Source organism: Microtus oregoni, unplaced genomic scaffold, assembly GCF_018167655.1.
Source record: "Microtus oregoni isolate MIOR12 unplaced genomic scaffold, Mior012 000020F_ref0000438, whole genome shotgun sequence".
NCBI classification, from domain to species: Eukaryota; Metazoa; Chordata; class Mammalia; order Rodentia; family Cricetidae; genus Microtus; species Microtus oregoni.
In genome coordinates this window covers 6,545,267-6,832,366 of record NW_024543079.1, presented here as the reverse complement: position 1 = coordinate 6,832,366, position 287,100 = coordinate 6,545,267, and the positions used below count along the sequence as shown (strand labels likewise).

The following is a 287,100-nucleotide window of genomic DNA, read 5'->3' as shown; positions in this document are numbered from 1 at the left end:
GTGATCTAACAAATAAAACTTACCTGAAGATCAGAGGGCAGAGCTGGCCACACCAGTTAACCATAAAGGCCAGGTAGTGGTGACACACACCTCTAATCCCTGCACTCGGGAGACAGAGGCAGACAGACCTCTGTGAGTTCAAGGCCACCCTGGGCTACGTGAGATGGAATCAGTCTAAAAGAGAAATAGAACCAAGCGGTGGTGGCTCACACCTTTAATCTCAGCACTAGGGAGGTGGAGACAGAGGCTGGGCAGAGAGAGGAATAGAAGATGGGAGGAGACAGGAGCTCAGAATTCAGTCTGAGATTTCACAGAAATGGCATTTAGTTTGAGGATTTCATAGAGGTAAGAACTAGTGTCTGGCTGCTCTGCTTCTCTTGTCTTTCAGCTTTCACCCCCTAATATCTGACTCTGGGTTTTTATTATTAAGATCAATTAGAATTTGCACTATATTCTGTCTAGCATGGGAATGAGGGTTTGATAGATCAGCTCACATGGTGACAGGAATTAGATAGGGAGACAGGAAATAGCTAGAGCTAGTTCACTCCAGAAGTCCATTCCCCACTACCCCCTTCCTCAAGCTAAATTCCATCTCCTAAGTTTCCAGGACCTCGGCACCGAGCTGGTATATGTCATCAGATCCGCAGACTCTTTAAGGTTACATTTCAAAGTTTGCATATTACAGAGATAAAACGGAGCTGTGTAATTGATTTATTTTGAATTAATCATCTAACACATCACAGACTTTGTTGACAAACATCAGTGTGTGACACGTCTCCTCCGATTTGGAGAGGGAAATGCTTAGGGAAATACGGCTTGCCACTTAGTGTTAGTCACTGGAGCCTAGGAAGCCTGCGTCTGGTGCTTGACGTCAGGGACTTTTGTGTGTTTTGTGCCTAAAATAAAGTCTTCGGTTTATTGATCAATTTTGAGGGCTTGCTCCATGTCAACCTTAGACGGGAGCCGACTGACTGGTTTTAGAATGGAAGGATATGTTTAAGGAATGCACTGTGAGGCAAGAGGCCCTTCGCCCCTCTGGCCCATGAAATGCTGCCCTTCGCCCTTCCGGTATATAAAATGGCAGTCTGTGTTATGCCGGTTGCTATTGCTTCTCCTGAAGTCAGGCTTGAGGGACTGAGGACTCTGGAATGCTTTTTAAGGCAGGCACGGCGAGTCATCCTTTCCGATGGGCTCATTAGCACGCTCACCCATGTCCGAGCGCCCAGCGTTCCTGTCCTCAGCCTTGCTGTCCTCTGCGCTGCAGATGTAAATGAACCAGGGAACAAGAACAAGTGTGAGCATGCTGAACTGTCACCATCAATGTCCTACAAACAACAGCAGAATCACAACAGTGACAAGGTCTGGGCTGGGTTCTAGTGAGCCAGCATCAGCCATGGTGACAGCGACGATGCCCCAGAGAAGCGCTTCTGCTGTATGCGGAGGACAGCTGGCCCCGAGTGAGGGCTTCACATGCAAACGGATGTGTGGCCCTGAGCAAACTGCTCACCCTTCCCGTGCTTCCTTCTCTTCCTCTTCTTCGTCAGCCTTACACATCTGCCGTGAGGGTGAACTGAAGTCTCGTCACACTCAAAATGTCACGACAGAAAGTTGTTTGGGTCTGGGGAGATTCTTCGGTGGGTGAAGGGCTTACTGTGCAAACCATGAGGGTCTGAGTTCAGATTCCTGGCATGCGTGTAAGAAGCTGGGTGTAATGGCAGTGTCAGGGAGGCAGAGACAGGATCATCTCTGGGTCTTGCTGGCCGATGAGCCTAGCCTAATTGGCCAACTCCCAGGACATTGAGAGACTTTGCCTTTGAAAGTAAGGTAGACAATGCTTGAAGTGGACCAAACACTCTGGCACACACACACACACACACACACACACACACACACACACCATTTTATCACCACCACCACCATCACTATTGCCTTGGTTAGTTACGGGGACTGAGGAAATGGCTTTGTGTTAAACTCTGAAGGAAGACAGCAGCAGCTAGTCAACAGTGGAAGGGACAAGCATTCTAGGTTGAAGGAACAGCATCTGCAAAAGCCTTGTGGTAGGAAGGATTGTGGATTTGGGGGGGCTGAACAAAGCCACTGTGGCCTGAGCAGAGTGATCGAGGGGGGATCTGAGAAGAAGGAAGACTAGAGAGACAGACTGGAGCTTCGGCAGGCAGGACCTCTGCTTTGTTTTCACACCACGAGCAGGAATTGGTAATAAAAGTTTTCAAGCAGGTGGGGCAGACATAGGATTAGCAGTTTGTAAGGATTCTCTAGTAGCTTTAGCAGCTGATGGTGCGGAGGTAAAGGTGGAGGAGAGCTAGGAGAGGAGAGAAAATGGTGAAGAAGCTGAGAGGCCGGCCCGCAGGAGTTGGGAGGGGAGTTGGGAGGGTTTATTTAGCATGGCCTCTGGGTGCACCTGTGAGGGATTATTTAGCATGGCCTCTGGGCGCACCTGTGAGGGGTTCTCTAGAACGGCCTCTGGGTACACCTATAAAGGTTATTTGGATTAAGGTTACATACTTGGAAGGCCTGTGAGGGATTATCTTCATTACATTAATTGCTGTAGGAATCTTAATTGTGGGTGAGACCACTCCCTGGACAGAGGGCCCTGGGCTATATAAAGTGGAGCAAACAAGCTGAGAACGCAGTCTTCTTTCTGCTTCCTGACTGTGGACACAATAAGGTCAGGTGTCTAAAGCTCCCTGGGTGCCTTCCTCGCCATGCTGGACTGTGACCTCAAGCCCTGGGCCAGAACAAACCCCTGTCTCCCTTAAGTCTCCTTCACCAGAGTATTTTATCACAGAGTATTAACAGAGAGAGCCTCTGCCTACTGTGGGCTGTGTCTAGGGAGGACAGGCTTGGCTGGTCACATAAAGAACAGCTGCCGGGTGGCAGCTGTGGAGAGCAGGTGGTTAAATGTCCCCCCGAGCCACCAGAGCACTATTCCAAAAGGCACCTAATTATCTTAGTTACTTTCCCATTACTGTGATAAAACACCACGATCAAGACAGCACATAGAAGAAAGCATTGAATTCCAGGCTTGCAGTTTCAGAGGGTTGGAGACCAAGAGCATCATGGGAAAGATGGCAACAAGCAGGCAGGCAGGGAGGGAGGCACGGTGCTGAAGCTGGAGCTGAGAGCTCACGTCTTGATCTACAAGCCTGAAGCAGAGAGAGCTAACCAGGAATAGTGTGAGTCTTTTGAAACCTCAAAGCCCAGTGACACAGCTCTTCCTACAAGGCCACACCTTCTAATCCTTCGCAAACACCCATGTGGGCCATTCTCTCTCAAACCAGCATGGCAGCCCTTAGTTCTACACTAGGAGACAGCTGAAGAATCCCAGACAAAGAGATGCCAGGACAATGGCAGAATGACGATTGCCAGTCACTAGGAGGGTCTAAAAAGCCGACGTGGGCTAAAACACTGTGGCTCCTGACGTCAACACTCCCAACCCCAACTCTCTGAAGCCCTAAGTGGAGTTGCCTGGTGTTGGCGCTCTCAGCCCAGAAGAATAAATCCCCACCTGAGCACCCTGGGCAGAAAGCCCTGCTGTGAACGCTGGAGCCACCAGTCTCTAGTTCTCAAGGCTTAGAGCTGGAAGCGCCTGGGTCTGGAAGCACAGCTTGTTCCCATCTGGAACTCAGGGCCATCAACACTAAGGAACTGCCTACCAGCGATTCCTATCTGGGCAGAATGGAGAGAACCTCTAGCTAGTCATCTGTGATGACACACAGAAACTCAGGCTCGGACAGTCTCTAGGACAGAGCTCGCTATTTATTGAAACCAGATGCTAAACCACATGCAGAACTTCACAATTTCGGTAGCTCTATTAAAAACACACAAGGAAATGTGCAATGAATTTTAGCACCGCGGTCTATTTATTGCAACACATTTAAAATAGCCTCGTTTCAGCACGCAATCCAAGTCGAAATTTATTAATGAGATCTTTTCGGCTCTTTGTATTTTGGTAGTGTCTTAGAAATTTCCTGTGTATTTTATCTGGATGCTACCCACAGTTCAAGTGTTTAAACGTGAGCGGTCATCATATTTGACAGCACAGCTGGGGAATGTGTGGTCTGAACCTGGATTCAATGGGGAACTAAGACTCAGTGAAATGATCTGGGGATGCACCCAGTTGACAATGGCTGACCTTTCCCCCTTCACTGAGGTGTGTGAGATATGCGGGTGCTTGCTATCTGCAGAGTGGCCCCAGCTAGTCTCCTATCTAAGGTCCTGCTCAGTCCCTCAGGCAGAGATGGCTGCAAGGCTTCTAACCTGCTCTCAGAGTGTCCGTGAGCATCACCAGGCTCACAGTGAGGAGTGCTGGCCACCTGTCCCTTCCCTTCCATCCCACATCACTGGCTGCAACCATCCAGAAGCCAGGCCAGGCTGAGATGGGGGTAACATTCCGTGTCCCTAGTGAGTACAGGAGAGGCGGACATGGTAATGGGGTCGGTGGATTCATTCTTCCTGACTCTGGCGTCAGTTGCTGAGGTCGGAGTTTGCTGGCAGTGGGCAGATGACTCAGATCCCACCCCGCCTCAGCTGGGACAGCTTCCTGCTAATCAGCTGCCACCATCTTCTCTTCAAGGCTAATGATGAGGTAATGTGTCTGCTAGGAAAATGGGTCAGAGGCCCATTAACTCGTGCTCACCTATGCTTGAAAGCCTGCTTCCCCGGGTGGGTTCCAGAATAGGGAGGAGCTGGAGGATGGAACCCTTTGAGAAATGGAGTGGAAGGCCCAGCAGTACAACTCTGAGAGTCTGGGGTATAGGGACAAACCTGAGTGTCCCCCAACTTCCTGGAGCCCCATCTCTGGCTTTGCTTTCAGGCCCTTGGATAGGAGACCAGATGTTGGCTATATAGTTGTTGGTGCATTAGATATGACTTCATTCAATCTTCTCAGCATGGTGGAGGCCATGCTGTGACCATCCCATGTTACAGATAAGGACACTGAGTTTCAGCAAGGACAAGGAACCTATCAGAGGGCTTCTGTCTAACATGTGCACCTTGCAGACTGTAGCCCTTTTGTAAAGACGGTTGTCACTAGCCCCCCCCCCCCCAGCTTTTATCTGCACATGTAAGGAGTCAGATTGAGGGGTTAGAGGGCAAGGTCATTTAGAATGTCATACATGTTGCTGCCCAGTCACCTGTCTGATGGCGGCAAACCCCTTTCCCTCCTCATAGACAGACACACAGCTGTGGTCCAGGAGTAGGCAGGAGGGTTGGGGTACTTAGGAGGAGCTGAGGTGTTCTGTTCTGCACCCAAAAATTCTGAGGTGAAGACATACACAAAAACAGAACACCTGAGTGACAGAGGAGGCAACATTCTTTCTCACACAACCCGATTTTGTTCCCATTCTGTTCCCCTGGCCTCACGGCATCTCTAGACAGGAGGGGACATTTGGGTAAGACTAACCAGTGTCCCCATAAGTTGTTCACCTTGACCCAGGCCTGTAACATCACATTTTACAGATAGGGGAACTAAAACTCAGGGTTGTGCCAGGATCACCTGAAACTCCCCAGAGGTGGACAGAGATCTAGAGGTCCATTATCTCTTAGGTCTCCCGAGGGTTGCAATGTATGCAGGCTATGGACTCACAGGAAGGCAACCTAGCCAGTGAGCTTCAGGACTCTGGGATGCTGCTAACTGACTCCCTGGCTCCCAGCCCATCAGACCAATGATAGCATCTGTGAAATTTACATTGGTCAGAGGTTGCCAAAGCAAATGCCCACAAGGGATCTAGGGAGCAAAATATAGACATGGCCCATTCCTAGAAATGACATATCATGAGAGGCAAGGCCTGGGCCCTAGAGAGAGGATGACCCAGCTAAAGATCAACTCATGCCAGGTGTTGTGGACAGAAGTTTCTGTCCTGCCCAGTCCTGCAGTCATTCAGTCCCAAATAAACACACAGAGGCTTATATTAATTATAAACTGTTTGGCCTATTGTTCAGGCTTATCATTAACTAGTTCTTACAACCTAAATTAACCCATAACTCTTATATATAGTTAGCCACAAGGCTTGGTACCTTTTTCAGTGAGGCATTCTCATTTTGCTTCCTCTGCATCTGGCTTGCAACTAACTCTTCCAGAATTCTCTTATAGCCTCGCCTATACTTCCTGTATGGCTACTGGCCAATCAGTGTTTTATTAAACTAATACAAGTGACAAATCTTTACAGCATACAAGAGCACCATCCCACAGCAAGGTGCAATAGTATGTATGGTGTTAACATGAAAACAAGCCCTACAGATAACTTAAGAAAACAAATGTCTATTTTGGCTCATGTTTTCAGAGGGTTCCATCCACTGTTACAGAGAAAGTGTGGTGGCGAAGCTCACTTCATGGCAGCAGGAGTGTGTGCAGGAGCTGGGGGAGGGAGAAAGGAGAAAGAAGAAGAAAAGGGAGAGGAGGGGCTTTGGAAGAGGGAAAAGAAAGAAAAGAGAAGAGAGATCCACAGTAAGATATAGAAAGGTACACACACGTATACACATACACAGAGACAGAGTGAGAGATAGACAAACAGACAGTAGGGGCTGAGTAGCACCCTCCGAGAGTGACCCCTAGTGTTCTCCTTCCATCAACCAAAGCCCTGTCTTCTAAAGCCTCCCCAGCCTCCCCAGCTAGTGCCTCCAGCCGGGAACAAGCATTCCAAACAGGAGCATTCAGGGACCGGCTCAGATCCAAACCAACACCAGAGCTGAATCCCAGGAGCAGTAGCAGCATTGCCTGGTTCTCAGGAGAAAGCAGACAATCAGATTTTATGTAGAAGGTGTCAGATGGTAAAATGTTGGGGTGAGGAGCTTTTAGACCTCCTGGGGTCTTTGATCTTTTGCAGTCTTCAAGGTCAAAGATTCCTGTCTTCTCTAAAAAAAATCTGTTGCATTCTTTTTCTTTTTTTTTTATTGTAATCTATGGTGTTGGTGAGGTGTGTATGTGAGTGTGGAAATGTAGGCAGCAAGTGTGTGGAGGTCACAGGATAACTTTTGGGAGTCGGTTCTCTCCTTCCACTTTGTTTGGTACAGGTTTACCTGTCAACAAACACCCATATACATAAAAGAAACAAATACAAGTTAAAAAAAAATCTGGGCTAAGTGGCTTGTACCTGTAGCACCTGTAATCCAATGCTGGGAAGGCAGAGACAGGAGGATCCCAGGGCACACTGGCGATCAGCCTAGCAAGCCAGTGAGCTCCAGGTTTAGTGAGAGACTCCGTCCCAAAAGATAGTGAAGAGTATTTGAGGAAGATGAGAAAGTTCATTACTTACACACACGCACATACACACACACCTACAAACACACACACCCCTACACACACACACCCCTACACACACACACACCTACACACATGCACACACACACACCTACACACACGCACATATACACACCTACACACACGCACATATACACACCTACACACATACACACACACCTACACACACGCACATACACACACCTACACACACGCACACACACACCTACACACACGCACACACACGCACACACACACCTACACACACGCACACACACACACCTACACACACGCACACACACACCTACACACACGCACACACACACCTACACACACGCACACACACACCTACACACACGCACATACACACACCTACACACACGCACACACACACACCTACACACATACATACACACACCTACACACACGCACATATACACACCTACACACATACACACACACACCTACACACACCTACACACACGCACACACACACCTACACACACGCACACACACACACCTACACACATGCACATACACACACCTACACACCTACACACACGCACACACACACACACCTACGCACATGCACACACACACACCTACACACACGCACATACACACACACCTACACACATGCACATACACACACGCACATACACACACCTACACACACACACACACCCCTACACATATACACACCTATACACACACATATACACAAGCACATAGATATTATAGACATATAATAATATATATTATTATTATTATTATAATATATAATAATATATAATACACATAGAGTAATTGATCTTCTTGCATATACTAGGCAACAGGCTAGGAACAGATCTGATTCATCTCAGGATTCTGAGGCAGGGATGAGTGTGCACAATCTGAGTACCAGCAGTGACTGTTCTGGACTGTGAAATATCTAGCTTCTTGCAGGGATGAAATCAAGGCCATTGCTAGTGGGACCACTGTTGACATCCACAGGAATGAGTATGATTTGCAGTTAGACATTAATGAAGGGACAGTGGTATTCCTTTTCTTCCTTCAAGTTCACCGGCCTCTCCTGGAAGCTCCCTTGCCATGGATGAAGTTAGGGGTGAGCCAGGACCTGGGTGGGCCCTGGGGTTTTGGAGAACAGAGAGGTGCTGGTAACCTGTGTATCCTCTATGATTGGAATGGGGGCATTGGTAGCTGATCCTTAACCCAGGCTTTGGCCGTAGAAAATGGAAACTGTGAGGACTGTCCTCTCTTCCGCACCACACTGATGAGTCACTAAACGTCCTTTCTCGGGGAGACTAAATATAAACAATCAGGGATCATCTTGAGAACGAGATGTCTGTTTGCTTTTTAAAATTGCAGGCGAAGCGCTGAGGCCCATAACAGCAATTAATAATAATTTTGGTCAATTTCTCCCAGGATGAAACTACAGCTCAGTATTAAAGACCTATCTTTTCCTTGTTTCCTGTGTTCGGGTGACATCATGTCGTTATTTATTTCACCGCAAGTCCTAGGAATTTGTATGACTTTATCCTCTAGGATCTAAAAGCAATATGCTTAATGTAAAAACGGCAAAATTTCCAGAAAGAACTGTCAGTAAGGAAAGAGGACACAGACTGCTAACTCTGCTGTTCCCAAGCATGTGCTGACTTGCGTGACCACCCACATGCTTAGCAGGCATGAGGTCCTGGGTTCAGTTCCCAGCACTACATAAACCAAGTGTGGTGGTGCCTGTGGATCCCAGGAGGATCCAGCGTTCAAGGTCATTGTTACTATGCAGTGAGTTCAAGGACAGCTTGAGACATGAGAGACCCTGTCTCAAAAATCATTCTACAGCTTGCACCTTGCACGTAAGATGGCAAAAATATTGTGTGTCTGTCTGCATCTTCTGCAACTAAAATTTGCATTTCAGGAAGCGCGGTGCTGGGCTACATTAATCTTCATACACCTAGTACCTTACAATAATTAATATGCGATCAAATATTGCTGACCAACTAAATGCATATGTGAATTTGTTTTTTAAAAATATATCATAGGCACCCATGCAACCCTCTGAACAATACACCATTGTTTCTAGGTGGCTGAGAACAGAGCCACAGGATTGTGACAAGATTTTCCAGTGGGCATTTGGTTGTTTCCAAGGTTTCAATCTCATTTTTGTTTTAGGGCAATCAGCTTAAATTTTCTTTGTCTTACACATATTTTAAACCCAGACTAAGATGTATTTTGAATGGCAATTGTCACATTGTCCTTTATATCAAATTTAATTTCCCAGCGAAAAAGATATTCTCAGTACTTTCACTAACACTGATTATTTTATTCATTTGTTTGGCAGATTTAAACACACTTAAGTCAACAAAAAATCAAACCCATTTGAAATCTGTCAAAGGAGCTTCTACAATTCTTTCTACCAACATTTCTGACAACATGTATTCTTTTGGGATATTTTATCATTTTATTTATGTGTATGTGTTATGTTTTATGGGGGGCTAGTATATGCCTGTAAACATGCAGGTGTACCTTTCCATGTGTATGTCTGTAAACATGTGCTTATATTCTCCCACATATATGCATGTGAATGTGTGGGTATATCCTCCCACGTGTATACATTTGAAGATGCAGGTGCATCCTCCCTTGTGTATACATGTGAATGTGCATGTGCATCCTCCCATGTGTACACGTGTGAACGTGCAGGTGCACCCTCCATGTATACACATGTGAACGTGCAGGTGCACCCTCCATGTGTACACATGTGAACGTGCAGGTGCACCCTCCATGTGTACACATGTGAACGTGCAGGTGCACCCTCCATGTGTACACATGTGAACGTGCAGGTGCACCCTCCATGTGTACACATGTGAACGTGCAGGTGCACCCTCCATGTGTACACATGTGAACGTGCAGGTGCACCCTCCATGTGTACACAGGTGAATGTGCAGGTGCACTCTCCATGTAAATACAGAGGCCGGAACCAGACATCAGCTGTTTCTCTCTACCCCTCTCTGCCTTTCTACCATGAAGCAGCTTTCTCGCTGAACTGGAAGCTTGTCCTTTCCAGTAGGCTGGTGGGCTAGTGTACTCGGGATCTGCTGTCTCTGCTCTCTGCCCTACTGGGTGATCCCCAGTGCGGGAGTTGTAGGTTCATGCAGTCACACAGGGATTTTTTTTAATGGGGATTTGAACTCAGAGTCTCAAGCTTGCAGATTAAGCGTTTTTCTCAACTGAGTCATCTCTCCAGCATTTTGGGTGATATTTTAAAAGATAATGTACCATAAAATAATTTTAATCTTACAGAAGAGTTTCCAGAACAACAAAAAGAACTTCTATATACCCCATAATTCCAGTTGCTAACCTTCATATATTCATCCCTCCGCCCCATCCATTATTCTTTATCTGAATCTTTCGAGGGCGAACTGCAGACGTAAGACCCAACCCCACCAGCTCTACAAACTGCTGTGCGCTTTTCCTGAAGCCAAGCCCGTTCTCTACAGAACTGCACCATCACCAAAGCAGATCAGCATCCACACGAGCACCACACAGGTCAGACACTGTCCAGCTGTCCCAACTGCGCGTCTTCTCCCTTCAAGTACAGAACTGTCCTCGGCGACGCACATGGTGTGACTCGCACTTTCCCACATCCGGGCATTTTCTCCATTCTGCCTGTCTTGTCAGTCTTCCGCTGTCCTGACGGTATGAGTCTCCCATTCTCAAGCATGGTCCTCAGCCCAGGTCTCTCCGATGTTTCCTTTCACCCAGATGCAGGCTGCGCTTCCTGGACTCAAGGACCACGGGTCCTGTGAGCTCCTTCAGGCTTTATCTCAGGAGGCTCGGGATGGTGGCCCGCCTCGCCTGGAGGTGTTAACCCTGGTGATGTGGTGTGCAGGTGTCTGCCTGGCTTCCCCACCTTAGACTCTCTGTTTCCCTTTGGTTGTTGACACATCTGTGACAGGCAGGTGCTCCCATTGACAATGCTGACATTCTGTCCTGGTTAAGCCTCCTCCGGCCGATGGGCCATTTTTGAGATTGTTGCCAAATGCTGGACTCCTTGTTTCTGTCATTCCTTCTATCTGTTGTTTACTAGTCTACTCACAGCGAAGCTTTTCCTGGGTGTATGTGTATGTGTGCGCGCACGTGCTTGTGTGTGTGTATATACACATATATGTATTTTTGTCAGCAGGGGTTCATGTGTACCTGCTTTCTAATCAATTCTTATTATCTGTTTTATGCTCACATGTCCCGGATTTGACCCTTCCAGAACACAGTGGCCCCTGTGGCTGACAGGACTTTGTCATTCGTCAGATATTTTCCAGGGTCATTATCCCATCTTGTGTTTTCTGCTTTGGCCTTGGAATCAGCCATTCCTTTGAGGAAACTTAGTTTATTTTCATAATATTTAAAACTGAGGTCTGGGCACCCAGTCTGCTTGTCGGAGCTGAGGGGTTAGGGCATCCAGGCTTTTGTGTGCCCACAGACATGTGCTTATACATAGTCGTCCGTACATTACCTCGGTGTTGATTCGCGCATTTATATTACAGAACTCTAGTTCATGCTGGCATCTCTTATACTGATCCAGAAGCTCAAATTATTAATTACATAACCTTTTTGTTAGGCCCACGGGCCTACAAGTATGAATAGTTTACTTTTTGAATATTCTGTTTAGCATTTTTGGGTGACAGTAGATTGCTGGGAACTAAAGCTGCAGCAAATAAACCTCAGATGAGAATAATGTGAGATGAATTTTTTTGTTTATTGTTTTAGAGATACAGTCTTACTCTGTGGCCCAGGATGTCATTGAACTTGTGGCAGTCCTCCTGCCTCAGCATCCTAAGTGCTGAGATTATAAACATGAGACACTCCACTCCACTGAAATCTTTAATAGTTGGTGGCAAATTTGAGTATCTTCCTGTTAGTTCTTGTTCCAGTGGTCTAGTCCCTTATTCCAGTCGCTGTTTTCTAAGTAGTTGAGCCATTTTCTTATTGTATGAAGACACACTTTGTGCAAAAGAGGCTTTAAATCTTGGTCATATGCTATCATTTGTCTTTGAATTGATTAGAGTATTTATTACTATGTTAGTGTCTGCTTAGCATGTCCAAGGCCCCAAGTTCAACTTCCAGCAATGCCTCCCAAAACCTACTTGATAAAATGAAACCTTTTTGGAGTTTTATAATTCCAACTTTTAGTAGACCTATTTTTATTTTCTGTGTATGAGTGTTTTATCGGCTTGCATATCTGTGTACCACATGTGTGCCTGCCCCCTATAGAGGTCAAAAGAGGGAGTCAGCTCCCCTAGAACTGGAGTTATAGATGGTTTGGAGCTGCTCTGTGAGTCCTGGGACTCGAACCTGGGTCCTCTGGAAGAGCTCTGTGCCTCTAACTGCAGATCCACTCCTATAACTCCATTCCAGGTAATTTTTTAAAAAAGAAGAACCTCTTAGAATAATTTGCTCATTTGATTTCATACTTCAGAAGTGGTTGTAATGAATATTTGGGGTACATTTGTGAATCGCGCCTTCCTGGGCATCGTCTCATTTAATTCTCTGACAGCTCACTGAAGCAGGTGTGATTGTGCCCATTTGCTCGTGGTTGTCACTCTTCTGCGGAGGGTGATATGCTGCGGACAGGATACGTTGATGCTGAGTTCTGTATCCTTCCCACTTCTCCACACTCCCTTTCCACAAATGAAATAATAACCTCCTTGTATGCCGGAGAGTGTATTTGTCAAGGAAATTGGATTCTACAAGACACTTCTTGCCATATCTACTCTACCTAAGGGCATAGCTAATTGAACTTAATTGTAACAACTATCCAGAGTCTTTAAATTTTATGATTATTTTTTTTTCTCATCTCACTGTTAAAGAACTGCAAAAAAAAAAAACCCTCAACAGCATTCAGAGCAGGTGCTATTAGAAATGTAATTATGAACAAACAGAGTTCCCTCCCCTGCCGCCTCCTCCTGCTTTGGGTTTTCAGCCTGTTTTCATCCTTTCCTTTCCCACTGCGGGGCAGATACGCAGAGGAAATAATGCAATGATTCTAGCTCAGCTATGTGACCAACAGCAAGTTGACCAGCTTCTCTGGGTTCACCTCCCTTGGCAAGGAATGAAAAGAATCGAGTTATATACTTTCCTTTGCCTCCCAGTTTTCGTGTTCAGGAAATCAAGATCTGGGAACGGATCCCAGACGGTAGCTCAAGCCTGGGTTTTGCTCTATCGTTAGGTGGCACTGGGTAAGTTATTTCCTTTCTCAGTTTGTCCAAAGAACTTTGCTTAGTAAACGTACGCTTTATCCCTATGCTGGGATCTGTGCGAAGGCAGCCAGAACGCCAGGCTGGGCCTTCCACGGTGGAACTCTGGGGAAAGGTTACGTTTGCAGAAATCGTTTCATTGTCAATAGTTTTCTGCGCTATCCCTTCCCGTACAGCTTCCGGGAGATTCCCAGTGCACATTGTTAGAAATATCTGCCTTTTAGCATCTTTTAGGCTTGATATAAAATAGGAATCACATGCATAAACAACATGTCTCATTTAATGTAAGGTATTAGGTATTTTAGTGCAATTTAGTGATACACATTATTATGAATATGAACAAGACCCAGTGGTGGTGTAAGGGCACTGGGTGGTGGGATGGCCACCAGTCCCTTTGCTGATGATCCCCCACGTGAGGATGGCCCTTTAGGCAGAATATTTGCCTTCTGTGACACCCCTGCCATAGTTCTCATGTCCAGTGTCTTGCTTTTCTTGCACCGAGGGCCCATACGAGACTCTGAGCACGATGAGACTCATTTTCAGAGAGTGTCCTAATTTGCTTTCTGTTGCTGTGATACAAGCCATGATCAAAAGCAGCTCATGGAGAAAAGGGTTTCTTTCACATTACCCTTCTAGGTGACACTCCATTTCAGAGTGGAGGATCGAGGAGGGAGGAAAAGCAGAAATCACAAAGGAGCACAGCGCGGCTTCTCTCTCTCTCTCTCTCTCTCTCTCTCTCTCTCTCTCTCTCTCTCTCTTTCTCTCCTTGGCTTTTCAAGACAGGGTTTCTCTGTGTAGCCCTGGCTGTCCTGGAACTCGCTTTGGAGACCAGGCTGGCCTTGAACCCACAGATATCCACCTGCCTTTGCCTCCCAAGTGCTGGGATTAAAGGCGTGTGCTTCCACCTCCCGGCTCTTTGAACTTTCTTATACATTCCAGACAAACCTGCCTAGAGACGGTCCTCCTCACAGTGAGCTGGACTCTCTTCCACCGACCAGCAGTCAGGATGAGCCCCACAGACCAATCTGACCCCAGCAATTCTTCACTTGAGATTTCTTCTACACAAGTGACTCTCAGCTGTGTCAAGTTGACAACAAAAACTAAGCAGGAAAATGCATCCCTTGTCAACTTGACATCCAAACACATCGCCATTAAATCTTAGCCTTTCCTTTCTTGTTTGTCCCCAAGAGATTATGTTAATATCATACTATAAAATAGAGTACAACTTTTAAAGTCCCACACTCTTTAAAAACTTCAGCATTCAAAAGCTTCTTATATCTTTAAAACTCCAGCTCCCTCAACTGTGAGCTTATGTCAGAGCAAAAACAAGCTATGAACTTCTTACTCCAAAAGGGAAGAACCAGGGCTTTGCAGCAATCATATTAAAGCAAACCCCCCAATCCAGCAGTGTAAAAAACTCCATGTCTGACGTCTGGGACATGCTCTTCTTGCTCCCAAAGGCATAGACGTTTCCACTTCCCCGGATCTCCCATCCACACACAGTATGTCCCCTAGGCTCAGGCTGGTTTCACTCCACACCCACTGCTGCCCTTGGTGGACATAACAGGGTCCTGGCATCTCCAGATAACTCGAGATCTCTACTGGAAATGAGGCCTCACCTTCACTAATGGCCTCTCCTGGCCTCTCTGCAGGGACTCTAACCCTGCCACATGGTGCTGAGCACCCAACTGCTTTCTCAGCCCCAGATCCCAAAGACTTTCATGGTCTTCCCACCAAAACAACATGGCCAGGCTCATCACAGTGGGGACCCCACTCCTGGTTCCAGTTTCTCTTCTCCTTTGCTTACTACTGTCATTGTTATAAACACCACAACCAAAAGTAACTTGAAGTGAGAATTCAAGCAAGTGAGCATGCTTGCCTTCTTTCTGCTCTTGACTGTAGGTGTGACGTGGCCAGACACCTCGAACTCTTGCCCCTGTGACGTGCACATGGTGTTGGACTGTCGTGTGGTATTGCAGCTAAAACAGCTCTTTCTCCTTTAAGTTGCCCTCAGCACCCCCAGGCTGTTTTACAGCAACAGGAATGAAACTTGGACACGTGAAGAGACTCCCTTGGTGATTCCCACACTTCACACTCTGCCCTGGGGCTTGTAGCTTTGCAACCTTCATCCTGGAATTTACTAGAACTCAGAAAGTGTACGTATTCAGAAGACTGAAAGAAAGATCTAGAAACCTACAGAACTGATAGAACTATTGAGCAAGAGACTTTAAATTTTTAATACAATCCTCTTTTTAAAAATGGGCAAACATTGGGTCTGGAGAGAATATGGCTCAGTGATTGAGAGTACTGGCTGCTCATCCAGAGGACCTGGTTTCAAATCCCAGCACCCACCAGGCAGCTTGCACCATTTGTAACTCCAGTTCCAGGGTTTCTGACAGCCTCATACAGACATCCATGCAGGCAAAACACCAATGAACACAAAATAAAAATAAATTATTTATTTTTAAAACATGGGCAAGCATAATAAATATTATAAGTGACTAGATTATCATGTAAAAAAAGATACTTGACCTTGGCAAGATCCAATGAATGCAAATTAAAACAACACTCAGACATTATCCCTTGTGTATCACCCTGAAAAATAATTACAATTTTATAATATCTATTACAGTAAAGGTGTTGGGAAAGATGCACTGTCTCAAGAAAGGTTTTACAAAGAAAGCTTAAAGGCACACTTACATGCCTTAAATGCTAATTCAGGGGCTATTTTAACCCAGACTGAAACAGACTAAGCCATGTTTGTTTGTTTGTCGGTGTTCATCTCCACAGCAGAAATAGTTTGTATACCTTTAAGAACACTTACAGACAAATTCAGCACCAGGTTTGTTTCCCGCTAGGGTTATCTCCAGTATTTTTGTACTGTTGTTGTGTTTTGCCCCAAATTCTGATTTCTCTACCACTTTATCAGAAGCTGGACTCGACTAAACAGATCAACCGTTTAAAAGAAGCATGCTGCGCTCAGGCACTGTGAGCCACTGCTGAGGAGGTCCTGCAGTCTGCGCTGATGGCTCTAGTCCTCAGACTCCACTCTGGAGAAACCGCGGAAATGGGGGGACCTGGGGATTTCAGGGACCCTCTGAGGAGTCTGAGAACAGTGTGGACTGGAGTGTGTATCCGCCTATCTGTCTATGCATCTGTCTGTGTTCCCTATGAGTAAACACTCATGCAAACTGGAGGATAAAGGCTAGGGAAACTCAAGGCAGTGCAGGAAGGTGAGAGATGGTTTACAACCCTGCTGCCCCCTAAATGTCACAGTTAGAAGTTCTAGAAAATATTTACAGCGATAACAATGGCACAAGGGAGGAAGCCCTCCATTCTGGAACGTTTGTGCTGAAATACTAGAGGCTTGCAATTTACTCTTCTGTCTGTTTACTCTACTTTGAGACAGTTTCACAGTGTAGTCCAGGTTAGATGGAAATGCATTGTGTAGCTCAGGCTGGCCTCCACTGTTCCAAATGATGGAGTTAGAGGTGTGTGCTGCCACACCTGGCTGCAATTTACTTTCAAATGTTTCAGCAGAAAAAAAATCACACACACACACACACACACACACACACACACACACACACACCGCAATTACTATTATAATTTATAATATACACAACAGGTTGTGTGTGTGTGCTGACAAATGTAATTTTTGATGAATCCAGGGAGAGCTCATTGTCCTATTTCAAATTGCTCTTGGTGAATTCATCTCTTTCTTTTCTCACCAAATCCATAACCGAGTAGATCAGCACCCATCCCCGGGCCTCCCAGGCATTCTGATTGATTTCAGCGATGGCAGTTTTACACACTATTGCAGCAGAATCAGGCAGAAACCCCCTGGGTTGGTGGGAAGCCTTTGAAAGTCCTGCCCTTACCACTTCTCCCAGAATGTCTTGGTGTGGTGCATTCTATGACTCCCAATTGACTACGGAACTTGGGTACAGCAGTGCAGCTCTCCACCGTCAATGGGCTGTCCAAACACTGTCATGAAGTAAGAGTCGCACCAAGGTATTTCTGAGGGAGCAGATCACAATGCCAGCTCCTCTACCTCCATGCCCTTTCCTCTACCTAACTGACATCTATTGAATGGATTTGCAAAATCTGGACCCTGGGCTTCCCTTCACCAGAACAGCTGATGCTCGTGGAACCATGAACTCCCAGGTCAGAATGCCCAGATACCAGAATAGAATGTCACTAATGCAGAAAGACAATAGAGAGATGACCTCACCTGATGCCGCATTGTTAAGAAATGGATCTAGAATTTAAGACAGACATAAAAATAATGATTGAAATAAAAACAATTTTAAACATATGAAGAAAAATGGGAAATCACTGAAAGGGCCAAGTGGAACTTTAGGTATGAGAAGAGACCTATATGGCTATTGTCAAGTTCAAGAAATCAAGATAAATAAATGAGCATGGAGAGGTTTAAAACTGTTTTATTATAGTTGCTGTTATGTGAGCCCACTTGCCACAGTGTATGGGAAGAGGTCAGAAGACAACTTTACCAAGTCAGTTCTCTCTTATTTTTTCATAGGCTCTGGAGATTAAACCCTTATAACTATAAAATGTGAGACATATTCTAATATAACACCAATTACAACACATACGAATAGATTAAAGTCACTAGTGAAAGACACAAACGTTTATTTATTTTACTTTTTGCCTTGTGTTTAGTTTGAGATGGCCTCTCACTAACTACCCAGTAAATTGCTTTGTGGTCTTGGCCATCTTCAAATCCATGGTCTTCTTGCCTCAGCCTGCTGGACGTTGGCAGTACAGGCAGGCATGTGCCACCCACCACGCCGAGCTTCAAGTTAAGTTCCTAGAAGAAGGAGACAATGTATGATTTTAATGGGAGACACAAAAAGGCAGAGAACGCTGTAAAAATCAAAGACTAGGTTCCAGGCAAGTATCAAGAGATCTAAGCTGGCCAATGTCAACATATGGCAAGGTAGCCTTGAGTGTGGAACTCAGTAAACACATTAGTATAGTAACAAAAGGGACAACCAGAAAATGACATCAGCACGAAAACATATATGCATTTAAGAGCACACACTAAATATCTATGAAGCAATAATAGGGATACAGAGGGAGGGTCATAATTCATTTGTGGTTGAATCTTTGTTACGTTCCTTTATTATTGTATTGATAAGGTAGTCTAAAAGAATCAAAAGTATTTTTAAATAGATCATTGCTCCCAATGTCCTCAAATGTCCTCGGTGTCCACAGCCTGGGCCTGTGTTTACCATGGGTACCCGTGGCCTTCTGCTTTGTTGATCCTTGTCCTTTGGTGCAGGTTTCGCATTGTTTTATGGCTGGTAGACTGTTCTCTCTGGAACTCTTTTTATTTGGGTGGCGTCTAATGGATGGCTTTTCTACTTATCTTCTCTTGCTGGATTCTAGATCCTTGTCTTTTTAATCTACTTTCTGGGAGATTTCCTCTTCTATATTTTCCAAGCCAGCTGCCAACTTTTAAAAAATTCCTCCTATCATATTTTTAACTTGAAGAGTACTTTCTTTTCAGATCTCAGAATATTGCTTTTCTTAAAATAGAATCCTGTTCTTATTCCGTGTTCGCAATACTTCATTCCTCTGAGGAAACTAACACGTTAAAAAAGAGAGAGAAAGAAAAGAAAGCGCCTTCTGCAAGCATATCTGTCTCTGAACATGCCTGGGTCAGCCCTAAGTGCCGTGTAAAACATTAACACAGCACAAATGTATCGTTCCACAGTTGTATAGATTAGATGTTCAACGAGTACAGTTACTGATGAACCGTAATCGCTGAATTAGAAGGACAATTTCTTCTGGAAATTTTAGAGATTTCATGTCTTGCTTTTTCTAAATTTTAGAGACTGTCCACATTGCTTATCTCATCACTCTTTATCTCTGTCTCCAAGGCCAACAGAACTCTCTACTTCTCTTCTCCAAAGCAGAGCAAAGGAAGAGATGGGTAGATCAGGATCCCTAGGGTCATATTGCACAATCCTTCTCAAAGTCAACTCAGGAATGATTTTACTTGTGTTTGTAGGCACAAGCCCATGATAGTGCCACGTGTCATAGGATCTCAGGGTTAGGGCACAGACATCTGGGAAGGGGCACTACCCTACCTGCCATACACACCTTGTTTTGTTCTAGACTGCATGGGAGAGGTTTTCCTCAAATCCCAGGTTGTCTTTAGTCAGCTGCATGGATCAGAGAAGGTTCTCAGAAGCCCTGCCCACAAGTGGGAGGGCAGTCACCCTGATTGCTGGAGGTGCAAGGACTGCGTTGTTTTTTTTTTTTTCCATTCACCTCGCCCCATAGGTGCAAGGACAGGCCTTTTCTTTGTGCACCCCGCCCCATAGGTGCAAGGACTGGTCTTTTCTTCATGCACCTCATCCCATGTCTAAAGCTCAAGATCTTTCCTAGACATGAGAGAACCTCTGAAGACTTTTATAACCTTCTGCCTGAAGAAAGAAGATCTGACTACCAATGAGTTATATACAAACTGGATGGGAGAGAAATATGAACATCTCAAGACCCATAAAATTTACCCAGCATTCTCAGGTCCTGTCAACTGTGCCTGTTGTCCATTGTGTCCTGTGTGTCCTTCTACCAGGAAGTGAAGACTTGGAATGGAAGGGAGGATACAACTATTTCTTAAACAGCTCTTCACTGCATTCTTGCTTAGTCAAATCTTCATGGCTCCCAGAGATACCAGACTGCAATGAAGAAGGTAGCTGGGGCTCTTTGGTGTAAATTATCCTCCTTCGCGCTGACACCCGATTCCCTCTGTTCTCCCCTAATCCATACTTGTCTTCATTGGAGGAACTTGAGATGCGTTCATGTTTGAATCTATATTGTGACTCTCAGACATTTTAATCTCAATAAGCCATTATGTCAGGCCGTGTTTTTGGTTGTTTAATTTGTCCTGATGGCGAGTGTGCTTGGCTTCCTCAGACAACCATTTCCTGTATTGATTTTAAAGAGAGCTTTAACAGGCTTGTTTACAAAGGCTCCTGACACTTGCAATTGAGAAGTGATACCTTCAGCAATAATTACTAAATCTGTGTCAAATGTCTTCGCCTTCCTCACTCACTGGCTCTGTCAGCTGACATCTCTAATCACCGCAAACCAGAATCGATCGAGGCCACTTTGGGCTGATGTTTATGCGTCAAAGGAGACTTTTGTTTGAAATAAAGAAACTCAGAGTGCATTTTCGTAATATGAAAGATTTCAAGGATATTGTTTCAGAAAATTCTGGAAATATGTAACGTTTGGAGTAAATTCCACAATGGTTAACTTTTATTGTCCATTGTTGTCCCTTTACTCTGTTTCCATCTCCTCCAGGTACCACACTTAAGTCTGACAGCCACCGGCTGTAAATGCTCATGTTTTATCTGTCTGTCTGTTGTCTATCTATCTATCTATCTATCTATCTATCTATCTATCATCTATCGATCGATCGATCGATCTATCTATCTATCTATCTATCTAGTATTTTTGCTTGTGTGCATGATGTGTTGTGTACATGCGTGCTTTGGCATGTGTGAGGGTGCACATGCATGCATGTATGCATGTGGATCTGAGGATGACTCGGCCATTTATCTTGATCACTCCCCACTTGGTTTATTGAGGCAGGGTCTCTCTCTGGACCCAGAGCAAGCCAATTTCAATCAATCTAGCTGGTCAACTTGCCCTGGGCATCTTCAGCTTCTGCCTTCTGAGTGCTAGGATTGCAGGGAGCTGCCCCAGATGCCCAGGTTTTACAATTCTAGGCACATGGACCCCAATTCTCATGTTTTCGTGGGCAAGCCCTCTGTCTATCAAGCCATCTCTGAAACCTGGTTTTGAAGTTTTAAAGACCAAGTACATCAATATCCCTCTGTGTTCCGCCTCCAGTATTGATGTTTCCCAAGATCTTCAGTTTATATATTCATCTGGTAACTCAGCATCATCCACTGATATTTAACGGGGAACCTCAAGCTTAAGATATCCGACACAGAGTACTCTGTGCTGGCTGGTACTCTCTCATTCCCAGAACAGATTCCTTTTGCAGTCTTCCCTACCCCTGTAACTGGCTTGGTCAGCCACTTTGCTGCTCAGGTCCAGACATCTAGGTGTTCTTCTGACTATTCCCTCTCTTTTGACAACTTCTAACCTCCATAATCCCACATTCTGCAGTCTCTCTTCAAAATTCTCTACCAACGTGGCTACTTCTAACCTCCTCTACTACCCATACCATGGACCAAGCTACTAACCTACTAACCTCTCTCTCTCTCTCTCTCTCTCTCTCTCTCTCTCTCTTTCTTTCTCTTCTCTCTCTCTCTCTTGTTCTGTCCCCCTTTTCCAAAGGTCTTGTGTGGGGAACTTTTTTTAAAATATTTATTTATTTATTATGTATACAATATTCTGTCTGTATATATGTCTGCAGGCCAAAAGAGGGCACCAGACCGCATTACAGATGGTTGTGAGCCACCATGTGGTTGCCGGGAATTGAACTCAGGACCTTTGGAAGAACATGCATGCAATGCTCTTAACCACTGAGCCATCTCTCCAGCCCTTGTGTGGGAAACTTAATCTCTAAGTTTACGCACTAATGGCATTTAAGGGAAATAATTAGAGTTGTATGAGACCACGATGGAGCCCTGATAGAATTAGGAAAGGAGCAGGGACCTGGACTATTGTGAGGACACAGCATGAACCCTTCCCCAGATGCTACAACATGCTCCTAGATGCTCAGCTTCAGAGCTGTAAGAGAGAAATCTTTGTTTTTTATAAACTGCCCCTTTTCCTTCTGTTGCAGTGAGAAAACACTTTGACCAAAAGCAACTAAATGAGAAAAGGCTGTGGTTGGCTTTTGCTCTTAGTTTATAGTCTATCATTAAGGGGCTTTTATGGCTGGACTTTCTCTGTCCCACCAGCCAGCTCCCAAATAACCACACTCAGACTTATTATTAAGAAAGCTCAGATGATAGCTTAGGCTTGCTTCTAACTAGCTCCTTTAACTTAAATTAACCCATTTCTATTCATTTACATTCTACCACATGGCTTTTACCTCTATCCCATTTTGTGTATCTAACCCCTTCCACATCTGGTTGGTGTCTTCTTGTCTCCATTCTTCTTCCCAGCATTCTCTCTGCCTCAGAAATCCTGCCTAGCTATTAGTTGTGTGATTATACATATATATATATATATGTGTGTGTGTGTGTGTGTGTGTGTGTGTGTGTGTGTGTATCCAGTCACATTGACATATCTTCACACAGAGTTAAGGAATATTCCACAACAGGACATCAGGCATGACCCAAGTTCATTTCCTGAAACCCATATGGAAAAAGGAGAGAACAGTCACCCGCAAGTTGACCTCTGACCTCCACATATGCTCTGTGGCATCCACTCCCCCCAATAAATACAAGTAAGAAAAATAATTTAAAACTGACATATTCATGTCAGGTGAGCATAGGAACTAGAGAGTCAGATTGGCTGACACAGCGATTTCCAGGCAAGCACAAGACCTGAGTTCAGATCCCTACCAACCATGTAAAGACACAGTACATGCTTGTCTCCTCGGTCCTGAGGGTGTAGGGGGAAGATGGGCAGACCCAGGGGTCTCCCTGGCCAACCCAACCAGCTAATAGGGGCAGTTCTGGGCAGTGACTTCCAGGTTCAGTGAGAGAAAATAAGATAAAAACAACAAGCGAAGATATCAGCACTGACCTCTGGCCTCACATGTGTGTGCATGGGTACACATGTGCATTTATGCACCACCCATACACACACACACACACACACACACACACACACACACACACGACAGTTAAAAATTAAAGTGGGAAGTATAGAATAGGAGAAAATACATCTGATAAGGAACTTATAATTAGAATATATAACGAGGTCCCAGTCCAGCTTCATGCAATGAATATTGATATTCTTTTTAAGATGGATGTAGGTATTGATAGAGGTTTACAGAGAGGTAGAAACATCAGCCCCCGACCCTCACTGTTGCTTTTTGGTGTCCTTTCAGAGCTCAGATTTCACCCTTTCCACTCCAGAGTTCTCTTCCAGCTTTCTCATTTCCCATCAGACCTGAGACTTTGTGACTAGGGATGGGCTGCTGCAGGTGAACGGGCTTTGGGGTCAAGTTGATGTTGGAGGAGGTGCTGATTAACCTGCCAGGTTCAGGCCCCACGGGCAGGGCCTTGAGAACCTTGGGAACGGAGTGAGGAGTCGGGAAATGTCCCTTATTGCTGCTGCTGGGACTTCCACAGGGCAGGCTGTGACTCACCAGCTCAACATACATTTGCTGTTCTCACCCCCACCGAATCTAATCGAAGAGCCCAGATTTACATGTTTCAAGCGTCTGTGTAACTCCAGTGTGACCCACACAAGACTGGACTGCCTTTTGGTATTAACCATTTCTCCTCCTCACAGTCTCCAGCAGAGCAGCCCCCGGGAGGTGTGTGTGTGTGGCGGGGGGAGAGTTAGAACCAAAACAAGCAGATGAGCTCCTTAGGTTCTTCCGTTAATGGTCACAAAGACCTCTTGCAATCAGAGAAGACACGAGTGTCCCATAATTAGAGTCTCAGGCCTGTTCCTGGGGCTCACTTGTTCTCTAACAATGGCCTTGCTCAGCCCTGGACCCTCCACATTCCAATCTCCTGAGAGAAGGCTCTCCACTTCTCACAGCTTTTAACCCTCTCCTGCCAAGACCCTGAGGCTGGGAGGTTCAGGATTTGAGGCTGAGGAGCCAGAGGGAAGCGGGAACTCCAGGAGCGACTGGCTATTTGGGGCAGCCTGCATTTTGCACTTCAGCTCCCTTCATTCAATCTGTTAGGACCTAATGAAGCATAACTGATGGGGCAGGGGTGGGACGGGGAGGGGGAGGGCACAGTCACCCCTGGGGATCCTGGCTGGACCAAGGTTTGAGAGGCAGTGAACAAGCCTTACTTCCTTTATAGAGTTGGCTGGGAGGGCAGGGGCTTTTTCCTGAGCTCCTCTGTCACAGGAGCTTCCTGCCCCTGCCCCATGAGTGATGCAGTCCCAGGACGCTGTGACAAGAACTTACATGGTTCTCTAAAGCCTGTGCCAGACCCTTGCTGAGCCAAGGTCACAATTTGAGAGAAGAGGGAAAGGGAGTGTTGAATCCAGGACTGAACGGCTCCTGGGGTCACTCTGCCAAGGGCAGGAGGGGCCACTCTCTGAAGTCTACCAAATTCCTGCTAAATGTTGCTTCTGCTTTTGTGTCTCAGATGGTCACAGATCAACGTGGAGTCTTTGCTTTTCAACTTTTTTTTTTTTTTTTTTGGAAACAAGGTCTTTCTGTCCTGAGGGTCAAGATATAGTTCCAGAAAGAAGATCACAGAATGGTGTTTATGAAGAAATAAAGGATCCCCACACAAAATGTCCTCGTGAGGTATCTGTTGTTGTAATAGAGAAGTGTGACTAGAACCAGCTTGGGGAGGAGGGGCTTTTTCCAGCTTATACTTTCATGACAGGGTCCATCATTGAAGGAAGTCAGGGCAGGCAGTTAGAGGCAGGAACTGAAGCAGAGACCATGGAGGAGTGCTGCTTCCTAGCTTGCTCCACTTGGCTTGCTCAGCCTGCTTTCTGATACAACTCAGGATCACCTGGCCAGAGATGGCCCCACCTACCTCCCACATCAATCATTAATCAAGAAAATGGTGGACAGGTCAGTCTTAGGGAGGCATTTTCTCAGTTGAGAGTTTCTCTTCCCAAATAACTCTAGCTTGTCATACACACACACACACACACACACACACACACACACACAGAGAGAGAGAGAGAGAGAGAGAGAGAGAGAGAGAGAGAGAGAGAGTAGGAAGGAGACTTTGGCAAACAGCCACACCTTAAATAGGAAGATTTAGTGTAGTGTGGGTGCAGAGTCCACCTAGTCTTGAGTTCAAGTTCTCCCACGCTGGGGATTCTGCTAAACGATGCCCTCCCACTGAACTACAGCACACCCGCAGTGTGCACTCCGTGTGGGTCTGTGGGAACTTAACAAACTGATTGTGGATCTGAAGGATGGGGATGAAAGAACAGAACAGAATTGCCTGAAACATGACCTTGAGTGACATTCGCCTGACCTACTTAGAAGGTTGTGTGTTACAGGAAGAGTATGCAACTTTTGTTTGTTTGTTTTTCGAGACAGGGTTTCTCTGTGGCTTTGGAGCCTGTCCTAGAACTAGCTCTTGTGGACCAGGCTGGCCTCAAATTCACAGAGATCCGCCTGCCTCTGCCTCTTGAATGCTGGGATTAAAGGTTGTGCCACCACACCCTAGGAAGAGTATGCAAATGGAAGGGTGGGGGTGGAGTTAGACAGGGACTGTCCTGGTACTGACAAGGCAGTGATGAACATGGGACTCACATTTGGGAAAGAAGCAGCAAGTTGTTCACTAATTTGTATTCAGAATTTAAATTGACTAGTTATTTGGATGCTTTTTTTTAAAAAAAAAAACAAAAACAAAAGGAAGCTTTTTTTTTTAATCTCCCCCCACCTAAATAAACTTCAAATAGACCAAAGATGAAAAGGGAACAGAGGCAATCCATACGGTGTAGAAGAAACAAAGGAGAATATTTTAACCATCTCCAGAAAAACAAAAGGAAAAGATTGACAGACTGAATTGCATAAAAAGGGAAAACTTCTATAGGAAAAGAAGCCATGAAGTTAAAAGATCTATAGTATTGTGGAAGGAAACAGAATTTCAAATATATACAAGTGGATTAATATTAATTTTGAATTTGGAGGTAGGGATAAAAGTTAAGGGCTAAGTAAAAGAAACAGAAGGTGTCCTCTGACCTCCACATGAATGCCATGACAGCCCCTGGCACACAAAATAAATGAATGTGGTATAATAATAATAATAATAATAATAATAATAGCACCTAGATTCTGTCTTCTCTCCAGCCAGCCATCTTGCAGGTGTCAGCCTGCTTCTAACCCTCCCTGACTAGGTCAGTCTTGCTTCCTAAGTACTAAACATGGAACCTCCCCGCATATATTCCCACACACACCTACACACCACCAACACACACTCCCTGCTGTACACACACACACACACCACAATACCCATCTATTCAGATGGCCTAGGCTGCTGCTGTCCCATTCTGGTACAAGCTGGAATACCAGCAGGAGAAGCCATTAGAGCCCTTCCCTTCTATCCACGCTGGGCTTCTAATCTGGAAGAAAGGGCCAAGACTAGTGAACTGGAGGAGAAAATTGGGGGTCGATCAGGGGGTGGGGCTGAGAACAGCGCAGGTGTGTAGGGACTAGAGGAAATAGGGATGGGGGTCACAGGGAGCTAGAGCACAGCGTGGGAGGGACAGCTAAGCAGAGCTGGGGTGCCTGAAGGGACACCTTCCTTCCAGATACTCCCAATCGCCAGTGTGCAGTGAGTTCTCTTTGCTCCAAGGAAGGGTCCCTCGGGCCATCCAGACAGCTCAATGGGTAAAGGTACTTTCCACCAAGCCTAATGGCCTGATTCCAACTTCCAGCATAGGGATTAGAGGAGAGAACTGGCTTCAGCAAGCTATCCTTGGGTCTCCATACATTGACATGCATACACATGTAGATTGGGCCTGGAGATACGGCTCAGTGGTTAAGAAGCACTGACTGCTCTTTCAGAGGACCTGGGTTCAAATCCCAGCATCCACATCAGGCAGCTCACAACTGTCTGTAGCTCTAAGATCTGACACTCACACTGACATATACATGCAGGCGAAACACCAAAGCAATAAAATAATAAAAATAAATAAATTGGAAAAAAGAAAAACGTGCTGGAAAAAGGAAGGGCCCCTCATATCTTTATGTTCAACATATCATGTGACACACAAAGCCCATCTTGAGACATTACTTCTTATCTGTTTCATTCATTTATTAATACCAGTGACTTTCTGGCAATTCATTCTGGGCCGCACCACTTGCTCTTGGCACCGGGGATCCTGTCCTAGCCACATGTGTTCGTGGGTTTTACCACAATGGGAGAAAAGCTTGGATTTCGAACAGAAAAACCACAAATAACAGGCTTTTCTGCCAACTCTAATCTGCTGCCTTTCAGGGAGGTCACAGGAACCCAGGGTGCGGGTTTTTTTTTAGATTTATGGAGCCCCATGTGGGCCAGGCACTGTGCCAGACATTAGTAATAGGAGCCTGATCACGGCCATGCCTTTGTTAATTTAATATAAGACCCAAACATGGGGCATCCAAAATGAAATTGCCTTTGCATCAGCCTCATCTATTTCAAAGCTGTTGAAATCTACTGCCGTTTTGGAATTTTATTTTTGGTATTCGGCAAAACAATAACAAAACCCACAAAGGGGACAGAGTGGAATCTTATTATAAATGCAGCTATTTAATCTCCTGCAACTTTGTAAAAATTCCAGTGTGGGGGGAGAGAAAGGATGAGAGGGAGAGAGAGGGAGGGAGAAAGATAGAGACATAGTTTTTCTGGTCCTAGTTTCTGGACAAATGAAAATGTAACAAGCAGAGATGATACCATTCAAAAACGATGTTAACAAATCTACACTTGGTTACAGAGTTTCTGAGCAATAAAGGAAGCATTCCTGACCCAGCCTGGCCAACTTGGCGCAGCCCCAAACCTAGAGAATAAAGGTCCCTCCTCCAAGAAGTCATTGAAAGAAATCCAAAAGTCTAGGTTGATGCCCACAAGCTCTCTCTGCATACTCAGGAACAAGCTTGTGCCGTGCTGTACTGCCCGCCTTCATGGAGGAGTGCAGAAGTCTCTGTGCACTCTGGAGAACTAGTTTTGATGTCGGGGACTAGATAAGCCAGCTCCGGACTAAGGAACAAACGTGCCTGGGGAACTAGGACTGAGTGCACCCTTTGAAGGAAAGAGAATAAATGAAGAGAACCGTTTCAGTCAGTGCTCGATAAGATAAACCGAATCCATTCCTGGAGACTCTTTGACTCACGATGCAAAGGGTCCATAGATATGTTGTGAGCACGCGGTTGTGCCAGGCACTATACTGGCCCTTAGCTGCAGTGCACGGGTTCCACATTATTTCTGACTATGTCAGAGAAGGCTGTCTTAGCTTCCACTACATCACTGGATCAGAGCCAGAAACTTGTAACAATTCTGGTGGGCATGATGAAGGGGCAAAGGGCAAAGGGCACAGGGTTCTTTCTGCCTCCTTCCGTAGGCTTTAGGCACAGAGCCCGTGATTCTGGGTGCTGAACAGAGGTTATAGGTTGTAGCTAAGACCTGGGCTACTCTTCACCTGTGAACTTGAAGTTACATGAAGACCAGAAGTCAGGATGCAGGTCTCCCAGCCTTGTGTTCATGGGGCTATAGATACCTGCTCACCCTGGGTTTCAATCCTGGGGTTGGGGGTGGGAGTGGGGATTGGTCCAAGGCTAGATAAAATGACCTCCCAGATCCTGTTTTGGGAAACCTGCCTAAATTTAGCAAAACTCCTTTGCTGTTGGGTCCAGAGGCTACTCAGAGACAGCCACAGCCAAGACCTATTGCCATGGTAGGGCCAGTCTGTTTGTTAAAACTGAGACCATTTTCTTACTCACGGCTGCTAGACCGTCCATTTTTAATAAGTACCTTTAGGAGATTTGATTAAGATTGGAATCGTCGTGTCTCTTCCAGGAAGGCCGCACACGGGGTGTTTTACTTTGCAGAAGCACGAGGGGGGTCCCTGGTGGAGGTGGTAGGGGTGTTGTAGGGCAAGTTAGCACAAAGGGGGAGGAGGGAGAAAGAAAAAGAAAACCAACTTCGGTTCAAAGAGGCCAATCATAGGGGAAATCTCCCCACGGAAGGCTGTCAACAGCGCAGGCACCACCACTGGGCCAGTGGCCGGCCTGCTCAGACAGGGGGGACGTGGGCTCCTTTGTTAGAATGGGCTGAATAGGATGTCCCTGCACCCAGACCTGGCCTCCCAGCTAACAAAGGGCCCCTTTGTCACCCTGGGCAAAGAGTGTGGCTGAGGTTGCCACAGCAACTCAGAGACACAGACTTAATGTGTGAGTGACATTTCAGATGGGAAGCGGGCATTCAAAAATTCAAATTTCTTTATGTAGAGTGGTCCTCCTTCTCCGGGTGTTTTAAAGGGGCCACCGAGCACACAAAAGCAGGAATAAGGCAACACATAATACATCAGCCAAGACGAAAACAGAACATTGCATTTTCTTGCTTGTGTCCTCTTTTCTGAACAAGAAAATTGAGTGAAAGTTTTGTTGCAGACACCGTTGGGGGCCTTGGTGACCTGTTCGGGTTCCTTATCCAAAGGGTAACCGGACACCATTGAAGTGGATTTGAAAAGAACATCGTGTAGAATTCCAGCCTGTGGACACAGGATATGTTTTCATTGCTGCACCACCAGACTACCAGTTAGTACTCTCCTCAGTGGCTGAGAGGTGGGGTGTAAGATGTGCGTCCATCCAAGCAGCAAACAGACAAGGGGACCTGACCTGCCGTTACGAGGTCCAGTCAGCGCAGACTCTAGAGGTGCTGGACAATGCAATAAGGAAAGATATAGGATATTAATATTAACAATGTGTGGTTTGCTTGAAAGTTGCTAAGATTAGATCTGAAATGTTTTCGCTGTGAAAAGTGCTACAAAGGGAAGACGGCTATAATATAAATATATACATATATATACATGGATATAATATAGATATATACATATATACACATGGATATAATATAAATATATACATATATACACATGGATATGTCCTTACATTACAAACACATACAAACATATATGTATGTGTCTTAATAAGACTGGGAGGGGGTGAAAACAAAAACAAAGGAATGAAATAATTAGAAAAGAAGAGAGGAGCCAATGCCATCTTTCTTCTTTCTTTCTGGGATTTCCATGATATTCCATACAGAAAATAAGAAAAATGACAGAAAAAAAAGGAACTAGAATAAATTGAGCTTGGAAAGTTTCCTGGATACAAGATAACCACACAACACTTCAATAATGTTCTTCTATATTAATATAGATAGAAAAATTAAAAGATATTTGTGTTTCAAATATTTCAAGTCTCGAGTTCATTTAATAAAGAAATACAATTCCATCTGAAACATTAATACTTTTCTTTCCCTCTCTAGCTGCAATGGGTAAGATTAGATAGATGCCGTGTATCCCTAGGGCTCCATGAGGAAGCCTTGTGGACACACGACCAGTTGTATTTCCTAGTACACCGTGTACCAGGTAAGTTGGACACTCTGTGCTTTACTTCCACATTTAAAGAAGTAATAGAAGTAGCACCTCCTTCCTGGGGTGATTGACAAGATTGACAGAGGCAGGCCGTAAATTCTTAGCTGTTAATGTTGCTTTGTATTTCCCTCTAGATAATACGTGGTCCTTTCTAATTATTTACTTTCAGTGTGACTCATTTACACTGAGCGCTGCTGATTTCTCTCCCACATGCTAACCCGTAGTCAGGTACTAACACCTGATTTTGCAGAAGTGAAAGCTGAGGCCCAAGGAGGTTCAGAGGTTTGGCTGAAGTCAAGCTAAAAGATCAGGATCTGAATCCAGAACGCCAGTGTCTCTGTCTTGTGTTCTTCGGTGTACTGGGCCAAGCAGGTGACCTTGTGCTGAAGTCTCTGCCGTATCCATTTGATCTTTTGCCCAGTAGACATAGTTGGCAGGAGCTGCAGGTTGGCTTGGCTACTTGTCAGAAATAATGAACAGATTGAAGTGTTACTGGCCCATACATAGGGGAGTACAGTGGTCAGGGCTCTAGAATGCCCATCTGCTGCCTTCTGACAATAAGTACCCACTTCTAGTAAGTTCCCAAGGGGATGCTGGTTTTGTGCACAGGCAGAGCGAAGCGTGGAAGGAAAGCAGAGTTCCGAGCCCTGTGGTAGACCCCGTTGATCCTAACCCCTTCTCCATGCCCACTACCATCAGCAATCCAGCGTGCTTCCCCCCCCCCCCCAACCTCTGCCTGTTGAGTCCTGCCTTAGCTTACCCACAGGATATCTGTGATTCAGGGTCTTCACTTTTGAATGCCAGGACAAAATGCTGGGGAAAATATTCTGTCTCAGCACGGCTTAGTCCCAGCTGTTAGGGCTTGCTAAGTAAAGCCCCCAGTTCCTTGCCCCTCGAATGGGATAACTAACTCTCTGTGTTTGCACTGCTCTGGCTTCCAGAATCCTCCAGTGGAGTTCAGTCCCACAACAATGCACCTTTTCTTGGCAGCTACTTTCCCCTGGCTCTCCTCCTCATCCCTCCACCTGTGTGTCCTGGGATCTAGTGCCAGTAAACTCCTGGCACTAGAATCTTTGGCTCAAACAATTCTTATCTCTTGGCTTTTAGAAGACCTCCCATAGGACAAGTGAGCCTTTCTCTATGGACCCCCATTTTCTGATGCCCAGGTCAGCCTATGTCCCATACTTGGATACCTGCTATATCAGCCCCTGGATTAATCACAGTCACCAAAATGGGGGAACCGTTGTCCCTCTGCCGGAGAAACACATAAGGTACGTGTGTTGTTATATTTTGGCAAAGTGGGCACTGTTGATTCTGTGTGAAAACAGTTCCCAGAACAGTTGAAGCCTTGAGTTAGCACCTCACTGTCTCTACCCAGCAAGCAAGTTAAACTGGATCGTAAAAAAATTAGTTAAGTTTTGCTACTGCTTTTCATGGACCAAGGAAAAGAAGAGGGTTAAATACATCCTCCGTCAACCCTCACCGGATGCTGTCTTTTTAAGACAGGCTTTCACTATGCAGTTCTGGCCGTTCTAGAACTCATTGTGTTAACCAGGCTTCAAAGTGACAGAGATCCACCTGCCTCTGTCCCCTGAGTGCTAGGATTAAAGGCGTGTGCCACCAAGTTCAGCTAAGTAACCAGTCTCTTAAAGCTCCCACTCAGAGGTGACACACGTCCCTTTGGTAAAGTGAGTCACGTGGTCATACTCGAATTCAAAAGGGAAAAAAGGTGCAATCCTACCACACGCCTGGAAGGAGCATGGTTCTATGGCATACCCAGAGCCTTCCACAGCCCAGTGACTAGCTCCTCCGCCACTATTGCTTGTTGGCCACTTTGAATGGGTGAAGGAGCTGTGGGTGGAGCTGGACTCATTGCCCCTTGGGATCCCATGGGTATTAGCCACGCCCCCCCTTTTTTGTAATCTGATACTTTGACAACTGGGGCCTTGCAAACCCTGCGGGGACAGTCCCTTTCTATGATTAGCCAGTCCCTAACCCCAACAGAATGTGATTTGCCTGTGAGCAGATTTTTCAAAAGAAAACAGACATCCAGAGTCTTTGCTTCTAACTTTCTCTTTTACTGGGTACCTGTACTCTGGGTCATTACTTACCTGCTCAAACTGCCCAGGGGCTAGGTACCAGCCAACTAGGAGCGATCTCTAATCCCAGATGCAGGGACAGTATTCAGACCAGCCCGTCTGTAGAAACTATGATAACCGTCTAAGTTCTACTCTCTTCTTCTGCTCCAACTGATACTCTGCCCCCCACCCCCAAGAAGACCCCATGTACTCCCCAACACAGTGTGCCACCTCCTATGAGAAACTATATTAGGTTTGTCCTTTTTTAAAAAATAACAATCATCTCCTATTGTCTTGACCATATCTGAATAATAATAAGAACATACCCAAGCACATCCACATGTTGACTGTTAGCTACTTATGCCCAAAGAAGTAGAAAGCTGGAAGATTCCTCAGCAGACTCCCCCAGTCTGGAGCTGTTGTAGGCAAGGAACAGCCAAGCTGGCCCGAGTCAGCCTGTCCATTCTCTCTAGGTATCCCACAGGAAGAGAGGAGGGCTCAAGACCCATTCCTATCCTGAAGCCAACAAACATGGCTGTGGTGTTCCTTCAGGAGAGCGTCCTACCTGATGAGGCAACAGAACAAGATAAAGCCAAGCTCTGGGATCTGTACGTCTTTCCTGGTGGCCTTCACACCAGACTTCCAGTGTCCTGTTGGTGTCCTCCTTCTTCTCAGGGAAGGGCTGATAATGGTGGCTGCTGCTGGCAGATTCCAGAGAACCCTGTGGCAGTTTTGTTCACATGACCCTTCAAACTCTGGTGTTCTTGGTTGACAGTTTTGGCTAGAGTTGGTGAGGCCAAGTCTGTGGCAGTGGGCAGTGGGAAATGGGACAGGAGAGACTGACTCTCTGATCAGCACTGGGGTGTTTAACATTGTTTGCTGAGCACTTCTCACTTCTGAGCTCAAAGGATTCTCTTTCCCTCTCCCTCTCCCTCTCTCTTTCTCTCTCTGTGTGTCTCTATCTCTCTGTGTGTCTCTATCTCTCTGCGTGTCTCTGTCTCTCTGTCTCTCTCTGTGTCTCTGTCTCTCTGTGTCTCTGTCTCTCCTCCACACACACACATACATACACACACACACACACACACACACACACACACGCATGCACACACACACGCAGTAGAGGTATCCATAAAACACAAAGCAAGCTCAGTGGTGATGGTAGCAATGCCTTTAATCCTAGCACTCATGAGGCAGAGGCAGGCGGATCTCTGTGAGTTTGAGGCCAGCTTGCTCTACAAAACAACTTTCAGGACAGCTAGGACTGTTACACAGAGAAACCCTTTCTTAAAAAATCAAAACCCCAAAAACAAACACAAAGCAAAAAAATGAGAACACACAAATCCAGCAAGCACACAGTTTGTGGTGAGTATTGCTATTCCTTCTGTTCTCAGGAAGGAGAAAGGTTGGCTGCTGGTGGCTTCTCTCAAATGTTGCATTGCTGATGCCGGCCAGTGAGACAAGGTAAGAAAAAAGAAACAAAACGTACGAGGATTGAAAGGTACAAGCAAGCTTTCATTTTTACAAATGGGACAGGAAATAGCTCTATGGTTTTTAAAAGCCAAAGAATCCATGAACAAATGATTAGAATAAACAAATGAGTTTGCAATGCTGTCGGGTATAAGGACATTATGTAAAACATTATTTCTAGTATGTTCCAGGCTTATATGCTTGAGAAACAACCTCAAAATTTTGCAGTTTAAAACAACAACAATCTTTTATTACCTGTCATGACAATTGGACATTTTATTTATCTATTTATTTATTGAAACAGAGTCACCCTATGTAGCTTTGGTGGGCCTGGAAATCACTATGTAGATGAGGCTGGTCTTGAACTCACGAAGGTCCTACCTGTCTCTTTGCCCAAATACTGAACATTTTGGGTTGGAGGAAGACTCAGCTGTGTCCTTTTGGGGGCTCCTCTTGTGGTTCCAGACCTCTTACATGATGGCTTACAGCTCCAGGCCCTGAAGCACCCGAAGAAGAAGGCAAGCAGGTGGGGCTGTATCAGCTTTTATGAACTAGCAGCCCTAGAAGTCTCTTTGCTAAGACCCATTCCGTAAGATCGGACTTTTTCAGGAGGGAGCTTATTAGACTCTGCTCTCTGGGAGGAGTGTCCAAGGATTTATGGAGTTGTTAGAAAGCCTTTACCATCGTATTAGCAACAAACAAAATCAATAATTGATAATAGCATAAAACAGCAACAACAAAAACCTGTTGTAAATCTAATAAAAATGTGCCAGGCTTTTACATACAAAACGTTGCTGAGAGAACTTGTAAAGAAACCTGGAATAAGTGGTTATACCATGCTCATGGATAAAAGTAATTCACATCGAAAATACTCACTTCATCCCAATCGACATAAAGATCTATTGTGAGAACAATAAAAACCCCAGCTGATTTTTTTAAATTAAAGTACAAAAGTCAATAGCCAAGGAAGCCTTAAAGAACTTAAAGAGTGGGTGGGTTTCTTCTTAATATTAAAATTAAGATGTATTACAAAGCTGGAGTAATCCAGTGTGCTAATGGCACAAGGAGAGAAAAGTGAATGACACAGAGAACGCAGAAGCAGCCCACGAGCATGTGAAATACTTGATTTATGATAAAGTGATGTGGAGAACTGGAGTGTGTGAGTGCGTGTGTGTGCACGCACGCGTGTACATGTGTTTCAGTCAATACTGTCAGACTAGTTGGGTGTCCAGATCTGTTGGGGGGAGGTGCTGTGGGAAATTCCTTTTTGATAAGACTGAGCCTGGTATTTCTAGAAACAATGACTGAAGTTTATTTAGAAGCTCTTTCCTTTCTGGGTTGTAATTTCCCTCTGTTGTTCTCTAACCTCCACTGAAAGATCAGTTCCCACACTGATCTCGCCATGCCAGGATTTCGGGGTTACAAAGGCTCTTGCTCCTGGCTAGGACCAGCCAAGTCCAAGCAGCCAGTTAGAGCTGTTAGTTCCTAGCTGTCTTCTATGTGGGCAGGAGGCTCAAGCCATTTTCTCCAGTGGTCCTTCCCAGACAGACCTAGAAAGTATTTCAGAATCCAGAATCCCGAAACTGAATGGGGCGGTGAGGGTGGGTAGCAGGTAGTGATGGTGGTGGTGATGGTGGTTAATGAAGTAAAGGAGGAGAAGACGGAGCCTGACAGTTCTTGCAGCTAGCAAGTGTCCGAAGAAGTTTGATGCGTTGACAGAGGGCAAGGGAGGCAGATCCACACCGCTTCTCTGTAGTCCAGAAGGTGTTGGATGACGGCCCACTGTACTAAGCTTTGGAGCCTTTCAGTTCTTACACTAAAAGGGGCGGGGACTTTCCAGTGTCTCTGTCCAAGTGCTTTCAATTCTGGATGTTCTCCGTTACTGATGCTGCAAGTCCCTGCCTCGATTTCCCCCATATATAAAATTAACATTTATGCACTTTGGTTCCCAGCTTCTTTCTGAGTAACTCAGATCAACTCGAGCGGTGTGTGTGTGTGTGTGTGTGTGTGTGTGTGTGTGTGTGTGTGTGTGTGTGTTGGGGGGGGGGCAAAGAGACTAGTCTAAGATTCGTGTGAGTCAAGGGGCGCAGTTCGACAGTTAAGACAGCACCCATCTCCAGATGGGTGTTGCTGCCACCACTTCCTACGGCCCGGCCCGGCATGCCTGGTGCCAACTGACACTGCCCCCATTATTTAGGGTGGGAAATGTCCCATTTCTAAACAGGTGTGGCCTAGGGGCTTTTCTCTTTCCTCTCGCTCTTGGCGACAAAAGGAGGGACAGGAAAGGCTCACTTGGACTGGCAAGTAACACTAGGGGCGGAGGGCTGGGCGGGGACCCGGGCGACTGCTCAACCCAGACGAGGACCAGGGCCCCCTTGCCCTCGGCGGCGCCCGAGGCCCGAACAATAGCGCTTGCGGGCGGGGCGGGGGAGGGCGTGGCTGGAGGGCGTAGCTCCCCTCCGGGCGCCGCCCCCGGCCCGCCCCCCGCGCTTGCACACCGGCTCGCAGAGGGCTCCCACCGCCGCCCGCCCAGGCACTGCCCGCGGGAGCCGCCGCGCCGCCGCCGCGCCCGCCATGGACGTCCGCCTGTATCCCTCGGCGCCCGCGGTCGGTGCGCGGCCCGGGGCCGAGACGGCCGGCCTGGCGCACCTGGACTACTACCACTGCGGCAAGGTAGGCGGCAAGGTAGGCAGGGGCCGAGCGTCCCGGGCTCGAGCGTGGGGCAGGAGTCACCTCGCGGCTGCGGACGCGGCCACTTTGGGGCTCACACGGGGGACACGCACACAACAGCCCCGTCGATGGGCACGTGCCGCTCACACCGCTACCCTCGCGGTCACACACAAGCCCCGAGTTGTGGATCACAGGCAGAAGTCAGCCCGACAGCCACCCGCACGACGACACGGTGACACACTCACCCACACTTCGTATTCATTCACAAGCCGATGCGCAGCGACTCTCTGTCACCCAACCAGGCGGCACCACACACAGCCTTCACCGTCCCACATAAGTCACCGTGCCAGTCATTTATCGTCAACCACACTCAGCCTCTCGCCCACGTACACGGCTACATTAACATACACAAGTCACTTCACCCATCCGCACACACAACGCTGCTGCCCACGTTCCTACCCGCTGTCACATCCAGTGACAACCGGGGACAGCCACACAAAGAAGTAGCTCCGACAGTCCCAGCTCACACTCACAATGACCAACAAGTGCACACGGTCACACTGATCCATCCCCTGGACAAGAAGCCTCAGCTACGAATCGCCCTGACGGCCTCGCAGTCATACCCGGGCACACCCAGAGACAGTCACGGGCTCCAGCACCCTTCACTCCCCACCCCCACCCCTTGGTCGTCCACACTCGCGCGTCGGGGTTTTAACTTGTCGCTGCCGCGCACTAATTGGGCCGTTTACTAATTGGCCGTCACTGCCCCCTTGGCGCCTGGGATTCTATGTTGGTGGCGTCCAATCAAGGCCTGTCCCTTCCCTGAATCGGGGAGCTAGCGTCCCTTCGGTTAGGGCTGCAGTGAGGAAGCACCTCTAGCCGCCCCCACCTCCCATTTTTCCGGGATCTCTGTCCCCAACTTCAGGCAGGTCCCCGTAACGCGGCGCCGTCAGGAGGCTGTGCCTGGATCCTGGGACCTGAGGAGTCGGACCCCAGCTCCTCTTCTAGCCCATCGGGCAGGGTCAGGGGTAGCCACGCTGTCCGAATCTTCTTCCCTCGCAGGGAAGGGAACTTTGAAACTTAGTTGGGAAGCCAGACGGTCGGTGCGTCCCCGGGTCTGTGCGTCGGTCCGGGTCAGGCTGGAGACGAGAGCGGCTTTTCGTCACTCGGAGCCCGGATTGAACAGCGCGCGTGGGTCTCCGGGCGGTCGGGGCGCAGACGCGCGGGCTCTGCGGTGCTGCGTGGTGAGTGCGCGTCGGGTGGCTGGATCCGCGACCCTCTGGGGTCTATCCCCCTTCCCCACAGGCTGTCGGCCCAGCTCCTGGCTGCAGGGGTGCAGCCGGGATACTGCGGGAGCAGAGCGTCCGGCCGATCCAGGGCCTCCGGGGCTGGGCCTCTGCAAGTGCGTCCTCAGGCCCTAAGGGAGCGGTTGCCGCCAGGAGCCCTCTGCAGTTTACCCTGGTCCGGGAGGCGTGAGCCGCGCAGGCTGGGGGCGTCCTGGGGCGGAGGTGGGCGGCACGCATCTCGCCGAGGGGAGAGCAGATTATCTTTTGTGCGCTGATCCGCAAAGTTGGAAGCCTGAGAGGGGGATGGTGCCTTAGAGAGAAGGCGGGTTCCGGAGCCGCCTCCACTGTGGTGGTGGGAAAATAGATTAAAAACAGCAAGTGGAGTTTTACAAGGAGCCAAGGGATGGGGCATTGGGTCATCTTATGCCTCTGGCTTTGTTACGTTTAAAACATCAAATGGGTAAGACAGGGCTCACCCTCTGGTTTAGAGGCCGAGATAGAGACTGGGCATTTGTGCCTTCAAGTCTGGGTACCCAGGCTGAGGAGAAGGTATAGATTAGCTAAAAGAGGTCTTTTGGAGGTGATGTATCTGCAAACCCCATCAGAGTGGGGACAAACTGTCTCTCACTGCCGCCTTTGGGAAACAGGACTCTGCCGAGCCCCCCCCCCATCCTACCCCACCCCTACTCCGCGTATTTTATTCGGAAGCTTTAGAAACCTCTGACTCAGCACCAAGAACCTCCGAGATCGCAACTCGCTGGGGAGGGCGCAGAAGTGGAGGGTGGAGATTTGGGTTTCTATCTGTGCTGTAGGACCCTGACCCATAACTGGAGAAGTTTTGAGCATAGCGGGGTGGGACAAGCCACTAGAATGCTTGAACGGAAGGTGTGACCATGCGCTTAGATGTCGGTGGGGTGATGGAGCACCTGGCTCAGCTCGAGCCAGAGTCCCGTTGGCAGACTCCCCAGCGGGCTGTGGCCTTCCGTGATGGTTCATGGGGTTCACTGTGACTAGGAACTCCATTTTTTTTTCAGACTCCAGAAACTGATGTAGAAAGGTTGTGGAAAAGAAAATGTCCAAGCGTCAAGCTCCCTCACAGAGGCTCACTATCAGAGCTGGAGGGTAAACTGAGACCTAAGGTGTGGTACTAGCCCACTGGGGCGGTGTGTCTGTAAAATGGGTTACAGAGCCAGAACACAGCCCACACACTGGGGGCTCTGTTCCTGCAGCCAAGACAAGAGGCTTGCCTCTCAAGCATTTGCCCAAATGATGTCAGACAACCGTGGGGCAGTTGACCTGGAAGGGCCCTTGGCGACGGTCCCCTTGGCGACCATCCCCTTGGTGACTGTCCCCTTAGCAATCCTCTACACAGAGATTCCTAGCCTCTTTAAATTGAAGTCATGGGCACTAGCTGTTCTTTTGGTGTTTTTTGTTTGAGTAAACACACAATGATAAAAAGCCGCCGTGGCTTCATTTTAGCTTCAGAATACTTGTGTAATTTATTAATCACGGTAACACTAGCATGCATTAGAAAAATTGCTTACCGGATAAAAGGCAAGTATGTTACATTTAAAAATGTAGTATCGATGCTTGGTAAGCACAGCGGCTCCTGGCCTCTGGCATGGAGGATCTGGGATCTCATGAAGGGAACTATTGATCTCCTCTTTGCTTCATAGATGGGGAAACAGAGTCATGGAGCAGTATACCTATGGGTAACTGAGCAGGCAAAAGGCACAGTTGAGGTTGAATCTACATTTCTGTTTCTCAAGTCACGGCAGGACAGTAGTCTGGCCTCTTTGTGAGTCTCTGTTGCGGTTTGGGGGCTGGGGACCTATGATTTCCAGCCACTGAGATTTGAATTATCCCTTCCATTCAGATTTTGGAAGGCACTTTACCAGGTTGGTAGCTCCCAACTCAGCTAAGGCAGACTGATGCCAGTTAGCCACTAACAGGGTGAACCTGGCTTCATAGCTCCATGTGTGGTTTTGTGAACTAGAGAAAATGATGTACAGCTTTTTAAAAGCAATTTTAAAATACATGTATTTATGCGGGCATGTGGGCATGCATGGAAGTCCGAGGACAACTTGAGGCTCTCTCCTTCCACTGTGTATGTCCTAGAAGTCAGAGTTAGGCTGCTAGGTTTAGCAACAGGTGCCTTTACCTACCAAGCCACCTCTAGGGTCTCTAGTTCCTTGTTGTTACTGAGTATGACTAAGTTTAATAAAATGTAAGTGAGCTTTGGCAGATATAAACACCCATGGACCCACTAATCCAGTCTAGGTAGAGAATTATTTCCATTACCCTAGAAAGCCCCGTTGTGCCCTTCCCTGTCAGCACCCATCCACTGTCCCAGTGACGGTTTCTATCCTGATTTCTATCTCCACAGTTTGTTTCAGATCAATTTAGGACTATTAACTCCAGTTAAGCCCTAGAATTTCATATGCAACATAGGCGTTTTGAGTATGGCCTCTTTTTTTTTTTTTTTTTTTTTTTTTAGCTCGGTCTGTCTTTCAGATTCTTTTGGTGTGTGTGTGTGTGTGTGTGTGTGTGTGTGTGTGTGTGTGGTTTGTTCCTCTTTGTTGCTGAGTGACATTGCTTCATGTAGATACAGCACTCTTGGTACTTCATTTGGGTTTGTTTCCAGTCTGGGAAATTGTAAATAAAGCCTGCCACGAGTGCTCTTCTGCAAGTCTTTGTGGAAAGAGCAAATTATTTAATATTGCTGGGCCTGGGTATCCTCTTTCAATTTTTTTCTTTAAGCTTTGTTTATTTTTGTTTTATGGGTACGGTTATTTTGTCTATCTGTCTGTATATGCAGAATGATGGGAATGCAATGCCTCTGGAGGCCAGAAGAGGGCCTCAGATCCCCTGAACTGGTGTTACAGATGGTTGTGAGCCACCATGTGGGGCGTGGAAATCAAACCTGGGTGGTGTGGGATTCCCCTCTGTATGCTATGAATATGTTTTATTACCATTGGTTAATAAAGAAGCTGCTTTGGACCTATGGCAGCGTAGAACATAGCAAGACAGGAATTCCAAGCAGAGGTAGAGGAGGAAAGAAGGCAGAGTAAGGGACACCCTTTGTAGCTGCTGAAGGAGAAAGATGCCTGCCCACCAGAACCTTACTGGTAAACCACAAGCCTTGTGATAAAATATAAAATAATAGAAATGGATTAATTTAAGATATAAGAGTAAGTTAATAAGAAGCCCAAGCTAATATGCCAAGCAATGTTGCAATTAATATAGATTCTGTGTGATTATTTCCAGTCTGGGAGGCCAGGAACGAACAAGCAGTCTCCGCCAACACCTGGGTCCTTTAGAAGAGCAGTGGCAGCTCCAGCCCCACCTTCTGGAGGACGTTGCCTACTTCTGAGACTCAGGACGCAGGAGTGAGAGGTGTGGGCTAGGATAGTGCTTGGCACAGACCAGCTGTTGATTAGTTGATGGTGATATCAACCACCTGCCACCTACTCCAGTAAGAGGTTTTAACCTCTCTGCTCTGGGCATCCTTTATCCCTGTTTGATACCCCTTAAAGGCTAACCTGGGTGCCACTGTCCTGGAGCACTATGTGGCCAGCCACTTGCTCTCTTCCTCCAGTCTCTCCCAGTGACTACTGAGTGGGATGTGGCATGTTCGATCATCTGTTATTTAATCAACAAATATTTATTGATCACTGCTTTGTGTTAGAACTTTGCTAGGTAACCAATGCTATGGCAATGAACAAAGCAAACCCGAATTGTTGCTCTCAAAGCTTATCTATCTGTCTGTGGATGAAATATATAGTAATATGATTAATAGGTCTCTGGGTATGAAGTAAGCAAGAGGGTTAAAGTGAGCCATGGCATAGGGTGGTGTGTGGCTTTGCAAGGGTGTGTGTATTTGTGTGACTGTGTGTATGTGTGTGCCCTGATGCACACACATGTGGAGGCAGAGGTTGACACTGGGTGTTGTCATAGTTAGAGTTAGTTTTTATCAATGCTACACACACTTAGACCTGAGAAGAAGGACTCTCAGTTGAGGCATTGATTCTATAAGACTTGCCTGTGAGCGTGTCTGCTGGGCACTTTCTTGATTGCCAATTGACTTGGGAGGGTCCAGCCCACCGTGGGCAGTGCCATCCCCTAGCTGATGGGTCTGGGTTGTATATGAAACAAGCTGAGCAAGCCAGCAGGGAGAGAGTCCGTAAGCAGCATTCCTCCATGGTTACTGCCTCAGTTTCTGACTCCAGATTTCTTCCCTCAGTGATGGACTGTAATCTGTAAGCTAAATAAACCCTTCCTCATGTTGGTTTGGTCATGGTGTTTTACCATAGCAACAGAAAGCAAATCAGGACAGACGTCTTCCTTTATATACATTTTAAGATCAGTTTCTCACTGAACTCAACATTCTGGCTAGAGCCCTCTAGGGTCTACCTGCCTCCACCCCACCAGCGTGGGACTATAAATGTGTACCTCCATGCCTGGATTTCACTGGGTTCCGGGGATCCAAATGCCACTCGTCGTGCTTACGCGGCAAGCTCTTTCCCCACTGAGCCATCACCCCAGCCCCCATTCTGTGGTCTTAAGGTGGGAGGTTGCTGGCAGGCTCTTGAAATTTTAAAAATTTATGTTTATAATGAGAGTTACTTGGTAATTTTTTTCAGAGCTTCATTTATTTTTATTTATGACTGTATGTATGTTTGTGTGTGTGTGTGTGTGTGTGTGTGTGTGTGTACACATGTGTACAGATGCCTGTGGGAGCCATAAGAGGGCATTGGATCTTCTGGAGCTATAGTTGCAGGCAGTCGTGAGCCTGTGGATGATGGAGAGTGAATTCTGGCTCTCTGCAGGAGCAGTTGGAGAGCCCAACCGCAGAGACAGACTCCCACCTCTGATTGGTAAGTTTGAAACAGCAGATTCCTGGACCACACTCCCAGGGATTTCCATTCATTTGGTCCTGGGGGATGGACCCTTGGAATTTGCACATCTATGAGGCCCCATGTGAGGCTGCAGCTGGTCACACGCTACAGGTCACAGTCTGCTACAGGTCACAGTCTGCATAGTGGTGGCTTGGTTGTTTGTGTACAGTTTTGTGTAGGTTCCTGGCAAACAGGAACCATGCCCAGCACTTGGCACAGTGCCTTCTTATAATGGTTCAGTAAGTAAGTGGTGGTGGGTGACTTATTTTGCTTTCCACCCACACAGTTCTGGGCCCAGGATCGGGTAAGGATGGGGAGTGGGAAAGCATGGATACTGAATGACTGGAGGCTTCGTTTGGCAAAATCCATGAAGTGGAGGTTGCTCTTACTGCCTAGCCTGTACTTGGGGGATCTGAGGACTTTACAGCATCTGTGGGGGCGAGATTGGCACGGTTTCCTTCTGCAGGGGGCAGGGATGGTCCTGTGGGAGGAGCCATGGCCTGGCTGGAATTAAGGGGCTCTGCCAGGAGGCCAGCATCTCTGCAGGAAACTCTTTATGTCCCATCTTGTAGAGGGTCCTCCCAGGATTGTGCTTTTATATATCCGAAACAGCAGGCCAGGCCTACCGGGCTCACTCCAGTCTCCTGAGAGACTTTGAACATGTCATGAGCTTTCCCCAGGTTTCTGCTTCCCTGTGTACAAAGGAGAATCGAATCAGTGACCATCACTCTTTCAGAATAGAGTGGTATGGAGATATAATGAAATGAGCAGTTGGGTATCTTTTATAATTGTGGTGCATGGAGTGATCCTCCACCAGGGGGCAGTGGTGATGCTTTTTGAAGACCGTGTAAGCCTGCTTTTCATTACTATAACAAAATACCTGAGGCAGCCTAACTTTATAAAAGAGAGGTTATCTTGGATTTCAGACTAGCCTCAGCTACATAAGGGAACTGTCTCAACAATAAAAAAAATAAAATAAACAAACTTGGAGGTAAAAGATTAAAAAAAAGGTAATTTAGCATATATATATGTTGGAGGCTGAGAGTCCAGAAAACATAGCTTGGGCCTCCTGAATGCTGCCTCTTGACTGCCTCACCTTGTGGCAAAGACACTAATGGAAGGAGCAGGTGTGGGAGCAAGTGATCGATTCTATTTCAAACCAGGACCACAGAGCTGGCAGAGGAGGATGGCTTGCTGCCATGAAAACATCCCTCCCCTCGAACCTGAGGGTCCTGGAGCCCAGCCTCTTGACTACAGTGAGCAACTCCCATTGGGCCTTTTGAGCGGATCTTGAGATGTCCTTGTGGTAAGGGAGGACTCTTGTGTTCCCAGAGCGGGCCTGGTAGATAAGGGTTCAGTAGACATTTGCTCGGGGCATGAGGGAACGACTGAGTGTAGGGCTGCCCGGTTGCCTCTATGCTAGAGGAACTCAGTCTCTGGTTGCCCCAGAATCTGAAGACTGTGGGAAGCCTGCAGTCTAGAGCAGAGCAGGGTCCAAGTGATTTTGAGTGATGGGGTTCAGAACTGTCCCATGAGGCAGCCCAGAGGATGGTGCCTAGTGAGTGCAGCAGCCGGCCGTGATGGAGCACTTGGGTCTGGGGCACACTGCACAGGTTCCCCAGATCCTCCGCCGTGTGGCTGCCTGTCGTTCCTTTGGGTCATCTCTTTTGCTTCCTTGGTTTCTTAGAGTCCCAAGATTGCTGTCCAGTGTGGGATGGCTGTGGAACGCAGCAGACCTGGAATTACATGCTGCCTCAAATGTCAGGAACACAGAGAAGTTATTCGGGGGTCCAGTCTCTTCTCTGTCAAATGGCAAATCAGCAGCTCGTGTCTGAGGGTTGGAGATCACAGTCCTCATGGCAGCTAGACACACTTTCATTTTCATCCCCTCGAAACAGAGCACCAGAGTTCGGCCATTGAGGGTCCGCTCTTGTCTCTATGAAGGGTGGGGCCTGGCTTTCCTCCCAGCATCCATTCCCTTCTTTAGGTGGCAGGGAAAACAAGCGGGGTGATTAGTGTATCCATGGCTTGGGCTGGTGACCTTGGGCATACAAGGGCTGTGATAGGAGGTATTCAACTCCAAGATGTCTCACCTTGAAACAGACACTAGTGTCACCCACCCTGGGCTGCAGCGTCAGCTCTGGGGTCACACGCTGCTTTACCAGGAACTGTTCTCCAGCAGGAACAGCTATAGCTCCAGAGGTGAGTGGTTGTCGTCATTCATATCTCTGACCAACTTCTTCCTCTGTCCAAGCATGTGTCCCTCTCCTTCTGGGTGTCCACTATGTCCCCAATCTTCCCTCAGACATAAACCATCCCTGGGCAGCTCTCCAGGTCTGATTATGTTTTCATGAAGCCCAGGTAAACCCAAGGTGAAGGGAACCCCCTCAGAACCTACAGGAGATTTGAAGAGGCCACCTGACTGTCCAGGTCCACGCTACATACCCAAGTGCTACAAGACATCCCCGTGTTCAAAGCAGAAAGATGCTTCCCTCCCCAGGCTCTAGGCTAAGACTGAGTGGTCCAGTTCCCTGAACAGCGGGATTGGCGCCACCCTCTTGACAGCAGTGCTAGCTTCCTGGTTGGCTTTTAGGTTTCCTAACTCCAGTGGCCTGGTGCCCTCCAGCCATTGGGCCAGCATTCAAGAAGTTGAGCGCTCCCGGCAAAGGAGGGGAGCCACACACAGGCCGTTGAACTTTCCCTTCAGCAGAAGACCAAGAAACTATCATGGAGACTGGTCTGAATTTGCAAAACGGAGCCTCTGTCCCTCTACACTCCCCAGCCCCTGCTCCCTCCCGCTCCAAACCAAGCAGGCTGAAGTGTAGCCTGTGGGCTTCCTTGCCCCATTGCAGGCAGGCCTCACCACCGGGTGGACAGATCTCCCAAGGTGTTTTCCCTCTGCATGGGACACCCTCCCATGACTGTCATGTCTCCACACAACCCCACTCCCATTTGAGAGCAGCTATGTGACATCTTCCCAAGGGTCAAGTGCTGCCACTGCCCCTGGTGATTTTTTGTGTGCTTGTTGGTTTACAGTTTGACTCAGTAGATCACAGATCCATACGGTCTTTCATCTGGTAAATACAAACCTTCTCATTGAGTGGCTGAGAATTCAGGATTCAGGATTGAAAATTCAGTCCAATCCTGAATTCTCAGCACCAAGCACACAGTAGGCCCTCTAGAAAAGTTCACCATGTCGCTGAGAAAGCCAGCAATCCAGCAGCAACATGCACCGTAAAGCCCTGATCTTCCAGCTCGCTCCAGAAGGCACCAGAAATCCCAATTGCACCGTAGCAAGTTTTAAGCATCAAAGTAATTGATCAAAATTTATCACCCTGTGTTACACAACATCTTCTCTCTAAGATATAAAATTACCATTTACCATGACTCATTAAGTTAATAATTACCGACCATATGTTTTTATTGCTTCTCCCAAGCTGAGGTGATAAATCACCCTGTAGGTTTGGGTCTGTGTAAATACAGTGACTGCCAACTGTGCAGATACGGCATTTACCGACAGGAACACTCGGGGCTGAAGTACTGGGTTGAAAACCTAGCCCCGCAATCCTGCCAGCCCCTGCTATGTGTTTGAGTTCCCAGGTTGGGGCTTCTCTACCAGGGCACAGTTTTAGAATATTTCTGGTTGTCATAGCTCATGGGAAAGGGGTTCTTCTGCCATCTAGTCGGTGGGGGTCAGGGATGCTACAGAGAGAATTATAATGCACGGGAAAGGCTCTGTCGTGGTGTATGATGAGGGCCAAGGTACCGGCTGTGCTGGGGTAAGGAAGCGATGTTCTGGGCCAGCAGTGATTTCCACCATTTATGTTATTTTCATCTGTGGTGACATCTACCACGTATGTTATTTTCATCTGAGTTCACAGCAAAAATATAAGGTATGGTTGGTCTTTAGCTGTAGGCTGGGGCCAAGCCAGTGTTCAAAGGCTTTGAACTAATGCATGGATCTCTTCATTTGCCCAGTTCCCATCCTCAGCTGTCTCTCTTGGAACTTTACAGAGTTGGATTAGGAGCATTTTACCAGGGACTGTGGGTTGGGGTGCACATTCCTTAGGGCTCCCAGGTTAACGTCTTTATATCCAGTGGCATCTCAGTGTTTCCGATAGCTGTCGTCTTCCTGCTGCCCTCTGGGCTCTAATGGACCAATTGGATTCTCCAATATACAGATCTGTATCTGAATTGTGACCATATATGCGTTATGAGGGCATATATATTTACCTCTACTTTATCTATGATAGATTAAGGTAGGTAGGTTTTTATTTTTGTCATTCTGTTGGGATAATAAGCAAGGGGAGAAGGTGAAAGTATGTTTAGCAGCTGCCTAAAGTACCTGGTTCCTGCTTAGTGAGTTTGTTTGAAATTTTGTGGTATTTTTTTTGGTGGGGAAAAGTAAGGTATAAATAAGCACAAATCATTTACTGACCCGTTACCACTTGTAGGCGGGGAAACTGATTCAAATAGCTGTAGTACTGCAGGTGGCAGAGGAACCGGCCTTGTCTTTCTCTGTGGGTGGCCTCCACATGAAGCTCCCTCCTGAGAGGCGTGTGTGTGTGTATTCGTGTGTGTAGGTATTGTGCGTGCAAGTGTGCGTGCAGCCACACTATGTGCGTGTATCCGTGTGTGCATGTGCAGAGGCCTGTGTGCTGTTTGCTTCTTGCTTTTCCCGTTGTAGAACTTTCTCTTCTAGGGGTCTGGCAGCTCCAGCCGGGCCCCTTGCCTTCGGTCTCAACTTCAGGCCTCATTTGTCAAAAGGTGGCTTTCACATTAGAACTAATTAAAAGCGTGCTTATCTCGAAGCTGGGCCTCATTTTCAGAATGATTCAGAAACCTGTTAGAAATGATTCTGACTCCAGAGTTAACCCCAGGTCAATCTCATGCATAAATTTTGTTGTTGTGCTGTGTAGTGTTTCGGATGGACCTGGCTTCTCGAGAGAGGGAGGTAGGCCCTGGGCTTCGGGGCTTGCTTGTTCATCCTGCAAACTTTTGATGACAGCCCCATGGGTGATTCCTGGAGCCCCATGCTTCCTCTGTTCTCTGTGCCCACTTGACAGCTCAGTTAACTTTGCAAAGCCAGGTGGCGGAGCACATGTGACCGTGAGACGGATGAAGTTCCTGGGTTCATCTTCTGGGTCTGAGGCTGATGCTCTGTGACCTTGAACCTATTTCTCAGTCTCCTGATTCCCATTTTCTTAGTACTGTACTCTCACCTCATGTTGGTGTTGAGATCTCTGGGAGATCAGAGCGGTTGTTTTCTAGCTCATTCTTTGCTACTTGGGGCTGCTCAGGTCACGTGCCCCTCGGGAGAGCAGCAGCGAGTATTGCCTCCAGCCAGGAGTTTACATTTTCAGGAGAGAATGCGAGAAGCTTTTCACTGCAGTGCCCCCAGGAAGCCTCAATCACACACTCAGACCTAACTCCCAAGACTAACCCTGATGAGGCATCTGGGCATCTGGCACTAGTGTCTTGGAAGCACTTATAATGGGAGCCACAGCTTGCTCTTTTCCACAGGAGATATTCTGTCCTGAAGGGGTCCCAGAGATAGTGGGATCAGAATATCTTCTCCTTTGTCACCTCCCTCTGGATGTTAGTCCAGGCAGTACAGCGGGATGAGTACATCGTGGCAGGTGTTTTGGGAGCCACCTTGCCCTCAAATCCTGTCCTTCACAGCGGCTACATGTCCCCTTAGTTGCCAGGGTCCCCCTAAGGGGCACTGCAGTACAATTGTCACTGTGCTCAGGAAACCCCGCAGTATGGCTACTTTATCAGATAGTTGTCTTCTGTAGATGGCGTCTCCCTTTCTGGGTGCACGTCAGCACACTGTGAGCACACTGACCAAGGAGCATCTGCTTCCAGTGGGTTCACAGCCAATTCACAGCATAGGATTTTCTTGGCAGAGAGAGATGTGGGGTGGTTGATCTTAAACTGTATTTGCTGTTTCATTTATTCAAAGGTGGTGCACATACACGCATCCACACACTCAAAAGCACGCGTGTGTGCACAGGTATGCATATGGATGCAGTTTACAGGCACATGTGGGTGTGAGGAAGTCTTTCACTGAACCTGGGTCTAGACTAGCTGTTCAAAAAGTCTCGGGAATGCCCCCTCTTCTCCTCCTCCCCAGTGCTGGGATTCCAGGCAAACCTGGCTCTTCACATGGGTGCTGGGGATCAAACTCAGGTCCCTATGCTTACATAGCAGGTGCTTTAACTGCTGAATCTCAGTCTGCTTTGGAGGAATAAATTGAAGTCCACAGGATGCTTTATACTGCATGTGCATAGCACATTTTCTGGTTGAGTTCTATGAGACATACACACACACACATAGGAGTATACCACATGCACGAATAACATATACATGAAAACCCAACATACATGGATATATACATGAACACATACCACACACATACATACATATATACATATACACATGCACATACATTGTCCAAGGCTTTATCGTACTCACCTGGAGTCCTACTTGGATGCAACACTTTATATGAGTCAGTGTACTTACCTTTTCCTCACCCATTCATCCCACCATCCAAAATCCATATCCAGGTCACTATGTCCACGGCTTTGTGGCAGGTGCCAGGTATAGATGGGTGAGTCATATATGGCCCCTACCCTGTAGGAGCTTCTGTCTTATTAGATATGTGACAAGGGTGATTTCAAATGTGCATAGTAGGCATTAGGTATTATAACTCAGGAAACCACAGATCATCAGCCAGGCCAGAGGCAGACGGTGAGAAGGATGCATGTCTGCTCTTGCTGGTGATTGGAGCCTGGGTGGCAGTCACTCAGGTAGAAGGAACAGTGGATGTAGAGGCACAGAGGTGATGAATGGGTCAGGGGTGAGGATAGAGAGGGGAGCATTTGGAAAGCTATCCATTATTTCCAGGCCTCAGTTTCCCCATCTCCAAAACGGAAGCAGCAGTGTTTGCCTCTTTATGAAATCCAGTAAGGTATGATCTCATGTTTAAGCACCTGGCAGCATTAACTCAAGTTCCGTTTTCAAACTGCACATGCCCAAGTGCCGGGCTTTGATTTTAAACAAGATAAGAACCAAATAATAGAGTATCAGCAATGTTGTCACACTTCCGAGGGTCATTTTTCTGTCCTTTCAGATGGAGCCCTATGCAGTGACAAAAGACCCTGGGTCCTGTCTTCCAGGACCAGGGTGGTTATCCTGGAATTGGCTATGTAGACCAGGCTGATCTTGAACTCTCAGAGGTCTGTCTGTTTTGGTGTTAACAATAAGTCAGCACTTACGGGTCCAGGCGTCCCCAGGACAGTTTTCTCTCTGGTGCCCTGTTTGGTGTTGCTGTCCTGTTTATCTGAAAGGCAACCACCTCCTGCATGACAGCCCAAGACCTTCAGCTCTCAAAGCAGTTCAGAGACAGTTTCTGTCCGGTGACTGAGTGTTGCATGCTGGGAGGGCTATGGAGCCTTTGCGGAGATCTTCCCGTGACAGAATCAGGTCCATCTACTCTGCGTGCAGAAGTGAGTTATGGCTCAGAGCTGCACAGCCCTAAACTGTGTCCTCTTAGAGCTCTGTTTGAACCTCCCCGTGCAGCATCCTCGCAGGGGGTCTAGACACTTCCTGCTTTTCAAAACTCACCTCTGCTACTTTGGGTTGAGCCCCAGGCTCCAAGCTCCCTTCTGGAAACACAGTCAGCTCTGCTACCGCCTTCCTATTATCCCTGCTGCCTGCCCTGTGGCCGTTCTCATGCCACTGTGCCGTCTGACCTTGCCTGGAATGTCCCACCCTGCATCCTCACACGGAGACTGGCACAGTCCCACCCTTCAGGCTCAGCTTTAGCCTCTTGTCGCACTCTGCTTCCTGACATGGTTGCCCTCTTCTCCGTCCATGTAGTACATTCCTTTGGGGGCATCTGTCTGTGGAATTGCTTGACTGTTTCGCCTCTGGAGAGTGGATTGTGAGAACCAGGGATTTGCCTCATGAGCAGAGTAACATCTAGCACCTGCCGTGTTGTTTGCTACGTAATAAGTGCTCAGTGATAAGCCGTGAAAGGAAGAAAGGAGGAAAGAGGCGGATGTTTTCTAGAAATGCCCCGATAATGCATCCAGGCTGTGTTTCCAAGAATCTTACTTACCCTCTCTGGGCCTCCCCTACCTCCTTGCCAGGAGAAGCTAAGCCTGGGACTCTCATGTATCTACAATACTAATCTCTTGGTGGCATCCCACCATGGCTAGCTGAGCCAGGGAGGAAAGTGGGAATGCCAGTCTGATGGGTCTAAGGTGGAAATCCTTGGCCTCTGGCTTTGAATTCATGTCTGACCTCTAAGGCAAGGGCCATCAGATCAGACCCACATCCCTGCCAAGGTGACCTTGGCTTTTCCAGGAGGGATACACACCTCCCTGTTGCTTGGACTGGAGGATCTAGGGCACAGTCAGCCTGGCCTTTGGAGATAAGGGGACTTCTCTCTGGTGTGGGAACGTTACTGTTGAGCAAGCAAACTTGTGAGTAGTCTGTCTTGAAAAGATGGTTCCCCTTCTCTTTACTAAGCTGGGAGTCATGGATGTGATATTTTCTACCCAGAATCACTGTTTCTGGCCCACTGCGGATTCCAGAACTCTGCTCCTGTTGGCCCTTTGCCTTTTTAGTATTCAGTGCCCCAGCCCAGTCGGTCAGAGATGCCCCATTCTTTTTTTTTTTTTAATATTTATTTATTTATTTATTATGTATACAATATTCTGTGTGTATGCCTGCAGGCCAGAAGAGGTCACCAGACCCCATTACAGATGGTTGTGAGCCACCATGTGGTCGCTGGGAATTGAACTCAGGACCTTTGGAAGAGCAGGCAATGCTCTTAACCTCTGAGCCATCTCTCCAGCCCAAGATGCCCCATTCTTGTTTTGTTTTGTTTTCTCCTGGAAACAATGTGTCATTTAGCTTGTCATTGCGTCTGTAGGCCCCATTCCTCCCTTCTTACCCTTCTAGATTCACTGCTTCATGGAGGTCTCTGGGGAACTGTGTCAGTTAGTAGAGCATGTAGCATGCGCAAAGCCTTAGGTTCCGTCCCCAGTGCCCTATGAACCAGGTAGGGCGGCACATCCTTATAGTTCCAGCACTTGGGATGTGGAAGGAGGCAGAAGGGTCAGAAGTTCATGGTCATCCTTGGCTAAACAGTGAGTTTGATGCCAGCCTGCACTATGTGAGACTGCGTCTTTAAAAAAAAAAATAGAATAGTGTATGGTATATCTATGACTCCTGATTTCTGTTGGCATGTTTTTCTCTGTGTATGATGTGTATGCGTGTATGCATGTGGGTATGTAGATTGTTGCTCCTCACCTGCCACTTTGATACAGATCTTTTTGTTGCTTGCTACTGCTGGCCCACAAGCTTCCTGGGAATTGTCCTATCTGTCCCCCACCTCATACTTTAGGAACACAGGGGTTATAGACACACTCTACTGTGTCCAATTTCACATGGGTTCTGGGGACTCAAACTCGGGTCTTCTGACTTGCTCAGCCATCTCCCCAGCCCCTGGCATTCTATTTCCAAAAGGGTTGACTACATTCGCCTGCAGCAGGAGGAGGTGCCCATTTTCTTGTGCCCTCTACACACAGCTCATTATCTTTGGACAAACCTTCAATCGCGCAGACACCTCTTGCCCAGGCTGCCTACCATGCAGACCCCAGGCCTTTGTGATGTGGAATTATACGCCCGTCAGTGCAGATTTCCGCAAAGAGCTGTGTTTGCCATTGTGGTCTGATCTGTTGTTTTTTTAAATGCCTGGGGTAATATCCTCAATCAGAGGGCAAACAGAGGCAGGGAAAATCGGTAATAAAAAATGAATTAGGGTGATTAGCAAAGGTGAGGGCTTCCCTCCTCGGGCGACAGGCAGAGTTGACAGAGCTTTGCGGGGTGGCTCCTGTCCAAACACGCAGCTGGATTACTGCAACCTCCAGGCTGGCCCTGGGGTCTGTTCGGCACATAGGAGTCTGGTATTGCTTTTAGTTTTGTAAAGGTCATGGGTACCCCTCGGACGGGGATCAACCCCTGGTGGGTTGGATCAGGGTCTCCAAAGAGGGGTTACTTTCGAGGGGAAAGGAACTCCCCCCATTTCCATCTCTAACCGAGATGAGGACTTCTTCCTTGGAGCAAAGACTCCTGTGGGCCTGCTCTCTGAAAGAAGGAAGCAAAGGCTTTAATTGACTAATGCAAACATCTTGGCTGCGCAGCACAGTGTCCCCACACGGGGCTTTGGTGGGCCTGTCTAGAAGGTTGGACCGTGCCTCGAGGGTGGGGGATGGGATTATGCATAGCATTTAGAAGGCACCGGGACTAGCTGTGCTGGTTCCTCCTGGGGCTGAAAAGAAGCAGAATTCTGGGGAGTGAGGAAGGTGTGTGGGAAGAACATGACACTTCCACCTGGGCAGTGTCGGGATTTTCATCCACACAGGTAAAAGGAGACGTGTACACCGCACAGTAGCAGGCTTGGCTAATACTTACGTCAATCACGGTTCCCCACAGCGGGATGAGGATGGTGAGCCCCCCAGGGCGGGGAGCATATTAAAATGCAGATTCTGGTGCAGTATGTGGAGTGGGTGGCTAGAGATTGTGCACTGCTCAGGTCTAGGGCCGTGGTTCTCAACTTCCTAGCACTTCAACCCTTTGACACGGTTCCTCATGTGTTCACTTCCTCATGTTGTGGTGATCCCCAACCATACAATTACTTTCTTTTTGCTACTTCATAATTCTATCTTTGCTGCTGTTAGGAATCATAATGTTAATATCTGATATGCACGTTATCTGATATGAGACCCCAAAGGGGTCTCCGCACATCGGGTGAGAACTGCTGGTCTAGAAGTTGCCGGAGGACCGACCAGAGCATTGAGGTGTGTGTGTGTGTGTGTGTGTGTGTGTGTGTGTGTGTGTGTGTGTGAAAGGTTGAAATGCCTAGCATCAGCGCCTACCCCAAGGGTTCTGGGGGAGGCCCCTGATGAGGCGAGCTCTCAGGAGAAGGGATGTGTCCTCAGTTTGAGCCATAACTTGATCCTCCCCTGCTCCGGATCTGCCAGTGTCCGCACCACCAGTGCTGAGATTACAGGTGTGCACCACCTTGTGCCTAGGTGTGAACTCATGTCTTCACGCATGCACATGTTTAACATTTTACCGACTGCACTATGTCCCCAGCCCCTCTACTAATGGGATTTTGCTCAGATACACAGAGCTTTTTGTCTTTGTAAAGGATCAGTGGAGCCAATAGAAATGAGCCTGGAGAATCTGTTTAGCTGGGCAGTAAAGCCAGGTCTCCAAAGGGCTGGAGCCCTGGGACAGTTGCCGGGCAGTGGGGCTGAGTGTGGTTAGAGCTCCATCTGGGCTCTGGCCTTGAGGACAGTGGGATTCATTGATGCTTTTAAATGGGAACAGTGGGTATTGGATCCCCTTTTCATTATTTCCTTTGCAAGGAACCTGATTGGCGTGGTAAATCAAGAGGGTCCTTTGAGGATGCCCGCCAGCGTGAGGAGGACCAGATACAGGACAAGGATGAGGGGGCCAACGAAGGGTGATGATCAGGATGCCTGCAGTGTGCGGTGCACCTGAGTATAGGCTTTGTGGGGAGAGTCATCCGGGACTCAGCAGCCACAGTATCCCAGTATCCCTGCAGGCCTGGGCTCTACAGAGAGCCCCAGAAGCGCAAAGCGGTTTCAGTCACTTCCCCCATATGTAATTCGTTCAATGGAAGCTCACAGCTTCTCAGCTCTTACAGGTGCTGACAGAGACATCACAATATTGTGAAATGAGACGCCCGAAGCTGACTTCATTACCAGCTTACCTGGCGACGTAGCAGCTGCCTTAGCACCGACAGTTGGGTGCGACAGAGCTAAAATGGAACTTGGCAATTACCGCTTCTGCGAGGTTCTTGGTGCAGCGAAAAGTAGGTTCCATGGAAATCAACCTTAGTAATCACAGGGTTTAAAATTAGTTCGTTACTATTAAGGCTGCAGCATCAGCAGAGGGAGCAGGGGTGGGAACAGGTTTGGGCAACCTGAGCTACTGTGGGCACACCTGCTCTGATGGTTTCCTTTTCAATTAGCTCCAGTGTTGGTGCCCAGGGATGCTATTGTTTCCTGCTCGACTCGCCCCTGCCTCTGCCCCCTCAGCCTTGGCGTTTCCTTTAGACCTTCAGGGGCTTTCCTGAGTCTCTCCATGAGATGTGATCCACGGAGAGCTCCACTCTGGATTCCTGAGCAGAGGAAAGAGCCATGAGACATGGCTGAACGTGGCCGAAGGTTCCTTACCCCTCTATGGAATTTCTTTCCTCTTTGTCTCTGTTTCTGTCTCTGTCTATCTTTCTCGTGTGTGTGTGTGTTCTGGGGAATCTGGTCTAACTCAGATCTTCATATTTGCAAAGTAAACAGTTCAATGACTGAGCCATCTCCCCAGTGCCCTTCCTGAAGTTTCTGTGAATTGTCTCCTTGTGTCCCTATTTTGTAGACGAAGACAGTGCAGGGTCCATGTGTGCTCACGACTGATTCCTGGTAGGTCATGGGAAATCTCTGTCGAGTGACCTGGCTGTGTGCTGGATCCTTGTGACAGGGAAGACAGAAATTCAAATGTGCTTTGAGCCTCAGTTTCCTCACCTGTGCTGGGCAGGTGTCAGGGAGAGCCTTGTATGGGGGCTGTCATTCTTAGGGGTGATGTTTATGAACCTCCTATTTTGTACCATACTCTTCCCATAGGTAACACCTACAGACCTGTACGCCTTTGCACACTAGCCCCAGGAAGGGGCTGTTATTCCCGTCTTCACATTAGTGAACAAAGGCCCAGAGAGGTTTCTGAACAAGGAAGTCTAGGGTCCGAAGTTTGAACCCAGATGAGCTGGCCCCAGAGCCAGGCTGTGGTGGTCCCTGCCCCTTACTCTGGGAATGACCTCCTTCTCCCCGTGAGCACACATCAAGAGCTGTCTCTTGGGTTTTAGAGAAGAGGGCAGAAATGGAAATGTCTTCCCAGCAGGCCACAGCCCCTCCACAGGAAGCTGAGTCATCTCTAGGCTGTGTCTCTGTTTTGAACCATAGCCACCCAGCAGCTAAGTATCTCAAAAAAAAAAAAAAAAATGCTGGGGGCCTCCAGGTGCAAGGCCCCTCCCCCATCCGTGCCAGCTGCAGCTCCCCCAGCCCGCCCTGGGTGCCTTGGCCATGTGTTCAATGCTAAGCAGAGAGCAGTGGGCCTGGAGTGGGACTGACCCACATTCTGAGGTTCACCTTGTCAAGGAAGCCCCGGTATTTAACCTGCTGGGGTAGGGGGATACCCATCCCAGCCCTGTCCAGCCCTGTTGCTGGCACATTCGAGGTGTGGAAATCATGGCTGGGAAGCTCACTGTCACCTTTGCATGTGTGTGGGACCATACCCAGAATCCTGCCTCTCAGCAAGGGCAGAAAAACCCAGTCCAGTCATCCTGGCCTTGGCCCCGTAGAGTGATACCATCCCCCAGAGACAGGGTGTCAGGGGAGGATTTCAGGACTGGGAGAAGACTGTAAGAACTTCCTGGGATTATCCCAGGTTAACCTGCTGTAGCCTCTTCAAATGCACCCACTTTCTCTAACCAGATTGTCCCTGACTAACAGTGAGACCCGAGGTTTCTCTTGTTCGCAATCATGCAAAAGCAGCACGGATTGGTGGCCCCTGTCTGTAACCCCAACACCTGGAAAGTGAAGGCAGGAAGGAGAATTGTGAGTCTGAGGTCAGCCTGGGCTGCAGAGTGAGACTGTCTCAAAGCAAACAAATACCAAAACCAACGCAAAGCAAAGCAAGATGGTGTGAAAGCCAAAATGTGCCCAGAGGCTGGGGACCCATCCTAATGATCTCTGTGAGGACAACAGCCGGTCTGTTCCCTGAGACACTCAGCCACAGTGCCCGTAAGTGTCCTGCACCTGTTTAAGGTGGCCTGGGCTGAGCCGTGGCATCTGCAGTAGGTTTTCGATTTAGGATATTTTCAGCTTACCGGGTATTTTTGTAAGTGAAGGAGTGCCTGTGCACCCTGATTCTGCTCCTTGTTGTAATCCCTCCGAGTGTGCAAGCATGTGTGTGCACGCATACATAGGGGGTGACTTGAGCGTTGTCCCCAGGTGTTATCCACTTGGTTTTTTGAGACAGGGTCTCTCGTTGGCCTGAAACTCACTGCTTAGACTAATCTGGCTGGCCAATGAGTCCATTATCTGCTTGTCTTTGCCTCTCCAATGAGGTGGGTGGGCTTATTAGCATGTAGGCCTGTGCCCAGCTAGGATTGGTGGTTTCTAGGGATTGAATTCACATATTCATGCTTTCTCAGCAAACATGTCACCAACTAAGCTGTCTCCAGAGCCCTGTATCCCTTAGTTTGAGCAGTCAAGATTTTATACCTATGGGTGTCCCATGTGAGCAAGGATGCCTTGGAGGGTGGAGACATTATCCTGTTCACTACCTGCCTCCTCCTGGGAACCCTGACCGGCACAGCGCGGTGGGCGGGCGGGCAGAGAGAGCAGATGTGTTGAGTGGCTGAGTGAATGGTGAATGACGACGAGAGGATTTTCACTTTCGCCCTTTATCTACGATGTCACACGCCAGATTCAGCAGAGTCCCCCATTGCTGAAGAACACATTTCCTGATGTTCAGTAAGATACATGTGCTCCTTTCCACGTCAACAAATTCTGCTTATTTTTCCCTGACTGCATAGCATTATACTGTACGGAAAGTCATGCTTCAAAAAAACCCATCCTGTGGAGTACCTGATTTCCATGTTATTATAAATAGTGATACAATGACTACCCTTATCCACATGAATTTGAGCCCAGACAGTTCTTTGTCATCTTAAGTTTATGTAAATATTCACGGATAGCTTCTTATTTATTTTTGTTTTATGTGGACGTGGATTTTGACTGCATGTATTGTCTGTACCATGAGTGTGCAGTGCCCATAGGGGCTAGAAAAGGGCACAAGATTGCCTGGAACTAAGTTACAGATGGTTGGGAGCCACCATGGGGTGCTGGGAATCCAACCTGGGTCCTTTGGAAGAGCAGGCAGTGCTCTTAACTACTGAGCCATCTCTCCAGCCACGACAGATAGTTTCTTGTGGTGCCCTTAAGCCTTAATATGCTTTAACATCTTCAGTGCTCCTCTGAAATTTTTATTGGTCTTTATAACATACTTCACACTTTCTTTTCCTTCAGATGAGGGCCAGTGCTTGGCTTTGACCTTAGAGCCATGGCTGTGTGCTCTCTGTCTTGAATGCCTACTAGGTATCAGGCCTTATCTAGGAGCTGGATCTAGAGATGACTAAGACAGTCCCAAGCATCTTGGAGATGAGAATCTCATGGGGGAAGACACACATTAAATACAGAAACAAAACAGGCGTGACTAAAGAGGCATGCTGTGGGAATATAGCTCCATGCTGGAGAGATCAGAGGGGCTCCCTGGAGATGAGAGTTTCTGTCCCTCCCAGTCCCAAAGAAACACACAGAGACTTACATTAATTATAAACTATTTGGTCTGTTAGCTCAGGCTTATTATTAACTAGCTCTTACAACTTAAATTAACCCATAATTTTTATCTATGTTTAGCCACGTGGCTTGGTACCTTTTTTCAGTAAGGCAGTCTCATCTTGCTTCCTCTGCATCTTGCTGGTGACTGGCTCTCTGCCTTTCCTCATCCCAGAATTCTCTTAGTCTGGTTGCCCCACCTCTACTTCCTGCGTGGCTACTGGCCAATCAGTGTTTTATTAAACCAATATGAGTGACAAATCTTTACAGTGTACAAAAGCATTGTCCCACAGGAGCTCCCTCAGGATGGAAGCTCTTGGAGAGGATTTGGAAGGGTGGGAAAGTCTGGGGAAGACTGTTACCAGCAGAGGAAACAGCAGGAGAAAGGCTCAGAATCACATAACTAGACCCTTTCCACCCCCATTCCACAGCTCCCTCCTGCTCACTCTGGGCACTGGCCCTTTTATCACCTGGATTTGCTATGCCCTGGCCCTTGTTTGTCCCTGAGCCAATCATTGTTACCAGTGTTGACTGGTGGGATTCCCCAGAGCTCTTCTTTCTCAGGCCTGGGAACACTATTAGCTTTGGCAGCACCCGTGTTTCTGTTGCTCTGGTGTGTTCCCAAAACATCCCATCCATGTAACAGCATAGACCATAGTTTATGGCATCCAGCAAACATTACTCTTCCCATTCTATAGACTGAGAAACTGAGGCCCAGGGAAGTCAGCTGTCCCAGCCAGAAGAGCCAGAATTTGAACCCAGCTCCCTCCTTCTGGAGTCCATATTCTTCATGGAACCCTAATTTAGCTGTGTTTACATGAAAGCTAATAAGATTACTAGGTAGTCCATAAAGCTTGGAGTCTATACATACTCAAGCCTCATTTCCTTGTAATGGGTAACATTGACCCCTTGGCCTAACTTTAGCAAGAGTGATTAACAGGGAGATTTCCATGTTTGTATTTTGTTACGTATGTAACGTTTTCTGCCTGTGCAATAAAAAAAAAAAAATAACAGAAGTAGCAGTGGAGACTCCTCCTCCTGATTTGTGGGGAATCACAGCTAACAGCCTGGTGCCCTTGACAATATGACTCCAAGTGCACATACTTCCACCCCAATGCACGCGTGCACACATGCCACACACATAAATATCCACGCACATGTGAACACACATGTACACATGTACATGCACACACAGAGAGTTCATATCTTTTGTAAAAACAGGACCGTGCCCTTCACTTTCTCTTCTGACCAGTTCCTCCGAATTGGCACCCGCAGACGAGCCCCATCCACCCTGGTCCATAGAAGGATGTGTCTTTTGTGTTCAGTCGGCTCGGGCTTCAGACGCTCATCCCACCTCCGGTTCGCATAATGAGCAACATTCTCCCGCGTGCCTGTATGAGGGCTGCAGGTATTGCCACAGCGTGGGTGCTCAGGAGTCTAATTGCTGGATGAAAGGTGTGCAGATTCCGCACCTTCACAGGTGCTGCCAATTTGCCTTCTCAAGGGCCTTCGGGTGCAGCAACTTCTCCCAAGCAGCATGCCTCTGAAACCAGGGTGACAGAGAGCGGGGCTGCCTTCTCTTCTGCTCCCGGAGCCCTGGCGTGGCGCTCCAAACATGTGGGCCCAAATTGGGATAGAAGATGGATTTGGATCAAAGAGGTTAAATAACAGGTTTTTCCGTTTCACCTTGTAGGAATGGGATGGGGGGAGGCGCGGGGGTGCCGGGCCTCCAGCCAATAGAGGGCCAAGAGTCGTCAGGAGGGCTTATAAAGCGTCTATTTCTGGCATTTTTTTTCTCTTTCTCTGCTGATTATGCAGCAGCATCTCACAGAGGCTGTCACGGGCGCGTTCTCTCACTGCCTGGGCTTCTGTGGAATGAGGCTCAGGCTCTTCTCAAGACACTGGTGCATTGCAGGTGCGTCTCTGCTGAAGGTAAGCAGCGCTGTCCGCTGCTTCAGGGGTGGAGGTGCTCAGGCTGGCTCTGTAGGGCCACGATGGGTGATGCTGGATCCTGGGGGGGGCCAGGCAGGAACTGGTGCCTGCCACGTTCTGCAGCGAGGATGCTATGCAGGGTCCAAGGGCCTGGCGATGGTTCTTCCTCTCTGATAAGAAATTCTGCGTGCATTGGCTCTGCTGAATAGGATTAGCCACCAGTCTGGATGCCCAGGGTACTCAGGAAGCATTCATTCCTTCATGTGTTTCTTCATGTATTCATACATATATTGATGTATTCATTCATCTTGCATTCAACTCACATATAGCAGGCCTCACCGGAGGTAGGTGCTTGTGGGGGGTGGGAGTAGATTGGGGCGGGGTCTTGCTCACTTAGACAGGAAGCAGTGAGAGCAGAGATGGTGACAGCCCATAAGATGTAAGGACCTAGAAGACCCTGGGCTGGAGGGTGGGAGGGGGTCTTCTGAGAAAGGGGTGTGGTGCAGCTATAGATGGTACCAGGAATCAGATTTGGGAGACTGGAGAAGCAATCAAAATTCTCCCTTCATTTACTAAAGGCCGCTTTTCCTCTTGTCAAGTAAGGATACAAGAAACCACCAGCTGGGCTCTCCATGGCCACCCTTTTGGAGACAGAAGCAGTGACAAGGAAAGGAGCATAGTCACGTCCCCAGGGGCAGACGCACAATGTAGCAGGTGAAAGAGGATCCTGTCAGTGGCATTTCCCAGCAGTCCCTAGGGAGGAGACCTAGTTGGGAGGGGGGAGCGGGGGGAGGGGGGAGCCACGACTCATTGCTGTTAACAGTGCTATACCTAGAGCAGAAGGCCTGATCCTCTGGCACTCTCATTTCCCACAGCCATTGTTGGGGATCTGGTTTCATGCGTGTGCATCCCAGAAATGGAAGCTGACAGCTCAGGCCCATGTCTCCTCGTGTGGAACATCAGGGGAGCATAGAGAGACCAGGAACCGGCATCCCTCAGGCCTCCTGAGAGCATCCTTCCTGGTCCCCATAGAGTCACAACAAATTGTCCAGGGAAGGTCTCGCAGTCTGCGGACCAGGGCAGGAATAGCTATGGGTGCCTGTCAAGCAATATGGCCTGGGTTAGTGACCACATTCAAATCCTAACTTCACCCTGAGTAGTCTGTGACATAGCATGGGCTCTTCAAGCTGCCTGAGTCTCGGTGTTCATACCTGCAAAGTGGGCGCTGGTACCTTCTCTGTGATGGTGTGTGCACATATGTGTGTGTACACACAGTCATACATACGTCACTCATACTTAGGCTAGCAGCTAGAAGGACCTCCATCCATGTTGAAGGGATGGATGGCCCAGAACAGCTCAGCTGGGGAGGAGGTCGGACACTTGGTGGGACACATGGTCTGGTACAAGCATGTGTGTCCACAGAGCCTCCCCGTGTGTCTAGAGTGGGAGGCTCTGTGTTCTGGGTGGGGCTCTGATCACCCCCATGGCTTCCCCTATGGGGAAGGGAAGGCACTATGGGACTTGCTGTTCCTGGAACCAGAATTGACCCTTAGCTGAACACTTCTTACAGTTCCCTGAAGACTTGTAGGTAAACTGGTGTTTAAGTCTTCCAGGGACAGTCAGTCACCAGCTGCTGATTGTCACCTGTGTGCTAGGGGTCTGGGCTGGGTACAGGGAGTGGCTTAGAAGGCGAGAACTTCTTGCCAGGAACGGAAACTGGCTTGGAGCAGGTCTCCTTTCCATGGGATCGCTGTGTGGCCTCAGATAGGTCACTTTACCTCTCCAGTCCTACAGAACGACAGGTTAAGAGGACAAGGGACAAGAAACGCAGAGCCTAGTGCTGTGCTTCATGAATAAAGATGTCACCCCTTCCTAGGGAAGGGAACCCAGGGAGCTTTGGGTGAGGCTCGGTGTCCACCACAGACTGACATGTGATAGATTCCCACTGAAGGCTCCTATGAAGAAGGAAGGTGACTGGAGCGTGAAGTCCGGCCATTGTGCCTTCCCTGGCAAGCTCCTCAGAGAAATAATTCCAGCTGGTCCCACCAACGGCTCCTGTTCTCCTGTGCTGGTGGTCACTGGTGTGAAGGGCACGGTTAGAGTGGGCTTCCTGCTGGAGATTAACTTCCTGTCTGAGGCCCACAGGGTCCTCTATGCCCTTCTCAGCTGCCTTCTAAAGGAACCAGCCTATCATTGTTGAGATCAGGTACTGAGGTGGGCGCCATTGGAGGGGGCAGCTCAGACCCAGCTGTGGCTGCCCTGTGACCCGACAGGGGCCTGAAAAATAGTCACAGGTGGGTGGATTCCTGCCTCTCTTGGACTCTGGGGGTCATTTTCGAGGGGGGCTACCACACCAATGACATCGCCAGAGCAGCAATTATGAGGGGGGAAGGGTATTTTGCTAGCTAGGAAGTCCATATCACTTCCCTACATCTGAAGAGCTATTGAGGCTCCAAGGCCATTCATGGCCCATGAAGGATGTGAGCATGGGCTGAGCACGGACACCCTGCAGGGCTCATCCTGGAGGAGCCGAGGCTGGGGGCAGCCCTCTCTTGATTCACCCCTACCATGCCCTTTATCCCACCCCTCTTAGTGACCCTTACTGCCCACTGGAAACTTAGGCACAGACCTGGATGCAATCTGACCCCTCTTCCACCTTGTTGTAGCTAATCCATCCGTGATGCTGGCTGTCCCTTCAAAGCTCCATCATCTGCCACCTGGGTGACTTCAGGAGCCTCCTGTCCTTAACTTTCCCATTAGAATCTGCCCTCCCTGCAGCCAGCTCAGTGAACTGCTTTAATGTGTCCGTCCCTGCTGTGGACTCTTGGAAACAGCAGGCTGCTCCTCCACACCACTGTGTTTATCTTGAAGCCTCCGCTGCCTGCCTGGGGATCATCCACTTCCACACTCAGGGGTTCCTGCTTCCTCTAGGATCTTGTCTGAAGGTTGTTAAAGCTCCTTCCTCAGCCAGGCTGCCCTGTCTCCTACTTCTTAAATCTTCAGGCTCCTGTGTTTCCGTTAGGTTTCCGTTAGACCCCCCAACCTCCACTAATCTGCAGAGCTGGTCAGGATATTAAGGCTTTGCCAAAGGCCCCCCTGATTGTCTCTGTGCATGTTGTAATCCCCCCAAGGATCTCACCCGTGGACTATGCATCTTTATTTTCTTACCTGTTGGGCATTTCCCCTTGGGACGAACTCACATAGGCCTATGTGATGTGGGGAAGAATGCCCTGCAGTAGTAAGTCAGGCCCCATAGACAGACCCCTTCAGAATCCTCAGTCTGTGGTTGACGTGGCTGTGTGGCCTAACCTCTCTGAGCGTGCATGAGAACCAACAAGATGGCATGTATCACACATCCCTTTTCCTTGCCGGGTGTAATTATTCCCCTGGGACACTTGGAACATTTAAATGGTCTCTTCCATTCACTCCAAGCAGAGAAAACTTGAAGAGAGGTTAGGCACATTAGCCCTCGGTGCCCCCACACAGAAGAATGTGCCACAGGGCTCTAAACGGGGGCAAAAATAGCAGCCACCAGGGCACCCTGTGATGCGGAAGCCACAGAGGAAGCCACAGGCCCAGCGGATGCCAGCTGCCTCCAGGGGATGAGGTTGCTCAGAGGTGCTCGTGAAGCGGCCCTCGCGCCTGCCCTTGCTGCTCCCTCAACCACAGCATCAGATAAGCCTGTGGACAGCTGTTGGCTTCCTCTCTGGGGAGGGTGATCTCAATATTGTCTGTGGGCGTGCTTTGCCTCCCATCCTCTTTCTGGCCTCTGCTCCCTTTCCCGGCCTGCTCTGTCCACCCTGATGTCCCCTTGCTGACCGCGGTGACATTTGCACACTCCACATGAAGGCCTGGATGCAGCATCTCCATGCTCCAGGCTCCAAGGCTGCGCCATCTTGGCTGCTCCCCTTCCCCCCACTGTCCATCTTTCTGAACTTTGTCCTAAAAGTCCAGTTTGGCTGGCTTACATGTTCTCCTCACCTGCTCACTGCCTCCCTTCCATGTGTGTTCAGCCTTCTAATGTGCTGTGTGAGCCACTTGTTTCTGAATATTGATGGCTTCTTCAGCTCAGTACAGTGAGCCCCACTGCTACTCCCTAGATACCTATAGCAGGGTCTGGCACCAACCAGATACTCAATAAATATTCTTTCAGTTCATGGACACACGTGGGTATGAAGAACCATCAGGGCCACCAGAAGAGGCCAAGCTGGGTTTGGTATGTTTTCAGGGGCTTTAGGACTCTGGCATCAGGATTTTATTAGCTTTGAGCACAAGTCCCTGCTGACCCTGAAGTGATAGATGTCTGGGTCCAGACCAGGTTCTGGAATCCCATATTATACCTTGCAAGAGTTGATTTTTAGTGTCGTTAGGAGTTTGACTTTGTTCATTGGCTTTTGAGAGAGGATCTTGCTATGGAGTCCAGGTTGACTTCAAACTCTCCGTTCTCCTGCCTCAGCTCTCTGTGTGCTGGGATCACAGAAGTGACACTGTGCCTGGCTCATGTGTTTGGCTTTGGGACCTCACTCCTCTGGCTAGACCCAGCTCTCTCACTTCTCAGCTGTGTGGCCATCGCCTCTGCCTCTGCATTTCAGTTTTCTTGTATGTTCAGTGAGTAATGATTCTTCTGATCTTGATTAATTTGCAGGATTTTGTATCAGTTCTGTGAAGTCTTTTCTTTGTAGTAGAAGGTCAGTAAGAGGCTGTTCATTCAGAATGTATTAGGCTGGGCTATGCCTCAGTAACAAGCAGCCCCCAAAACTCAGTCATTTATCACAAGGATAATTTTATTTATTTATTTATTTATTTATTTATTTGATTTTTCGAGACAGGGTTTCTCCGTAGCTTTTGGTTCCTGTCCTGGAACTCTCTCTGTAGACCAGGCTGCCCTCGAACTCACAGAGATCCGCCTGCCTCTGCCTCCCGAGTGCTGGGATTAAAGGCGTGCGCCACCACCGCCCGGCGGATAATTTATTTTTAATATTATATTCACCCCCATTGCTCTCTTTTACCCCTCCCACTCCTTCTTCATCTCAGTGAGTAGTATGGTATATTTTGGTGCCTCCCACATGTTCCATGGCAGTTAGCAGAGAAGTAGGTGTCGGGCTCTGCCCCATGGAGTCACTCAGGGTGAAGGTCAGTTTTGTCTACCTCTAGAGTCCTATGACTCCTGCAGAGCCAGCCTGGAGTTCCTATGTTTGCCGTTCCTCACTTCTATAAGTAGAGACCATTTGTTTCTGCTCCTAGTCCATTGGTCTAAGCCAGCACCATCATAAGGGGGAACCTAGACCTAGGATCCCAATGTTGAAAAGAGAGGAATGAAAGACACCGAAGCACTATGGTCAAATCTACCATGGTGGGATTTCCTGGCTGTCTCTGGGTAGAGGCACAGTTAACCCACAGCCTGAGGGAACTTACCCAGTGTTGGCTGAAAGTATATACCCTTGATACATCCGTGTCCTGATCTCTGAATCCTGTCACCTCATGGCACAAAACAGGCTTCGCAGATATAATAAAGATAAAGACCATAAGTTGTGGAGATTGTCCTGGCTTTCCTGGTGGCCCAGTCATTCTAGGTAGCTCCTGAGAGAGATGCAGAGCAGGGGAGTCTGAGGCAGGAGATGACGCCAGGAGACAAGCGGTGGGCCTTGTGCTTTGAAGGTGAAGAAGGGAGTCACAGGCCAAGGGATGCAGGTGGCCACCAAAAGCTGGGGGTGCAAGAAATGCATTTCCCCCTGGACCCTCTGTTTTTGTTTTGTTTTTTGTTTGTTTTTCGAGACAGGGTTTCTCTATGGCTTTGGAGCCTGTCCTGGAACTAGCTCTGTAGACCAGGCTGGTCTCGAACTCACAGAGATCCGCCTGCCTCTGCCTCCCGAGTGCTGGGATTAAAGGCGTGCGCCACCATCGCCCGGCCCCCCTGGACCCTCTGGAGCTGCCTTCCCTGACATGGTTTGAAGCCTGAAGGATGAGCTTGGGACTTCCGGCTTCCAGAGCTATGAGAAGATAACTTGTGTGTTGTTGTCGTCACTATTTGTTTGGCTTTGGTCCGTTTGTGGTTTTGCTGGGGATAGAGCCCAGGCCATGTACCGCTAGGCAAGCACTCCACGTCGGAGCCCCCACCAGCCCGTGTGGTTTTGCACTAGTCATTTTACAGTGGTTTGTCTGGGCAGCTCCATCAGCTCCGACGGAGCATGCCCACCTCTGTGTTCTCACGGGGTTCTGTGTCCCCTGCTCTGCCTGATACTTCAGCCTCTTGGGGCTGAACACAGGAGGGTATGGGGCAAGCTGGCAGCCAGATCACGTTCAGAGCCCAGGCCAGTCACTTAGAGACTGTGAGCAGGTTTTTCTGAATTTCAGTCCCCAGCTGTACAGTGAACATTCAGGCAGATGGTCCCCTAGCAAGGAGGGGCTGGAAGCGGCAAGGGACAGATGCAAAGATAATGGTACTTGGTTCAACTCAAAAACTTCTTTATCGGAAGCCTCTGATGGGCAGAGGGAGCAATAGGCCTCTGTGATCAAACCTCGTTTTGTAAATATACGGCCAGCTCCTTTGGCCCTCAAGCCTGGCCTGGCTGCAGCATGGCTCTGTACATGTAATACCGCCCGCTTGTGTAAATACTCACCTCCCGATTTGCGAATGCAAATGCGTTTGGCTTCGTGTGTCACTGTCTTGCTCTTCTGGAAGCCAACCAAGAGGATTCTGAATTCTGGAATAGCACGGGTTCTGGCTGGTAAGGAGCTCTGAGTCTTGCTCCCTCCAGCCCCGCCGTGCCTGGAACCTCACACTTTGTTCTCAGTTTCCCAGTAGCCCACATCCTCTCTGTCCCCTGGGGCTAAGTTGGGTTCTGCTGGTTCAGGGCAGAGGTTAAACCCCAGGGCAGGAAGAGCCCACACATGTAAACCTTACTGCTGTGAATTTAAAAGGAAAAATCCTTTTCTTTTGAATTGTCAGAAAAAGAAATAAAAAGGAAGTTGTGACCAAGGAAAGGAAATTAGGGGTTGCCACCAGCATGAGTCACCCCCTTTCTGTCCCCTGAGTGGGGCCTTTGCCCTGTTTCATTTACCCCTGAGCCTCTCAGCACCAGCTCTGCAAAATCCTGGGGCTGTGCTGCTTTTGTTCTGGCTGCAGACTTCCTGTTCTGGCCATCAGTGTGTGCTTCTCCTTCAGAGGCATGGTTCTGCTGTTCCGTTTGCTACTGCTACAGTTGCTGGTGGTGATGGTGGTAGTGGTGGTGGTGGCGTGTGTGTGTGTGTGTGTGTGTGTGTGTGTGTGTGTGTGTGTGTGCGCGCGCGTGCACGTGTGTACGAGTGTGTGCATATATATGTGTGGTTAATCAGTGGTCCAGACTTCAGGTGTCCTCTTCAAATGCTTCCCATCTTCGCTTTTGAGACAGGGTCTCTCACAGAACTGGCACCAGTTTGGCAAGGCTGGCCAGGGAGCTCCAGAGATCTGCCCATATTCATCACCCCAGAACTGGGATTACAGGCATGTGCTGCCATGCCCAGCTTTTTATGTGGGTCCTGGGGATCAGATGCAGGTCCCTATGTTTGTAAGCACTTTATGGAGCAATTGAGCCATCCCCCCAGCCCCTGCTTACTGGTGTAGTATCCAGGATTTCTTCTGTGTACACACCAGACACAGAATCTTCTCCTGGCCCCACCCTCGGACCACAGCTGTTTCTGCTCATTCATGGGCAGTCGCAGCTCTCCCCCAGGACCATTTGCAGCTGCTCTTTCAACCATGGCTCAAATTCTGGCCCACTATGTCCATTCCCTACTTTTAGCCCAGTTGCTCCTTTCCTTCTGCTTTTCTGTCCCCATGTCTCTTCCATCCTCCTGCCACTGCCACTCCCAGTCCTTGAGTGGGCCCTTCTCTCTTTCCAGCTCCCAGGCCTGGGGATGGCTCATCCCCAACCCCCCCTTCTCATCTTATGTCCTCACCCCCCTCACCTTGCCCGCTCTGCTTCCAGCATGGACCCTGTCAAGGCTCCAGCAAGCCTGCCACTCACTCTGATTTGAACTCCTGCTTCTGACTCCACCATTGGATCCTAAGCTTCAGGAGGACAAAGATTTCTCTGTACCTCATAGATACTGGGGTGTCCTTGAAGCAGTTGGGCAGTGGGAGGAGGGAATGGCTTCAGATATAGGCAAGGGTCTTGGGTACTTTCCCTTGTCACCTAAAGACATTTGTGTGTGATGTAAAATATGCTAGTTCCACAATTGCTGGCTTGGTCCATGTGCATTTCTCCATTGCCACTTAAACAAGCACACACTCCCCCTTGCATTCATTTCTTGGAATGTTGCCTCTCGGCGACTTTCCTGTTTGAATCTTATGTCTTTTTGTCTAGCAGCATCTTGCTTTCTGTCGAAGTTGACGGAGCCATTTCTACATCGTATATATTAACTGTCTCGTCGTCGGTGCTGATATTTTCTTAGTCTGATGTCCTTTTCATTTCAGTTTTATTGCGTTTCCTTCCACAGAAGATATTAATGCGTGTATATTTGAACATGTCAATCTCTTCCTCCGTGGTTGCTTCAAGGGCTGAGGAAGTTGCCGCGCCTCTGCGGATCTGATAAACACAGTGTTCTCTCCTCTGATTGTTCCCCTCCAACGTGGCTTTGTGTACTTAACTCTTACCCCTTCTGCCGTGCTTGAGGTTGGTGGCTTGCTGTGGTTATCTACTTAACGTTCCCAAACAGGACAAGCCCGATGTCTTGTGTTTATTAAATAATTGGTCTTTATCTCTTTGCTTCCAAAAGGAGAGACTAAATAAAGGAGTTGTTATGAGCGTGACTTTTGGCGGAGTTTTGTGTTGGCTTTGCCACAGTCCTGTTGTGTGACCCCGCAGCCTAAGGATGATATTCCACTAGTTTTCTCCTCTGTAGAATGTCATGTCCCCCCCCCAAGGCTGTCACAGGGTCAAATGGGATTGTTGTGTGAAGACTGTCTCATGGATCCTAGCACAGAGGGATGCTGTTTCCTCACCTCCTTGGGCTAACTTTCTCAGTTTGCTCCTCTGTTTTGTTGCTGTAAAGTCCTTATTTTGGGTCTGGGGAGATGGTTCAGTCGACACAGTGCGTAAGTTCTTGCCCTGCAGTCACGAGGACCTGAGTTCAGATCACTAGCACCCTTGTATACAAAGAAATTAGATGTGTTGGTACACACCTGTAGCCCAGCACTGAGGAGCCTGAGACATGGGTCCCTGAGGCTTGCTGGCTACCTCGCGCAGCCATGGCTTCAGTGAAAGTCCCTGTCTCAAAAGTTAAGGTAGAAAGCTATTAAGGAAGAGACCACCATTAACATCCACCCCCAACACGCATGCATGCACACACATATGTGTACGCACACATACGTGTTTAATTTTTAATTTTTAAAGACTTATTTATTTTATGTGTATAAGATAACACCTATATGAACATATGCGCATCACACGCGTGCTGGTGCCTGCAGAGGTCAGAAAATGGCATTGGATCCACGCATGTTCTCATTTTCTGTCACTGCCACCTTGCTTTGCCAGCTGCTCTGCAGAGTGTCTCACCCTCTCACCAAAGCGAGCTCCCTGCCCCTGCTCTGTGAACAGTGATGCAAGCTTTCCTCATCTTTCTTTTTGGTGCTTGTTGGTCCCATCTCTCCCATTCTGCACTGGAAACCACCTCAGTGACTGGGAGACAGTCATCATCCCCTAGCGCGCGCGCACGCGCGCGCGCGCGCACACACACACACACACACACACACACACACACACAGACCAGCTTTCTCACTCCACCCCCAAGCGGTCTACCTATGAATCACTCTGTCTCTATATGACAGATGTCTGTCACTTGCATTTGTATGGCCAGTCCCCTTCATAGTGCTTCTTGCTTCTGAAGGCCAGGATGTCCTGAGAGCCCTGGGCTTCCCTGGAGATCTGGCTGTATTTCAGGTGCTGCCTTAGAGCCACACCTGGCTTACAATATCACAAATGCTCAGGTCAAGGCTTGGGAAAGGCCTTTGAGCTCTGATAGGAATGGGGCAGTATCTAGAACGTTCTGGAGGCACACACAGACTCAGGGGATCCAACACTGTGATGTTGGTAACTCCTGATATGATATTGCCAAGAACTGAGGGGCCATCCACCAGCCTTGCCCCTGGTTGTCCTAGGGAAGTTTGAAGTATTTGAAGTTGAAGAAGTTTGAAGGCCTGGACACCTCATGATTTCTCCTGAACTGGGCAGCACAGTTGAGAAGAAAGTTTAGAGTAACTCGTAGATATGGGCTGTGCTGTAGACGGTAGTTTACATCTCTGCTTTCTTAGGGGAAAAAGCCAGTTAAGACAGCCCCCCACCCCCACTGCTTCCTTAGGCTCCAGGAGAGAGCCAAGATCTGGAGCATAAGGGTTCAGTGGTCAAGAACCCAGGGGTGGCCCTCGGCCTGGAAAGTTGCCCACATGAAAGGAGGAAGCTAGCCTCTCTAAGGCATGTGTACTGCTGCTCACTGTCAGGTTCGTGGCCTCATTTTGTTTCCTCACTAAGTAGTGTTGGCTGACCTTGAACTCAGGATTCTCTGGCCTCAGGCTTTCCAAAGCTATTTGCAGCAGTAAGCAGCCACACCTGCTTCCAGTCCTGTTTTACAGGGGAGGAATCTGAGGTTCAGAGAGCCAAAATCCTTGCTCATAACTACACAGCAGTCAAGTGCAGAGGCTGGACTTGAACCCAGGTCTACAGACTTTCTGAGATGCAGCCGGTACCCTCTCCACGCACAGGCAGTCCAAAGACAGATTGTAACACAGCGCTTTAAATATCTACCGACGGTGTTTACAAACACGAGCTCCTCTGTTGGTGCTGGATAGCGGGAAGGGATCCTGGCATTTTGTCTTTGTTGACTTTGGGGTTAGATGCACAAGTGGCAGGTTCAGGTGACCTAGAAAAGCCTTTCTAGGTCGAATTACAATTTCAAAGGACTCTCTCTCTTTTTAAAACCACCCTGCGATCCAACACTGAGCACTGTCATTGACATATTTCCCATCCAACAATGCCAGCTCTTTGTAGAATGATTGAGGGGCTTGTTTTGCAGCACTGGGCAGAAAATATCTTGCAGATCATCTGCCGCTCATTGTCTCAGCCCCACCCCCACCCCCACCCCCGTCCTCCATCACCACAGTGTCCCACCCTACAACAGGGCTCTTGCGGCTTTTAGTTAATTGTCTCTGGCACAAATCTGTTCTGGGACTGGTTCCCAACCGCACACAAGATGGATCATTGTCAGGCACAAATATTGGCAGTTCTTGGCAGCCTGGGGCTCTAAGCCGCTAAACACAGCCCGTCTCCAGGGAAGGACAGGGCAAGAGCTCAGAAGGGACTTACCCTGGTCATGGGAGCATGGTCTTTCTGAGTTCAAACCATGTATCTCCTATTTCTTAGCTGTGTGGTCTTGAGCAAGCTGCTCCACCTCATCCCTTGGAGCTCTCCATCCCTTTCCTGTAGAATGGAAGCCTGGATCCTTATGGTAACTTATCTTATGGGTTTCAGAGGATCCAGTGAGTTAATGTGGGCACGTCAATGCAGCAGGCTCTATGGTATTGTTATGCAAGTTACTTAACGTGGGCACAGGATCCATCCAGTTCTGTAGGACTCAGACACTCATCTTACGTGCTCCTGGTACCTTCCAGTCCGGCATCACCCTGGCGATGGTTTCGGGTGAAGGAGGAAGCCTAGAGCCAAAGGCTGGCCTATTCCTGAACACAGCTTTTGGCTCTCTGATCTGGGACATCTCCTTAGGACCATCTTGGCTCCTAGTCCTCTTGGGACAGGCTGCATATGCCCCACTGTGGCTCCTCCTTCCTGGCTTCCCTGCTGCGCACCCCAGAGAGCTTCCACCTATAGCTTTTCATCCTCAGAGTCTGTTTCCAGGGAGCCACCTAGATGCTGAGGGAACTCTGGCTTCTAGGTGAAAATCTATGCTTACTTCATTCACTTTTATGTGACATAAACATCTTGGAGGGGCTTTGGGGTCCTTGTCGCCCTGACCTCCAGGGTCTGAGTGTGTACCGCTTAGGCACCTCTGCCTGATGGCGGTCCTGCCAGGACAGGTCTCCTCTATCCCTCAGCACTCCAGATGGAAGGAGGAACACGCACACACTTAAGGGCCCACGGAGGGACCCATAGGGTTTGTTTAGTCTTTCCAGACACATATAAAGATACGAGAGAGAGTAGAAGACTTGTCTATAGTCACTCAGCGAGCTACCGAGTCGCTTTCTTCCTTGGAAGAAGTCACCGGATATCTTACCTTATAAAGGTCCCCAGCATGTGGGACGTTGCAGGTGGGGCAGTCAGTCTGGCTTAGGCGTGGCTTCTGGATGGGATAGCAGAGAAGCTGCCTAGGGACCAGCTGTGTAGAAAGAGATGGGAAGAGAGTTGCTGCAGCGATATAATCCCAGGATGCAGCCAGCTTGGTGCTGGCAGGAGCCTGAGCCGCCCTATGGCAGAAGAGAGCCATGGACGTGTTGGTTTGTAGTGTGAGCCCAGGCTGGGTGGTTGGGCTGGCAGGGAGATGGTCGAGTGCTTTGAGGACTACTTCAGGGATGTTGCCTCTTAACGGACATTTAGTGGGCAGTGAATGCCTAAAATCCCAGCACCTGGAATGTCGAGGCAGAAGGATTGCTGTGAGTTCAAGGCCAGCGTGGGCTACATCGCAAGACCCTGTCTAGAAACCAAGAAACAACAAAAACTTGGAGCCTTCCTCAGTGGAGGGTGGTTTGGCTGAAAGCGGTGATATGGGGTCTGGAGTGGAGGGGCAGGGATGACGATCAAGGGTACCAACTGCACTGTGAGGGTTGGGGGTTCCTAGCTTCCCTTCTCCCCATCCTCAGAGAGGCTCCCTGGCATAGCTTAGGCTAGACCGGGGAGACATACAGATCCGGCTGGGAGCAGCTGAGCACACATATGTTAGGACTCCCACGGAGGAGCCAGGTGGAAGATCACCAGGTCCTAGGCCCAGTCTGATGGGTTCCCAGCCCTGCCCCTTGGGCAACCGCCTCTGACCACACCCTGACCTACTTCCCAACCCTGGCCCCCTGCAGCCGCAGCCAAGCCTGCAGCCCCCTTGGCACCATTCCCCCTCGCAGCGGCCAAATGAAAATGTTTGTTGAAAACAACATGTGCATAATTAAAGCTTAATGAGCGCTTGTCTGTTCGGAATGTGCAATTAGATTTATAATCGGGGACGGGAGCGAGCTCCAAATGGCTTTAAATGGAGCTGAGAGAGAGGATAATTTTTGCCATAAATCTGCGGTAATGTACTCGATCTGCGAGGTACGAGAGGCAGCACCAGGCCACCATGCTATGCCCATTGGGCAGCTGCAGCTGAAGAAGGTGCTACACTCGGACACACCAGTGGTATTGACGGAGGGGGCTTCTCCGGGTTAGAACTGGAGCACCCACCTGCAGGCCAAGAGATCTGTCACCGAGCCAACTGTGGGAGAAAGGAGCCTCTGCTCGGTCTCCTGCTCTGGCCCCAGGATGACCTGGCCAGGCCAGACTCACCCCATCCTGTAAAATGGCGGCAAGGCAGAGCCCTGGATTGCAGCATGGTCCTTGGCTCTGTTTTCTGCTGCATCCTAGAACTCAGAGCGCATCGTAAGACGTAAGACGTTTGTTGAATGAATGAGTGACTCTGTCAGCCTCTTATCTTCTGCAACTCTCTCTCGATGAGCCTCTGTTTCCCCATATTGACAGAGAACTGGATTCAGTTACTGCTGATACTGAGTCTCCACTGGCCAGAGCTCTGGGTCTGGGGCAGATAGTGGATGGGCATGGTCAAGTAGAAAAAAGTGCAAATGGAGCTGGGTTGTAACTTAGTGACAAAGCATCTGGGCAGTATGTGGGAAACCCTGGGTTCCGACCACCAATGCTGGGAAAACAGAAACACATCAAATGTGAGACAAACCACATAATATTATTTTGAATATCCTTGTAGCCACATGCAAAGGAAGTAAAAAGAGATAGGCAAAATTAACTTCTTGTGCCTTCTGGTTGACCCAGATCAGCTAAAGGATCATTTCTATTTGTAATCAATATGACAATATTGACAGAGTATCGGACATTCTTTCTCTCCTGGTGCCTTTGAGATCCGGTGTGTGTTTGGTACTCAAACGCTTCGGTGTTGACAAAGCACATTTCTAGGAGGCTGGTGAGCAGTCAGGTGGGAGGGCTAGGTGTCCCCATCTGTGAGGTGGAGATGCGGTCCACCTTCCAGAGGAGCCCGGCACCTGGCAGCCATGGTACCATTGCCATCACACTATTTTCTTGATGGTTTTATTGGCAGAACAAATGCTACCACTTCTGTGGGCAGTGGGAAAAAGGGTCCCCCAGTGGCCCGGGGCTGTGGGCTTGCCTACAAGGCCATCCCCAGACCCTTGTTCCCAGGCTATGGCCAAGACTTTGCCTCCCCTCATAAACCAAGAAAACTCAAAGCAGAGGGTGATGAGGTCACCTGCTTTGGTCACACAGCTTGCATGAAATTGAGGTGGGAAACCAGTGTGACTTTTGTTTTTGAGTTTTTTTAAATTAGTATAAATTAGGGATACCTAATGAGTTCTAAATGACATTTTCACAAGCGTACGTACGTATTTGACAGTGTTCGCTCCCCGTTACTCTTTTATATCCTCTTTTCATACTTGCAACCCCCGTCCTCTTTCTTCTCTACTTCCATTCCTTTTCCCCCTTCTGGTGAGCTGATTAGTTTAATTAGGGTCACTTACAGGAATGTGGGAACTTACCAGTGACTATACCACCGAAGAAAGTGAGCTTTTGGGGGTTCTGCACAGCCTAGACATATGACTCAGCCTGGGTATCAAGGCTGTGTGATCATAAGTGAAACCCCTAACCTCTCTGGGCCTCAGTCGGAGTGTTGGATTTCCAACGTGGGTACCATTAAGAACAAACACCCAGAATTGTGCACAACAGAGCAGGGGCATCAGTTTGGAGGCTGATGTCATTGGAGGGAAATCAACAGTTGTATTTAAGAAGCAAAACAAGTTATCATGTAGGTAAAAAAAAAAAATCACCTGATAGCCCGACTTTCTTACATGTTTTATGTCAGGTTGTATGCTATAGGCAGACGTACTTAAGACCTCAGAACTGGAATGGAGGCCCCTCTACAGAATTCAACCAAGCTGTTTAGCTAGGGGTGGCCGATAGCTTTCTCTGACCTGTAAGAAAAGGTTCCAAGCACTCCTCGCGATTTGACTTGCTTCATCTCAGTGGTGGCCATACCCATTTTTCAGACAAGGAAGGCAAGACTGAGTCATGGGCTAAAAGTAAACATGACATGCGGGTGGAGAATGCGGCCTGCCCAGCGTTTGAACCCTGACAGCCTGGCAGCTGTGTCTGGATGAGCTGTGATTGCACTTCTCCATGTGGTGGTGGGCCTGGGTTTGCTCAAGTCTGAGGGTTCCCTTAGTTAGGCCAGTTCTCCTCCATCTGCAAAGGCCTTTCTCCCCGTGTGTGATCTCAGCAGAGCCCAGATCACAGCGGCCACGCTCTGTCACTGTCTCCTCTTGCGCTCAACCTCGTCTGAGCAGACCGACCAAGCGTTGTCACAGGCTGCATCAGGCCTGGCAGGAGCAGCAAAGCCGCTTTGATCATTTCTCTTCAGATCACCGCAGGCACATTGCCTGGTGCCCCGTGACTGGTTGAGCAGAGAGAGCTGTGCATCCTTCATCTTTGACCCGTGTCTCTGTGCAGAGCGGGGGATCAGCCGTTTCTTCACAGCTGCTGCTTTGGTACGCAGGATCAAGGCCAGGTTTAAAAGTCTTTGCTGGCTCAAGGCAAGCTCGCAACTACCCTGAATCTCACCTTGTTCATCTTTACAGTGGGGCAACCTTGAAATTTCTAGGGGATTCTAATGAGATACCCAGGCGTAGCTCTGGGTCTGGGAACGTGGTCACTGGCACACGCTCACAACAACCTGGATGTCATGTTCCTCCTCTTTGTCTTGTCAGTTCCTACGCATGACCCCTACCTCAGCACTTGAACTGAAAAGCCTTTCTTCCTGCTTTTCTTCCTCTGCTAACCCAGTCCTGTTACAGGCAACTCAGAATACACCATTGCTTAGGTGTGCAATGAGACGTTATGCTCACTGCCTTGACTTTGGAGCTCCAAGTCAAGCTGAGGCTGGTATTTGCATGGTTTGGGGAAGCATGGAAGCCTAGACGAAACAGTCAAGAAGAGGACGTGTGTGGGCTGGCACCGTGACCCAGTTGTGTCCCTGAGGCTGCTGAAGTAGGACTGTTATTGGCTGTTTGGCTCTCAGAGACTGGTCAATCCAAAGCTGCCCCTGGCGGGTCAAGATGGGCTGTCAACTGGGTCGTGGGCATCTGGTGTGGCTTAAAGTTGGACTGAAGTCAGCTGGTCTGTCATCTGCAAAGCTGGGGGAAAGGCAGGAGGTGACGAGCCATCGCTTATCCACTGGACTGGTGCCTTAGGTCGGGGCCATGTCTGATCACCAGGACCTACCTGGTATCTAGCGCACTGTTTGAACACGGTAGGCAAGCACTTAAATCAGATCTTAGACCAGGACCAAGAGTGGGGGGAGGGCAGTCCTAGGAGTGCAGGGTCAAAGAGAAGGGACTGACCGTGAGCTGGACGGGAAGCGCTGAGCTTCTCCGGGTAGAAGGAAAGGAAACCAGAACGGGTGGGATGTAAGCAAGCCGGGCAGGTTGGGGGAGTCAGGGATGTGCCTGATGGCCTAGCTTTTCAGTGACACAGGAGACAAGGTCATCAGTGAGATGAGAGGATTGGGACCGATAAAGGGATATGTGTGAGCTTATAATTACAAAGTTAGATAAGTCATTAAGCAACTGTTAGACATAATTAACATTTTAAAATACTGCATTACTGTATAGCAGACATCAACTGCCATTGGTATCCGATTGCTATCGGATGTCTGACAAAAGATATCATAATTGTCACGAGATAGGAATAATAGCTTTTTTAAAAAGTGTGTGCATGTGTGCATACATGCTCAAATTTGTGTGGGCACATATGTTCCTGCGGGTGTACAGGCACATACGTATGTGTGCATATGGAGTCTTCCTCCATTGTTCTCCATTTTTATTATTTGAGTCAGGGTCTCTTGAACCCAGCGCTCAATGATTTGGGCCGTCTCGCTAGTCAGCTTTCTCTGGAAACACTGGAGTTACAGGTGGGCCTCCTTGCCATCTCAGTATGGCGTTTACCCTGGCTCTATGGATCTGACCCCTAGTCCTTACAATCTCACGGACCTCCTCAACCCCTCATCGCTGTTTTATAGGTAAGAGAAATGAGAGCAAGAAAGATGAAGTCCAAGGCCGCCCAGCTGGCACCCAGAGGCAGCAGCGCCCAGATTCCAACATCCCTGCTGTCACCAAAGCTTTCACAGCCCAAAGCTGACCTTCCTGGGACAGAGGCTTTCGGGCTGGACTCAGAAGTGTGGAGTTTTAATGCTAGACTCTAGGGTGGAGTGTGTAGACAGATCCCCTTCAAAGAAACAGAACTCAGAGAGAGTTGGGATTCAGGGAGCAGAGACGTGTAGTAGAGTGTTGTGGGCTTGCAGTGAGGTAAAAGCAAGGAGTCAGACAGCAGAGACCCTCACAGCATCCAGGCCAGTAGTGTCTAGGACAACAGCATCTAGGCTAGTGTGTTACAAGGCTCAAGACTTGTATAGAGACCAAGCAGGGCTTGTCTGAGGAACGAAGAGACTGACAAACGATGCCAGGTCAGTGGAGGAGCAGAGAAGAAAGCTCTCGTGGGTGGTCAGACTGGGGACGTGTGTGTAGGTAGAAGTTCAGAGTCACCCAGGGACCTTGAGCTAGGCCTGTGCCGTGGAGAGAGGTGAACATCTGTTATGATTAGAGACTGCTGTGGGAAAGAATCAGTCCGTGCCCATGATGTCAGTGGTGGAGGTGCCTTCTTGGAAGTGGTCATGAACCAAATGGGAAAGCGGCCAGGGAGAAACTGCCAATTGGAATTTGGGGTGGCTTAGCTAAAGATGAGTTACCGAGGGGTGGTGGCGTACTGCAGCGGTGAGCACATAGTCTTCCCGTTCAGGGAAGGTACAGAGTGGGGAGGACACACCAGACTCACCAGCCCTCTGCTAATTCACTCATGCAGTTTAGCCTGCTTCTCCCAGGCACCCACTCACCTCTCCATGCTTCCCAGACTCCCACCCCCACCCCCCATTTGTCTGTCTTCTCTGCCATTCCAACCATTTTCTCAGAAAGAAATTGAAGAAGTCTTGGCAACCCCTCCGGGCAGTGACCTGCTCCTCTATCTTTCTCCGCCTTCTCTCATAGGAGTCTCAGCCATTGACTCCAGTCCCGCCGTGCATGTACCACGCGCTCCTCTGTCTTTCCCTCGCCTCCATCACACATTTATTCCTCAAGGTGGCTTTGGAAACTGCAGGGTGTTGTGCAGCGGACCCTTCCACCAAGCAGCTTTACCTGTGAATGTTCATTGCAATGAGTCACTGGCCTGGTTCAAGGCCTCTGGCTTCTGTTACACCATTGATACCCGACCCTCACCAAAAGTCCTCTTGGATGTAATGGGGTTGCCCAGAGTCATGGAGATCCTGAGGCCGTGCTTCTGTAGGACCAGCCCCTTCTTTCTCTAGCGGCTCACAGATGGGGTAGATGTTGGGGTGGGCCAACTCAAGGCCCTGGATCTGGGCTCTGCTGGACCTTCCTACCCCAGAGGGGTGAGGCCAGCTCTCCCACACCCACACCACAGAGTGGGGCAGCTCTCCTGTGCCCATGTCATTGCTGATGCTGCAGGTCAGAGAGGGGTGGGATCAGCTTTCCAGAGTGCTCAGGCGAGAGAGGGGTGGGGTCAACTCTCCTGCAGCCAGTGAGGGTGGGGCCGGCTCAGCTTGAGGACAGAACATCAACATATCCTCAGATGGCAGCCCAGACCACAGACATCTGCATGGCCTTTGGTGGTAACACGGGTTACAGACATCAACACAGACCCTGGCTACAGTAGGACCACAGACCCAGACCCTTTGCAGTAGCCCAGGCCTGGATGTGACCATGGCCTCAGGAGGCTGTGCAGGGGGCTGTGAAGGCTCCTCTCTCAGCCTGTTTCTCACACGTCTCCAGGTTCACCTCTCTCCACGGCACAGGAGCCACTCTGCTTCTCTTTCTCTCCTATCTCTCCGCCGTATAACGCTATCTTTCCCACCTCCCCATCGCGTATTTGTTCATTGTAGTGGTGCTTGTCGGGGTGCGTGCTTGGGTATCTCCCAGCCACCTAGGGCCCCTGGGGCCGGAGTGGAGGTTCACCACTCCCTCTTGACTCAACCATCCCATCCATAAATCCCAACCCCATCTAGCCATCCATCCATCACCACAGGCAATCCTTTCATTCCCCCACTTCACTGATGAGCCATCTGATCAACAATTAATAGGTTAATGTTAATTGAATGTTGAAATCACATTATAAACATACTAGGATAAATAGAATACATTATGAAAATGAGTTTCCCCTGTTCTTACATCGCGGCTACTAGAAAAAATGTAAATTACTCATGTGGCTCATATTTCTACCTTGTACTATATTTCCATTAGACAGTGAGAATTTATATTATCTGTCATCTGTCATCCATGTATCCTCCATCCTACACTTCTCTACCCATAATTCCTCTACCCACCTATCCATCTGTCAACCATCATTCACCTATCTATTCCCCTGTCCATCATTCATTCATTGGTCCTTTTTTAATTGATCAATCAACCAATCCACCTATTATCCATCTATCTATATATTAATCCATCCATCCATCTACCCATCATTCTTTGGTTTCTTCCTTTATCTATGCATTCACACACACTCCATCCTCCCATCCATATAAACATGCATACATCAGTCATTCATTTATCCCTTTTCTATCTAGCCACCAATCCATCCATCCATTCATCCATCCGCCATCAGTCCCTGCCTCAATCCATCCATCACTTACCAGCCCTGCATCTACTGGTCCAGCTGCGTATCCCTCATCCATCCCTCATTCATCTGTACCTGCATCAATCTGTCCATTATTTTCTTCCTTCTTTCATCTTTCTCACTTACCACACGTCTCCATCTCATAACACGTATCTGTGAGATAGATATTTTTATCTATCATGAATCAGAGACTGTGGGTCAGAAGGATGGGGAAACCAAGGCTTCTCTATAAAGAACTTGCCTAAGGTAGGACAGATGGAGCTAGGCTCTGTTTCTATCAGATCAGGGCTCCTCGTTTTTCACTTTGGCTGCTTATTTGTTAGATATCTTTTAAGATTAAAAACAACCCTTTGGGCGAACATGACAAGCTTCTGTTGGGGGTGGCTGTTGGAATAGAGGCCTAAGAGCTCCTATCCCTGAGGCGACCACACAGTGTAGAGAGAGACAGACCCTTTAGAAGCCTCTGTGAGCCTATCCCTGGTGGCTGACATGAAAGGGTTATCCCCACACATTCAATATTTGCAAAAAAATGTGGGTTCTTTCAGATTCCAAAACTCATTTCCATGACAAAACTCTTGGGGAGAGAAGATGAAGGCCTGGCTTTTGCAGAACAATCTTCCAGCTGTAATGAGTACTGAAGATGGCAGTGGGGAAAGGAATTATAATTAGAATATGAAATGGGGAAAATTAATCTATTCCAGGCAATGGTAAGAGGATGTCCTGACGTTTCAGAGTAATTCTTAGGCTGTTGTGTTTCTTCTGCACATTCTAAAGCATGCGGAGGGTTGTGTCGTGTGAGAAATGACTTTCGCTGGAGGGACCGAGAAACTGTGATGTACACAGACTTTCGCCCCCGTGCCGCCATTTAATGTGTCTCGGAACAAGAAATACATGTCGCCTTCGCACTGGTGTGAGTTCCACAAACAGCTGCAGGTGTGCGGTGTGTTTCTGCTGCCGGCCCCTTCTTTCCTGACTGTGCACTGGGAGTGTGTGTCTGTTTCCCACAGGCTGACAATGTACCCTGTGCTTGTGCTCTGAGCACATCGGTTGTGTGACCTGTGGATATGAGACCTGTGTGTGGGGCTGAGCTGGGTATGACGTGGGTCCACACGAGCCTGGGTCTGAGGAACACGGGTGTCCACACTCTCTACTTTCCTCAGCTTGTCCTGGGAAGTGGGGGAGATGTGTTTGCCTTCGGGTCTGAATACACATGCAGGAAGGAGGCCTTGCTCTGTCTGAGGAAAGGGGTAGCCTGTGACTTTTTCCTTGGTTTTCTCATCTTTTTACCAAAAAGAGTCCTCCATGAGGAGGGGAGCAAGGGAGAAACATCAGGCCTTTGTTCCAGGAGACCAAGGAAAAGGGAGCTCCTGAGCCCTTGGGGATCACCCTTACCTCATTTCCTGAATCCAAGTTCTCTGCCGGGCATGGCTTTGACAGAGGTAGGGAGACAGCTGCTCTCCTTCTGCCATTGCCCTTGTGCACAGCTGCTCAGCTCACTTCAGGACACTGTGTGAGGTACCCAAGACTCCCCCAAACTGAGGCAGACCAAGGCTCTACAGGAAGACTCCACCAACAAAGTCCTTCCTCTAAGCCAGAGCGAGATTTACTCTAGCCTGTGACAGCTCTTTCCTCCACATTGCTTGAATCGACGGATGCATGAATGAATGGGTGAGCCTATTTGTGAGACTCTGGTGACTTCACAGGAGTCCACTGCCCCGCCCCCCTTATCTGCCCCCAAACCCCTTGTCAAACTTCAGGAAGGCTTCCTGCCCAAGGCCGTGTTCCACTGCTCACTCTGGGTAACTCTTCCCTCTCCTAAGTCTCCCCAACACACTTGTCAACTGTCTGCTGTGTCTAGGGCCCTGGGCTAATGTTGACGGCATGGAAGGATCTAGAAAAGCCTTGGTCTCTGCTTAGAGGGAGCTTGCAGCATGATTGGGAAGAAACCTGGTGAAACAAGCAAATGGCACTTGTGTGGTCTCTTCCCCGCCGAACGACTAGCCCGCTCTTTGTGTTTCCTTGGTGTTCAGGGAGGAAAGAATGCTGTCCTCTTTGGACCATTGAAATCTTCCAGAGAAAGCATGCCGCTCAGAGCCAGGTAGTCATTCATTCACCGCAGTGGGTTTTGTCAGACAGGCCTTTTTCTTCCTGCTAACTGTCTTTTAAGCAGAGTTTAATAATTGATGGCTGTTACACAGGAGCTGGGGGACGTCTTCTAGTCTGTTTTCCTGTTATGATGTATCACTAACTCGCAGCATCCTGTGTAGTTGCTATTGTTTTAGAAAATGTCTCAGCTCCGTGGTTAAGCTTCTCCTCCATGCCCAGCATGAAGTCCTGGATCCCTGGGAACATCGGGTGTGGTAGGGGAATAGAGTTTTGAACACAGTAAACGTTAGAGCATGCTAGAAGGACACAGGCTGTCTTTAGACAGGAGGTGGTAGCAGGAGAGGCTATCTCTCTGAGTCCACGGGGTGGGTCTGGCCTCTGGACAGGCTGATATACACAGTTCTAAGGGAAGGGCTTGAGCAGACATCCACGTGGCTGAGGGAGTGTAGAGTTCTACGTCATGAGGCTGCACAATTGTGCTCACACAAATTAGTTCCCCAGAGAAGTGCACACCCTTGTGCAATGACTAATGCGGCCATGTTGAAACCCAAAAGAGAGAAAGTTTGCTGGGCCACAAGCTCCGCTAGTTGTCTATGCTGCCTTCTTACTGAGGAATTCTGGGGACTGGCAAAAGTGGTTATGTTCTGATACAGGTCACATTCCAAGATGGGTTTCCATCAGAAAATGAGACATATCAGTAACTGCCAATGGGGCCTGTGCTTCTTCCTCTGCCCATGGTGGGCAGTTCTGCCCAAATGCAGAAGCATCAGGTTCTCCAACACATTGTGTCCCCTTGCCAGGGTCCACTGCGGTCCTCACATCTGTGGCCATAAGCCTAAAAGGAGACAGAAGTGGGGACAAAGTCCCTTAGGGTAGAAAGATGTGGGCATCTCTGGGGCAGGCTGTCACTGGCTCCAAGGCAACGGATTTCAAGGCCCTTACCCAGCACGTGGGATTCCAGCTTTAGCCTCTGTCATTTGTATACTTGCAGGGGCGGGCAGCTCAGGGACCGGCAAGGCAGCCTGCTGTTTCAGAAGGCAAAGTGCCAACAGCAGTAGGCACGGCCTGTCTTTGTCCTCTGTGAGACTGATGGTCCTGACCTGGGGTTCCAAGGGCCACAGAACAGAACAGGGGCCGCTGGCATCCTGGGCGCTGGTGCCTGCTTCTGCAGCCCTCACATCCCCTTTCTCTCAGCACCATCCCCTGACCTCCTTGGGACACAAGTCCTATTTCCCTCTAGAAGCATTTTAATGAGAGCCACTTCTGTCTTTGTTCTAGTTTGATGGTGACAGTGCCTACGTGGGGATGAGTGACGGAAATCCAGAGCTCCTGCCAACCAGCCAGGTGAGTGCCCCTCCTCCCCGAGGGGGTCTGAGCCTTGGGCTGGTGGAGCCAAGATGCGGCTGGCATCGAGGTAGGAGGGCCGCAGTTGCCAGAGTTGTAGGACACGGCCTAAAGCTATTCTCTCAGTTGAGTCCTTATGAGGGGCAGTCAAAGCAGTACTGCGGTGCCGGCTGTGAATGAAGTCCCTGATTACTATTGGCTTACAGTGGGCATCGCCGAGACCTTAACACTCCAAGTGTCTTGCCCACATTTCCTGTGTGAGGGGCAGATTTCACAACAGTGATTTGAGGTGCCCCATGTTCTCTGCTTCCGTCTCTTGCCTACATAGCCTCTGGAGTGTGTGTCTACATACAGGAGAACAGATTCTGCCCATCACACAGAATCAGTTGTGTGAGACCACTGAGGAGGCTGATGGACTTGGCGCAAAGGGCAGAGGGAAGAGGCTTCCTGGAAGGTCCTCTCTGGTGATCCGGGCCTCTGGGGCCATAGATGGGATCAGATTCTCCACAGAGAATCGAAAGTTGACATTTCTCACCTGTGAGCATCCTCATTACAGTCTGTGACCAGGGAGGGGGTCCTTGCTGATGTCTGTGACAATAGGGAGAATGGCACCCTAAGGCAGGAGAGCCTGCAGGATAGCAACAGCTAAAGATGCCAGATGGGGCTAAGGAGTTTCCCAGCTACTGGGAACTTTGGGAAGCTGGAGGACAAACCTGGCCCTGCTCTTGGCTTCTACCTCTGACTTGGCAACTGAAGTTGGCTGGCCCCTCAGCCATCATGAATGCTTCATATTTTCTGACTGGAGGAAACAAAGGCCTCTCAATTCACAGGCATAATGTGCCTCACTCTGTGACAGGTCCCAGGGGGTTGTAAAGAAGATGTGAGCCCGCTGCCCATGGAGAACTCTGCTAATGAGGGATATAGTATAGTCCAAGTTGCAGAGATGCCGATACCGGGGTGCCACACCCCACCCCTTCTCTGGCCTGCCCCACATGAGCACTGTGTTGCCGCTGCAAAGCTGCCTTTATGTTGCTATTGCATGTGCCAGCCTGCAGGAATGGTGGGCGATAATTCCAAGTCCTGGGTATGTCGCAATGCTATACCTGGTTGTCCAGAATCAGCTTGGAAACACGGTCATCCCAGATGATCAGGACTTACTCTGGACCTCTGAGTCCCCAAGTCCACAGCGAACTTCGTAGCATGCTGTGCTCTGACTTCGAAAACTACCCAGCACCTCTCAGAGAGCTGTTTGTGACCTCCAGTTCCAAACTGGGACCAGGATATTCGGTCACGACACCAGTTGGTTTTAATTTCTGCCTTTGTTACTGTCTGTGGTCTTCTACTGTATCTGTGTGATGACTTAGCTTTTGTTTGTTTCCATTCAAGACTGTGACCTCCATGGCAAAACTGCCATGTACTCCTGGAGATTGTGGCTGTCACTCAGAAAGTACTCCAGGAACATTGGTGTAATGTGTGAAGGTGGCCTTTTAATCTGTTTTTTTTTTTAATCCCACCTTCCCTAACAGGAAAGCAGGACAGGTGGGCTTCTTAAGAATTCTTCTAGCTCTTTTTGCTGTCACCACAGGGTCTGCCTACCTTAAAAGAGGACGTTAGGAGCTGGGTATGATGATGCACACCTGGAGTCCCAGCACTTGGGAGGCTGAGGCAGGAAGATAGTGAACTTGAGACCAGGCTTAGCTACCGAGTGCATACACCTAGTTTAGCAATACTCCATCTAATAATGATAGCAGCAATAGAAATCTGTAAGATTAAGCTCAGCCAGTGACACAAGCCAAATTTATTGCATCAACTTGCAGAGGCAGCCTTCACTTCTCATAGGATACCATTTTGTTGAGAAAGCAAGCGCTTCACAATACAGTGACGAAGACTTCCATGTGTAGCGTTTCAGGCTTGTGTCGTTTGGCAGTTTGGCTGGGCATAGCTGGGCAGCAGCAGTAAGATCTGGAAAAGCCTCTTGCTAGTTGGTGGGGAGGTTGGCTTCTGATCCTAGAAAGCTACCGTGCCCCAGATGGCTAGCCTGAGGCTGTTCGCAGGTGGGGAACAGGTTTCCTGGAGTAGCAAGCCCAGAAGCTGCCAGACCTCTTGAGGCGTAGGCATGGACATGGTCTATCATTGCTTCCGGCTCCATCCACTGGTCAAAGCTAGGCACAGAGCAAGTGTAGATCCAAGCAGTGGAAAGTAGATGCTAGCTCTTGAACAGAGGAACTGGAAGATACTGGAGGCTTTTTTCAAATGGCCAGGAAGGAAATGGAGACTATGAAGTTCATGCTGGTTTTGCTGATGGAGTAACTCAGGCTTCTCTAGGACACTGAGGCTCAGCAGTGGGATCCTACTGACCTCTGGTTTTTAATGGCGAGAGGTGGCCAGATATTCTCTGTTTCCCCTGGAGTCTGTATTTGAACACATACACACGCATACACACATGCCCCATCATGGGGTGTTTTCTTATCACTTGCAGGAATTGTCCCGTTCCAGTTGCCGTAGGACCCATGTGTGCATAGAGAGAATGAAGGTGTCAAAGGCCAAAGACATTTTATTTCTTGTCTGTGCATTTACCTCCCAGGTTCACCCAGGCAGCAAGGTTCCCTGAGCACCTTAGGATTCAAAGGTCCTGGATCTGAGCAGGAAGCCGTGTCGAGAAAACACTAGCTTCTAGGATCTTCTGAGCAGCAGCTGTAGGAGTCAGCCTGATAAAGATCAGTTCTCTCCTGGCTGATAGCAGCCCCAGAGCTGCTGGGATCCAGAGGTCTACGTTGCATGCTCCAGGAAGAAGGGGAACCTACCGGGGAAGGACTTGAACTCCACAGAGCTGGACTCACATCCCTGTTCCTCTGTGCCTGGTACAGGCCAGATGTCTTTATGTAATGATGTCAGGTTTCTATTAACAGGAAGGATGGCACCCACCTCCTGGAGTCCTGGGAGAAGTAAATGAGGCAGGGCCATAGGGGCTGTTGGCACTGTGCCAGTGTAAGGTACCCAGGTCAAACTGCTAAGAGTTTTGACTGCTAACTTAGCTAGAAACCTGGCCTCTGACAAATGGGAGCCAGGTCCTAGGAGGAAGAGGGGCAGTCAGAAAGCCAAACTCATTCTTCCAAAGGTTAACTTTCTTTGCAGATCCCCACTGTAACCCCCACGGAGGCTGCATCCTGGCTATGCTGCCACCCGCACTCCTTTCTTGTTCCCGACATTCCCGCTCCTCGTCAGAGGAAGTCTCATCTCAGGCTCACTTTGGGCAAATCTAAACTAAGAGCAAAACACCAGTGTTCAGAGAAACCAGTGACGACTTACTTCTATTGTTTTATTCCCATAAATAATGTTCTGGTTACAGGGGATGAGCATCTGGTCACCTCTGTCAATACAAACACTGCTTCCTCTATGGGAAGCCCCTAGACATTCCTGCCCAGCAAAAGTCTGTCCCTTCCAGGTACCGCAAATGTTAGTCTCATGACGCCTTCCTGGCTGGGGATAGTTTCCAGTTTTATGGCTGTAAATAATATTTACAGGAGAGTTCTCAAGAGTTTTTCCTAAGAACGTATGTGTGTGTGTTTGTGTGTGTGTGTGTGTGTGAGTGAGAGAGAGAGAGAGAGAGAGAGAGAGAGAAGCGGGGAGGGAGGAAGGTGAATGGATTGAGATGAATGATACAAGGTTTGCCAAATCTCTCAGTAGCATGAATGGACACAAGGAGACCCAAGGGAGGCAGAGGATCCTAGACTGCAGGAGTGGTAGAGGAGACGCGGACAAGTAGATGGTCTGGGGTGTGAGCTTGGAAATCAAGCTCGTAGATGTTGAGGATGACAGATGCAGAGAAAGAAAGAAGGAAGAAAGGCATGCAGCTGGTCTGTCACTGCTTCCAGCTCCATCCACTAGTCACAGGCTACATGGCTGTGCTGTCTTCTACCTTGGGGAAGGGCAGGCTTGATGGGAGCCGTCTTGGCCATCTGACATATGAGGGGCTCATTTCAATGGAGACATCCAAGTAGTTAGATGGCCATCCGAGTCTGGGGGCATCACATACACTGTAAATTCTCAGCCCACGGATCAAAGCCCTGGGGGGGGGGTCAATGAAACTTATGAAAAGTGAGATGAATGGGGAGAGCAGGTTGCTGAACGATGGCCCCATCCCTGCCTTTTAAGATGGAGCCTTTCTGTGTCCTTCCATAGAGTCTTAAAGCCACAGGCACAGTGTGTCAAGGAGGAAGGGAGGGTTAGGGGAAAATGATGTGGGATCCACAGTGCCTTTCCTGTCTAGAGCGATAAAATTGAAGCCAGGCACAGAAGCCCAGAACCCTGGAGGCGAGAGGATCACAGGTTCAAGGTCATCTTCAGTCGCACAACAAATTCAATGTCAGCCTGGGCTACACAAAATTTGTCTCAAAAAATTTAAAGGCAAATTTTAAATCAATTGAAGATTTAAATGTCTGAGATAAGTCATAAATGAACCAACAAGACCTCCTTTAAAGTACTTCATGGTTTTGGGCAGGGGGACACTTCTACGGGACACTTTAGAAGAAAATGTTTGAAAATCTAGACCGCAAACTAGCATAGAATGACTTTTGTGATACAAGAACGCCAGAGTGAAGATGCAGGTGGGAAACTGGACAAGAGTACTTTCAGCTCACAACCTAGATGAAGGATGAACTTCCTTAAGAAGTAAAGACTTACGAGAAATCAATTCAAAATCGTCATGGAGAGAAGGGAAGGAGATCTGAGCCAATACTTTACTGAAAGGAAATGCATAAGGGAAACATTAAAGTTCTCATTTGACGTTTCGGGCCAGCAACAAATCCCAAGGTCTGATGACACATTCCCTCAGAGTTCTTGTAGGAAAACATTTTACACATTATTGCAGGGAGTATATGCACCACTCCTTGTGGCTTTGTATTGGAAGCCTCCTTCCAGTAGGGGGCAGTGTAGGATGCCCAGAGGGAAAAAGGAAAAAAAACTCTGGTCTCAAGGTTCTCCTCATTCATTTCCTATATTGTTCTCTTGCTGGGCCTCAGTTTCCCCACTAATAATCAGGAAAGGGTGTTGGATTTGTCCCCCCCCCACACACACACTCAAATCTACTAGGGAAATGGCTCAGCAGTTATAAGTACTTGTTGCTCTTGCAGAGGGCCACTGGTTCAAGTCCCAGCACCCACAGGGTGACTCACAACCATCTGTAACTCCAGTTCCAGGGCATTGATGACCTTGCCTTCTTATGACAAGGGCAACTAGCACACATGTAGTGTAAAGACATACATAAAGGCAAAATATTCATACACACACAATAATTTTTTTAAATTGATGGTGATAATATTTAATATTTGCTGTGCACTTCCCTGGGTTTAGACATTGGAGTCAAAGGTCTCCTTTACGCCACACACATCCCTTGTTACTTAGCCTAGGTGGCTGAGGGCTCATGAAGCAAAATCACTTCCCAGAAAATGCATGGCAAGACAGGAGACCCTCCCGCCAGGGTTGAAATCCGAGGCTCTGCGCTTAGTCACTCTGGCTTCCAAGTCTGTGTGCATTGCAAAGGGCAAAGATGACATGGCTTTTATTGCTTTAATTAAAACTGGGGTGAAGACTTGCAATTCAGATTTAAAATGAAAATTGTGTTTCGCCCGCTGCAGTGCGGAGAAGGCAGCGACAGCGATTACGCCTGAGATTACAAACAATCGGAGAGAAAAGGCCTTTTGCAACCATTTCCTGTTGAAGCCACAAACATCACACTTTAAAAATAATTGTGGCTATGTTATTGGAACATGATTCATGAATTCTGAATAAATATGAGGGGCCGGGAAGGAAGGGGCTTCAAGACTATGGATTTGCTCCGGATCTGATGAAATTTAATGTCATTTCCCAGCTGGAGAGTAAAATGCAGGGAGGGAACAAAGCCCCACCCTATGAACAGGGAGAAAATGGAGTGTGTGTCACGGGGAGCTGATGTGCACACATCCTTCTGAAGCACGGGCTCAGAAAAATGCATGAGTCTCTGGGATTCATTGAAGGAAGGCTCCGAGAGAGAGCGAGTGCTTCCGTCTCTCCGGTCTTATGTTTGCATCCCGATGGCTAAAAATACATTTATTTTAAAGCTCCAGGTCCCTGCCTGTGAAGGGTTCAGATAGAAGACATTAGAGGACAGGTTGAGGGGAGAAACTTGCGTTCTAGTCACCGTGGGTCCCCGTCATAAAGAGATTTCTCATGTGCAGCAGCCAGGGTTTACAGCCCCGTCTGTTTCCTTCCGACTATTAGGAGCGAAATTGAACCCAGGAAACATTGGCTCTTTCAAAACGTGATGCAAATAACGAGGATTCGGGGGGGGGGGAAGGGGAGGTTAGGGAGGGGCTGGCGGCGGGTTGGAAATGTAATTTTAAGGGTGTTCATAAAAATGGAGCCGCTCCCCTTCTCCCAGCCCATCTCGAAATTACTATTCCCAGTAGGGCCTAGCTTTTACTGAGTCCCTGGTTTGAGCCACATGTTCATCGCTGTGTGTGAGCTAACCCCATGAACAAGAGAAATATGACCGCACGTAGGGACCACATAGAATAGCATTGGACTCTTAGCTTCTGGAGGGCCGTGAGCCTGAGTCTGGCCTCCAGGTGGCATCTCTCACTCTGTGCACTGGGGCAGGTCCTTAGCCCTCTCTGTCTTCAACAGCTGGGGGTAAGCATCGATAGACGCATTTGAGGAACCTTCCAGGTTCTCTCAGCACTTGGAGTTTTCTCTTCTGTACCTGTCCAGGAATGCTCAGGAGGGACAATGTCTGCCCACAAAGCTAGTGAGTGTCCTTCTCTACCTGACTAAGTCACACCAATTCGGAGGGGACCTGAAGATGAGGTCAGTCGCTTTGAGACGGCTGTCAATCTACTGAAGCTCCAATAAGGGCATTTTATGGTGCCATGGGCTTGTCGCGGTGCTAACATGAAGAATGGGTTTGGACAAATTAACCAGCTTGCCCAGGACACAACTGCATCTTTAGAAGTCCCTCAGGGGGGTGCGGGGAAGGGTGGATAAGATGCATGGACACCCAGATAAACATATTTCAGCATCTGGCACACGGCAAGCAGTGGTGATTGGAAAGGGTTAGTGAGGTTCCTTTGTCTGTGGAAGGAAAAACTGAGGCTGCATCTGCCCCAGATGTGGCCAGCTCAGGAGTCAGATGCAGCTTCAGAAAGATGAGCCCACAGGATCTCATGGCTTGCTTATTCAGTGAAAATCAGATAAGGGTAGGCGTTGAAATTAGAAGGATTCTAGAGAAGCTGTCTTGCTTTCAAATGTGCTAAGAAAGTCCCTAGAAAAATCACAAACTAGTAAAAGATGCCTCCAATCTGTTCTCGTCCCTTGGAGGTAGGCAGTCCCTCCCTGCCCAGCACCCCCTGCCATGTGAGTGCCTACTCTGCCTAGGTCTCTGGCTCACAAGTCTCAAAGGCACCTGGCAGCCGTTATCCTGCCTCCCATACACTCTAAGCCCAGTCTCTCCTGGGAAGAACGGCCCAGGAGTGAGGTTGTGCCTTATCGAGGCCTGGCATCTCCCCATGAAGATTCCTCAGGAAGGATGGAGCCTGATATATCCCTTGCGCGCCTGTGGTTCCCAGCTCTGCCCCTATGACTTTAACCTCTCTCAGTCTCTCTTTCCACCTCTGTAAAATGGGAGTGTGAATACCCAGCTCTTAGAGAAGTTAAGAGACCCACAGAGCAACGTGGGGTAACTGGCTTGTGTGTGCTGGTCTGAGCCCACTCCTCAGATAAAGCTGCGATGTGATTTAGAAGCAAGAAGCAGTGGAGGAGGTAGGAGGTTTGTTCTGTTTTCTCTAGGACTGGGCACAGTGACTAAAGGGTTAAAGCTTGTGTTTGGGATGAGAAGTTCAGCTCAGAGACCCTCAAGCCAGGGTAGTGCCCCGGACTGCAGAAATGCATCTTTTTGCTTCATGCCCGAGCTCTGCTTACAAACACCTAGGGACATCTAGATTGATGGAGAGGAGGAGGTGGTTCATAGGACTGGTGAATTGGGGACTTAGAGAGCTAAGGAAACGGGGTATGGGTTCTATAGAGGAGGTTAGACCAAGCTGGGAAGGATGGGGTTGCCAGCTAAACAGGGAAGGGTGAAGCAGGAGGCCTGAGAGGTGGGTCTACCTTGCACCTTGTGATGGGCTTGTCCTATAAGAAAATAGACCGTGAAGGCCTGGAGAGGCTCAGGGGCTTTTAGACTCGACTCTGTGTTACTCTCAGCTGTCCACTGTGCTGAGACGAAGGTAGGCTGTGACTCGTGGTTACATTTGTGTCATGAGCGATCACTGAGTAGTCTGTCCTTGCTGCCACCCCCACTGAGCGGTTACTAGAGGAGGCAATAGAGGGATAGCCGGGAAAGGCATTTTTAAAGTTGAGAAATACTGTCCCCCACATGGACAAAATACAGAACGCACAGTATTAACAAGAATCTGGAGGACCTGGCGTGCTCTTCCGGTGCTGTGTCAATCGGTACAACCGCTTTAGAAAACCGTTTCTCAGTGCCAAGAGCTGAGCATACAGCCCTGTGGCCTGCAGATCAGCACCGTGAGTGCATCTGGAAGTTCACTGAAGGATGCATCAAGAATGTCCATAGTAGCATTTTTAAAAACATAAAAGCAATAAATAAATAAATAAATAAAGTTGGTTAGATTTAGTGGCATAAACTTGAAACCCCAGCTCCTTAAGTGGTTGAGGCAGGAGGATTGAAAGTTCAAGGTCAGCCTTGGCAATTTAGAGATGAGATGGGGCTGGACTGAGAAGGACAAAGGTGTCTTTGTGAGTGGCTGTCACTCAGAAAGTGGGAGAGACAAGGGACGAGGAAGAAGTTGCTTTGTACCGTGAAGTGGCTCTTCGATGCCCTCCGAGGAAATGCAGCTGAAGGGCCTGTCCTCTCGAAATCAAACGTTAAAAAGGGACAGAGGAATACTGAATACTGACAGAGAGCACAGCTAGCACGCAGGAGAGCCTAGGCTCAGTCCCAAGCAGCGCAAACAAACAAACAAAAAAATTAAAACACAAAGCTGGCAGCAATCCAAACATCTATCAAGGGTAAACTGGATGGAAGATGGGATGAATCTTGTCCGGGGCATGTTCTGCAGCGGTGGCACTGAATGATTATGACAATCTGCAGTAATGTGCATGACTCACCAACACGTTGAGCGAAAGGAGCCAGACCACAAAACAGATCGTCCTGCCTGATGCCTCTGACACGGATCCCATGAACTTGTCCAGGGTGATAGAAAGGTGAAGTCTGGTTCCCCTTAGTGCAGTGGCTCTCCGCCTTCCTCACGCTGCAGCCTTTAATACAGTTCCTCACGTTGTGGTGACTCCAGCCTTACAATTATTATTGTTGCTACTTCATAGCTGTGACTTTGCTACTGTTATGAGAAGTAATGTAAAATATTTTTCGAGATAGCAGTTTGCCAGGGAGGTCATGACCCACAGGTTGAGAACTCCTGCCTTGGAGAGTAGGTAAGAACAGAGGGGATCTGAAGGTCTGAGGCAGGGGTGTCTCAGTCTTTCTCCCCTTGAGCTCGTGGGACATGTACACACACTTTGCGAAGTTTTGTTGAGCTCTTTGCTGGTGGTTTGCTTACTCTTCTGTTGGTCTCCTGTGTGTCTCTGAAAGGAAACACCCAACCAAGACTTTGTCTTCAGACAGGCGTCTCCTTTAGATGGAGGACACTTACATGATTTTGCTAGACCATATGTTAGTAAATACGCCAAAGTACGTTTTCTTGATGAGCGAGTGACACATTCTTCTTGGGTTGGTTCTCCTGAGAGCTTCACTCTCAACCATTGGTCTTTTGGATGCTGCCGTGGTCCCTTCCATGAGTATGCTGGCGATGGCTGGTGGTGAAGAATACCTTGCTGTGTTGTTCTATCGCGGGTCCTTCTTGTTCAAGGTGTTTGCCTTTGTTGCACACGCACGCATGCGTGTGTGTGTGTGTGTGTGTGTGCGCGCGCACGTGTATGTGCGATGTGTCAATGTGTTTGTTTATGCTTGTGTGTGTGAGGGAATATGTGAGTGTCAGGGTGCATGTGTGGAGACCAGGGGACATCTTTCAGTTGTCCTTCCTGTCCTTTTGCCTTGTGTGAGACAGACGGTCTCTGCCTCTGTGTAACCCAGGCTCACTGGCCTTCAAGCTTCTGCAGTCTCGTCTCTGCTTCCTATCTTCCTAAGAGTGCTTGCTGGGATGACAGGCAGACACGTGTGCATTTGCCTGGGGACTAGGGATCCAAACTCAAGTTGTCAGGCTCGTGTGGCAGGAGCTTTTACCCACAGAGCCATTTCCACAGCCGTGGTCATCTAATCTGGTCTTCTACATGCGGTCACGTGTCCCTGTGATTATGCACAGAATCTGCTTGTGAAGTATGTTTTTTGGGGGGATTCATTTGGAACGTCCACAGAGTGGTGTCACAAACTACCTTCCTACCATCAGGTGTCAGTGACGTCCTCTGCAGTCATGGTCATCCCGGAGAGAAGGACGTGTAGATTTAAGACAAACGAGGTAAAGCTCTGTTTGTAGCAGGAATAAAGACTTCGGTGTGGTTCCCTTTGGTAGCACCCACCCCCATGCCATGTCACCATGGTGCTTCAGGGTCCTTATCAGGAGGAGAGAAACGAGATGCTTCCGAGAGAAACTGCCCTCCAAGACAAGTCTCCTTCAGGTGTCCCTACGTGTAGAACCTGGCCATGACTGAGATGTCCCTGTGTGTAGAGTCTGGCCATGACTGATATGTCCTTACATGTAGAACCTGACCATGACTGAGGTGTCCATACGTGTAGAACCTGGCCATGACTGAGGTGTCCCTATGTGTAGAGTCTGGCCATGACTGATATGTCCTTACGTGTAGAACCTGGCCATGACTGAGATGTCCCTACGTGTGGAGCCTGGCCATGACTGGGAAGGGAAAGGCCAGGGTTGGTCACTTATATCTTGGACAGTATGCTCCCAGTAGAAGCCAGGCTGGACTCACCTTGTACAGTTTGTGTAACTTCCTGGGAGGGAAATTTCCTTTAGTCTGACCTGGCTCCAGCAATGGCTTGCCCCAGGAAAGCAGACACGGGCGCTTTCCGGGATGTGTTTGGCAGGGCAGCCTGGGGCCAGTACTTCCATCTGCATCAACAGAGTTTTAGGGCGTGTTCAGATCACAGATGTCTCTAAGTTTGCACACACGTGTGTAATGGGGTTTGGTGATGATCTGATGCTACAGACCTGGAATATCTGGCTGATAGAATATTTGAAGATGCCTGGGGAAGTTTCTCCAAGCCAGGTCTGCTCACGCACACACACATGCACACAACTGTATACAGGCACATTCACACGCAAATATGAGCACATACACACACACGTGCATGTAGACACAGTCACTCACAAGCATCCCTCCATAGGGCAATTAATCAGGGTCTCAGCACCTCAGTTTCTTCCCAGAAGTGAAGGTGGGGCTTACTCACTTGTACTTCCTACACACACACACACACACACACACACACACACACACACACACTATTGAGATTCTTATCTTCGTTTGTTTAATGACTATCTCCCTTCTAATCTGTGAGTTCCTGGGGACATGGCCTCTAGGAAGAGCTGAGTTAATTCTGAGAGAGACAGAGACAGAGAAAGAGAGCAACCCCCCAAGGCCCACTGGTTCAGGTGCTGATGAATTTTTCTTTCATACACACTCACACGTGGATTTGTGAAGGGATTTACACATCTGGAGACATGCTGACTTGTAGAAATGAGTGCAAACAAGTGTCTAGACTCAGCACACAGGAGGGTGAGTTTGGCTATAGTTAAAAGACTCTGGATTGGGATAGAACAAGAGTTCTGTATATGTCTCTAACCTACCCATTCACCCTTCTTCCCATCTTCCCTCCCTCCCTCTCTCCCTCCCTTCTCTCCCTCCCTCTCTCCCTCCCTCCCTCCCTTCTTTCCTTCAACAAAGTCTCATGTAACCCAAGCTAACCCTCAAGCTCACTGTATAACTGAGACAGATTCACCTGCTTCCATCTCCCAAGTGCTAGGATTTCAGGTACCCAGAGCCACACCCATCTTGGTTCTAAGCAGCTGCAATTTATTCTGTGAGTCCAAGAAAGTGTCTCTTCCTCTGTGAGGTTAAGGACTCTCCAGCCAAGATGTGATGGAGCTAGGCTTTGAGCCATTGTCTGTCTACGGCAAAGTCTATGCTATTGATACCCCAAGTCATGGTGCCCAGAGTGTAGTGGGACCAGCAGCATCCTGGAGTTTCCAACTTCACCCACCTTGGAGTCAGGGTGCATTGCCACTGCAAGGCCTCTGTCGCGTGGGTAGTGCAGACCAAAAGCCTGGTGTGGGGAGCACTGTCTGCCTAAATTATTTGGCAGGTAGAGAGCCTGTGCTTAGGGGTGTCTAGGTGGGGTTGAGACAGACCCACACTATAGAGCAGTTAAAGATGGAAGAGAAAGAGCTGTCTGTGAAGACAGCAGGGAAACACAGGAGCGTGCACAAGAAAGCCCAAGTTCTCTGTTTCTAAAGAGGCAAAACTACATGGTCATTAAGAATACAAGCTCTAGGGCTAATGTGGGCAATTAAGTGAGATCTTGTCTCGAGACAAAAGGAAAGAAAGAGGGCTGGGGATAGGGCTGGACGGTTGAACACTTGTCAAGTGTCAGGCATAAAGTCCTAGGTTCAAACCTCCAGTACCACACGCTCTCACAAACAGGTCTGGCGAGATGGCTCAGTGTTTGACATGCAAGCAAGAAGACTGGATGTCAAGTCCCCAGAACCCACATAAATGCTAGGTGAGCATTGTGTCCCACCTATAACTCCAGCCCCAGAAGGTAGAGACTGGGAATCCCCAAAGCAAGCTGCCTTCTAAGACAGATCGCTGAGTTCTGGTTTTGATTGATGATGTGGGATGTCCTTCTGTATATGTGTTGCTTTTATTGGATAATGAATAAAGCTGTTTCGGTCAATTGCTAAGTAGGGTAAATTCAGGTGAGAAATTCGAACAGAGATATAGAGAGAGCAGGCGGAGTCAAGGAGAAAGACGCCATGTAGCAGTTCAGAAAGCAAGAGGTAACAAACCACGAACCTCATGGTAAAATATAAATTAGTAGAAATGGGTTAATTTAAGATGTAAGAGCTATCTAGAACTATTCCTGAGTCATAGGCCAAACAGTGTTGTATTAATATAGTTTCCGTGTGATTATCCGGGGCTGGGCGGCCGGGAAACAAATGAGCAGTCTCCGGTTTCAGATTGAGAGAACCTGCCCCACTGAATAAGGTGAAAGATGGATTGAGGATGATTCGTGACATCACACAAGCATGCTTCCATGCACATAAGAACGCGAATACATGTTGCATGCAAAGCACACCCAGAGATGCATGATATATAATTATTATATATATATCATGCATATATATATTATATATATTATATATATTAATAAGAATTTAAAAGAGACCGGGCTGTGGTGGCGCACACCTTTAACCCCAACACTCAGGAGGCAGAGGCAGATGGATCTGTGAGCTTGATGCTAGCCTGGTCTACAGAGTGAGTTCCAGGATAGGCTCCAAAGCTGCAGAGAAACCCTGTCTCAAAAAACAAAAAGACAATAACAACAAAAAACCAAGCAAACAAACAAATAAACAAAAGAGAGAATGCAAATTCACAGCCAAATTCTTTTCTTTTTAAAGCCAATACAAATCTTTCTGCAGATGAGGATTTTGGAGTGGCTTAGCTAGGTGCCTCTGGCTCAAGGTCTCTCGGGAAGTTTAATACAGCAGTTGGGACTGTGGGCTTAGTGAGGGGGTGCTGCTGAAGGAAGAAACATCTCAAAGTCGCTTTGATAGTCATCCCCACAGCCAGTTCCCCTGACCAAGACTGCCAGGTGCATCCCTGGCTTCATAGTCTGTCTTGAATTTGGGACAAGTTTCTCATCTCAAGGTCATTCGGTTTATACAGTGGCTAAGATGACAGCACCCATTCATGGTTGATAGCATTCATACATGAAAATTTCATGGAGCAGGGTCCCTGCACACATGGTACATACTATATAAATGTTAATGTAGCCATTATATTTTTAATGAAGATGTAGAAAAGTGGGATGAGCCAGGCGGTGGTAATGCACGCCTTTAATGCCAACACTCAGGAGGCAGAGGAAGTCGGATCTCTGAATCTGAAACCAGCCTGGTCTACAGAGTGAGTTCCAGGACAATCAGGGCTACACAGAAACAAACAAGCAAAAAGGAAAGAAGGAAGGATGGGGGGGGGGGAGAGAGAGAGAGAGAGAGGGCAAACCTGAGGGCTGAGTCACTTCTTCATTAGTGACTCTGTAGGACCCAGCACAAGCCTTAGGATGGGTACTCAGTAAATCTCAGGGGAGTGGATTTCAAGCTACAGCCCCATAATGAGGTCGTTTACAGGAGCATGGGGTCCCGACTACTGGAGGAACAGGCCTTTATCCATTCTGCTCAGAGCAGGCCTGCTGTGCTCGTTCCAATCTAGCAAGGCAGAGGAGTGTCATGATAGCCCCGTCAATGAGCAAGCATCACCTGGGCAGGCATGGGGAGGGGGCGGGCTAGTGGCCTGTGCAGGGGAGCCAGCGCATCCAGAGGTACACACTGTGGGGGGGGGGGGGCATGTGGCTGGTGTCAGGGGAAGTTATATTGTCCGGTCCAAGCACCCACAATGCTAGGGACAGTGGTAGAACCTTGATCAGAAGGTAGCCAACCTTGTAGTGTCTGAGCACTCCTAAGGTAACCCAGAGTTCGCATCTGCCCTGCTCAGCCTCTCTCGGGCCTGTGCAAGGGCCATGCGCTCTGAGAACTCCTGCAGCTTTGTTCCGCTGCTGGCTCTGCACATTTTTTTTTTTTTTTGATAAAGCTACTTCTGTGGTTTCCAAAAGGCAGGGATGGAAAAGGGGGTGGGGGGGGGCAGGAGCTGCAGAGAGACATAATAGACATTTCCCCAGAAGCTATTTTAGCACAGAAGGGACCAGAAAGCATGCTCATCAGTTTAAAATGCTCTCAAACACAGCTCTGCCCAGGTCTGTCTGCTACCTGCAAACCAGGCCCAGGGGCAGGAATGACACCTGTGTTGAAAACCCCCAGGCCAGGTCCCTCTTTTTACAGGCAACATTTGAGGCCCAGAAAGGGACAACGATTTGACCAAGGTCATACGGCCCATTGGGACCACCACTGGGACTCCATACTTCATGAAAAAACCCCCCACCACTCAGGGTCTAAATTAGAATCCCCTGCAGTTACTCTCAGGGCAAAGCTGTTTCTGAGCTTGACTGGCTTCTGAGAACTTGTTCGGGAGGGAACACAGAGCTGGGCCTGGGACTGCGGGCCACGGGTCCTCATTCATATAAGTCCCCGTTCAAAGACACTCTGATGCTGGGCAGGGTGGCTCACACCTTTAATCCTATCTGGCTCCCACGAGGCAGAGGCAGGCAGATTTCTGTGAGTTCAAGGCCAGCCTGATCTACTTAGTGAGTTCAGGCCAGCCAGGGCTACACAGTGAGACTGTGTCTCAAAACAAAACAAAAGCTTGCTGACTAAGCGTCTTCTGTGTGGTGGGGCAGTGGAGCAGCTGCTGAGATGTAGCCTCGAGCAGAGCAGTCAGCACTCCTTCCTCAGGCAGCTGACAACAGCCCCTGGAGCACATAGAGGCAAACAGGAGACTTTGCTTTAAAAATGTGGGCAACAAAGACTGGCCCCTGAGGTTGCCCTCTGATCTACATATAGCATGTGCAAGACTGTGTACATGTATACATGTGCATGCACACACACTCACACACACACACACACACACACATACACACACACCACAGCTCACTCTACCTTTGTTACTGATCAGTTTGACCATTGCAGATCCTGACCTATTCCACAGTGGGAAGACTGAAGCAGGTGGTCTCAGAACCCTCTAACTGGGGAAAGAGCCTTCACTGATGGTTAAGGAAGGTCTGAGGGTCAGGTGAGTTTACACGCGGGGTCAGGCAGTCTCGGTGACCAGCTTCGCGTACATTCAACATAGATTATTTCTCCTGAGTGCCCAACATAGCTCTGGGTCCTGAAGGCTCAACATGAGACAAACAGAAATGGCTCCAGCCTTCCTGGATCCTTCGCTCCATATAGGAGATACACAGCGATCAGGGGAGAAAACAACAGAGAGTAAAAAGTGTGGAGGATAAGGCAGACCGCTGCCAGGGAAGGCAAGAGCTGGAATGTGTGGCTATCAAGGAAAGGCCTAATGGGCGCTGGTTCTGGGGCCATTACCAACAAGAAGACAAAGAGCCAGCCACGCAGACTTGATTCTTGTGCAAGGTGACAGAAAGGGAAGGTACGTGGTGTGTTAGCTGCCATCCGTGCTAGTCTGTGATGGTAAACGTTTTTGTAGGAGATGGAGATTGGGGACCAGTTCACTTGGGGTCTTGCTGGCCCAGAAGGTTTCATCCTGTGTCCTAAATGCAAAAGGGATGTCAGGTGATGGAAGCAGCACCATTGGGTTCGTAGGCGGATCTATTGTCTGGGCTGCTAGATGGGGAACATACTGGAAGGAACAAGCATAGAAGGCAGAAAGCCATCGGGGAGGTGATTACAGATGTCCTGGGAAAACGGTGACCCAGGGAGTCACCTGGAAGATGGATCATAGTGGGGGGGCTTGGGATACAGTGACATGTAGAGCCAGCAGGATTTTAGAGCTCACTGGAGTAGGTGGAGTGGGAAGAGAAGGAGGGAGGGAGGGAGGGAGGGAAGGAGGGAGGAAGGGAAGGAGGGAAGGAGCGAGAGAGGGACTAGGCCTCATCTCAGGCTTCTGGTGTGAGCCATCAAGTAGAGGAGAGGAGCACACTTGATGCAGAAAGAGGGCAGGAAGGAACTCAGTTGTGAATATATTGGTTTTCCTGATCGATTAGGACACAGGTCAGTAAACCGCGATCCGTGTGCCAGATCTAGCCCTCCACCTGCCTTCTATAAACAAAGCTTTATTGGAGCACAGCCACCCTCGTGACTTTCAGTATCATCTACTGCCGTTCCCATGCTACAACAACAAAGTTGAAAAGTTGTTTCAAATATTTATTAGCTGGACCTTTGCAGAAAAGGTTTGCTGAGCCCCTCTTGTAGTAAACCCGAGGAAAAATGCCAAAAAACAGGTGAATATGTGGCTATAAAAAATGTTATTCAAACAGATAGGAGCTGTAGAAATGGCTCCACAGTTAAGGTCACGGACTGCTCTACCAGAGGAGCCCGGTTCAATTCCCAGCTCCCAATATTGTCTGTAATCCAAGTTCCAGAGAATCCAATGCCCTCTTCTGACCCACAGGCACTGAACACATGTGATGCACATACATACATACATACACACATACATACACACATACATACATGCATACAAGCAAAATAGCTGCCCACAAATTTATTTATTTATTTATTATGTATACAATGTTCTGTCTGTGTGTATGCCTGAAGGCCAGAAGAGGACACCAGACCTCATTACAAATGGTTGTGAGCCACCATGTGGTTGCTGGGAACTGAACTCAGGACCTTTGGAAGAGCAGGCAATGCTCTTAACCGCTGAGCCATCTCTCCAGCCCCAGCTGTCCACAAATTTAAAGTATTATTTAACCAAACAAATGAACAAAGCATTTCTGTCCCTAGCCATGGAAGTGAGAGTCCTCCTGTGTAGAATGGTGGCTTCCTCTTCATACTGTTATGTCTCATTCCAATGCCAGTGTCCTCAGATTACCTGAGCTTCGAAGTTCTCCAGGGAGTACATTTTCCTAACAAAGAAAGCCCCAAACCCAACTACAGCCCCGCATCTTTCCAGAGTCCATTGTTCCCCAAAGGTAAATATCATCCAGGAAGCTCCCTGAGCCTCTGAGACTGGTAATTTCTTGAGCCAGAACTCATGGTGTTATCACACTCATTCCCATAGACAGCTAAACAAAGCTCATGTTCCATATCCATCTGTGGCAATCCAAGCTTGTCAGGGACAACCGTGAAGCAGCTGAGGCTGCCAGTAGCTAAGGATGTTGGACATACTCCTCCGGATGGCCTTGCCCAGATCTGATTGAGGTTCTGCCAGTGAACAAAGGGTTAATGAATGTCATGTCCCTCCCCCACATCACACAGAGTCCACAGTTGATTTGCATAGCACTGCTTTCCTGCTCCCATTTGCTTAATGTATACTACAGGCTTTGCTTTTTATTTCTTTCTTTATTTATCAAGAAGCATTTTGAGTGCAGGAAGGTGGTAGACCAGCCAGCAGGCATAATCTCCCCGATTTCATATTTGATATACTTGCAAGACATGAGTCAGAAAGATTCTATTAAGTAGCTCTGGGGTGGGTGACGCAGGCTATTATTCTCAAGATGATTAACTTGACTTGGGCATTATGGACACAGACAAGCTTGACAAAAAACAAAAACCCCACATTCCATTCCCTGCAGAATTCTTAAACCTCTGCAGATATAATAAGATGGTTAAGGGTTGGGATAGCCACTTTAGTTGATGGAGTTTGGGTAAGATAACGTTTTCATTGCTGGGAAAACAGACCTGGACAATGGTGAATTGTGTTTACAGGCATTCAGCTGAGATGCACCTATGGAGTGCAGGGTTTTCTTGGTAAAGTGGTGGCAGGTGGTCACATAACTTAATGTCCAATCTGGGACACGTTTAGAGAGAAAGAGAACAGCCTTAAATGTTGTTCCGTTGTTTGTATCAACTTGACAGAGCTTAGAGCTGCCTGAGAAGGAAGTATCAATGAAAGGATGGCCCAGCTCAGATTGGTCTGTGGGGTTAATTGACGTTGGAAGGTCCAGCCCACTGTAGGTGGTGCCATTCCCTGAACAGGCGGTCCTGGGTCATTTGAGAAAGCTAAGCTGAACCGGAGTCTGAGTGATCCAGCAAGCAGTATTCCCCCCACCCCCCCACGCCCCCACAGTTTCTGTTTCGAGTTCCTGCCTAAGATCTCATCTGGTCTTCCCTCAATGATGAGCGGTAACTTGAAAGCTGAAATGAACACCTTTTCTCCCCTAAGATGCCAGTTTGATGTGTTTTATACAGAAACAGAAAAGAAGCTAGAATGCCTATGTAGACCTGGAGGAGGCTAAGTCAGCACCCCACAGAGACCTCTGCACATCTGTATTACCGAGACCCAGTTTGCAACAGCCAAGATGTTGGTTCAGTCTAGGTGTCCATCAGCAGATGAATGGGTGCACAGCGTTTGTTCAGCAATCCTGTCTCATGGACCCCAATGCAGGGGCTACAGATGCACAGAGCCCTGACTAGCATTTTACCCGGGTTCTGTGGATCCGAACTCAGGTCCTCATGCTTGTGCAGCAAGCACCTCATACGCTGAGCCGTATCTCCAGCTCCTTGCTAATTTTCTGTTAGTTTCTCTCGGGAAACTAACTCTATCTTTTATTTCTTATCTGTGATATGTTTCTCTTTCATTTTTCTTTCACCTATTGACTGTTGCTTAATTTAGTTTTTCTGTTTTTACCTTCTTCAAGTGAGTTCTGAATTCATTTGCTTTGCCCTTTTTTAATCTTCTCATAAAGATATTAAGTAAAGGGGCTGGAGAGATGGCCCAGAGGTTAAGAGCATTGCCTGTTCTTCCAAAGGTCCTGAGTTCAATTCCCAGCAACCACACGGTGGCTCACAACCATCTGTAATGAGGTCTGGTGCCCTCTTCTGGCCTGCAAGCATACACACAGAAAGAATATTGTATACATAATTTTAAAAAGATATTAAGTAAATGGTATCAATTTCCAATTGTTCATGTATCAGATTCTATCAAGATAATAGTTTTATAATTTCAGTCATAAGAGGGGGTTGGATCTCCAGGAACTGATGGTTAGAGATGGTTGTGAGTCTCCACATGGTTGCTGGAAACCTTACCTGAGGCTTCTGTAAGATCAACAAGAGCTCCTAACCACTGGGCCACCTTTCCATTCCCCCTTATTCATTATCCTTCTGGTTGACTTGTTCAAGAGATGTGTCAAAATGTCTCACTCCGTTTATGGCTTTAGTCTGGGTTTCTGTTGCTGTTATTTGCTTGTTTAAATGGGCCCTTACATAGCCCAGGCTAGCCTGGAATTCCCAGTGCTTCTGCCTCAGCCTTCTGAGCACTAGGATTTCAAATGAGCGGCACCAGTGCCAGGTTAGTTTTATGCTTTTAACATTTTCTACTCCTGTAATTTATCAATGTTCATGAAAGTTTGTGTCTGCCACTCCTTCATGGATTGTATCGTTTGTCGCAGAAGTATTCCTCGAAGTCTCTTTAATACGTTTTGCTCTGAATTTGTCCTTAATTTGCTATTAATTTTGCCACATTACTCTTCATTTGCCTGCTAGCATCTGTTTATTTAAACTGTTCCTGACATTTTATTTGGAGCGTGTCTGTTATAAACATTATCGGCTAGACTCATTTGTTTTAAATCAGAATATTGACTTTTTATCTCTCAGGAAGTCAGTTGAGAGGCTGAGGATCCCTTGCGGCTGGTCTTCATCGTCCGGCTGCCATTTCTAAGACAGTTCCTTATGAACACCATCGTAGTTAGCACTTTGATCTTTTCAGACTCTAGTTTACTCATATTCTATTCTCTCTCTCTCTCTCTCTCCAGTAGTATGGACTTTCTGCTTTCCTTAAAGTTATAAAAGATAGTAAATGAACTTGGCGAAGGGTCAGGGTATAAAAGGAGCGTGGGAATAGCAATTATGTTTCCATAAACCAACAATAGACAACTCAAAAAGAAACTAAGAAGACTCTCCACAGGCAACAGCACCAGGATAAGGAGATAAGAAGGGGGAATTGTAGCCAAGGATGTGAAAGATTCAACAATGGGAAGCTATAGAACACAGCTGAAAGGGAGTAAGGGAGTAGAGACCTGCCCAGCGAAGGCCCCGCTGCCCTGTGTGTGGCCATTAGAAGATAGCATGGATGCCCAACTTGTTCACTGAGGATCCTGTCAGATTCCCACTGACCCTTTGCTCTAGTTTGCTTTCTGTCACTGTGATAAACACCAGGACCAAAAGCCACCTAGGGAGGAAAGGGTTTATTTGGCTTATACTTCCTGGTTACAATGTATCGCTGAGGAAACCAGGGTGGGGACTCAAGCAGGAGCAAGAGCAGAACGTGTGGAGGAGGCTGCTTACAGGCTTGCTCCCTCTGGCTTGTGCTCAGCTTGCTTTCTCATGCAACCCAGGACACCTGCCTAGGGGTGGCACCGCCCACAGTGGGCTGGTTCTTCCCACATCAAACATCAAGACAACCCCACCACAGACATGGTCACAGGCCAATCTAGTCTGGGCATCTGAGACCGCCTCTTCCAGAGTGACTGTTGGCTGTGACAAGATGATAGTTAAAGCGAGCCAGGACACTTTTACTGCAGAAATGAAAAAAAAAATATATGAGTCTTAACATTCATGTGGTATTGCAAAGAGCTCTGGGTAGCACCAGTAATCTTGAAAGAGGAACTTACAAGACTCACAGTTGCTAATTTCTCTAAGCACAAGTAACACAGTCTTTGGATAAGGACATGTAGATCAATGTAATAAACTTCATAGTCCAAGGCTAAACTCATGTATCCATGGGCCTCTTGTCCAGGCAGAGTTGCCTGGACCATTTACAATGAAAGAACTGTCTCTTCACCAAATGATGTCATGACAGACACGTGAACAGTCACATGCAAAACAGCCACGTAGGACTCTATCTCCTGCCGCATACACAGTGATGCAACTGTGGATCGGGGCTGTGGATTCCTGAATACGATATCCTGAATATGGATCCTGAATATGAACTGTGGACAACAAAAAAATTATCAAAATTAAATTGTAATGACTCTATTTCGGTGCTTTGTCCCAACTAAAACAGGGACAAAGGGCTGGAATAAACATTTCTCTAAAGTTCAGACAGCCAACAAACACATGCAAAGGTAGTCAGTCATTGGTCTTTAGAAAAATACAAATCAAAGCCACAAGAGGTTGTTACTTCATATCACGAAGATGATTATCACAAAAATATTGAAAATCTTGGTGCTGAAGATGTGGAGACATTGGAACCGTCGCATATTGTCAGCAGAACCATAAAGATAAGCAGCCACCGTGGAAAGGTCCTCGATAGTTTCTCAAAAGTCAAACAGGATTACCACATGACCTAGCAATTCCATTCCTGTGTATGTATGAAAAAACACCCTGAAAAATAAACAAATGTTTGTATACATTTATTAGTGGTTACTCAACTCACAGCAGCCAAAGTTAGAAGGAGATTTAATGTCCATCAGTGGACGAATGAACAAATTGCGGCACATCCATATATTGGAATAGCTCATGACCATGAAAAGAAATAAGGCTCTGATGTAGGTCACAAATCTCAAAACGCTTCTGTGATAAATGAACATTATGTAAGCTTGATTCTAAGTAGAATATAGATGAACGTCCAAAACATAATGCAAAGTAAAAGAAGTCTTCAGTTTACTTACAAACAGCCAGACTAGGTAAATTCTTAGAGGCAGAGTGACATTGGTGGACACCGATGGTTGAGGAGCCAAGGGAAGCAGGTAGAGATTGCCTAATAGGAATGGAGTCTCATTTTGAGATGATGAAAATCTTTAAGAACCAGACATAGCTGGCATGGTACCTCGTTGTGATGTATCTGTGACTGCTGAACATTATCTGGTGTCTCAGTAAATTTTAGTCATTGTAGCAAATATATTTAAGCCTCAGTTTCCTTGCCATCTAAATGACACCTCGGTGTCAGGGACCTCTTCTAACAAAGTCTGGATCGCTCCTCTGGGTCTGGGTCTGTCTTAATCTAAAGCTACACTTCCATCTCAGCAAGCCTTGCTGGACAGCCACTAAGTTAGAATGACAGACGGGACAGCCACCTAGTTAGATTGACAGACTAGGCAGCCATCAAGTTAGGTTGTCAGACTAGACAGCCATCAAGTTAGACTGACAGACTGGACAGCCATCAAATTACATTGACAGACTGGACAGTCATCATGTTAGACTGACAGACTGGACAGCTGTCTAGTTAGATTGACAGACTGACAGCCATCTACTTAGTCTGACAGACACTGTGGTGGTTTTCAGCTCGATACTGTGACTAGAATCTCTTGGGTTCGAGTTTTATCCTGAGGCTCTAACTTTGAGGATCTTTCCAGAAAGGTTGGCTTAAGATAGTGCTATGTGAGATCCTTATATAATAACACAAAACATATAATAAAGTAAGATACAATGCTAGGCATTAAGATCCTCTTCCCAGAGATCCAGGGGTGATCAGCTCTCCTCTGGCCCAGTAGCTAGCCTCAGGTCACTCAAATGGCCCCACACTCTTCTCTCCCTTGACCTGGGATATGAAAAATACATCTGATGCCTTCCTTCTGTGTGTCCCAGAGCCCTTAGGACCCTTGGCACCTTGAAGCTGCCCTCTGGGTTTTCATGAGCCCCACCCCCACCCCCGTGTGAGGACCAGAGTAGGCATGATCTCTTGCACAGCAGGGTCTGGAATAGCATCTATATGTCTTCTAACCCAGTGTGGGGGATGCTGACATCACACTCATAAGGCCTAAGTCAGAGACTCTGGCTATAAGACATTTTTCTCAGGCTCTGCGCTCTGCCTTCCCTGTCTGAAGAACAAAGGTGATACACACGCCTTTTCAGAGCAGACACGGTTAAGGGGAGAATGCATGGAAATTCCAGAAGCTGAGACAGGCACACAGTAGGGACTCAGTGAAGATCAGCCCCAGGACGGGCAGGCTTGTGCTCAGGTGTCGGGGATCTGACTACACCCCAAAGAGGCAAGTGTGTGTTTGCATGCTTATTTTTAAGTGTGCTAATTTCTTCTTTAGAGGAATTACCATAATTGTGTTATTTCAATATTTTGATACAACACATACTTAATTTTCTCAAAGGCTTCTGGCTGATTGGGTGTGTTCCAGAACCTTGGAGTTCTGGCTTGGATTTAAAAGAATGGACTTTTGTGGTCATTTGGGATTTATTGGCATCCTGCCCTGTGTCAGCACCTGTTCTGGATGCTGGAGGACAGGCAGGGAGGTAGTGATTGATAGCCTGAGACAAAGGTAGCCAAGGGACAGCAGTCTGCTGGGAGGGACAAATACAGAAACACCTGGGCGAGGCTTGAACCTAGATCCTGGAGTGATCCATTTTTGTGACCTCGTTCAGTGCATTGTAACTGAGTTCTTTCTAGGTGTCAATCACTGTACTCGGTACTGGGAACAAACCAGACTTAGCTCCAGCCTTTATGGAGCCCGGGGCTTTGTAGAAGGGATTAGAAGGGATACACAAGCCAAAGGTAGAGATGAACCACAAACAGCTATAGGAGGTACCGAGCGCCATGAGAGACTTGCAATGTGTGGGGCTTGGAGGTGTCTTTGCAGAGGATGGGCGGGACAGTTGAGAAGGGCTCTAGGATGTTGGGACCAATTGAGTCCTGGCCTTCAGCTGCTCTTCCCTGTCTAGAGCCTTCTAATTGAAGTTACTAAAAGCTGTGCTTTGCCTAGAGGATCAGAGGATGGGGTTTTCACCTGTTGGCCATTGACTGCAGGGTATTTAAGTCTCCCTGGTGCTATTAAAGAGGGACTTTTGACCTCCAGCCCCTTGCCCGAAGCTCGTGAACTGGATTCTAGCGCATAGAGCGCAGATGGTAGGGGGAGGGGCACTAGGAGGAGGTGACCCTGGCCTTTGCATTCTGGAGTGATGCAATACCCATGGCTGAGTCCATCCAGACACTTGCTCCCAGCCCATCTTGGTGGTGAAGCTGAAGACAAGCTAACTCACGGGACATGAACCTGTGGCACAGACATTAAAGAACACACCAGTGAGAATGCCGAGCCGGTGAGCAGCTGGCATCTGTTCTGTCTCCTTGGAAAGGTCCCTTAATGCCCTGCAATTCCAGGAAGAGCAGTCCTGAGCTGGCAACAACCAGACCATGGGAGGACTTACAGCATCATGTTTGAGACCAAGATCTTGGACCCAAAGGCCATGGGGTTCCTGGATGTGTACCTGAAGGACTCTAAGCCAGCATAGCCACACGTCCAGGGAGCATTGCTAATGATGGGAGAGCCAGCCTAGACAGAGGGTAAGGACAAGGTGGCATGACGGAGTTTTACTCAGACGTGAGGAAGGAAGCCATGTTATTCGCAGGGAAAAGATAGGAACTGGAGCTCCCCGTGTTCAGTGTCCAGACTCAGGCAGATATCACTTGCTTTCTCTCATATGTGAAATTTAGATTTAAATACATATACATAGGCATATATATGTAACATGAAAGTGGAAGGGGGATAAACTGGGAAAGGAGAGAAATTTATTAGGTACATGGTACACCTCTGTGAAAATGTTGGAACTGAACCCGTGAGTCTGTGCAGTGAAACATTAGCAATAGTGATAAAGCCAGGGCAGCTGTCTGAGCATGCGCAGCACAAGCGACTAGTGGGATGATTCTGTCTCTTCATTCATTCATTCATTCTTTGTCTTTTACATCCTGCCGCCCAATCCCACCCATCTCCTGCCCCAACCCAAAATAAAACAAAATAAAATTTAAGAGAAAAAGTGGGAGAAAGAAAGAGGAAGGGAGAGAGGGAAGGAAAATCTTGTCATAGAAGCTTCAGTGTGACACAGTGAGTCACGCAGTAAACCCTTTATCCGTGTATCTTTATATGCAGGCATTTATTGAAAAGAATCATTGGTACGGTTCAGGGCCCCTGGTCTCTGCTGCACCATCAATGCCGGGCCCTCACTGGGACTCTTCCTGGACATCCTGTTGGGTCCTGTGTCGAAGATATCCTCTGGCTCCTCCCCTGTGCTCCAGCAGGTCACAGATGAGGCAGATGTTGGGGTGGGCCAACTCTTAACCCTGGTTCTGGAACTGGGTCCCAGGTGCTGCAGCTGATGAGAGGCAGGGACACCTCTGCCATGGTCACGGCTTTGGTGCTAGCTCGCCCACACCTCCACGGACAGGGCTGACTCTATACCCAGGGGAGGTGTGGTCCTAGGAGGGAATCTTTCCCTCACCTCTGCCACCACCACCTGGCAGGTGAGGGGCGTGGTCAGCTCTCCCATTCCCACACTCTCAGGGCCCGCTAACCATGCCTCTGTGAACAGGCTCATTGTGCAGCCCAGGAGAGCAGAGATCCTTTTTCTGAGTGCTTCAGTCAATGAGGGGCAGGACCAGTTCTCCCCAGTGTTGCGGCCAGTGAGGGGCGAGGCCAGCTCTGCACAGTCTTATCCTCTCTGCCTTTGGTGGTTTCAGGAGCCACAGACATCAGCAGAGCCCGGAGCTGCATCAGAGACGGAACCCAGATATGCCCCCAGAAGCAGCCCAGGCCCAGACATCCCTGTGGACCTCACCCACTCCTCATCTCTTTTACCTTTCCAGTTATGCCTCTATCCACAGGACATAAATATTCTGTTTCTCTCTGTCCCTTATCACTCCATACATTTGCTCACCATTGCCGTGCACCCGTCTGCGCTCTATGCGCTAGAACCCAGTTCGTGAGCTTCGGGCAAGGGGCTGGAGGTAGAGAATACACACGCAGAGACAGACTGACCGACGTACAGACCTTCCAACACTGGTACCAAAAGCCCCTCTTTAATAGCACTATGGAGGCTTAAATACACTGAAGTCAATGGCCAACAGGTGAAAATCCCATCCTCTGATCCTCTAAGCTAGGCACAGCTTCTAGTAACTTCAATTAGAAGGTTCTAGCAGGGAAGCAGTTGAAAGCCAGGACTCATTAGTCCCAACACACCATAGCATTGCCCATCTGCCTGTGGCTGCAAGGTGCTTGGAGGGCCAGTGTTTTCTTCTCGGAACCTGGGGCTCACTGCCCCAGGCCCGAGTGTGGGGTTCCTTGTCCAGCTTAGACCATCGTGGCCCATAATAGGACCACTCTCCCTCAACTTAAAAACATCATAATAGTGCCCAGTCTCACCCAGTGGGCTCCTGGTTGGTGCGGAAGTGTTGCTGGAGACCTCCAAGTCTGGCTAGAAAGCCCGGGCTGCTGGCTGCGATCCGTTGAGTTCCACTGCCCCCGCTGCATGGCGTGGGGGCAGGAACGGGATGATTCTTTTTAGAGAAGATTCTGGTTACAAGAAGGAGTGTAGGGACAGGAGAGAGCTGTGGGAGACCAGGAGGAGGCTGTCATCTTTGTCCCCGGTGGGGTGAGAGGTGGTAGTGGACTATGTAGAGTTTAAACGTATTTTGGAGTAGTTATATTGGAATTGAGAGGTGAGTGAAGGGGAGCACCGGGTTTGTGCATGGAGGGTGACATCATCTGATGAGGTCAGAGACTACGGGTGAGTGCAAGGTAGAAGAAGGGAACGACATGTGGGTATGGAGATGTCCCGTTGTGGTGCTTGGGTGAGCAACCAAGAACAGAGGCTGAACGTGACCCCTACAGGGCTTTGAACACGAGGGTTGTTGGGGTATCCGGAAGGGAGTGTAAGGGAGAAAGAGAAGAGAGATCAGGGCTGACTGAGGCAAACTCCAACCTGAGAAGAAAGCCAAGGGAAGTCAGCAGTTAGGTGTAGCCACCTCTTCCAGACCCGTTTACCTATCTGTGTGGTAACTCCATAATATCCCTGTAGAGGGAGCCAGTGAGCAAGAAGCGATGTTCATTCTGGAACCTAAGGAACAAGCCCTGTGTGCCTGCTCTGTCATAGCTCTACCCAAACCTCCCTATACACACAGCTTTGTCCATCAATCCATGAGAAAAGGGCTAGACTTCGGCGGGGAGGGGGATAGCTAGTTAGCTGCTCAGTCTGCATGCTGGATTCACAGAGCAATACAGAACGGCAAACCATGTCCTTCCTCCCTCTGGACAGAGCCCAGAACATCACAAGTGCCTAGTGAGCACTCTGCCACTGAGCCACCTCTCCAGCCCCACTGTGCCTTCCATTCTCTGCACATACATGTTAAGGAAGTTTTTCTCCTATTCACAAATACGTCTGGTGTCTTTCGTCACTTCTGGAAGATCTCAACCCATTGCCTCTTGTGGTACTCCTCTGGACCATTAAAACAGAGCCCATGAGACACCTGCTATCCTCTGTGTGCAACTTCTCTTTTTCTGTTTCTGGTGGGTCATGGATAGTTTCTTCAGCTCTGACTTATAGTTCACATAGCTGTCTTCTATTGGGTCTCATCTCCAGAATATGGAGAGGGAAGTCTGGCTCTCCAGGCATGGGCATCGCAGACAGGGAGATTGAAGCTAATCTCACACATGGACCTGATATGAAGGCCTTTACCAACCAAGTCCAACACTGCAAATATGAGCGACAGATCAGGGCCAAGCAGGATTTGTCCTAGGGGTGCAGGGTGTCCAACATACCTATGGCCCCTAGCACTCAGAGGGCTGAGAGTTCAAGGCCAGCATGGGCTACAGAGTAAATTCTTTCTCAATAAAAAAAAAAAGGAAAGGAAAGGATGGAGGGAGGAAGTGGAATAAAAAGAAACAAGGCAAGTTTGCTCTGATATTAACTAGATGACAATGAGAAAGGCACCCGAGACTTTCAGTAGACTATGGGGGAAATAGTTTGATGAGATTAAAGTGAAAAATTCTAGATGACAAGAGGCACTTGTCATCAAGTCAGGCCTGAGTTTGATATCCAAAGCCTACATAGCGGAAGGACGCCCACAAGTTGTCTTCTGACCTCCACATATGCACCATGGTGTGACAGACAGACAGATAGACTGACAGACAGACAGACACACGTAATTAAAAGTCTTATAACCCATGTATGATTTTTAAAAAATTCACTCACAATGACAAATGGAGGTCCCCTCCACCTACTGAAGCACACCCAGGATGTGTGCCACAAAACCAGGGCTCAACGTACATGCTCACCGTGATCTATGGTAAAACCTGGGACGGTTATGGCAAGGAGAAAGCCAAATGTAGTGCTCACGGTCTACTAGCCTTGTTCTGAGGCCTGCTCATTGGGGTGGGAAAAATGGCCCAGTAAGACCTAGAGGAGGGCTGACCTAGAGGAGGGCTGCTAACTGCTAGTCTGTACCACGACAGGACAAATGTCACTCACCGAGATAAGGACCACAAGATGCCTGGGGATGCCTAAGAGACTCTGACTGCCTGAAGCCTCCAGTCCCCAGCTCATCTGCGTACTCTGCTTGACTGTTCTCCTCTGGACCAAGTCCCTCTCTGTAAAGTGGGTGGCCGGGGGAGGGTGGTTCTCAGGTGACCGTGGGCCAGGTCTGCTGGGAAATCAGGAGCAGATTCAGGAAAATCCACTCTCCAGGAGTCCAAGCTCTTGTCTGCAGACTCTCAGCGGGAGGAAGATTCACTGAGGAGTGGAGCAGGACCTGAGTCAGGAGGTCACTAGGCCTTCTGCCTCATATGGTGGTCCTCTCTTTGTCAAAGGCACTGTTTCCACTGCTGCTGTTACTGATGCTATCAAATGTGTTCTGAGAATTTGAGGCACTGACCCCGCCCCCCCCTCCGTCCCTCTGATGTTTTCAGACCTACAGCAGCCAGAGCGAGAGCAATGAAGACTATGAGATTCCTCCTATAACGCCTCCCAACCTCCCTGAGCCGTCCCTCCTGCACCTGGGGGACCACGAAGCCGGCTACCACTCACTGTGCCACGGCCTTGCGCCCAACGGGCTGCTCCCTGCCTACTCGTACCAAGCTATGGACCTCCCAGCCATCATGGTGTCCAACATGCTGGCCCAGGATAGCCACCTGCTGTCTGGACAGCTGCCCACGGTGAGTCCATCTTCCACACGGGCCCCATGGCTCCAGCAAGGGTGGGCTTGAGGGAAGCAAGTAGCAGGGCTGAGCTGAGGAGCCCTGATCCTGTGCCTGGATTGAGTTTTTCTGGCTAAATTCAGAGAATTTGTGGAGTGTGGGATTGGCATGGAAGGAAACTGTTTCTTCTACAGCTCTGTTCGTGGCAACTTGGGACTGATTTTATTGGTTGTTGATATTATAACCTTAATCTTATTTCTAGCAGATTTGTTGAGATATATGCATGCCATCAATTCCCAAACACAGAGTGGGAAACTGTACAATCCTTGTGAAAATGTTTTCCTCTCCCTGCACCCCACACACACTAGAAGAGGCTTCAGTCTTGCAAGTAGTGTTTATTGCAATCCCAGCGCAGGAAACACAAGCGCATGCCACCACGCTTGGGTCCTCATGTTTGCAAGGCAAGCACTTTACTAACCGTGGTACCTTTCCAGCCCAGTTTAGCTCGGTGACTAACAGCAAGAGCAACCATTCCTGCTTGTCCACTTCGCCAAATAGTGGCTAGGACTCTACCTACATCATCTCAAACACGGTGACAAGGTCTTGATGGCTGATGCTACGATTCAGAGACAAGGAAAGGGTCCCTGATGTGAATCCCAGAGCTCCAAAGTCCAGCAGCTACTCCCCTCCCAGTCTTTACTAAGTGTGGCAGCCCAGGGCAGGGACCTGTGGGGACAATGACGCTCCTCATCCCTGTACCATGGCGCTCATAGCATGTGGCCTGGCTCTGCCCTGCCTTGTGTTGTAGGGAATCCCCAGCAAAGGCACCCAGAGTAGTGAGGATGTGTTAGAAAATGGCAGGGGCGGACCAGGCAGAGGCCACGTGACTGTGGAGTCTGAACCAGTCACCCACTTGGAAAAGGAAACTGGGCTACTGCTGTGTTGAGATGGACAGATCAGGACCCCTGGAGAGCAGAGCACACATTTCCATTGAGTTTTTCCTTAATTATTGACAAGGTCTCACTATGCAGTATACGCTGGCCTTGAACTCACGACCTGCTTGCCTCTGCTTATATCAGCTGACAACCAGGCTTTGAGGAAAGTTTCAGGCTCATGGGAGACCCTGTCCAGACAACCAAGTGGGCAGTCCCTGTAGTTGTCCCCTGGCCTTCACACGTACGCACTGTGACCAGTCTCACAGCGGCCTTCCCAAGCCTCCCGACCACAACAGCTCAGATCCTCACAAGGTCTGCTGTCCGTGGATCACAGACCACCCCTGACTCCCCTTGGACATACACCATCACTTGCACGAGCACCGTGTGAACCAGTCCTTTGCAGCTTTCCTCACAACCGGCCCATGTTTAGTGTGCGTCTCAAACTCACGGTCTCAGCTCTCCATTAGTCTAGAACTGCGGGGGTTTGTTCGATTTTATATCCCCCTCCTTACTTAATGAGAGCTAAGCCTGACCTTGTTACCCAGGGCAGAGGCCCCCACCGAAGGGGAAAGCCGGATAAGAGTGAAACGCTGGAGTGGGGTGGTAAGAAGGCAAGCGGCCTTGACAGCAAACAGGACTTCTGAATTCGGGAGAATGGCAAGCACGAAGTGTGTGTGTGTGTGTGTGTGTGTGTGTGTGTGTGTGTGTGTGCACGCGCGCGCCATGCAGCTGTAAGTGTGAAGCAGGGATTATGGAAGCACCTGCTGGGTGTCAAACAGCATGCAGAGGGATTTGTAAATGCTTTCTCACGCTGCGCTCCTCTCCACTGAGAGAGGCAGGGAGGGCCACTCCACCAAGTGATGCAGAGCGCTGGAGGCTTCTGTTTTCCATGGCTGCTCTAGCAAATTCCCACAAACCAGCTGCTCAAGCGCACCAGAGATCTAACTACTCACAGCCCCGGAGGTCCAAAACCAGTACCTCACGTTGAAATCAAGGTTCTGGGAATCTGTGCTTGCACAGGAGATTCCGGGGTGTCTGTCTTTACCTCTTCTAGTTTCCAGAGCAGTGGTTCTCAATGTTCCCAATGCCACGCCCCTTCGATACAGCTCCTCATGGCATGGGGACCCCAGCCATAAAATTATTTCACTACTACTTCATAACTGTAATTTTGCTACTGTTATGAATTATAATTTAAATATCTGATATGTGACCGGGGTCATGGCCCACAGGTTGAGAATCATTGTTCTAGCGGCTTCCCTGGCTTGTGGTTCTGTCTCTCCCTGGTCTCTGGCTTCTTTTTCATTACTGATAGCTCCCTGCCCTTCTCATACGGACACTTATGATGGACTGTAGGTCTAATCTAGAATTAGACCAATGTTGTAGTCCCGAGCTTGAAATTTGTCTGTAAAGGCCACTTGCTCTTGTGACATTTGCAGGCTCTAAGGACTACGGCTTAGTATCTTTTCCTTCTGAGTGTGTGGCATGTGTGTGCATGCATGTGCCACAGCACACCTGTGAAGGTTGGAGGACTCTTCTTCCTCCATGTGGGTTCTAGGGATCAAACTCCAGCTGTCAGGCTTAGCAGCAAGCGCCTTTACCCTCTGTGCCCTCTCACTTAGCCATGATTTAATATCTTTAGTAGGGTATGGCATTTTCCCACCTGCCCTGCCAACTGATCTTCTTGAACCCCTTCTGGGTGCCAGGCGTGGCTACAGGCTTTGTGATCTCTGGGACTCATTTACAGAGAGAGGATCAAGAGTCTGTGATGAAGTTCAGATGTGGTTTTGTCCCCTGAAGCCAATATGAAAAACTCAGACCCTGGGATGATGGTGTTATGGGGTGCTGTGGGCCTTTAAGAGGAGGAACCTAGTGGAAGGCCCTTAGGGACAAAGGGTCGTGGTATTCTGGTCTCTTTTCTCTCTGGTTCCAAATGTGGCCCTTCACTCATATGTTCCCATCATGCTGTGCTACCCTCAACAGAGGCCCAAAGCCATGTGTTCCCTCAACCAAGCCACAGCAATCCTTGGTTAGCCCTGTGAGCTGACCCAGGGATGTTGTTAGAGTGCTGAACAGCCAACAGATGCAGTCTGCTTCTCAGACAACTCTGTAGATGTTCAGCTAGTGGGCTGGGTCTGTGTGCCTGGAATAGACATCTGACCAGGACGGGGGAGGCAATAGCTTTGTATCTGGGAGCACTGGCCTTCGTGGGGGTGGGAATATGATAAAACACAATTTCTGTGGAGTACCAAGACCCCAGTACCTCAGCGGCCTTGTCTGCCCGAGGCATCGTTAGCAATACTGACTGTGGCTTGGCCAGTGATGGAGAAGCAGTGCAACACAGGATAGCAGATGATTCTGTAAGCTACCTTGTCCCTCACATGGGAAGTGACAGTTGGGCAGGAGGCAGACCTGTATGCTGTCTTTGTGAGTGAAAACGCCACCAACTCTCAAGCCGAACTTCCGGAAGTCACACCTACCAAGTCCTTCCAAGTATCTCTCACTTCTACCAGAGGGTGAAGGATTGCACAACCAGGCTCAAGGAGCACAGAGGATGCCTGGATGCCAGGTGTTGTTCCCAGAGATGCCATCTCGACATGAGTAGGTGAGACTTTGCTCTTTGGAAGCCATTTCATCAATGCTAAGGCCCCCATAGTGTTGACTCCAGAGGCCACCAATGCCTTCTGGTACCCTGCTTGATTATTAAGTCTCACGGGCATGTGGAGGCTCCTCTCCTGATGCCGCCAGGGGGGATTATGAACGTCGCTAGAACCAGACCCCTTTACAAAATTAAATATGCTCACGGCTTTCCCCCTCAACTTCAATGTCTTAACTGATTAAACATTCATTTCCAAGACAAAAAGAGTCAATTTAGTATGAAAGATATATTTTGCCAGTTTAATTTAAAGCACTGTACCTCCATCTGACCTCTATTTTCATAACTCGATAATTTTATCCTGTTGATTGTTTCATTTTGAGAGAGATATTGTATTTATAAATCAGCCTCTAAAATGCTCGCAGAAACTCAGAGTGGAATTTATGGAGCTGTTCGTGGAGTCTGAGATCACTTCTGGAATCCTCTGGGAAACAGTTCAGGGTCTCTGAGTACTGAGGGGAAGGGGTAAGCCAGGAAGGAAGGGGTGGGGCTTCATCTCTACCACAAAGGAAAACCCTGCCTTTGGGGAACTAAAGATATCCCAAGGGTGAGGGAAATACTTGGGCAGGTGGAAGCACACTCACCATGGCCACAGTGGTGGTTAGGAATCTGGGATCCTGAGCCCTTTGGTCCACTAGAGTGGTGTTGTCTCATCCCAGTCCTCAGCACAGGAACAGGACAGAGGTCATGCAAATATTCTCCTCCCATCTTTGAGGACTCTGGTTGTGTGCTTAGTTGTGTGAAGGCTGAAGGTGGATGCTTAGTGTCTTTCTTAATCACTCTCTACCTTATATTTAAATTATTTGTTTATAGGTGTATGAATATTCGTTTGCATGTATGTCTGCATGCCCCTTATGTACATTGCTCTTAGGGACCAGAAGAGGATGTTAGATCTCCTGGAACTAGAGTAGGAGATGGTTGTGAGTCACCCTGTAGGTGCTGAGGATCAATCCCAGGTCCTCAGCAAGAGCAGCCAGTGCTCTTAACTGCTGAGCCATCTCTCCAACCCCTTCTCCATCTTGTATGTTGAGACAAGGTCTCTCACTGCCCCTGGAGCTCAACGATTGGCTAATGGTCTGGTCAGAGCACGCAGGATCCTCCAGGCTCTGCCTTCTAGCACTGGATTACAGGCACAGAGATCCCCTGCTTTTTTATATAGGTGTTGGGGATCCAAAATCAGATCTCCATTCTTGTGCAGCAAACACTTCTCCCCCAAACCATCTTCCCAGACCCTACTTTGTGTCTTGTTGGATTTCTTGGGACTTTAGGCAAGCCACTCCTCCTTCAACCTCAGTTTTCCTACCAGTGAACTGTGTTTAGGATCCCAGCTTTGAAAAAATGGCATAGCTGCTTTGCCAGCTCCACTAGACTAAGCAAGCAAATATTTGGGGGTGGGGAGACTCCCCGGGGCCACCACTGCTTGTGACAACTAGTTGGGAACCTACAAAAACTAAGATCAACGTCCCCACTGCTCAGTTTTAGTCCCTTTGTGCCTTACTTCCTATTCCGAAGCGCTCACAGATCAGAGTTATTCTCCCAGCACACTAGAGCTGGGCCGGACCTGGGGGCTTCCAACCCAGGTGAAGTAGCTCGGGGTAGTTGTTAGAGGCAGACCCACAGTCTATGTGCCCTTGGCCAGCTTGCCTTAGAGATGGTTTCCATGAGAGAATCTACACAGCCTTGGGTTGGGCCTAGAGCCTGGGAGTGGTGGGCCCAGCCTGTGTGTTACCTCTGCAGGTCTTTAACAGACCTCCAACTCAAGCCACTGTCCCCCAAACTTCTTAGTGATGTGGGAGTGGACAACCCCCCCCCCACAAGGCCAACCCACTGTTTTTATCATTCTTAATGTGTGAATGTTTTTGTTTTGTGCTTGTATAGTTAGGTCTGTCCTGTAGCAAATTGCTACAACCCTTAACAGCATAAAGCAATTCATTTTAATTATCTCCTATGATTCCTGAGTCAGCGGAACTGCCTCGTGTGGTTTCTGGGGTCAGGTAGCCATTTTTCTGAGCCCAGTGTCTAGGATAGTCTTACTTCAGCCCCTGGCTTGTGTCCCCTGGCACCAGTTGATGTATCCTAGCTATGAGTCTCTCATCACCAGAAGCCTGGAGAAAGGGTGAGCCCTAGGGTGCAAACTTTCAAACTTCTTATCAGTTTTAGGCCAAAGCCAGTCACATGACTAACCCAGAGAGGCAAGCAATAGAGTGCTAAACCCACCTCGCCGAGGGAGAAATGGCAGAGCCATGCAGAAGGAAAGGGCTTAAGAAACAGGATGGTGGCCATTTCTGTAACCTGTGGCTTTCACTGTCAACTTTACCCAACCTGGAAGAGAGTTTCGACTGGAAAACTGTCTAGATCAGGTTGGATTGTGCATGGCTATGGGGATCGTATTAATTGTTAATTGATGTAAGAAGACCCAACCCACCGTGGGCGGCACCATCCCCTGTTGTGCAAGCATTCACTTCTCCCTGGTTTAGCTGTGGCCGCGGTGGGAGGAGCTGCTTGAGTGTCTGCTTTGACTTCCCCCAAATGATATTCCGTGGTCCAGAATAACCACATAAACCCCCTTTTCCCTAAAACATTTTTAAAAACATTTCCCTGGTGAGTTTTGTTTGTTTGTTTGTTTTTTGTTTTTTTGCCACCTTAGCACACGATTGGGTCATTTGGGAAAAGGGAATCTCAACTGAGAAAAAGGCACCCCAGATTGGCCTATGGAGAAGCTAGTGGGGCATTTTCTTGGTGATTGACATGGGAAGGCCCAGCCCACTGTGGGGGTGCAATCCCTCAGCAGGTTGGTTGTCCTGGACATTATAAGAAAGCAGGAGCCGGGCGGTGGTGGCGCACGCCTTTAATCCCAGCACTCGGGAGGCAGAGACAGGCGGATCTCTGTGAGTTCGAGACCAGCCTGGTCTACAAAGGGAGTTCCAGGACAGGCTCCAAAGCTACAGAGAAACCCTGTCTCGAAAAACCAAAAAAAAAAAAAAAAAAAAAAAAACAAAAAAAACAAAAAAAACAAAAAAAGAAAGCAGGCTAGTGAGGCATAAGGAGCAAGCCAGTAAGCAGCTCCCCTTCATGGCCTCTGCTTCAGTTCCTGCCTCCGGGTTTCTGCCTTGGGTCCCTGCCCCTGACTTTCCTAGGTGACAGACTATAAGCTGTAGGATGAAACAAACCCTTTCTTCACCAAGTTACTTTTGATTATGGTGTTTTATCACAGTAGAATAAACCTTACCTAAAACAAATTGTCTATCATCCATCCATCTATCTATCTATCTATCTATCTATCTATCTATCTATCTTGTTTGGTGTGTGTGTGTGTGTGTGTCTGTCTGTCTGCCTGTCCTTCAGAGGACAACTTGAGGGAATCAAATCCCTTTCCTTCCACCATGTGGAACTGGGGATCAAATTCAGGTCATAAAGCTTGGCAGCCAGCTCCTATAGCCACTGAGCCATCTTACTGGCCCCACCCCAAGTCGCTTTTGTTGGGATATTTTTATCACACAGCAATAGAAATAAAAGTAGGACACTTATTGTTTTGCTTCCCTGGGTGTTTTTTGTTTGTTTGTTTTGCTTTGCTTTCTTGATTTTTAGCATCTTCCAAAAGTCACAGTCATAGGCCCTGTGCTCAGGTTGGCCTCAGTTAAGAACCCAGATCCTGTACTTCTTTCCAGCACTCTATGACCAAGAGCAAGGTGTTCATCGTCCTGTGCCCCAATTTTTTTTCATTTGTACCATGGAGGTCAGGCACTTGCCCTGTAGGAAGAAAGTCTGTGATTGGAGGAATCTAAGTGGCACACAGTAGGTCCAACCTCAGTGACCTACTGTAGTTAGTAAAGCATTCTGCTCATTGACTAGGTGGGACTAGACTCTGTCTTCTCTAAGTTCCGTCAGCCTGACCTGCTGGGTGTAAGCTTTGCCGTGGCAAGTTTCCGGTCTGTTCGCCAACGCAAATCAACAAGATGGGCAGTTGGAAAACCAAGTGGGATGCTCTGATGGCTGGAGATGGGGTGGGAGGAGTCAGGGGTTGTGGGAGGGAGCATATCTATTATGGCAGGATGTCATGATGTCATTCGGGCCTTGGCATTTAAAACCAACATCAGTGACAGCTCTACCTCTAGTTAAAAGAACTTAACGAGGGCCCAAGAAACAACCCATCTTAGCTCCATGACTAGGCCGGGGGTGGGGGCACCCATCACAGGAAAAACAGAGGAAGCCATGTTTTCATCCCAGGAGTGGGAGAAAGACAAATTTCCAAAATGGACTCTGGAAGGACAGAAATGGGGACACTCAGAAGCCCCAAATATTCTTGGTATGCACTGGAGTCTGGGTGCAACTCTTTCCCCCATTTTTCAGAAGCCGTAAGCCAAAGAAATGTGTCTTTTTATATTTTATAAAACTCAGGGAAAAAATGGCTTTAAACAGCTTTTACTCCCCTGCTATAATTATTTATTTTCAAACACTCCTGCAGGGGACTGCTCTGTCTTCTTATCCCGGACTCCTTTTGCTCATAAATGAACCATCACTTCAATAAATCATTATGAAAACAGAGACTAACACCAGCTCTGAGAGGTTGAAAGATTTATGTAACACATTTATGTCTCCCATTTTCTCATTCTGGTTCTCCGCTGCAAAAGCTAAGCTAATAAAAGCTGCTATTAATATTTCTTGTTGCCTAGCAACCCTAGAGCGGGAGTAATAGCTTGGGCTAGAAAAATAGATGACCGATAAGGAAAAATTCAATTCTTTTATTATCTCAGGGGAAATGCCCTTTTACTGGTACATTATGATGTACGAGTGTGAAGTTGAACACAAAAGATTGGTGTGTGTGTGAGTGTGTGTGTGTGTGTGTGTGAGTGTGTGTGAGTGTGTGTGAGTGTGTGTTTCTATTTTTAATGAACACCACTTTACCTCCACTAACTCTTCCTGAGCACTTTTGTTTTCTTTTGCGCCCTCCGCCATCCCATCCCTCATGCTTAATTTAACAACTAGAGTAGTTAAGAAGCTGTCAGCATTTCTTTTTTTAGTTTAAAAATGGTTTCTGCGAAGGTTTACAACTCGGTCATAAAAATTCACTCCCCGTTAGGGCTCAGGGCAGCGATAAGCCAGCACGCAGCCGGGTTCTCCACGAATGGATCACATTTGTTGAGAGATAAGATTCATGGAGTTTTTTTTCTGAGAAGGAAGGTCAGAGCAGAAAAAAGCGTGTTCTTCGCGGTGTCGAAGTTTTCTTTGGAATCCAGGGATGCCGTCTCTTCTAAGTCTGGGGATGTGCTGAATGGGGACAAGGTTGGGGCACAGTCATATACTGAGTACCTGCTGTGTAAAGTCTGGGTCCATTGCTCCCCCAACCTCTGTCCGATGTAGAAAGGAAGGCTTAGGAGGGGTGAGGGTAGTAGTGTGCGCCATGAGGTCCTCATACGTGTCTTAAGTGTAGGATTTTTCAACCTCGAGCCCACTGACATGTTGGGCAGGACAGTCCACTGCGGAGGGCTCTCCTGTGTATAGCGTGATGACTGTCAGCTGCCCTGGCTGCCACTCCCTATGCCCAGGGTCCAGTACCTCCCTCCTCCTCAAGGCAAAAGCAGGCAATCTCTCCAGGACCAGGGAGGTAGCTCAGCCAGAGAAACCGCAGAGCACTTGCCTTGCAAGCGTGAGAACGTGAGTGTGATCCAAGAACCTCTAGTTTCAAAAGTCAGGTGTGTGCTATGCACGTGTAATCCTAATGCTGGGGCAACAGAGACAGGTAGGTTCCTGGGGTTCACTGGCCAGGCAGACTAGTCTGCTTACTGAGCTTCAAGTTTGGGGGGACCCTGTATCAAAATTCAGAGGTGGGTGGCATCTGAAGAGCGACTTGTGAGAATACCCTCCAACCTCCATTCATGCATGTATGTATATCAATGTGTATATATCTGTTTAGACATGCACACACCCACAGACAGACAGACAGATGCACGTGCACACACGCACGCACACCCCTCCCCCACGCACTCACTCTGTTTCTACACATTACCAAATGTCCCTTGGGGGAGAGATGATCATTTCTAACCGGGAATTATTAGGCACAGTTCCCTCTGCTCAGAAGGCTTCTCTGTGCTCTAGGATTGAGAAAGGCAAAGGTATCAGTCATGCAGTACAAGGGAGTGCCACAAAGCTCAGAAGTCAGGAAAAATGATATTTTGATCAGTCTTTTGTAAGATTTGTATTCGATTTATTTAGTGTGTTTAGAGAGGGGATCGTGCACACAGGCCATGGCATTCTGGTGGCTGTCAGAGCACGATTCCCAGGAGCTGGCTCTCACCACCTACCGTGTGGATCCCAGATATCACACTTAGGTGGTCAAACATGGGTGTGGGCATCATTTCTCCACTCCAGTAATTTTCCATACCAGAGCCCACACGACAGCACAGACTGTGAGTGTATCAGGCATCCTCATACAGGTGGGAGCAGACTGACCTCATGGAAGGATCCACTATCTGTTTCTAGGCTACATGGGACAACCTGAGCCAAGCCTGTGTTTACCTTCTCCAACACAGGCTTCTGGATGTCTGGTTAGCACTGGGCAAAATGGAAAGAAGAATTAATTGCCCAAAGTCACTTATCTAGAAAAATACTGAGCCAGAACCTGAGGCCACGTTTGGGACTCCAAGCCCAGTGCTCTTGGCACCCTTAAAACTGGATGGGCTGGCTCGCCATTGCCAGAGTTGTACTCAAGCTGTGAAACGTGCAGAGGCAGCCTGGGTTCTCCCGGTATGGGGGTGGGACTTGAACGGCGATCCCTGACTTTGGCTAACATCCACGTGGCCCTCCCGTGACTGCCTCACTTCAGTCCCACGAACTCCATGCCAGGCAAGAGCTAGCAAGGACCCAATATCCTCGAGAACAGAAGCACCGTAGCTGGCCTTGGGTACTACCCATGAACATGTGGTCTTGTGTATCCTGGCATTTGGGGGCACACAGAGCACACTTGGTTTGGCCATGAATCTTCTTGTGAACCTCCCCTAAGTTAATGAGCCCATTTTTCTCTAACCATGGTCTGCTGACTTCGTTACCACTGACTAAGAGCCTGGCACACTTCTCCTTTGGTACTTCTTATTTCCTTTACTCTTCCACTCTGGGGAGGTAGTGCTGGGATTTTTGTTTTGATGTTTGGGAGTTTGCTTTTGTTTTTGTTTTGTGTTGTTTTGTTGATATGGCGAAGTGTAGACAGAAATGACTTGGCTACACAGCTATCAAGATGAGAGGTCAAGGTCTGAATTCAAGAAGGCTGACTCCCCCCAGCCTTGCTTCTATACCAGTGAGCAAGTCAAGACTAAGACCTGCTTTATGGGTTTCACTCTGAGAGGAGGCTTTCAGGCTCTTGAAAATCACATGACATGTGGGGTACTCTAAGCTAGAAGTTCCCTGGTGCTCCGAGACAAGCAGCGTCTATTATCGTAGGCATGGATGGGAGTTTAGGGGACACACGCTGAGATCTCCAGGTTTCTGTGTTCTGCAATAAAGAAGAGATGGGCAGGGTGTTGGGGGACTGGAGAGATGATTCCATTGTTAAGAATATCTGCTTCTCTCCCAAATAATCCAAGTTTGATTCCCAGCACCCACATCAGGTGACTCACAACTGCATGTAATTCCATCTGGGGGAGAGGGGCATCCAACTTCCTCTTCTTGCCTCCACCATCACCCCCCACACACATGACATATACTTACAAGACACATAATACACATAATAAAACAACATATAACCAAGTGTGGTGATCCACACCTTTAACCCTTGCACTAGGGAGGTAGAGGCATATGGTTCTCTGTGAATTCAAAGCTAGCCTGGTCTGTGTAGCAAGTTCCAGGACTGCCAGAGCTATACAATGAGACCTGTCTCAAAAACAAACAAAATAAACAAGAAAGTTTGGACCAGGGACACAAGGATTGTGGCAGAAAACAGAAACAGATCGTGGAAGCGGGCCAGAAGCTAGGCAAGGTTGGGAGCTCAAATGGCGTTGGGCAGTGAGGCTCACAACCTTTTATGGGTCTTGTCCTCAGCCCGCTCCCCAGCCCCGCCTTCTCCTACAGTGGTATGCCTCCTACTTCTCTTGGGCATGCTCTGTCACTTACATGTAGCCCTGATGGAGAGACTTCTAGATATTTTACCCACTGCTATCCTTGTGAAGCTCCGTGCCTTTCTCCCCACCCTCTTCTGGCACAGTGTCAGGGAGGGCTTCCTGGATGTGCTGACTTTAGGACTGAGCCTTGGCGACAGACAAGAAGACAGCTGCAAAAGTCGGAGAAAAATCTTGACCCTGTAGCGATCTCTCTGTCAGTCCCAGGCGCCACCCTCCTGCTATGACTCGGAAACAGTTTGAGATGTTTTATGGTTGCTTAGCTGCCCTCTGGAACCGACCCCTCCACCCCCTGCCAAGCTGCTAATCGGGAGCCGCGACCCCCTGGCCTTGGAGCGCGCAGGGGCCAGGTGTTTAACAGTCTCCCAGGCAAGATGCCAAGCTCAGCAGCAGAGTGTGAACTGAGAGAATTCCGGGGAAATCGCAGCGACATTCGTCAGCTGCAGCGCCGATATTGCTGTGTATAATGGCCCTCTCCTCCGAGGGCATATTCAGTACCATGTTTGGGAAAATGAGGTTTTAATGTACCATCGGCATAGCTGAGAAGCCATCGATGGTTCCGCGGAGTGTCAGGAGCACATAAAACTTGAGATTTATGGGAGTCGTTTTTTCCCCCCTGCTCCGGCTGGATAATAAAAAATCCGTTCTTTCTCTCAGCTGTGGTTTTGGCTGTGTAGAACTTGGAGGAGTCTTTACAAACGACAGCTAGACAGGCACAGCTCATCTAAATAGAACAGCTCCAGGAGGGCGCATGCGCTCCTTGGGAGACTCCGGGTACACGTGTTTCCAGGAAACTCTTCTTGTTGGAGGGTGGGGCTTACCAGCAGAGGTGCTGCGCCCAGGCTGTGGTGTTGGCAGCCAGTGCCAAGCCCTTCACTGGAAGCCCAGAGCTTTGCAGTTCTTGTTTGAGGACAGCTTGGAGGAATTTGTTCTCTTCTTCTACCTCGTAGGTCTTGAGGATTGAACCTAGGTCATCACACTTAGTGGGAAGTGCCCTTACCTGCTGAGCCATCTCCCTGGCCCTCTACCTTAGTTTTTCTGAGACGGGGTCTCTGACTGAGTCCAGAGCCCACTGGCTCAGCTAGAATGTCTCCTGTCTCTGCCTCCCCGGCATTGGGATTAAGGCATGCCTGGCTTTTCCTGTGAATGCTGGGGACTCAACGCAGCACCTCGGACTTGCAAGTCCCTGACCAATGAGCCATCTCCACAGACCTCCTCCTACTCCTGTGGCAGGGTTAGGCCAGCTTCAGGAAACAGATATGTCTGAGCTGGGCTCCTCAGTTGTCAACACTGATTGAAGGTGTTTGCGGGTCTCATTACTGTTAGGCCCCAGGCCCATTCCTAAGATGCTATGTTTCCGACTTCTTCTCTACCAGAGATCTCCCTGTTGCTAGTTTTTGTTTTATTTATTTAGTTGTTTATTGGAGTTGGCCATCAGAGTTATGCTTGAATTCTATTATTTTTCTTCCTCTTAATTTATTCATTTCTGTCTTTATGTTTATTAATCTTACCTTCCTTTGTAGCATCTGCAATTTTTCATTTTTGAACCTCATGTCCCTTTGTTCATTTACTTTTATTGTTTATTGTTTAATAATAAAGGTTATGGCAGTACATATTTTTTCCAAGTATGGCATTGGCTGTGCCCTATAAATTGCACAATGAAGTGTTCTTACATCTTTTTCTTCTTTCTTCCCCAGACAGAGCTTTGTGGATTTTATTAAAATGCCATGTTTCCATTGTTTTAAATATTAAAGAAGGAAGGAAATCTATTAAAACCATGCTAGTACCCACAAATAATTTTTCAGTCTTGCCATTTGCTAAGTATCTTTTCAGTCATTTTCACGTTTTAGACTCATAGAGAACCCCAAAAATGGCATCTTTTGCTGTAATTTCTGGACTGTTCTGTCAGAGCCGTTCTGTGAGCCACCAGTTTTCTGTGGCCTTCGTAATGGTCATGCCTCCGTGTGTGGGATTATGGGTGGTGCCTGTCTTAGTCTCTGTTCTATGGCAGAAAAACATTTAACTGGGGGCTCACTTACAGTTTCAGAGGGTTTGTCCATGATCATCATGGTGGTAAGCAGACTGGCATGGCCCTGGAGAAATAGCTGAGAGCTTTACCTCCTAATCCATAGGTAGTAGACCCAGAGGAGAGAGGGGGGAAGGAGGAGAAGGAGGGGGAGGGGGAGGGGGAGGGAGAGAGAGAGAGAGAGAGAGAGAGAGAGAAACTGGGCCTGGTGTGGGCTTTTGAAATCTCAAAACTGACTTCTAGTGACAGATTTCCTCCAGCAAGTCCACACCTCCTAATCCTTCTCAAACAGCTCCACTCCCTGGTGATGGAGCATTCAAATAGATGAGCATAGGGGCCATTCTGATTCAAGATACCACAGTGCCCTCTTATGGTAGGACCTTAGCATTGCACGGTTTGAAGTTCCCTCAAGAACTTGACTTCAACAACTCTTCGTATGTATGGTGTGTGTGTGTGTGTGTGTGTGTGTGTGTGTGTGTGTGTATGCGCACGCGTGCGCACGTGTGTACACTCCATAGCACATATGTGGAGGTCAGAGGGCAGGTTGCAGCAGTCAGTTCTCCTTCCGCCATGTGGGACCTGGGAGTTGAACTCGGACTGTCAAGCTTGGTGATGAGTGCCTTTGCCCACTGAGCCATCTCCCTGGCCCTGCAGACAGTTCAATCCATGCAGAGCCTCGTCCTAGCTAAGCAATGCTCCACCGCTGAACTCTACTCCACTTGCTACTTTTTATTTTGAGACAGGATCTGGTCAAGTTTCCCACACTGGCCTTGAACTTGCAAAACTCCTGCCTCATCTTCCTGAGTAGCTGGAATTCTAGGTCTGAACCACCAGGCCCAACTTGGAGATATTTGATTTTTTTTTATTGCCATAACTGGAGTTGGTAGAGGCTATGGGCAATGCTAACCATTTTACGTCTTACCCACACTAAGCAAGTGCTCTACCTTTGAACTATGTGGCCAGCTCAACTTACCAGTTCAGATCTCTGTCTCTCTGTCTCTGTCTCTGTCTCTGTCTCTCTCTCTCTCTCTCTCTCTGTGTGTGTGTGTGTGTGTGTGTGTGTGTGTGTGTGTGTAAAGGAGTGGGAAGCTTGGAACTTCAGTGGCTCCTTTCAATAGCTGTCTGGTTTTTCTCAAATTCTGTGTCACGCCTCCATTGGTTTTCATTCAAGTTCCTCTGAAAACTGCCCTGTTCTGGCTTTTAATGGCTCCACGTCACTAAGCTCTGCATCCCACCTGTGCCATCAACCTTTGACACAATTAATTACTTTCTCATCCTTGCTCAAACACTCAGTTCATTAGCTCCCAGGACAAACTCTTCTGTCCAGTCTGCTTCTCCTGTCATGGTCTGTGGGGTACCTTCTAGGGACAGGAGGCCTCCAGGCAGAGACCTCAGACTCCTCCCCTCTTGTCTACCCTTGGACACATCATCCTCCCCTCTGGGTCTGTGGTTCTGAATGTCCTGCATGTGTCAATAACTTTTTTTTAATCGCTGAATATTTCTCCGAGTGTCTAAAATCTCCATGGCCAAAGGTCTGGCAGTTGCCCTGCTCTTCCACTTCCCCTGCCCACCTCCATCTTCCCCTGCCCACCTCCATCTTCCCCTGCCCACCTCCATCTTCCCCTGCCCACCTCCATCTTCCCCTGCCCACCTCCATCTTCCCCTGCCCACCTCCATCTTCCCCTGCCCACCGCCATCTTCCCCTGCCCACCTCCATCTTCCCCTGCCCACCTCCATCTTCCCCTGCCCACCTCCATCTTCCCCTGCCCACCTCCATCTTCCCCTGCCCACCTCCATCTTCCCCTGCCCACCTCCATCTTCCCCAAGGCCTCCTTCCTATGCATGCGCTGACTGCAGGCTCTTGGCCCACCTGTTCCCTTAGCCTGCAGCTCTCTCCTTTGCTGCCTGCATGCCTGTTGTTCCCACACATCTTAGAGGGATCCCAAATGTCCCTTTCTACACAAGGCCTTGTCCGGCCACCCATTTCTAAAATTGCCTCCCACCCCCATCTGTTACTCCCCATCCATTCATCTTTCCTGCCTTATTTTCTTCCATGGCATTTAACACTATCTAAAATACAATATACTTACAGGCGATCTTCTGTGACTTTGGTCTTCTTCATGGGAATGCAGGTTCCCCCAGAGCAAGAAGCGGGTCTCTCTTGTTCATTGCCGCAGTGCCCAGTACAGGGGAGGCACGCCATAACTGTAACAAACCTGAATGGGTAACAGCCTAGAAGGTAGGCACCTTTGTAACCATTGCCAAGTAACTAGTTAGGGGAGCCGGTGGGACGAGCAGGGAAGCCAAAGTATCTGGGGATTTCTTCACACACTATCCACCTCATGCCGTGTCATCTGCCCTGTCTCATGCTTACACAACCGGCTGAGAGTCTCCTATTTTACAGGAAAGGAAGCTGAGGGTTTGGGAACCCTTGAGGAAGAGCCCCCACCAGGCCTGCACTACTACCCCGATTTCCCAAGAACAGGGTGTAACAGCCATTCCTCCAGGTGCCAGGATGCCACTCTTCCCCACTCTGTCACCAGGATTTGTGGACTAATATCCCTTTTAATTAATATGATGACTGGAATGTTTTTGTTTTGTCCCATTTCTGAGTCCTAAGAGGAATGAGGGGCCCTCCCTGGACCCCAAGGCATGACCTCTACCCTCAGTGGCAGAGCAAATGAAAGCAGGGGAAAGAGAAGGAACTGTAGGGCTAGCAGGCTCCAACCCAGGCCAGCATATCAGAGACAACTTCAGAACCATCAGAACCTTCACCTGCCCCTGGGAAATCCATGAGGCTAAATGAGGAGCCACTTGGGGAAGCATCCATCCCAGGTGTTCATGGCTTGGGAGGCCCTGAAGTGTATGATGGGAGAAGGGACGTGCAATGGACGAGTGGGACCTCAGATTGAAGGACCAAGGGGAACCTTTGGCCTTGAGTGGCATTGCATGACTCAGCAATATGTAACCACTGACCATGGAGGTCTGGAGCCAATATTGGCCTCATCTGCCTTCTGGGCATTGTCCCAAGGGCCAGGTCTCCCCAGATCTCTTTGCTGATTAATTTGTGGTTAACTAGGCAGCAGGAATCACCCCCAGAACACTAAGTCCTGCCTTTGCCAGGGACCCACTATGCGCCTTCAGGACAGACTTAACCTCTGTGAACCTGTGCCTCCCTCCAGCCCCTTTGGGGGAGCCGCCACCAAGCCCCATCCCTGGACCTCCCTTCTGAGAGCGGCTCTCTGTACTCCCGTCCCTCCTGCTTCCCCCAACCCGGCACTCCAGGCGCAGCTTAACCAGGCAGTGCACACTCCTTCTTCCTCGAGAGTTCATAAAAACACGTAAACACAGGCGAGGATACAAAATATTGAGCGGCAAGGCAGTAAAACACGGCGGTGTTTGTTGTGTTGATTGAATATTCATGAGCTGACGGTTTAAATTACAGTTCACAACTGTTGCCGGGGCTGGTGAATAATTTAAACAAGGGTGGCCGAAGAGATTTCAACACTGCATTAGCAGACGGCTCGGGATCAGCCACAGAGAATCTATAATTAGCTCAGGACACCCGGTAATAAATTCTTTGGAAAGACGGTTTTAATTAGTGCATGTGCTAATTTAGAATGTCAACTGTTCCGTGTGAAGGTAGGAGGGATGGCTCACTCTGGCTCTTCCTTTCGGCTTCCCTCTCACCCAAGCCTCTCACCTCTGCCAGGGAGCACCAAGTAGGGCAGAGCCCACCTGAACCCACCACCAAGCTCCGACAAACCCATTCCTTCATTCCTGCCCTGCTCCGGTATCTGGCATCCCAGCTCAGACATCTTGGTCAGGGACCACTCTTTAAACTGGGTTTCTGGCCCAGTATCTTTTGCCCCCATTCATGCCCTTGGAGCAGCCAGTGTAACCTTCCTAAGGACAGATCTGGTCCCATCTGCCCTTAATTGAGGGATGTGAAGTCGGAGGAAACTGCCAGCTGATGTGGGTCAATGGCTAGGTACGTGCCGGTGAATGGGGCATCCCTTGCAGAGGGAACCACACGGGCAATGGTGAGGAGGCACATGGGCTCACGCACTCACTGAGGGACTGCCAGGAGAAACAAGTCAAGGACAGAATCCAGCTGTGATGTCCCTGTCCCTCCTAAGTTCCCCTTCACTTAGGAGCTGGGGGAAGCTGCCCCTGAGCTCCCAGCTCCCATCCTACCAGACTCACCCTGTCACCTTTACCGAGTGCCTCTTGTCTGCCAGGCCTGGGCTAAGCCCAAAGTAAAGCAGCCACCGTTCCCCATCCACAGCCGGGCATGCGTGCGACCACTCGAATGGAGGTTTGGTGACAGTAGTGACACCTTGCCCGCAAAGCATGACAGTGTACACAAGAGAGCTCATGGAGCCTGGGTGAGGCGATAGAGCTGAGGCTTCCTGGAAGCAGAGCATCTGAGCAGAGCCTGGAAGTCTGGCTCAGCTGTTAAGAGCACTGGCTGCTCTTCCGGAGGACTTGAGTTCCAATTCCAGCACCCACACGGTGGCTCACAGCCATCTATTAGTCTCTAGAGAATCAATGCCCTGTTCTGAACCCTCACCTGGCCTCTGCGGGGACTCTATGCATACAGCACACAGACATACATGACATGCATACAGACTGACAAAAATCCAACATGTACAAACTAGTAAAAATCACTTTAAAAGGTTTTTTTTTTTTTTTTTTTTTTTTTAGTTTTTGAGGTGGGGTTTCTCTGTGTAGCCTTAGCTGTCCTGTAACTCTACACCAGACTGACCTTGAACTCAGGGATCCTCCTGCCTCTGCCTCACAAGTGCTGAGATTAAAGATGTGCAACACCATGCCTGGTATTTAATTTTTTTTTTTACATGAGAATTGGTTAGAAAGATGAACTGAGTCTGTGGAGGAGGGGCTGGCCTGCACTGGCACTGCCCACTCCATAGGGAGGTGCTGGAGATGGGATGAGATGGGATGGGGCTGGAGGAGCCTCCCCGAGAAACTTACCTGCGTATGGGAAAGAGGGAGCTTAGCTCTAGGTGGAGGATTTGTCCTCTGCTTCCTGGTGCCAAGTTCTGGGCACAGCGCTTGCGGCAGCACAATCCTGAGCAAGACCTGTGGCGTTCCCCCGCCCTGTTTTATTAGGATGTACTCCGGCATTTGTTCTCCCATTCTACAGACCTACACTGAGTCCCTGCTCTGTCCCAGTTACTCTCGAACCCCAGGCAGTGAACACAGCAAGCAACCCCCCTGACCTGTGGAACTCACGTTCTAGTGGGATAGACTGACAGACAAGATAAAGGAGTAAGAGGTGCCCATTGCCCAGGTGGGAAAGCAAAGGTCCCTGCCATGTTCACAGGTGCACCCTTCCAGAAGTCCTCCATCCTGACAGCCCCAGGCTGAAGGCAGAGGTGAAAGCTCTCAGGTGTGGAAACACGTAATAGTCATAGCATAAACAGGCTGCTTTTGATTGCCAACCCCTACTGCCACCACTCGTGGCCAAGGCCAGCCGGTTCCACTTCCTCAGCTCATCCTGCCCATCAAGGCTGGCCCTAGAGCCACCTCTCACTTATGAAGCTGAGCCAGGAGGTCCCTGTGCTCACAGATGGAGCTCTGTTCCTTAGTGATCTGCCCCTTCAACTCCTCCAGCTTTATTCCTGCTGCAAGCCCAGAGAGTAACAGTCCTCACAGCTCCTGTGTCTCTTGAAATGCTTCTGAACATCACATGCCCCCCCCCCCCCCCACACACGCATCTTCTGTGATCACAGAAGTTCTGAGGTGTTTAGTCACCGACTCTTCAACAGGTCCCTCCCGATTCTTCAAAGACACAAAAAGATAAGTCACAGAGATTCATCAAAGCAAGACAGGTAACTGTGCTGGCTCCCTGTAGTGTGACCAGAAGACCCAGACCCTTGAGGACAACACTGTCACCACAGGCGAGGAGACACGGTCAAGCCAGCGAACCCTGGCAGCCCCTCTGCTCTCAGTAGTGAGAAGCTGACATAAGGCTTAGCATCACCCAGGTTCAGAGGCAGGTTCTGCAGCACACAGGCTACCTACAGGGAGTGGTAGACTTCATATGCCTGCATGCAGTGCCCTTGCCCCATCTGCCTTTCCTACCTCACAGCAGCATTGGGCCTGGGGGCATTAAAACAGCTGCCTGAGGGCGCAGATGAAAACAGGACCCAGAGAGTCAAGGTCACAGTGCCACCTCCCACTTCCCTTTAGCACCTCAATGGAAAGCCAGGCAGCCCCTGACAACTTCCAGAAGCCCCAGGCCAGCCTCCTGGAGCATGCTGGTTCTGGTCACACCCTCAGTCCCAGTCACTTTGGCTTCTGTTTCCCCATGGCTGTAAAGCTGCCCTGATTAGGGACCCTGGTGGCCTCTGATTTGTCAAATCCACTGATACGTGACATCTTTCTCACACCTGACAGACAGACTGACCTCTCTCCCTTCTTCTAGAAACTCTTCCTTCTGCCGTTCCATGCGACACACTTTTGGTGTCTTTCGTGACACCACTCACGGACCCTTTGTGTGTCTCCACCCTGCTTCTCCCCCTGCTGGCTCTCAAACCCACCCCTTCTATAGCTGAGTCTCAGAAGGGTCAGCTCACCTCACTGTCGTCATGGGTTCTCAGCGGCCACGCTGGTCTACAGCACTCCCGCAGTTTCAGGACTCAGGCATGGTATTCAGATCCCCCCAGTCCTGTCCTGCCTAGTCCTCTAGCTCCTCCTTCCCCATTCCTGCCCCTTCCTCCCACTGTCCACCACTCCGTGCAGGACCCTGCTGATGCCCTAGCCTGGCTTTGATGTTCGACTTCACCGCTTCTTGGTGTAGACAGAGCGGGGTGTGGCGTTAACGCCATGAGGCAGGGGTCACCCGTGCTTGTCACTGCAACTCCCTGACGGCTCCACACGGTGCCTGGTACAGAGGAAATGATACATACAGACATGACGACTGTCATGTATCCAACAGCTCATTGCCAAAGAGCTGCCAAATGCTAAAAATAACTATTTACAGCCACAATAGGGCTGGGACAAGCACTCCGGGTATGACAAGCATGAGCAGACAGGGAAAACCAGGACCCATCCTCAGGCATGTAACTCTAGAAAACACGCTTGGTCCTCACTGGCCCTCACACCCTGCTAGGTGCTGGCCAGTAGTCGGGGAGCAAAGCAAAGGTCTCTGCCCTGGGCAGGTTATATGGGGGGGGGGGGAACACAACAACAAACTGATAAACATGCCACGCACTGTTGGCAGGTGCTTTGGAGAAAAGACAACAGCAGCCTAAGGGGCTAGGACTCTCTGCCTGCTCCCCAGTGTGTGTTGGGGGGACAGGTTGCAGCACTATGTTGCTTGATCAGAAAAAGGTTCCCAGGGAAGGTGAGGCTTGAACCAAGTCCCCCAGGAGTGAAGGAGTTTGCAGGGTGAATGCTGCCCTCCATGGGGAAGAGCAGTTCCTGAACAGGGCAGCCCACACAAAGTGAGTGACTTTGGAGGTGAGCTGTTCTGAATTCTAAGTCTTCCTGTTATTTTAGCTCTGTCTTCCAGTTACAACAATCAAAAACGTCAACCAAATTCCCCAGAGCGGCAAAAATACACCAATTCTAAAATGGTCCAGAAGCAAGAGCCCACTTGAATATTCAAGGAACAGTAGTGAGGGACGAGACCAGAGAGGTACCAGACACTGGGATTTAAGGCTGTGGTTGGGGGACTGTGGCTTAGGAAGGACCACACTCTTGGTTGTAACCAAGTAGAGAGCTAGGGCTGACTCTGTAAGGAGAGCCTGCCTCCCAGAGGAAGGAACTCAAGGACCTGGCGGGGCCCCATTCCAACAGCAACAGAAACCTCCCATCCTGGTGGAGCCTGCCAAGCGGCTCAGCTGCCTGTTTGCAAACCTTTCTTCAAAGACAAAAACAGCCCCGAAGGGGACAAATGGCTTTCGATTCACATCCTCCCTGCTGGGCCTTCATATTCATAACAAGATGATCAGTCTAACCAGGAGTGGGCTGTTGCTTTAAAGGATAAATTAGTGAGACTCTTAACTCAATAATTAAAGCTAGGATGGCGCTTGGCCTGCGGGGATAATGTACTATTATTATAGTCGTTTGTTTCAATTAAATGCTTGCTGGTTTTGCAATAGCAGCTGGGCACCTGTGCACGGGGGTAATAACTCTGAACAAGACGTCTACATTTCAGGAGGAATTTGTCAGCCTGCAAAGGATCTCCCGCCAAGCATGAAAGTTTATTAGAAATACTTGCCAACGGAGCTTGCGGGCGAGGGGCAGGCACTGGGAAAGGTTTGCTATTGGCTTTCTGCTGCTGCTAAGGGTGTGTGCGTGCGTGTGCACATGCGTGCATCTGGACATTTTAAAGGGGGCGATTTTCAAACATTTGTTTCCCCAAGTCTACAGATACTTCAGAGTGGAATGCACATGGGAAAGGCGGCTTGCGAGTTTAGTTGTGACATCCCATAGCACTGGCTCCGAGGGATGGTGGACTAAAAGGCTTCCCCGCCCCTTTATAGCGACATCTAAGAATGCCAGTTCCCCATGGGTCTGTCCCTTTACACAGCTCAAGGGTCCTCATAGATGCGGTTAAGCTGAGAAGTTCTGGCTATCAGGGACTGCGGACAGTAAGGCCCTCCTAGAAATGAACTCATCAAGGAGACAGGACCTTCGAACCTCACTTGGCTTTGAACCCCACTTGGCTTTGAACCCCTTGGGAAGGGATGTAGCCAAGGGGGTGGGGCAGTTCCTAGAGATGAATGTAAGTAAACTGTTAGAAGTCGGCATGCCCAGCAGCAGAGTCTCGAGGTACCGAAGTAGCTTTGGCCATATGCCAGAGCATTCCCTACAAGAGCCACAGTGGTCATGTCAGAGAGAGACTGCAGGTTGAGGTCATAACCAGACCCCAGCGGTGGCCAAGGCAAGGTTTAGCACGGGAAGACTATACAGCAGGTACTTGCTCTGCTGTGGGGGCAGGAGGATGGACTGCTGCTTACAGCTAAAGACACAGGCCTGGGAGTCACCCAGACCTAGACGTGAACCTTAGCACTAAGTGACATTGAACAATGTCCTTCCTTTCTGTGACAGCCACATCTGTAAAATCTAAGATAAGATGAACCCTCCTTCTAGGACCAAGTGAGAATTCAGTATGGTGAGCTGACTGCTGCCAGGCAAGTGGGGACTGCCGGTGAAGGTGGGCAGAGGTACCACTGTTATTTTTATAAATGGCATTCTAGTAATAAGGAAGTTGACAGTATAAAGCCAGGGGTTAAAGGCCCTCGAGTCTTCTTGTGAATAAAGCTTTATTGGCACACAGCCCCAGCCATTCATTAGCTTGTTGCCTGTAGCTGCCTTTCTGCTATGGCAGCTGAGTTAGGCAGTTACAACAAACCCCATCTGAAGCCTAAAATATTTAATATCTGGCCATTCACAGAAGCACGCCAGTCCTGGTAATAAGCACTATGATGTCTTGTTTGTGAAGTGCCAACCCTGGGCCAGGCTTCATCCTGTTGTGTGTATCATCAAGAATGTCTCCCTCCTGGCTATTTGCCCCTGTTTCCAGAAACTCATCTTAGTTCAGGTCAGATCCTGTTCAAACTCACACTATGAGCAAGTTCATGGGAGAGGAAGAGGGAAAATTCTGGGTTGGATACTCATATGATTCGCTATGTAGAATACTACCTCTCTTTGGTCCCCGAAGGGCAGGCTCATGGTCACCCTGTTCCCCTGTCAGAACTGCTTGGGTTTCTGTGGGCACAGAGGACCCCAGGCTGCAGCTGGGTGGAATTCTGAATTCCCCGTTTCCTAGATGCGGGATTCTGAGGCAGTCGCAAGATTACGGTACTCCATCCCGAGTTTCAGTAGCTTCATGGAAAGTTGGGGATGTGTTTGCACCCAAGAGTTATTTACAAGCTCACTATGCAGCGCTCTGGGCACAGTTCCTGCACTTAGATGGTGCACATATGCTCACACGTGCACAACGGGGCCACACACATATTGCATGCTCACTAATGTGACAGCAAACATAGCCAAGTACCTATTGTTACTGCGCTCCGTAGACAAAGGTGCTAACGTCTGTTGCTACAGGCTCCCCAAGACTGTCAAAAGATTATAAAATAAAATGCTGTCCAGCGGCCTCTAGCCCCATTTTGGTCTCTGATGAGATTCAGAATTTAAGGAACTTTTGGACTTGGTGCTTTACGTGACAGAATATAACAGAAAGGGAACGTCTGCAGCTTACATTGAAAAAACAAAAATATTCCAATTCCCCAGTCTGTTCAGGATAGCTCAGTGCCTTGATCTCCTCTGAGGAGGAGGACGGGATTCAGTTCTGAGGACTGGCAGACGCTGAGGGGAGGTGCGATTTCTCACTGTCCCTAGTGGGACTGCTCTTGGCATCTAGCACGCTCCACAGAGACTGCAGCTGGCCATGTGTGAAAAGCTCCTGGCATTCTACAACCCTGAGAATCTATTAAGTCTAATTATGTTTGCAAGGCTGCCACCTCCCTCCTGCTCCTCTGCCTGGGTCTGCAGGAGGGGGTACAGATGTGGCTTCTGCCAGGCTGCGTGTTTGCATGTGGGAGCAGAACACTTCATACCATTCGAAGGCGCCTCCTGAGCAAGGCTGTGCCAGCCAGGCCCTCACCCTGATAAAGGTCTCTGCACATCGAGCCACCATGGACCCAGGGCAGGATCTTGGAGAGTTGGCAGCAGAGGAGGGGTGGGAGCTGCTTTGGGGGAAGAATGCCAGCTCCGAGAGGTTGGTGACAGAAGAAAGTTCCTGTCTAGGGAGAAGCCCTCAGGACCCCAGGGAGTCTGCTGCTGGGCAGACATGGGGTTGGTAGGCAGTTCCCATTTAGCCAATAATGCTTCTCTAGGTAAGGAGATAGGTGCCAGTGTCCCCAGCACCTGAGAGCTGACAACATCAGCAGGAGACAGGGCTCAGGTCTGACCACTACATATCCCCTGGCATCAGACAGCCTCAAGTGGCAGGCCTTTAGTTGGGGGCATCATTTTTACTTTGGGGAGTTAGGACAGGGTTCATGAAGTAACTTAGAAATTTGGGGATGCTTGGTGGCCACATGCACTTCTTATTAGTTTGTAACTGCATATTGTCCCGATGTAAAGGCCTGTGCCCTGACTGACTGTGAAACCTTCAGGGCTCTCATCCCTGGGGTTTAGCACTGGGTCCACGTCAACAAAGAAGAAGTCTCTGAAAGGCCGACCAGCGTCTGTGAGCTCAGCGAGAGCAAGTTTGGTAGTGAGCTGGAAATCTCCCCAGAAGGCATCCAGATGTGCTGTTTGGCTTTTTTTCTTTCTTTTACCAAGTGCTCCACAGAGCTTTTACTGGAGGATTTAGGAGGGAACCCCCTGAACGACTGTAGAAATCTCTAGATCTAAAGATGCCTTATGAGGCCCACGCTCAGGGAAATGGGAGTCGGAGGATTCTTCCTAATGAACTGTCCAAGTGACAGAAAATTCAGAATCAGGAGAGAATGTGTTCTGACAAACCGAGGGATGCTCGGATTTTAAAATCTAGTGGCGTCACTGCCCAGCACAGCAATGACCACTGACACAAAAGCCAGAAGCTCAGGGTTTTCTTCCCAACTCCACGCTCAACATACGGCCGAGGATGAAAGAGCCTAACAGGTCAGTGTGTATGGAGCAGAAGGGTCAGAGAAAGACAAAAGCAGCCATCGAATCAATAGCAGTAGACATCACTCATCTGGCGAGGCAGAAAGTGCTCTGCTCAAAGGGATCGATGGAGTACCAGTAAAATTAAAAATATTGCCTCCATAAATATGGGTCATAGGGATTTTTTTTAATTTCAAAGAACCTTTAAAGTTTAAAAAGTTGTTATTGGGGCTGGGGCGATGGCTTAGTTGGTACAATGCTTATCTTGCAAGCATGAGGACCTGGGTTCCATCCCCAGGACTCAATATAAAAAAAAGAAGAAGAAGAAGAAGCTGGGATGTGGGACTCATGCTTAGAGTCCCAGCACTGGGGAGATGAAGACAGGTGGGGTTGGCCACCCTAGCCTCATTAGCCAATAAGAAAGCCTTGGACAGCATCTGAGAAGTGACCCCTAAAGTTGCCCTCTAGCCTCTATACCTACCCCCAAGAAGCACATACGTGCACACGCACAGATATGTATACCCATACAACACATGTATATACACTAAGCCATTATTTACTATCAGATTATTAGACAACTTAGATCCACCCTAGGAGGCCAATGGAAACTGGTTTGCATCTTTGTTTTGAGGCAAAGTCTCGCTATGAAGCCCTGGCTGACCTAGAACTCTCTAGACAACTGGACTGGCTTAAACTCGGAGATCAGCCTGCTTCTGCTTCCCAAGCATGAAGACTAGAGGTGTGAGCCGCTGTGCCTGGTGCAATGAGCATTTTAAATTGAGAGTAAAGGGTAGACGGACCTGGCTTTCATGTCTTAGAAGGGTGACAGTTCTCGAAAGGAGAAGGGTGTGAGGTTTAGGACTCACCATGAAGAAGGGCCAACAGCACTCAGGGAGTGTGTCCAGGGCTAGGCCAGGGGTATTTGGGAAGGGGGAGGTGGAAGCTACTTCCCATGTCTGTGGCTTGGGTAGCTGCAGAAATGATGGTGCCATGTGCTGTTTTGGTAGAGCTAGGGAGAAATAAGGATTTTCTTCGTACTCCGCCTAATGTGTTTCTGGAAAAGGGGTGCCAATCAAGGGGAATGTAGAGCCTGGAGCTAGCCTGAAGACGAGGGGCCCAGTCTTTGACATCATCTTATGTGAAATGTTTCATGATATGTAATATGGCCAATTAAGCCATGGGGATGCCAGCCACTTCTCCCTCCCAGACTTCCTAGAGCCCATCACCCTCTAGTTGGAGATTCTGCTTTGACAAGCCTCTGTGATCACCCTTCTGCACCAGCTCTGCTTTTGACAGAATAAAGGGTGCTTGAGGAGCCAGTTCAGCTCTTCCTCATGGCCTCCACTCTGAACACAGCATCGCCATGCAACACATTTTGCATAAGGAGTTAAAGACATGGGGCGGCCTATGTCCTCCGAGCCCTCTCTCGCTCCTTGTGCCTTCTCGTTCAGCTGCTCCTTGCCTCTCTTTTTCATTCACCCACACTGGTGAATGTGGCTCTAGCCATTCGCGCTGGCTTGGAGAAGCACTCTATTATGTGGATAAGCCCTGGTCACTTTCCTCAGATGGCGTGCCTCCACGATAGTTCCAGCTTTCTCTAGAATTTAAAATCCTTCTGTATTACCTTTATTGTATAAATTTCTAAGGATAAAACTATGACTTTCATACAAACAAAACATGTGAACATATCAAAACTGTATTTAACTGGGTATGAATGAAGAAGCCAGTAAGATAGTAACACTCAGTTCAGAGAAGAATCCGAAAAATAGACAAACGCTTAAGCAATCGGGGATGCTGGAATAAATGTACCAAGAACTAGAAAACTGATTGGTGTGATAGAGCAATTGGATATGATGATTAGAATCGTCTTTTCTATAGTGCAGGATCAATATCTCTACCAGAAAAAAATATATTTGTGCTTTTATGGACACGAATTAGTTGCCATCTCCCTGATGCTCATCCAATGTTGATATTACAGTTTGGATCTTTAAAAAAAAATCTTCCAAAGGCCCATTAACAGATAAATAGCAAAATATGGCATGTTCATAAAACAGAATATTATCCAACCCTTTTAAAAAGACAAAAAAAATCTGACTCATGCTACAAGTGTATAAATCTTGAGGTTATTATGCTAGGGGAAATAAGCCAGACACCAAAGAAAGTTTATATGGTATGATTCCACTATATGAAGTACCTAGAAAAAGAAAGTAAAATAATAGTAGCTGGGGAAATGATTCAGTGGATAAGAGTACTTGCTGCACAAGCACAGTACATGCGTTCACATCCTTAGCCACGACCAGAGTGCGTCCTTGTGACTTTAGTGCTGTGAATAGCAGAGCCGGCCAGTTACTGAGGCTTGCTGTCCGTCAGCCTAGTTCCAGTTCAGTAAGAAATACCATCTCAAGGGACTGTGTGGAGAGCAATAGACCGGATGCCCAACACCCTCCTCTAGCCTTGAGGCACGAGCATGCCCAAACACATGTGTGCATACACCCTACACACACACATACCACATACAAAGGAAGTAGATTTGTGTTTTCCAGGGACTTGGGTGAGACAGGAATGGGAAGTTATTATTTAACAGGTGTTGAGGTCAAGGTAATTCTGTAGCTTGTGGTAGGAATAGTGTCATGATGACCTAATAACAGATTTATGTCTAAAAATGCTTACATTGGTGCTGGGGAGTTGACTCAGATGCTAGGCACCTACAGACATTGATCCATCCATTTGCCTGCAAATTTCAAGATATCATTTTTTTCTGCTGTGTAGTACTCCATTGTGTAAATGTACCACATTTTTTCTTATCCATTCTTCGGTCAAGGGGCATTTAGGTCGTTTCCAGGTTCTGGCTATGACAAACAATGCTGCTATGAACCTAGTTGAGCACATGTCCTTGTGGCACGATTGAGCATCCTTTGGATATATACCCAAAAGTGGTATTACTGGATCTTTATTCCTGAGAAATCTCCACACTGACATCCAAAGGGGCTGTACCAGCTTGCACTCCCACCAGCAATGCAGAAGTGTTCTCTTTACCCTACAACCTCTCCAGCGTAAGTTGTCATCAGTATTTTTGATCTTGGCCATTCTTACAGGTGTAAGATGGAGTCTCAGAGTTGTTTTGATTTGCATTTCTCTGATGGCTGAGGATGTTAATCATTTCCTTAAGTGTCTTTCCACCATTTTAGATTTTTTTTTTGTTGAGAGTTCTCTGTTTAGGTCTGTACCCCATTTTTATTTATTTGTTCTTTTGATGACTAATTTTTTAGTTCTTTGTATATTTTGGAGATCAGTCCTCTGTCCAATATGGGGTTGGTGAAGATCTTTTCCCATTCTGTAGGCTGCTGTTTTGTCTTGTTGACCGTGTCCTTTGCTTTACAGAAGCTTTTCAGTTTCAGGGGGTCCCATTTATTATTTCAGTATCTGTGCTACTGAGATTATATTTAGGAAGTGGTCTCCTGTGCCAATGCGTTCAAGTGTACTTCCCACTCTCTCTTCTATGAGATTCAGTGTGCTTGGTTTTATGTTGAGGTCTCTGATCCATTTGGACTTGAGTTTTATGCATGGCGATAGATATGGATCTATTTTCATTCTTCTACATGTTGATATCCAGTTATGCCAGCACCATTTGTTGAATATGCTTTCTTTTTTCCATTTTATGTTTTTTGCTTCTTTGTCAAAAATCAGGTATTAGTAGGTGTGTGGATTGGTATCTGGATCTTCTATTCAATTTCATTGCTCCTCCTGTCTGTTTTTGTGCTAATACCAGACTGTCTTCAGTACTGTGGCTCTGTAGAAGAATTTGAAGTCAGGGATTTGTGATGTCTCCAGAAGTGAGGATAGAGAATTTAAAATCTCTTGGATTGTATAGTAAGACCATGCCTAAAAGAAACACACATACACACAAACAAAGAAGAAAGGGCGTGTTTGTATTGGTGGTAGAAAGGGAGAGGGATGTTTAGAGGCTCAGTCATAAAACCTTCTACACGTTTAAGGAAGTTCACTTGCTAAGCCTATTTTTCAAGTTTCTGCGATTAACGTGCTAACATGGATCACAATGTATTGCGAACTGGGTTGCAGACCAGCACTCACCCATATGCTGTTTTCATGATGCACATCTGAAATGGTACAGGATGAGAAGAAAACACGAAGGAAACCATGACAACAGCTGACAGAGTAGGATGGGAGGCAGAAGCATTCATTTTCATCAGAGCAAAAATGCTTCTATGCATAAAGAGAAGCCTTCATGAAGACAGAGCATTCTGGGACATCTGGATGGCTTCACATCAGCACACCTGAAGAAATCCCCTTCACTCCAAATGCTCTGGAGAACTGATGGGAACACAGGAGGGACGATAGGCTCTAGCTCAGTTTCCTCAGTTTCACGGCCGATGTCAAAACAGTCCTTCAATAGACATTGGGAAATTTTTTATGTGACAGAATGAACATCAGTTACTTTCCCCCAGTGCTAGGAAGCAAACCCTGGGCCTCACACATGCAGGGCAGGCACTCTACCCCCAGAGCCACGTTGTTTTAGTTCCACATGAAAATTTTGCAAGACGTGGTCCTGTCCTAAGGCATAACAGAAGCCTTGGCATATTCAAAACGCAAAATTCTAGGATTCAAGTCCCCTGACCACAATGATAGCAAAGGATACATTCTATTAACGCGGTCTTCCAAACAACCTGAGAGAAGAAAGTAAAATCTTCAGTCTTGAGAGAAATGAATAGAGCACAGCAGAGATTTCCCTGGGGGGCGGCGGGGGTGGGGGGGGGGCGGCAGAGCTGCTCAATCCCAGCATACACGCATTTGGGGACACAGAACTCTTTGTTTGGGGGGCGAGAGTGGAGGGCAGCCATCCCACATACTGTAGAGAGTTTAATAGTGTCCTTTGCCCCATCACCAGGTGTCAGGAGCAGACCCGCGGTTGTAAGAACGGAAAATGTCTTCAGACGCCTTCTTTGTTTCCTCCTGGTGAAGTTGCTCCTGTCTGAGCCCTTCATCTAGGTCTTGGCGGTTCTAGACCAAACAAAGAAAGCATGCCGTAGATTGCTTAATTTGAAACGTCTGAATCAAAAATAGCCTGTGACACATGTGGTTAGGGTTCAGTAACATGTGATCAGGGAAGCTGCTGAACTGAATTTCTAATGGAAGAACTGCTTCTTCTGATGCCCTTCCGGGCCTCCACAGGCACTGAACACGCACGGTTCACAGACATGCATGAAGGCAGCACACCTGTACAAAAATATAAAATCTCAAAATGACAACAGTAGATAAAAGACCCTTCCCTTCAAGCCTGACAACCAAGGACCTGAGTTGTCCTCTGACCTCTGTGGACATATGTGTGCATGCATGCATGTGTATGTATGTATGTATGTGTGTATATGAATTTTTAAAAAATATTTTTAAAATCATGGTTTTGTTGTAGAAAACAAAAATTTGATCTTTTCACACCAGCTTCCTCAGCATTTAAGCGTTAAATTATTACATCTTTGGATTCTACTTTTATGGAATGTTCTTTTTCTTAATTGCTATTCGAGTTGCTGACGTGTTTCATAAGAAGTTGTCTGGTGGGTTTTGTCTTAGGGTTAGGGCAGGATTGCCAACTGTGTCTGAAATGGTGCTAAATATACCTTTGACATTCTGTGCTATGTATTTGGGCAAAGCAGTTTCAGCCTCAATGATTATAAAAATCAAAATATTGATCAATTCTGAAAAGTTGACCATGTTCCCCATCTTGCAGTTCCAGAGTTCAGCCAAGATCTAATTCTTCATATAAAAGTAATAAGTAAACACATTAATCTCACTAATATGTAGATTTGCCTCCATCTTTAATGTGTACCAAATACTGGTTTTTAAATAAATCCTTTCACAGTTTCTCAGCATGTAAGTGTTTGATTTATATGCCTATTTTATTTTTGCAGGGTCATATAAAAGTTTCTTGGATGATAAAGGGGTCACACGTAGAAAAAGTTTAAAAATCCCTGAGCTAGACAAGTTAATGTAAGATTAGAGACCCAAAACTAAGAATAGAATCTAAACAGTACAACCGATGCTACCCTACTGCATCATGGCCACGGCCCACCTCAGTAAATGGTTCCCTACTGCATCATGGCCATGGCCCACCTCAGTAGATGGTTCCCTACTTCATCATGGTCACAGCCCACCTCAATAGATGGTACCCTCCTGCAATATTGCCACAGACCACCATTTGCCTGGAAGTACTTTGGAACAGGTAATGATTTAATTATATTTGTTTTCCAAAGGAAACCTTAACAAATTCTCAGAAGTACAAATGGCACACTGTGAAAACATTCACCTCTTCTGTGACTAGAAATTCAAGACAAAGCAGCAAGAAGCAAAATTATCCACTTGGAAGTCACTGGATTCTGCTTCCAAACTCTAGGGTCAAAGAAAAAAATTGAAGAATGAAATACCTTTACATAAAAGAGATCAATAACGAAAGTCTTACATAGTATTCTTTGGGGCCAGAGAGATGTCTCAGCAGTTGGGAGCTCTTATTGCTCTTGCAGAGGACCCAAGTTCAGTTCCCAGCACTCACATGGCAGCTCACAACTCTCCACTGGATTCTCCAGTCCCAGGGAATCTGACACCTTCTTCTGGTCCCTGAGGGGACCAGGCACACAAGAAGTGCACACACATGAATACAGGCAAAATAGCCATGCACATAAAATGATGAAAAAATTTAAAAAAAAACGTTCATGGTAACGTCTATGAGAAACATTCGAGGACATTTTAGCATTAATTTTGAGTTGTAGGGAGAGTGGGCGTAAAGATGCCCATGCATAGTAGGTGTGTGGAAGCCAGAGGCAATCATCGTACTTCTCCTCTGCTCTTCTCGGGGTTTTCCTTTCTTCATTTTCGTGTGTGTGTGTGTGTGTGTGTGTGTGTGCATGTGTGCATGCATGTTCGAGTGGTCACAATCATCTGAATTTGATGGCAGGAATTATCCCCCATTGTCTCTTCTCTGTCACACACAGAGCTCAGTGACACCAGAGACATGGCTAATCTTGCTAGCCAGCTGTGGAGGAACGTTTATGGGGAGGGATGAAATGGAGACAGTTGGATTGATCCTACCATGTGGGGGGGGGATTAAAGGCCTGCGCCACCACTGCCCAGCAAGATCTCATGCTTTTAAAGAGAAGTTGTAAACCCCACATAAAATAGGAAGCCACTTGCTTGCTTAATGAAGGAAAAGCTGAGAACAAGGGGGTGCTTAATGTTAGAAATCGGACAGAATAAATAACAAATGCAGAGAAAATAAAAAATAATTCTAAGATTGTTCACGTAAGCCTCCATGAATCACGCATGTCTGTTTGGGTCAAGGGTACACAGTATTCTAGATCCTGGGGGAGCAGTCTGATTACACATCTTACAGATGAAGAAGCTGAGGCCCAGTGAGGTCAGTCGTGGCCAGTGTCACCTGGCCAGGGCCTGGGCCGGGATTCAGAAGTAGGCTTCCAGCATCTGCGCTTGCGGCTGCTCATTGTCACACAGCAGACAAGGCAGAGCCGTGTTCAGGATGGAGTGTGTATCAAGAGATGATCCGTTTACAGCCAAGGGACCCTCGGGGCTTCGCAGGTGCTCTGCACTATGCAGAGGTCCGGGAGAATGGTGCTCCACCTTGAGATCCTCCTAAGGGGATCCCTGTGGGAAGCACAGGCCAGTATGGAAATGGCCACTTGCCTCCTCTCATCCACAGGTTCCTCCTCTGAGCCCGAGAGGCAAGTGCAGCGTTTGGCAAGGCAGAGCCTTCTAACGCAATCATCCTGTCTTCTCTCAGATCCAGGAGATGGTCCACTCGGAGGTAGCTGCCTATGACTCCGGCCGGCCAGGGCCTCTTCTGGGCCGCCCAGCAATGCTGGCCAGCCACATGAGTGCCCTGAGCCAGTCCCAGCTCATCTCCCAGATGGGCATCCGGAGTGGCATTGCCCATAGCTCCCCATCACCCCCAGGGAGCAAGTCAGCGACCCCTTCTCCATCCAGTTCCACACAGGAGGAGGAATCAGATGCCCATTTCAAGGTGCGTAAAATGGAAGGGTGTAGCTACCAGGTTATCTCCCCAAGTGGAGAAGGGGCTCTGCCAGGTCATTCCACCATGACCCTCTGGAAAAGACTAGAAAGGAGGTTTAGTCCTTTGTTGGAAACCAAGAGTCAGCATGTTGACCTCTGGTCAGAGGGCTGGCACCTGAGCCCTTGGGACATCAGGCTGTAGCGGCTGTAAGCTGCTGAATCTACTAGAGACCCTCTCCTCCAGGCAATGCTGGCCCTGAAGAGGCCTGGGGTCCAGCCACAGTGTCCATAACAGGAGGCCCTAAACTGACCAGGGGTCTGTATGCTTCTCAATTTGATCCGGCATCATTCCGAGGATACGCTGGCCTACAACAGAAGCCAAGTAGGGATGACTTCTGTCTTCCTCACCCCTCTCCCTCACCTGCCTTTTTCTCCCCCCTGTTTTGCCTTCCTTTATTTCTACACATTCCTGGGGAGTTACCCTAAATCCTTGCCTGGGTATGAACCCCTGGCTGGGCAGCCCTTTCTCTGCTTGGGAGAGAACAGGACTAGATGGGTCTGAGGTAAGCTGCTGAGAAAGCCTAGCTCAGCCCAAGGTTAGCTAGAGTCACTTTGGCTAGGAGCTCCTTGACCTCTTCAGCTTACCGACTCCTCCCACCTGGCAGATCTCGGGAGAGAAGAGACCCTCAGCAGACCCAGGCAAAAAGGCCAAGAACCCAAAGAAGAAGAAGAAGAAGGACCCCAACGAGCCACAGAAGCCAGTGTCAGCCTATGCTCTCTTCTTCAGAGACACTCAGGCCGCCATCAAGGGGCAGAATCCCAGTGCCACCTTCGGTGATGTGTCCAAAATAGTGGCCTCCATGTGGGACAGCCTGGGAGAAGAGCAGAAACAGGTGAGCCTTGGTCCCCTTCTAAGTTGTCCCTGAGACTTGGGGCCCTGGAACCAAGAGTGTGATACCAGGCTTGGCCTCTGGGGCTAGAGGCTCCTGCAAGGGGCTTTGCTGCTTTGTTTGCTCATCTATAAGCTGGGAAGCCGGGTTCCTTCCATCCCTGCTGACCTCCAGTGCTGTGTTCTACCACCTTTGCTGGGCCCCTGCTTCCCCATCCATAAACCAGGGAACATCTCCATCCAGCAGTTCCCTTAAGTCGGTCCTTTCTGCTCCACTGGCCATGTGGGCTCTCTGAAGGCCTCCAGGCGGAAGGAAGCTGAGCCGGCTCCTGCCATTGGAAATGCGTTACCAGCTACTCACTTCAAATTGACTGCCTAACCTCTTTGAGTCCTGGCTTCCCTACCTACTGACTACCGTGCTTGGAGCACGCCTAGGCTAAGCGCCGTGGGGATCCCCCCTCCATCACCACATCCATCTTTACAACACCCCTGGGAGTCACCATCCATTGGCTCTTTTGAAAGTGGAGGGTTTAGTGGGGACTCCTTTGGATTCTGCCTTGCACCGCAGGGAATGGAGATGTTGTGCATGGGAACATGCTTCTGTGGGAAGCCCAGAGCAGTAGCAAGCTGGACCACAGATGGGAGTTGTGGTCCTATTTGGCAGTGTAGAGATTCTGCAGACTAGTTGAGGGCAGGTAGTTTAAAAGATGCTCTAAAACCTGCTGGAAAGAAGTGGAGACAAGAAGCCAGGGAAGGCAGAGGACATTGTCAGAGAATTCCCACCGTGGGCAAGAGGAGCTCTGGAGCCAACCCTTTGTCTTTGTTAACCCACCTGAGCTGCAAGGGCACCAGGCGAACCCCGGCTTTGCTAGTCATTACCTGAGAGCCGGGTTCGTGTCAGAATACAAAGATAGTGCAGCGTTAAGATGTTGGTGGTGTTCTGGGCCCAAGAGAGGCTTCTGGGTGACTTGTCTTTCTATTGTCACTTGTGCCAACATCACGGCTGAGGAACTGGAGGGTATCCTGGCCTCTGTCCCCACAATCTTCATCCATGCCTGGCCCTGGAAGTCCCCCTTATCATCCCAGCCTCTGCACTGTGGCTCCTCTGTGACGTTTTCTCCAGAGTTGCCCAATGTCTTGGATCTTTCAGGCATATAAGAGGAAGACCGAAGCTGCCAAGAAGGAGTACCTGAAAGCCTTGGCGGCCTACCGAGCTAGCCTCGTCTCCAAGGTAACTAAATCCCTAGGCAACGTCCTGATGAGCGTGTACCACTGGAGGGATAGAGCAAAGGCTGGGGCTCAGAGAGGATGAGCGACACACGTGCATCACACCTTGGGAGCACCTCCGGTGTGGCTGGCTTCATGTGAGGCTCATTTCATTGGCTTCCTTCAGCAGGAGGGGCTAGCACTCAGAGAGCTCCACAGTGAGCCTGGGATTGGCCATATGAGTGGCTGTTGTAGGTTCCAACCCGGCGTTGCTGTCCTAACTCCTGACCCTGCTCTCTACCTCTCTGTCCACACCAGGAGCACAGGGGGAAGGGGTAGGTCCAAGGCCCCAAAGGAGGCAGAGCATTGTCCTGGAGGCTGTCACAAAGAAAATGACACCTGAGTTGGGCTCAAAAGGGTCAAGCAAAGGGCGCCTACAGAGTTGAGAGAATTGCATGGGCAAAGGTGGGAGGCTGGGAGGGCATAAACAGAGCATGGCTCATTGCTGGCATTGATCTTGCTGCCAGGGTGAGGATAGCGGGACCATACTTCCAGGGGAGCCCACATGAGGGTAAAGGTGGGGCTGACTGCCTGATTAGAACCGTGTACCCACACATTCCTGCATAGTTATGGTTTATTAGTTCACAGCCGGCCCCGTAGCACAACACAGAGCTGTCTAGAGGCCTTGCAAGCTGCAGACCTACCTAGTCCACAGTCCAGGTTCTGCCCTATCTCTGGTTTATCCCTGGCTTCTATCTTCCTCCAGAGCCCTCCGGACCAAGGCGAGGCCAAGACTGCTCAGGCAAATCCACCAGCCAAAATGCTCCCACCCAAGCAGCCCATGTACGCCATGCCCAGCCTGGCTTCCTTCCTGACGCCCTCGGACCTGCAGGCCTTCCGCACTGGAGCCTCTCCCGCCAGCCTGGCCAGGACGCTGGGCTCCAAGGCCCTGCTGCCAGGCCTCAGCACATCCCCACCACCACCCTCCTTTCCTCTCAGCCCCTCATTGCACCAGCAGCTGCCACTGCCCCCCCACGCGCAGGGCGCCCTCCTCAGCCCACCTCTCAGCATGTCCCCTGCCCCTCAGCCTCCTGTCCTGCCTGCCTCCATGGCACTCCAGGTGCAGCTGGCAATGAGCCCCTCGCCTCCAGGGCCACAGGTAAGCAGGGCCAAGCAGCAGCCGCCTGTGACTCTCACCAAGAGGGAAGGCAGCTGGGGTGGGGGTGGTGGGGGTTCAAATACTGGCCGGTACACTTACCAGCTGTGCAAAATCAGCCACGACACTGTACTTCTCTGAGCCTCGGTTTCCAGTTCTCTGAAATGGGTCTAGAACACCTACCTGCCCAGAGAGATACTGGCTACTCTAGGCAGTTGGCTAGTTGCCAGCTAAGCTTTGCTCCAGAACCTTCTCTCTTAGACCACTGTGACCTCTGCCAGATTGTCCCAGCTCATTGCCATCTCCAAAGCTTCCAGTGATGGTTCCACAAATGGTTCCAGCACAGGCATGCAGCACAGTAACCCCATTTTACAGATTGGGAAACTGAAGTCCAGAAAAGGGAAAAAAACCAAAAACAAAGCCACCTCCCCTCCAAACTCAGCTGAGACGGGGGTTAGATTTTCGTTTTCACTTTTTCTTTCCTTTTCTTCTCTGTCACGCTGGAGGTGGAAGCCAGAGTCCCACACACACCTCCATCTCTGGGCCACACGGTTGGTCAGCTCACACTGAATTTTCCCAAAGATCTTCTACTAGGGAGAAAGAGAAAGAGGCAGAGTGGTCATTCTGTATGGACCCAGGACGTGTCTCTGAAGCATAGACACCCTCAAACACACAAAGATGACGCCAACTGCTGGAGAGGCTTCCCTTGGTCTCTACTATGCTCACCGCCCACCCCTTCTTCCCCTGTAGGACTTCCCACACATCTCTGAGTTCCCCAGTGGCTCTGGCTCCCGCTCACCTGGCCCATCCAACCCTTCTAGCAGTGCGGACTGGGATGGGAGTTACCCCAGCGGGGAACGCGGCCTCGGCACCTGCAGGTCAGTCCTCCTCGGGTCCCCTTCACAGTCTCTTCCTGATAGGGGGCAGGGGTGGCAGGAGGGCAGGGGGACACTGGGGGAATGTGAAGTGGGCACCCTCGGCCCACTGTGGTGGATGTATAGAGTACAGGGAACAACACAGATCAGAGTAAAGCTCCAGGGGGGCGCAGCTGATTGGATGCCCGGGCCAACAGGGAAACTGGGGCTGGCCTTGGTTCATGCCTTTTCTTCTTTGGTTCCATGTTTTCACAAATGGAGGGTGAGGTCTGAATATTTAGCGGACAGTGGCCATCTCCATCACCAGGCAGTGTGTCCCCATTCCTGGCTACCAGCCTTCCAACATAGGCTCCTCGCTTTGCCCAGCTTGCTAGTGCTCCTGGCTCTTTATCAACCCCGCCCTTGCCCCCACTCCTGACCTTCTAGGGAGAGCCCTTGAAGGTGTGCAGACTCCGGTAGGCAGGGTTCCCTTCATAGCCCACGCAGGCACAGACTCTCCCCCAGCCCTTCCCTTCTACCCAGTTTCCCTTCCCAAAAGTCAGGGCCAAGGAGGAGTAAGTACGTTGTATCTGAACTTCTCCCCTGGGTGACAATGTTTGATCCTCAACAGCCTGTTCTAGTCTTGCTTGTTAAATGTGAAGTTTTTCGATGTAACCCAGGCTAGTTTTGAACTTGTGAGCCTCCTGCCTCATCCTCCCATGGGCACAGGTCAACATATCTGGCTCACCCTGTGCAGTATTCTACAGAGAGGAAGGTGTCTACTTTCCTGTCATTCTGTTTGAAGTGTACAGATGATGGTGTTATGATTAAATGTAGAGATGGGGGGGTGGGGTGCTGAGACATATCTCAGTTGGCAGAACGTTTGCCTAGAATGCAGAAAGCTCGGGGTTTGGTCCTAGCACCGCCAAACCTGGTGTGGTGATGTATACCTAGGATCCCAGAACTCAGGGTGGAGGTTGGAATGGAAGCATGAGAATCAAAAGCTCTAGGTCACCCTCAGCTACATCTTGAGTTCAAGGCCAGCCTGGGATACAGAAGCTCCTGTCTCAAAATACAAACAAACACAGTAGACATGAAACAAATGATAAAAAAAAAATTAGGTGGCCCCTGGCAGGATGCCAGGAGAGGTGCTTGGTTCTGCTTGATGGGCAGCCCCTCCTTCAGCCTTAGAGACAGCTGATGAGAGTGAGGAACACAGGGCCGGGGCACCAGGGTGGGCTCCAGTAGCTGACGGCCCCTACTCTCTCCTGCAGCCTGCTCCCCAGAGATAAATCGCTCTACCTCACCTAATCCCGCCTCCCCTCCCTCCCTGAGGCTCTCCGGAGGGCACTGCTCCAAGCCGGAAGGGCTGACCACAGGAGAGAGGCCATGGCAGCAGGCAGGGTGACCGGCCAGCAGTGATACACCTATGCCCCAGAGCTGAGTCTCTCCCTCGACCTCCCACCAGACTCTGCAGAGGCAGCCCACCGCCCACCACCAGCCCAAAGAACCTGCAGGAACCTTCTTCCCGCTGACCTGCTTGCTCCAGGGTAGCTGTGGACCCCACTCCTTGGCCTGCACACAGTCCCCTGCGTCTGGACTTCTGGCCCCAGCCCAAGCTCACCGGGCTGCCCCCCCTCGAGGTTGCTTAGCAACAGACACCCACCCCAGATGCTGGGCCAGCTACAGGTGTGCTCTCGGTGTACACAAAAGATGCTGAAACCCACGCTCTGTGGGTTCCGTGTAAGTAGTTCACTGTTTTAGAACCGTGCTGAAGACATCTGTAAGATTATTTTGTGGGGAGAAAGAAAGTTTCCTTTAAAGTAAAAAAAAAAAAAATTTTATAAGACCTTTAGCACAGTTTTTTTTTTTAAGTTTTATCTTAAGGGAGACATGTGCACAAACAGCTGTCAAACTGATTCTTATCTGCACACAGAGAGAATGGGCGCTTTTAAGCCACATCCAGGGCCGCCTTCTTCTTCTTCTTCTTCTTCTTCTTCTTCTTCTTCTTCTTCTTCTCCTCCTCCTCCTCCTCCTCCTCCTTCTCCTTCTCCTCCTCCTCCTCCTCCTCTCCTCCTCCTCTTTCTTCGTTCTCTTCCTCTTCTTCCTCCTTTTCATGTTCTTCTTTTTCCTCCTCTTCCTCTTCTTTTTATTTCTTTTTTTTTTTTGATCATATATCCACCTATTTAAAATTGCCAGCAATGATTTGGCCATCTATTTATGAAGAAAAGTTGAGAACAACGTTGTGGTTTCTCCCAAGTGTGTGTGGTTTGGGGGTTGGGTTTGGTTTAGGCTTTGGTTCGTGTTGTTCGCAGCTGTCTCCCGGCCCTTGCAATGTCCGTCCTGGTGCCCCCGTGCTTTGCTCAGACCTCTTTGTAATAAAACTTCTGAAAAGTGGCAAGCAACCCTGTGTCTTCCAGCACTTTTTCACCCAGGCCTGGTTACCCTATTCCCCAAACCAGATGAATAAACAACAGATACGAGAATGTTACACTAATGTCCCTGATGACATAGGTACAAAAAGTTGCAATAAAGCTTTTACAAATAGAATTCAAGAACACATTGAGGACTGGCAACATGGCTCAGCTGGTAGAGGCACCTGCTGCCAATGTGGCAATCTGAGTTTGAGCCCCGGGACCCACTTGGTAGACAGGAGGAACTGATCCCTGGAAGTTGTCCTCTGACCTCTACACACAAATAATGTACCAATAAGTTTTTAAGAAGACGTTAAGAACACATTAAGAAGATCATACATCATGACCAAGTTCTTTTCATTCAGTGGCTGCAAGACTGGTCCTGCATCTGAGCCAGGCCTGGACTCCTGAAGTGGCACATGGTGGTGGCTTCACCAGGTCAGAGTTTCTTCTGGGGAAACTAAGAGCAGAGTCCTGCCTGCCACTCCGCAAGCAGCTTGAGTGCCTATGTCCAGGCAAAAGCCACCCCTGACCTCAGCTGTGGTACGGGCAGAAGGAGATACAAAACTCTCTCAGTTTTGTGGCTCAGAGTAAATGCTCAGTAGATCTGTGTTGTCGGGGTGAAGGTGATCATACCCAACAGTGTGAAGATACAAGAGAGGGTCAGCCTTGGACTTCCCAGGTGAGACTTAGCTCTCCGGCCACTGAAAGGCTAAAATCCCAGTGGCAAGAGTGTCCCCAAATGCCAGCATATCCTGGAGAACACTGGTGTTTTCATATGCACAGTCGGATTTTATACAATTTCACTGCGGGGCTGGGATGTGTCTCTGTGTTCGTCTAGCAGACCAGACACCTAGTTTCCATTCTCAGAACTACATAAAGAGAAACCATCTTCTAAAAAGATGTCTGTGTGAAATAGATCTGACTGTGCAGTGTAGATGTGAACATAATGTCTGAGGGGAAAATATCAATGGGACAGAGCCATGGGCTCCTGGCGGCGAGGAGTGGGGTTCTGGGCACAGTGTCACCCCTCAGAAACATACACCAGCTTGAGACATTGTGAGGCCAAGGGACGGGAGGGTTTCCTTCAAACCTTCCTTCAGAGAGCGTCCTAGACCAGAGACTCCTTCACCCAGGCTCCCCAGCAGCTGTTAGTGGTGACATTTGAAGGTCATAATTGTCACAAGTTGAACTCTGCGGGGAGGAAGGACAGTGGCCTGGCAGGGAGGGGTTGGGAGGCCGCTGTCACACCCCGTGACACCGCTCTTGGCTTGGTTTCCCAGTGTTTGACCCAACTCTTTGAGGCAGGGGCAGCTGTCCTGCTCTCCACAGAGGGGTCCCGCATTTACATCATCTCAGAACCTCCCATCCTCCCAGCGAGCCACACCCTTCATCCAGAGGACGCTTAGATGTAGGGGTGGGCTTGCTGAGAGCAGTTTCCTTTCAAGGGCATATTGTAATCCTCCTGGGAGAGAAACAGAAGAAAACTCCCAGCACAGTCAGTCACCGCGCAGTTGCATCGGGCACAGCCTGGCAATGCGGAACACAAACCTCAGTGGAGCTGCACTGTCCTTCCTGAACCTGTGGAACTCGCTGGAGCCGTGGCGATGGCTTCCACAGCTGAATATCCATCTCTTGCTTTTATAAGACACCACTAGACCAACAAGGACAGTCCCAAATCAGCAGAGCCTGAGGCCATGGGAGTCCAGCAAGCTGTGCCCGCATTTCCTTGTCGCGCCAGGCGGGTGGGGGTCATTTGCAAATAGTTTGCATGGCTGGACTGGCCTTTTTGGGTGTTGAAGAGGATGCCAACTGTCTTCTTCCATTTGAGCCGCCATAACAGGCTACACAGGTGGGCTCATCACCAAAGATATCTTTGGTGAGGCTGAGATGCTTCTGAGGGACGAATTCCCAATCATAGAAACGTGCCTCGTGCCCTCACACAGCAGAGGTCCAGGCAACTGTTTTGGATCTATTAGGGCACAAATCCCAATAATGAGGGCTTCATCTCTTGACCTAACGGTCTTCCTCATCCTCCATATCCTATGATATTGAGGGCTAAGGTCCCAAAGACTGTGGAAGCCAGAGAGGTGAGGGACAGACATGCCGCTTGTAGCACCAAATACAGTGGGTGCTGTTGACATCCTCCCGGTCTCCTTTATTGTTCCCACCCATAGTGACACCCTTGTCCCAGAAGGAAGTGCAGGGGACACAGAACCCCCAGAGTTGCCCACAGCTAATGCCTTGGCAATGGAGAAGCCTCACTATGGAGGCAACTTGAGCAGGGTCGCAAGAGTCTTGTCCTCCCTTAGCTGCTTGGAGCCAGTGCCTCTCTCCACTCTAAGAGCCACGTCTGTGGTCCCGCGTGTTCCTACAGAAACAGACTCCGGGTGCCAGCTGAGTCCATGGCCACAGTCGGGCCACAGGCATGCTATTCATCAAGAGTTGTTTCTGTGCCCACAAGTCCCAGCCTGTGAGCACCAGCCCAAGCCATGGGAAGTGGAGTCCCCTTCATTCCACAGTAACCACAGCCACACCCCACGGAGCACCCGGTCCAGCATTGTGGGCTGTGCCTGGGCTCTAGATCTGATAGCTGTGGTATGGGCCAGGGACTCCCACGGCTGCAGTGCCCGTCATGGCCAGGGCCAATCTGTGGTCTGGACCTAAGAGTCATAGCCTGTCATTGAGAAAACCTTGAACTGCTGCAGCAGCCTGAGTCCGCTACTCCAGGGGCCTCCCGTTCTTTCCTAAACCCAGACTCCTGCCTGAGTCCCTCTGTCCACCCTTTCCCACAGCTAGGAGGGGACCCCAACAGGAGACAGTTATTCCTGCTGTCCTTCTTTCCTAGAAGAAGGCATGGCTGACCCTGAGATGGTCCAGGGACCTCTTCCTTTGGAAGAGACCCGGAAGGTTATCCATGTTAGAGTGTGGGCAACACGCAGAAGAATTTCCAATGTCCACAACGCTTGAACTCAATCTGCTTGTGCATCAAGAATGTAACCGAGAGCCACCTTGTCTCTCCCCACTGGGCCCCAGGGACACCAGTCAGAGAGGGGCACAGATTTTTGCCTCTAGTGGCTTTAGAAACATTCATGTTAGCTAATTATAAAGTTGTAACCTTATATACTAAGTCACATATGCAGATAATTAAAAATGCCAACCATGTGCGTGGTGGCAAGAGGAGAATGAGGGAAGGGCAGAGACGTTTGGTCCATCTGAGATCTTGGTGATTTCGTGGGGAGGTGGCATCTGAGGTATGCCTGAACCAGAGATTAGGATTTGGCAATGGGATTTGGTTAGGTTTGGGTTCGGACTGGGATTAGAGTTGGAGCTGAGGTAGGATTTGGGCCTGGGCTAAGGCTACAGGTAAGACATGCACCCTCACAGGCTTCTACACATTCACTTCGGTTCTGTGGACATTGGTATTGGTGGGATTCCAGTGACTTCGGGGAAAGAATCCAGAGAAATTCACATTAAGCTGGGATTCCCAGAGACATACTGAGGCGTTGAGTTGTGATGATGGGCAGAAGAGCCAAATGCAATCGCCAAACACACAGGACTGGCTAGCAGCCCTTCCGTCCATCTGGGGGTGAGCAAAGAGCCCTTCAAAAAGTAAACAGAGGCCAGGGGTGGTGGCACACACCCTTAGTCCCAGCACTCTGGAGGCAGAGGCAGGAGGATCTCTGTGAGTTCAAGGCCAGTTTGGTCGACACAGCAAGTTCCAGCCTAGCCAAAACTTTTTTAAATTATGTATTTGTTGTATGAGTACAGATTTGTGAACATAGCAGCCTGGAGGTAGGAATCATAGTTCTAATGCCCACACAGCAAGAACTGTAAGATCACTATGCTCTCCACCTCGAGCCCTTTCTCCAGCCCCTTCATTTTCTTTGCCTTTCCCATTATTTTTGGCTTGTTATAGTGAATATATATATATATATATATATATATATATATATATATATATACAACAGGGAACTTTGTTGGTTTAGGGTTCTTTTGTTTTACATTTTTTAGATGTTTTAAAACTTTTCGTGTGTATGAGTGTTTTGTCTGCAAAATCCTCCTCCCCTCCCTTCCCTCTCCTTCCCATCAGTCCCCTCTACCCATCCCCCAGAGAGTTTCACTTCTGCTTTCACGTCATGTATCATTCATGATTTTATGTGGCTGTATGAAACGCAGGAACCGCAGATGAGAGAAATCATCTGCTATTCGTCATCCTGAGATCGGCTCCCTTCCCTTAACATGACTGTCTCCATTTGTGTGGGTCACAGGTATTGCCAAAGCTCCCTTAGTTATTAGCAAAGTCCTGTGCTTTCTCCACTGGCGGGTCCCCTTTTCTGGCTTCACCTATGACCCATCTCTGTTGTGGTGGGGCTCATCTCCCCGTAGCTTTCTAAAGACTATCTCTGCACAGAAGAATCCTGGTCTCCATGTACCTTCACCAGCATGAGAAGCCTTCCCTTCCCTCATCTCCTTCGTCGTCCCAGCCTCTCCGTACTGTTCATTCTCACGGTGTGGTCACACAGCCAGCCCGGGCACTATTATCCTCCAGGCCTCCTGCACCTCTATCTTCCCGGCCCCCTGCACCTCCACCCTTCGGGCCCTCCTCTGCATCTCTGTTCTCGTACTTCATCCCTGGAGTTTCTGTGTGTGTGTCCAAGTCTCATCTCGCGAGAACATCAGACGGACTGAGTCCAGGCCCACACTCACAGCCTCGTCTAAGTTAGCTGCTCTTTAAAGCTCATCTCTAAGGCTCCGCGTTCTGAGGCCTTGGGCACCAGGACGTCAGCATGTGGGTATGGGGACACTCGATCTTTTCCATAGCAGTGTGAACACTGCACAAAGCCACCTCCCCACTCTCCAGCATGACAGTTAGCCATAGTTATCTCTCCTTCTTGTCTCCAAACTCCACCCTCACGTTATAATGCTGGCCCACAAAATGTCGGTATCACTGCGCCAATAAACTATGTGAACACGAGTGGAATTATAAACTCGGGTGTCGCTGGACTGGGCAGGCAACAGAGAGAGCTTAGAGAAGAGCATGGCTGAGCGGAAACACTGCTCTGCCAAAGGAAGTGTTTACGTCCAGTGTGCTTCAAAACATCTGCTAGCCACCCACAAAAAGACAACTCCCAAGCTCTTCACCCCCATGCAGCCGTAAGCACCCCTTCTACCTGACTGTCCCGGAGGATGTGGCTACAGGTGAGTTTGAAGGCACATACACAGACCTGATTTTGAATCCTAGATTTTTAAAAACATTTTTAGTTAATTTTATGTGCATTGACTTTTTTCTGCGTATATGTCTGTGCGAGGGTGTCAGATCCCCTGGAACTGGAGTTACAGACAGTTGTGGGTGCTGGGAATTGAACCTGGGTCTTCTGGGAGAGCAGTGCTCTTAACCTCTGAGCCAGCCCCTTTTTAAGTATTTGTTTATGTGTTTGGGCATATTGCCTGTTATGTATCTGTACACCGTGTGTGTGCCTGGTGACCTTGGAGACTAGGGAGAGGGTGTGGAACTGGGGTTACAGAAGGTTGTGAGTTGCCATGTAGGTGATGGGGATTGAACCTGTGTCCTCTGGAAGAGCAAACATTGGATTCTTATCTGCAAAACACAGTACTGGCTTTAAAAATCTCAGAACTTATGTGAGGGACATATAGAATAAAGCAAGTAATAACTATGACAGGTTTTATTTTGAAATTAATGCCTTTTAGAGCGAGTCTGTGCTCATGTGTGAAGCAGCTGCGCCCCCTGGTGGTAAAAAGTAAGAACTGCACCTTACATAAATAACCCTGACGCTAAATTGCACACTTGTGTCAAACAATGTATTGGAATCCAGTTCTGACCTAAGCAGAGTTTAGGTCATTCCCCTTCATGCTAAGCCTCCATATCCCAGTCCTCTCCCAACAGTTACAGCCACCCTGAAGTGGCCATGACAATATTATAATACCACTTGGCGCCCAGTAACCCTTATGAGACAGTCTGCCAAGACAAATCTATCCAGGCTCTGGCACCTTCTGGGCCCACACCAATACCCTTCCATCTGGTGAGCAGGTGAGACAGAAGAGTACCCAGCTGGTATTGTTTGGTTGGATGGTGGATTGGTTTGGCTTGGGGTCTTTGGTTTGGGGATTTGTTTTCTTGTTTTTGCTTCCCCCCCCCCCCCCCCCACTGGGTGGCAATAAGGAAGGGTGACCCTGGCCTGGAGTCCCTAACCAAAAAAAAAAAGAGTAGATCATTGCAGACTCCGGAGATTTCACAGGAGTAAAATGTGCCTTTGGGGTATATGAAGTGCCACCCAGATTCCTCTCTTAAGCAGAAAGTGTGCCCCCTCCGACCGAGAGTATAACTGTGGGGTGGACCCATTCCCCCCCCCCCCCCCCCGTGGTCAGGTTTTAAAACGTCATCCCAGATCCCAGAAATCAGACCAAGAAAGACTGAACTTACCATAGATTTTCCTCCCAGAAAGGAGGAGTTCGGGGTCACTGGGGGTGAAAGGTGGCGATACTTCAGTTACCTCCATTTGCCTCTGGCAACCTTGTCTGTGCCCCTGCCCCTGCTGTGGCTGCCTGGACAGTCCACTTCTCAAGGGACTGAGGAGGAACCCACATAGAAGGCCTGCCCGGGGCTGGCAACCCCTCCCAGGAGATGAAGCGCTGGAAGCCAGGCCTGACTGCAGACTGCAGGGACCCTGGAGAGGACTCCCCGACCCAGCCCTACCCTCCTCCCACTCTCCTCAGAAGATCTAGGCTGCTGTTTCCACTTGCACACTGACGTCCTCTGTAGCACTGGTCACAATCGCTACCTTACAGAAACAACCTGTGGAGTCACGGTATGGGCCGGAAAATGGAGGCAGCTGGAAACAACGCTAAGTGGATCAACCCTACTTCAGAAAGACAAAGATCACATTTCCTCTCATTTGTGGGTCCTAGATTTTTTTTAAGCTAAATTTTTTCTTTGACAGTTCATGCGTGTATGCCTGTGTAGATGTGTGTGTGTGTGTGTGTGTGTGTGTGTGTGTGTGTGTATGTGTGTGTGTGTGTGTGTGTGTGGCGTTCTGTATCTCTTACCCCTGCTCTCAATTACCCCCTTCTCACCTCTGTCAATGCTTCTCCCTCCCCACGAATCTCTTTCTCATACACACCTTTTTGTTTTGTTTTATGGCCCACTGAGTTTAGCCAGAGCTGTCTGTATGAGCACAGGTTCAGAACCGTTCAATGGAGCCTGGTATGTGTGTCTCACCAGTGTGGACACATTTGAAGACAGGATTTCTTCCCTCCTAGGATCCACAAGTAGCCAATAGTTCAGCACAGAAGAATGGAACTCTAAGAGCCTAGTTTTTTAGACAGGTTTTCCCGTGTAACCTAGGCTGACCTTGGACATGCAATCTCCCTGCCTCAGCGCCACAGGAGATCATGAGTGTGTGCTCCCATGCCCAACTTTCTCCAGGCTCCTTTTCCAGCCAACAGAAACATAATCTGTGTGGAAGGCCGAGGAGAAGGCCTCTGCTTGTTCCTAGAGCAGACCCTTCTTTCCTGCTGCCCTATGGGGAAGAAGAGCATGATGTCAGGCCTGCACTGACAGAGCCCTGTAGCCTGGGCTCACCACGAATACCAACCACCTCATTGTCTTCCCTTTAATCTGTGCACTTGTGGATTACCTGAACTTCACAGACGAAAGGACTGAGGCCCAGAGGCGTCAGTGATTGGCCCAGGGTCACAGAACTAGAAGGCAGTGGCGCCTATGTGAATATCAGCCACTGTGGTACCTGATTCTTCTCCCCAGTTCGACGTCTGCTCCTTAAGAGGCCACTCTTTCCACCTCAAAGTCAGGGGCCTGCAGCTATCTTTCCACTTCTCTTATAAACCGAGAGTGAACCCATGAACCCATTCCTAGGCTGATGGTGACTGAGCAAAGCCAGGCCGTCAAGCTGACACTCTACCCAGTCCTGATGAAGGGACCTAGTGGATGTGGGACTGGCCTTAACCGGCTCGCGCTGGACCAGTTTACCTTTGTTTTTAATGTCTGCATTTTCTGAGCTAAATATAGCTCCCCAAAGTGCTTTCATGAAAGTGTGCAGACCTGTATTGAAATCCCCAGAACCCATGAAAGACTGGACATGGTAGGACCGTCTGCAATCCCAGCACTCTATCTATGGACACAGTAGGACCGTATGCAATCCCAGCACACTGTGGACACAATAGGACCGTCAGCAATCTTAGCACTCTGTGGACACAGTAGGGCCATCCACAATCCCAGCACTCTGTGGACACAGTAGGACCATCCACAATCCCAGCACTCTATGGACACAGTAGGATCATCTGCAATCCCAGCGCTCTGTGGACACAGTAGGACCACCTACTACCCCAGCACTCTGTGGACACAGTGGGCCATCCACAATCCCAGCACTCTATGGACACAGTAGGACCATCCACAATCCCAGCACTCTATGGACACAGTAGGACCATCTGCAATCCCAGCGCTCTGTGGACACAGTAGGACCACCTACTACCCCAGCACTCTGTGGACACAGTAGGGCCATCCACAATCCCAGCACTCTATGGACACAGTAGGACCATCTGCAATCCCAGCACTCTATGGACACAGTAGGACCATCTGCAATCCCAGCACTCTGTGGACACAGTAGGACTGTCTGCTATCCCAGCACTCTGTGAACAAAGTGGGACCGTCTGCTATCCCAGCGCTCTATGACAAGCTAGGCAGTAGAAACAGAACCTGAGCAGCCTGTGAGCCGGCTAGCCTGGCTCTGCAGCAGCTAACAAGCCCTGACTTCAATGAAGTAGAAGCTAAGGACCATCATCCTAGGTGGTCTTCTGGCCTCCACCCATGTGCGTAGCACAAGGCACACACATGCTAGCATTCGTCTGCAATGTAGATTCTACATGAGCATACACACACACACACACACACACACACACAGAGAGAGAGAGAGAGAGAAAGAGAGAGAGAGAGAGTTCAAATAGGCACAAAAATTTGAAGATTCTTAATTTCTATTTCAAACTTGTTCAAGAAAATCTTTTAAAAACCAGGTCTAAATTATTTACTCTAACGTGTTTAAATTTTAGGGATACAAACTGGTAGATCTGGGCCAAGGCATGTGTCATTACCATTCTATACCAGATGCCTTCACATCCCCCCAGAAACTCACTCACACCTCTTGCCAGCCAACCCCCACCTGCTCTATGGCCGCCACCACCCCTTCCAGGCACCCGCTATGCTAACTCTGTCACTCCAGCCTGGCTTTGCCTGTTGGAGGATTCTGTACCACCACCCATCCTGTTTCCATGTCTGCTTCTCTCACCGAACACAGTCGTTTTGAAGTGGAATCCTGTCGTCTGTCATGGCTCTTCACTGTTCCGTAGCAGATCCCTTAGTGACGGGCAGAGCCATTTGTTTTCTGCTTTGCCTGTTGACAGTCACATGAGTTTCTAGCTTTTGGCAGCGGTACCCAGAGCCACTGTGAACATTCTTGTTCACGTCTTCTTGTACATATGTTTCCATTTATTTTGGGTAAATACGGGGGAGTGAGAATCCTGGATCATAGGGTAGGTGCATGTTTAACTTCAGCAGAAGCTGCCAGACTGTCTTCCCGGGCAGGCAGACAATCTGGCCAACTGATTTCAACAACCCATCTCACCAGGCAGAATAAGCCACCAACTGCCCTCCTTCCCAGAGACTACACAACTAGTCTGTGGGTTTCTGGAGGCTGCAGTGACTTCAGGAGCCACATAGGCACTGGCCAGAGGCAGATGAGAGATGTGGAAAGATGCCCACATGGTTTGATGCCCAACATCTTCCCAGCTCCGCTGCAGACCTCCCAGGGCCTGTATGCAGAGAAATTCTGAGATGCCCCAAATGTCCTTATGAAAGCCGGACTGCAGAGTGGGACAGAAGGGACGGTCATTAGTAACTGCTAAGGAAGGCAACAGAAAGACCCATTCCCAGTCCTGAACACCAGTGCCTGGAGGTGGGTCCGCGGGACACCACTGACTTCATATGACCTTTCCGATGGCTAACGCCCTGGAGCCAGCAGTGAGAGGTTTATTGTGGTTAGCCCTCTATCCCGAGGCTCCCCCTGTCTGAATTTCCTACCCTTCATCTATAGCCAGTAAGGATTGGGTGTCGACTGCTATGGTTTCCCAAAGTTGTAGAAAACTGTCTTTAATGAAAAAGAATGTAGCGACTGCTTTCAGTCAAAGCACTGACTCTTCCCTTGGGCCTGCAAGCTTCCAATGGGCCACGAGAGAAGCCATGAAAACCTGGCGTCTCACACAGGGATGTCGTTCAGTTCGTAGAATGCTTGCCTAACATGCACAAAAAAAAAAAAAAAAAATTAAAAATTAAAAAAAAAAAACCCGGACCAATCCCAGCACTGGGAAAACTTAGTGTGGTGATCACACCTGTAATCACCGCACAGAGGAAGCGAAGCTAAAGGATCAGAAGCTTCACGTCATTGTTGGCTACAAAACTCTGCTAAGATACCTGAGATTCCAGCTTTAAGCGGGGGGGGGGGGGGGCGGAATATGTGGTGCACTTGCCTTGTGGGTACTTGTGGGTATACATGGATGCCTGGGATTGGCATGTCTACCTCAATTGCCCCTCCACCACATTTTTTTAGACAGAGTCTCTCATTCAACCTGGGGTGTGCCATTTCAGCTAAGCTGGCTGCCCAGCAAGCCTCAAGAGAGGAGCTACAGGCATGCGTTGCTGTCTTCCACTTCTGTGCAGATTCTGTTGATCCAAACTCAGGTTCTCAGGCCTGCTCAGCACTTTACCCATTGGCCCAACCCTTCGGACCCTATCAGTCCTTAATGTGATGCTCATGGTAACCCCAGAAGTTAGGCAGGGTTACCCCCACTTTGCAGATGGAACACTATGAATGGAGGCTCCAGAAATAAAGTGTCCATGCCAAGACTGCAGGCCAGAAAGCCTCCATCTCCAAGGGCAGGCTCTTGCTGCTGCCAGAAGCTAACCAGAGCAGCCTTTGGAAAAAAGACTATGAGAGATGCATGGTCCTGGGCCTCTTCCAGACTGTAAGCCCCTCGGTTACCCTTCAGTGCCTTATGGAAGCATCTTTAGAAAGAGGATGTGATGCAGTAGGACCCGCCACCTCCCAGCCTCTCCTGCGTCCTTCACCCAGCAGCCTCCACCCCTCATCCTGGACCCACAAGCAGACACCACACCACAGCTGGATCTGTGAGAAGATGCAGATTTATTTTGGGAACAGACTTGGCATCCTGAACCCTAACCCCTCATCTCATACCTCCTAAAAACAACTCTGGTGGCTCCGACAGTCACAAGCTTGTCCCCAGGGCTGAACCCAGACCCAGAGTAGAGCAATGACCTCAGAGTCAAGGCCTGGGGCCTGTCATCGCCTGAGTAACCTTCACCCACCTACCCCATTCCCTAGAGTCCAGGAAAACCCAACCAGAGGGAAAGTCCTGCCCACAGTGGCCAGTACAGGAGCATCTGCAGGTTCCTCTCTGTAGAAAAGCAATTCCAACCAAGTCACCAAGCCCAGCAGTGCTGGGAATAGCCAGCGTGACACTCAAGGAGAAGATGCCCAGGGACTGAGAAGAAAAGGAAGCTGAACCCCAATATCCATATTCGAGGCTGCTCTAGGAGGAGGCATGGTTTTTATGCCCAAGTCCGAGGGGTTTGAAGAAATGAAGTCAGAGAGTATCAGCAGCTTCCTCCAACTCAGCTTGGATGCCACTGCCTCCTCTTCCCTAAACGTGAAGGACCTGGAAACTATTTCCCCTCATCCTTTTGGAAATAGGGAACCGCAGGTCCTGAGCTGCCAGGCTGTACCCAGGCAGCCCAAGGGCCCAAACACGCAGTGTGGTGCAAACGTCTTTAAGTGAGGTGCATGCAAGTAAACCTTCTGCCAAGCACAATTCGTTATCGCACAGGCTGTGCCAGCTGGAGTCCAGACTGACTCCTGTCTTCCTGGATAATGCCTGTCTCCGGCTTCTCTCTGTCAGAGAATAAGCACCGGGGATGTAGCCCTTGACTTCCACAGGTTTCCACACCATGCTCCCCTGATCCCAGAGCGGATAAGCCAATTCATAGTACATCACAGTAGCTGCAGCTCTCAGGCCTAGGACTCCTACACAATGACCCGGGGCCCATCAGTGACCTCCAAATGAACTCCAGACTCAGACTCACACTCAACATCAGGGGCCATCACCAACATGCCTTGCCCTCTTCCCACCCCACCCGCAGACCTCTTTGGTGACTCCCAGCCAAAGGCTCAGATGCTCAGGTGTCCCCTGCTGCTGGTCCTAGGGGATGCCAACTGGACTGATGGGACGATGCAGAGCATTGCATGCTGGTATATTCAGCGGGGCTTCTCCATTTCCTACACTGCCCTCCAGGACTCTGTAAACCCTGGAGCAGCATGGACTGGGGAGGTCTGCTCTACCACAGGTCCTTCACACCTTCACTACCCAAGCGACTTCTGCACCTGTCATCTTCCTGGGTGGCCTCAAGTCATCAACCAGAGGACTAGGTTGGTCGTGGCGTAGGAGGAAGAGATTTGTATTAATATCTTGCTTAGGTGACATCTCTCAAAGCACACAAAAGCCCAGGGAAGGGTGGCAGGGCAAGGCGAGGCAGGGCGGAGGATAGATGTGGGAGCAGGACAAGGGGCTAGGGACCACCCGGGCTCTTTCTTCTCTCAGCGCATCCTTTGCCCTGGAGGGTACCTAGACATTCTCTTCCTCGGGCATCCCAGCACCCAGGATGGGCTCACGGAGGCCCACTTTAACCATCCATGGAGTGGGCGGAGCAAGGCTTCAGGTCCACAGTCCAATCCTCCTGGGACAGCTGCTTGGCATTGCAGAAAGACAGATCCTGGCATCCTCAGTGGAGCTCCTGGCTCTGAAGTAGACAACACCAGTCAGCAGAGGGAAACGGCTCCCAAGGCTGAGCCACAAGCTGGGCAGGGACCAGGCTTCTGCTTTGCAAGGGAATCAGAGACAGGCCCCCTTCCCTGTCCCCTGCTGGCCCACTGATCCCATCCCTTTCCTGCTATCTTCAGGGTCACTTCTCCTGTTCTTTAGATCCCAAAGTCATCAGGATCTGAAGAAAGGGCTCCCAGGTGTCCAATGACACAAAGAATTTCCAGAGCTCAGCATTAGACCCTAGAGCTATGGCCACAAGGCTAACACTGCCCCTGGCTATTACACAGTGACAAAAACAAGAACTTCCTCTCTCCTGGGGCTGCCTGGAAACTTCCAGTCCACACTAAGCCAGGATCAAAGCCGGGGAACACGGCAAAATACAGTGCGGCCAAGCTCCAGGCCTGGGCTGTAAGGTTTTTCCCAGCAGGAGGGAGGTTCTCACACCTGTGAGGACCTCTATGCTTTAGCCAAAGCCTAAACTCCACCCTGAGGAGAAAACAGAACCAACTAAGGGTGTATGGAGGGGCAGAAAACGAAAGGCAGCCATGGGACAAAGTGGAGAGAGAGGGTGGAGATAGAGCTGGGTGCGTGTGAGCACACACAACTGTGGGGGGTGCAAGGCCTATCACACCTGTACACTAAGGATGGGCGTTACCTAACCACAAGCTCATGCCCAGTACCATGTACCAAGCAACCCCCCCCCCCTGAATTCCAGGCTCCACCCTCTGGCCATACCTGATAGATGAGAGTCAAGTCAGGAGGTGAACAAATAGGATAGCCAGACCAATGTTCAGCAGGATCACCATACAGATGAGGACAGTGTTGGGTACCTGAAGGCATGAAGGGAGGCTGTCTGCGTCCCCAGGACCTCTAGACACCCCCACATCCCCAACCAGGTCACAAGGCTGGGTCAGTCAGGACTTCTGGAAGGATTTTCCTAAAAACATCTTGATTTGTCCTCAGTTGGTCCCTGCATCCTGGTCCAGCTGGAAGAATTCTTGGAACTAATTAACCCTCGAAAGGACATATGACAAGAAACATGGAGGGCTGTCTGGAACCCCTACCACTCGCTTTCCCGATGGTTGGCTTTACTCTCTGCTGCTGTGCTGGGTTCCTGGACTGCAACAGAGGCCCAGATCTCAAGTCCTGTGGGGAGCCTCCTCCACCCCCAGGAAGCCCTCACTGCTGCATCCTGAATCGAGAGATGACTGGTACCCTGGCAGAATGCCATAGACTCAGCAGATGCCCTCTATTGCTCAGTCTCCCACCGGCCGCTGCTCCTCTGCCTAGTGTCCCACTACCTCTGGAGCTGGCTCTTGTCCTGTCCTGCTTTCAGTTCCCCAAGTCATTTCTCTCCCCGCGCGCGCGCGCGCGCGCGCACACACACACACACACACACACACACACACACACACGCCTGGACCCCCAGGGATCTCAGAGGCTGGCCTCTGTACGCAGCATCCTCACCTCCTCTACCTCCACCTCGGCCTCTGCCGCCAGCGCCACCTCCTTACGACCCTTCTTCTTGACCTTGCTCAGCCCTCGGGCCTCTGTCTTGCGCGCCTTGGCCCTGGGTTCTGCTTTAGGGACAATGGGCTTGGGCTCCAGAGTGGCGGTTGTGACGGGCACCGGACTTCGCGGTGCTGGGGGCTGCTCCTCCGGGGCGGTGGCAGAGGCCGGGGACGGGGGCGCTGAGTTGGATCCGGAGACCTCCGGCTCAGGCTCGGGCTCGTCCTCCAAGGGCGGGGGCTCGGGAGGCCCGGTGCGCACGGCATAGCTGTGGTAGCCACGGTACATCGCCACCTCCGGTTCCCGCGACGGCGCGGGCGGCGGCTGCAGCGCCTCAATGGCCATGTGCTCCGAGGCTGGACGTGCAGGGCTGCGACGGCCCGCGCCATCAGATGGCGTTACGGGCCGGCTGCCCTCTCCACCGGGCTCGCCGTTCCAGGCGCCCGGACTCAGCAGGCCGTCCTTGGACGCCCCGGGTCGGGGCCTCTTGGGTTGTGGGGGCGTCCCGGCCGGAGACGGAGGTCCGCCCTCGGGCTGCGGGGTCTCGCGCTCGTGCAGCTGCGGGCTCTCCCGGGGCCGCTCCGGGAGGCCGGCGCCCGCACCCCGCTCTGGGGGCTCCAGCAGGCTCTGAGAGTTCTCCAGGATCTCCTGGAGCAACCGACGCTTCTGATACTCTGGACCTGCCAGGAACAACAGAAAGAGGTAGGCTTCGAACCCAAGGCCTGCTGGGCAGTCCTGGGCCAGCCGTCTGTGAGCCGCATTCATTTACTAGGCCGCCATTCATTGCACTGGGGGTCAGGCTGTGGTGGCAGCAGTCAATTTTAGTAACCCTGTGAAGTAGGTGAGATTGTGAATTCTGTTGCACAGAGGAAAAAGACATTCAGAGACGTTAAGTCATTTGCCCAGCATCACGCAGCAAAGGGTCCAGATGAAGGGTTTATCTGGTCTTTTTCCATCCATTTGTTTGAAAAATAGGGCTAATCACCCCTTTTCCTATTCTTTGAAAAGTTTACTTTGCAAAAGCCGCTGAACAATGGTCACCCAACACAGGTTACTGCAGTGCTTCTTGTGACCAGCAGGGGGAACACTGTGACTAGAAAGAAGACGCACCCCCTGCAGTCACCGACAGACGAGCTGCAGCCAGAATGATGTTTCCAATCTCCGCACTCAGCAGCCAGCGCCGCAGCTCTGTCAAGCGCAGACTGTGTCCCCTCCCTGATTCTGCACTCAGCCTCACCCCCACGGCCTGCTGCACCGTCTAACTTCCTGAATGACACTCTATCCCATTTCCGTACTTTGAACCAGCAACCCTCTCTTCTAGCTCCATCTGTCGGAGCATCCAGTAGGTCTACCTGTGCAGTGGCTCTCAAAGGTGATTTCAGATGCTCCATCGCCTGCTCTGGATCTCATTAGGTGTGTCGCTCACGAGCTCCACCCAGACCCACTGAATCCGGAACTCAAGAATGAGCCCAGTCAGTGTCAAGTCGGACCCACAGACCTGGCCAGGGCCCAGAGGCCTGGTCTGACTATTCAGTTAGAACTCATTCTCCATGTGAGATGCGGGAGACAGGAGCTGCAGTCACTGCGAGTTCACAGCAGTCTTTACATGCACTTAGCTCATGCCCAGAAAGTGGGCACTATTCTTGTACCCATGTCACAGCTCAGGGGTTGAGGGTTACCATTCGCCTTGCACAACATCTCAGAGCTGGTGAGTAGCAGGCAAGGATTTAAACATAAGAATCTGTGTTAACAAAGGCAAAGCTGCCTGTGTGACTCTTCCTGATTCTGGGTCCTAGCTGCATGTCCCCAGAGCAAGTTATCTGACACACAAGCAGTGCCTGATCAATGCCCCACTATTGCAGAATATTTGTTTAACTATGTAAAGATGTGTTGCATTTGTTTAACTATGTAAAGGTGTATTGTGTTTCTTTATGTTGGAGAGCATTTGTTTAACTATGTAAAGATGTGTTTACTTGCCTGCCTAAGGCACCTTATTGGTCTAATAAAAAGCTGAATGGCCAATAGCAAGGGAAGAGGTATAGGCAGGACTTTTGAGCATGGAGAGTAAATTAGAGGATGAATTTAGTCTCGAAAAAAGAAGAAAGAAAAGAGATGACAGGAAGGCTCCAGGGGTCAGCCAGCAAGACATGCAGAAAGCAGAAAAGTAGGAAATACAGAACGAAAGAAAGGTAAAAAGCCCAGAGCCAAGACGTAGATGAATAAAAACAGGTTAAATTAAGTTAACAGAGCTGGGTGACAGACCTAAGCTGAGGTTGAGCATTCATAGTTAATAATAAATCTCTGTGACTTTATTTGGGAGCTGGTTGGTGGCCCAAAGAAAATTCTAACCGCATCCCACAAACTTTTGAAAGGTACGGAGAGCCCTTTGACCCCCCCCTCCCCAATGCACCAGAGACCTGTTCATCTCAGCGTCACCAGCTCCCATCATTTCTCTTGCCAAGCGAAGAGACAAGAGACAAGCTGGGGTGGGTCCCATCCACAGGAGGAGCCTCATCTATCCCGTCCCAGTCTTGCACAGGACAGAGATGCATGTCACCCATTAATCCCTGCATCCTCTCATCTCTTGTTCGTACCTCTGCTTAGGCATCTCCACCTTGTAGCAAGTGAGGAAAGGAGCCCACCCAAGGACTCTCCTGCCCACTCCACCCTTGGCTGGCCCTACCTGGCTGGTAGAAGTCTGGGGCCAGCTCCTTGGCCAATGTGCGGGCGATGTTGGATTCCTGATTGGCAGCCAGGGCAGCCTGTTCTGAGGCCTCAGCCTTGGCTTTGGCGTGGCTTGTCCTAAGGAGACAATATGGTGGGAGATTTAGAATCCAGCTCTCTGGCCATCCTGTCTAAGACAGAGAGTCACCCTGGGCAAAGGTTCTCACTTGGAATATGAGTATTACAGTCTCCTGGCCCAGACTACGAGGCTTTTCCTAAGCCAGTCCTCTAGTCTCTAGGTATACACAGACTGTATTCCCCCAGCCTCCCTTACACTTAGGTACAGTTAGAAGGCTGCACCCTTCCCAGTGCATTCTGGGAAAACCTGTCGTACGTTATTTCCAGGTCTGATCAGTAAAGCCCTTTTCCCTGTGACTGGTTGAATACAGAAGAGGCTATCACCCCCAGAACAGGGTGTTTAACTTCTTTCATGTTACCGACTCTCTCTCCCTCCTTTGGCCAACTGATGAAGCCTCTAGACTCCTCCTCCAGATAATGTTTTGTTTTGTTATTGAGACAGGGTCTCTCACCGAGTAGCCCTGGGTGGCCTTGAACTCGCTGTGTAAACTAGGTGGGTTTTGAATTTCCAGAGATTCACCTGCCTCTGCCTCTCAAGTGCTGGAATTAAAACCGTGCACCATCCCATCGGCCTGAACCAAGTTTTAATTACAGAAAAAAAGAGACAGGAGAGATAGCTCAGTGGGTAAGGTGCCAATCAAGCCCGGACTAGAGTTCAATCTTGTGAACCCATGTGAAGGTAGAAGGAAGAAACCAACTCCACAGAGTAGTCCTGTGACCTCCATGCAAACATACACACACCATAAACATACGATAATAATAACAATAGCAATGAGGTTTTTAAAATGTACAAAGTGTATGGGGTTGTGAAGAGCTGCAGCTGGATTGATACACTTAATAAAATATTTTAAAAAACAAATCTGTGGGGCCGGAGTGATGGCTCAGTAGCTAAAAGTCTATCTATTCTGACAACCCAAGTGTGGTTCCTAGAACCTACATCAGGTGGCTCATGACTGCTTGTAACTCTGGCTTCAGGGGATGCAACAGCGTCTTTGGACTATTGAGCACCAGTATTCACATTTACATCCAGATACAGATGCATGATTAAAAAAACAACTCTTAAAGAATACATAAAAGAAAAAACTCATAATATGGCACCTACAATAAAAATATCTACCAGGTCTACTAACCGCCACAATTTAAAAGTATAAATGAGCAGAGCTAAATGATTTCTATTAGAGACAAAGTCATAGGTACAGTTAGCATTCCTATGGCTTACTGCCTATTCCCAGAACTGAAGGAAATACCAACCTTCAGTTTACATGTGCACGGGCACTTTGGGTACCCGACCCAGCCCCTTCGTGGAGCAAATATACCTGCCTTAGCTGCTGTGACTGCCAACTGCCCATGACTCCCTGCCACCCCAGGAAACTGCAACCAACAAAGCTACTGTGCTCAAAGTGAAAGTACCACTTCCCCAACCCCAGAGAGTCACCTGCAGACTGGATGATGCCAGCCCGCTCCCTCTGCGGCCACCAAGTTCCCACCCCCAGGCCCCTGCGCTAAGCTCAAACACGTCTGAAATTGAGAGCAGTCCTTGCGCAGCCCCTTCCTTTCCTGTCTATCTGCTTTTCACTGCCCCCTCTCCTGAGAGCATCTTCTCGGCATCACTAGCTTGGGAATAGCCACCTCAGGCTGTGTTTCTTGGGACGTGGACCCCTGAATTCCATCCACAGAACCTCTGGTGAGCTGCAAGAAATGAAGTAGAGGAACTGGAGAGATGGCTCAGCGGTTAAGAGCACTGGTGCTGGGAACTGATCCAGGGTCAATTCCCACACCCTCATGGCAGCTCACAACCATCTATAAATTCAGTCCCTCTTCTGATGCCCTCTTCTGGGCTCTGTGGGTCATGTACGCACGTGGTGCACATACATTCAGGTCAGACACCCATACACATAGAGACTTTTTTTTAACTAATAAAAATATTTTACTTGAAGAAACAGAGCAGAGGACCTGAGCCTGTCAGTCAGCGCGTAGAAGGAAGACTCTTCCTGAAGTCCCACACTGGAATGCCACAGGAACAAAGGCGAAACATTTGTCCTGCCGCATGCTTGGCATTGGAGAGATATTTGTATCAGCTGTTGGCACAGTTCGTCATGACTAACTGAAGAACAATGCCCACCTCAGTAACAGCCCCTGTTCACAAACAGGCTGGGCGCTGTCCGGAAGGAGTTGCACAGGATAGCTCACGAGTCATGAGAATGCCTTAGGAAGCTGGTGCTCCCGGTCTCCTCATTTTACATGGGAGGAAACTGAGGCACAGACAGGTTAGTTAGCATGTTGCCAAGGAATGTGGAAGTTGGCACTTTTGACCCTGACCCCGAATTCTGTGCATCTGATGCCAGCTTTGGAGTTCCAGCTGTGCCGAAGCTGACCATCCTGACTGGGTAAGGCAGCTCAGCCCTGCCGCGCGACAGCAGGAGTCCAGGTCGCAGCTGTGAGGTGTGCCCAGAGGGTCTTATAGAACCCAAGGATACAGTACAAGAAAACTTCTTGTAGAGTGTAGGTGGAGGTTGGCTGCTGGGGGGCAGGGCAGCAGAATTCAGTCAGGTATGGGGCTGGAGACTTGACAAAACAGAAGAAACCAACCAAAGAACTTGGTGAGGAAGTGACAGCACTTGGGAACTAGAACCAATGCTGTACCCACAGGCTCGCCTTCCACACGTCTGATCTCCAATCACACAGCTCAGATTCCCAGACCCTGCCTTCTCCACCAGGCCATACTGTCTTCCTCTTTGCTTCAGGAAAGACTCAGTCTGTGAACATACACACAGGTACCTGTGTGCACACACAATCAGGAACTTCCCAGGTCACGGTGCATACACACAGGTACCTGTGTGCACACACAATCAGGAGCTTCCCAGGTCACGGTGCATACACACAGGCACCCGAGTGCACACACAATCCGGAGCTTCCCAGGTCACGGTGCATACACACAGGTACCTGTGCACACACAATCAGGAGCTTCCCAGGTCACGGTGCATACACACAGGTACCTGTGTGCACACATGCTCCAGGACTTTCCTGGTGAAGGGCAAGACTTTGGGGGATCAGAAGCTTTGCCCCCCAGTTTTGGCTCAGTGGGTTCAGGTGAGATGAGACACTCAGATGACCAAAAAGCTCAGAAAACAAGAGAAATAATATTTTATCTTATTTTTTTTGCTTATTTGCATGTGTGCCCTGAGCACATGTGTATATATGCTTTGCATGTGTGTAGGCACATGTGTGTGAGTTCACATGTGTGTCATGCATATGGAATCCTGAGGTCCATGTAGGTAATCATCCTAATCACTCTTCCGTCTTACTCACTGAGATGGGGTCTCTCAACCAAACTCAGGGTCTTGCTAATCAGTTTGTCCTAGGTCCTGCCTTCATATTCTGACGAAGGAAGTACAGGAGTGTCGCCCACCCACTTGGCATTCGTGTGGATTCTGGGGGCCGGACCTCCGGGTCTCATGATTCTGTAGCAAGCGTTTTAACCACTGAAACACCCAGCCTCCCTAAATCATATTTTAATGCAATATTTTACAATAAAATTGGTACAAACATAAAATGCCAGATGAACAAAGAAGGAAGAATATCTTAAATAAAAACGAAATTGGTTCCTGCACCTCCCCTTACCCCAGTTCAGCTCCAGCAGGACTCCAGAGCCTGCATGTGGCTTTCCCTTTGTACCACGGAAGGGTGGAGATGATAATCCTCCCCTTGTAGAATTTCTGAGAACTGAAATGAGCGGCAGGTGGGACATGTTCCCTACGTCATGATGACAGTTGAGACAGGTGGTGTTGGTGGTGGTTAGGGCCAGAAGACATTTTGGCATCAGAGCAGCGTGGTAGGTAAGCCCCCTGCTCAATCTGACCCATGTGTGGCTATGTGTGAGAAAAAACCACTTCCCTGGGAACCTGCAACCTCAGGTGGGGGAAAGAGAAATCCTAGGCCGACCTTCCTGCTGAGAAGATATCCTTTTTTAGTCATGTGAAGTGAAGAACTCCTCGTGTTCCTGCCGACTTGGGGAGCTGGTAGCCAGCACAGGCATGGGGATGGAGGTGGCCACGCTGTTCCAGGCATGAGGGCTGCGGGGACGGCAGGAAGCCAATCTTTTGTCCACCCCATAGCCTGGCTGGCTGATCCCTTATCATTCTCCCTGCACCCACTGGTCCGGACTCTCTGGGTCCCCGAGCCAGCCACCCCTCATTCCCTATCCTTACGCCTCCACCCTGCCTGCACCTGCCTTCTCCGTATTTGCCCTGCATGCATGTCCAGAGCATCTGCTCCTCCCTATACCCGAGGGCCTCGCCTTGCATGAAGCTTCCCACCATGCTCTAAATGTGGCCCAGCTCTGCTACACAGCCGCTTTCAGGGCTCTCCGCTAGAGGTGACCTTTGGGAATGGGGCTTACCACGCCCAGCTCAAGGTAGCTTTCACGGGGTGCATCAGGCAACCCTAGAGTGAAGGATGGGGGCACTGCTGTCACCCAGAGGCCACAGCTTTTCGTCAGTGCCACTTGGCCACTGAACAGTCCCCAGCGTCATCACCTCCTGGGGTTCGTCAGAACGCCAATTCTCAAACTACACTGGAAACCTACTGATTCAGAATGGAAGGGACCTACACCCTGCAAGCTGTCCAGTCCCTCTTCTGCTGACTTCAGTTTGAGAGGCAAGTGTCCACAGGTCCATCCTAAGCTGTCCCCAGCCTGCTGGTGGGGTGGGGTAGGAGCCTCGGATGACTGTCTTTAATCGCCAGTGGCCCTCCCCAGCCCAGGCTGTAATGGGAAGCACAGAGGTGCGTACTTCCTTCCCTCTGGCCACCTCCTACATCCAGATGTGGCCTCTGAGTGGGGGGTCTCCTAGGGTGGTGCTGTGCCCGCTGGGGGGAGGGCGGGGAGCAGTAACTGGGGCAAGGGGAGGGGCAGGGAGACGAGCTCTTCTTGGTAGCTTTTGGATTATCTTTCAGCAGCCGGGTTAAAAATAAGGTTGGTAGTTCTGGAACGGTGCAGGGACATCACTCAGCACGGCCCCTTTGGGGAGCACTTACACCCCCACACCAGACACCACCTCTTTTTCCCATCCCTAGGCTCCAGGCTACTTGATCAGAGACAGGATTTTTCCCTGTTGCCCACAGCACATATGAGTGGCTTCTTGGAGCCAAAGGGGGATGGATGTGCTCTGACTCCAGGACTTAGGTTGGTCTGTTCCCCAGCCTGAAAGGCCCTTCCCCTGCCCCCATGCTCAAGGCCCACGTCCACGCATTGGTCTGCTCACTTACTTCAACTTTTTGGAGTGTCTGTCATGAGCCAGGCACTATTCTGGGCCCCCTCAAACACAACCACTAATAGAAAGCCTTGAACCCCTCTTAAAGTTAGTGCAGGGCTTGGCCAAATTCAGTCTCTGCTTAAATATAGCCTCTGCCTGTTTTTTGTATCACTCTGGCTAAAAATGGTTATTTTATTAAGTGGTTGGAAAAAAATAATGAAGGGGTAATATTTTCTAACGCGGGAAAGAGGCCCGGGATCCAAGTGTCTGTGTCTGTATAAAGTTTCGGTGGAGTGCAGCCACATTCACTCGTTTGTGTACTGTCTGGAGTTAGGTGGTTGCCATAGAAACGGTATGATGAGCAGAGCCCGAAGAATTTCCCTTCTGGTCTGTTACAGAAAAGTCTGCAGCCCTCTGTCCTAATGGCAAAGCAAACGTTTCTTCTTCTGAGATCACCAGCGTTCACTTGGCTGTCTGAGAAGCACTTTGCACCCGGTTTGTACCGTGGACTACTGGACAGGCACGAGCTTCACGGGACGGGGTGCAGTCATGTTCTAGGGACCCAACCATCCCACCTAGCAGGAAGCAAGTCATTAAGGTAGTCGGCTAAGTGGCTGCCGAGAGGGCTCGCTTGGTAGAGTGCCTGCTGTGTGAGCCTGAGGACCTGCGTTTGGACCCCCAGCACCTGAGCTAAAAATTATGCTCAGTGGTGTGTCTGTACCCCAGCACTGGAAAGGCAGGGACAGATGGATCCAGGGATCTGCTGGCTAATTACTCTAGCCAAACTGGTGAGTTCCAGCTTCAGTGAGAGACCCTGTCTCAAAAAATAAAAAATAAATAAACTAAAATGGTTTTTCTGCTTCTACCTTTACACAGGTCTCAAGGGGTGAATCCAGGTCCCTGGGCTTGCACCCAAAGCACCTTTACTTGCTGAGTCACCTAGCCAACTTTTCACTTTCTTAACGGGACTCTTTGAAGCACAAAAGCCTCATTGTAATGAGGTCCATTACCTTTTTCTCTTGTTATTTGGACTTCTGGTGTCATATCTAAGATTTTTTACCTAACCCAAGGTCATAAAGAGTTCCCCCTATATTTTCTTCTACGTATTTTACAGTTTTCATTTTCCTAGTTAGGGATGTGAGAATTGTTTCTAATAAGAAAAAAAATGACAAAGAGATTAAGGGTTCACGCCGCTCCTAAGCTAGACCCTGCCGCTGAGGAAGAAGGAGGCCAGTCACTTCTCCATTGGTTATTAAAGTGAAAGCTGAGCCATACATGGCCCCTGCTCTGGGAAGATGAAGAGTCTGTGGGGAGAGATAAGACAAGGTGAAAAGTCTTGAGAGTGGAATGAGCGGGAGGCTGCTGGGAGGAGAAAGACCTCTGGACCGGTTACACGGCCATAGCTGGAAATTTATTATTTCTATTTTATAATATGTAAACACATATATAAGCTTATCTTCTTAGTTCTATATTCCATATTTTAAAGATGTATTTTACAAATATTACATATCATAGAATAGCACTAATTCCCTGTAGAAGAAAATTGGGAAGCAAGTAGTTTTATAAGGAAAAAATTGCCACTTAAATTAGTGTTTAGAGATGTTAAGAGCATAAGTATAAGAGTGAGTGGCTTAAAGTTCCTGTGCCCTGATTTTTTTTTCAGCTGTAAATGGTGATATAGACAGCCCAGAGTCATAGCATGGTGTTGCTGAGTTGTGCAGCAATATACAGAAACCAGTTGGAATGGGGGGGGGGGACTGTTATGGTTATCTCAGTTATCAACTTGATGAGCTGTAGAGCCGTGTGGGAGACAAATCTCTGAGCACACCTGTAGGGTTGATGATTTGGATCAGGTTAATGGAGGCAGGAAAACCTGTCCACTAGAGGCGGCACCATTCCCTGGGCTTGGCTTCCAGCCCACATAAAAAGGAGGACCCGAGCTGAGCATTCATATTCTGTTTCCTAACTATGGGTATAATATAGCTAGCCACTTCAGGCTCCTGTCGCCTTTACCCCCCCCCCATGATGGACCGTACCCTCAAACTGAGAGCCAAAATAAACCCCTTCTCCTTCAGGCTGCGTTTGCCGGGATGTTTTATCATAGTGCCTGGAAGAGGAACTAAGACACAGCCCAGAGCAGATCTCATGTAAGTGTTTGCAGCCTTCAAATGTGGATATTTAAAGTGGGCATCAGAGGTGACATAGGGGTGTGGGCTCCAAGTCTATGTGATACCTGCCCTCCCAGGAGATAGGCGGAACCTCCCCACTGTGAAACTCATCCTGAATCCCCCAGGATGGAGGGAAGGATGCCTCCAGATCATGTTCGATGTCTCCTTACAAGAGGAACCTCCTGTACAGAACCTGCTCCAGCGTGTGGGAGGGTGACGGAGAGGCCATCCTTCCAGCCGGAGACTAAGAGTTGGCTCGCTGGAAAATTAACTGTATTCCAGCCACTTGTCTTACTCGGGGGACTGAAAAAGTAGTCCCAAAGACTCCTAATCATAGACACCTGTGAGCATCCCCTTATCTAACAAACAGGCCTGGCAAATGTGAGATGGAGACTGGGTTGGGTTAGGTAGGTCCTACATGTAATCCCAGGTACAATTAGCCACACTAGGAAGAACTGACAAAGGAGGAGGAATTGATGTGTGGGGACCAGAGAAGTGCCCTGAGGATGCAGAAAGGGCCATGAGCCAAGTGTCACGGTGATGACCATTTGAAGCTGGAAGGCAACAAGTGGGCTCTCCTACTACTGAGCACACAGTGGTAGCCAGCTCTGCTAACACTCGGCTTTAGCCCAGCTCCAGAACTGAAGGGAAGAATCTTCAGTCTCAAGTTGGCTGTCATTGATTGTAGCAGCAATAGGAAGCCAAGACTGCTATGGTTGCAATCATCTTTGAGACACCCCAGTTCACTGCAGAAGAAGAAGTGCTGGCACAGATCATTCCCCTAAAGCTTGCAGCTTGAGAGAGCCAGGGCTTACCGGAACTGAGCCCAAATTCCCAGCACTGAAGTCCTCAAGTGTACTGTTTGGTTTCCAATAGTTCACCTCCAGTCACCATCCAGAACAGCCAGTGATTGAAAATGCCCTTAAGCCAACCTCTCCCTTCGGGAGCTTTGTGTGGACCCTACATCCCTGCAGCTGGTCTGAAGGACCCCAGAATGGGTGGTCACCAGCAGGGTCCCTCACCTCTCTGTGGGGCTAGTAGTTCCTGGTAGACTGTGAACCACACTTTGGCAACTAGAGAAGCCACAGCAGGGGATCGTGGGCCTGCAAGCCCACCAGAGCTTGCTGTGCAAAGGACAGAGGTCTTTGGAGTCTCTCGGGGAACCTCCCTGTAGTGATATTTCATTTGTATTTTAATAAATAAAGTTTGCCTGAAGTTCAGAGAGTAAAACAGACCAGGCAGTGATGTCCCACACCTTTAATCTCAGTAGCCACACTAGTGTGCCATAGGAACGGGGCAGCAGTGGTGCGTGATCCCAGCACTAGAGAGGATGATAAGACGGGAGGAGACATTCTGAGATTCCTGGAGGCAGGATCACCATTTTGGACCGACGTAGATGTTAAGAGTCAGTGGCTGGCTGTTTTGCTTTTCTGACCTTTGGGTTGAACCCCAATTTCTGTCTCTGGGTGTTTATTAATCATGCTACATTTCCCTTCGCAAACAATTCACTCACGAGCCAAGGTACAGCAGCAAGACATTTACCAAGCAGGTACCAAGCCTCAGTTCCCAGCACAAGCACCAAATGGAAAAACGAAAAAACCAGTGCACTCATTTTGTTTTGTTTTTTGAGGCAGGGTCTCTCTATGGCGTCCTGGTTCTGTAGACCAGGCTGACCTTGAACACACAAAGATCCTCCAGTGAGTCACCATGCCTGGCCCAGACTTCCAGTCTTTAGATGACATTTTATAAATGGCCGGAAGAGAAACCCTCGAAGCAGCAGCATTCAAAAGCCACCATTCACGAACCAATAGATGTATTTGTTTTGGAATCTGCCCTCCTGGTGTGTTCACACTGGCACTGGTTTGTGAACAGGGCTGTGAACACAAAGACTTAACTGAGCCACCGAGGTTAAGACCACAAGTCTATGACCATGTGATCTGAGGATTTGAATTCCCGACTCCCGCCCTTCCTAGCTGTGTGACCTATACAAGTCACTTAATCTCTCTGCATTCCTCTTATGAAAACTGGGGTACCGGGCAGGTTTCTCGGAGGGCTCCTGGAAGTCACACCCTTGTGTAATTCCCTCCCTTTGAATGTGTGCTAGATTAGTGGTTACTCTAACAAACAAGATCTGCCCAAAGTGATGATGTCCAAGGGGCATCATTTGTATAAATTTATAGAAGACTGTCCCTCCTCTCTGGCTTGCAATGCTCGCTAACAGGTAGGTAGGCTAGGTAGCCAGCCCACACACTCCAGCAGGAAAGGGGCTGGAATTCCATTGTGGCTGTCACGAAAATAAGATGGGAGGGTCCGGGGTGCTTGCTTAGCATGCATAGCAAGCCATCCAGCAGAGAGTATGAGCGCCCCCTGGGGCTTGTGGGCTGCCACCGAAGACCTCCCACAAATGGTAGTCGCTGTTTTTTGCTGACAAGGTGCTTTGCCTCCTCAAGGGTTGAACTTGTCACACCCTGAGGTGTCTGGGTCTGCTGGGATCCTCTATCCCAGAGCTTGCTGACTTAGCTCCGATTGTGTTCAGCCTGCCCCACCCACCTGGTGAGGGTGAGGCGTCTGTCCTACCATGGCATCCTGCAGACCCAAGGATCTCCTGCCTAAATAAGGACAAGGCGCCCAGGAGCTTTCTCCCTGAGGAATGTGACAGCTGAGCCCTCCCCAGTCTGCACCGCCCCCTCCCCGCCTCCGACTCCGGCCCCTCCCCAGGTGGAGCTCAGCTGTGGCATTCCAGCTTTCTCCTGCGCAGCCCCCAAAGGCACCAGCACGCCCCTTAGCCCCGTCCCAGAGTGAATAGAAACTGATAAGGACCCTGGGAGGAATTCCAAGCAGCTCCCATTTCCTCCTGGGGCCTGGCAGCCCATATCCCCAGCACCTCCACTGGGACCCTGCAGGAAGAAGCGCCCTGAGGGGTCCCTCCCACCCCTAATCAGAAATCGTGTTCCTAGTCCCAAAGACTGTTCCAGTGACTGCCTGAGCAGGCCGTGCCAGGCTCCAGAAGAGACATCCACCATCACTACCTCTCAGCCACAGAACCGCTCAACAGCTATAATGATGAGTGTGTCCCTGGGATGTGGTAAAGCCTACAGCCACTATGGGTACAGTGTTGGGGGATCAGGGGACCCATCCCAGAGGTTTCTGCTGAGGGAGGGTTTGAGCAGGAAAACTGGTGACACCTGGCCTGGGTTACAGCCCTTTCCTACCTTTTTAACTCTTTCTTCTTTTCTTTTAATCTCATTTACTTACTAGCTGATTGGCTTTCTTTTTCGTGTGTGTGTGTGTGTGTGTGTGTGTACGTGTGTTACGAGTGCATGCATTCAAGTGAATCCTTGTGCATGCTCAGAGAGGCTAGAGGACAACCCCATGTGTCATTCCTCAGTTGCCATCTACTTTTTTGAGGTAGGCTCTCTCATTGGCCTGGAACCCCCCCAGAGTATGCTAGGCTGGTTTGTCAGCGAGCCCCCCGCCCCTTGGAGGAAGGGCTGCCTGTCACCTCTTTTCCCAAACTGGTATTACAAGTACACTGCCATCCCCCTGTGCTGTTAGTCTGCTTTTGTTAGATTTAGTCAGTTTTTATACATGTGTTACCTGCATGCATATGTACCTGCGCCACTGGTGTGCCTGGTGCCCACAGAGTCAGAAATGGGCACTCAAGTCCCCAGAATTGGAGTTACAGATGGTTATGAACCACTGTGTGTTTTCTGATAGTTGAGCTCAGGTCCTCTGGAAGAGCAGTGAGTGCTCTTATCATAACCCCTGAGCCACCTCTCCAGCCCCTTGTTTCGTTTTTTTATTATGGGTTCCAAGGGTTGAACTCAGGTTCTCATTCTTGAGTGGCAAGCACTCTACCAAATGAACCGTCTCCCCAGTCCACGGCTATAGCGACGGAACCATCTCCCCAGGCTACGGCTATAGTGATGGAGCCATCTCCCCAGGCTACGGCTATAGTGATGGAGCCATCTCCCCAGCCCACGGCTATAGTGAAGGAACCACCTCCCAGCCCACGGCTATAGTGACTGAAACATCTCCCCAGCCCACGGCTATAGTGACTGAAACATCTCCCCAGCCCACGGCTATAGGTACAGAACCATCTCCCTAGTCCACAGCTACAGGGACTGAGCCATCTCCCCAGCCCACACCCCTACTTTTTCCTAGTCTATGACTCTAACTGACTTGCCTTACTGTCTGTGTCTTTGTTTCCCCATTGTGAAACGGGGGAATCCCAAAGTCTTGGTATCTGAGGGTCCAGAGTCTTTATAATTCTAAGCAACTATGAGTGTGTACACCTGGAACCAACCAGGACTGCCCCAGACCTAGGGACTATACCACACCAGGAAGCCCACTAAGGCCAGATATCACCCTGTCTCTCTCACAGCTATAACCCCTGCATCCCTGAATGCTGTGCCCAGCACACAGTAGGTCTACAACTGCATTTGTGTACACTACACCCCAAAAAGGTTTTGCTTGTTGTAACAGGTTTGACTCTCAAATTTCCCGAGAAGAATGACCCACACGGTGAAGTCCTTTAAAACCAATAATATTAAGGGGTTTGAGATAGTGATTTAGAAACATTTGCTGAGCCCTTCAAGAGGTTATGAGCCTGGGCCTGGAGTAGTAGAAAGAAGAAACAAGAGGTGTCCTAGTGGGAAAAGACAAAGAAGCAATGGGTTCGATGCCTGGTGACCAAACATGGCTAGTTAAATAATGAGGAAGGATGTGGAGGGCTGAGATGCCATGGGCAAGCCGTGGGGCCTTAGGTAAGGCTAGCGATATATTCATAGGAACAAGTCAGAAGGGAGTGAGCACTCAGGGGAATATGGGGACAAATAGAACAAGAGTAGAGAGGTGGGCTGGGAGGGGACATGCTAGGCCCATGGGGGAAGATGGCTAAGGGCATAGGTCCGGGGCCAGGTGCCAATCCCTACTCCACCCAATCGCCGAATTTGGCTGGACTTGTGGTTCTGCTCCCCACAACAGCAAGCTGGACCGCCCCAAACCCAGTGAGGCAAAATCTACCAGATTTTTCTCACTCAGTAAATGGCTTGCCTCAGAGGTACAAAGACCCAAGTTACACCCCCCAGCACCCACGTAAAAATGCCAGCTGTGGCAGCTCACCACGGTTATCAAATGGCTGAGGAAGGTGAGCAGTTCAACAACGCATCTCCACTTCTTCCTGGGCACACATCTAGACTGTCTCCGAGCATCCCTGACAGGCTACGTGACTATCTCTGGCCAATAGAGTGTGAGAATACTATAATCTAGCCGCTTCCCAGCCTAGCCAATAAAATCCTTCCGCGGCTATCCGGAGTGTGTTTTCTCTTTTTATCAGCAACAGAGAATGAGACCTAAGAAGCCACGTGCTGAAGGTAGCAGAAATACAAGGTAGATGGATCCTGGTCCCTGAACTGTCAAATGGAAGAAGGGCTTCACATGAGCAAGAAGTAAGCTTGTGGTGATCCGCTTGGCGTTTGGGCTTGTTCCTTATCAAGCCCAAGCAAGAGGATTAAAAAACGAGGCTAGAATGGCCCTGCATCTTTCCCATCCACTCTAGAGACTCTTGCTCTGGTGCTCTGAGCAGGCTTTGGCCGTGAGGGGAACTGCACAGGAACAGAACAAGAGCACAGCTCCTGTCTTCAGATGAGATTCTGGTGGACACCATGTGTCTGAATATCTGTCCTTCCGTAAGAATGCCGAAGACCCGCTAAGAACTGGTCACTGTGAGTGCCTGCTGTATGCGGGGCTCCTCTTGCCCAAAGCCTCCAAAAGTCGAGTTCCCTGAGGACAGGCCCTTATAAATCTAGCTCTTATAGGACATGCCCGTTACAAAAACTGATACCCACCCCACTCCTCACTCTAGACCTTAGAGAGAAAAAGAGGGGCAGGATAAATCTTTCTGGCCAGTGTTTCTTCGTGTGTGTGTGTGTGTGTGTGTGTGTGGTAGTATATGTGTACATGTCCAAGTCAGTGCATATGTTCATGCATGGGTAATTCAAGGGAAGACACTGGTGTCCTCCTCTGTCACTCTCCGTCTTATTTCCATCAAATAGAGTCTCCCACTGAGCCTGGAGCTAGGCTGCCAATCATGGAGCCCAAGTGGGCCTACAATTTCCTCTTCTCCTCACAGTGCTCGGTTACGTTGCTCCTATAGCCAAGTACAGGTTCTGGGGATTTCAACCAGGCCCTTCTGCTTGGGGAGCAAGAGCATTTACCCACTGAGCATTTCCCAAGCCCCACAGGACAGTCCTGGTGGAACCAAGAATGATCGATAGTTCAAGGCCATTCATTAAACAGAATTGTTAAAACTCCATTTCTTTCTTTCTGATTGTTTATTTTTTAAAACAGAGTTCTGTGTAGCCCAGGCTGGCCTTCAATTCACTAGGCACTGCAGAGTGGCCTCGAACTCCTGGTTCTCCGGCTTCCACCTGCCAGGTGCCAGGATTATAGCATCTGCCATCAGGCTTGTCTTACAAGTGAGTGGAGCCTGTCATGGCAACTCACTAATCTCAACACTGCAGGTGCCCAAACAAGATGATTACAAGTTCAAGGCCAGTCTGGACTATATATTGAGTCCCAAGCCATTTTGGTCTTCAAAGTGAGATTGTGTCTCAAAAGCCAAAAGGAAAAAAAATCAATTTCAATCATTCTGATCATATCAGTAAGAAGTCTCATTTGGTGCTCTTAGTCTCTCTCTCTCTCTCTCTCTCTCTCTCTCTCTCTCTCTCTCTCTGTCTCTCTGTCTCTGTCTCTCTCTCTCCACTCATATCTGTCTGTTTTGTCTTGTTATTGGGGATACAGCCTTCCCATTAACTCTGGGGTGCTCCCCAGCATGTTTTCTTTCCAAAAGCCCCCAGAGTCCACACTCTATCTCTGAGCTACACCTCTAACTTCAAAAGAATGGGAAACATGCCAGCCAACCCCCTGAAGCCAGAGCTTTGAGTAAATCAGCGAAGGACGGCTTTGCAGCATCATACCTTGCTGTGTTATTTTTTTCCTTCCGGCTACTGGATTTTTACTTACAGTTCTATAAAGTTCTTTTCATCACAAGTAGTCTAGGTTTAAGAAATTCAAAATATGTTTAGATAGTAAGGGATGGCCCACCCAGATGGTAGGTGGATACACATTCTTTGGGAGGGTACCTAGGTAGCCAGCCTCTGGGAACCTTATGTTAACTTCGCGTCTAGTCACAGGTACGGTCCCTCAATTCTGTCTCGGCTGAAGTCGTGTTCCAGGGAAGTCAGGGTAAACAGTGGCTGTGCACGCCTGGGAGTTGGCAAAAGCTAAGCAAGGAAGTGGATCGAGAACGGGTTTTGTTGTCATTTCTCCCCCACGGATATGACAAGCAAAACAAAGACGCCGAGAAAAAGAATCTCACCGAGAGTCACAAAGTTGCCCGAAGTCTGTCGGCAACCAATGGCAGAAGTCTCCCTCCCGAACGTGACTCGGAATGACAAACTGGGACCACCCCTACAGAGAACCCTGCATCCAGCAACTGTGCTTAGAGGAGGGTTCTAGAAGTTTGCTGGCCTGTAGGAGAAGTGATGTGTGCACCGCATGACCTGACTCAGCAAACCACACTCAACACATTTAATAAGAAATAATGAATTACATGGGAGTTTGAAATAACCAGGGAAATGTCCCTAATATGTGCGGAGCAAAGAAGAAAAAGTTGAAAACAATACATATAAGGGGCAACGTTTGTGTGAGAAAGAAGAAATTATGGGGTCGAAGAAATGGCTCAGATCTTCCAGAGGATGGGAATTGGTTCCCAACCCCCACATCAGGAGGCTCACAACTGCCTATAAACATCTGTCTGCAACTCTACCCAGGGGCTCAGGAGCCATCTGCAGACTTGAGTTCCTCTTCTGGCCCCTACATACGTGTGGGACACACACATACATACACGTAATAAAAAACAGCGAAGAAGGAAGTAGGTCTGTAAATGCACATTTTCTTAGAGCTGGTTGGCGAGCATGACCTGTCTCCACACTCCTCCTTCAATCTTTGCAGAAAGGAATCCACAAACAGCAGCAGCCAGTGATAAGAAGCAGCGGTGAGGACAAGAAGAGGTAGACTAAGTTTAGAACCAAATGAATGTCACACACACGCACGGCCTCACGTGTACTAGGGAAGTGTTCTACCATTGAACTACAGCCCCAGTTCTATTGGGATTTCTTGGGGGGGGGGGTAGGTGTTTTTTGGTTTTGTTTTTTGTTTTGGTTTGGTTTTTGATTTGTTTGTTTTTTGTTTTTTGTCTTTTGTTCTTGTTGTTTTGGAGACAGGGTTTCTCTCTATAGTCCCAACTGTCCTGGAACTCGCTTTTCAAACTGACCTCAAACTCACAGAAATCCACCTGCCTCTGCCTCCCAAGTACTGGGATTAAACGCATATGCCACCACCACCTGGCTCTCTGGTTTTTGTTTCTGTTTTTTTAAGGGGGAGATCCTGAGGGCCACTCAGTGTGTCTTTCTATAAGATACATACATCTACCTGCTCCAGCTAGCTCTTCAAAAGAGAACTCAGCTAGGGTGGAGGGCACCTCTGAGAAATTCTTTTCCATGGCATCATCCTCAACCTGGGGATCAGAGTCCTGTACCCCCCACTCAGCCCTGACCAGACTCAAGTCGGGCCACAGCAAGCCCTGTGAGGTTATAAGTCATAGCTTAGATGCCGGGCTGCCATGACCTTGTGCTAATTCCCCTTCCCAGACAGGAATGCAGGAAGCCTGGGCTGATGGGGAGGGAGCTTCAGCAGTTAGGCAACAAGACAGCGTGAGGGATGTGGTTTGCCCATGGGTGGCTTTGGACATAGGGCCCCATGCAGCCCCTCCTATCTGTGCTCTCCCACTACATCCCCCTCAAGGTAGCCAGAGACAGGTTCTACTGGGGTCACTATTGGGAATGTGAGACTCTGGGATTTGTACGGAGAGCTCGCCCTGTTCTGGACTCCGGCTCTGCAGTCAGTACCAGCAGGAGGAAGATAAGGGTTATAATAATAAAAACTGCCGTTGTTCTGTGCCAAGCATGGCAGCTAGCACTTCATAAGCACTCACAGAGCTATCTCGTGTGCCCTTACAATACCCCAGGCTCTAGGCACCAGGTCAATCTCTCCCACCTTCCACAGCTGGGGAAACCAAGGCTCAGGGAAAGAGTTTGCATAGGGAGCGAGGGTTAGCCAACCCCAAAGCCTGCACACCTGAGCATAAGTGCTGTGCCTCTACTCAGGAAGGAGGGAAATGGATGGGAACTTGAAACCAGGGACATTGTGAAGGCACAGAAGACATATGGGTGCAGAAGGCTGGAGACAGAGGACCACAGGTTATGTCTAGGTCTCTGCAGAGGTGTCGGGGCAGATGTTAGTGGCTCACCCATGCTCCCTTTTTTCCCCCCAGCAGAAGCCTGTCATACTCAGAAGTATGCCTAAAAACGTCTTTGCATCCAGCTTAAAAAAAAAAAAAAGACCCTTGGGATGGGGCAATCCCAAGGTTTAGAGGTGGGTGGCGGTGCTGTCTTTACCAAGGACAGAAGCTATGTCCTTCTCTTCCTTGCTCTTCCTTCTCTTCCTTCTCTTTCCAATGACAAGGGTGCTTGTCTCAGTTTTAAGCGTGACGCTAAAAGCTACTCTCTAAAGACGGCAGGAGGGTAAGACAATGAAATGGGTCACCGAGGATGTACTAGAGTGGCCACAAGCCCCAGGGAAGGCACCAGCAGCAGCCTTGACAACCCACCTGGCTGACCCAAGTCTCAGGGAGCAGAACCAGGATCTGTAGGAAGAATTCACGGAGTGCAGAAAGGCTAGCCTAGAGGATCCCAGGGCCAAGGGGCCCAAAGTTGGTCTCAGCCATCTCCGAAAGTGCTGAGCTTCCGTGCCCGCCGAGGCAGAGGCAGTGAGCGAATGGCCACTTGGCAAGAGTGGTGGGAAAGGCATTCCGGTTTTGGCTGGGGCTGCACTTAATGGCCTTGCACGCTTCAGTCACACACACCTTTGGAGGTGAGGAAAGGGCCCTGAAGTGTGTGCCCAGTTCTGTACGGCATACGGTGATGGCCTGCAGTGACCTGCACGGCCACAGAAAAGCACTGCCCAACAAAATTGGGAGCAGTAAGAATGTTTAATATCTATGCTGTCCAAAGCGGCAGCTAGCAAGTCCTTGAAATGTGGCTACTACAGCTAGGGAGTGGAGCTTTTAATCGATTTAATTAAAATAGCTACTTGTGAGGACGAAGGAGATGGCTTAATTGGTAAAGCGCTTGCCCGGCAAGCATGAGGCCCTGACTTCAACCCTCAACAAACTACGTTAACAAGCCAGGTGTGGTGGCAAAAGCCCGTGATTGCAGCAATGGGCAGCAGAGCTAGGTGGGTCCTGGGGCTCATGGATCTGCCAGCCTGGCCTACGCAGGAAGCTTCAGACCAATGAATGACCCTGCCTCAGAAAAGGTGGCTAGTGCCTGAGGAGCTGCACCCAAGGCTGACCGCTGGCTTCTGCCTGCAGTCAATACCTGTACACCTACACAAGTGTGCAGCTACATGAACATGCATCTGCTTGTTCATACATACCTACACACACACACACACACACACACACACACACTACATGTGGTCAGCAGAAAAGGCTGTCATCTCTTTCTACTCCACCCCCACTCTCTCTGGCCTCTGCTTCTACTCCTCCTTCCCTTTTGCTCCAGCTACACAGGTCTCCCTGCCTGCCTCATTTCCAAGAGCCCACTCAGTTCCAGGCACAGACATTGTCGCACGTCTATGACATCACCTTTCCCTACCCTCTCTCTGCACCCAGCCTGCTCTTCCTAGACTGTCCACTGACTGATTCACTCCGACCCATGTCTCCATTTAACTGCTCTCTCAGTGAGGGCCTCCATGGTCACTACACTTCTCTAACAAAGAAGGAAGTCTCAGACCTTCAGGCTTTCTTCCCCAAGCCTGGCACACAGCGGATTCTCCATAAACATGCACTGAATGTGTTTGAAGCCTTGAGAGGGTGCACAGGGAGTGTCTCAGCCCTGGGGGACTTTTCCATCCCACGATGCTTGAGAACTTCGTCGACAGCCTGCTCTCTGAGGCTTGCGCATGTGCCGGGTACTAAGCCAGGTGCTGATGAGCATAACACAGCGAGTTCAGACAGGACAGGAGCTCGGGAGAGGAAGTCATCCTTGGAGGGGCTATGGTTGGACGTGAGTGATGGAAATTCAATGTGAGTTGGCACTGTTGGGGTGACCCAGGGCCACAAAGGAAGGCTGTGGACATTCTAGGAGTCTATGCTTTCTCCTACAGTGACATCTCTGGTCTCTATAGAGTGTCTCCTCTGACTAGTCCCAGTTAGACCCATGGCAGTGGAGGACAGGTCTAAAGGAGGTCACAGTCCCCAGAGCTCAGCTGTCCACTGTCCACCCAGAGCTTGCTTGAATGCAGTAGATGCTGTAGGTAGTCCTGAACCCTCCTCCTATACAAGTCCAAATCCAAACCAGAAGTGGGAGATTTATTTCTTTTTTTCCTTCCTTCCCTTCCCTTCCCTTCCTTTCCCTTCCCTTCCCTTCTTCTTCCTGTTCCTCTTCCTCTTCTTCTTTGTTTGGTTTGTTGAGATAGGGTTTCTCTGTACAGCCTTGGAACCTATCTCTTGCTCTGTAGACCAAGTTGGCCTTGAACTCACAGAGATCCGCCTAACTCTGCCTCCCAAATACCGGGATTAAAGGCGTGCGCCACCACCAATGGCCAGTGAGGTAATTTCCAATCCATGGAAGACTTAGTAAATGAGAGATGAGAGGTCAGGGTCCACCTGTCAGGAAAAAGATCTTGGTGGTCCCCGTGTTTCAACCACGTCTAGCACCCGCAGTCTGCAGCAGTAACTCGGTCACACAAGCTTCCCTGTCTCGCTTCTCCCACTACCTCTCGTCCCCTTCCTTAAATTATCTCCCAAATAAACTGCATGAACTAAACCCTTGTCTCAGGTCCTGCCTTCTATAGTATACAGGTTAAGGCCCTGCGAATGTCAGGCTCACTAGAGTGGACAGGCTGGTATTGGTAGGGACTCACTCTGGCTGCATCCAACAGCAAGAAGAGTGAAGAGCCAAGGGGGGCCTTTAAGGGGACAGGGAGAGGGGGCTGGCAGTGGCGGTAACAGAAAGAATGGGCTAGAGTGGGTTTGGCAGGCCACGGTGCTGCTGAGGCCTGGCTGGGAGAGCCGGTCTTGTCCCATGCCAGCCTCCATCCCAGCCCCGGAGACCTGCCGCAGAGGCTATTTTTAGAGAGCTGGGTGTTTGCTCGGAGGATTTGAGGCCCGGCTTTATTTTTAACTTCTTTCCTGGGGCAGGGCATGACTTCTCTGAACTAAGAAAGGGAAGTGGAAGTCCAGCTTTGGAAACCCAGCATGGCAAAAGACAAAACGACACGTGGAGCAGAAGGAAGCCTAAAGTCGGAGCCAGCTGGTTTCATCAACTCCACCGCCTGGGTGTCAGGGAGGCAGGAGGGTGATGAAAACTGCCTTGGCCTCTACTCCCTGAGCACCCACAGGACTCCATGGCCACGCAGAGATGCCCACAGCACCCCTACCTCTTGTCATCCTGCTATCGCCCCAAGAGGCAGGACGGGGGTTGCCCCATTCTACAGACGACGTGGGTGAGGTGAGGAGCAGGATAGGAACCTAGTTCCTCAGTATTCCTGGCTTACGCTGCCGCTGGTTCCGCCAGACTGAGCATGGCCAGGCAGTCAACACTGGCCCACAATCACAGAGCAACCCGGATGCCTAAAAGCTGAGAGGCTGTCTCCTCTGCAGGGTGAGTGGACTGGAGGCCTCGATGGGGCTGCTGTCCGGTGGGTGTCCACTGCTTTTGTCAGCCGTGAGAGATGGGTGGCGAAGATCTCTCCGTGAGAATGGCAAAGATGAGGGCTCTCAGCGTGGAGCCTGACTGTGGGCTCCCCCACTTTATATTGAGATAGGTGGTGTCCTGGACTTGTCACGTGACTGAACACCTTCCAGGTCCTCTCTCCAGCCCACAAAGCCACTTCTCTCCTGACCTCCAGCTTATAGAGGACACGCAGGGAAGGAAGGTTACAGAGAGGCCCTGTAATCAGTATGTAGGACTGCAGACCAAGCCTCCAGACCCTGACAGTGACCTTGAGTTCTTGGGTTTTTCTCTGGTGACAGCCACAGCACCTTCATCTACACTCCTAATTCCAGCGTTCTGGCATCTGGCTCCTTCCAGTGCTGACCCCTAAGTCCCTGGAGCTCAGCTAGGGTGCCAGGGCCAGGCCAAACATGGCCTTCCTCGGAAATGGGGACACCTGAACATGTATAGGGAAGGGCCCTTTTCTCCTGAAGGTATAGACTGCCTGCCTGTCCATTCTCTGACTTTTCTAGTCAGGCTAAAAAAATAAGGTAGAAAGGCCCATTGGCTGTCTAGAAGCCCAGTTCATAGGGACAGGGGTAGGGAGGCAAAGTCTCCCTTTCCACCACACAGGCCCCAGTCCTTGGTCTGTTAGAACCATTTATGTGCCCAGAACCAACTGAAGCTTCATGAAGGCACCCCCATCTGCTCACCACCTCGGCCCTATCTGCTTAGACATAGCACACCACACACCCTGGCCGGGCCCTACCCCTTCCCAGCCTGGCACACCACATACCCAGGTCAGGCCCGTACCCCTTCCCAGGCTAGCACACCATACACCCTGGTGAGTTTGCACCCCTTCTCAGGTCTCAGCTTCCCCATTGTGAACCCAGAACACCGGGCTTCATTTCTCTGAGGACAAACTGTATGTTTGCCTGGGTTCTCTGCTCACCAAGCTTGGAAGGTCTCCTAATTCTCTCAGCCTCAAAGCCACAGCTGCCTCATGTACCCCGCGGGAGTCCCACCCTGACAACTCGGGACATTCCACCCACTACCGTCTTCAGTCTCTCTGGGCGGCAGAGGGAGTTTGTCCATCTGGTGAGTCACAACGGAAGGACTCAGGGAATGGAAGGGCTCTGAGCTGGAACCTGTCTGCCATTCCAGCCCATTTCTGGGGAGGCTGACACTAGACTGATGGAACCTTCGAAGTACCAGGAATGTCAGAGACAAGTCCCGGGGAAGACGCCACGCAGCTGTCTGTGGGGGTGCTGAAAGTGGTCCTGAGAGCACGACATGTGGTCATGTCCTCAAATAACTGGCAAAGAAGCTAAAAGTGCATGGTGTTTGCACTGAGGACAGGGGGAGGAGTCCATCTGGTGAGAGCTCCTTGGAGATGATCGGGGCAAGGGGGCGGGGGATTCTGAGGGCAAACACACAGTGCTTGGCCCCAGAAACTCTTCCTTTAGGCACATAACCTACCCCTGCAACAATTGTTCTTAAAGTATTTGTGAGATGTCAAATGACTGAAAGACACAGAATGCTCAACATCCTCAGGCCTCAGAGAAATGCAAATCTAAACAATGCTGAAATTCCATCTTACACCTGTCAGAATGGCCAAGATCAAAAACACCGATGATAGCTTATACTGGAGAGAATATGGGGTAAAGGAGACACTCCTTCATTGCTGGTGGGAGTGAAAACTGGCACAGCCCCTTTGGATGTCACTATGGAGATTTCTCAGAAAATTAGAAAACAACTTTCTTCAAGACCCAGAAATACCACTTTTGGGTATATATCCAAAGGATGCTCAATCGTACCACAGGGACATGTGCTCAACTATGTTTATAGCAGCATTATTCATAATAACCAGAACCTTGAAACAACCTAGATGCCCCTTGACCGAAGAATGTAAAAAGAAAATGTGGTACATTTATACAATGGAGTACTACACAGTGATAAAAAACAACAACAACAACAAAAAAAAATGACATCTTGAAATTTGCAGGCAAATGGATGGATCTAGGAAAAAACATATTGAATGAGGTAACCCAGACCCAGAAAGACAAATATAATATGTACTTACTCTTAAGTGGTTTTTAGAATAAAGCAAGGAATAGCCAACCTACAGTTCACAACCCCAGAGAACCTAGACAACAAGGAGGACCCTAAGAGAGACATATATGAATCTACATCGGAAGGAGAAAAAGACGCTATCTCCTGAGTAAATTGGGAGTGTGGGGGTCATGGGGGGAGGGTAGAGGGGAAGAGAGGAGGAAGGGAGGGGAGCAGACAAAAATGTATAACTCAATAAAACCAATTTTAAAAAGGAAACAAGTACTTGTGAGATGTATGGGAGGGATATGGCCACTGAAGAGGGATGGTCCAGGAGCGTGTTTGCGTGTGACACCAGCTCCACAGTGCCATGGACAGCACCAGGAGAGCCCACTGAGGTGGCTATCAGAAGCTAACCCCTTGTAGAGATTTGGGTGAGGCAGCATTATACCCAAGGTCCACCATGGATTTTGTGTTGTTGTTGAAGACAGAGTCTTCTGCAGCCAAGGCTGGCCTCCAACACACTCTGCAGCTGAGGATGACCTTGAACTTTCTGCTCAGACCTCCCAAGTGCTGCAATTGCAGGCCTGTGCTCACGTGGTGCTGGGAACTGAATCAGGGGCTTCATGCATGCCAGACAAGCCCTGTACCAACTGAGCAACACAACAGCTCAGGTCCAAAGATGCTAACTAAATGGATATTCCTGAAATGAGAGATTCATGAGCACACGTTTTAACTAACTCCTGTTAGAGTTTCAAATTACAACTGCTCTGTTGCACCTCTGAGAGTTGCTGAAAATCTCCTGCTGCACCTAACTTAGAAATTAACCTTTATTGTAGGATCTTACATAGGGAAAGTGTTAGTGTATCATGGTCCAATACTGTGCATGTTTGTTGCTACACCTTAGAGCATCCCTCATGGGTAAGTGGGACATATACAGTTCCGATGAGCCCTAAGGATGCTTGGCCGTCTCTGGGAAGTTTCCTGGATGGACCATTCCCTTAACCAGCCACTGTGAGCAAGGAGATGGGTCTTGCAGTGCTCACCACAGCCTTGTTTGTGGCCATGCAGACATTAAATGTTTTCAGGCACTGTGAAGAAACAAATCATAGTACCAGCAAATTAATGGGGGTGGATGTCATATAGCTCCTGGAAAGCTCTCAGAACATTATGAAGGCAACTGTAGTAATGCAAAACAGAACCAAACAAGAGCAGAGAGGGAAACGGAAGAATTTCCCCAGTGAACTCTTGACAGTGGTCCCTTTGAAGGCAGCTGGGGTGGGAGGGATTTTTAATTTTTTTTTATTATTCTTCCCTTCCTTAAATGTTAATGAGTGTGCTGTAGAACAATGTTTAAGATGAGGGAAGAGGGGTGGAGAGACAGCCTCGTCAGTGAAGGGCCTGCCATGTATACATAAGAACCCGAGGGGCATTTACGGTACCCACATGTAAGCCAGCAGTGGCGGTACCCAGCACTTTAATAAATGAGGGAGACCCACAGATTTCCAGAAGTTCTCCCATGTGAATATGAGCACTGTGGCTGTGAGCACCGTGGATGTGAGCACCGTGGCTATGAGCACCGTGGATGTGAGCACCGTGGATGTGAGCACCGTGGATGTGAGCACCGTGGCTGTGAGCACCGTGGATGTGAGCGCCGTGGATGTGAGCGCCGTGGATGTGAGCGCCGTGGATGTGAGCGCCGTGGATGTGAGCGCCGTGGATGTGAGCGCCGTGGATGTGAGCGCCGTGGATGTGAGCGCCGTGGCTGTGAGCACCGTGGATGTGAGCACCGTGGATGTGAGCACCGTGGATGTGAGCACCGTGGATGTGAGCACCGTGGATGTGAGCACCGTGGCTGTGAGCACCGTGGATGTGAGCACCGTGGATGTGAGAACCGCGGATGTGAGCGCTGTGGCTATGAGCACCGTGGCTGTGAGAACCGTGGCTGTGAGCACCGTGGCTGTGAGCACTGTGGATGTGAGCACCGTGGATGTGAGCACCATGGATGTGAGAACCGCGGATGTGAGCGCTGTGGCTATGAGCACTGTGGCATTTGGTTGAAGATGTGTTTTGTTTCTCCTTTCTGTTTCAGTTTCTCTTCTCTCACCATGTCCTTCAGGATGATTCCTCTCCTCTCTGCCCCTCCCCTGTTCTGGGACTAAGTTCTCTGATCTATCATGCAAAGAACTTAAGATTTCACTATGTGGTTTCATGGGAAACAATATGAAGTGTACAGACCCTCTTAGTAAGAGTTCAAACCAGAGAAGTTGCTCCTGAATCTATTTTAGATAAAAGTTGCCAGAAAGGTAGAAATCAGGAGAAAGAATATACAGGAAACAAGTTAAACAGTGGCATAAGAAATCCAGTTGAGCCTGGCGATGGTGGCGCACGCCTTTAATCCCAGCACTCGGGAGGCAGAGGCAGGCGGATCTCTGTGAGTTTGGTCTACATGGTGAGTTCCAGGACAGCTAGAGCTACAAAGTGAGACCCTGTCTCAAAAAAAAAAAAAAAAACCCAGAGTTTTGGATTAGACAATGTTTTCTCAGGTAGCAAAAGGAAAGAAAAAGTAGATAAGCTGACGTCATAAATGTTTAAAAAACTTGAGTGCTTCAAAGGGCGCTAAAGTGAGAACTCTGTACACTAATTTTAGAAATTAGAGAAAAATAAAGACAAATAAAGAGTTGAGCGTGTGGCACACACTGGTGACACTAGGAGACTTTAGAAGCAATTTGAGGAGGTGCTGGAGGCAGGGAGTGGGACAAGGGACAGAACCAGTTCAGGGATATCACTCTAGTAAAATCCTGAGCTGTTGGGAAGTTCATCGTGCAGGGGTGTGGATGGAGCCCTGGGCAGTGCTCAGCAAACAGACTCCTGTAGCATGATTAATAAAAACCCAGAGACCAATATTGGGGTTCAACCTGAAGATCAGAAAAGCAAAGCAGCCAAGCCACTAGAGAGCTCTTACATCTATGAAATCTTCAGACAGAAAGAGAGTGAGGTTCCTGTCTCATCCTGCCTTATCGTCCTTTCTAGTGCTGGGATTAAAGGTGTGTGCCACCACTGCCTGGCCTGTATGGCTGACTAGTGTGGCTGTTTTGTCTGTCTTCAGGCAAGCTTTATTTATTAAAATAGAAATTAAATATCACTACAGACTCCGCTGTAAGCCTTGTAAAAGCTGTGTGGTGGAGAGAGATCAGCCTTCTATGAGAAAGGAGGGAAGTGGGTGCTTGAAAGGAACCAGCAGCAGGCAGCCAGAGTCCTCCCTCAGCCCTCCCTATGCTCCTCCCAGAAGAAGCCATGAATTGGGATGTGGGAGGGTGTATCAACCAGAGAAGCTAAGACACCTCCTAGCCTCCCTCCACCGCCCAGATCCATGACCTTAAAAGGAGGTACAGAAAGAGCTCTTGGCCACAAAATACAAAAGGCCTAGATCCCTTGGTGGCTGTGGGCATGATGTCATACTTTCTGTGCCTCAGTTTCCCCAGGTGGTCAGAGAACTGGTTAGATTATCTCTGAGGGGCTGAAGGGTTCTAAGACTCTTGTTGGATCCCTAGCAGTGGGACCAGGACCTGTTCCTGATGCATGAGCTGGCTCTTTGGAGCCCACTCCCTATGGTAGGATGCCTTGCTCAGCCTTGATGCAGGGCAGAGGAGCTTGGTCCTGCCTCAACTTGATATGTCATGCTTTGTTGATGCCCATGGGAGGCCTTACCCCATCTGAATGGAGATGGAGGAGGAGTGGATGGGGGGGGCAGTAGGATGGAGGTGGGGGGAGAATGGAAGGAGAGGAGGGAGGGTAAAACTGTGGTTGGTATATAAAATTTTAAATGATAAATGCAAAAAAATATGATGTAAAAAAGCCACATACATACATCCATAATTATGGTTTTTTTCTAGGATCCACCTTTTAAAAAGTAAAAGGAAACAGGTAAAATTCATATCAAAAGTCTATTTCCCCTTAACACAAGATATCTAAAATACAACCATTTCAACATATAATCAGTATTATGTATGCACACATGTGCGCACCATCTACACAAGTGCACATGCATGTGGATGCCAGGAGTCAATCTCAGGTTAGTCCCTCAGGAGCTGCCCACCATGTCTTCTGAGACAGGACCTGTTACTGGGACCTTGGGCTCGCTGATTAGCTGGGTGGCTGGCCAAAGAGCCTCAGGGATTGGTCTTTCTCCACCTCCCCAGAGCTGGCATTACAAATTCATGCTAATATGAAGTATGTGTGTGTGTGTCTGTGTGTGTTTTATGTGTGCATGTGTGTCTGTGTGTGTGTACGTGTGTGCTTTACGTATATCTGTGGGGGTGGTATATTGTGTGTCTATGTGTCTCTGTATGTGTGTGTCTGTAGGTATATGTCAGTGTGTGTGTTTGTGTATCTGTGTGTATATGTCTGTGTGTGTATCTGTGTATGTATATGTATGTGTGTGTCTGCGTATGTATTTGTGTGTGTGTGTCTGTATATGTATATGTATGTGTGTGTTTGTGTGTGCATGTGTCTGTGTGTATATGTATGTCTGAGTGTGTGTGCGTGCATATGTGTGTGCTGGAGATCAAACTCAGCTCTTCGTGTTTGCACAGCAAATACTTTATCAACTGGACCATATTCCTAGTCTTTAATTATTTATATTTTTTAAAATTTTAACAACTTACTTTGCCTTCTTTTTGCAGTAAGTCTCTAAAATCCGGTGTACATTTTCCACTTGTCAGTTGAGACTAAATGCATCTCATGGGCCCCACAGCCCATGACAAGAGTATAGCACACTGAGCAAGGAGGGTCTAGAATCTTTGTCTGTCCATTGCCCTTCCTACAGGGGCGAGACATGTAGGTTTCCTTCCTTTGCCTGGGAGAGATGCCCTGGTTAGGGATGCTGAGCTGATGGGTATATCCAAGTCCAGAGTCCAGAGCTAGATGCTACAGAGGACTGAAGCCCAGCCCCCCTGAGACCCAGGAGGCTATGGGTTGCTGGGGCTGCTTTCTGTCCTTCTGCATCACCAAAGCCCCAGGGAGTGGGAAGCCTTCAAGGAAGATACTGCAATCCTGTGTTTGCTCCTAACCCAAAGACTCCCTTAATTGGAAATTCTGCTGGGCTTGAATTGGAGCCCGGGCCACTCCCATTCAGGGTCTCAGCTGCCTATTCTCTAAGCTTCCAGCTCTCCCCAGAGCTTCCTGTACACAGCCAGCAGAGCTGTACATAGGAGAGGCTAGGTACCAGTTTCTCATTTCAGAAGCACAGGCCAGCTGCAGGGCCTGGGGACATCCTTGGTGACAGTGCCACATATTCAGATGCAAGGGTGCTTGCAAGGACAAGGGCAGGGGAAGTAAGAGAGCAGACAGGAGTATCTCTGCTCCACAGGGAGAGTTTGGGAAAGTGCTCGTTACCCAGCATCCTCTGCTTTGTCTTTAAAACTGACAATGCCTTCCACTGCTCGCTGCTCCATGCCAATCAATAGCTCCTTTCCTCCTAACTCATCTCTGCCCTTTGAGGCATGAGGATCCCACAGTCAGAGTGGGAAAGATCACACAGCTGGTACAAGGGACAGGGCATCATCTCAAGGTCTTCTGAACCTGTTTGTATTCTGTCCACAGGTGATCCAAGATAGCCCTGGTTCCCACCTGGCACAACCATTGGAGGGACTGAGAAATGATTGGGATTGGGTGCATGATGGGAATTTCCCAAAGAAGCAACAAAGAAACTATGTTAAAAATATTTTTTTAAAAAAAAGGAAGGAAGGAACAAACGAATGAATGGAGAAAGAAAGAAAGAAAGAAAGAAAGAAGAAAGGAAAGGAGGAAGGGAGGGAGGGAGGGAGGGAGGGAGGAAGGAAGGATCTTTCAGCTTTCACCCCCTAATATTTCACTCCGAGTTTTTATTATTAAGACTGATTAGAGATTTGCAACAGTACAGCAATTACACTTCCCCACGAGTTCAGATGGAAGAAACATTCTAACCTTAGAGGCTTTAAGCAAGAAGTCTCAAGAAAACCGCTCTGAGTTTCTTTCCTGTTTTGCCGTACTAACTGCTACACTCACAACCATTTGAAGTCTAAGGCTGTGCAAGTTAAAGCTTTGAGATCAGAAGGCTCAGGCTTAAGATTTCTGCTTCCTTTCTTTGTAGTATTGGGCACTGTTATGGTTGGAAACGGCAATGTCCCCACAGGCTCATGTTCTAAAGATATTTATTTGTTATTTTGTGTGCATGTATAGGCACCTGAATATGTATGGACACCACATTCATACATGAGCCTGCAGAGTCAGAAGGTGTCACATCCCCTGGAACTAGAGTTGAAGGCAGTTGTGAGTGCTGGGAGCCAAAGCCAGGTCCTCTGCCAAGCAGTGAACACTCTCTACTGTGAGCCACCTCTCCAACCACCACGCTCTTTAAATGCTGTTCTCCAGCTGGTGGTACTATTTTGGAAAATATTGGAGGTGAGGCGTCGCTGGTAAAAAGGTCACTAGGTGCAGGGCATTCTTAGCCCACTTCCTGTCTCACTCTCTGCTTCAGGGTCCATGCAGGAACAGCCGATGCCTCTACCCCACACTCTGGCCACCATGAATTGAGTTACTCTGCCTTCCCTTTCACAGCAGACTGGAACCCTCAAAGCTGGGTAAAACAAAACCATATCTTCTCTGCTTCTGTCAAACAATGGCATCACCGTGACACAGAAAGTGAGGAATGCACTTTGTAGGCTTTGAGCTCAGTTTCACATCTGTCAGACAAATCTGTTGAATGTCAGGGACTATTGGCATCACTGCGCCTAAACTGGGTGTTTGCACTGCAGTGGGTACTATAATGAACCTTCCAGATTCCGCCTCAGGATCCAAGGCCTTCCTTCTCACACCCTTGTCACTTGGAGAACCACAGACTACCAGCCCTCTCCAGGGATTGAGCCGGGGCTGAAGGGAGTTGCCTAGCCCCTAGGCCACACTTCTTTCTGGAGAAGAGTCTACATTCTACCTAGAGGGGTTGGTCCAACTGCCTCATCCCAGTAGGGATGACATCCCTCTGCAGAGCAAACCACGTGGTCAGTGGAACTCTTTGTGGGGACCTCATTGCTGCGCAACCCCTCCTCCAGCCCCATCTGGCTTCTTCCCTTCTTCTTCATCCTAAGAGTGCTTCCCATAAACATCTTCCTGCATTTGTATCTCCGTCTGAGAGTCTGCTTCCAGGGGACTCACCAGGAGCACTTTGCCTGTGCTGGCTTTGTCAACCCTCAGAACAGCCAGCCCTGTTTGTACAGAGGAGGCTTCTCAGCCTTGAGAAGAAAACACAACCGACCAAAGATGGACAACTAAGAAACGGTGACACCACATGGTGAAACGCAAACCTTCTGGGAGAGTGGCTAGACAAAGCTCCTTACTGCTCTGAGCCTCGTTTAGCTCATCTGAACCGGCACAAGAAACTCCGGAAGGTGGCTAAAGGCATGGGAGGGGTCAATGTTGTTTAATACATTCTGGAAGACCATGTTAGAATTCCATCTGCTTTAGAACGAGAAGACATCAGGGGATGGAAAGTAGATGATGGGGGTGGGGTGAGCAAGGGAAAGGGTAAGCATAGCAGGCAGGCTGGATAGGTGAGCAGGGCTGAGAGACTGGATGTGTGGCCAATGGTTGGATGGAGGTATGGTTAGGTGTGGAGGTGACTGGATGACTGGAAGGCGGCGGACCCGTTACTGCTTTTTACAATGGGCAAAGTAGTTAAGTAAATAAAGATGATTGGTGGATGGGGGATGGATAAGCGCACAGACATGTGAGTAGTTGGATCAGTGGTTGTGTAGACGATTAGGCAGCCAGAGGGGTGAAAAGGGGTGGAGAATTCACTGTGTGGGTGAAGGTGAGCGTGGGCGTGTAAATGGATAATTACTCGGGTAGATATTAAAGAGATTGCATGACCGGAAGTGGTTGGATGGATGGAGGCTCTGAGTGTTTGAGAAGCTGTGAAGGGATTGGAGGGATGTCTGGGTGGGTGGTTGCTGGGTTTGGTGAAGATGGGTGGGTGGATGGATGGATGGATGGATGAGTGGGTGAGCCAGTGTATGGTGGTATAGGTGGGTGATTGCATGTGGTGTGGATGAATGGATGACTGCTAACCAGAGAGATATGGCCGTTAGACGGGTTGTGTGAGAATAAGTTACGCCAAGGGCTGGGATTGGTGGGTGGCAGCCGCTGGAGTGGATGGCTGAGGCACGATGTGCAGATAACTGACTCGCACAGTACAGAAATTTGGGACTAGACTTGGCTCAGGCCCCCTAGGCTGCAGATCCCACCAGGTTCTTACCTAGAAGCTGCGATCTCAGCCTTCTGGCGAGCGATGGCAGCTGCACGCTGTGCGCCCTCAACGCCATGCTCCACCTTCTGGCGTACCTTGTTGCTCTTGAGCTGCAGCACGCGGCGCTTGGTGCCCTTGACCAGCACGTTGTGGCGATACTTGCCCTCCTCGCGGTGGCCGTCGGGCAGCGTGGTACGGCCATAGCCGTGGCGCAGGTTGTCCAGCCACTCGCCCTCATAGCGCAAGCCGCTGGAACGCTCGCTCACTCCAAAGCCTGAGCGCTTGTCGTTCTTCCATTCGCCCATGTAGGTCTCGGTGGTGGTGGCGTCGATGTCGGCGTCAAAGGGCGCGGCCGCGTCGTCGGGGCCCTCAGCGCCCTCTGCCAGGCTGCCGGTGGACGCGGCATCGCTGGCGCCTGAGCTCAGCTCGCTCTTAAGGAAGCTCAAGCGACTGCGCTGGCTGCCCAGCGATGTGCGCGACTCTGAGCGTCGCAGCCGACCCAGTAGAGCGCCACGTGTGAACAGCCCAGGGGGACGTGCAGCCTCGGCGGTGGCTAGCAGGCTGAGCGCAAAGCCACCGCGCGGTACCGGGGGCGAGGGCAGCACTGGCCCGTCCGCGGCCGGCGAGTCCGGAGCCACCGTGCCATTGCTGTGCTCGCTGCGCAGCGAAGACAGCGATGTGCGCAGCGGGGAGCGCACCACCACCGCCATCCCATAGGGTACACTTTGGCGCACGCCGTAGCCATGCCGCATGCCGTTGGTGAACTGGCCTTGGTAGGTCCCTGCGAGGCGAAGAGAGCCGTGTCAGTGGGCGGAAGAGGGTCGGTGACCACCCCCTCCCCTATGGACAAGACAGAATGGGGTCCAGAGAGAGAAGAAACCATTGAAAGAACAAGAAATGCACACTGCTGTGCCGACATGGAAGGTGGCCTCAGTAAGAAACAGGAACCCTAGCATGTGACCTGGGTCGTGGTCAAAGCAGGGTGGGGTCCAGGGGGCAGTTTGGCTATAGGAGGGATAAGCATGTTGTTGTGTGTGCCTGGAAAGTGGCCTCAGAAGGCTACAGGCAGGACCAGATGTGGGCAAGGCTGGAGGGCACCATGACAGGGCTGGGCCATCGGAAGGACAGAGTGCTTGGCCCCTTGTGTGCCTAAGAATACAAGTATGTCAGAGCACGTTCCAGTGGGAAGCCAAAATGGGAGGTGTGACCACCAACACTGGTGGGTGATGCGAGTCAGAGAATAAATGTGAGCCTGTGTGATTGATTAGTCGAGGTCACAGTACTGGATGACGTAAAAGGAAGATGCCAGTCCAGGAGCAAACCTGTCAGAAGGAATTTGTGGAATGGTATGAACACTCCCCCTGTGGGAACATGCTAAGGTCACAGGTATGCAACCGAGCAGGAGGTGTGTGTATCAGTGTGTTCCAGTGTAGTTATCCCAGCAGGTCAAGCTGAGAATTCTACTTGGATGCGTGCCCAGATTTTGAAGTACACGGACGGATGGTAGCTCTATGTAGCACTGTGGTTGATGTGGAGAGTTGGTGCAAGGCAGTGTCACACAGCCTGTCTGAGGGCTTGTGGGAAAAGCACAGTGGAGATAACTTAAGTCTGTGGGTGCTGTCCGGGTTGGAACTGCAAGGAAAAGTGGGATCAGGTAATCAGGGGTGGAAGAGGGGAAGGGGTGTGAAGAGGCAAGACCCCTCTGGTATACAGAAAAAGAATGCGCAGCTGTCCTTCTGTCCAAGGTGGTGTGATTAGTGAGGGCCATGGGCAGATAAAACAGCAAGTTTACAGAGCAGAGTGAACGTTGAAAAGAGAGTGTGTGTGTGTGTGTGTGTGTGTGTGTGTGGGTGTGTGGGTGTGTGTGAAAGAGTCTTGTGCGCAGGCATGCATCTTTTGACTACATGAGATCACAGGTGTGACAGGGTGCAGACAGGAAGCCAGGTGCCAATAGTCCCATGGAAGTGACATTATGAATGTACATGGAGTTCTGAGTGTGCAGGGCCACCTGAGTGTAGTATTTTAATAAATAAAGCTTGCCTGAAGATCAAAGAGTAAAACAGCCACATTAGTCAGCCATATAGGCCAGACAGTGGTGCACACACATTTAATCCCAGCAGCCACACTAGTCAGCCATAGAGGCCAGGCGGTGGTGATGCACGCCTTCAATCCCAGCACTAGAGAGGAATGTAAGGCGGGATGAGACAGGAACTCCTCTCTTTCAGTCTGAAGAGTTCCTAGAGGCTCCACCCCACACTGGTTCCACACTGATGACATCATCTAATGCTTTGTCACCCTCGTGTGTGTCCTGCTGACCTCCAATAATATCCCTGGCCCCTGGCCCCAATGTCAGCCTGGAGACAGATGTCTGCTAGATGTCACACGCACACACATCACACGCACACCACACACACACACACACACACACACCACCTTCTTAGTTTTTCCCATGGCAGCACTAAAAACCAGTCCTCTGCCTCTACCTCTTGAGCTGCCTCACACAGAGGTACTGTGACATCAATGTCACCGCCCTGAAGTGGCGATTCAGAGTCCTTCACATATCTGTGTGGTGAAGGCTTGGTCTCCAGCGTGGCTGTATTCAGAGGAGGAGCCTTTAAGGGGTGGGACCTAGTCAGAGGTCATGGGGGTGTGTCCTTCCTTTCTCTCCCCCCCCACGAGGAGCACATCACAATATAGACCTAAAAGCAAAAGGGCCACCAGACTGGGGACAAGAACATCCCCCAACCAGAACCTTTCAAACCTGCTGCAACCATCAAGATGTGAAAGAAAGGCAGGACACGCCCCTGTGACCTAAAAACCTCCTGCTAGGCCCCTCCTTCTAAAGATATCATTACCAACATTGATGGTTTTCATTTAAATAAATAAAACAAGGAAAATTCAGAAGACAAACAACAACACCCAGGAGTGTTTTTGAAAAACCCCACCAGGAAATATGCAAGTGGACCTAGAGTCCGGCCCCTCTCGGCATCCTCACTTAGAGCCACTGCTCGCCATCCTCTGCCAGCAACTGGCAAGCGCATCAGAGGGGTTCTGTCCAAACATGCGAGCAGAGCTCCCCATTCTGGCCCTTCTCACTCCAGGGACCCACTCGACCCTCCCTAAGTTCATCCCCTCCACGTCTCTGTTCTCACCGCCACCCTCCACTCTAGGCTTAGGGGCTTCTTGGGTGTTCCTCGTCCATACCAGCAGTGGTCCTCCTCAGAACCGTCTCTGTGTGCTATTCCCACTGCCCAGAACGTTCTTCCCTCGGGTACCCACATGGTTCGCTCCTGTCTACAAGCCCTCACTCCTGTCTGATGGAGTGATGGACTGATGGACTGCCTTCCCACAGGAGGTTTCAGTCCCTGTGTTTGCTTCCGTCTTCCTCGTAACATATATAGACAACAGACCAGCTTCTTTCTCTTTGGTGCATTGCCCTCCCTGGCAGGAAGCTCCATAAGGGCGAGGAGTCCCGTCTATTTTGTTTATTGCAGAGTCCTCAGTGCCTGGAAGAATGAGGACTAGAACCAGACACTTAATACAAATATTTTGCACAACTGGATGGCATGTGTCTCTTCTACAACTTTTATCCTCTTTTCGCTTTAACTGTGAAAAAAGCCCGGAGCAAAGCTAAGGCTCGGCAAGGATGAAAGACACAGAAGATGACGTAGCTCCTATGTCACCGGAGTCGAAGCTCCATACCTAGCTACATTCCTTCTGCTTCTCCACAGAGGAGGGGGCTCAGTGGGCAGAGACGCTGGGAAATGGGGGCAGAGAGGATATCTAATCTCCAGGTTGGAGAGGTTTGTGAAATTGAATCCGGCAACCTACCTGCAACTAAAATTTGGCCTGAGACGGGCTGACAGGGTCCCTTTAAGCCCAAGAAAACCTGAGACTGCGGCAGAGAGCCACTCTTGGCCACCAGTTGGGAATGAAACAGTATGGCTATATTAGGAAACTTACAGACATGTAGTAAGAGCTACCAACACCCAGGGGAGATTGATAGTGACAGGGCCCTGGGAAGGAGGATAATGTTATGGAAGTGCCATCTCCCTGTGTGTCTAAGACAGGGCGGTCCTCCTTGGGGACAGGAGGCCCACACCTGCAGACAGAAGCTTCCCGACAGCTATGTGGCTGACAGTTCCGGGGGGCCCGAGTGCTTCCTTGGCTGCCTGGTTGATTCTTGCCGGGCGTCCCATTGTTCTAGCGGGCCCACCGAGGTCCCCAGCAGCCACGCAGCCTGGCACAGCCACCTCAGTTTGCCCTTTTCTCTAGCCACTTTTCTCCCTACCTCACACCTTTGTGTGGACTTCTTTTTATTTTTCTTTTGGTTTTGTTGTTGCTGTCGGTGTTTGCTATAAGGTCTTACTATACAGACCAGGGTGGCTTTGAACTCACAGAGACCCACCTCCCAAATGCTGAGGTTAAAGGCATGTGCTACCATGCCCAGCAATATTGGGGGTGGGTATTTATGTTTTGTGCATATGAGTTTTATTGCCTACATGTATGCTGTGCGCCATGTGCATGCTGTGCCCACAGAGGCCAGAAGAGGGCATCAAACCCCCCACCAGGGCTGGAGTTACAGAGGACTGTGAGCCACCGCATGGGGACTAAGAATCAAACACTAGTCCTCTGGAAAAGCAACCAGTGCACTTAACCGCCAACTCTCCAGGCTTCTTCTGTTTTTTTTTGGGGGGGGGGGGGGACAGACTCTTGCACTATAGCCTAAGCTGTATTGGAGCTCACTATACAACTTCAAACTTGTGGCAATTCTCCTGCCTCAGCCTCCAAATTGCTGAGGTTACAGCCATTTGTTCTTTCTTGGCTTGCTCTTCTCCTCCCTCTCCCATGTCCATCTTTGACATTTCAAACTCGAGCTTACATGTGAAATCATCCAGGGAGAATTCTGGAACCCCTTCCTCAAATGTCACCCAAGACACCCTCATCGCCTTCTCAAGGCTCTCCCCGAGTGCTGGGAAATAAACATGGTGATTGGTTCCCTGTAAGCCTTTCCTCCCCTGTAGGGCTCCAGCTTCTAGGCAGAAAGGAGCAGCGTCAAGCTCATTCCCACTATGCACCCAGCATCTTGCACAGTTCCCAGGTCCAAAGAGCCCATTGGCAAGCAGCTGATATACAACTCTGTTTTCCTGACCATGCTGTTAGGTTGTCTTAGGAACAGGACCCACATCCCACTTTTTTCTCCAACCAGGAAGAAAGAGGCACTGTAAGCTCTAGATTCAGCAGTACGAATCCTGGGAATGATGGGCAACCTGGGAAATATGGTCACGGCCATAACCGTGGTGTGTGTCTCCCAGGCAGACGGAGCCTGCTCATCACCCTCTCCTGCAGTTGCTCTTCTCATTTAGTTAGGAATAGTATGGATTCCAGCCTTAGCCCTGACCTGAGTGGTTCTGAAACCCACCTTAGTTACTTAAGCCTGCAGAGCCCGTTTCTGTCCCTCTGTGAAGTAGAAGTGATGAGACTTGCCTCACTGACCCCCCTGAGTACTTGTACAGGGCCGTGTATTCATTATTCCAGGTGCCAGAGATCCAGCAGTGACCGAAATAGACATTGTCTCTGTCCATGAGAGTGTGGACTCCAGTATCAGGGATGGACCATAGCCTTCCGGCCTGGGATTCAACTGGTCACACACACGCACACACATACACACGCACACACACACACACACACACACACACACACACACTATATGGCAGACACAGCAGTGGTCTAGAGAGCTGTAGAGTGGGGAAGGCAGTTGACTGAAGGTTAGAGTTAGAGGAGGCATGTAGGAGGCCCCTGGCAGGGATGGCACCCAGGGAGTACTCTGTAGGGGCTGGTGGGCAGGAAGTGTCCCTTGAACGCTAGCTCTTTTTGCCCCCTGTGCTGGGGATGGAACCCAGGTCGTGTGTTGCTAGTCACGTGCTCTAGCACTGAGCTACCCCTATCCCGCAAAGGCCAGCTTTTTGGCAGGTCAGAGTCTTTGCTCAGAAATGCTGGCCCAGAAAGGATTAACTGTAAAGATGAGCCAGAGCCAGGAAGGACAGAGAGAACCCAGGAAGAGATGGAGGCCAGCTTGGGTTTTCTGCCTCCCCGCGGTTTCACATAGGAAAGCTTGTGCCCCTTTCCCACCCCTAGGTCTCTGCTCTCGCTGTCCCCTCTGCCAGACACAGCACGGGTCCCTTGTCTGGTTAGCTCCTCTTCTTCATTCTGATGCCTGCACATGCTACATTTTCTGGGGACCTCCAGTCACTAGACCCCCACGTCCTCTACTTTCCCTTTAGGTTGCTTTTCACTCTTGAACACAGCCACTGTCGAACTCAGATCTACTTAGAACCCATGTTCTTACAGGCAAGGCCACATCTGCATGTCCTCATACATGCCCAGCACAGTGACTACATACAGAAAACACACAGCAGACATTGCCAAGCGGATTGAAGGGCAAGTGGCCTTAGACAAAATTCTGAGTCTCTTATCAAAACGGTAATAGACCTTCTCAGGGCTCCTGAGAGTCTGATTCCACCTCTCAACAAATGTGAACTGCCCTTACTCCACAGAAAATACACAATTTGAATCTATAGTGTCCCCCTGAAGGCTTGTGCTTGGGGCATTTGGTCCCCAATGTGATGCTGTTGGGGAGCGGGGAGCCATTAGGATGTGGGTAAAGCCCAGCTGGCAGCTGTATGTCACTAGGTTCAGGGCTTGGAGCTTATACCAGGCTCCCTAGTTCCTACTCTCTGCTTCACGACCCACTGAGAAGTTAGGAGTCTCCGCCACTCTGAACTCCACCATGCCTTGTCCACTATGATCGTGGAACCCTCTGAGACCATGAGCCAAAGCAAACCTTCCATCCTCAGGTTGTCTCCCGGGTGTTTTCTCATAGCCACGAGGACAGTAACTGAGAGAGAAAATGACTGAGACAGAAGGATCCCTCAGAGGTGACATGCCCTGCTAACACCAAGACAGTTCCAAGCAAGCCGAGAGGGTTGGTGACCCTAACTCTGGGTGACAAGGGCACTGAGTTTGATATGCTTGTGAGCCAACTCTTTAGGAAAAGCAAACACACTTTGATTTGCGCCGTTTGTCAGTTGCTAAGGTGTAAATACTCCCTCCATGGGTGCTCAAGCTACCCAGGGTTGAACAGTTACTTTGAAAATTTCCTAAAACCATGCCCAGGGGCTCTCCCAAGCCAGTAAAAGCTGGCTCAGTGCCCATATTTAATATGTGATCTTGGGTGCATGGTTTCTACAAACATTGCCACCCACATAGCTACAGACAACTTGGTGGACATAAGAGTCTCTAAAAGTCCTGACTGGAGCAGAACTTGGAGAGCCGGTCATCTTGACTAAGGACGCAATCTACCTGGCCACCTCTGCCCCATCCCATGTCCACCGCTGGCATTGTTCATTAGTCATGATACTGATATAACAGGGCCTCACTGTGTCCTTTGCCACATCTGTATGTCACCGGTAAGTTAGTGTTGTATGGAATCAATCTGCCTTTAAGGATAAGTGTGGCCACTGGGCATGGTGGTGCACACCTTTAATCCCAGCACTTGGGAGGCAGAGGCAGGAGATCTCCACGTTAGAGGCCAGCATGGTCTACAGAATGAGTTCCAGGACAGCCAGGGCTACACAGAGAAACCCTGTCTCAAAAACAAACAAGCATGTAAGTAAGTTCTCCTTGCAGAGGGGTAATCTCAGAAAAGATCTAACAATGAGCAACGTGCCCAAGGCCACACCAGTCAGGCAGTAGCTCAGCTGAGACTAGAAAACCAGATCTCCTGCTTAGCTCTCTCCTGTCCTGTTGGCTTTAGAAAGCTGGGTGACACAGAACAGGAGGAAACAAGGAGGGGACGTTTGGGATCCTGAGTCTAGATTCTGGGAAATGTGTTAGGTTTAAGTCTCAGAGGCTTCTACAGATCCACGGGTTTGAACACCTGGTCCCTGTAACGATGCAGTGTTTGAATCCGGGTGTGGTTCAGCCACAGCGCCTGAAGTAACCCTTCCCTTGCCTCTTGAGGATACAGACGTGCACCTTGCTGAGACAGGGTCTGTTGGTCCCTAGGGAACAGACTTCCTGATATCAGTGGCTCTCACCAGAGAAGTGAGCTACTCACATCAAAGAGGGTGTTGGTGGCCACACAAGCCGTTCCTCATCCCCTTCCCTGCCTCCTGCCTGGGAGTCAGAGAGTCTGGGTGTTGGGCTTGTTGTGATACCGCCCCCCCCCCATCCTCACAAAGGGATAAGAGACTCCCATTTCTGCCATGTGTGCCTGGACTTCCTCCCTTCCGAGCTCTCTGTCTCTGATGCTCAGAGGTCCCTGCCAGGCTGTTGCCTGTCTGTCCGTAGCATTAATATCTTTTCTAATAAGCTCCTTCCTTTCCCCCTATCAGATTATCTCAGTGTCCCTCTTGACCACATGCCCCATCCCAAGCCTTCCAGCCCCCAGCTGGCAGCGCTGTCTTAGGTGTGGGGACTCAGCCAGTGGATGTCGGTTGCTTGAGATAGGCATGGCTTCTGCAACCCCTGCTTCCTTCTTATCCCCTACTACTTGATTTGTCAAGATGTGAACAAGTCACCTGCACCTGACAAACTCCCACTGCCACCAGTCAAGCCACTCCAGCTTCCGGGCCATCTCCACCACGATGGACTATTCCCTCTCAAACTGTGAGGTCCCCCCCCCCAAAAAAAACCCTCCCTTAAGTTGCTTCTATCAGGTGTTTTGCCACCGTGAGAGAAAAGTAACTAATAAATTCCCCAACATCTTTTTGCACCTTGGAGATGTCTTTCTGATGTGGAATTTTCCTCTGTGTGCTGTGATTGCCATTAATGAATAAAGAAACTGCTTTGGGCCTATAGCAGAGCTATAGGGGAACAGAGCTGGGGTGGGGGGACTGGACGAAATGCTGGGAGAAAGAAGGGTGGAGTCGGGAGAAGCCATGGAGCTGCCGGAGATAGACATTGGGAACTTTACCCGGTAAGCCACAGCCACGTAGCGAAACACAGATTAATAGAAATTGGTTAAATTAATTTAAAAGTAAAAAAAAAGTAAAAAAATTAATATAAAGTTAGCCAATAAGAAGCTAGAGCTAATGGGCCAAGCAGTGATTTAATTAATACAGTTTCTGTGTGACTATTTTTTTAAAATATTTATTTATTTATTTATTATGTATACAATATTCTGTCTGTGTGTATGTCTGCAGGCCAGAAGAGGGCATCAGACCTCATTCCAGATGGTTGTGAGCCACCATGTGGTTGCCGGGAATTGAACTCAGGACCTTTGGAAGAGCAGGCAATGCTCTTAACCACTGAGCCATCTCTCCAGCCCCCTCTGTGTGACTATTTTGAGTCTAAGCTAGCCGGGTGCCTGGGAACCAACAAGCAGCCTCCTATATCCTACCATGTCTACACAGACACACCTTCTGTGTGTTACAGAGGGAGCCCATATACTCATTGCAAAATACCCAAACAAATGAGCAATATGGACAGAATCTGCTGCTTCCCAAGAGAGATAGCTGTTAGCAACACAGGTCTTTCCTGACCATTTGCTTGCCCACGAGAGGAGGAGCAAAGGGTTCACAGTTCACCACTCAGGCACAGCTCGTGTCCCTTAGAATGGACAGATTAGGGTAAGCACGCAGGGAATGCTTGCCGATGGCTTCGGCACTCTTAGCATCATGCCTTTGAGTGTACACGGTGGATGTTGACCTCTGTATACTGTGTCCACGGCTCGTGCATTTCATTCAATAGTCCCTTGCTGAGCTGAGCGTCTGGTCAGTGTGGGTGTTTCCCCCAGAACAATTCTGAGGCCTTGCCCTCTGCCTCACCTGCGAAGCTGGTACCACAGTCCCTTCCTTGGTTTCCAAATGCCACATCCATCAAAGCCCCACAGTCTCTAGTTTCCTGGGATCACCAACAGAGAGCCCGGAGTAGAAGAGCTGGCAGCTTTTGTGACAGCTCCCAGCAGCAGGGTCAGGTTGCAGTCACAGATGCCAAGTCTCCTTAGCCTCCAGAGCTCTGCCACCCCCGCAAGCAGTGCTGCTGCCCCAGATGACACCCCACAGCTCGCACAAGAAGCCGAGGATTAACTGGGCAACACCGGCTGGGTGCTGACAGCACAGGGCCCGTGGTCTGGGTGGAAGCCCCTGGGCCAGGCCTGGGTCACCTCGACACAGTGAGGGTTGCCGGCAACACTGAGGACTGTAGACTAGAGAAGGCTGGGTTGCATGAGGGAGGGGGCCCACAGGAGAGGCTCTGGGTTCAGAGACAACCTCTGAGAATGTCTGGCAGGCATCTCTCGTCCATGTGCCAGAACCTCAGCCCCTGACCCTCACCTCACTCATGGCTGTTTCTCTGTGGTTCACACAAACCCTGGAACATCATCTCTGCCTCTCTTGTTCCTCCTAGACGCTGTATCCTCAAAAACCCTGCCTGTCGTCCCCCCCCACACGCACACACAGTGCCACATGTCACCACCTCGGCCGTGTGGTCCAAGCCTCTGTCCTTCTCACCTGTACCATTAATTCCAACCGCATTAAAATGGGCCCGACACTGCCCTGACCCCAGGTGGCCTTCACCTAAAGACATCCCACGAAACCAAATCAAATCCTGTCACTCTTCAGCTTTGGAAGGCCGCAAGACAGCTCGGGGTAAAGCTGCTTCCTGCCAAGACTGATGTCCTGAGTCCAGTCGCTGGGCCCCACACGGCAGGAGAGAAGTGACCCCGACGATCTGTCCTCAGACCTCCACACATGCACCACAGTGCATGCACACCCACAAAATAAATATGGAAAACGGAATAAGGAAAAAAGTCTGTTTTCTTATTCTTATGATGCTGACAGTGGAACCCAGCCACTGAACTCACCAGCCCGTCAATTTCATTGTCTGCATTTTTCTAAGAGCAAAAGCCGAATTCTTACAATGGCCTACATGACCCTGCACAAAATGCCCCTTCGTCATTGCTTTCCTGACAGGAACATTACAGGGACACCATGTCCTTCTATAAATGTCCTATCAAGGAGCTGCACTGTTCATCCGCCCGGCCGCTGAGGGAAGTTACACGTAGCTGGTAGGTGAAGAAGGGTCGGGAAGGATTCCACCTTAACTGCAAACCAACAGCAGGAACGCTGCGCCTTCCAAACAGCGTGTCCTGTGGCGGCATGCCCCTCAGACCTGTCCCTCCTTCCACTCATGTGTCTCCCGCAGTGGTCAGTTAGCATGGGGTCAGGCTCCCTCAGGCCCTAGACGCTCAGCACTGCTGACAGGGAGAGCCTAGGAGGCGCTAATGCAAATTGTTCCCCCACCCACACCTGGGCTCTCAGCCCTCAGCAAATGTCCCTTATGTAGGAAGTAGAAGTTACAGACGGGAGGGAGAACAGTCCTCACTGCCTTCCTACTCTATGACCCTGGCTAGAGGAGTGGGGGGTAGGAAGGAACAAACACAGCCCTCTGGCCGATGGTAGGAAGCACCCTGCCCCCCCTCACCCCACACTCAGCAGGAGTCCTCAGAAAATGAGACTGGACATTCCTTACAAGGGTGCGGCAGAGCAGAGCTGGTCTGGGGAACAGCTGCTGGGGGCACAGAATTAGCAACCCCTGGAAGTCAGCAAGCCGAGCGAATCCCCAAGGCCTGCCTTGGACAGGGCACATCTGCTGAGGCCGGGCCAGTCGGATACATGAGTCACGGAAGCAAGGCACTGAGAGGAAAGATTGCATCCGCTTTCTCATCTCTTAGAGGGGGCTCTCTCCTGCCCGGAGGACCCAGATCACACCCAGTTCATACTAAGCTGCTCAGACAGCAACTTAGCCCACTGTCACACTGATCCCTGGCTGTGAACTCTGACATGAGACTCTTGAGACGAGGTTAAATTATGCTGATTCTACATATGAAGTGGAGTCACACCTGGTGAGGGCCCCGTCTACACTGGCAGGTCACAGGGCAGTCACCCTGAGCCAGTCACCACCTTAGTCACCATCTAAGACTTCCAACGTCAAAGGCTGGTTCTTGTGTTCAAAAACATTGTCCCGAAGGCAAGAAGAGCTATGATTGAAGCTAAGCAAATTAATTCACTCTGGGGGATATGGAGGGAACCACAAGAAGGAAAGGCTAAGTTCTGGCAATTTCCGGTGAGCCGGGCGTTACGCTGAGGGTCCGATATTTATCATCTCATTTCATTGGCTCAGCCATGTGTTCAGAGAAATGCTAACACTCGTGGTGGGAAAAGAGAAACAGGAGCTCGGAGAGGTTGCTTGATTTCCACACTGTTAGCAAGTGGCCTAGCTGGAGTCCAAACAGCCATGTAGATTCACTAAGCCCCCTGCTCCCGAGAGCCTAAGCACTGTGTCTCCACCAGAGTCTCTTAGAACCGTTACACTTTGTTTTCAATAGCAATCAAGAGATTTTCAAATTAAAGGCCCTGCTTGTAAATCTGAAAAGCAAAAAGAGAGATTTGTTGACCGAGGTAAGAAGATTCAAGGTCAACATGAAAAGGGGCTGGAGAACTAGCTCAGCAGGTAACAGCACAGGTTGTCCTTCCAGAGGCCCAGAGTTCAGTCCCCAACACCCACGTCTGGCAGCTCACAACCGTCTGTAACTCCGGTTTTAAAGGCTCCAGTGCCTCTGGCGTCTTCAGGAACCTGTGCTCTTGCCCATGCCCACATACTGGCATTGTGGTATAGGTGTGTACCTATACATAATTAACAAAATAAAATCTTTTTAAAAAGAAAATAATTATATTTCCATAAACTAGCACCGAATGATTGGAAAAACTAAAATTTAAGGTGCCATTTACAGTGACCCCCCCCCCAAAAAAAAAGAAAGAGAAGAAATACAGGGCCAGCAAAAGAACTCAGCAGCTTAGGGAACTTCCATTCAAGTCTGACAAGCTACATTCAGTCCTTGAGACCCACATGGTGGAGGAGGGAACTGACTCTGAGTTGTACCTCACACGTACATGGTGACATGTGTGTGTGTCCCCCTCAGTAAATTTAAAAAAAAGCCTCAATGACGCCTTTATAAGATGAATGTATAGGCATAACATTTCCCCAAACTGTGGGCACTGAAGGGTTCAAAGTACTTCTGGGTGAAACTGAAATATGGGGATATATACCATGTCCATGGATTAGAAACTCAATGTTACCAGAAAGTCTGTTGACTCCAGCTGACCGGTAAATCTAACACATTGCCAGTGGAAACCCAGCTGCCTTTGGTTTTAAGAAACAAAGGCTGATTTTTCAATGAATGAATAAATGACCTGCAACAGCAGAATACTGGCTAGGAAGGTTGGAAGATTTCCTGTAATTTGGAGGCTCGCCATAGGCTATGTACAGCGGCACACACCTGCGATCCGGCATGTGGGACGCTAATAGCTCGGGCTCCATGTAGACTTCCCTGACAGCTGGGGCTACATGGTGAGACTCTACCTTAAAAGAAAGAGTTTTTAAAAAGCCTTGTTGTAAAGCTACCATAGCAAAAGCAGGTTGGCATTGTCAGGAATATAGACAATAACAAGGCAGAAATATTCCTTTGGGGCAGAAATGGATAAACAAGGAAGCTTAACTCGCGAAAGCGCATGCTTCAGGCTCAGAAAACGTGACATCTCGTCCTGCTCAGTCCTCTGCTCCAGCAGATGCGTTGAGCCTGCATGTTCAGAATCCACTGGACTAAATGAGTTTAAGTCACTAACCCCGAGCAAGAAAAGAAGCTAAATAAACGAGAGCAAACTGGGTCCTGAGTGCAGGAGCTTGGGCTCAGGATTCAGTTGGCAAAGACATATGCGGCAGCCTTATCTTTTCAGAGTGTGGTAATAATAATAACAATAAGAGCACATGACAAACCATCTGAGAACTTTACATAAGCCAGAGCATCGCCAAATGACCCAACAAGGTAAAATAAGAAAGCCGCCACATGCCGCAGAGAAAGAGGAATGATATAGAGTGTGGGGTTCCCTTCTCCATTTTTGTCGATGTGCGCAGGTAGAGAACTGCAGTGCAAACACGAATCTGACTGTGACGCTGTAATCCTAGCAGTTCCAAAGGCACAGGCTAACAAGATGCCTAAATCCCTAACTGATGCAGGGAAGGCTCTTAGCATAGAGCTTGCTACACAGTGATATGGGGAGCCTGCAGTCATTCTATGGTCACGGTGGAACATCACAAGCATTTGACCTTGCAGGTACATAGGGAATGCTGCAAGCATTTGGAAATCTGTACATGATTCTGAAGAGGATAGGAAGGTGCTTAAATTGCTAAGATACAAGATTCTGAATCGGGATCTCCAGCCCCAAAAAGCCAGGCATGGAAGCACATGCCTGCAACCCTAGCTGGTCTTGCAGAAGCGGGAGCTCTGAGTTCAGATACAGACTGTCTCAAAAAGCAAGATGGACAGTGACAGAGGAAGATATCCACTATCATCTATGACCTCCATAAGTGCACATACACATGCACACACAAACACGTACACACACACACACACACACACACACACACACACACACACTATCCATGTACACACATGCATAGACCAAAGATTTTGAAGGAGCTGAGGATGGTTAAGCCTCACTGACGTTTTGACTAGGTTTAGAATCCCCCCACGAGACTGAGGCTCATCTCTGGGTGTGTGTTGTCAGAGCATTTCCAGAGAGTTAACTGAATGGGGATGTCCACCCTGAATGTAGATGGCAGCTTCCCGTAGGCTGGGAGCTTTGGGGATAAAAGAAGAAAGGAGAAAGCCAGAGAGCGCTGAAGCTCTTTCCCTCTGCTTCCTGGTCAGCCACATGTTCCCACCAGTGTGAACTCGGTCACACCTCCCCTGCCACGATGGACTGAACTCCTCTGAAACTGCATACCAGAGGAGAGGGTTTCTGCCTTAAGCTTCTTCTATGAGCTGCTGTGGTCACCGAGATACAGAGTTTGCTCGGGGCCCGTGAGTCAGTGTCACTGGTCCTGCCTACTTATGTGTCGCTGTCTATCATCTATTAAAATGCTTTTTAATGTCAAGCAGTGGCGGCGCATGCCTTTAATCCCAGCACTCGGAAGGCAGAGTCAGGAGGATCTCTGTGAGTGTGAGGCCAGCCTGGTCTACGGAACAAGTTCCAGGACAGCCAATGCAACACCTGACTCAAACAAACAAACAAACAAATGAACGAACAAACAAAATGTTTTTAATGACACTTCATTCTTTAAAATACGTTGTGTTTTATTTATTTATTTTATGTGCACACCACAGCATGCACACAGAGGACAGAGAACAGCTTGCAGGAGTCAGTTCTCTCCTCCCACCATGTAAGCTCAGAGGATCAAAGCCAGGCCAGTAGATTTGGAAAAAAAGCACCTTTACCCACTTCATCACACTGGCCTGAATGTCTCATTCTTACTTGCTATGATCAAGCCCCATCTCTACTTCTCATTAACCAGAAGTCTTGTCTGCAAAATGCAGTAATAACAATACTTCCCATAAAGTAACACAGCCATGTCTAGTGCCCAGGACAGTATCTGGCACATGGCAAGCACTGAAAAATTGCCCACTAATATTATTGTCGGTTTTATGGAAAACAATGAACCTTGGGCCACATCTTTCCACTGTATACTTTGTTTGCTTATTTGAGATAGGGCCTCATGTAGCCCAGGCCTATAACTAGCTATATAGCCAAGGATAACCTTGAAATCCTGATCCTCCTGCCTCTTCCTCCTGAGTCAGGCGTTACAGACATGTTCCTGGTTCTGCTACACACTTTGATCCCTGAGTTTATCTGTGCATGAGATTACTTTCCGAATCTGATGGTTATCTGAGAAAACCTCTCCCAGGGAAAGAACAGGTTGTCCACTTGAGTGTGCACACACTCCCTGTGCAGGGTGTTTATGGACCTCTGAGGCCAGGCAGTGGCCCCGGGGGTCAAGAGTTTCAGAAAGCAAGGCTCCCAGCCCGGTGGGTGGCTTTCGTCTGCAATCAGCACTTGGGAGGCAGAGGACTTCAAAGTGAGACTCTGTCTCCAAAGCAAAGACAGGGAAGGGATGGAGAAAGGAGAGAAGGGGGAAGAGGAGGAAGAAGAGGAGGAGAGGTAGGAGAAAGAGAAGGGGGAGGAGAAGAGGAGGAAGAGAAGAAGGAAGAAGAGGAGGAGGAGGAAGAAGAGGAGAAGGAGGAGAAAGAGAAGGGGGAGGAGGAAGAAGAGAAAGAAGAGGAAGAGAAGAAGGAGGAAGAGGAGGAAAAGAAAAGGGAGATCCAGGGTCCCAAAGGGTCCTTCATAGAGTCTGTGGATCTCCTGGTGGGAGCAGCCTGGCAGTCAGGCAGTGAGTTACTTCTCCAGGACTGGGGTATGTGCACGGGCTTTAAATCAGCAGCTATTTTTAGCTTTGCTTTATATGGCCAGGGAAGAAATGAGGGCTATAGCAGGGGGAGGGCACCAAGAGGCTCCAGTCTGGGGGCCTTCCCCACCCCCAGCCCTTCCCATGCCAGAGCTGAAGAACTTAACCTTCCATCAAAGCAAGGCTGGGGAGAGAGGGCGGCTGGGTGGAGGTGGGAATGGCAGGGCCTTCAAAGAAGGTGCTGGGCAACTTGCTTTAGAACAGTGACGTTCTACCTTTGAAACCATGGCCCTCAGTAACAAACACTCTTACCACACGACACAAACAAACACAGATGTTTTAAAAGCACACGGGGATACATTTATGTGTCTGTACATTATTTTTATGCACATGCATGTATACATATATAGCCTTAACTAAACTTTTTTCCAGGAAATGATGCTTCTTCTTGTTCTCCAGGAAAGATTCCAATAATTTCTGTTCTAAACCTACCATTCTTTCAACCCGAAAAGTGGAGGTCCTGACCTACTAAATAAATCTATTTACCAACAAACCAACACACCGCCACCCCCAGTCTGGAAAGCTCATGTCTGCATTGGTTTAGTCACCGCTAACTGCACAGCAAGGCAGCTTCTCAATATCCCGGACAAGATGCAAGCTTCAACTCTCTGTGGAGACTGAAGAGTGACTTCGGGCCTCCTGGCATTTGTGGCCTCTGTCCTTTCAACCAAGAGTGGTCCAGGCCGCTCGGGAACCTGCGACGGGACTTAGCTCACCACTTGCTCCGGAAAGTCCTTCTGAGTGCTAAAGTCTCAGCCTCGGGCTCTAGTCCCTCGCCTGGCCCTGCCTAGCACTGACTCCTGTGAAGAGCGGCTCCTGTCACATTCCTGGCTCGATCACTCTGTCCTTTCTACACTTCCCAGTAATGTGTAGTGCTTGCTTTGCAAAATACAATATATGCTTATTGGATGAATTGACAATCTTAGGAGTAACGACAGCAGCTAACATGTACTGGATTCTGTCATTTTTCCCACGGGACACAGAGGAGGGGGCAGCCTTGCTGGCTCAGCGGGTAAAGGCCTCTGAACCGGACAATGTGAATTCAGTCTCCAGGTCCTTCACCACGGAGAGAGAAAACCAACTCACACAAGTTGTCCTCTGACCTCTACACATGCTGTGGTGGTCACATATGCCTAACTACCCCCCCCCCAAGTAAATGCAATGATAATAGTTTTAAATCATATGAGAGATTAGGAGTGGCTCATTCCTGGACGAGAAAACTGAGGCCCGGAAATAATCCACTGGGGCAGGGTCACACCTGGCATTTGTCTTGCCCCCACCTGCTCCTCATCTTATTTGTCCACATTCCTCTTGGTGCCACCCAAGAGAGGGCAAGGGGCAAGTCCTTAGCAAACCCTCAGGGGACTGATGACAGGTTGATTAAAGACATTTTCCGAAGCAGCAGCCACATCTAAATTTGGAGGGTTACGCCTTGCGTGTGGCTTGGGAGAGAGAACCCAAAAGGTTTCCCGGGTGCCTGGATGTGGAGCCATCTCCCTGGGAAGGAGAAGGCTGGACAAAGCAGAGTGGCTGGCCTTCAGTCCATCCGGCTTCAAGAACTCCAGGACACACCTCAGTTCAAACCCAGGACCCACAAACCCGGGCCACCTAGCCTATGTCCACCATTTCAACTTGCACGCCTGCCTCAGCCTCCCTGTTCTTCAGCCATGCTGAGTCTGGTCCCACCTCAGCCTTGGCATCTCCACTCTGCTTGAAAAGCTCTCCTTGCTAGTCCTCCCCCACCTGCAGTTGAGGCAACTTCATCAACCTCCCTCTTCCTTCTCTATTGGTAAACCTGAGAAAGTGTGTGTGTATGTGTGTGTGTGTGTGTGTGTGTGTGTGTGGTGTTTTCCTGGTTCGCTCCTGTCTCTACTAAGCAGGGCCTTCTGGAGGATCTTGTCTGCTCCCTGTCCCCGTCCCTAGCACTAGGTGTGATACATGGCAGGTGGCTGGTGCCGTGGACTGCAGGAATGAATAGACTTTCTCCTTTAGACATGTTGGCAGGTCAGCCCACCATATCCTGTGCTCACCTCACCCCAGCAATGTGTGTCCCTTTGAACCACATCCAGATCTCCAAGCCGCTGGAAAGAAAGAAGAGCCATAGGAAGGGGTATTTGGGCACATACCTGCTGTGCACCTTTGTGCACAGATGACAGACACTCTACACACACACACACACACACACACACACACGCAAGGACTGTGTCCATTTCATGGCTGGGAAAACTGAAACTTGCTCTGCCATTCATCTGATATCTAGTACCATGCCCAACAGCAATGTCTGCTGAGTTAAACTGCACTGAGTTGGAAGCTTGGTGAATGACTCAAAGTCATCAGAATTTGTCCTCAGTTTAATCCAATTCCATCCAGCTCTACAGAACTGTTCTGTGAAGCTGGAGGGACAGAGTTGAAGGCCGTTCCTCACCCAGGCATGGGCCTACCCTGCCCCTCAAGGTGTTCTCAACGTGTCTCAGCTTGAGCAAACTCACCCAGGGCTCCGCTACTGCTCGGCCCTCCTTCCTTGCTCCACACTCAGAAGGCCCCTTTCCCATATCTGTCTCGAAGAAGAGGAATAAATTGTAACTACAATACTCTCAAGTGGTTTCTCATGCCAAGTATAATTGTTTTCTAAAGAGCCACAGCTTCGAGTCATACCACACAGCAGGAAAGTGTCATGGGAGTACCCCAACCAGAGGAGCTGCAGGGCATGGGGGTGCATAACTATAATCCCAGCACTCTGGGGGCTAAGGCAGGAGGGTTACAAGTTCAAAGCCAGACTGAGCTACAAAGCAAAATTCTGTCTCAACAAAAAAAGATTTCAGAAGTCAATAATTGTTTTCTGAGAGTTAACAGGTAACTGTTTTATGAGCCAATAATAGGCAAAGATGAAGGTGCCTTATGGAGGCTTTCATCTACTATTCGTGTGTTAGAAAATATTTTTCTTTAGATATTCTTCACATGATTATTGATGTAAAACAGTCTCATTTCACATTATATGCAAAACAGGCTGAGTGATCTCTATAATTCGCTCATCCCTGATTCCTTCTCTTCCTTGCTTTCTCCCCCTCTCTCTCCCTCCCTTCCTTTCTTGTCAGAGTCTCACTATGTTGCCAGGCTGTTAGACAATGAATGACCCTCCTGCCTCAGTCTTCCAAGTAGCCAGACTACAACATGGTACCAGTAAAGCACAGAAACATGCTTCAGGTTTTCCTGGGGAGTGTGTAAAAAAAAAAAAAAGTCTCTGTTGCTTACAGAGGGTCTGCCGAGCCCTGAACTTGCATCTTCGCCTGAGGGTAGAAGCTGATGCTATCTGTTCACTGCCCACATTCTGAATACCAATGTCATGATTGCACCATCGTAGCTAAGGCTCAGGTGAGCGACATGTCCAAGTCACACCCTGCAGGTGAAGCAAAGTATCTGCACTGCCATTTCCCAGTGCTCTTTTGCCTCGGAAAACTCCTCTGTATTTCTTTTAACCATTATGCCCCCTGAGCCTCTTTAAGTTCCCTCTCTACGGCACAATCCCCAAGTTCTACTCTCAAGATCACAGATCTGCCACCAAAATCTAGCTCAGGAATGGTGTCCTGAAAAGTCTTCCCCTTGCCACTATTTTCTACCACCACTCTTTGACATGTTTGTGTGTAATGCTTGCCTGTCTGCCTGCATATCTTTGAAGGAAGAGTCTGTATCTTGGTCCTCTTTGTACATAATCATTTGTGTAACAACTGACAAATAGGAAGTCCCACTGAAACATGCATTGAATGAGGCTGGGGATGTAGAGCGTTTGTCTAGAAATATGTGTTGGGTGAAAGAATATAGTGAATGGATGGATGGATGGATGGATGGAATGAATGGACGGGTGGGTGGACGGATGGGTGGGTGGGTGAGTGGATGGATGGATGGAAGGATGGATGGATGGAAGGGTGGGTGGGTGAATGGATGGGCAGGTAAATAGCTGCACTTTGAATAGATGGATTAGCTGATGGGTAAATTGGTGAGTGGGATAGATGGATGGATGGATGGATGGATGGATGGATGGACAGATGAATAGCTGCTGGTTGAATTGATGGGTGAATGGGTGAATGGGTAGTGTGGGTGGTTAGATGTGTGGATGAATCGATGGGTGAATGGATGGTAGATGGCTAGATGTGTGCATTGGTGGATGGATGAGTGGATGGATGGATGAGTTGGCAGATAGTTGGGTAGATGAATGGGTGAATTAATAGTGTGTGGTTGGATATGTAGGTTGGTGGATGGAATGATGGATGGATGGATGGATGGGCTGACAGAGAAATGAATGAATATATACTCTTATGACATACCCTATGAAGATAATTTTCATAGCAAGTTGAGGCCAGTCCCCAGAGCCACTAAAACACAAGCTAAAATCTAACTGTTTACATACCTAGAAAGTGTCAAGTGTCTGATGAGTATATATTTATTTGACAGCCTTGGACTAATCATTTCTGCCAATCTTCTCAATAACCCCTTTTATTGTCCCATATTTATCAAGAAGAATATAGATACAGCCAATTGTAGTGGCACAGGGTTTTAATCCCAGCACTCAGGAGGCAGAGGCAGGCAGCTCTCTGTGACTTCGAAGCCAACCTGATCTACAAAGTGAGTTCCAGGGCAGCCAGAGCTATGTAGAGAAACACTGTCTTGAAAAAACAAAAACAGCAACAAAAATACAGAGAGGCAGAGTAGCTTACCCAAAGCCACACAGCAAATATCACCTAGACCATCTATTTCTTTGCCAACTACCCCATCCTTTCCCATCGTCCCTTCCGGACCCCACTCAAGCTTTACCGGCTCAACTGGGCTCACCTCCATCTGCGTAGGTCTCAGTGCCATAGCCGTCCTGTAGGCCATTGTTCCAAGTGCCCTCGTACTTGGCACCGCTGCTTGAGCTCTGCCGGATTCCGTAGCGCCCCTTGAAGCCATGCGTCCACTCCCCCTTGTAGAGCCAGCGCCCCTTGGTCTCTATGCCAAGCCCATGTCGTTTGCCCTGGCTCCAGTATCCCTCAAAGGTATTCCCACTGGGCCAGGTGTAGACGCCCGCCACTTCAAAGCCAAAATTCCAGGAACCCGAGTATTCACCCTGGCCCTTAGGGCCAGTGCACAGTCCGTGCCCATGTGCCTTTCCCCCCTCCCAGCCCCCACAGTACGCTCCACCATCGTCAAAGTCAAAGCGGCCCCCGCTCATCTCATCCTCACTCCTGACACCGGCCCGGTCCTCCAGCTTGGGCCGTTGGGGTACCTGATGTTCTCCAGGCACCCTCAAGCTGAGCCCCGAAACTCACCACGGGCTCCAGGAGGGGGGAAAAAGCAAGATGCCCACAGAGGCTGAAAGAGACCAAAGGCCAAGTCAGCAGTGGGGGTGCTGGTCAGTGCCATGGTTGGGAGGCCCCCTCAGTCATCCCAGCAAGGTTGCAACTGGCAAAGGAAGTGGACAGAAGAGACTTCAAGTTCCCACAGAGCGTCCCAGGTCCAGCTTCCATGGAATCCGGCGTGCCCTCCTTAAGAAGAGCAGAGAAAGGAGTAGCGGAGTCCTGTCTTTTCAACGCGGGACAATTCCCGTGTTAGCAGCCTAGCCAAGGCTGAATTCCCGCTGCCCACCCTGAAGCAGCCGCTGGCCCCCTTCTCATCCACCCTAGTGGGCGTGCGGCTCAGATCTCCCGGCTGCCCCGCCCCTTCTCCAGCCCTGCCTTCCTCCCAGGATAGAAAGGTCAGTGTTGCCCTAACAAGGCCATTGGATCTCAGAAGTTGCTCCCAAAATAACCCCCAGGCTGGCCCAGCCTCCTTCAGAGCCGGAGGGAGGGGGGCTTCCAATCCGCTGGGCCTGTAGACCCAGGCAGTGGCCCGAGGGCTGAGCAGGAAATCTGAGAACTAAGGGACAGCCGCGCCACTTGGTGGTTTGCCTTCTTGTGGTTCTGAGCTGCGTCCCATTTGGGAGTTCCCAGGATTCGCAGGCAGGAAGAAGAGCCTGAGACCAGCAGACGACTATCCTATCCCAAACCACTTCATGTCTGCCAGATAGCAGGGGGTGACAGGCATGGGGCCCTACAACTTTTAGCATGCTGTGACAGGACCTGGGGCTTCATGGCCACTGCCAACCCCATTAAAGAATCCAGTGACCTAAAGAGAAAGGAATGGGGGAATGGTTGCACATATGCCTTTGAAGACAGAATAGAACTCAGAGAGGAGAGGGTCTAGCCACAGTCTGAAACCCTCTACCCGACCCCGCACCCAGCCCAGGTACCTGGGAAGAACCCTGGTAGAAGGGGGCTGGGGAGATGGCTCAGTTGGTAAAGTGCCTGCGGGCAAGCATGAGGGCTTGAGTCAGATACCCAGAACCCACTTTTTAAAAAGAGAAAAAAAAAGAAAGGACAGGAGAGGAGAGGAGACAAGAGGGGAGGAGAGAGGAGGGGAGGGGAGGAAGGGGAGGAGAGAGGAGGGGAGGGAAGGAGAGAGGAGGGGAGGGGAAGGGGGAGGAGAGGAGACACAAGCTTGTAATCCCAGAACTGGGGAGGTGGAGACTGGCAGGTCCCTGGGGCTCACTAGCTGGACAATATGGCTTAATTGGTTAGCTCCAGGCTAATGAGAGACACTTTTAAAAAATTGGGGGTGGCTCTAAGGAATAACACCCAAAATTGACCTTTAGCCTACACACACACACACACACACACACACACACACACACACACACACGAGGGGGGTATGTGTATCAGTCCAGCCCTTTTCCATCTCTCTGAAAAACACACACACTTCCATGAGCAGGGAGGATGTGGGCTGTGGTGGAATGAGATTCACTTAGAAATACCCAAGGTCATTATTTTTGCAATATCCCCCTTCCCAAATTTGCTTTTGTTCCAGCATCCTAAAGAGCTAGGCTTCATAAGGAGGCTCTTGAGGCAGGAGCAAAGGGCTTGGATGGGTTTCCATCAGCCAGGTTCCCGCCAACCGCCGGTAGGAAGTAAATGTACAAGACAAGGAAGACACGGCAAGCCCTAGCTGGGTCCAGGTGAGCAGGAAATGAGTCTGGGAAGGGTAAACACCACCAAGAAAGAATTTGAAGTTGGATGTGTGTGTGCGCATGCATGAGCGTGCGTGCATGTGTGTGTGTGTGTGTGTGTGTGTGTTCGTAGTGTGGCTGGAACGAAGGAAGGTCAGACATAAAAAACACCTGAGGCCCAAGAGAGCATCAGACTGTTGCCTGACTTCAACCACGTCTATCTGACGTATTTCCAAGTCCCATGATGGTTTTGGCCACTGGACGTCACTGCAGACATTCCCTGCAGTGTTCTCTGCCTTCCTCTCCACTGACAACCAGCTCTTGTGACTCGGTTCCTGCTAACTGCTGGCTCCCATGATTATGTGCATGGCCACCGACCTTACAGAGTCCCTTTAGTGTCCCCATAAACTGTCATCTCAGCCAGGTGCCTGGCACCCTGTCCAGGTGGCCCTTCAGCCCGCCCAGGCAATCCCCTACTCCGAACAATTTTCCCATTTCTTTCCCAAATGTTTTCAAGCTCGGCAGTCACTGAAAGAGGAATGAGCATTCAAATGGAAAGAAGTGTGGGTGCCCCTGTGTCTGTCAGTCACTGTAGTGATGATCTAAGGTTAGGTGTATTCCAGGAGGGGTTCCATTCATACACATTTAACCCTGCTCATCCCGGTAGCTCCCTGGCGTGGATCCCTTCCAGAAGAATCACCTACAGCCTAAATATTAAATATCTTGACTTTGAAGCACTCTCTCCACTCCTTCAGTGGCTTTGCTATTGATAGACCATTATCACTAGTAAAGGAACACTTTGATTTTGTAAAAACAAAATTCAGATTGCAGAATTTGGCAGTGGCCTTATTTGGCACTCAGCCATGGTTGAGCTTTCAGGCAAGCTATGACCCCGCGCACACACACACAACAACAGCAACAATTAAAAAAAAAACAAAAAACAAACTTTAATCCTGTGAATTTTGAGGAAATCACGCCCTCTTGTGGCTATGTGTTTATTATAGTATTATATTCGTATTATATTAGACTTTCCTTAGGTAAACAAAGTTCTTTAAACCCAACTGGTTTTAAAGCAGTATGGAGTGGGAGAGATGGCTCAGGAGTTCAAAGCAATCATTGCTCTTGCAAAGGACATGGTTTCAAGTCCTAGCCCCCACCTAGCTCACAACCATCCGTATAACTCCAGTTCCAGAGGATCTGACCTTTTAGGCACTGCATGTATGTAGTATATAGACATACATGTAGGCAAAATATTCACACATAAAATACATCTTTGGGGGGAGGGGGAATCTGTCTTCCCAAGATTTTCACCACTGCTTGGCTCTGTGTTGTCAGAGGAAGTCAGTCACACCTTTCTTCTTCTTCCTTCTCCAAGTTGGGCTGCCTCCAAGGGAGTCCCTAGCGAGGGAACCTGAGAAGAGGCGGGACCTCAGAACTTGGGAAAGCCTGGGAAGGCCCACCTTCTTCCCTGGATCCTTTTTGCAGAGCGGCCAGCTGGGTCAGCACCCCTTCCCACAGTCTGGCTCCTCCCAGACCCCTGTGCAAAGCAAGGCTTATCTTTGTTCTACTATCTAAATACTTGTTATGTTCGTGTCCCACACTGGCCGGCCCATGCCTGCAGAGATGCTCCTCTCTTTACGTGTGTGCAGCTGACCTCACTTGTCACAACTGCTTTCTCAGTTGGCCTGTACTCACTCCTCTTTGGTTAGCCCACTGCCTCAAACCGGCTCCCGCCTCATTCCTGACCATTGTTCCTTGGAAGTCCCAGAACTTTTCTTTTTTGAGACAAAGTTTCACAGTGTTGCCCAGGCTGGCCCTCAAAATCCTGGGCTCAAACTATCCTCCTGCCTCGGCCTCCTAAGTCACAGACTACAGTTGTCTACTACTGTGTCTTGCCCTTACTTGACTGTATGTATGTCTGTACACTCACACGTGTGCTTTACCACTTAGCTAAATCCCTGAGCCTACTTTTGTCAATTTTTAAGTTACATCTGTTTCTGTGTGTGTTTGTGTGTGTGCACGTGTATATGGCACAGTGCACATGAGGTCAGAGGGTAACTTTCAGGAGTTGATTCTCTCCTACCCTATGGGTCCCAAGGACTTAACTCAGGTCTTTAGCCTTGGTAGCAAGGGACTTCACCCCGAGGCATCCTGCCTGCTCCTCTGATATACTCACTGCCTAGATGTTCTGTTCTCATGACTTTAAAAACCTTTTCTGTTTGTTTTGTTTTTCAAGACAGAGTTTCTTTGTTTAGCTCTGGTTATCCTAGAACAATCAGGCTGGCCTCAAACTTAGATTCACCAATCGTTGCCTTCCCAGTGCTAGGATTAAGGGTGTGTGCCAGCACTGCCCAGCAAAAAACCTTTTTTTTTCTTTTTAAAGTAAATTGTTTATTTTAATTAGGTCTTTCTAGCAGTTTCAGCCCCCCCCAAAAGAGCAGAAAGTACAGCATCCACACAAACTACCCCTAATTTCTTCTGAAATCTTATTTTAGCATCATTTAAAAGAATCCGTATCCTGGTAGCTACTAAATTTGGCTCTCCAGCTGTGCCCCTCCTCCTGCTTTCTGTAATTATGCAAGCACCCGCTCAACTGCTCTACACATCTAAGAACAAAACCAAATTCCCAGTACCCCCTCAGAATCTGTGCCAGCTCTTAACTTCTTAAAAGCTGCCAGAATACTCCTAATTCCGTTCCTCACACCCTTGAATTAGGTCTCTCTACTGTACGTATAAAATAATCCACAACATTCTCCTGCACTCAGCTGTTCAGCCACCAGAAGCTACAAACTTCCCTCCCAATCATCCACTCAGTAGCCAGCGTTTGGGTCCCCATGCTGCAAGTCTGTAACCCCAAAACTTGAAGGCTGAAAGTGAGAGTAAGCCTAGGCCACCAGGCCCAGAGTGTGAGACCCTGTCTTCAAACTTATCTCGTCATGTCTCTTTCCTTTACATACCCACCAAATGGCTACCTCACGCACCAGGAGCCAAAGCTTTTCAAACTACCCACTGACTGTTCCACAAATTGACCCCCCAGTTCTGACCTCACTTCTCGAGCAACCTACAGATTCTAGTGGTTCTGACTGTTGAGTACTCTTCCTCAGCTGACCATATGGCTCATCTTGATCCCTTCAGGTCCAAGGCTACTTTATCCCAAAGACTTCTGGGTCTGAAATGCAACAGAAATCCCACTCCCTACCTCAACCCTTCCTATCTCCTAACCCTGTCCCAATCCATAAGCACTGTATTCACCTTTCCCCACTGACAAGGACATTGTTCTGCCTCCTGCTGTATTCCCAGCCCTGGTACAATGTGCACTGCTCATGCTATAAACAAGAAATACCCACGGAGTGCTCAGAGTACCAAAAGCACATGGAACTCGCCTCAGTCATGGCAGAATCCATTCTCAGGATTAACCACACCCACATGGACCCTCAGCAAAGACCAAGAGGGATGGGGTGAGTCACTATCCACAAGGGTCAAAGGCTCTCACGAAGGACACTGGACTGAAACCTGCCCAACTGGATGTGAGCAGGATAATTTTTTTAAATTTATTTATTTATTATGTATACAATATTCTGTCTGTGTGTATGCCTGCAGGCCAGAAGAGGGCACCAGAGCCACCATGTGGTTGCCGGGAATTGAACTCAGGACCTTTGGAAGCGCAGGCAATGCTCTTAACCACTGAGTCATCTCTCCAGCCCCGAGCAGGATAGTTTTTAATCTCAGCATTCATGTTTGTGTTTAAGAAAGGGTCTTGGCTTGTAGCCCAGGCTGGCCCTGAAATGACTCTTCCTGCTTCTGTCTCCCAAGCTGTAATTAAAAGTGTGAGACTACACCCCAGCAACTGTTCTGAGGAAGATTTTGAGTGGAATACAAGTGACTTATGGCTTATTCCCACAAATCTGAAATTTCTAAACTTTGACCTGACCCCTTCAAGAAGTCACTAAGTAGGACTCTACCCTTTATAAAACAAAATGATTTAAAAGGCTTAGGAATCCATCTGAAGTAATTTTAAGTAGCTTGCTAACTACAAATACTTCCCCCACAATAAAACACTAGTTGTTGGAATGGAATCTTTACAATCAATAAATACCCTCTGTACGTGGTTCCTTGTAGTCTAGGAGCCCCTGGAGCCTGGACCTTTTGAGGAATCTGAAAGGCCATAATTTTCATGGCACTGAGACCTTCACTCTTAGAGCTAACTTGTGCACCTCATTTGTGGTCCTCCTGAAAGAATGCACACAGCACTCCTTGAATTCCAATATTACAGAGATGTACAAAACAAACTATCCTGTCCTGGAAGAACTGCCTTAAAAAGATAAACACTTTCTGACACCAGAGACATCGTGGCATTTTGTATCTTACTCTACTGATAGCCTCTCCTTACTAGATGCTTACTAAGCTGACAGCAGTCTTCCAAAGCTTAGATTCTAGACTTTTCTAGTACGTTTCCTACTTCTCCCAAGTGCAAATGACTCATCTGTGAAGTACAGATCCACTATTCTGAGTCAACTTGAGGGTCAGTGAGATACTTCAGTGAAGAGCAAAGGCTTACCCTGCAATCCAAATGAAACAAACTTCCTGTTATCTTCCCATGACTAGACATTTTCACAATTGGTAGGTATGCATGTGAGTTAAAATAGAAGCTACAAGGCACATATACAATGTGAAACGAGGCCAACACTCAGGAGACAGAGGCAGGTAGATCTCTGACTTCAAAGCCAGCCTGGTCTAAAGTGAAAGTACCAGGACAGAGAACTACACTGAAAAACCCTGTCTTGGGGAAGGAATAACAAAAGAAACCAAATCACCTGAAGGTAATGATTCACCTTCCCAGTTAAAGTGAGTTCAAGCCCCTTCACTAAACTTTGGAGGGAATTTTCCAATGACTCACCCACCAGAGCGTTATAGGAGAGGTATGAAATCCTCTTCAGGGGTTTCAGGGTAGAACATATGACAGGCCCAAGACGTATTATAATCGACACCAGAGAGAGAGACGACAGTCACGGATCCCTCAAATGCTTGAGAAACAACACACCACACTTCTGGATAACAGCACCAGGGGTTTCAGGGTAGAACATATGACAGGCCCAAGACGTATTATAATCGACACCAGAGAGGGAGACGACAGTCACGGATCCCTCAAATGCTTGAGAAACAACACACCACACCTCTGGATAACAGCACCAGCGGGGGTTTATTTAGTGATAGTAAGGTTAATGACTCCCTCAAACAATATGGTGTAGGCCACCTGGTTTATTCAAACTGAATCTAAACCTTAGATCTCTGACTCAACAATAACATAAGAAACCTTTAATGACACAAACCCGTGTTAAACCAAAGACAGTTTAAATGCGTCTTAAAAGCTCTACTACTGGTGGGCTGGCATCTACAACATGAGTGTTCAGTTCAGTTACAATAGCACACTGGAGTTTGACTGTCATATTTTAAGCAGGTCTGAAATATGCTGTCTTACAAGAATTACACACTACCCACTGCTGTCAATCTCCAGTCATTATGGTTTCTTCAGCCCTCAGAACATTTTTAGGAGACATTTTCTTTGACCTGCTTGCCTTAACGGGTACATAAGAACTCAGTAAACTGACAGAATGAAGATTAACTGAGATGCCAAGAGAAGTTTTTATTGCAAGCACAGTGAGCAGAAAGAGATGTCTTCTCACAGAGTGGCCACCAGGTAGGTCTGCTGTTAACTAAGCCTCTGACAACCCTTCATTGGTTTAAAGCATATGAATCAGCTTCTCGTTATCAGGTGTACATCATCTCTGCCATGTGGGACATTTTCTTAGGGATATACAAGTAATATTCCATGTAGCCTGATAGGTCCTCAATGGTCACATCATCCACATAGACACGAGCTTGCTCGGAACAGGATCGAGGGGAGCCAGACAGAGTTCTGGTGTGCAGTGATGGGGAGTAGTCCTCAAGTGATCTTCGTTCTGGGGCCAAAGGAGGGACACTCTGCAGACCTGAAAAGGAATACACTTCCATATCATGCCATCTCTTGCACTGGCACTCCTTGCCTACACACACACACGGCTTCCCCTGGCTTAGCTTGGAAACAGATCGAAAGTCAGAGAGATTGCTGGCCGTAAGACTTTCTGGGGAGACTTGGGTAGTAGCATCAGAGGGCTCTTCTGTTTTACTCTCCGATGTGAGCCTTGGAACTGAACTTCTCAGAGGCTCAATGCCTGCCCCCGTGTGATTAACATCAAGAGAAGTAGAGGTCTCTCCTGTGTTGAACTCTTTGGGGCTTGAAATTCCCAGCCCACTGCTGCTGTCAGGTGGCTCAGTCTGGCTTCTGTGCTTGAGCTGGCTGCTGGGAGGAGATGCTGTCGTGCTGCAATGTATGAACTTGGGAGGATGAAGGACAGGAGACTTAGAGCGTCGACGACGCTGGGTTCTCACTGCTCCTCGTGAAGACTTCCTTGTAGACCTAAAAGAGAAAGACAAACAAGATGTGGAGAAACAGAGCCCTCCTGAGAGAGGCCACATGACAGCTGGAAACAGACCTCCATCTTCAAACTGCCTTACATCTCTGTGTCTCAAAAAGCTCAGCATCCTTTACTAGCAATCTATAGAATTAAGTGAGATAACACTACCACCCAGACCAGACACTTGTCTTCCATTCTTGGTTTGTGGATGTAGGAGAAACGGATAGGCTCCAGTACTAAGCTGATCCACTGTGCCAGTACTATCAAACAGGGCATCGCATCACAAATCACTTCTCTCATGGCAACAGCCAACAAAAACAAAAGTAACAGAGAACTGGAGAGCGGGTTCAGGCAGTAAAGTACTTGCCACACTAGCACCCATGTAAATAAGCTGGGCGCAGTGGCATGCACCTGTGATTCTAGAGCTGGGAAGACAGGAAGATCCCTGGGACCTGTCCAGCCGGTCCAGCCAAGTAGGGGAGCTCTAGACTCAGAAATCTTACCTCAAAAAAAAAAAAAAAAAAAAAAAAAAAAAAAACCAAAACAGGGGAGACCAACTGAAAAAGACAAACAATATTAACCAGTCCTTCACATGTACTGAGTGTGCCCACAAGCACAGAAACATGCACACGCACACACACAGAAACACACAGAAACACACAGACTCTCTCTCTCTCTCTCTCTCTCTCTCTCTCTCTCCCACTCAGGATTTGGTGTCCTTGAGATTTCCAGAAACTAAGAATTAGATGTGCTATATAGCTACTTATAAAACATTTAAATAAAAAGCTGGAGTAAAAGGAGAGTTAAAACTGCCAACCAAAATTAGAAGAAAAAAAAAAACAAACAGCAGGACTTAAAAACCAGGTTTAAATGAAACAACACAACTTGTATTTATTTGGGAGAGGAGGTGGCATGTTTATACCAGGGTACACACATGAAGGACCTCTTTTGGGAGTTGGCTCTCTCCTTCCACCATGTGGATCTCAGAAATTAAACTCAGAACTTCAGGCTTAGCAGTACTGAAGCACCTTAACCCACTAAGTCATCATCATAGCCCTGATACAGAACTTTGAGAAATAAAAATCAAACCGGGCGTGGTGGTGCATGCATTTAAACCCAGCACTCTGGAAGGCAGGCAGACAGACCTGAGTTGGAGGCCAATTGTTCTAAATAGTGAATTAGAAAACAGCCAGGACTACATAAAGAGACCCTGTAGTCTCAAGGGGAATTTGGTGGTGGGTGGGGAGAGGGAGAGAGAACTGAGAGATGGAGGGGGGGAGATCAACTGGGCAGGAAGCACACACCTGTAACCCCAGCCCTAGGAAGTGGATGGAAGGACTGTGAGCTCAAGGCCAGCCTGAGCTACACTGAGACCCTATATCAAAAAAATAGGAAGGGAAAGGAAAATAAAACTGCATCTGGAATAAATGAAACACCACTATTGAGAATTGCTGAACAGGAAAAGAAATCTATTTATAACAAGGGTCAGCAAACTGCAACCTGTAGGACAATTTAAATTCGTCCCTCTACTTGCTTCCTGTTAGGGGTAGGACTTGGGTCAAGCCAAGAGCCTCACGCATGCTCAGCATGTACTTTGCCCTACTTGTTTTTATAGAGCATGTGGACACTGCTCTCCAGTGGGCTACAACTGTGAGCCATGGAGATGAGGCCAGGGTGACCCTTCACCCCTTTCTCCCACCTTCTGGGGCCCACCAAGCTACCATCTCCATCTGGGACCTGCTGGGCATTCAGAGGTAGTTTAAGAATCCAACCAGGACAGGGGAGATGACTCAGTGTGTAGAAGTGATTGTTTCACAAGCCTGTAACAAACAGCCTGATTTTAATCCCTAAAATCCATATGGACATAGAGAACCAACTCCCCAGAATTGTCTTATGACTTTCATATGTGTGCTGTGGTACATGCCCACATCTGCACATTTGCATGTATATACACATATTTAAAAAAAAATCCAACAGCAATACGAAATCCGAAAGACAGAAGAGCACACTAGATGTGTGTATTTCAAACAGATAAGTGGACTCTGGAGCTGCTCTTTACCACCCACTCCAGCAGAACCCCACTCACCAGGCTGACCACTTCGTCTGGAAACTGAGACAGCAGCTGCCTAAGAAGAGTCAACCAGGATGACTACAGCAGCACGGTGAGCAGCTTTTTCTTCCTATAAGCTCCTACATAATAGCCTCAGCTTTAGCCTCTCAGCCTCCAAATTCTAAATTTTTTATTGGATCTGTCTGTCCATCCCTCCCTCCCTGGCCCTCCACCCCTGGTTTTTTAAAGGCAGTGTCTCACTGTGGATCAAGGCTGGGATTACAGTTGTGCTTATTTACCATGTCACTCTACACAAGGTCTGCTAACCCGTGGCCTAAAGGCACTAGAGAAAAGGTACTAGAGACACGCAAAGGCCGTCTATCTAAACAGAAGAGGACTAAATCTGGAGTCTGTTTTAAGAATGCAGAGAGCAGTGCGCTGGAAAACATTGCCCACCTAGCTGTCGAGTACCCTAGGTTCAACCTCAGTGCCAAAAAGAGAACAGACAATGGAAGAGGAGGTGATTTAAAAGATCATGGCTAAGATCTTAAAGCAAAAACACTTAACACTGAAGGCAGACACAGCCTTTCAGCAGCAGCACAGAAGGCAATGGAGTCAGAAGACAACAAACCCAGAAAGTGCTAAACAACTGCCAACGAAGAAACAACTTCAGGAACAACCAATCTATCTTTCCAAACAAGGATGAAATAAAGGCATTCTCAGATAAAGCACAGTAAATTTGTTACCAAACTTGGGATCACAATCTGTGCCCAAGAGGCCAGATTCTGTCCTTAAGAAGCCAATTAAAACAGACAAATTAACAGTAAAAAGCAGAAAAATGAGATTTATTCAATGTGGCCATATCTGGAAGAAGGGTAAAGTATTCACCAACAGGACACAATGTCCATAATTCCGGAGGTAATCATTCATAACTATTTATTTGCAGTGCTGGGGAATGATCAGAGCTTCTCATAGTCCAGGCAAACAACCCCAACACTGAGCTATCAGACAGCCCAAAGGGAATCACTCAAATGGACTCTACCTAGAGAGCACGAGAGCCTTATTTACCAACAGCCTTTTACTAAGAAAATGAGGTTGTATGTGTCAGGGTCTAGAGTACAGGAACCGTGAGAAAAGAAACTGTAAAAATGCAAATACAGACAAATTAACACTAGAGGTAACAAAACCTAACCTGTGAGATAGAAGTAGAGCAGGGTTGACATACTGAATAACCACATCATGGAAGACAAACAATGCAGTACCAAAATGATTGGTAATATCTCTAGCCTTTTTATCAAAACCTTAATTGTAAAATTTCAAAGTCAACTACTTAAAAAGCAAAGAAGAGTACCTTTGAAATTAGTAGAGGTAAAAAAACAATATTTTTTCAAATCGTTTTTTAAAAGATAGGGAAGAAGGAGAAGTAGGTAAAAGAGGGAAAACAGAAAAAGCCTAACAACACTGGGCATGGTCCCTAACAGGCGAAGGAAGGAGAACTGCCCAAGAATTCAAAGTCAGCTTGGGCTACACAGTGAATTTTAGACTAGCCTGGGCTATAGAGTTTGAGTTCATGTCTCAAAAATAAAATATTTTTAAAAAATTGTCAAATAAATTAAAATGGCAGATGTGCAAATACACCAATTATTGGCTAGGCAGTGGTGGTGCATGCCTTTAATCCCAGCACTTGGGAGGCAGAGGCAGGTGGTTCTCTGTGAGTTCAAGACCAGCCTAGTCTATAAGAGCTAGTTCCAAGACAGCTATGACTGTTACATAGGGAAACCAAAAAAAAAACAAACACTAATTACACACTGGAAGAAAACAGGACTAGCAACACTAAAATTCCAGACAAAGTAGACCTTAGGACAAAAATCACTATATTATATAATAATAAGGCTGGGAATATAGTTCAGGTGCTAAGCGTTTGCCTGGCATGTACCAGTTGACACAGAAAACCAGAACACACAGAAAAATCTCCGTAAACTCATTATTAAAAACTGTGAAGTCAGGCATGGTGGCTCAGGCCTGTAATCCCAGCAGCTGGGAAGCTATCTGAGGTCATTCTGAGCTACATAAGGAGTTAATGGCCAAATTGAGTCAAACAGTTGGAGTGTCTGAGAAGAATCACTGGGTCTTGGGTTGGATCACAGTATACTCTCTTTGGAGACATCTGGGAAAGAAAACCCAATCATATTATAAGTTACTCAACGTGGCAGTTTGAATGATAATGGTCCCATAAGCTCACATATTTGAATACTAAGGAAGAATTAGATTTGGTCTTGTCAGAGGTGTGTCACTAGGGGTGGGCCCTGAGGTTTCAAAAGCCCACACCATTCCCAGTGTGTCTCTTCCTCAAGACTGATTCCTCCAGATGTGAGCTCTCAGCTACTGCTCCAGCAGCATGCCTACCTGCCTGCCTGCCTGCCATGCTCCCTGCAGCGACAGGCCTGCACTCCAGTCTTCTGAAACTATGAGCCCCAAATAAACTCTTCGCTGTGAGCTACTTTGGTCATAGCATCTCTTCACAGCAACAGAAAAGTAACTAGGGTAAAAAAGTCTCTAGGGGTGGGGGCTGAGGTGGCTCAGTGGTTATGAGCGTTTGCTGCTCTAGCAAAGAACCACATCAAGCGGATCCTACCTGCCTTGTAACTGCAGGTCCAGTGATTCCAACACTGTCTCTGGCCTGCATGGGCAGATGTACATACAAACAAGCCCAAACAAACATACACAACATAAACTTAATTTAAAAAGACAAAAAACAAATTAAACCCCAAAACAAAAAAAAAAAAAAAAAAAATATTCTCCATGGAAAGCTATTACCCAGGCCAAAGGGATAGCTTAGAATAAAAGTGCTTAAACCAAGCCTGACAGCCTGAGTTTGATCCCTGAAATATACATGGTAGAAAACCAACTCTTACAAGTTGTCCTTTGATTTCTATATACACTTCCTGGCAGGTACCACACCCCAAATAAATAACTGTAATTTGGGGGAGAGCACTCTTACCCGTGCCAACTGTCTTTAGATGCACATGTGGTTTTAGGTTTGGTGTCATCTGTTGCTGTTCTGACTGATGCTCTGACACTTGTGCCTTCTCCGACAGACAGAGACAGGACGGACCTGAGGACAAGAACAAAGTTTACCATGAGGATAACATTCTACCCTCACTAACTCTAATACGACTTTCAGTGATTTTTCTTTCTAGTTTACACTTCTCAAAATAGTGTTCAGCTTTTAATGTAAAATTTCCTCCAAAACCAAATTGAAAAGATCCCTAAAAGTCCATGGCTGCAAAATCATAAGCAAGAGAATGAACTCTAAGTATAGCCAGCACTAGGCTATAAATAGACTTTAGGCTGTTTATCTGGGGCAGATCATGTCTTATATGATCAGGGAGGATGTTAGCGACACTGACCACCTCTTTTACTTAAGAGGCCACAGCCATAGGAACTAAAATCAGGAACCTATCTCTAAGAGTCAATTCAAGTAGCATATGATTCCACTCTGAAGTATTTTACAACTTTTAGAAAAATTTTTCTATTTTTGCAACTAGTAAATCTGAAATATTACTCAGAGTTAAATCTTCTTTGTTTTAAAAGTATAAGTGCTATGGGTTCCCAGTGAAGAACTAGAACCTCAGTTTGATCCCAAGATTCAACATAAAAAAAAGCCAGGTGTAGAGGTGTGTGCTTGTAATCATAGGGCTGGGTAAGAAGAGACAAGATCTGGGGGCTCACTGGCCAATCAGCCGAGGCTACTTGGCAAGCTCCAGGCTAATGAGCTATTTTGTCTGAAAACAACAAAAACATGGCTGGAGAGATGGCTCAGTGGTTAAGAGCACTGGCTGCTCTTCCAGAGGTTCTGAGTTCAATTCCCAGCAACCACATGGTGGCTCACAGCCATCTATGAGATCTGGTGCCCTCTTCTAGCCTGCAGGCACACACGGAAGGAATGTTATATACGTAATAAATCTTTAAAAACAAAAACAGATGGAATAACATTCCACATTGTTGTTTCTATGTGTGTGTGTGTGCGCGCACACACGCACACACACGCACACACACACACACACACACACACACACACACACACACACACACACACAGTCAAGCATGGTAGTGAAGGAAAGTGAAATTTATGCCCTGGCAATGCTGAAGCCTACATGGGCAGCTCGTATATGGTGGTTCTGTTGAACTTGTCCATATTGGATTTCATGGTCTAAGTTGATAAGGACAATTGACCAGGTCTCTTCCTCAAGAGGGCACCAGATCTCATTACATGTGATTGTTGGGAATTGAACTCAGGACATTTGGGGAAGCAGGCAGTGCTCTTAACTGCTGAGCCATCTCCAGGCCAGTACTTACTATAATTCTAGAGGCAGAGGCAGAGGCAGAGGCAGAGGCAGAGGCAGAGGCAGGAGGACTGCAGGAAGTTCTAGTCCAGCCTAGGCTACACACAGAAAGGTGAAGGTCAGCCTAGGCTATCTAACAAGACCCTGTCCCAACCTCATCCCTAAAAATACTTTTAATGGCATGAAAGCACATTTGGGTTATCATAAGAGACACTATGGTGAACACCCATGTATGCTGTGGTCTAAAACACTATGCCTGCAATTCCAGCATCAGGAGTCCAAGGAAGATGACAAGCTTGAAAGCACCCTGGGCTGAACAGCCAAACTTTGTCCGTGTCTCAAAAAGACAACACCAAACAAACAAAACACAATATACAGCATTATATATAAATGACCTAGAGATTTAAGTAAATTGTGACATTTCTTATCCTTTTATTAATTTTTCTATAATTATTTTACAGTCGTATTAAAAGATTTATTGTTTTATAACAAATACAAAGACATTGGTCCTGATATCACTGCAAATCAAAACCTGTTGAACAGGATCATACTAAATTCCTGGCAAAGCCTAATGAGTCAGTTCTCAGCAGTCTTCAGCAGGGTGTATGACAACAGCACAAAACCATCAGAAACACAGGCGGCAAACTCTACACGTCTCATTTTGCTCAGTCACGCTAATGACTCACCCCTTCCACTCCTGGTTTTCTCAAATATTTTGTTCCTTCCTTCCCTAATCTTAATAAAAGCATATCATATGCTACAAATAAACAATTTTTATTGTTTTTATTGCGGTATACATTTTTGTCCACTCCCCTTCCTTCTTTCCCTCAAACACATAATTTCTCAGAAAGTTGTACTTTATTATCTATTATTTGTCTCTGTGAATGGGCACGTACCTGGGAACAAGGTATGTGCTTTTGAGTATAGCTGTGTGCAGAGGCCAGAGGCACAGGATCTCCTTGGAGCTACAGTTACAGATATGGCATGGGTGCTGTGGTCCTCTGCAAGAGCAGTATATGCTTTTCACCACTGAGCCCTGTCTCCAGTCCCCAAATACATAATTTACGACCATAAACTTCATAGATATTTTGCAAAACATTTTATAATAGTCTAAGTAACTTTCAGTGCCATCAAAAGTTTAATTTTATTTTTAGCTTAATTTTACATTCCAGTTTCTTTTTTTATTCCTGAAATAGGGTGTCTTTTATGTAGTTCTAGCTGTTCTGGAACTCCCTTTGTAGACCAAGTACCCACAGATCTGTGTACTTACTGATCTGCCTCCTGAATGCTGGGTTTAAGGTTATATGCCACAACACCAAGTTTACATTTCAATTTCTTAAAATAGGAAAAAGTCTGCATATAATGAGTTACTTATAAAGGTTTATATACTTGAGGATTTATATGCATTAAGTGGATATTTCTAGAATTTTTTAATTAAAAATAAATCACACCCAAAATCACAAAGAATATACTAAAACCACAATCTAAAATTATGTTTTCCCACTTTATTTCCTTCTCTCAAAAAGGCTTGCCAAGGGTGAGGGGATGTAGCTCAGTGACACAGCACACGTATCATGAGCATGGCCCCCAGTACTATTCTCAGGATAGAGAACCCACCTCGAAAACAAAAAAGACAATGGAAACAACAAGAAAATGAGTATGAAGCACATGAGCATAATTCCAGCACTCAAGAGACTGAGAATGGAGGATTATTATTTGGAGGCCAATCTGGGATACATAGTAAGACCTTGTCTCAAAAACCAAAAACAAAAAAAGTATATATAAACATTGATAAGCCAAAAAAACATGCTGGAGAAAAAAAGCATTGGGAAAGTAATAGTTTCCCGAAGTACCATGGAAGCAAATGTGAACATCTTAACATTCACTGTGAAACTCTATTAGCATAAACACTCTAGGGTGGACCAGAAACAGTGCTAGTCACAGGTAGGCAGCTATTAGCATCTACTTGATTTTTATTTTGTAAAGTATTTTCATGTGATTTACAATGGACCACATGAAAAAAGGCTAGGAGCAGGTTCTGGAGTCAGACACTCTGGGTTCAAACTCCACCTGTAACTTCCACCAGCAGAAAGGGACCCAATTTTGTGAGCAGTCTCTCTAAACTAAGACAACAGCAGTTAAATGTGCTCCAAGTTCTCACCCACTCAGTGCTGAGGGCAAGAGTGAAATGCTGGCAATCAGGACTATTATTACTACTACCGGGCTCAACTCTGAGCTTCCAGTGTTCAGTTTCTACTCATAAAAGGATCATAATCATTAGCATTTGAGATTTCATCGGGCTTGGGGCCAAGAAGAACTAGCATAAGAAGAGATGTGATCTGCACACAGGCGTTGTAAGACTTAGACAGCAGCTGGTCTGCGGGTGTTCCCATTAGTTTGGTCAAAGACTCTAAGACTATTGATCTCGATGACAGATCCCTACTGAAAACAGGTGTCCACTGAGAGACACAGCAATTAGAGACTGAAATCAAGTCTTCATAGACCTTTATTGGGACAGTTCACTTTTAGTAAAAAACAAACAAAACAAAAATTACTGTGATTCCCTTGAGATATATGAGAAGTCCCTGGTGGAGTGAGTACTACTTGATTTAAGGTTTGAGTAAACTAGGAAAGAGGGACTGCCTCAACCAAAACACGCGACCTCGGAGTAAAACCCAACTACTGCTTTTCAAATTCAATCATGTACGTACAAAGAATATGTCAAAGTCAAAGTCTTACCATTTACTTACCCTAGGGTAAACAGAGAAGTCAGAAGAGGAATATTTTAACCAAAAGGACTATTTAAATCCAGCAAATAAATAATCCCAAGTCACACATTACATAGTCAATTACCCTGATGCGTCCACTCTTAATTTCTTGAAGGCAGTTTGTAGACTCTCCTCCTCTCCATCCTTGGCTTCAGATTTCATTGTGAAAGTTTCTGCACTCCTATGGATGTTCCCGCTAATACTAAAAAGGAAATAAGAAAAGTGAAAATTGGTAGAATCAAAAGTACTATGTCCTTATACGATTACTGTTAGGAGGAAAACATCTTTTATTTCTAAGTTGCAGTTTATATAACCAGACTATAGGATTTATTTCTTAAGAAAATAAATGAAATAACATAAAAATACATATGAACTACCACAGAATTCAAAACACCCAAATAGTTGATGCCAACATATTCCAAGTTTTAGAAACAAAATCTAAAAACTATGTTTCAGGCTGCTAAATGAGGGGAGAAAAAGCTCCCAGACTGTACTTGTCTAGAAACCTATCAACAGCAGGACCATCAGAGACAGGAGAAAGATCAAACTGTGATACTCTGATTAATTAAAATGCTACTGAGTATTCTGACTTTATGACACCATAGCATTTGTATAAAGCAATTTTAACAACATATCAACATACATGAAAACAAGACACTGCTGTTGTTGGAGCAGGAGAGACCTGCTTCAGTCCACACTGCCTATTTTAGACTCTACTCCTCTGACAACTTTATTTAGTCTGTTCCCTTTGAGTGTCACAGTCAATAAACAAGAAATGAAATCTGTACTCAAAAACAGGTAAAGAAGAAAGCAGAGCTTCTCTTTAGTTAGAAGTAGGAGAAAAAACTACAAAGAACACCGTTCTGCAGGTATGACCTGTGCTTGCTTCTTAACAAACTAGTTTGACTACTTGAAATTCTCAATTTCTGCTCCTCTGATTTTCCATTTAAACAAAAGGAGATAAACGATCAACTTAAGCAACAAGAAACACAAGTCTTTTGATAAATACTCAAATCTAATCTTCAAATTACCAAAGTACTAAATCTTGAACAAATGAACACACAAGTATCCAAAACAGGAGAGGGAGGGAAGAAAAAGACTGAAAAACAAGAAAATTTTTTAAACCTTATTTCTACCTTACCTTATTTTTACCTTATTTCTAATCTGGTACCCCCTATCCCCCCCCACCCCACCCCCACCCCAGGCACTCTCAGAGAGAGCAGTGCCTCTCTACGGATCCTTGGGTATTCTGAGTCTAGATCAGGCTACTTCTCAGAAGTGAGTTATATGTTATTGTGAGATCTCTAATATTCCAAAGGTCAAGATGTCACAATGTTTGACATTTCTGTGTATGTTCAACCTCCAAAGAACTTAGTTTTCACTTCAACATTAGAAGTCAACATAAACTCTCTTCACACATATTTTTGTTTCCTTAACCAGGTCATAAACATGAGGAAACACATTCACATGACTGGAAGCTTCACTGGTCTCTTATTCTTCACTGTAGCTGGGCTCCCCTAAACACACAATAGTCTATATACTAGGCAGAGAGCTGAGTTCTGGTATGTCTGGAGTTGTACACATCTAAAAATGTCTATCACAGGCTATAAACAAGGTTTCTGGGTTTTTTTTTCTTCCAAGACAGGTTTCTCTGTGTAGCTTTGGCTGCCCTGGAACTCTCTCTGTAGACAGGGCTGACCTTGAATTCAGAGATCCCAGTGCCTCTACCTCCTAAGTGCTGGGATTAAAGGCGTGCACCACCACTGCCCAGTTAAAAGTAGTTTTTGGTTCTGTTTTGTGTTTTACTTTTTTGAGACAGGGTTTTTCTGTGTAACAGCCCTGGCTTTCCCGGAACTCACTGTAGACCGGCAGCCCTCACTCACAGAGACCCACCTACCTACCTCTGCCTCCCAAGTGCTGGATCTAAAGGCATGTGCCACCATGCCCAAGTTTTTTTGTTTTGTTTTTTGCTGCCACAACTCCATTAAAGCTGGATTTATAAAGACTGATGAGATGGGTCAAAGGTGGAAAGATGGGACCGCTGAGATAGCTCAAACAGTAAGGATGCATGCTGCTAAGCCTGCCCACCTGAGTTTACTTCCCAGAAGTTGAATAACAGAAGTATTCAACTCCCCAAATTGCCCTCTGCCCTTCATATGCAATACTCATACACATTATGCACATAAAAAAATAATAAAATATGGTTTATGGTTCTCTCAAACGTACCTCTGTGGCAATCAGTCAATACTTTAAGTACATATCAAATTACATGTACTGGTGACAACACCACAGGCAGAAATCCATTCCTTCCACAAGTACTTCCAGAATGCCTAGTACTACGTGGGATGCCACAACAGAGGCTGAACTGAATACAGGGGTCCTGGGAACTCCATTTCTGTAGGGATGATGTCTCACTCCTGCCCTCCAGGATCTTACACTTGGCTAAAGCAGCTTTCCAGCTAAGCCTCGAAACTTCTAATTACACAGTGCTAACATAATAGCATGGCAGATGACCACCCTAGATGTTAATACAAACTTAGTTTTCTTGTTGAGACACCAACAGATATATCATTAAAAACCAAAACAGCCCAAAATAAAAATCTGGCTCCTGACCAAAAACTCAAGAGGATAAAATACTGCTGAAACTGTTTAGAGATTTCCAGCGTTGTGACTGCTCATCTTTTCCTCGGTTCCTTTAGCCCAGAGCAAAGGTGAATGAATAGCCCCAGCCTTAACCTCGGGAGCAAGAGCAGGGCAGGCTTGCGATTACAGAAAGCTTCCGATGCTCCCTTGTGTCCCTAGCTTTCCACTCACAGCGTCTCAGCTCAACAGAACAGTGTGACTGGCCTGCATCTTCATCCACATTACATCTGTGAGAGACATTTATTACCCCTTCACCGCACTGACTTCTCCAAGAATCCCGCTCAGACTGGCAAAGGGCCTGTAAGCAGTTACTCTGCTGGGTCTTAAGTCAGATCACCTGACAGTTTCTCTTTCCGCAGACAGCGTATGCACAAACTTGCTTACTCTTTGAAGCTTTGACTACGCCCTCCTTAAGTTTCAAGTCGAATTCCTCGTTTTCAGGAGCCTGAAAAGAACCAGTATGAGAGCTCCACAGAGTTAAAGCGAAGAAAATTTCCCAGACCTCTAGGCAGCATAGAGCTCCTGTCCAGCAACCCTCCAGGAGAACGGCCCCGACAGACTCGATCTGTCCCCAGGACAAAAACACAACCACAACTCCCTGGGCACACACCCACTCAAGGCCACAAGTCGCAGAACTACAGACAACGCAACAAGTTCGTTCCTTTTTACCAAACTTGAATCTGTCGCGGTTAAACAGGGTCGGCGGGGAAAGGTCCGAACCCCCAAGCCGGGAACTGTCAAGGCTTTGGCCCTGCTCGCCCGGCCAACCACCGACCCGAGGAGAAGGCTGGAGTGGAGCCGCGGAGCGGAGGACGCGAGCCGAGCGATGGGAGGCAAGCGGAGAGGAATGCGGCTCGCAGGGCAGGAAAAGGCGGGAAGGGGCAAAGGGCGCCAAGAAGGGCGAAAGGGGAAGCTGCGGCCGGCGCGGCCCGAGGACCGCGGGAACGCAGGAAGGCGGGAAGCGAAGGCCGCGGCGGACGACGGCCAGGCCAGGCCAGGCAGTCGGCGCAGGAAGACGCCGCGACCGGACGGGCGGGCGGCACTCCGCCTTCCGAGGATGGGAGGCCTGGCGGACGCGACTCTCCGGCCCTCCCGGGCACGTCAGGCCGCTCACCTCCTCGCAGCTGGGGTGCTCCCGGGGATCCGGCCCCGTAGGCTCTTCGCGTCTCTCCGCGACCGCCGCGCCTGACTGACCCGGATCCAAACCCCGCAGATAGGGCGGCCCGCGCCTTCAGGGTCGCACTACGCCTGCGCCACGTCGGCTTGCGCCCCGCCCATCGCTCACGCCCCTCCCACCCCAGTGACTCGGCAGCGCGGTACGCGGCAATTGCGCAGGCGTACGGCGGCGGCCCCGCCTCTCGGAGGCTCCGCTCCAACCCCTCTCCGGAGCACGTGCGTCTGAAGTCATTTCCTGTTATTCTTTTCGCTCCCTCCGCCCCCTGGCTGGGGTTCGCTCCCGGCAGGCTTTCGGGCGTGCCTGCTTCCTCTCCTCCGTCACGTGAAGGGGAGGATGCTGGCTGTGCAGCTGCTAGCGAGCTAGCTGTGCTTGCATGGCGTCCCCTGGTTCCCTCTAATGCAATTGAAGTCACAGCAAGGCAAGGGCTTCGGCGGGGTGCTGGAGTGTGTGTGCCAGCGAGGCATTCCGGGACGCTCGGCCGAGTTTCCTAGATACCCTCGCCGCGGTTAATCTCTTTGGGCCAAGAAGGTACTAATTGGACGAGGCCCAGGCAGTGGATGCTAGCCCCGAATTAAAATGTTTTAGGTTTTTTGGGTTTTTTTGTTTGTTTGGTTGGTTGGTTGGTTTTTTTGCTTTTGTTTTTCGAGACAGGGTTTCTCTGTGGCTTTGGAGTCTGTCCTGGAACTAGCTCTTGTAGACTAGGCTGGCCTCGAACTCACAGAGATCCGCCTGCCTCTGCCTCTGGGATTAAAGGCGTGTGCCACCACCACCACCCGGCTTGTTTTGTTTTTTTAACCTGCTTTATTGCTAAGACTGTCCTGGAACTTGAGATCCTTATGCCTCAGCCTCCCTACTGCTGAAATCGGGCATAATGCATGCCCAATTTAGGAATTTTTGTTATTTTAACTTTATAATGATGGTGAAAGCCTTTTTCACCATCCGATGGGAACTGCATCGGATTTTGAATTTTGGTGTTTTTCCAAGCTAAAAGTATACCCTGTGATGACTCTGGATGCTGGCCAGCAGAGGGGGCTCAGCTCCCATTCAGCCTCAGGAACTCCCCGGGCAAACTGGTGTACGTAATGCTGTGTTGCTATGCTCTGGTGCTCAGTATTAAGTGTGTTTGGGGCTTATGTGTTCCTCTTGTGACCTGCTAAGTAGGGTGTGCCCCCCTCATGAGTTAGGGAACATCTGTGTAGGGTTATGAAGCATGTGATGGTGCCCGAATAAATCTCTTATTAAACTCTCGCTCTGCACTAACTGGTCCACAATGAAAAACAAACAACCCCCCCCCCTTGTAACTCAGTAGTGTTAATAACGTAGCTACTCTTTACTGAATTTTCTCAACTTTAATATTCCTGATTTTACACATCCTACAGCTAGGGAAGTCAGATTCAAGGAGCTAAGATAGCCTACCTTATTAGTTTAACTTACCCCGTGTTACACAGTGCTAATCAGGTTAGGAGAATAGCTCCGTGGGTAAGGGCTTGCCACAGAGCCTGATGACCCAAGCCTGGTCCCGGGAATCATCCATGCAAAGGTGAGAGCCAACTCCATCAAGGTACAGCCTTCCTTCACATGTGTGTCCACACATACGCACATCAGTAACACATAAGAATAAACAAGATTCCTTTTTTATTGTGTTACAGTATGTCTTACAAATCTGTTCATCCACAGCTTCTTTCAACATCTGGAAATAATAATAAAGGAAAACTGAATTGCTCCCTCAGGCGTTGCCAACTGATTTGCATCAAGACCAAACAGGTGTTTTTAAGCTTACCATTTCAGAGCATTGTTTGGTAAAATCTCTGCAGCTCCCCAGGAAAGGTGATCTCTCGGTCACTGAGGAATTCCTACAGAGCAGAACACAGTCCTTGCGAGTTAGGAGATACTCAGCACAATTCTGATGACCCCCATTTACCTTAATTTTAATTACTATGATAATAAGTATTAAAAAGTAAAAACATCTGTTTGTGTGAGCACAGCTTCATAAAGTGGGACACTTTCTGGGAATGTGTCCCCTTGCCCTGCCTGGGGATACATAGAAAGTAAGGAACAATCTGGCTACACCATCCCTCCTGACAGCAGCACTGTGGGCTTGAGGAAATTGACTGCCCAGATCTGGGACCCTGTTTCAGCTGTCCTCGCGTTGTGTGGCTTGAACCCACCAGGCTTTTCTCTCCCAAATCTTCCCAGATTTACTGTTTCCCCTCCTAGAACATTGTTTGCCCGCAGTTCATTTTGTTATTCAGGTCTCTGCTCAAACCCTTTCCCCAGAGGGGCTTCCATGGCTACTCCAACAGTCTCCTTCACTCCCAAATTCTTTTCCCCCCATTCATGTTTTTTCCTTAACAGCTATGACATTTCAGTGTCCTTTCACTATAGAAATTTACTATTGCTCACATAGAAGCGACCCTGAGGACAAAGACTTGGTCTCGGTCTTTATCATTACTTGTTAATTAAGTCTTAGATGTATATTTCCCCACAATTTTTTTCCTTCCTAATGCACCGCCAATAAATGGTGAGTCTTTAAAATGTTATCTTGGGCTAGGAAGATTGCTCAGGGGTGAAGCCTCTGTCCAGCATGCATGGCACCCAGAGTTCAGTGGATGCCAAAAATGAAACAGGAAAGAAAAAATTTAGAGTTGAAAAGATGATGTCCCCAGGAGCTAAAGTCTTGCATCGGACAAACCTCGCACTTGGTAATTACCAACCAAACCTGCTAAATGTTCACTGCAGCAATTTAAATGTCTTTATTCTTCACAACTATCTGAAAACGTTTCCTGTTGCCTGAGTAGGTGGTGGGGGGAATGGGTGCATAGTTTGGGAAGACTGGAAGGGCAGAGAGCACAGCCTGGCAGGGTGTCTCTTCGCAGCTGCTCCTTACACAGACCTCACTGAGCAACGGCCGCTTGCCCACTGCTGTGCAAAAGCCCTTGAGAAGTAAGTTCGTGGGTCCTCAGAGAGCCACAGATGCAGAGCATAGTGTGATTTGTGGAGAGTAGAAAGGGACCCAGCCTGCTATGGCAGTGCTTTGGAGAGGTATTCTTGGGGCTCAAAAGACAGGCCTGCCCGGGCAAAGGTAAGGGGAGGATTGAGACCAGTTGTGGCTGAGGCCTGGACTTTGTCCAGAATGTCATGAACTATTTTAGTGATGGCAGCGTGCCATTTAGTAGTTTATCTCACCTGAGAAAGCAGGTGAGTCTAAGAGAAATAAGGGCTACAGGATGGAGTGAGTTTTGGAGAGACTAGTGTTTCAGGGTGCTGGACACAAGGTGACCCAGTTCACTGAGGGAATTCAGGAGGATCGACCAGCCTTGAGAAATGCGATATTGGCTTGGGCAGTAAAGAATTGGAACTCCAGGGCTGGAGAGATGGCTCAGAGGTTAAGAGCATTGCCTGCTCTTCCAAAGGTCCTGAGTTCAATTCCCAGCAATGACATGGTGGCTCACAACCATCTGTAATGAAGATTGGTGCCCTCTTCTGGACTATAGGCATACATGCAGACAGAATATTGTATACATAATAAAATAAATATTTTTCAAAAAAAAGAATTGGAACTCCAAGTGAAAGCAAAAATCAGCTAATGGGAGGATATATTCTGTATGTTAATCAGTGGATATCTGGTGTATAAAACACCAGTTGAGATACAATGTGCGATGCCCTTCTGTATGCTGTGAATATGTTTTATTACCATTGGTTAATAAAGAAGCTTATTTGGCCAATACCCAGGCAGAATAGAGCCAGGCGGGAAACCCAAGCAAAGATAAAAGGAAAAAGAAGGCAGAGTCAGGAAGATGCCAGCAGCCACTGGAGAAGCAAGATGTGAGGGAACAAGCCACAAGCTCATGGTAAAATACAGAATAATAGAAATGGGTTAATTTAGGTTGTAAATGCTAGTTAATAAAATAAGCCTGAGATAATAGGCCAAACAGTTTGCAATTAATATAAGTTTCTGTCTGATTTCTCAAGGCTGGGTGTCTGGGAAATGAAAATGCAGCCTCTGGTTACAAAGATACAAAGAGTCAGTCCTTCTGATTTGATCAGGACATCATGACAAAGACTTTCGGACTGACCTTCAGGACTTGTCCTAAATGAGTGTGACTTTCGTACAGTCTTCAAGCCTCTGCCTGTTGCCTGCCAACTTTAGGCCCCTCCCCAGCTCCAGAACTGTGACACTCCACTCGTGCTCAGGGGCCCACCTCTTTCAGTGACCATCTAGCCTTTTACCCAGGGTCTTGGTAATCCTATAATAAAAGCACCATGATCAAAACCGACTTGGGGAAGAAGGGGTTTATCTGGCTTGCACATGCTAGTCCCTGTTCAGAGGGAAGGAGGAACCCAAACCAGGAGGCAGAAACAGACCCTGGAGGATGCTTCCTTCTGGCTTGCACAGTTTGCTTATATCCCCCCAGGACCACTTGCCCAGGAATGGCACTGACAGTGGCCTGGGCCCTCCCCAGTCAATCATCAATCAAGACAATGTCCCCCAGGCTTGCCTGTAGGCAATCCGAGTTTCTGGATGTCAAGAAACACCTGCTACGTTTTCTCCCCTCAGCCCAGCCATCTACTTCGACATGTGTCGTTTAGATGCCCTTGTATTGGTGCTCCAGTGGCACTTTGTTGTCCCTTCACCAGAGCAGGACTCATATCCTGTGTCCCCATGTCCTGCACGGGCCTGCCACCGTATTAAATGAACGAGCAATCTTACAGAGTTGTTCATCTCAGCAAAGACTTCCAGCTGCTTACTGGCATTTTAGAACCACAACTAATGACTGCTGATCCCCTCAGCCTTTTCACCACCTGCCCTTGTTTGGGGGAATAGGCAAGGGCTGGGTAGGTAGGGATTGGCTGTTCTCTCTGCCCTCTTTGTGGGCTCCAAAAGCAGCCGTACCCTCTTATTTAAGTAGCTGCTTTCCTCGGATGTTGGGGGACAGAATAGGAAGTGAGAGGACCACTATAGTCATGCCTTATGCACGACATGACTCAGTTCACCCCCTCTTGGTTCCTGGTAAATTGGCCACAGTCCGAGCTGGATGCCCACACTAGGAGCGAGACCGGTTTCTTGTAGTTACTTCTGGCCAGCAGAGGGCGTGGGGTGACAGCTTCTCAGCTTCTCTTTAGGGCTTTTGAAGACCCTAGGTGAGTGACTAGCTGCTCTGTCATTTGAATTTTGCAGTTTAAATTCTATGATGACATCAGGCAGGTTAAAGTGGAAAAATGGGACCAACTAGTAATGTTTCTGGGAAGAGTTGATGCTGTGGCCGGAGACTATTAAGAGGGACTTCTGACGTTCCTCTAACATCATTTCTTGATCTGATACTAGTTATAGGAATGTGTCCAACCTATAAAAGTATATGAAAATATATATTTGAAGTTTCTGATGCATTATTTAAACGTAATATAGTTTCAGAATCTAAAAGTACAAAACAAGTAACAACATCAACAAACCTTTAGGCCAGCAAGAAGGTAAATGTACTTACCATCAACCTGACAACCTAACTTTGATCCTGGAACCAACATGGAGGAAGGAGAAAATGGACTCTTGGAAGTTGTCCTGTGACCTCCAGTGTGCACCATGGCATACATTTACACACACACACACACACACACACACACACACACACAAATGTAATAAAAATAAGCCCATGGGTGCAATTTGGTTACAAAGGTCTTATGTTGGTGTGAGATGTCTTTTATTACTATAGTTTTTAACTTTGACTGGGTCATGAGACCTCTGAGCAAACCACAGAGCCCAGTTGAGAGCTGCAGCAACAGAGAACACAAATAAGAGACAGAAGCATCTGTAACAAAAGGTTATATGCTCTGAAGCACATAAAAAGATGCTCACCTCAGAGGAAAAGATACTCAACTCCAATCCTTTTATTCCTCTTTTTTTAAGACTATAATAGTATCACATCATTTCTCCCTTCCCTCTTCTCCTCCTAACTTTCCTGTATATCCCTCCTTGCTTTCTTTCAAATTCACAGTCTCTTCATGCATTGGTTGTTGCTACATGCACATGTGTATGTACACATCCCCACATACACTAGCACTACCTGCTCCATCTGTATCCTGGTACTTGTGTGTGTTTTCAGACCTGACCATTTGGAACTGGATAACCACTTAGTGTGCCCTTCTCCAGGGAAGATAATCTTCCGCTTTCAGCATTCCCTAGTTGCCTGTAGTTGTTTGTTTCTCTCTGTGTGGTCCTCGCTGTCCTGGAACGTGCTCTGTAGACCAGGCTGTCCTCACACTCACAGAGATCTTCCTGCCTCTGCCTCCTGAATTTTGGGGTTAAAGGAATGCACCACCAATGCCTGGCATCCTATAATTCCTTGTATGGTGTTGAGACCTCATGAGCTTTCCCCCATCCACTTTAGCATGTCTGTTGTTGTCTTTGTTCAACTAATGTTTGGGTCATGTTGGTGAGACTATGGTGTGGCTTCTGATATTGCTAGGAGGAACCATCTCACTACAAACTCCCTGATCCTCCAGTTCTGAGAATCTTTCTGCCCCCTCTCCCACAATGTTCCCCGAGCCTTAGATGCGGGAGTTGGCCTGTAGATGTATCCATTGGGACTGGGTTCCACAGCTCTGCATTTTGATGGGTTGTGGCTTTGAGTATTGGTCTCTCTCTGTTGCAAAGACAAGTTGTCTTGAGGAGAAGAGAGGATTACACTTATCTGAGGGTATACGGACAATATCCAGAGTGTAGTTAGGGAGTGTGCTGGTTTAGTAAAGTGGTGGTTGTAGGTTCTCCAAGCTTCAGTCTTTTAGAGATAATGGTATTTTATTATTATTTCATTTATTTATTGGTTTTCCAAGACAGGGCTTCTTTATGTAGCCTGCCTGTTCTGGAGCTAACTGTAGACTAGACTGGCCTCAAACTCAGGGATCTGTCTGCCTCTTCCTCTGGAGTGCTGGGATTAAAGGCATGTGCCACCACCACCCAGTGAGATAAATGTTTATTAACAGCATGTTGAAGACCATTTTCAATCCATTAGCTATACAGAATCCATCCTATCAGATGGAGAGGGAGGAGTGGGTGGGCATTAGGTAGCAGGCCCATTCATGCATTGCTGGTTGAACTCTGAAATGAACAGCCCTATTATCTTGGTAAAATCAAAACTAAAAGTCTAGCTCTCTACATATCTAATTCCACGTGGTGAGGAAAAATGTTTCATGTGAGAGGTTTGTCTGTCTCCTCAGAGTAGGGGAGGGTGGAGACCTTGTTTGTGTCCATTTCCTATGCCTGTCTGCACACCTGTCTGACACCAGCCCTGCTCTAGGAGCCCCCAGGCTCCCACAGGCCACACCTCTGCAAACACGGCTTTCTACACCATGTCTTTTCTTGGCTTTTGGGTTGAAATTGCCACTGTTGTTTTAGCCTTAATTAGCTGTATCTGTAGTTCTAAAATCGGTGGCAGTCCAGACCGAAAAAGGTTCAAAGCATCCACCCTCCGACTTCATATTCTTAGACAGTGCATTTCTCTCACCTCTTAAACTCCAAAACAAATGGGAAAAAACTCACAAAGCCTCCGTCTATCCAGGTTCACTCTGAAGCTCCTGTCCTTTTTCCCTTCAGAGCCTTAGTCAGCATCTCTGCTTACACTCACTTGCTGTTTGTCTGTCTGTCTGCCTGCCTGCCCATCTCTTCCTGCATATCTTGCCTACTATCTATATATCTACCTTTCTACCTACCTACTTACATTTCTTCCTGCATGTCTTGCCTGCTTCCTGGATAACCTTGTGTTGCTGAATCCAGTAGACACAGTTGAAGTCCAGGCACTGTCTGACACTGGACATGACTTCCTCCTGATTATTTTTGATAAAGACTAGCGGAGTAATATGAATAATAAATTAAGTATAGGGTTGGGCCTTTGAAAAAATAAATAAGATCAACAAACCTTTAGCCAAACTAATGAAAAGAAAAGACCCAAATAAAAATTAGAGACTAGGGACTGGGGAAATGCCTCAAAAGTTAAGAGCACTTCCTGTTCTTCCAGAAGACTGGAGTTCAGGTCCCAGCACCCATGTAGGGCATGTCCCATTGGCCCACAACTCCAGCTCCAGAGGATCCCACACCCTCTTCTGGCCTCTGTGGGCACCAAATACATGCACACATATGTAACAAATAAATAAATCTTTAAAATCAGAGGTGACAAGGGAGGGACATACAAGATTTCAATGAAAACAAAGGGAACCCTTGGGGTTCTACTTTGAAAATTTATATTATAAAAACGGGAAAATCTAGAAGAAACGGTAAAATTCCCAGACACAGGACTTCCCAAAATTAAACCAAGGTAACTAGCAGCTGGGCTGGCCCATTTCTGAACTCCGTGAAGCCTTTCCCATTCAGGGACCCACCGTGTGTCCCGCGCAGCTGCAGATCTCTGTCGGCATCGCCTCCTTTGCAGATATGTTCATGGTGTTAGTCTAACTTCCCAGAAAGAGAAGTGGCAATTCAATCTGTAGGCCTAACACCTCCTCCAGCTGTAAAATGCTGTTTGTGTCATACTGCCCCTTCACACACACGCACACACACACAGCGTCAAGGGGTCAGACATGTTTATCTCGGGCTCAGATGAGGCCCGGCAAAGTGAGGCTGCCCGTGGAACTGGGAGTGCATGTGTCCACGGGCAATTCCTGCTCTTTCTAAAGCATGCCTCCTTCAGAATGGAAAGAGTACAGGAGGTGCACATCGCATCAGAGGGATGTCGGAGGAAGATGTTGTCCGGCCCTCCAACTGGGTGTGTGTGGGGGGGGGTGGGGTGTCTGTGCTTCCAAAAGCTTGCAGGATGCAGTGGGGACCGGAAAGAGCTGGGTTCCTTCCAATCTCTTCACAGTTACCACTTCCTATGAGACCTCGAGCAAGCCACTGTACTGTGTTAGTCTCTGCTCAGACCTTTGTAAGCTGAAATCCACACCCTGTCTGCTGACTTGGGAGAATTGCTTTGGGTATAGGGGTTCGAATGATGCTTGCTGCCTTGGGAACTTTAAAGTCTCCAGGAAACCCTCAGGATGGATCTGCTGGGATGGGGGCAGCAGGCTGGACTTCAGTGAGCTTTCTGGTCTATTCCTCCTTCTTTTCCTACTGGGGATTTTACAGTGTTCTTGGGAGGTGGCAGGGTGGTTCTGGGGTGCCTACAGAAAGGAAAAGCTTGCCTGTGCTCCCCTGCCCCTCCTCCTACTGTGCAGAGAGCACTACTATGGCTTAGCACACATCCTTCTAGGATTTATAAAAAGCGTATACTGTAATCTAAGCAGCTGGGAGACTGAGGTGAGAAGATCCCAAGTTCAAGGCCAGCATGGGCGCCAGTGAAACTCTGTCTCAAACAAATTAATAAATGAAAACCTCAAAGCCCAAACACATTTCTGTGTCTGTTCAATGCCAATACATACACAGGCATGCACCTGTTTGTAGGGTTTTGTTCTTTAAATGTTATAAATTTTTGCACCTCACATATTCCCTCTGTCATTCTAACTTGCCAACCTGTCTCTACGCAAGCTACCTAATTGTAATGCTGGGCATTTTATAGGTATATTTAGCTAACTACCTTCCAATGCCAGTAAACACGGAAACATTACCAGTGGTGCGATGCTTCTCAACTAAGTTTAAATGCTTTTAAATTTATTTTGAAGTGAAATTGGTAGCACAGATGTCTATACTTGGTGTAGAGGGAAGGCCGTGATCTGAAAGAGAAGAGGTCCCCAGTGGAAGTCACTGCTTTGTCTTCAGGGTGGACAGAGAACTCCTTGGTGTGGGCCTGGAGACGCCAACTCTTCCTTGCTCTGACCTTCAGATACCCTCCATTGTTTGCCCCAAGCACCTTCTCCTAGCGCACATCCAGAACCAGGAGCTGCCCCCAGGACCAGTTAGCCTTGGCACAGACCAGGGCTCCAAACTGGCATATCCACCAAGGGCCAGTCTATCCAGACACCAGAAGAAATCATCACATTCATGTCTCAGCATCCATTCACTTGGTGAATGTTTAGGGTCTTCACAGCTGAGCCAGTGGTGCCCCTGCCCTGCCCCCCGACCTAGAAATCACACGTAGAGCCTGAACCACTGGCACAGCTTAGCTGGAACATGAACAGCTCACACATGCCCTCCTAGGTCACGTTAGCACATAGATGGAACGGATCCCCGACTGCGCCCCCACCCGATGTGGCAAGAGCTCCAGGTCACTCCTTCCACGCCCTTCAGAGCAAGCCGGAATCAGGCCAGAGGTTATCCTTGGAGGACTGTGTAGTCTGACCTAGATAGTCCCACGAAAATATCCCAGGCGGCAAAAGTGTAGTAGACTTGCCTGCAGCTTGTGTGAAGGGTGCAGAGAGGAACCACCCAACAGCAGCCGTTTACAGCGTGCAGATGCAGCTGGTCCTGATGCTGGAGACAAGAGCTCTGTGTGTTTAAGTCACAGCCCAGTGTTCACTTCCAGTACATCAAAGGGATGTGGATGCTGTCTGGACTACTGACTCCCTCCACACTCAAGTCCATACAAACACCAAGCCAGTGGAACACACTGTCCAAGCTGCAAAGCCACCAGACACTCCATCCTGCTGACTCGGAGATGGGAGAGTGGAGAGAGGCTCATGGTGGGAAGAGAAGGGAGGCTGGAAAGTGAGGAAGGGCATGAGCTCTGGTCCCGACTTCCCACCCCACACGGGATAAATCGCTGGGCCTCCTTAGGCCTTGGCTTCTTCACTTACTAGTCATTGGAAACATCCACTTTTTCAATCCCGTTTTTCTCAAAATCCCTACAAATGAGATCAAGATGCTTAAGATTTATTAGAGATTTAGGGTTTGGAATAATTCCAGTTCCTCTCTGTTAGCTTTATTTATTTGTTAGTCGTAGATATTCTGAACAGTAGATGCCACTAAGCAGAAAGCAGTCTGAAGTGGAAGAAGGTAGAAAAGACCAGTTATTACATATTGGTTTATTTGGTTACTTACTAAACACACTGTGTGTACTGAACTGCTCACCTCCAAGCATGGCTTCACTTGCTACCTGGAATAGAATGACCTGGAGAAGTAGCTGGAACAATGGGCCATTGCCCCTAACAACCTGGCCACAAAAGTTTACCCCTGTCCACTTTACTATGTGCCTTTAAAAACAACCACTGGTTGCCATGAGCAATCCTGTAAAAATCTTGCGTGGTTGCTCGCCCCACCTTGTGGTTTTAGGGCATAAAATGAGACTGTTACAGGAATCTTTCTGGAATCAGCACTCTGACACCAATGAGGGAGAGGAGAGGAGATGCCACTAATGGTAGGATAGCCCCTGGAAGGCTCTGATGCCAGGTCTAGTTTGTATTCTGATTTTATGTTCTAAAACCAGAAGGTGGGGCAGACAAGAGTTTTTAGAGGCATAGTGGCAGTCAGCGGGTTGTGGAGGGCAATGGCCCCTGGTTTCAGCTACTCCTTCCTATTTTTCTGTTCCAGCTAGCAAGCAAAGGCAGGCTTGGCAAGTAGGCAGCACAAGCCGTGCTTTAAGTACACTGCTAAGCAAACCAATAAATCAGTATCTAATAATCGGTATTTTCTACCTTATTCTACTTCAAAATGCAAACTGGACCCAGGACAAAGGCCTTTGAAGGAGCTGTCCTGGCTTCAGTGCTAGGGGGTGAACCTCTGCTCCCTCCATTCTGGTGCTAGAGCCCTTGATCCCAGAAAGATCCTGCAGCAAGTTCTAGGAGAGCACCTGCCACTGGCATCTTGGTGGACGTCCCTTCCAGATAGGTGTTGTGATAGTTGGTTCTTAACCTACACTGTAAGGAGGATTCCGGGAGCCCATGGACCCACCAAAATTGTGGGCTTAGGGCTTCTGCCACCCAATTTCCAAACTCTCTAAACAAAATCTGTTGTGGGTTTTTGTTTGTTTGGTTTTGGTTTTGGTTTGGTTTTTGGATTTTAGAGACAGGTTTTTTCCGTGTAGCTCTGGCTGTCTTGGATCTTGCCCTGTAGACCAGGCTAGCCTTGAACTCACGAAGATCTACCTGCCTCTGCCTCCTCTCCTGAGTGCTGGGATTAAAGGCGTGCACCACCACCACCACCACCACCACCAGTGAAACCTGTTGTTTTAACTATTCTCCAAGCACATTTTTAAAAATGTATTTTATGAGCCAGGCCACCACATCTTTAATTTCAGTACTTGCCGATCTCTATGAGTGCCAGGCCAGCCTGGTCTACATCACGAGATTCAGGCCAGCCACACCTACATAAAAGTACTCTGTCTCAAAACACGAGCAGACAAAATGTTAGGAGTTCCTAGCTAAGGCTGCCTGGGAACCTGCTGTTTCACTCACCCTCAGGGTCTGAATATGAAAGTTTCTTGTGTTGAAGATTTAGTTTTCAGCACAGGCTTTGGGAAAGTGATTGGGTTCTGAAGACTCCAACCTAATCAATGGATTAATCGCATGATAGATTCATGATATGGCTATGTTATATAGGAAGCGTGGCCTGGATCAGGGAAGTAGGCCACTAGATGCATGTCCTTGAAACATAGGCCTTGTCTCCAGCCCCCCTTCTGCATCTCTGCTTCCCAGCTGCCACAAAATAAGCAGTTCTCTTCTTCCTCCTCCTTCTGCCATGGTTTCTGCCTCACCACAGGCCCGAAAGCAATGGAGCAGACTATTCATGGGCTGAGACCTCTGAAACAGTGAGCAGACACAAATCCCCCTAAGTTCTTTTCCCAGGAATTTCCTTACAGCAGGACTTGACTAACTGCATAATGTGTGAATTTGTTTCTTCTTATTATTTCGCTTTTTAAAACAGGGTATCATCGTATACCAGGCCGGTCTCACACTCACTGTGGAGCTAAGGACAATGTTGAACTTCTGATCCTCCTGTCTCCACTTGCAGAGTGCTGGAAATACAAGTGTTTGCTATCACACTCAGATTAGGTGTTGAGGATGGAGCCCAGGGCTTCATGCATGCTAGGCAGGTGCTCTATTATCTGAGCTACGGTTGTTTGCAGTTAGCAATCTTGTTTCTTAAAACAAAAGCTTGTTCAATCATTATTTATCTGATCCTAATTTAACAATCCCCTTTGTGGTTGCTTTTGTAGTTCAGAGAGAAGCCAGATGAAGAATACGAGAAAAAAAATACTGAAAATATGAACACTTAACAAAAATGCTTTACTGAGACAGGGTTTCTCTGAGTAATAGCTCTGACTGTCTTGAACTCATTCTTTTTTTTTTTTTTTTTTTTTTTTTTTTTGGTTTTTCGAGACAGGGTTTCTCTGTGGTTTTGGAGCCTGTCCTGGAACTAGCTCTTGTAGACCAGGCTGGTCTCGACCTCACAGAGATCCGCCTGCCTCTGCCTCCCGAGTGCTGGGATTAAAGGTGTGTACCACCACCACCTGGCCAAAAATGCTTTTTAAGGGAGCTGGAGAGATGGCTCAGAGGTTAAGAGCATTGGCTGTTCTTCCAAAGGACCTGGGTTCAATTCCCAGCAACCACATGGCAGCTCACAATTGCCTATAACTCCAGTTCCAGGGGTTCTGACACCCTCACACAGACATAAAAACGAAATCTAAAAACACCAATGCACATAAAATAAGAATAAATAAATCATTTATAAAAGGCACAGAAAGATGCCAAGGTATCTTGTTATTTGCAAGAATAACAAATCAGAAACTATTAAGGGATTAACATTCATGTTCAACCAATTATATTTCAGTCAACAGTTATCTATTGGATAGCCACTGTTTAATGTCAGATGCTGGGGACTCAACAGCAGGCACTGACCTAGGACTTCGGAACAAGGAGAGGGCAGCCCAGACAGGCACATCTCAGTTCATAAAGGCTTTGTCTAAGCAGCCACGGGAAGAAGCACAGGCATGGCTTTCTTTTCGCCATGTGACCCAGCCACCCTGCCTTGAGATGGCTCCATGTTTCAGGCTCAGTGGAGGACTCCTTCAAGTTCACGTCCAGCACAGATGTCTCATGTGACGTGCCACAGTGAAGATCATGCAGGAAGCTCTCTATCTCCTGGCTCCACCCCTTCCAGTTAGCTTGAAACTTTTTCCTCACTCAGCTGTAACTTCCATCCCAGAGTTTTTGTGTTTTTTTCTTTTTTTTTCAGTCTGACTGGCCCAGAACCTTACAAAGCAAGTCTGTCAGAATAAGAACCACCTACCAAGCCTTGGGATCTTTGGGCAAGACGCCCTCTCTTATGGTGTCCTCCAGTCTGGGAAGTCCTTCCCTGACAGAAGAGCCTGCAGGCTCCCTATTGCTTCCTCAAGCCCAGCACATGCTCAGACCTCCTATCAGAGAACCCAAGAACAGATGGTCCACAGCATGGGGGCCACAAGGCCCAGACCTCTGAGGACAAATTGTGCTGGTGACACTGGGAACGGCTCTGCAGCTTCCACAGGTTTGCGGGAGGGGTGGGGACAGCTCTAGTTGGAAGACCTAACACCGTCCTTCCAGTAAGAGCGTGTGTGCCTTCGCCTTAGAACAGAGCCCCCCCCCCCCCCCCTCTCTCTCTCTCTCTCTCTCTCTCTGTCTGTCTCTCTCTCTCTGTCGTATGGCTGTCCTCCTGGGAGTCTGGCTGGCCTGCGGTTTGGTTCCATCTTGTCTAAGATAAGGCTGAGTTGGGAATTAACCAATGATTTCCAGGATGAACCCTTCAGATGTCAGACACCTTCAACAGACTTTCCTTACATCCTGCCAAATTCGTTTCCTAGAGGACTCAGCTCATTCTCTGTATCTTTTCTGAGTTGCGTTTTGGGATTCAGATTTCATGGAATTGTAGGAAGGAAACATACGACATGCCATTCCCAGGCAGGCCATGGCGGTACCTCACAATCGGACATCAGTCTTCACAGAGCACGGGATAAACAGAGGCTGTGTGTCAACCTGATAGGATCTGGAATCTCTCGGGAGACAAGCCTCTGGGCACGTCTATGCAGAATCTATCAGTTCAAGGTCAGCCTGGTCTATATTGTGAGCTCCAGGCCAGTTAGGGACATGCAGTGAAACCCTATCTCCAAAACAAACTAGATTTATTGAGAAATTCATAAATTTGATAAATTAAATATTCTCCCCATAGATAAGCATGGGGGACTTCCTCGGTTTGCTTTTCCCTGATGTCGCTCAATCCCTTCTTTGTCCTTGTAACGGCACTTATCACACTGTGCTAGGATTGTTAAACCTGGCCTCATTTATAGTGGAATAATTACAAACACTGTGACTGTAATCTGAGAAAACGTGGAACCCATAGCCCCAACCAGAAATAAGAATTAAAATTCTAGTTGACTAGGCTAACTAGTTTTTTAAAATACAGGGCTAGCAGGGCATGATGGCCAATGCATTTAATCCCAGGAGGCAGAATCAGGCAGATGCCTGTGAGTTTGAAGTTAGCATGGTCTACATAGTGAGTTCCAGGCCACATGGGCTAAATAGTGAGGTCCCACCTTAAAAGAAAAAGAAATACAGGGACTGGCCTGGAACATTTGCCTGGGATACATGAGACTCCCAGGTTCCATCCCTAGCACTTCAAAGAAAGGATGGAGAGAGAGAGAGAGAGAGAGAGAGAGAGAGAGAGTCCAAGAAGCTGAAGGGCATCACTGTGTGTCAGTCTGGCAACTTCAGAGTAGATATTCTACAAGACAATTGGGCCAATCTTCCCCATGAGTTGATATCATGAGGAAAAGAGAACAAAGATCAGCCTAGATGTAAAAGACACACGGAGGAATAAAATTTGTTGGGTTGTCCTTGATTAATCCTTGTTAAACTAGCAACACTGAAGAAATCTGAACAGGGGCTAATTATTAGGAGCCTACTAAGAAGGTTTTTTTTAGCATTAAAGTTGTGTTTAATGTAAGAAAATTCCTTGTTTTAAAGCTGGTCACAGTAACTCTCCCTGTAACTCCAGCAGTAGGGAGACAAAGACAAGATAACTGCCAAAAGTTCTAGATTAGGCCAGAGTGAGCCTCAATCTCAAAGGAAGGGAAGGAGGGAGGGAGGGAGGGATAGAGGGAGGGAGGAAAGGCATTCACATGTAAACACGAGCACACATATAACAGCCTATGCCAGATATGCAGTCTAAGCTGGCTGTGCTAGCTCACACCTGTCATCCCAGCATTTAGGAAGCCGAGGCAGGAAGACGACTGAGAGTTCCCGGCTACAGAGAATAAGACCCTGTTTCAGAATCAAATAGGGAGCTGGAGAGCTGCCTCAGTGGTTAAGAATACTTGCTGCTCTTGCCGAAGACCCAGGTTCAGTTTCCAGCGTGGCAATTCACAACCATCTGTAACGCTAGTTCCCAGGAGATCGAACACCCTCTTCTGGCATCAGTCACATAAATGGCATACAGACATACATGCAGGCAAAACACCCTACCCATCCACCTGCGGCTTGCTTGCTGCACCCACACAGTCTCATTCTGAGATTCCTGGAGGCAGGATTGCCATTTTAGACTGAGGTAGAGGTAAGGGCCAGTGGCTGGCTGTTTTGCTTTCCTGACTAACTGAAGGAGAGAGACTTCCTCCCTTACCATAGGTACGTACCTTCTGTCGATGGCCCAGAATAAAGGGATCTAAAGGAAAGGAAATGCTGCTTTTTCTCTGTCAGTCTTTGTGCCCTACTGGAGAGTGCATCTACTCTGCTGCTGCCGCCACCGTCCCGCCCTTCACTGGTACCAGAACCCAGCTTCTTTGGCCTTCTAACATAAAGACCAGAGGTTCTCCAGGAATCCTTCAGGCCTTCATCACCAAGTCAGAACTGCTAAAACACCCAGCCTCACAGACTAAGCAGCGTCTGGGTTCCTGGGCTCTCCAGCATACCAGACTACTCAGCCTGTCCATGTACAGTAATCTAACAAAAACCCCTTTGAGAAATATATTCATTCTGTCAGTTCTGTCCCTCTAGAGAACTCTGACTAGTAATCTTTCTTTGCAAAACCAAACTGTGAACAAAACACTCCAAAGAGAAAGAAGAAGAAAAAAAAAAAACCATAGAACGTGACAAAGAATTTCCAGAACAGGGAGGCTAGTGTGACAATGAGACTTAGAAGAAGCAGCTCCTAGCTTCCTGGCAATCACAGCATAAAGGGAAAAATGGAAGCCACACTGTGAGATGATGTACCCAGGAGTCCAGAGTAGCAAACCAAGAGGCTACTCTTCTAGTTATATCAACTCATAAGAGCAGGGTCTGACAATGGGACTCAAGAGACAGTGGTTCTCAGTAAAACTGGTTTATGTAAGTTCATTCTGCGATATTTGCAGGCATTGCCCAAGGATATATGTCTGGGAATTTCTCCTCCTTAAGGGGCCAACAACTGCATTTTCACCTACTGCCTTAGGGTCCACTTCTCAAAGGTAAGCTAAGACATAACATTCTGGGACTGAAGAGATGGCTCAGCACTTAAGAGCATTGGCTATTCTTCCAGAGGACTGGTGTTCAAACCCACATGGCAGCTCACATCTGTAACTTCAGTTCCAGGGGATCCGATACCACCTTCTGGTGTCATATAGTACATATGGTACCAGGCATGCATATAGTACACACACACACACACACACACACACACACATATATACACACAAAAACACCCATGCACATAAAAATAAATAAATAAATCTTTAAAAAAAGATAAAAGATTCTCCAAGAGAAGCATGGGTGCACTAAAGGAACTTTACAGAAAGTCCCAAATAACATTCAAGATGCTCACAAAAGAAACACAAAGTAGACTCCTACCTGGCTACATCTTCTGGGGTAAAGGTGTGATCTAGGATGACACTAATGGCACCTCTCCCTTCTCATCACGTCCACACAGCTGAAAAACATGATTCTTTAACAGGATTGAGTTGCTGCTTGCAGGGCTGCTAAATCACCAGTTGGTCCTGTCCTTCATACAGCCAGCCCGAGTTTGAATCTCTGCTCCACCAGTTAGCAGCTCAGTCACCTTGAGCAAGGTCACTTCTCGGAGTCTTCCTTTCTTCCTCTGTAAAACAGGCCAAAAGGTTGGACAACTGTAAAACCCTTAGTGCGGTGTCTGGGTAGAGAGTAAGCAACCATGTGGTTAACAGATTGCAGTTCATCCCTTCTGCTGTCGGAAGCCCTTTAGGAGAGGTAAGTCAGAAAACGGCAGTTTCAAATAGAGCTATCTTCAAACACTACTTGTGAAAAGGGTTACATGGACCTCTATATTGCCATTTACCTAAACTAAGAGGCGCTTTCGCAAGATTGAGATGTGTTATGATGGTAGGGTCTTTGGCAGATGACTGGCCAGCTGAGTACTCTGGGGGTACGGCCCACTCGCCCCTGTTTCCCGCATCTTTCCCTCCCTGGGGCCCTCGGGGAGGACCTACAGCTGAAAGGAGGAGGAAAGAGCCCCGGGATCCCCTTGCCCCTCCCCCTGCACCCAGTGAGTAATGACATCGCGGGGAGGGGGAGGAGGGAGAGGGGCAGGCTCGGTGAGGCCATGTGATGCTGGGCGCCAGCGAGCCGCCGCCGAGCCGCCTTCTTCCTCCTCCGATCGCGGGCTGTCATGGCGACCCCCAACAACCTGACCCCCACCAACTGCAGCTGGTGGCCCATCTCGGCGCTGGAAAGCGATGCAGCCAAGCCGGTGGAGGCCCCCGACGCGCCCGAGGCGTCCAGCCCCGCCCATTGGCCCAAGGAGAGCCTGGTTCTGTACCACTGGACCCAGTCCTTCAGTTCGCAGAAGGTAGAGGGGGCGCAGGGTGCGGACTGGAGGCTGGGAGGGGACCGCCGCGAGGGGCAGGTGGCACGGGGGACTGTCCTGCCCGGCCGCAGAGCCCAGCCCCAATTCCGGGAGCATCTCCTTAGGCCTCGTTCCCTCCTGGGGACACCTAAACAGAGACAAAGGCCGGGGACAGACCGGCCCTGCCGGCAGACGGCCTGATGGGGCTGAACCGAGGCAGCCTCACTTTGGGCCAGCCTTCTCTCCCACCCGCTGTTCCAGACTCCGTGAGCCCCCAGCGCATAGCTCCCAGGCCCTCGGTTCTGGCGGGGGTCTTCTTCAGTCTGAGGCTAGGAAAGTCTGTCCCTAGACCGTCACCCTTTTCTCTTGAGCTGAGAAGGAAGGAGTTAATCCATCTCCTCAGAGCAGCTGGCTTGCCCATCAGACCTGTGTTTTGCTCTTAAAGGCACAGACTGACTCCAGTCCCTTCGACCCTTTCCCGACTTGCTGAGGTCGGAGCAGTAGAAAGTACACCCTAGTGCTATCATTGGGTTTCCCGCTTTGTGGGAGTGAGACCAGACACTGCGTCCCAGCTGCCTCCCAGGGACTCAGTTCTTCACCCTGAGTAGCAGTACAGCCTGTAGCCTGTGGGTTCAGCACCATGGCCAGAGCCCAGAGCAGGGTCCCGCTAGGGCCAAGGTAGAGCTGTAATCTGACTACCCAGCTCTTCCCTTTCCTCTCATTCCATACGTTTATTTTACACATGGGGTGGGGTGGGGGGTTGCTGAAGATAAGTGCTTTGGAAACAAGACTTGGATTTGTGTTTTGGCCCAGACTCAGTTTTATAACCTGGAAAATGGGATAGTGATAGCGGTAATGATGGCCACCAGGAACTTTAGCCCCTCGGTAAAGTTGCTGGTAGGGCTGTTTAAGGGGTGACACAACAGTATTCCGGGCTGGCTCTACTCACACCCCACTGAGCCTTGAAGTCACTTCATGATCCTGGTAAGACACAGCCTGCTTGATTCTGGCCCCTATGACTTGGTTGGTCTAGAGGCCCACAGAGGTGATGCTGAGAAGGTTGGGCCACTCATCACTGCTTGGTCACTCAGTTTAGAGTCTGAGGCCAGGCAGAGTCTAGTGAGAAAGCGATCTTCTTCGCTGGCCCACCATGGACTTTGAATGCCCCTGTTTGCCTCTCCAAATACTCAGTGTTCTGATCTGTAAAATGGGATGCGCGTGGCCGCTTCTGCAGAGGGCTACTGTGAAGATGAAGTAAGACTGCACAGTGTTGATGCTGCTGTCTGGGGAGATGGAGGCTCTGCTAATAAGGCTGAGAGGATTAATAAAAGTGTGAGGAAATGAGATGGGGGTCAGCTCCATGGCAGGGCTTGTGCTTAGCAGGCATGAGGCTCTGGACATTGAAGAAAAATAAAATAATACTAGATAAAGAAAAGTCAAAGTTAGCCAAGGTCATTCTGAGACCTGTCCATGCATTTTGCATGTACTTACCAAGCACCTACTTGCTTGCTGAGCATGTCCTGGGTTGTAGACGGCACTGGGGATTGGGAGACAGGTCAGACTGACCTCCAGATCTCAGAACCTCCCCAAGTCAGACCTTCAGGAAGCAGGCCTTGATGACTGGGACACAGTGTGGGGCTGGGAGAAGCATCCCTCTTCTGCTCCTTGAGAGGGTCTCCTGCTCTTCCCTCACTATTCGGGACTGAGCACGGGGCATAGGTGGGCTGCAATTAGGGAAGGGACTGCTCACATCAGCATTCCTTTAGGCTAAGTGTCTTTCAAGCTAGCCTAGGCATCCCCCTCCTTTGCCAGGGTAGAAGCATCGCAGCGTGAAAGCAGCACACAGGAAGAGGATGGGCTTGACAGTCATATGCTGGTTCATCTCTCAGCCGCTCACCCACTGAGTGACTCTGGGCAAGTCACTTCCCCTGACTGTGATCCAACACCCTCACCCGCAAGCAGGACCCACTCTCTAGCTCCCGTAGATTTCCTGGAGGATTTCCAGGACACAAGTGTGTGTTAAGGGTCTGGTGTGCAGTAGGAACTCAGCAGGAGGATCCCTTTGACCCTGAAGCCATGCTTGCAACAGACTTTCCCCACAGGTGTCTCTGGGAAAGCTGTTCTTGGGGGTTCCGAGCTGTTACTTGCAGAAATGGCCTACTTCAGAGAGTGATTGCAACCCCTGTGGGCACTGGGGACTGTAGCAAATGCCAAGGGCAGCAAGACCATGTAGGAGCCGAAAGCATAGACCCTGGGCCAGGCAGCTGGACTGCCCATGACTAGCAGGATAATTAGTATGCATTACTTTGCCTCTGCTGTCTCAGTTATGCATTTGGTAAACTGGGAGTAAAAGTCATTGAAAGGGGGCAGGCCACTTGTGGTGGCACATGCCGATAGGATTTGCTGAAGGAGGAAGAGGCAGGAGGATCTCGAGTTCGAGGTCAGCCTGGGCTACAAGAGCTAGTTCCAGGACAGGCACCAAAGCTACAGAGAAACCCTATCTTGAAAAAAAAAGAGGGGGGCAGTGCATGGACTTCTGGGCATCACCTAGATAGCATGTGCCAAGGACTTTGTCATCCTTGACTGCCATGCCAGATTCGAGGTCCTTGTACCCCTCAGCCACATGGCCCTGTGGGTGTCATAACCTCTCTGGGTTTCAATTTGTTTGGTCTTCTGTGGGCAACAATAGCACCTCTGTATGAGGGTGTGAGGACTGAACGATGTTATGCATGGTTGCACATGGAGTGCCTGCCTTACACAGCTGCACGCCGACAGGGAATATTCAGGCACCGTCATGAGTGATGGTTGGAGGCCAAGGGGCTTGGGAGAAGCTGTGACTACATATGGGGAATGTGAGCATGTCTCCTAAGGATGCTCCTTCTCCAGCTTCCTCTGCCTGGCAAAACAGGAGGGAGGCTGAGAGGGGCAAAAACCAGGGAGTCAGAGGACCACAGTTTCACTAACTGGAAATGCCTTTGGTCCTCTCTGGTCCTCAGTTTCTTCAATAGAAAAAAAAATAGAAGCTACAACCTGCCAGGATCCCTCCTTTCCCATGTAGAAAGAACAGCTTTTCTCTCCTCAGTAGCCTCTGCCTTCTATACACACACACACACACACACACACACACACACACACACACGTGTACACAAATCACACTGTCCTTATACTGCCATTTTCTTTTTTAAGAACTAAACTACTTGCTACTGAGAAGCTTTGCCAAGTCACTCATAGTCTCTAGACTTGTTTCCTTTTGTAAAGTTTGTATATTGACAGTGCTGGGTTATTCATGGGTACTAGTACCACATCCCTGAGTATCTGTAGCAAGCATGTGGTTTAGTTCACAAAAGGCTCTCAGTACCGCACCTGGCACAGCAGAAGGGAGTAAGAGAGAGGCCTGGTGATGATTTTACTGTTTCTATGAAAGTGCACCTCAAGCCATCCTGGCCCCCTACAACATACCTGATTCAAGATTCCTCCTCTCCATCTTCATGGGTCCTGCCACTGTCCTGCCTGCACCCATAACAAACCTGTATTGCCAAGTGGTGGTGGCACATGCCTTTAATTCCTGCACTCGGGAGACAGAAGTAGGCAGATCTCTGAGCTCGAGGCCAGCCTGGTCTACAGCATGAGTTCCAGGACAGCCAGGGATACACAGTGAAACCTTGTCTCAAAAAAAAGCCTGTATCCCAGCCTTCAGCTCCCAAGGTTAGAAGTCTTAGGTCTGGCAGGAACCAGTCCTGACACCAGGCAAGAACTATAAGGGGCAACTAACCCCCTTGCCTTTCAAACTCCTGGGCGCTCCCTACCAACCCTCCTGCTGCATGCTCAGAGCACACTCCTGCTCCAGTACCCACAATAGCACCCTACTCCCTCCAGGAGAGACCCAGTATCCTCACAATGGCCCCAAGGGTCCTAACCTGGTGGAGAGTCAGGAGGAGGAAGTTACAGAAAGCCCACGGGCCCTTCTCAGCATAGGGTTTTCAGCTGAATGATGTGCCACACTGAGGTTATTAGAGCAGACAGTGAACCAGGCATTTTCAAGGTCAGCTCTGGAAATATTTTAATACCACTGTTCTATGGAATGACGTGTCTTTCTGCACTAGCCCACGATCTAACACTATCTGGCGGCAGGTCGTGTTCAAGTCTCAGTGACTATATACATAGTTTGAGTAACCACAACTGTGAAGCCACGCCCACACCAGACTTTATGCTCACATCCTTGAAGAGAGGACAGCAGCCAGGTATTTTCCATCACTGAAAAGAGATGTCATTCCTGTCTTCATGGACTCCCCGTATTTATTTGCACATGCCCCCTGCCTGAGTCTGGGAGTCTTCATTAAGCCCCCAGTACCTAATCCCTCCTATACTGGATTCCTGGTCCTTACCCACGCAGACTGGCTTCCCATTGATTCAGATATGTCCCTACGGCCCAGCTTCGTCCTCTATGATGGCTGCTCTTCCTGCAGAACTCCCTTTCCCAGGACCTCGTGTGGACCATCCCATTACCCTGTTGGAGTTTCGTTGAGATGCTCCATCCTCATAGGCCTGCCAGACACACCGTCCTGTTGGAAGCTGTACCTGTGGCGCTGCCCTGGTGTCTTAGCATCTTCCCTTCATCTGTCCTGCAGGAGCATCATAGCAGAACAGGGGTCTGTTACGTTCACCGCAGGGAATCCAGCTCTCAGCGCAAGGCCTGCCTCGTGAGTGCTCAATGAACAGTGTTGGAAAGTGATGAGTTTGGAAGCCATTGGTGTCTGATGTAGTACAGTGGTACACACCCATAACCCCAGCACTGAGGGTAGAAGTTCAAGGTCATCCTTGGCTATCTAAGGAGGTAGATGCCAGCCTGGCTAGAGACCTTGTCTCAAAATAAATTAAGTATTTACTTCGGTAAGCTGGCAGCTGTTCATAACTAGTATTAAAGGGAGGGGACATTGGAAATATAAATAAGCCTCAGAGACTCTGAGTGGCTTTCACAAAGTCACACAGCAACTGTATTACTGGGTAGAAAAGCTAACTCAGATCATCACAACCACCGACTGTGAGCCACCGCAATGACCGCCCACTCTGAGCCACCCCAATAGCACCAGGAAACTTTCCAGGTACCCACAAAGGAGATAGCTTCCCCAGAGATGGTCATACAGAGTGGTGACCCCCTGGGTCTCTAGGAAACTGAGTGACAAATGGCTGTGGTGGCTTTGTGCCCTTCCCTTGGGCCTGGGTTCCCTCCCCTGCAGGATGGCACACGACTCTGGCCTTCAGCTCCGCTAAAGGTGAAAGTCTCCTCGGCCGTCTGCCAGAGTGACCCGAGGCAGCTCAGAGCAGGGCTACCGTGTCACTAAAGATAGTCCAAGGCAGAAACCCATACCTGACTCCCTCAAGGGAGCCTCAGGGCACAGCCCAGAGTGTGGCTTCTGGGGAAAGGTGTCCTGACAGGGCAGAAGGCCAAGGGCAAAGATAAAGGCCTGGTTTGGGCTTCTTTCCAGTCACTGGAAAGTCCCAGGTTAACCAGAGACTCCTTCCCCAGCTTGGCAGAGCTGAAGGTCACTGGGATACATAGGAAGAGCAGGTATTTGCTCTTGCCCAGCTCCACCTCAATGATTAGGGGCTTCTACACAATACAGCATCCCCCCCAGACACACATGGGCTCATACATACATCCTGCCCATGAACACACACACACACTACCAGGCCCAGTACACATACTTCCCCACCACTCACACAGCACACTATACACATGCACACACTGCCCATGAAGACACACATGTACACACACACACACACTACCAGGCCCAGTACACACACTTCCCCACCACTCACACAGCACACTATACACATGCACACCCTGCCCATGAAGACACACATGTACACACACACACAGACACACACACTACCAGGCCCAGTACACACACTTCCCCACCACTCACACAACACACTATACACATGCACACACCCTGCCCATGAAGATACACGTACACACACACACACACATACACACACACACACACACACACACTACCAGGCCCAGTACACTCACACAGCACACTATACACATGCACACACAGCTGCCCACTCGTACTTGCACACCCACACTCCTTGAACAAACAGATGCTGCCCCAGGCTGTTCACTCTGCAATGGTTCCTCCTGCAGAACCTGAAACCCCTCCCATTACCCCAGAGGGAGGTGGTGGGAGGGGGGGAAAAGAAGAAGAGGGGAAGGGGGCCCAGAAAGGGTCAGTGACAGCTGAGGCCACCCAGCAGAGCCAGGAAGATGAACTGGGTCCCTATGTCTAACCCAGTTCTAGAAGGCAGCCACCCCTTATAGACGTAGCTTGGGGCCAATGGAGCAAATGAAGGGGTGGTGAGTGAGTGGTGGAAGTGCAAGGGCGAATCGCCTCTCTCTTTGCACAGCCACCAGACGGAAGGAAGGGTATTCACACAGCTGTGAGTGTGGGCCATGAAGGGCGCCAGGGTACCAAGTGGGGATGCAGTGTGTGTGTGCGCGCACACGCTGTGTATGTGCATGTGTGTGGGGTGTGTGTGTGTGTGTGTGTGTGTGGTGTGTGTGTGTGTGTGGTGTGTGTATGTGTGTGTGTGTATGTGTGTGTGTGTGCGGTGTGTGTATGTGCGTGTGCATGTGTGTGGTGTGTGTCTGTATGGGTGTGGTGTGTGTCTGTGTGTGCGGTGTGTGTATGTGCGTATGCATGTGTGTGTATGTGTGTGTCCGTATTAGGACCACGAATCAACTGTGTTAGGATTCTGTCCACACCTTACAGACTATACCCTCACCAAACTATACCCTATCAGAGATGAGTGGCCAGCTGGGTGGTGGTGGTGGTGCACACCTTTAATCCCAAGGAGGCAGAGGCATTCAGATCTCCATGAGTTCAAGGCCAGCCCAGTCTACAGAGTGAGTTCCAGGACAGCCAGGGCTACACAGAGATCAGAGTGGTCAAATCCCACAAGCATCCAACAGGGCGAGGCTTCAGTCCCAAGTCTATCTGTCTCCCAAACCTGGCGTCCTCGTTTTCTGTTGCTGTGATGAAAACAGAATTGACCAAAAGCAACTGGGAGGACAGGGTTTATTTCAGCTTTACAACTCTCAGGTAACAACCAGTCCCTCACTGACAGAAGACAGGGCAGGAACGCAAGCAAGGAGGCACCTTAGAGGCAAGGCCTGGAGCAGAGGCCGTAGAGGGGAGCTGCTTACTGGCTTGCTCCCCATGACTTGCTCAACCTGCTTTCTTATACCATCCAGATCACCTGGCCAGGGTATCACAGGGATGTGGGTCCCCCTCCCCCCAATCATAATCAAGAAAATGTGCTACAGACTTGCCTACAGCTGGTTCTTACGGAGGCATTTTCTCGGATTCTCAATTGAGAGTTCCCCTTCCCAAATGACTCGAGTTTCTGTCCAATAGACAAACACTAGCCAGAATACCTGGTCTAATCCCAGTATCTAAGACACATCCTCTACAGTGTACTAGAGCATCCTCCCACAGCCCTCTGAGGGAACACAGTAGGACTCCCTACAGCAGGAGACTCCCAGGAGTAAGGGGGCATTTAAAGCCTCCTTCTGGGTAGAAACAGACACAGCGAGTCCGTGATTCTGCTCCTAGGCCACTCTTCTAATACCTGGAGGCTCGGAGGGGCTGGGGTGCTCGGCCCAGGACTTATCGTCTCTGGTGGGGTGGAGATGAATGGCCTCTGCCTCTCTTGGGGGTGGCCTCCTGGCCCTGGACTGGCACCAAAAGACGGGAGGGCAGGAGTGGATTGCCACCATCCCCTCTCCAACGATCTTGGACAAGACCATCTTCCTTCTGAGTCTCATCCCACATGTGAGGGCACCTGGGCTACAAGAGCTTCAGGCATCTTCCAGTTCCCAGGCACAGCTTGGCCAGGAGTGTACCCAGCCACACTGGCCTCCTGGAGACATAAGGGAGGATTCAAGATAGGTTAGCCCCATCAACTCCCCAGAGGAAATCTTCAGAAAGAGGGCCCTGGTCCAGAGCCATTACATCCAATTTATAAGCTGGCTATTAAGTGACTGTGTGACGTGGGTCACGATGCTGACCCTCCTGTGGCTTCAGCTGCCCCCTTGTTCTGCCCTTTCTGGTTATCGTTGCCAATATGCCACCAGGCAATGGAGATGGGACGGTATCTGACGGTGTGGACGTGGGCACATTTTCTTCTACCTCGCTTTGTTCCCCAGATCAACTGAGACATTTAGCTCTTGGTTATAATGGCACTTGGAATTTCTGTGAATTTCCAGGCCAGATCTACTCCTGAGTGTCTGCATCATGGCAACAATAAACATGAATTGAACACCATCTGTGTGCTAGACACAAACTTGGAACTATTAATACTTTCATTTGGCCCTAGGGGCTTAGGCAGTCTGCCCACATCTGCACAGCTGGAACTCCAGCCCGACATGATAGCCCCCATGGCCGACAGGCAGCACGGCCCTATGTATCAGCCTAGGGCTTCATTTCTCTCCAGCCCCCAAGTACCTGACCCTGAGCCACAGCCCCCTACCCAAGTGCCCAAGAATGGGCTGCAAGCAAGTGTCCCCTCTTGTATGTGACCTCTGACCTCCTTTCCTGCACGCCTCCCCCACCCGGGCAGAGTGTCCCCTGTGTCCACCCGCCTTCCCCCTGCTCTGACCCTGGCGCCTGCAGGTGCGGCTGGTGATCGCCGAGAAGGGCCTGGCCTGCGAAGAAAGGGACGTCAGCCTGCCGCAGAGCGAGCATAAGGAGCCCTGGTTCATGCGGCTCAACCTGGGTGAGGAGGTGCCTGTCATTATCCACCGGGACAACATTATCAGTGACTACGACCAGATCATTGACTACGTGGAGCGCACCTTCACAGGAGGTATGCTGTGTCCCACGGGAGTGGACGGGGTGTGCCACAGCAGTCCCTTGGTCTCGGACACCATCTTTGAACCTAAGCAAGCCACTGAGTCGTGGGCAGGACTCAGCGTTCCCCCCAAGAAATCACAGGCTACTGTCGGAACTCAGATGCTCCCAGAGCCACACACCTCTTCCTGGCATCCCTGGGAAGGGCATGGCCCAGACAACCCAGGACAGTTGGGATATTGCCCTCTTCCTTCCCCAGAACCTCTTTCAGGTTCAGGTTCAGCCCTGGCCCTCAGGATTCCCTCAGGCTCCCATAGACAGGATCAAATGTCTCAGGATCCCATACCCTGCAACCTTCTAAGCATAGCCAGGTCCAGACTCCCAGAAACCACACTGGCATGCTCTCAGGCAACTTGGAACCCTGAAGATACACACAAGATACCCCAGAACTTCCGTTACCTCTCCCTCCCTTTGGCCTCTAAGGCTCAGGTGCCTGCTGCCTGTGGCAGGGGTTCAGGCAGCTGGGACAGTGAGCCAGGAGCCCAGGCTTGTACTATTTTTAATAACAAGAATTTGCATGTAGGACATGGTAGCACATGCCTGTAATTCAAGCACTTAGAAGGTGTAGTTAAAGGCTGGAGGACCAGAAGTTCAAGGCCAGGCTCAGGTACATAGCTGAGTTGGAGGCAACACTGGACTACATGAGACCCATCTCAACTCAAAACAACATTTTATTTTTTGAGATAGGGTCTCACTATGTGGCTCTGTCTGGCCTAGAACTCACTATGCAGACCAGGCTGGCCTGAAACTCATAGAGATCTCCCTGCCTTTGCCTCCCAGGTGCTGGGATTAAAGGTGTGTACCATGAAATCCAATTTCAAAACAACTTTTTTTTAAATTTTTTTATTTATTAAAGATTTCTGTCTCTTCCCCACCACCGCCTCCCATTTCCCTCCAATGGCAATGGGTTTTTGATCCTACTGCACGTACTGGCTTTGTGGGAGCCTAGGCAGTTTGGATGCTCAAAACAACTTTTTTAAAAAACAGAATGAGGGGGCTGGAGAGATGGCTCAGTGGTTAAGAGCATTGCCTGCTCTTCCAAAGGTCCTGAGTTCAATTCCCAGCAACCACATGGTGGCTCACAACCATCTGTAAAGAGGTCTGGCGCCCTCTTCTGGCCTTCAGGCATACAGACAGAATATTGTATACATAATAAATAAATAAATATTTAAAAAAAAAAACAGAATGAAAAATTTCTGGGCATGGTGGCACATGTGTATGCCCTGTGGGAGACGGAGGCATGAGAATCTCCAGTTAGAGAACTGTCTGGGATACATACTGAGAGTCCATTTCAAAAAAGAAGCTAAATGTGAATAATATTTGCCAAGTTGAGGAGGTTTGAATTCTAAGCATCCAGCTTTTCAAGCCATGAAAAGCGGGCAGCATTTGGGCACATTCCTCTACTCGGCTACTATCTGGCACTGGGAAGTGCTGGACCCATGAGGGACAGCCTAGTGAAGCCCAGAGTAGCAACTGGGTCATCAGGATTCCTCACAGCCAGTGGCTGAGTCCCAGAAGGATAGGTCGGGGATTTCCGAGCATGACATTTGGGGCTCCGGGTTCCTATGGTTGGCATGGACCTTGCTCCAGCCATTGGTGGTATCCACAGAGCATGTGGTGGCTTTGATGCCCGAGGCGGGAAGCCCACAACACGCCCGAGTGCTGCAGTACCGGGAGCTACTGGATGCACTGCCCATGGACGCCTACACCCACGGCTGCATCCTGCACCCGGAACTCACCACGGACTCCATGATCCCCAAGTATGCCACGGCCGAGATCCGCAGTGAGTGCTGCCCAACAGGGCCCTCCATTCGCTTTCCTCTGCTTCTTTCCTTAAGGAAGGTCCCCCTCCTCACCTCATGCTTCCATCCCTGTGTCTCGCTAGTCATTCTTCCCCTCCCTCCCTCTCTCCCTCTTGTCTTTCCTCCCTGTGCACCCCACCCCCACCTGCCACCTCATTTAGATAACTGCACAGATGGCCCACCTGTGGCTCTTCTCTCAGGCCTGGGAGACCTCCTGGGAAGTCCCAGCTGCGGACACCTGAGGTCAAGGGCCCCACATGGATAGCCAAGGACCCTGAGTGACATTAGGGTTAAGGTTCCCACAGAAGGCTGACCAGGCATGGCAAGACACCCAGTAGGTCTCTGTTTTCTGATCCAAGGTCACCATGTACTCTCCTAACTGCCAGCCTACCCATAATCAACAAATGAAATTAGATCCAGTCAGATAACCCATCAATAGTTTATTCATGGGGATTAGCATCTAGACTCTGCTAGAGCGTTTGGTGGCCCTGAAGGCAGAGGAGCCATGACCGTTTCTAATAGATCCTAGATGCTCAGTAAGTGGTCACTTCCTTTCCCTTCCCATCCTCCTCTGTCCCACCATCGTGCAAAGGTGGGGAAGGATCAGGTTGTGAACTCAGCCCTTGAGGAAGACTCAGGAGTTATCTCTATGCTGTTACCCGCCCCCACCCCCGCCCCTGCATTCAGTCAGCCATTTCAATGGGGTCCTGGGTGAGGATGCCAACAGATAAGGATAAACACAGCTTCTGCCACCTCAGGGTGACAGTTTCTGGGAGCAAAGACAAGGTCAGGTAATGACAGTGCAAGCTAAGGAAACTTGGATAGCCAGCGTTGGAGGGCGGTGAGGGCACTCGGTACCAAATGCCAAAAAGGTTCATGCCTTGAAGATTACCCCAAGGCAACAACTTGAACACCATGAAGTGTATACAAATTTCTCACCACAGCGTAGTGAGAACCATCATTGGAAACAACCTTGGTGTCTATGAATTGGAGGTGGAGTAAATTCAGCATGATGTTGTTATACTGAAAAATAATAGGCACATGGAATGTTCTAAAAATATGCTAATGAGTGGCAAAAAAGAGGAGAGGACCAAACACGTAGCGTGCCATCTGCTCTAGCAAGTACCAAAGGATGCCCTGGGTTCTTGGTGCAAGGGATGTTTCTACAGTAGTGCTAGTCTCCAGCGAGCAGAGCCAAGAGGCTGAAGATAGAGGGTTGGTTTTGTTTGGGAGTTTTTGAGACAGTCTCATGTAGCCCAATATGACCTCAAACTCACAATGTAGCTGAGGATGACCTTGAACTTCTGATCCTCCTGCCTCCAAGAGCTTGGATTACAGGCGTGTTCATCGCCACACCTGAATAGAGGTTTACATTGATTGCACATCTTTTACCCTTGCTAGAGTTTATAACCTGTCTGTATAACCTGTACACAAATCAATTAGTTAAAAAAAACTTTAAATGTGGTTCCAATATTAGGATCAAGACAACACAGAGGTCCCAGGGTCACAGAAGATGTTGGTCCTCGGACCTGGAATTGTGGCAACATCCAAGAATGAGCGGGAAAAGGAGGGGGAAGATCATGTCAGGGTATGGAGTAGGACAGGGGCGGCACGTGGAGAGGCAAAGGTAGGGTGGTAGGGCAGGCTGGCGCATGGGGCAGGGCAGGGTCTCATGTGACTCTGAGGAGCAGGCTTGGAGGAGGGGCTCATTTCACGGAGAAACAGCTATGGGCCTTGGCATGAGCAGCTCTGCACTTCCCAGAGATGGAGTCCTGAGAGAGGAGATGTGAGGCCCTGGCGAGCATTCAAGTGAGTGGCCTGGTGAACTGTGGGCACTGCCCCCATCTTGTCCTGAGCCATCTCATGGAACCTGGAAGGCAGCAGGGTTCAGAGTGGGCCCAGTGTTCACCCCTTTGAGGAAGCACTGGGATCCCACAGGGAGGGGGGAAAGGGAAACCTCAAAGAGTGCAGAGGAGCAAAGTCAGCCTGCAGTGACTGCGGACGTGTTCCAAGGTCTTCCCCGTAGTCTAAAGACAGGCCCAAGGGCAGCCACGGAGAGAGAGACTGCCTTGACCTTCACATTCAGAAAGCATTGGGGAGCGTTAATATAGCCTAGAGCTGGAAGAGCTGGCAGTGTTTACTGGGACTGCATCAGGCCATGATAGGAGGTAGGTGACCCTAGAGCACAGATACCTGACAGCTGCAGCTTCTCACACTCTTGACCACTGTTTCCTTTCTTCAACACTCAGTGAGTCCTGCTCAGGGCCAGGCCTGTGCTAGGCTTTCAGAGAATAGAGGTGAGTCTTATCTAGCTACAGCCTGAGCTCAGAAGCCCTGAGGTAGATAAGCACACCAACATCAAATTACCACACCTGGCAAACAATTCGACTTGTGCACTGTGCGAGGGACGCTTTTCGCGGAAGCCTCAGATGAGCAGGCTGTGCTGTGGCAACCCCAGATGGTAGGTTTGCATCTTCTGGTGGAAGTCTGCCAGAGGGAAGGATGGAACAAAGGCTCTGAGGTCAGACCTGAATGACAAGGGGGCGCTTCATAGAAGGTCATAGGTTCATAGGTCAGCTAGATCAGGAAAGAGACTTTCAAAATTAGAGGGCATGGGGTTTGGAGAGATGGCTCAGCAGGTAAGAGCACGGGTTGCTTTTGCAAGGGACCCACATGGCAACTGAAATGGTAACTCCAGTTCCAGGGGCTCTAACACCCTCTTCAGGACTCTTAGAGGATTACACATGTGCACAGACACATTCAGGTGAAACACTCATATATATATATAATCTCAAAATAAATAAATTATAGGGAAAGAAAGAGAATAGAGGATGTGGTTGTTCCAGAAAATGGGATGTGGGCTAAGAGGTTTGGAGTGGCCTGATGCATAGGCACTGATCTGAGTGAGTGAGATGTACCCTGCGGGGACAGAGTTGTGGAGGCAGCTCAGTGAGAGACAGAGCAGCTGAGAGAGAGCTGGATCTCAGGGTTCCTGGGGCAAGCTGAGAGCTGAGACATTACCCAGAGGGGCCCAGGATGAGCTGTAGACAGGGGCAGGGGCAGGACGTATGCACAGAAGCCCTTGGGAAGAGATGGGATGACAGCAAGAAGATTGGGGTGATGCAAACCTCTAGTCCAGCGCTTAGAAGACAGAGGCAGGAGGATCACCACAGGCTTGAGGCTAGCCTGGTCTCTGCAGCAAGTTCTAGGTCAGCAAGGACTACATAGGAGACCCTGTGAAACTCACCCAAGCAAGAGACTACAGGTGTCCGCTGAGAGATGGAGGTCTGAATGGGGCGTGTAAATGTGGAGGTCTGAACGAAGCATGTAAATGCAGAGCTCTGAACGAGGGGTGTAAATGTGTAGGAAAAGCCTACAGGACCTGATTTGAGGAGAGGGGCTCTGAGGACACCTTCAGGCGGAGTTGGCTTCATTTCGGGGAGGGAATTCCGGGAAGATGAGCAACTCTGGGTTTCAGGTTTTACACATCTCCAGCATCACCTCCTCCTCTTCCTCCTCTTCTTCCTTCTTCTTCTCCTCCTCCTGCTCGTGCTCCTCTTTCTCCTCCCCTTCCTCCTCCCCTTCCTCCTCGAAGCTACAGTGTCCTCTATAGCAAGGTTTACTGGCCCCTTGTACCCCGGGGAGGTGACCCTCTCCTGGTCATGTGGGAAGGGAGACAGGACCTTTTCTGTTCTGTTCCAGGACATTTAGCCAATGCCACCACAGACCTCATGAAACTGGACCATGAGGAGGAACCACAGCTCTCTGAGCCCTACCTTTCCAAGCAGAAGAAGCTTATGGTAAGAGCCCTGCCTATGTCCCTCCCACAGACAGGGACAGCTATGGTGAGCGCCCTGCCTATGTCCTTCCCTCCCACAGACAGGGACAGCTATGGTGAGTGCTCTGCCTATGTCCCTCCCACAGACAGGGACAGCTATGGTAAGCGCCCTGCCTATGTCCTTCCCTCCCACAGACAGGGACAGCTATGGTGAACGCCCTGCCTATGTCCTTCCCTCCCACAGACAGGGACAGCTACGGTGAGTGCCCTGCCTATGTCCTTCCCTCCCACAGACAGGGACAGCTACGGTGAGCACCCTGCCTATGTCCCTCCCTCCCACAGGCAGGGACAGCTATGGTGAGTTCCCTGCCTATGTCCCTCCCTCCCACAGACAGGGACAGCTATGGTGAGCGCCCTGCCTATGTCCCTCCCTCCCACAGACAGGGACAGCTATGGTGAGCACCCTGCCTCTGTCCTTCCCTCCCACAGGCAGGGACAGCTATGGTGAGCACCCTGCCTATGTCCTTCCCTCCCACAGGCAGGGACAGCTATGGTGAGCACCCTGCCTATGTCCCTCCCTCCTACTTACACTAGAGTGGGTATTTGAAGGCAGGGTAGACAATCCTCCACCTCTAGGTGTCATGACTCCCATGAGACCAGCTCACGCTTGAGCAGATGCCTGCTCTGCCTCTAGGCCAAGATCCTGGAACACGATGACGTGAGCTATCTGAAGAAGATCCTTGGGGAGCTGGCTATGGTGCTTGACCAGATTGAGGCGGAGCTGGAGAAGAGGAAACTTGAGAATGAGGGTAAAGGGCTCCGCCCGCCTGCTTCCCCTGCCCACTCTGCCATCCTCCTGCCTCTTTCTCTGGGAGATCCCAGAGCCCTTCCAGGTGGTTAGGGTCAGGATCTGGGGAGTCAGGCCGACCTAGGTTATAGGGCTGGGGCAGTGACCTTGAAAAGTTCCTCTCTGCACTGGGACCTCTGTCTCCCATATAGAGAGTGGAGAGAATGACAGAATCATTGGGACCCTGTGACGTGAGAGACATTCAGAGTACCCAGGGTGGGCAGTATGTGGCATGTGTTGCTCCTGTGTGTGGAAAGGATGGTATAGTTGCTGTCAGCACCCACGGTCTCACCTGGCCCTGCAGGGGATGTCTTAGGGCTCCCCCTTTTACAGAGCAGGTCTCTGATCCTGACATCCCAGCTTTGCCCCCACCTAGCCTGGTGTCCCCCCCCACACACACACACCACTCTGCCCCACTAACCAGTATCCCAGGTTCATTCTGAACTCACTTTGCAGCAGAGAATGACTTTGAACTTCTGATGCTCCTGCTCCCATCACTCAGATGCTGGGATTACAGGCCCGTTCTACCATGTCCATTTTATTCAGGGTAGAGGCTCAAACCCAGGGCCTAGTGCATGCTATTAATCGAACCAGCCCTTTAGTTTTTTTTTTTTTTTAATGTACATTGGAGTTTTGCCTGCATGAATGTCTGTGTTCTGGTATCAGATCACCTAGAACCGAAGTTACAGACAGGTGTAAACTGCCATGTGGATGCTGGGAATTGAACCTGGGTCCTCTGCAAGAGCATCCAGTGCTTTTAACCACTGGGCCATCTCTCCAGCCCCCAGCCCTTCAGTTTTAAATTGACAGTCTATGAAGCCCCCTGAAAAGACTGCAGAGGCCTATGGAGAAGATAGTTGAGCCAATCACTTTTGTTCCAGGCAGAGGATACAGCCAAGGCATAGGCCCTGAGATGAGAGCAGGTTTTACATGAGCATCTGCAAGGAGACCAGTTTGGTGGGTAAAGAGTCAAGGTGGAAGCAGAATCTGAGACCTAGAAGGAAGGGGGTGGGGCAGACATCACAGGTAGTACCACAGGGCTCTGTTCTGACCACGAGGCATCAGTTTTGACAGGATCCCACTTAGATTTTTTTTTTTTTGCTTTTTTTTTTCGAGACAGGGTTTCTCTGTGGTTTTGGAGCCTGTCCTAGAACTAGCTCTTGTAGACCAGGCTGGTCTCGAACTCACAGAGATCCGCCTGCCTCTGCCTCCCAAGTGCTGGGATTAAAGGCGTGTGCCACCACCACCCAGCTTCCCACTTAGATTTTAACAGCATCCCTCTGGCTGCTGTGCTGAGGGTAGACTCCAGGCAAGGGGAGCTATTTAAAACACTATGAGGATGTGGGTAGGAGAGTGGTTGCTCAGGCTGGGATGGTGGAAGCAGACACTGGAGTCTGGATGTATTCTAAAAATCAAGCTAATAAGACATACTGGCGCACCAACTGTGGGGGCAATGGGAGAGAGTGTTTGTGGCGGCGCCAAGGCTCTGATACCGAATAGAAGGATGGAGAGCCACTCTGGCACTGGGGCGTGTGTGGTGGGCTTGGGAGCACCAACCCAGAATCCCTGTTGGACATGTTTAATTTGAAATGTGAAGGGACACTAGGTGGAGCTATCAGCCAACAGCTAGGTATGTGAATCTACAGTTTGGGGTACTGCGGCCTGTAATCCCAGCACTCTGGAGGTTGAGGCTTTAGATCCTGTCTCCAAAATTAAAAATAAAAGATAAAGGAAGAGAAAAAGAAAAAGAAAGGGCTGGGGAATGGCATTTAGTTGGTGGAAAGCTTGCCTAGCTTGCACAAAATTCTAGGTTTTGCTCCCACCCTTACCCCATTCCCATCCCTCAGCACTGCACAAACTTGGTGTGGTGGTATAAGTCTATAAATCCTAACACTTGGGTGAGGACAGGAGGATAAGTTCAAGGTTATCTTCACTACATAGTGAATTAGAGGCCAGCCTGGGCTACATGAAACCTATTCTAAGGACGAAAGAAAGAAAGAAAGAAAGAAAGAAAGAAAGAAAGAAGAAAGAAAGGGAAAAAAGAAAAAGAAAGGAAAATGAGGTAGATCTTTGCAATTCACAAGTCAGTTGACTCAAAGAGCGAGGGCAGCAAGGTAAGGCTATGGCAGCTACTGCTGAAGAGGTTCGGGTGACACTGGCAGGCAGATCAGAGCCAGAGCTTGAGTGCCAGGTGTCCTCTCCCTTTCCAGGGCAGAAATGCGAGCTGTGGCTCTGTGGCTGTGCTTTCACCCTGGCGGACGTCCTCCTGGGAGCTACCCTGCACCGCCTCAAGTTCCTGGGACTGTCCAAGAAATACTGGGAAGACGGCAGCCGGCCCAACCTTCAGTCTTTCTTTGAGAGGGTCCAGAGACGCTTCGCCTTCCGGAAAGTCCTGGGCGACATCCACACCACACTGCTCTCAGCTGTTATCCCCAATGCATTCCGACTGGTTAAGCGGAAGCCGCCATCCTTCTTTGGGGCATCCTTCCTGATGGGCTCCTTGGGTGGGATGGGCTACTTTGCCTACTGGTACCTCAAGAAAAAATACATCTAGAGCTGGGCTGGGGCCTGGTGTGTGACTGGCGGTGTCTCTGTGCTGTGTGCTTCCCAACTCCCTCTCAGTAATTCACTGTCCTATGAGCACTGGACAGAATGTCCTGCCCCTTCTTTCTAGTCATTGTATTGTCAGTGTGACAACATTTCATAGTTTAGAAGTAGACATTGCCAACGCCGTGATTTGAGGCCGCGGCTCTACCAGAGGAGAGAGAGAGAAAGCGAGAGAAAAGAAACCCAAATGACTTTGCTTCTGATTCACGGTCTCAAGACATTTCTGTGGGGACTGGTTAGGATCTGAGGTGAGTCCCAGGATGTTCTACCCGGCAGGGCCCAGGTTCTGGGAGGTGCTGGGGACTCAGAGAGCCTGACCCCAGCCTCCCCTTCCCTCTTGGCAGGGACCTCTTCTATAGGACAAAGCCAACACCGAGATTCAACTCATCTAACCAGTACCTCTGTCTGGGACTGGAGAGCCAGAGTCCCCGTGCGAGGCCTCTGAAGATCGAAAGGGGTCTCGTTCTTCTCCTGGACAAGGACTCAGTGAGACAGCACTGGCTCAAGCCAAGCAGTGGCACCCCAAAACCCATCTATGGCTGGGACCAGCTAACTCCATGGGCACACCCTTCACCCACTCCCTCATTGGTCACCTGGTGCAGTTTGGCACTTAAGTAGAAATTCCCGAAAGCAGCAGCCATCAGCCAGCCACTCCTCCCTTGAGCTGAGTCCTCCCCCTTCAAGGAGAGCAAAAGCCATGTTGGCCTTCCCTCAGAAGGCTGGTCTCAGCTCACGAGCAGGGATGCACACTTCACCTCCGAAGGTCAGTCTCAGCTCACGAACAGGGGTGCATCCCTCACCACCTCCGCCTTTCCATTTTTTACGGAGACTCCCCATACTGCATGCAGTGGGGTCTCTCCTCCACACTGCCCCTCCCCGGGTCTCACTTTCCTGTGCCTTTTGCATGTTGGGAAAGGGTCTGGGTGTCACTGCCACTCATGCTTAGAGCCCCCAATAAAGCATCCAGGAGGAGCAGTTGCTTTTCATTTCTAAAGTGTGTTATCTACCCAACTCTCATTTCCAAAGTCAGAATGGGGGTGAAGGTGCGACGTTTTGGATCCAGCTCTTGGGGAGAGCAAGTTAGCTTGGGAAGGCGGCAATAGCCTGTTGTCCCAGCAGCTTGATACTGAGGAAGAACAGAGCGCAGCCTCACATATGGTCAAAGGCTGCTGACATGGTCTTAAGTCTACTCCATTCGGGCACAGAACTTCACAGTTTATAGAGTCTTTTCACATCCATCTGTTTACAGTCCTCTTAGAGGTTGGCCAGGGCACATGTTCCCACCTTAATTTCCAAGTTGGAGAAACATTAAAATGCTCAGTCTGAGAGTATAATTTGTTTCAGAGAGAGCATAGTTTGATCGATTTTTCAAAATAATAATAATAATAATAATACTAAGTATAAGAATTTGCATGTTTTCAGAAAGGTTACAAGAAACATATAGGGCTGGGGATGTGGCTCCATTGGCAGAGTGCTTACATAGCACACATGGGGCTGCCCTGGCTTTGATTTCTCAGCACTGCAGAAACTGGGCCGGGCAATGCACACCTATAGTGTAGTAGCACTTGGGATGTGCAGACAGGAGGATCAAGTTCAAGGTCACTGTCACTCAGGTACTGAATCTGAGGCCAACCAGGGCTTTCTGAGGCCTTGTCTCAAAAAATCTGGAGCGATGACCTAAAGCGTAGAATACTTGTCCTTATAGAGGATCCAGGTTCAATTCCCAGCACCCACATTGCGGCTCACAACTAATCCATATTCCACCTGCAGGGACTGGAACCCTCTTCTGACCGCTGTGGGCACTGAGTATGCAAAACATTCATATACATATAAATAGCCCTGGTCAAGCCAGGGCAAGGGTGGACTTTGTAGATGCAGAAACTGTCTGGCCCTGTCTACCGTACTGGTCTAGCTAGACATCCATGAAGCCCCTTCTCAGTCTATAAAAGTTCTACTCATGAACAATAACATATGGATCCCAGTGGGCTAAAGGGCATGATGATACAGGACATGCTCCTCCTCTCTCTGAAATGAGACTCTCGGAGCCCTTCCGTCAGTCAGGTCTCTGGAGGAGGCAGGAGGCTGGATGTCACTCACGCCTCCCACAGTTCCAGCAGTCACAGTCCTTCACATAGTGCAGTATACAAATGAGATGTCACTGTTGGCAGCCTCCAAGTCAGCCTGCAGCACACACACACACACTCACGCACTCACACGGGAGAAAATCCTCATGTCAATTTCTGAAACAACCCATAGGCCACCATTGGGCTTTATGACTTCTCCCTCTCCCACTGCCCACAGGTTCACTGCTTCCAACAGTGCTTCAGCCAATGGGGTGGCTTATTTGGAAATGACTTTATACCCCAGTGTAAAGCAGTCCTTAGGTGGCTGTGTTTTCTGTTCATCTTTTATGGTTGGATATGGAAGGAGTCCCTTTTCCGTACATTATCTTCTGGGCCACCATGGTGGAGCAGCAACCCAGTGTGCCTATAGCCAGTCAGGACCAATATACCCAGCCAGGAAAGTAGACCATGTTTTTGCCTATTGTGCCAATGGTATAAGCCCAAAATGGCCACTCTGAATGTTTAATTCAATGGCGCCATTGATGTACTTCTACTTGGAACCATAATCTCTAAACTGTTGAAGTCCATGGGACTGGAGAGATGGCTCAGCAGTTAAGTGGCTGCTTTTCCAGAGGACCTGGGTTGGGTTCCCAGCACCCACATGTCTACTCACCACCACCTGTACTTCCAGTTCCAGGGGTCAGACGCCCTTGTATGAGCTCCTTGAGACAAAGTGCTCACAAATGTAAAATAATTTTTTTTCAAATAATCAAAGTCCAAAGTTTCAGACTGTGAAGTGAGCTGCTTTTCCTTATTGCTATAATAAAATACCCAGAAATCAACTTAAAGAAGGGTTCATTTTTGGCTTATGGTTTGAGACCTGTTATGGAAGAAATGCATGGCAGCAGAAACATGAGGCAGCTACTCATACTTTATCGAGAGAGAGAGACAGAGACAGAGAGAGAAAATGCTGGTGCTCCGCTGGCTTCCTTTCTTCTCTTTTTAAGTCAGTCCAGGTCCTCAGCCACGAATGGCTCCACTCACACGCACTCAGGGTGGGTCTTCTCTCCTCAGTTCCTCCTTCTAGAAACGCCATTACAGACAGGCCCAGAGGTGTACCTCCTAGGTGATTCTAAATCCAGTCAAACAGATAATGAAGAGGAACGATCACAGGAAGCTACAGTTTTGTGACCTGGATACAAGCCATCACGGGAGTAAAGACTCCCATCCCTGCCTCAGCACTGCTGGACTCGGGGTTTCCCGCTGTCCCACTGCAGGGACTTCATCCTGTAGCTACCCTGGAACACAGCCTTGAGCAGTCCACTTCAGCGTCCTGTAACTCCAGCTTCCGACTGAGAGACCACATGATGGTGCGGGTCTAACCACACCCACATTTCTTCTGCTGTATCCTCAGATCTTTAGTGAAAAGCCAGCCTGGAAAGAGGGCATTCATGAGCCCATGCCTGCAAGGGTCAGGGAAGACAAACGCACCTGGAGAATAAGCACCTAAAAGCACTGTTCCCTCCATGATGGAGACACGCGATTTAGTTGGTCTGCCATCTGGATGGCGAGTTTCTGTGGTGAATGGGGCCCTAGCAGAAACTTTAAATCAGTTTTGATGAGAGAAAGGCCATGTTAATTCCATTTGCCACCTGTAGGTCAGTGTGTGGATGAGCAATTGACTGAGCACAAGGGTGACTAGGGAAAGAAAATGCCTGACATCTCCAAAACAGAGCATCATGGCCAAGAGTCACAGGCAGGGTTCTCCTCTGCTGGACCAGATTGTCCCTCCATCCTGTGCTCATTGTTAAAGCACCATCCACATGTCGTCCCCCATGGGTATACTTGCTTCCAATCTCCCAGTCTTGCTCTTACCGTTTTCCTGAGCATCCAGGCAAACCACTAATCCTGTGCATGGGTATGAGGTCATATTTTTGGACCTCTGTCTCCATCTTGGTAAAATGGACCATCTTCGGGAGGTACTGCTTAGAATTTCCTCTTCTAGAAGCATCTGCCTCCTGCAGTGCCTGCCAGGAAATTCCTTCGGAGCTACAACTATCCACTTCCACCTGGTATCAAGCCAGAGTTCCCTTCTTCCTCTGTCAACTGGTCACAAGGAAAGAATCCACTGTGAGAACTCAGAGGTAGGATGAAGCAGAGGCCAAGGTGGCATTCTTGATGCTATCTCACTGTCTCTGGATGCAGTGTTGCTGGGTGAGCAGGCCTGGAAGGATAGACTGAGAGCAGCTGACACCGGCTCATGAACAAGAGCTTGGGTTGCACAGTTACTTGGTGTCTCGTGGACAGGTGTGCAGTGGCCTACCCAAAGCTGCTTCTCAAAAGAATCATTCTCATCTGCAGAGGAGGATACGACCTTGTGCCAGGTGATAGTGGGACACAGGCATTTCCTCCTCAGGACTTCTGTGGCTGTCATAGTGTAAGCATTGCAGTTCGGAATGAAAGGAATCCTGGTAGTCAGGAGCCAAGGACTACCACAGGTCACAGCAAGCATAGCAGCTTCCAGCCCTGTTCTAGGGAAAGGCTTCCCCAGCATAACAGCTCTGCTCCAGCAGGAAAGAGCTTCCCCAGGGAAGCTGTTACAGTTAGGCTCCTCTGGTTCCCAGGAGTTTAACAACACGGCTCTGCTAGGGGAAGGTTTCCCCAGCAAAAGTGTTACAGCCGTGCTCTGCCCTGCTGCTCCACTCTGGTGAAAAGTTGTTACTTCTCTTCTCCAGTCCATTCCAAACCTCATTCAAGAGATTTATTGGGAGGGAAGAATCCAGGAGAGTGGCTGCCTCTGGCAGGGTGGGAAAAGGGCAGCAAACTGAACAGGCAAGAGCTTATACAGGGCTTCCTAGGGGCAGAATTTTTCCAGGGAGAGTTTCAGGGTGGGAATTGGTCAGATTTCAGTTCCTTGAGCTCAGATTGGCTAAATCCCATATTCAGGGATTGGTTAGTTTTCTGCTCGGGGATTGGTTTGTTTCCCTGCACAGGGATTGGTTGGTTTTCTGCTTAGTTGATCGGGGCAGATTTGGCTCTGGTTTCAGGGCCAAACTATGTTTCTTTCACTGTCCCTTTTAGCCTTTTTGCTCTAATTTCAGATCCAGGGTATATTTCTTTCACTGTCTCTGATCCTATGACCAAAGTGTGTTTCTTTGGCACTGGTTTCAGAGTCAGGGCGTGTTTCTTTGGTTCCGGGTTCAAGGCTAAAGCATTTCTTTCTTTCACCTGGGTCTCAGAGCCAGGGTGTGTTTTTTTCATTGGCTCTGGTTTCAGGACCAGGGTGGATTTCTTTGTCTGGCCCTCTTACCTTATACGTAGTGCATGCCCACCTCTCAGACAACTTAAACTCCATTGGCTCTGCGGAGTCGTGAGGTGAAGTTCAGCTGGCAGAGCATCTTAAACTGCAGCCTGACTCTGCCTTGGGACCCACTCAAATCTGCCAGTGCTATGGCCACTCAGTAAGCACTGGCAGTGCACACGAGTGGGTATGTGCTGTCTTCTGGATCCCGACCTAGGCACAGCTCTTTCCTGTTCTTAGCAGGAGGGAGGGGAAGGGCTCTAGAAAGAATAGTCCAACCATTTCACTTCCAGAGAGAAGGCAAAGATGACCATTTGGGGAGCCCGTGGAGGATACTCTGTGTGAGTCTCCTCTATCTGCCCAAAGAGGAGCAGGACAGAAGAGCAGTGTGGCTGTGGGCTCAGGGTCTCTGGCAGGAGCTTGAGGAGAAGAATCGCCACAAACATGACCAGAGCATGCTCTAGGCCACGCTCTATAAATAAGATCTAGTCCTCAGCCCAGGGGAGCCTCCAGCATGGAAACTGCAGAGGAGTACCACACACAGGACTCTGGGGCGGTAGGGGAAGCAGCGTGGCCCATGATAGGCCCTCAAAGGCTTTGCATAGAAGTGCTGACTCATTGGAGGAGTAGGAGGAGTGTGGTGTTAATTTTAATTATCAACTTAGCACAACCTAGAATCATGGGGGAAGAGTCTCAGTGAAGGAACGTCAGGCAGTGGCAAGTCTGTGGGCTGTGGCAAGTCTGTTGGGGACTTTTTTTTTTTTCTTTTTTCTTTTTTGGTTTTTCGAGGCAGAGTTTCTCTGTAGCTTTGGAGCCTGTCCTGGAATTAGCTCTCGTAGATCAGGCTGGCCTCAAACTCACAGAGATCTGACTGCCTC

General features: G+C 48.9%; 4 protein-coding genes and 1 long non-coding RNA gene across 16 annotated transcripts; 2 read left to right on the top strand and 3 right to left on the bottom strand.

The window, feature by feature from the left end:
• Positions 1 to 36,516: 36,516 nt before the first annotated feature.
• On the top strand, positions 36,517 to 153,727 carry Tox2 (TOX high mobility group box family member 2). 9 transcript variants are annotated; one of them, XM_041670059.1, is made up of 10 exons: positions 60,226 to 60,263; positions 60,426 to 60,519; positions 83,873 to 83,938; positions 113,445 to 113,690; positions 146,830 to 147,069; positions 147,725 to 147,952; positions 149,099 to 149,179; positions 149,921 to 150,313; positions 151,061 to 151,188; positions 152,633 to 153,727. In XM_041670059.1, exons 3-10 carry the CDS (start codon positions 83,900 to 83,902, stop codon positions 152,697 to 152,699), a joined length of 1,422 nt encoding a protein of 473 aa, XP_041525993.1. In that variant the 5' UTR covers positions 60,226 to 60,263; positions 60,426 to 60,519; positions 83,873 to 83,899; the 3' UTR covers positions 152,700 to 153,727. The 9 variants fall into 9 exon arrangements, with proteins under 9 accessions (XP_041525987.1, XP_041525988.1, XP_041525991.1 ...); XM_041670053.1 differs by lacking the exons at positions 60,226 to 60,263; positions 60,426 to 60,519 and adding an exon at positions 36,517 to 36,938; XM_041670054.1 differs by lacking the exons at positions 60,226 to 60,263; positions 60,426 to 60,519 and adding an exon at positions 36,518 to 36,926.
• An 11,069-nt stretch (positions 153,728 to 164,796) lies between these two features.
• On the bottom strand, positions 164,797 to 223,444 carry Jph2 (junctophilin 2). Its single transcript, XM_041670796.1, has 6 exons — positions 222,604 to 223,444; positions 201,421 to 202,192; positions 170,695 to 170,813; positions 167,970 to 168,691; positions 167,238 to 167,332; positions 164,797 to 166,479 (listed from the first exon to the last, which is right to left on the bottom strand). The coding sequence occupies exons 1-5, from the start codon at positions 222,980 to 222,982 to the stop codon at positions 167,252 to 167,254; spliced, it is 2,073 nt and encodes a 690-aa protein (XP_041526730.1). The 5' UTR covers positions 222,983 to 223,444; the 3' UTR covers positions 164,797 to 166,479; positions 167,238 to 167,251.
• A 6,528-nt stretch (positions 223,445 to 229,972) lies between these two features.
• On the bottom strand, positions 229,973 to 244,287 carry Oser1 (oxidative stress responsive serine rich 1). Of its 2 annotated transcripts, none has more exons than XM_041670956.1 (4): positions 244,168 to 244,287; positions 240,496 to 240,612; positions 236,298 to 236,411; positions 229,973 to 231,248 (listed from the first exon to the last, which is right to left on the bottom strand). In XM_041670956.1, exons 2-4 carry the CDS (start codon positions 240,570 to 240,572, stop codon positions 230,561 to 230,563), a joined length of 879 nt encoding a protein of 292 aa, XP_041526890.1. In that variant the 5' UTR covers positions 240,573 to 240,612; positions 244,168 to 244,287; the 3' UTR covers positions 229,973 to 230,560. The 2 variants fall into 2 exon arrangements, with proteins under 2 accessions (XP_041526890.1, XP_041526891.1); XM_041670957.1 differs by lacking the exon at positions 244,168 to 244,287 and adding an exon at positions 243,391 to 243,482.
• Positions 244,288 to 245,849: 1,562 nt separating this feature from the next.
• On the bottom strand, positions 245,850 to 262,646 carry LOC121460538. The gene is made up of 4 exons (XR_005976058.1): positions 262,403 to 262,646; positions 261,940 to 262,186; positions 246,011 to 246,083; positions 245,850 to 245,920 (listed from the first exon to the last, which is right to left on the bottom strand). It is a non-coding gene; the product is annotated as an uncharacterized LOC121460538 (long non-coding RNA).
• Positions 262,628 to 281,846, top strand: Gdap1l1 (ganglioside induced differentiation associated protein 1 like 1). 3 transcript variants are annotated; one of them, XM_041670996.1, is made up of 7 exons: positions 262,628 to 262,912; positions 271,579 to 271,780; positions 273,434 to 273,607; positions 277,329 to 277,426; positions 278,099 to 278,213; positions 280,462 to 281,106; positions 281,203 to 281,846. In XM_041670996.1, the coding sequence occupies exons 1-6, from the start codon at positions 262,733 to 262,735 to the stop codon at positions 280,803 to 280,805; spliced, it is 1,113 nt and encodes a 370-aa protein (XP_041526930.1). In that variant the 5' UTR covers positions 262,628 to 262,732; the 3' UTR covers positions 280,806 to 281,106; positions 281,203 to 281,846. The 3 variants fall into 3 exon arrangements, with proteins under 3 accessions (XP_041526930.1, XP_041526931.1, XP_041526932.1); XM_041670997.1 differs by having other exon boundaries at positions 262,630 to 262,912; positions 271,588 to 271,780; XM_041670998.1 differs by having other exon boundaries at positions 262,786 to 262,912; positions 271,535 to 271,780.
• Positions 281,847 to 287,100: the final 5,254 nt, after the last annotated feature.

Coding starts and splice junctions, on each gene's coding strand:
- Gdap1l1 (XM_041670996.1), top strand. CDS start 262,733: ATGGCGACCCCCAACAACCTGACCCCCACCAACTGCAGCTGGTGGCCC. Junction 271,781..273,433: donor GGAGCGCACCTTCACAGGAG/GTATGCTGTGTC, acceptor TGGTATCCACAG/AGCATGTGGTGGCTTTGATG. Junction 278,214..280,461: donor GAGGAAACTTGAGAATGAGG/GTAAAGGGCTCC, acceptor CTCCCTTTCCAG/GGCAGAAATGCGAGCTGTGG.
- Jph2 (XM_041670796.1), bottom strand. CDS start 222,982: ATGAGCGGGGGCCGCTTTGACTTTGACGATGGTGGAGCGTACTGTGGG. Junction 170,814..201,420: donor GCTGAGATCGCAGCTTCTAG/GTAAGAACCTGG, acceptor TTGTCTCCTTAG/GACAAGCCACGCCAAAGCCA. Junction 167,333..167,969: donor CCGAGGTGGAGGTAGAGGAG/GTGAGGATGCTG, acceptor TCATGCCTTCAG/GTACCCAACACTGTCCTCAT.
- Tox2 (XM_041670052.1), top strand. CDS start 60,417: ATGCAGCAGCATCTCACAGAGGCTGTCACGGGCGCGTTCTCTCACTGC. Junction 60,537..83,872: donor CAGGTGCGTCTCTGCTGAAG/GTAAGCAGCGCT, acceptor TCTTTGTTCTAG/TTTGATGGTGACAGTGCCTA. Junction 113,691..146,829: donor TGTCTGGACAGCTGCCCACG/GTGAGTCCATCT, acceptor GTCTTCTCTCAG/ATCCAGGAGATGGTCCACTC.
- Oser1 (XM_041670956.1), bottom strand. CDS start 240,572: ATGAAATCTGAAGCCAAGGATGGAGAGGAGGAGAGTCTACAAACTGCC. Junction 236,412..240,495: donor TTAAGAGTGGACGCATCAGG/GTAATTGACTAT, acceptor TCTTGTCCTCAG/GTCCGTCCTGTCTCTGTCTG. Junction 231,249..236,297: donor TCTAAAGACAGTTGGCACGG/GTAAGAGTGCTC, acceptor TTTCTCTTTTAG/GTCTACAAGGAAGTCTTCAC.